Source organism: Pogona vitticeps, chromosome 3, assembly GCF_051106095.1.
Source record: "Pogona vitticeps strain Pit_001003342236 chromosome 3, PviZW2.1, whole genome shotgun sequence".
Classification (NCBI taxonomy): Eukaryota; Metazoa; Chordata; class Lepidosauria; order Squamata; family Agamidae; genus Pogona; species Pogona vitticeps.
The window spans coordinates 11644810-11933167 of NC_135785.1; the positions used below are offsets into that span (position 1 = coordinate 11644810).

General features: G+C 42.3%; 7 protein-coding genes across 14 annotated transcripts in view; 3 read left to right on the top strand and 4 right to left on the bottom strand.

Annotated features, from left to right (window-relative positions):
- Nucleotides 1–1036: 1036 nt before the first annotated feature.
- USP13 (ubiquitin specific peptidase 13) lies at nt 1037–87755 on the bottom strand. Of its 3 annotated transcripts, XM_072996231.2 has the most exons (21): nt 87490–87755; nt 71657–71782; nt 60947–61007; nt 48319–48440; nt 43478–43620; nt 41723–41907; nt 31551–31645; nt 29507–29694; nt 28375–28446; nt 24830–24923; nt 20080–20205; nt 16547–16700; nt 14832–15006; nt 13055–13143; nt 11569–11691; nt 10778–10804; nt 9348–9491; nt 5491–5657; nt 4523–4688; nt 2594–2678; nt 1037–2052 (listed from the first exon to the last, which is right to left on the bottom strand). In XM_072996231.2, the coding sequence occupies exons 1-21, from the start codon at nt 87643–87645 to the stop codon at nt 1959–1961; spliced, it is 2592 nt and encodes an 863-aa protein (XP_072852332.2). In that variant the 5' UTR covers nt 87646–87755; the 3' UTR covers nt 1037–1958. The 3 variants fall into 3 exon arrangements, with proteins under 3 accessions (XP_072852332.2, XP_072852333.2, XP_072852331.2); XM_072996232.2 differs by lacking the exon at nt 10778–10804; XM_072996230.2 differs by lacking the exon at nt 10778–10804 and having other exon boundaries at nt 11515–11691.
- Nucleotides 87756–92269: 4514 nt separating this feature from the next.
- NDUFB5 (NADH:ubiquinone oxidoreductase subunit B5) lies at nt 92270–100470 on the bottom strand. The gene is made up of 6 exons (XM_020799068.3): nt 100254–100470; nt 98343–98428; nt 95907–95973; nt 94981–95042; nt 93312–93418; nt 92270–92493 (listed from the first exon to the last, which is right to left on the bottom strand). Exons 1-6 carry the CDS (start codon nt 100378–100380, stop codon nt 92373–92375), a joined length of 570 nt encoding a protein of 189 aa, XP_020654727.2. The 5' UTR covers nt 100381–100470; the 3' UTR covers nt 92270–92372.
- Nucleotides 100471–102925: 2455 nt separating this feature from the next.
- On the top strand, nt 102926–109871 carry MRPL47 (mitochondrial ribosomal protein L47). The gene is made up of 7 exons (XM_020799057.3): nt 102926–103071; nt 103343–103488; nt 104667–104727; nt 106371–106467; nt 107503–107633; nt 108963–109058; nt 109171–109871. Exons 1-7 carry the CDS (start codon nt 102983–102985, stop codon nt 109283–109285), a joined length of 735 nt encoding a protein of 244 aa, XP_020654716.3. The 5' UTR covers nt 102926–102982; the 3' UTR covers nt 109286–109871.
- Nucleotides 109872–110317: 446 nt separating this feature from the next.
- On the bottom strand, nt 110318–130893 carry ACTL6A (actin like 6A). Its single transcript, XM_072996228.2, has 14 exons — nt 130737–130893; nt 128920–128996; nt 127623–127797; nt 125345–125445; nt 124123–124220; nt 123004–123098; nt 121696–121802; nt 119608–119697; nt 118276–118337; nt 116175–116289; nt 115003–115083; nt 113184–113279; nt 112154–112240; nt 110318–110799 (listed from the first exon to the last, which is right to left on the bottom strand). The coding sequence occupies exons 1-14, from the start codon at nt 130759–130761 to the stop codon at nt 110719–110721; spliced, it is 1290 nt and encodes a 429-aa protein (XP_072852329.1). The 5' UTR covers nt 130762–130893; the 3' UTR covers nt 110318–110718.
- Nucleotides 130894–134293: 3400 nt separating this feature from the next.
- Nucleotides 134294–144263, top strand: NIFK (nucleolar protein interacting with the FHA domain of MKI67). Its single transcript, XM_072996227.2, has 6 exons — nt 134294–134503; nt 138167–138295; nt 138862–138970; nt 141653–141864; nt 142530–142607; nt 143735–144263. The coding sequence occupies exons 1-6, from the start codon at nt 134378–134380 to the stop codon at nt 143915–143917; spliced, it is 837 nt and encodes a 278-aa protein (XP_072852328.2). The 5' UTR covers nt 134294–134377; the 3' UTR covers nt 143918–144263.
- A 42897-nt stretch (nt 144264–187160) lies between these two features.
- Nucleotides 187161–243840, top strand: GNB4 (G protein subunit beta 4). 4 transcript variants are annotated; one of them, XM_072996226.2, is made up of 10 exons: nt 187161–187473; nt 230732–230841; nt 231677–231715; nt 232127–232233; nt 233904–233967; nt 235303–235465; nt 236427–236493; nt 236588–236789; nt 237447–237663; nt 238285–243840. In XM_072996226.2, the coding sequence occupies exons 2-10, from the start codon at nt 230785–230787 to the stop codon at nt 238389–238391; spliced, it is 1023 nt and encodes a 340-aa protein (XP_072852327.1). In that variant the 5' UTR covers nt 187161–187473; nt 230732–230784; the 3' UTR covers nt 238392–243840. The 4 variants fall into 4 exon arrangements, with proteins under 4 accessions (XP_072852327.1, XP_078245757.1, XP_078245758.1 ...); XM_078389631.1 differs by lacking the exon at nt 187161–187473 and adding an exon at nt 194670–194815; XM_078389632.1 differs by lacking the exon at nt 187161–187473 and adding an exon at nt 194715–194825.
- A 4308-nt stretch (nt 243841–248148) lies between these two features.
- MFN1 (mitofusin 1) overlaps nt 248149–288358 on the bottom strand; it is a 40556-nt gene continuing 346 nt past the window's right edge. For 2 of the 3 annotated variants that reach the window (XM_020799052.3, XM_020799051.3), the window contains exons 2-18: nt 286505–286626; nt 285212–285347; nt 281049–281211; nt 279852–279976; nt 275847–275955; nt 274027–274134; nt 271779–271932; nt 271492–271559; nt 268158–268279; nt 267045–267171; nt 266181–266285; nt 263519–263621; nt 261915–262144; nt 254356–254511; nt 253258–253454; nt 251626–251760; nt 248149–249803 (exon numbers count right to left, since the gene is read on the bottom strand). In XM_020799052.3, the coding sequence (XP_020654711.3) occupies nt 249734–249803; nt 251626–251760; nt 253258–253454; nt 254356–254511; nt 261915–262144; nt 263519–263621; nt 266181–266285; nt 267045–267171; nt 268158–268279; nt 271492–271559; nt 271779–271932; nt 274027–274134; nt 275847–275955; nt 279852–279976; nt 281049–281211; nt 285212–285347; nt 286505–286619 (2223 nt within the window). In that variant the 5' untranslated portion in view covers nt 286620–286626 and the 3' untranslated portion in view covers nt 248149–249733. The remainder of the gene's footprint in view (nt 249804–251625; nt 251761–253257; nt 253455–254355; nt 254512–261914; nt 262145–263518; nt 263622–266180; nt 266286–267044; nt 267172–268157; nt 268280–271491; nt 271560–271778; nt 271933–274026; nt 274135–275846; nt 275956–279851; nt 279977–281048; nt 281212–285211; nt 285348–286504; nt 286627–288358) is intronic. The other variant, XR_012085805.2, reaches the window with a different exon arrangement.

Sequence of the window (288358 nt, forward strand, 5' to 3'; positions counted from 1 at the left end):
GGGAAAGAAATTTTAAATGATCACACAACCTTTGCCAGAGAGCAAGACTATTTGTCTGTCAAAGACAGAGAACCAATATCTCTTGGAGGGACACTGCCAAGGACGTTTCTCTGTGTGAACATGTCCAAAGAGCAAACACATGTACAAAAACCCTATGAGGAAAGACTGAAAGAACTGGGCATGTTTAACCTTAAGAAAAGAAGACTGGGGGGAAATCGGAGAGGACTTTTCAAATACTTGAGAGATAGTCATACAGAGGAGGGGCAGGACCTATTCTCGATCATTCCAGAGTGCACGACATGTAATAATGGGCTCAAGCTACAGGAAGCCAGATTTAGGCTGAATATCAGCAAAAATGTCTTAACTGTCAGAGCAGTACAACAATGGAACCAATTCCCCCGGGAGGTGGTGAGCACTCCAATGCTGGAGATATTCAAGAGAAAACTAGGTAACCACCTGTGAGATCTGCTTTGATTTGGATTCCCGCACTGAGCAGGGGCTTGATGGCCTCATAAGCCCCTTCCAACTCCATTATTCTATGATTCTATGAATGAGAGAAGAGACACAGAAGGAGAGAAAGAGACAGGATTTTGCTCAGAGAACCACAGCTTCCAATTTTAAATTACTTTAAATTATAAGGCATTCTTGAGTGTAAAACCAGTAGGAAACTAAAAGCCAGAGAGACATGATGTCAGTGCAGGGCGTAGGTGATGGCTATTATGGCTTTTGTCTGGTGAGGGATTCCCACCACATGAACAAGGTTTTCGTCATGTGACCGTCCCTCGACACACTGCAACTGTCTGTGGGCCAAGAAGTGCGCCGTGTTCCTGTGGCTGGTGGGGCAGGGGAAGAAGGCACGATAAAGACTAGTCACTAGATGAGTACTTGCAAACCTCATGAAGCAAGAGGGAAATGTCTGCCCAAACGTATCTGTGCGGTGTCTTTCAACCCTTAGTTGCAATCCGTGGCTAAGGGGTGGGGGTGATGAAGCAAGCACACTACTGCAACCTCCCATTAAGTTGTACGCTCATGCAGCTCTCTTGCACATGAAAGCATTTATTTCCTGACAGGTGGAGCAGAGAGGCACACATCCGCATGTGCAAACCGATCCACTAAAAACGATGGAAAAGAGCACTTTCTTAGAGAGGACCCTCAAAACCACCAGCATTTGCTGGACCAAGGCAGAGGCATCTGAGATATGTTTCCAAGCCTAGTAAAAGCACCAATTGAAAAAGAAAGAACTTCCAGATTTTCTATTTGGCAACACTGCAAGCTCTTTTTGCTTCAGTAATTAACCTTAATTTCAAGCACTGAAATCTGCAAAACATTCAGGGTTGTCACACTCTTAAATACGTAGATCTATTCCATTTTTTTTCCTCCTAACGGTGGAGATACAGAGCTCATAGCTAAGTAATTTTCAGTGCCAGACAACAGACTCTTTGCTGAACGTATGATGACATTCAAACAGGATAGAGGCAAACATCCCGGTCAAAGGCAGTGTCTGGCTACCATCATCAGTTTCAGGACAATCTCAAGAGTCGGAACTCAGCTGTGAGGTAAGAACTTTTTTCTTTTTGTCCCCCCCAGAGACTGGGAACAGCCTCATGTTCTCCAGAAGGGTGTTTCAAACTCTCCAGGTGACTGGAACAGTCTTAAGGTCTCTGCAAAATGTGTAGAAATATTAAAATCTTACAATGAGCTATGACCTAACAGAAATGTATCTGCTAATGTTTAAGAAGGCATGATGATGAAATGATTGATCCTGATTTAAACTATAAATAGTATCCAAATGTTTTATCTTCTTTCTTCTTTTTTCTTTTTTGTTGTGGTTTTATAGTCCAAAGGCTTTTACTTGTTTCAATCAGCTTTTACATGTATTTTTATTTGCATGTATTTATTTATTTTTGGCAAAATAAAAAGGCTTATGGCTTCTTAAGGCCAAGGGACACAACTGAGGCCTAACTTGGTATCCTGCGATAAAAGTAAATATATCCCAGCTCCCTGGGTGGTCGTTCTGAGGCACAAACTTTAAGGTCGTTGTAGATTACCCATCTGAAAAGAAAGGGAGAGGAAGAGAGAGAGACAGCGAAAGTTGAACTCAGCACCCAGTTCTACAAAGTACCCACCAAGTGTGATCCTACCTTGATCCCTGGTTCGAATTCTAATATTGCTCAACATCCTCCTGTCTGCCAGGACTATTAGCCTTGGTGGTATCATGTTATCTCCTTAACCTGCTGAAATTTTAGAGACGTCCGCTCCTAAAGCAGTGGGACCAGTGATCCACTGGCAGAGGCTGCATTTCACAATCAGAGGTCATGCTCCTGGGATGTTCAGGTGCTTTCTTTCCACACACTGTCATGAGCTTCAAGGATACGGCAACGGGTGGGGAACTCACTGGAGAAGAGTGTTAGCTCCTAGGCATTTAAAAACAATGCTTGGCTCTTAAAGGCCAATCTTTTAAAAACCCTGCTAACTTGGACACCAGTCCTATTCATCATTTCTACAGAAACTGGACTGAAATGCCAGTCTCAAGAACTTTGGCCTACTTGTGAGCTAAATAAAATGAACAAAACAATGATGGATACCGACTCACCTCCCCTCCTTTTTGAGATGACAAACGTAATGGCCGCTCATTGTAGATGTTCCCATGTGACTGATGAACCCAAAGAGTTCATATCCTGTGCAATGAAATATTAAAAACACAATGAGAAGGGTGTAAGAACTTTCTCTCCTAAAACCATGTTGAGATGCCCACCTTGTCCTTTGCCTTCCTATTTTTGATAGGGCACAGGACTGGCATAGCGTATTTGATGTTTACTATAGACATTGTAGTAGCAGATTAAGGAATGAAACGGACATTTGGAAAATGACAAAATCATGCATGTGGACGATTCTTCATCTCAGACGTTGCAGATCCTGACACTGTACCCATGTGCCGTGAAACATATACACATATGATTATATATGAGATCATCAATGATATGTCATTTGAGCTATTTCCCTCAAACGAGGGTTGAATTTCTGATAGTTCTCAAGCATGTTTGGATTTTCTGGATTCCAGCCAGGAGATCCCAGATACACTTTCATATGCTGATATCTGCATGATCCCGTAAAAACTTTGTAAAAAGGCAGCCTACAGCACCCTTAACTATTGCCAGGCTACCTGAGCACACTATTACATTCGCCCTTTGGTGATCTTTAACTGTTGCTTAATAGCTCCATCCTGTGGCTAGTTTTAGATTTTTCCTGCAAGGATCAGGATGACATCAGAATGAAAACTGAACAAGTGGATGTTTTAGCAAATACAGGCGTTGGAACAAAACCTAAACAGTTATCATAATAATAATCTCAGAATTGCAGAGGTGGAACGGACCCCATGGGTCATCCAGTCTAGCCCCTGTCAAAGAGGCACAGCGGGGAATCGAACCACCAGTTCTGGTTCCACAGCCAGATACCTAAGCCACTGAGCTATCCAGCAGTTCTTCACTTAATGGCCACATCTGGAGCTGTTTAATATAAAATGAAACCGACAGCCCAAAGTGGCCATGCATTACTCTTGCCAGCTCTCTGCATCAGTTTTGGACAAAGCCAGCCTCGATACCCAACAGACTGACATTTATATGTGTTGCACCCATGCTCTCTTAACTCATGGGTGTGCACATGCAGGAACCTGGACAAAAATATCCAAACAGGAAAATAAAAGGGAGTGGACAAGTTTTTCATTGTCAAGCACCTCAGCCTCAAAACTAAAGTGGGGGGGGGAAGTGGGGTAGAGGAAAACTTTGTTGTTTGTAAAGGTGACAACAGGAAGCTTTGAAAGTGTTTCTCTGCTTGATCGCTATACATTGCTCCCTTAAGATAGAAGTTCAGGAAGTTGTTTTTTGCAAAATGAAATATACCTAATGTAGCAAAGGAATGCTCAATGCACCCGGGTACGGGGGCGTGGGGAACAGGGCGCCCTCTCTTTCTTTAAATCCCTAAAAGCCAGAACTGATTCATGTAACTACACCAGTGGTGCAATTATTTGAACAATTTCGAAATTTCAGATTTTGAGTGGGAGACTAGCCATTAACCTACCTTAGACTGCTAGCTCAAAGTTAATTAGCCTATAAAGAGCAAGCTTCAATCACCACTTTTAAGATAATGATATATTGCCAATGGGACTTTATTTCTAGTTTTTTATTTCCTCCTCCACTAAATTTCACGTACACTTCAAATCCCTGTTGACTTTTAGAAGGTTGGTAAAAATGAACCATCAGGCATTTTAGAGGATTTGGAATTGCAAAGCAGCTACGATGGAATTATATATATATATTATTCTCCTCAGCTTCTTTGCAGGGCTTTCTGTTGATCTGGATCACCATCCCTGAAGAGTTTTTGATAATGATGAACACTATGCACAACTGAACATCATTTCCCTTGCTGGTAGACAAACGATTCATTAATGTAGCAAATACACGTTGAAGAAAAACTCAATAAGCTTTTCATAACAATCGAAACCAAAGATCCGAAATAAACTTACGTCCCGGCCCATCCTTGACTCTGGGCCCTTCTGGGTCAGATTCTGCAAGGATGTTAGCATTCACATGATTCTCAATATCCATGGCCTCAGAAGTGGTGGTTCCATTTTCCTCTTCCAGGTCTGGGTGACTGAAGATCCAGTCTAACGCATGTTCCAAGTTATTATTCTGACAGCCGAAGCAGCATAGAAAAATAACACAGTCAACAGACATCAGCATCCTTGCCAGCCATGTGGTTTCTGTACCTTTCCAACGAGCTGAAACCATAGTGGCTGCTTTGTTTGCGACAAAAGAACAATGCCCCAAAAGGTCCCGGACCATCAGACATGATCTGACGGTCCATTTTCTGCTGCTTCTGCTGCAGCTGAGATGCCACTGACTCTCACATAAGCCACAGTGCACATCATTTGAACAGCACGATGATAAATACCAACATTCTCTCTTGTATTCCAGAAAAGCATCTGTATGAAGCAGACCTGGCTGCCACGATCCTGTGTTTTCTCCCCTACCACTGTTGCTTCTACCCACATGATTAGAGGCAAGATGGACTATATACCATGTTAATGATTTACTACTACTACTACTACTAATAATAATAATAATGTTCTGTCAAGTTAATTCTGACTTATGGCAACCCTTTTCAGGATTTTCAAGGCAAAGAATACTCATAAGTGATATATCATTCCCTTCTTCTGAGGACACTCTGGGACTATAAAGCTTGCCCAAAGCCACACAGGCTGGCTTTTCTTCCAGAAGGAACAGTGGGGAATTGAACTTTCAACCTCTGGCTCCCTAGCCAGATACCTAAACTACTGAGGCTGCTTTAAGCACCTCAGTGATTTAGGGACCTGGCTACTGCCTTGGGTTCTTTTTAAAGAGAAAGGCAGGATAAAAATATTTTCAATCAGTCAATCAATCAATCAGCATCCCTGGCATACACAGACCCTCAATAATTTGCTAGAGACCCTACCGTTGCCCGCAGTGCCTGGAGAGCGACATTCCGCTGGAAGCCCATAGAGACAATGATGGAGACCATTTCTTCTGGAGGTTGGTTCTCTAGCCCAGAAAACCCTGTCCCTCCTGGCCCAGGAAGAGCAGCTCCTGCATATCCAGGAATGGCTAATGGCTCTGCAAAATCTAAAACATAAATGGCAATTATTCTAATCTGCTGAAAACAGACTGGTCAGTTATTTCTAAGCCATTTCAACCAAAGTTTACATTCTAATACAATTTACCAGCCTTGAAGGCATCACAAGGGTCTGGCATCTTTGATGCAAAAGACTGACACATCTCCTGTGAGGACTTGGATCAGTGGTTGTTGTGGGTTTTTTTGGGCTCTTTGGCCGTGTTCTGAAGGTTGCTCTTCCTAACGTTTTGCCAGTCTCTGTGGCCGGCATCTTCAGAGGACAGCACTCTGTGCTCTGGTGTAGTTGGCTTGGGAGTGGATCAGTCTTTTTCCCTTGAGAGACTCTGCTTCCCCATGAATGGGTCTCTACTGTTTAAAAAAGGGGGGAAAGTGCCACTGGAAATCCCAGCCACAATGAGGGTGAACCAGCTGGCACTAAATCCTGGCAAGGCAGAAATGCTGCCAGTCAGTAGAAAGCAAGATTTGGGGACTAGGGTTCAGCTTGTTGGACACGACTAAACAATAACAGAGAGCTGGACCATAAACAAGGCTGACTGCTGAAGAATTGATGCTTTTGAATTGTGGTGTTGGAGGAGGCTCTTTAGAGTCAGTCCCCTGGACTGCAAGGAGAGCAAACCTATCCATTCTGAAGGAAATCAACCCTGAATGTTCATTGGAAGGACAGATCCTGAAGCTGAGGCTCCAATACTTTGCCCATCTCAGGAGAAGAGAAGACTCCCTGGAAAAGACCCTGATGTTGGGAAAGTGTGAAGGCAAGAGGAGAAGGGGACGACAGAGGATGAGATGGTTGGACGGTGTCACTGAAGCTACCAACATGAATTTGACCCAACTCTGGGAGGCCGTGGAAGACAGGAGGGCCTGGCGTGCTCTGGTCCATGGGGTCACGAAGAGTCGGACACGACTAAACAACAACAACAGAAGGGATTGTGCTCCCCCTGAAAGCTCAGGTCCACAGTCTTGGGCCAAATCCATGTTATGACTCAGGTGGACTCCCAGGTGGCCTCAAAGACGAGGAATGCCTTGTACAACTCCCCCTAGTACACCAGCTACAATCTTTCCAGAGATGACTGAACTTAGTAACAGCCATCCATGCTTCCTTTACATCGCATCTTGATGTGCTCTATGTGCCAGGAGTTCCTGTGCCCAAGTAAATGACTTGTCTGCCACTACAAGTCAAAATATACACAAAATAATTTGTTTCATTGAAAGTTTGATTCCTTAACAAAAGCAAGACAAATTCTTATAGAAACTTTACGGGAAATGTTATATGAGCCAGCATTTTACTATCCTGGCAAATTTCAATTGTTGACAGTTGGAGGAAAATGCAAACAACTGAGAATTATAATTACAGGAAGGTAAGAGACACATGCTTGCCACACAGACACTGAATACCAACAACGAAGATAACAACAAATGCAAGGTATCATGTACTAGCAGCAAGCAGCACCGAGGTAGAACAGACAAGCAAAATGGTGGAAAACCTAATATTTAATATATTTCAGTCTGAATATGTTAAGAGGTTAAATAACGTTACTCTACTTTTATATACAGTATTTTTACTTTTTAAAGAGATGTGGGGGTTTTAGGCTATAAGATCTTGCATTTGGTTTTCTATTCTTAAAATGTATTTCTTCTGTATTTTTATGCTTCTGCATGATCTAAGTCCTGCCTGCAAACTAAGTTTTTAATGTACTTCTGATTACAGCTTCTCATAATTGTAAGACTTTTGATAGCAATAATATCTGAAGCTTTTCACAAGTTGCAAGAATGAATTTCTCTTCAAGCATTTGTGAATAGTTTTTCATAGCTATAAGGCTGATTTCTGTCTAACTGGAATGTGCCTATAACGTCTCAAAAGGTTGGATGTATTCAACAACTTTGAATTAATTCTGTGAATATGGATCATAGAATGTGAACAAACCTTGTACAATTAGGCAAGCTGATGTGCCTGAGTAATTTTTTACCTGGGAAGAGGGAGCTGTATATGACAAGGATGACTGGAAAAAATTTACCTCGCTGTTAGCTTCTCCTCCTCTTCCGAAGAGAGAGTATTCAAAATTTCACCTTGATACCCAGCTGAATTTTAATACCATTGGAAAGGTTATCAGGTTCACACTAGAATTAACCCATTCAGAGATAAATGTCAGCTCTAATTTTTCCAGTGGCCTACAGGACTCTTTGGAAGGTCTTCAAGCATCAGATTTTCTGACCTGATGTGCCAAACTTATTCAATGAAATTAATGAAGTAAATTATGAAGGCCATCTCAAAATGACTGTTAAGAAAAAAAATAGTTAATGGCAATTAGTAAAAAGCAAGCAATTCAAGAAATCGAGTTAAAAATCCAAACTGAGAATATGAAATGTTTCAACAAACATAAGCACTGTGGGATTTGACTGAATAAATAGTGGAATCATAGCCATGCAACAGAAGTCAGAGCAGAGATGGTCCAGAGCAATATTCTCAAGATGAAGAATGTAATGTGAAAAATAAAACTTAATTGACTTTGGTATAGAGCTATGAATTTTAGATTCTATTATATGTCATGGAATCATGGTCTTTGATACAGGATTTTTTTTAAAAAATCAAGATAAAAATATTTGAAGTGTGGATTTATTGTAGATTGCTAAGAATTTATTGGATCAACAGCCTGACCAGTGAAGAAGTACCGAAAGAAATGAATAAAGACTAAGAAAACAGAACATGCAGAAAGCCAGAATACATGCAATGAAAAATGAAATGTACAGATTTTTTACAGCTGATCATCAAAGGTAAAAGAAACTGGGGCAGAAGTGCAGGCAGGATAATTTATTGGCTGAAGAACCTCCCTGACTGTTTTGGATACAACACAGTATCGCCGTTTAGAGCTACCACATTCCAAACCCAAAATAGTCATGTTAACAATCAGCCTCTGGTTGGAGAGGAAGAAGGAAAGGTTGCTATTAAAAGGGGAAGTGGTCTCCTTATGTAAGTAAGCATATCATGGCCCATGCAGGCAATGTTTAAGGGTGGAAAACGGAGACCTTGATCCAGTCACTCACTGCACCTGAACTAGTCCACAGGATGACAGATATTTGCCTACTTAACTGTGGTGAACAGACATCTTATTTCCAGGCTGTAAGGAAGGGAGGTGTCTGCAAAATTCTCTCTCTCTCTGAATCTGGACACACATGAACCACAAATTATTCTGTGTATGGACTGTATAGTGTTCTTATTGTTTCTTCTTCCAACTGTTTTGGATTTCAGCTCCCAGAAAACCCACCCACAAGGGCCGATGGTACGGGAATCAGGTAGGTGAAATCCAAAGCATATGGAGACAGCGAGATGGCCCCTGTGAGAAACTGGATGAACCCTTGGTCTGATCAAGGATGCTGGACTGAATGAACATCTGGTCTGATCAAGCAGGACTTCTGTTCTGCTTTCAAAGCCGTATTTGCAATGCTGCCTAGCAAAAGACAGTACAGTATGTGCTACATAGTTCTATTCGATTTCTGTGACTTTGCAATACTTAGCCAATCGAGGAATGGGGTGTAAAGGAAGCTCATGAACTTCAGGTAACCTTCTATTCCCTTAAACTCCAACTAAGTGAAAACATGGGAAGCAGAGGACTAACTTAGGAAGCAAGAAGGCATTTTTGTCCAGGTGGCATAATATGAATGATGCGTTCCTGGGGATACCAAACCTGGTTCTTCCATATGTGCAATGATCCAGTTGAAAGCCACTTCAGCACCCATGTTGCCGGTATAGTAGACAGCTTTTCGGCATGCTTCCAGTGGAAATCCCATCTCTGCTAGCTGCATCACTGAGGATTCATCAATATCTGGTGCTAAGACAAAGGGTATTCCGTGCATGAAAACTCTTAAATTCCTTTTTCATAGAATGGCCAGCGTTACATGCATCTTCTGTCTGTCGCTAAGCACATAACTTACACAGCTCCGAGAACCTCCCACGTCCTAATGGATTTCTAGAACAAACCCTCTAGTCCTTAGAACTGAAATGAAAGAGTTGCAGGCACTGTCTGCAGGAGAGTCGAACCAGAATGGAGTCCAGCCAAAAGAGGGACAGACTGTGTACTTGACAGTTCTTGAAACACAAACCCAGGCCTTTGCTACTCTCTATGCAAGGCAGTTCTAACAAGATAGCATAGCTTGGGCTCTCAGGCTTTTCAGCACTCTAGGTCAGACCCTCCCAGAATAAGTCCACGGACCAAGAGGAAGCCTATCAGCGGCTCTTAGCCAAAAATAATAAAGTGAAATCTCAAAGTCTGGAGACATTGCGTCTTGGGATGCCAGCTGCTAGATCCAAAAAACATGGCGGAATTAGGGCTATCCCCATTAGGCCCTGCTGACTTCGCTGACTCATTTGGCTCATTCTCCAAGCTCAAAAAAGTTACTTTTCTAGACTACAGCTTCCAGAATCCCTCATCCAGCATAACTGTTTAGGAAGTGGAAGATGTAGTACAAAAAGCTAGCTCTCCATGTCCAGGCTCAGGGCTGTAACTAGGGCAGGACTACCAGGACTTTGCCCTTAAAGCTGCAAACTGGGGGGGGGGGTGTCCCTTGCCCCAGATTTCCAAGACTGGCTCAGCAGCCTGATCGACCATCATTTAAAAAAAAAACCAGTGGCAGAAGAGAGCTCCAGGGGAGAACAGAGGAAAGGTGATGGCCTCACTGAAGCAGTTTGTTTCAGTAGCTCTGACAGCGTTCCTGACCCCCTGCAAGGGAGGGGAGAGCCTGACAAAGTGTTCAGTGCTCCTATTACGTCTTGTAACATTTTCCCATGATGAATTACAAGGGAGGTCTATTTTGCATTACTTGAATCGGGTGGGAAAACTGCTAGTTCTGGACTCAGTCCTGGCTTTTCCAATCTTCAGTTGTGGGGCAGAAAAAGGGAAAGACTACATTCTATGCAACTAAGACTTTATCACACATTTAAATGCAGACAGCACAGTAACTTATTTAAAAGCCCAAAGACGAGCGCTTCCATGCATATCTCTCTTTCCAGACATAGCACCTGTGTGAGTGGCAACTAATGTTTGCTGTAGCAGCCATTAAAAAAAGAAAAGAAGATAAACTCATAAATACAACCAAAGTAATGAAATGAGATACATACGCTCTGTGAAATGGTTCATCATGCCATCTGGAAAGTTAAGAAAGTAAAGTGAGGGAGGCAGAGTGTGTCATTGGGAGAGAATGAGAGAGGAGATGGACCAGTTCTGCAGTGGATATGAATGGCAGGACCCATCACAGCTCTAGACTCAAGGCTTCGTTCATACCTTCAAAGGTGTCAGCTTCTACACAACTAGAAGCAAGAGCTTCTGGTTTAGACAGCCTACCTCTCTCTCTCTCTCTCTCTCTCTGCTATTTTCAAGGCACCTCTGCCCACACTTCCCCTCCCATGTCGCATATGCATCCTATATGCACTCGCTCTACATCATAGCAAATTCCAACTCCCTTTTTTGGCATACCAAGACTACTATACTTCTCCAGTTTAAACAGCGTTTCTCAGTCTTGGCTTGCATTCTGTCTTGCTCATGTCTCTTTGAGGCTGCCTCTACCTAGCTCAATCAGAGATCCTGCCTGCAAGGCCCACCAAAGGTGCCCAATCCTCCCGAACAAACTTAGTAAAAAACCAAAAACTTTGTTTGTTTGTTTTAATGAGAGAACCAGGCCTTGATTCTGCAACTGGCTGCTTCGCATACAAACATAGAAACACCCATAAAGTCACATACTATGGCTGTTAGGCAAGGGATGGACTGCAGCTTGACGGGAGCTTTCCTCCAAGAAGCTGTTCCATGCAAACCAGTAGGGAGCAAGAGTGACAAAGGAACAAAAAGAAGATCAACTAACAGTTGTGGTGGAGAATGGTTGGGAGGTAGAGATCCTCGTGGTAGCAGGCAGTACCTTTGGGGTCACCAGGAATGATAATGGGTGGAGAGATGTCTGGAAGTTCCTCCTCTCCCGGCTGGAGGCCTGTGGCTCGGAGATGACTGATGTCCAGAAGATCTGGCATGTCTATGGAAACATCTGTAAACCCAGCAGGGCAAATAAGCCTACAGACCCATAGTAAATACATCATAGGCACAGTAAGTGTGATTCCTCACCTGGTTCCTATCCAGTGCTATAAAAGTAAACGTAAAGGTTCCCTTTGACATTTAGCCCAGTCGTGTCCGACTCTAGGGGGCAGTGCTCATCCCCATCTCCAAGCCATAGAGCCAGCGTTTGTCCGAAGAAAGTTTCCGTGGTCACGTGGCCAGCGCGACTAGACACGGAACGTCGTTACCTTCCCACTGAGATTGTACCTACTTATCTACTTGCATTTTTACATGCTTTCAAACTGCTAGGTTGGCAGCAGCTGGGATAAGCGACGGGAGCTCACTCCGTCGTATGGATTCGATCTTAGGACTGCTGGTCTTCTGACCTTGCAGCACAGAGGCTTCTGCGGTTTAACTCGCAGCGCCACCACGTCCCCTATTCAGTGCTATAGGACCAAGCAAAAGGAGTTTGGAAAGGGTCCTTCCAAAACAACGGTTTATTTCAGAGGTGGAAAAAGTAACTTTTTTTTTATTACAACTTCCTGAAAACCCCATCCATCTCAGAAAGTTTCTGCAATCAGAATCTATTATTCAAATTGATAGTGCTTGTTTTGATGTCCCCAAATGTTCTTCTTTAAAACATTTTCAGTTTTAGGCAAAGAGAAGTCCAGGGGAAAAGAGCAAGCATATACCATATTATAGAAAAAATAAACATGCTTTCTGCAAACCCATTATTTCAGGACAGCAAAAAAGAGAAGAAGAAAAAAACTACCTCAGTTGAAAAGTTTACACATGGCAACCATGAAAATTCAATTCCAGCAGGGGAGAGTGACAAACCTTGCTATTGGCTTTCATAATTGATGAACAAACGGTCCCTCTCCTCTGATGATGACGCTCAGCATTATTTTGGATGGCTATATCAAGTTGCTTAGATATCATTATCTTACAGGTATCAATAAGGCCCAGGTACATTCTTACTGCCAAAGATACACAATATTTCTCTCCTGGGATTCCACCAAAAATAGCCATTTCAGTACTTTCTCTCATTTTTATTGCTTACGGGATCCATTTTTTTTAAACCCCCACCAACCTCAATTATGATTCTGTATAAAACGTTTACTGGACAAAATTTTACGGGAGATACAGGCGACATAATTGTCCATTTGTAACCCTTCTGCGTTTTCTCATCATTTAGGTCGCCTTTCATTCACCACAGAAAACCCATTAAAGACTGCATAGCTGTGCCTGTCTTGACTGGCAGCTCTCAAAGCCTTCTGCCTGGAAACAAGTCTCTACTACACTCTACCACAGCACGAAGGCCGTTCTACGGGGAGGAGAGAATTCAAAGCACCTACCAAGTTTTTTAGGAATCCAGTCAAGGCCAAAAGTGAACTTCTTTATCTGTACTACCAGATATTCAGGAAATGATGCAAAGCGAGAGGTTCTAGAAACAAAAGAACACCAGAAGCTTGGCGTGAATTTAGCTGAGCAACAAGAAGTCAACATGAAAAGTCAAAGAACAGAAAGAAAATCACATGTGAACAGCCCAGGATTCATTTAACACACTGCTGCTTCCACCCAGACATTCCTGGAAAGGGAAGAGACAGCACAAAGTAGAAATCAGCAGCCCTTGTTGCCTACCTCCACTGATAATCAGAGACATGCTGCTTCTGTACATGGCAGGAAAAACAGCTATGGCTTAAGTGCTCAAGGACTGACTCAGGGATAGCTAATTGATGGCTGCTCAAATATTGTTATACAACCATTCCCCTGTGGAGAAAGACAAGGGGAAATGCAGACCAACCCTGGGAGTGCCATGTGTTGCCCACCTTAAACTACTTACAAATTCAGTATATTTTATGATTTAAGGATTTGTGGGTAGGAACATACTCTGCATATCCTAAGCAGGCAGGTATATAGATACAAAGACTACGGATAACACAAGGCACGTTATGTTACTATCTGGAAAAGAAATGAATGTAGGAGTCAATCAAAAGAATTCAACAAGGCTCCCAAGTAAACTTAAAACAGTCCTGGGATAAGAGGATGGGTCATATCTTACAGATCACTAATTGGTTGAAGAATAGGGATGGGGGTATTCGTATACAAATATCCCCTCCCAGAGGTGCAGATAATGAGGGTCTAGCCCCCTTGAGCCAGACCGACCACTCATGATTCCGCCGCTGCCACAAGCTCTGTGGAGCCGTCCTATCACTCCGGAGCTTGCGATGGATTAGCCAGTTCTGGCAGGAGGCGGATGACGAGCCTCTCTGCCAGGTTGCAGAGTGGCTAATCCATCGCGAGCAATGGAGCAATAGGAAGGCACTGCGGAGCTCATGGGAGGGGCAGAATCGTGAGTGGTCGGTCTGGCTCCAGGGGGCCGGACCTTCATTATATGCACTGTGGGGGGGTATTCGTATTTGTCTATAAATAACCCCATCTCTAGTAAAGAATTGGAATAAATCAGCAGTATACATTGAGACTCCCAAGCATCTGTATTAGGATCAGCATTTCACTGTATTCATAAGCCATCTGGGGAAAAGATCACTGGCAAGGATGGTCAGTGAAGTAGCTTAGCCGGTCGACTCCAGCAACCTAAAAAGCCAATCTCTGAGAAACAGATAAGCTTTCGCAGGCTTTCACAGAGATCCACATTAGACTGAGTCAGACTGCTGGTCCATCTGGCCAGTGTTGTCAGCCTTGACATCTGAGCGTTCAGACTGGAGGCAGGCAGTGCATCGCAGCCTCGCCCAGTTTGAAGAAACTCTTGTCCGGCAAGCTGAGGCAAAGAGGCGGTTCTGAAACCAGCAAAATCAGGGAGCTGGACAGGGGACAGGTTGTATTTGTCTTCAGCGTGGAAGGGATGGTCCCTCTCGAATTGGCCTTCTCAGCCACACTAGACACAGATCATGTTACCACAGTCTCTCGAGACTGAAGGATGCCTACTGGTAGACCTGCATGTAAGGAATCTGCTCTACCATGCATTAGGCTTTGTATATTCTAAAATTTTAAACCCAATATGGCTGTCAAAGGACTAATGGTCCACTAATGGACGACATCACATTGTTTATATAGGATACAATGCCCACCACTCAATGTGCATACCCATCATGTACATGGAAAACTGCTTACTTAACTCCAGCAGACTTGGCTTGAAGGGCACTGCTCCAAAAGTCTTCTACATTCTCCGGTTCAGAAAAGGCTTGCAGGCAGGCACTAAAGGGGATCTTAGCACGCACAAGCTCTGGAGGGGGTCTCCTTGCAGTTTCTGCTTCTCTCCTCTTCAGTTCATAAGCAATCAATTCATCTAACCAGAAGCAAAAGTCGAACACTGTGAGGGACCCCCAAATTTGGAGTGGGGAAACATCTACATAAAGGAACCATCTTATTCAAGCCGATCAAGATGATAAATATTGCCTTCCCCGTCTTGGGTTCAATCTCTTCTCAACATCCTTTCCTTTAATCATAACCGTAGTCCGTTGCTTGACGACGTTAACTCGTTCCAGCGAAATCGCTGTAGAGTGAAATTGTCATCAAACGAAATTTTAAAAAAACATTGAAACGCACTGAAAACCGTTCAATGTGTTCCAATGGGCTAAGTACCTGCTCATCCAGCAAAGATCCTCCATACGGCGGCCATTTTTTGGTGCCTGTCTAGCGAAAAAACAGTCCTGAAAACAGCGGGGGGCCATTTTCTACAGCTGGCGGCCATTTTGAAAAGCGACAATCAGCTGTTTGCTGATCGTCATAAAGCGAAAAATCGGTTCCCGAAGCAGGGAACTGATCAACATTAAGCAAAATTCCCCCATCTAAACATTGTTTTGTGATCACAAAGCCATCGCAAAAACTTCAACATTAAGCGGATTCGTCGTAGAGCGGGGTAATTGTCCAGCGGGGCACAACTGTATTTGGTAATCCAGGATTTAAAATTAAGGTTTCATTCTGGTTACAAATCCACAGTTAGAATTAATGACAGCAAAAAGTGTGAACCAGAAATAATGTGGGTGGGAGGCAATGCTATAGAGAGCCATCGCACTTTAGCTAGAAGCTGAAGTGTCTTTCTACAAGTTCCTTCTGTTTAAACAAGCCAAAGGAAGGGAATTCTTAATTTTTAACAACAACAAAAAAGGAAAACAAACTTAGCAACAACAAAAAAGTGACGTTTGCAAAGTATACTCCTCATCTGCAGTAGAGTCTGGTTTTCTAGCTTTCCCACAGAGGTTTGCCCACCAGGATGGATATAAATAAATGATTTTTTTTTTAAATCATCACAGTTTAAATCACGATTTAAATTTTAAAAAGGATTTTTTTACATTTAAATAATTTTAAAATCCTCTCTTTTTTTTCATTTAAATTGTGATTTAAATCAAATCCATCCTGTTACCCACCACTATCACCACCCCTCTTCCTCTGCAATGGATAGGGACAAAGGAATGTTGAGTGAAGTCAAGATGGCTCAACAGGCACACAACAGAAAAGTTTCACTCAGACTCCACTGACATGTCATATGTATTCTATATCCATCAATCTGGACCCAGAATTCAGGAATGCTCAGGAGAGATGTTCAGATCCTTTGGTTTTTAAAAGGATGGATTCACACATGCTTGTTCATCATTTGAAGACTGGTGACTGGATTATGTGAACTGGTTCCACTGAACACAGAATTTCAGGATGCACTGCATAAAATGCCAAGTTCTATCAGAACTGCCAGTTATTGTAAATCTTCCTTAAACATGCATAATACAGTACATGCAAACTATGATGATGCTGAAGTTAACATGTGTGTTGACTAAGAGTTTCATCTGAAACTTTGTTGGAATTACATGCCTATTATGATATTAACCCACCTTTGTTTGCTGCAGCCTCCATCGCCACAGGCAACTGCATGAGATAGTCAACTCTCTCTGTGTATCGAACTTTCCTGGACTGGCAGCACTGTGTGCGCTCTTCCACCAAAAACCGGAAGACATCACTGGGATTTTCTGAACCAATGTGGTTCCTCTGAAGAGAAACATCAGACTCAGCTACTCAGGCAATCATGGCGAAATGGTAAGCCTTGACAGAAATGGAAAATGTTTAGGGGTTTTGGATTACGCCTACCAAAACCCCACAGCCAGCTTTGTCACTGTCCATGTTGGTTGCGAATCTCTGTGAGCTGCAGTTGATGTCAACAACAACAACAACAACTGATTCCCATCCCGAGGCTTCAAGCCATTTGGGAAGACAAGAGGACATAACGCTTCACCCCAGTTTTTAGGAAAGTTTATGATACCACCAAATCATAAGGAAGAGGGTTTCATTAGTATGTTAAAAGCACTGTGCATGTAAGAAAGCCAGCTCAACACCACAACAGTAAATAGCATAATTGTCCACACAGATACTGACACTCTGAAACTCATATCAAAGTATTTATGTAAAAAACCTTTCATACTTAGAAAAAGTGTAAGGGCAGTTTCTCAGACTCCCCTGGGAAGAACCTGTTTCTCATCCTTTTTTGCTTTATATTTGATGCCTTCCAAGGTAGCAGTTAGTACTCATCAGCAATGACTGAGGGGTTCTTCCCCATTAAATCTACTCCAAAGTGTTCAATAAAGAAAAAAATGTATGTACTATCCAGTGGAAGCAAAGCACTTTAAAGTGTCATTGATTTCACTGAGAGTTATGCTGTGTTTAAATCTGCCTTACTGAAATCAATAAGTTTTATAGAAGCTTAGTATCAGCTGGAGTGTGTTCTGTGTTTACAGGATTTTTATGTGTTCATACTAGGCTGTGCAATTAGCCACTACACTTCCAATATGAGGAGCACTTCTCCCTACAATGTTATGTGAGAAAAGGACTCGCAGGAGTGTCATCTCCAGGGGGGGAAAAGAATCAGGAAGATATTCAAGAACATGAAAAAATCCATGTGGGTTTGAATTTTTAAGGTGCAAAATACTGGGTTTGAAAGGACATTCTAAAACCCGTGAATCTGTCTGTATGGAGAAAACACTGTGACAGCAAGGGCTGGCTTTTACCATCATCAACAGTTTTCAGTAATTAAAGGCTTCCCCCTCCCATCCTGGTTGCTCATGATGAAAGGGATTATACAGGAGCCATAGAACCTTTGGGGTGTGTGTGTGTGGAATAAAAAATGTATAATTTCAAAACAAATTGCTGCTGATTAAGATGTCATCAGCCTTACGCAGCATGATTTGGGCTGCTGTTTGTAAAAGCAACGTGGTACACAGAAGATTGTCCTATATATTTATTTTACAAAAATGTAAAATGGCTTTCTGCCTTGCTTTTTGAATGTTCCCTTGCACTAGGCAACTGGGCATCTGCATAGCACGTGCTGAGCCTACATACTGCCACAGCAGCAGGCAGCAGCTTCGGCACAGGACAGGGAAGGAGCAAACCCTGATGCGGGCCTAGGAGAAGGCCCACTTCTATCAGTACCTATTAGCCACCATCACTAAATAGGTAAGCTTTAGTATCAAGAGACAATATATCTCCAGATACAGTGGTGCCTCGCTTGACGAAGATAACCCGTTCCAGCAAAATCGCTGCAGAGCGAAATCCTCGTCAAGCGAAATAAAAAAGCCCATTGAAATGCACTGAAAACCGGTTCAATGCATTCCAAAGGGCTAAATACCTCAGCGTCCAGCGAAGATCCTCCATAGGGCGGCCATTTTCCATGCCTGTGCAGCGAAAAATTTCTTCCAGAACACAGCAGGGAGCCATTTTGAGCAGCCGGCGGCCATTTTGAAAACCCGACGATCAGCTGTTTTGATCATCGTAATGCAAGGAATTGGTTCCCGAAGCAGGGAACTGATCCTCGTAAAGCGATTTTTGCCCATTAAAACAATGTTTTGCGATCACAAAAGCGATCGCAAAAACTTCATCGTGAAGCGGATTCGTTGTCAAGCGGGGTAAGCGTTAAGCGGGGCACCACTGTATTAAGAACTAGGGGGAAAACAAAGGAGAGGGCTGTTATTTTATTCCCTACTTGTAACTTCTCCAGAGGCTGCCAAGTGTTGAAAATAAGATGCTAGCCAAGAGCTAGGAAACATTACACTGTTTGATTGTTGTAGGTTTTTCGGGCTCTTTGGCCGTGTTCTGGAGGTTTCTCTTCCGAACGTTTCACCAGTCTCTGTGGCCGGCATCTTCAGAGGATAGGAGTTAGAACTCTGTGTTCTGGAGTAGTGTGTGGGATAGTTGAAAACACACTACACCAGAACACAGAGTTCTAACTTCAGAGTTCTGAAGACGCCGACCACAGAGACTGGTGAAATGTTAGGAAGAGAAACTTCCAGAACATGGCCAAACAGCTTGAGAAACCTACAACAATCATTGGATCCCGGCCGTGAAAGCCTTCGAGAATACATTACACTTTTTACTTATAACTCCCAGAATCCCCCAGGCAATATGGTCAGTTTTTCAAGTTGTTACAACTGTGCTCTTGGTTAGGAAGTTCTGTTGTACTGACTACAACCCCAGAGGTGGGGCTGCTAATGAGCCTCCTTTAATGTTCAGGGCAACACTGAACTCCCCAACACTGAGCTCCCCAAATTCACCAGCCAACATAGCCAGAAGAATCTGATTTCTAGACCAACAAAAGTACTTTTTCCAAGCTCTGGGAGGGACTCATTTCAGCAAGACTGGGCTTGTGAAAATCAGCAACACTGGGACCAGCTAGAGAGTAAGATGGTTCAGTCTCTTCTCTGTAGAAACCTGGAATCTCAGTCTTTGAAATCCATGGCACGATGCTTGTCCGTGCTACACAAGCTACACATCACAGTTTGTAAAGCACATGCTATTTTACAATCAAGTGACACTGACACATTTGAATGATGGAAATGATTTTTGCAGTGTTGTGCACTGCTTCCATGAATGGGAAAATCTCATCACTCTTGCCATCAATGTTCTAGAAACAAGCTTTGTAAAAGAATGATTTCTCTCCTTCATCACTGTTCGAAATTCAGTTTAAGAGACATCTGCATTGATTTTCTTTAGATTTATTTCATGGCTGTTCCCTTAAGATTAAATATGATAAGGCACTGCACACTGCTTTCCAATTGATTTATTTAAAAGGAACTGCATTGATTTTAGCTAAATTAGTCACTGGAAACAAGCTCAGCTAAATCAGGAATGTTTTTCTGCTAAGAATGAAAGAGTAATCCTCATTTTTTCCTGTTGTTTCCCCTGCTTTCCAAATTTATATCACTATCTTGCTGGGGCAAGGACACAGCATCCTTGCTCATATAAATCTGCAAAGGCAATATATATACACCTAGGTACTTTATTTAAAAAAATACCTAAAACTAATATATAAGACTGGCACATTTTTGCTTGTTTTCTAATGTGGAAGGAGACGGACAAATAGCAGTAAACCTTTGCTCACCTCTATTAGGTTTATAAGATGTAAGAAAAACTCATGTGCATCTTGTTGCCGACTGGAGGAGAATTCTGGATGCCCTTTGCTTACAAAAGCTTTAAACATGCGAGGAGAAATTCCATTATGCTGAGGCTACAGAAGGAAGCAGAAAACAGTTTATTGCAGTAACCGTTTTCTTGTAATAAATGTTGCATTTAATATGACGGAAACCATATTGTGATCACGATCTTTTGTATAAAACCTGCAACATTTTCTCAGGAAACCTTGAAGACTGCTATTTCCATGTTATCAATTTTGAGGCAGTAGAGAAAGAGAAGGAAAAAGATCGATTTGAACAATCAGGGGATCCTTTATTAATAATAATAATAGTGTCTAATCAAATCAATTCTGACTTACAGCGACCTTGTTCAGGACTTTCTATTAGCAGTTTATATACTGTGTGTTGCTTTGCTCCATTCAGAACAGGGAAAATTAGAAATAATTTTTAAAAATTAAAATAAATTTAAACAATTTAAACAATTTTATTTAAAATTAAAAATAATTAAAAATAACAATGAAACAATCACCTAACTTACACAAAACTTTTTTCAACGCTTTAGCTGTCATGATTGATCCAAAAGAATAATCTAAATTATAGATGTACATAAGGACTGAGAACATGTACATGTGTGGCTTTGAATGGTTTTAAGAGCAAGAGTTGATCAATGTAAGGTGAGGCTTTCAAGGGTCATGAGCCTCAATAACCAAAAGACACTCTGTCGTTTGAGCTTCGAGACATCACTTTGTCAGACTCTGCTTTTTCAGGAGCCAATGTAACTCTGCAGACCAACTGTCTGAAGGGCAAGCAACAATAGAGAGTTATTGCCTTCATCCTGTGCTGATGGAGAGCATTTCTCAGAGCATCTGGGTGGCCACTGTAGTAAAATTAATGCAGAACTGGCTGAAAACTCAGTCTCATCCAATGCCAATCTTCTGTTGCTTTTCATTGTTGTTGTTATTTAGTCGTTTAGTCGTGTCCGACTCTTTGTGACCCCATGGACCAGAGCACGCAGAAGTTCTTTGGCACGGGAGAATGGCTATTATACAGGTTTAAGATGGTAGTGTGGATAAATCCAGTACTTCCTAGCCCTAACATCTTCTAAAGGACGACCTGTCTCATGTCCTTCTATCCTTTACCTGGGTACATTCAGGATGACAAGGGAGTTACAGCCTAACACTATTCTTTTTCCTGTTTGCACCAGCTCCCTCCGGATTTCCTGTACCAATCTCACTTTCCCACCTTGGGTTGGCAGCCCACTTTAATAAGGTTTGCTTTAAAGGAACATCCTCCACTCACCCAGATTATTTCCTGCACTGCACAAGCAGTTTTTAGCACACAGATTGTCGTGTGTATTTATACACAGAGAAAGGGAGAGTGAAAAAAAAATTCTGGGCATGCTTCCCTCATCAACAGTTGCAAAACAGTTTAGCTAAAAATACACTGGGCCAGATCATTAAATCTCTGCCATGAATGTTTTAGGCAGGAGGCACCCTATGACATCCATCCGGGTGAATTCCAAAACATGCAAGAAATTAGGAAACACAACAGTGCTTTACAAAGAGTATTAACAGACAAGATGCAATGTGTGTGTTTTCCACATTCAAAATGACAAGAATACACTTGTACAAATCTGCCCAAAAGTCCTTTACACCAGATGTGGTATTATTTGTCTGAAATAAAACTAGAGGGAAATACTGACACTAATCGTCACTACCATATTTTCCGCTCCATAAGACGCACCTTTCCATAAGACGCACCAATTTTTAGGAGAAGAAAACAGGAAAATATAATCTGTTTTCTTCGCTCCATAAGACGCACAGACTTTCCACCCCTCTGTTTTGTGGGCAAAAAAATGCGTCTTATGGTGCGAAAAATACGGTACGTTTCAGTTTCATAGAGACGGCATTAAAACTGAAAAGTGGTGATCCAGTGTGCTTTCGGCTGAAAACTGGATATGACTTCGAAGGATGATAAAGCAGGGCAGCTGTCTAGGTCTTCACACATACGGTTAGGCCTATTATAGGGTAACAGTCAAAATGCACTCACTTTCTCCACAACAGTTGGGCATGTCAAAACATTTCACATCTTCCTCTAGTCTGCTAAAGCCATCTGCTGTTCTCTGTAAACTGGGATATGCAATGCTACGTAGCCTTTTGAAAGGTCAGAGTGCACGGAAGCATAACATCTAATCAAGGAAATCTCATTATTAAAAAGAAATATTGCCTGTGACATTTTATCTTCAACCTCTGTTAAAGAAGGAACACATGAGTAGGTTAATCAACTAAACTTTAAGTTGAGCAATCCACCAGGGTCCGTTTTAGTCAGTTATGGCAATTTTATTTGGCTCAACCAAGCAATAAGAGAGATGGACCATGTCTTCTATAGTTTGTTTTGTAATCATCATCATCTCAGAACTTCTAGCTCTGCAATTCTAAGATGATTATTATAAAACAAACTTTATAGAATAGACAGTACATCTCTCTTAATACTTGGTTTAGCCAAATAAAATTTGCCGTAGCTGACTAAAACTCACTCTGGTGGATTGCTAAACTCAAAGTTTAATTGATTTACCTAGTGATTAGACTCCCAACCCAGCTATAAATAAACCCCTGTGTTTACCCCCAAGTAGTTCTTCCAGGAACAAAAATTCCTCTCTAGCTACTGCATCTCTAGTATCTATTACATGGTGACCATTCTGTTCCAAATATATCTCCATAAAGGGAGAATTTTACAAAGAAGGAAGAAATCTGTCAGGAGTTTCCACATTTCAGGGCAACAGCTGCAATAAAACTAACTGGACATAGGCTGAACTAAGCTGGATAGCACCATAGTAAGCCAAGCCCATAGAGTTGGGAGCCTTAAAAATCTTCACTTTTTCATTCCTCAACCAAGCATCTTAATGTCCTGCAGTGGTACTGCCAGAAAGCAACAAGATCTCTTTATTTTAAAACAAGGATAAATTTTAAAATGCTTAAGCCTCAATCAACTGGAGAAGTTAATAAAAATCCTGTACTGGGTCTCTTGTTATTGTTATTAATTAATTAATTAATTAGATTTAGGGACAGGTCTTAAATGCTCCAGCTTGTCTGGGTTCCAGGTACATTGCTGTGCCTGGGGCACTGAGCTGTTTTTTAGGTACATCTATACCAGGAGTTTTTAGTCTTGAACTGAGGATAAAATTACATGACACGGAAGATCTACCAGCAGACCTCCCATCTCAGACTCAAAACACCAGAATTCACAAGGACTGAAAACAAACTCGATCATGGCTTAGTAGGTTCAACAATTCTAGACAAACTGCTAAGTATGATTACTATGATAACATCAAACTTGGGACTATGTAATTTTCAACAAAAAATAACTAAGGTTCTGATTTAAGGCCATTTTACTGAAACTGTGTCAAGACAAGTGGAGCTCAGGAAAGGGGGCGGAACATGTGAGCCTAAGACTCATACCTGTTATACTAGACTGCTGGTGGACAAATTATGGTCCCCTAAATGTTACTGGATAATAATCTCATCAGCCTGAGCTGACATAGCCAATGAGCAGATTTAGTTCAATACTATGTGGAGGGTTGGAAATTGCCCACCTCTGCATTTAACAACATTTCAACATTGTATTTAAATAAAGCTGCTCGTTGTTTGTAAGATACACACAGCATCTTACAAACAACATGAGGCTTTACACACACACACACACCACAAACCATACATGAAGGAGGAACCTATATCAGTTTAAAACCAGATCATAACCCTACATCTGCACTCTTGAACTACAGCCTCAAATGTTCTTTGACTACAACTCTCAGAAGGTCCAACTCTCATAGAATCATTGATTTGGAAGGGATGTATAAGGCCATTGAGTCTAACCCCTTGCTCTATGCAGGAATCCAAATCTAAGTATATCTGGGCAGATGACTTACCAATGAGAGCAACCAATGGTAGGCCATCTGAAACTTGAAGTCTATTAATAACGTAGGCCCTAGGTTTGGGAACCACTGAAGTGGAATCACACAGAGGCCACGTTCAAAGGTCTTCACAGACACATTACTGCTGCTTTTTGAACTCAGATACAGTGGAATGGAATTATTATTATTATTATTATTATTATTATTATTATTATTATTATTATTATTATTATTATTATTATTATTATTATTATTATTATTATTATTATTATTATTATTATTATTATTATTATTATTATTGATTGATTTGATTTGATTTGATTTGTATCCCGCCCATCTGGTAGGCTCTACCACTCTAGGCAGAATACTTTTTAGTGAGGTGTACCCTGTGAAGACCTAAGGCAGAGAAGCCCTTGTCGGTTCTCTCTGACTCCACAAAGAAATTTACTAAGGAAATGCAAAATGCAATGGCAATAACTTTCCAAGAGACCACTGGCCAGCTGTTGCGCAGTTATGCAAAAGGTGCTAAATTTTGGTAGCAAATTGCTGGAAGATAAGAAATGTCCATAGGCATTATTACGTGCGGCACACTATGTCATGTGCCTGAAGACGCAACAAATAATGTCCATGGAGATTTCTTAATTTATGGCAATTTGCCACCAGAAGTTAAGCCTTTTACATAAGTGTGCAACAAGGCTTTGGCCATTGTGTTGTTGAAACATCCCAGCCACAATCCTTCACACCTGTTCCCTTTTCTCAAGTTGCCTCTTCTACCTAGTTCTCAAGGCTGCACATGCTGTGTCAATTACCTTGTGTTCTTCTTTCATCACCTGTTCAATGAGCTCAGATTTCATTGGCGGTTTAGAATACTGGCCTGAAAGGAGGCCATGTCCCAATTTAGCCCTGTAGTAGAGGGTGAAGGATAGGGAAAGAGGAAACAGAAAGCAGACAACATTACTTCCTACTATGTTTAAAGAAGAAAGAAATAGCAGAAAGTTGACAATAAGGTCAACTATTTCCTGTCTGTTCACGTGCATTGCAAACCCACAAAAGCGAGTGTTCTCTAGCACCACAACACTCCAATTAAGCTTAAAATATTGTGACATGCAATGTACAAAGGACAATAAGCATAAACAGTAGCTAGACTATTCTGAGCAAAATTTAGAGCACAGACACCTGAGCCCAGGTCCTCTAATCAACGTATACATCTTATTTTTAACTTACACATATTAATATGCCTAATATTTTATGAAATACTGTACCATTAATAAAACAAGAAGCAAGGCTTTTTATTGATCAAGAAGAGCAGCTGGTTAATTTCAACAGCACTTTGCAAGCTCAGCTCTCTAGTAACAAGTGATTCATCTCTCCCTCTGGCAATCTACTCTATGGGGAGGAAAAGGGGTGACACGCAGAGAGAAACGGAGGCCCTGCTCATTTCTGGCTATGAACAAGCCACTACCGGAGTGCAATCTTCAACAGAAAGAAAGTTTCTCAATGCTCTTTCAGATACTTCCAAGAAAACCACCTTGCAACCATCTCACTATACATAATTATTTGTATTATACAACAAAATATGTACAGGGGAAATGGGTGCATTTGCTTTTACTTAGCAACTGCCAAGTACAGTGGTGCCTCGCATAACGTTTGCTTCGTTTAACGTTTTTTTCGCTTAACGTTTATTTTTTCAGAGTCAGATTGTGCTTCGTATAACGTTTTTCCCTATGGGCGATTTTCGCATAGCGTTTTTGGGACCATGCTTCGCTTAACGTTTTTTGTTTTAGGTCCCCTGCTTCACTTAACGATGTTTTTTTTTTCAATTAAAAAAGTGTCTTAGAAGGGTCAAAAACGGTTCTAAATGCTTGGATTCGTTAGAGGACCCCTTAAGACATGTGCAAACCTGATTTGGCTTTGATCTGACTTTTCGTTAATTTTTTGTGAATTTTTGTTTTTTGGCCCATAGGAACCAATGGACCTGTCAAAATCTGACAGCTCCATGCTTTCCTATGGGGGAGAAAACAATTTACAAAAAATTAACGAAAGTTCAGATCAAAGCCAAATCAGGTTTGCACACAACTTAGGGGGTCCTCTAACGAACCCAAGAATTTAGAACAGTTGCTGAGTCTTCATTAATTTTTTGTGAATTTTTTCTTCCCCCATAGGAAATAATGGAGCTGTCAGATTTTGACAGCTGTCAAAAGTTGGGGGGAAAAAATTCACCATTAATTAACGAAAAGTCAGATCAAAGCCAAATTAACGTTTGCATCCGTTTTAGAGGGTGCAGAAGCTAATCCAAGCATTTAAAACCATTTTTGACCCTTTTATGACACACTTAATTTTGCAAAAATTGACTTCGCAAAGCCATTGAAACATATTGAGTCAGCTACAATACATTCCAATGGAGGATACATTGTATCGTTTAACGATGTTTCCTATGGGTTTTTTCGCTTAAGGACAGCAATCCGTGCCTATTGGAACGGATTAACCGGTTTCCAATGCATCTCTATGGGAAATGGTGTTTCGCATAAAGTTTTTTTCGCATAAGGTTTTTTTTTGGAACCAATTAAAAACGTTATGCGAGGCACCACTGTACCACACCTGAGCAACAGACTATCCTATCAGAAGCACAACAGGGCAAACCTGTTGCTTGTTGCTGTTGTTTCTAAATTCTCAGGAAGCAGTTCCTGGGACGCCAAAAAGCAACTCCCCAGTGACCAGACTGGAGTAAAACACTTTAGATATCTTTCTTCCTACCTCCCATGGAAACTTCTATACAGCCGAAGAACCTTGAACTGACATATATTAAAAGTAACACAAACCACCTAAGCTCAGGAGAAAAGCATAAGATAGGTGAAAAAATTTAATTATGCCTACATACCCTCCCACTAAGACCAAAAGCAACATGTCTCTGCATACTAAACTGTTGGGGAAAAACTTATTTTTCCCAGATGTTGCTTGTGGCTTTTGAATATACATTAGGTTGGCTATCATGGCAAACTCAATAGGTCCTTTATCTGATGCCCAAGGGTCCGTTAATACATAGCACTTTTGATCTGTGGAGCCAAAGATGTGCTGAAATCTGTTCTAAATCCTCCATGTTTAAAAAACCTTAATAGCCCCTTATCTCTTTGTCTTTTTGCATCCTTGTTATTTTATCTTGGTTTTCTATTCTCCAAGTGTGATCTGCATCACACCTTCACTCTGTGACATTTTAGCTATCCATCTTCACAAGACAAACTTTTTTTTTCACTGATACTTTCATCAGGATAAATTTCAACTTGTGAGTCAGTCGTCATTGACAGAAATACAATCCAATTCAGGTTTATTACTTCGATGATCGGCCCTGGCAATGTACAGTAATCAGATCACAGATAAAAACAGACATTCTTGAACTCAGTTGGTTATATCAAAACACGAATAAAATCAAAATACTTAGATCGCATAAGAATGACAGATGCTCAATTTAGCAAATGCTCAATTCCATTTACAGTGGTGCCTCGACTTACGAACTTAATCCATTAGAGAATGGTGTTCGTAGGTCGAAATGCTCGTACGTCGAAGCACCATTTCCCATTGAAATGCATGGGAACGGGATTAATCCATTCCAGCATTTAAAAAAAACCAAAAAAATAATATAAAGCACATGGAAAGCCCCATCGGAAGGTGCTGGGGCTTTAGAAACAACAACCACCAAAAATTAATAGAGCAAGCCCCGAAGGCTGGAAAAAACAAAACAAAAACAAAAACCCAAAAATAAACATCGAGAAATCCCCACGCTGGGACTGCAAAAAACAACAACACAGCACCCCCTCAGCCGAAACCCACCCTGCAAAACCCACCCAGAAGTTTCTAAAAGTTCCCTGACCCATGCTTTAACCGTTCGGGTGAAAGAGCTACAAAAAAGCAGCCTCTTCACCACCAACGGTTTGAATTTCCCAGCCTTTTTCCCCTGCCTTTTTTTGTTCTTACATCGAAGCTCTGCTCACAAGTCGAAGCAAAATTTTGTGAGCGGAGCTGTTCGTAAGTCGAAATGTTTGTAGGTAGGGGCGTTCATAAGTCGAGGCAGCACTGTATATGATGAATTACATGATAGTTCACCTTTAAAATGAAAGATTATCACAGAAGACAGATCTGTTTTGAGTATCTGGCACTACAAATTTTGCCAGCAAACGAATCTGAAAAGGAACTTTCTCACTGAATCAGAAGTTAATTGACTGACTTCCCCTATATAAAGGATACAATCAACTTTTTCTGCATGCACTGCAAGGACTAAAACCAAAGTAAACGACGTGGGAGACAAATTCATTGAGAGAAACCCAACACAAACTTATTTTAACACAAACTATCCACTTACATTTGTGTGTTGAAATCTTGTGTTGGGTCCAGAGGGGAGTAGTCAAATATTCTCGGAAGGTTTCCCACATACCTGTCCAGGGAAAACAGTGGGAGAGGGAGAAGAAATAATCAAAGATTACAGATTGCTTCACATTGGAAACTTTCGTTGTTGTGGAAGACATCTTGGAATACACCTTTGCAAGACCTGAGCTGGGCTGTTAACAACAAGACCTTTTGAAAGTCATTAATTCATATGGTTGTCACAAGTCAGAAGCAACTTAGCAGCAATTAACAAGGAAATGAAACCAGCAGTTAATCTGTAGTCAGATAAACTAGTAAATATGAGAACGGGAAGGGATAAAATAAATATTTAATATTTAATCACTCTCATCAAGAGATTCTCATGGGATTCACACTGTAGCACTCGGCAATTTCTATGTATTCACTCACTAAAAAGATGGCTGGCACAAGCTTGAGGAGGAAAAAAAATCCCTGGAAAGCAGAGCAGTTAAAAAAAACTTGAACCAGTGCTTCTTGTCATTTCATATTATTCATTTAGGTGTACACCTAAAAAACCAAAAAACTGACAACACAAGGAAACTTTGCTAACAAATAGAAATGCTTATCAGGGAGTCCCAATTACTGTACCGTATTTTTCTGTGTATAAGACACCCCATATATAAGATGCCCACCACTTTTCTAACCCAAAATTAAGAAATCTAAGTGGGGCTTAGCAAGTGTAGGGGGAAAGGGATCAAAGCCCTGCGGGATCGCTTTGATCCCTGCTTTCCTTTCCACTTGTTTTTGTTCTTTCCTCAGCTTACTTCCGTGTATAAGACGACCCTCAATTTTTATTCTAAAGATTTTAGACAAAAGTATGGTCTTATACATGGAGAAATATTATAACTGCAGCACCCTATTGAGCATAAATCCAGTAACAGACTGGAGTTTGACACCGCATAATGTATGAACCACCTCTTGGTAGTAACTTTTCTAAGAAAGAAAAACATCTAAATACTGCTTGTCATTGGAAAGTTCAGAACTCAGACGACGCTTTGGCCTCTTCTCCCAGTCACGCACTTGAACATTTATATCAGCAAAGACTTGTCAGCGGCTCAGCTGTTAGACAAAACATCCCTGGGACAACTTACGCTCTCTGAAATTCAGGGATGCTGAAAATGGCCTGTAGAACACTGTTGATATAGCAGCTGTTGCCCAGGTTTTTCATGCCAGTGTATCCTGGTCCATACATTGGCTTCAGCTTCATACCAGATTCCTGAATCACTTCCCATTCGGAGACACGAGGTTTAATGTCATTATCTTTCAGGCCGTTCTCTATCTGGATGGAAGAGACATTTTGGAATAGCAGCAGCAACAGCTTGCAGAAGAATAGTTCAAGAACTTAAAAAGAAAGGGCATTTAAAATGAAACGGTAATCTTGTCATGAATGGAATGGTATCATCCATAACAAAAACAGCTTGCTTTCTACTTGCCAAAGACTAAATTGGATTATGTCTCCCCCTGCTGAACTATTCAAGCAATGTATTCGCGAAGGCTTTCATGGCCAGGATCTAATAGTTGTTGTGGGTTTTTCGGGTTCTTTGGCTGTGTTCTGAGGGTTGTTCTTCCTAACGTTTTGCCAGAGCACAGAGTGCTGTCCTCTGAAGATGCCAGCCACAGAGACTGGTCAAATGTGAGGAAGAACAACCCTCAGAACACGGCCAAAGAGCCCGAAAAAGCCACAACAACCATTATTCAAGCAATGCTAATCAAGAGCATAATTACACTTTATTACTGTAGCACAGAGAGTCACTACTGTCTCCAAAAAGAGGTCCCAGTTTCTTTATAGAACTTTCACATCAAGTCTGTGGTAAAGATGGTATATGGAACCACATCTTCCCTCTGAAAGAAGACTAGGAGACTGAGCCATGAATTGGGAAATTCCTTGTTCAGATCTCAGACCTCTCCTATTCATTAGGTGTTAAATAACCCACCTAATGGCTATCATGACTAAAAGAAGCATATAAAGCACTTTGGACACTGGGAGTACCTCATATTAATTTATTAGTACTAGATTCCGGATAAAAGAAGGAATGGATTATAGTGGTACCTCGACTTACGAATTTAATCCATATTGGAACGGCGTTCATACATTGAAAAGTTCGTAAGTCGAGGCAAACGTTTCCATAGGAATGCACTGAAAACCATTTAATGATCTGTTCAGGCTGTTTTTTGTTTGTATGTCAAGGTGCTGTTCATAGGTAGAAGCATTAGTTCCCATAGGAACTAATGCAAAGCCAGTTAATCTGTACTCTGCCACTAGGAGGTGAGTTTATTTTATTTTTTCTTCTTTTGACCTAAGGTGAACTTAGGTCAATAAAAGGGCAGGAAAGTTTTTTTTTCTTTTTTCTTTCTTTTTTTTTGTTCGTAAGTCAGGGCTCCATTCGCAAGTTGAAGCAACTTTTTGCGAATGGAGCCGTTTGTAACTCGAATCGTTCGCAAGTGGAGACGTTCATAAGTTGAGGTGCCACTGTATTGTATATAGTAACACAGCTGCAAATTCTCCACCGGTTTACAATTCATATTGTAACCTTGATACATATTGAAACTTCTCTCTCCATTAAGCAGATAGAAGTATAGGTGTACACACACGCGTACACACACACACAAATGTGGAGACACATTAAGTGTGCGCGCATCTGTGTGTACATATATATCTATCTGCCTACATGGTACAGTATTAATATTTGCCATGTAGTCTCACTCTTGTGTCTGAGGAAGTGGACTTATCCATGAAAGCTCACATTAAAATATAGCAGTTAGTCTTTAAGGCGCCACATTTTTGTCTTCTTTGTTCCTTACTTTTCTTTTGTTTTCTCCAACATTTCTCTTTATTTCATAGTTCCTCCATATATACTGGGCTGGTTGTGCTCTGTGCATGAGGTAAAGCTAGTCCAAATGCACATATATTATGCACCATTAGAGCTTCACTGAAACCACTCCACTGCTGTTTTTTTTAGATTATTCAGTGTCAATTAGTAGAACATAGTCTGCAAAGTCGATTACATATATTTAAAGTAAATAAGCTTGGGTAAATACCCCCAAGACGACTAGAAAAATGATTCTTCCATTGGCATACATTTTTTGTACTTTCTGTGTTGAGGAGAGATTCCACGTAAAAGGCAATTCACTTACTACATGCATTTGAAGCATATCGATTCCAAAATGTGCTAAATGTTTCGCTATATGGGGATCCAAAACCGCCTCCTCTTCATCAAAGGAATAAACATCTGCAAACATAAGAATAGAGGAGGCAGTTCACTGGTGTTCTGCATCAATACTATTTAATGATAAAATAATCTGAAACTTTGCCACCTACAGAACAGATTGAGCTACAACAATTTGGCTGCACATGAGCAGTAGAGTAGTAGGTAAATATAGTGATTCAGTACAATTTGTTCACTAAATCCTACAGATTACAACGTTATTGTTGGCAACCAGGAAATACATATCCTTCAGATATTAAAAGAGAAGAAGAAGCAGCCACCTTTACGTGACAACCCTTCATTTTCAAAATAATTTTCATACCACTGTTCACTGTCACTGTTTGGTTTTTTTCTTTTAAAATGGTTAAGCAAACCTGAGCAATATAAATGCACTTCCTATTTTGTTCAAAAATGCCATATACTAAATGTTATTGCAGCACTGTGGGATGAATAGAAAAGCCGGTCCAGTGCTGATGACATTCCCAATGTTGTCCCCATCTTCAAAAAAGAGGAACCTAGGAACTATAGGCCAATCAGTCTGACATCAATCCCAGGCAAAATTCTGGAACAGATCATAAAGTGATCATTGTGCAAGCACCTAGAAAACAATGCAGTAATAACTAGAAGCCAACATGGATTTGTTAAGAACAAATCCTGCCAGATCTCGGTTTTTGATCGGGTAACCTCCCTGATAGACAGAGGGCATGACGTAGATGTAGTATATCTTGACATTAGCAAAGCGTCTGACAAAGTGCCCCATGATATCCTGATCAGCAAGCTAACTAGGTGTGGGCTGGATAGATCAAGTGTCAGGTGGATACACTATTGGCTACAGAATCATACTCAGAGAGTGATGATTAATGGGTCCTTCTCTAACTGGGAGGAGGTCATAAGTGGGGTACCCCAAGGCTCAGTCTTGGGCCCAGTGATCTTCAATATTTTTATTAATGACTTGGATAAGGGAGTGCATGGAATGCTTGTCAAATTTGTAGATGATACCAAATTGGGTGGAATAGCTAATACCCTAGAAGACAGAAACAAAATTCAAAATGACCTTGATAGCATGGAGCACTGGGCCGAAAGCAACAGAATGAAATTCAACAGGGATAAGTGCAAAGTACCAATTGCACAGTTACAAGATGGGGGATACCTGACTCAGCAAAACAATGAGCAAGAAGGATCTTGGAATTGTTGTAAATCACAAGTCAAATACGAGCCAACAGTGTGATGTGGCTACAAAAAAGGCTAATGCTATTTTAGGCTGCATTAACAGAAGCATAGTTTCCAAATCCCGCAAGGTGTTGGTCCCCCTCAATTCAGCACTGGTTAGGCCTCACCTTGAGTCTTGTGTCCAGTTCTGGACACCGCACTTCAAGAAGGATGCTAAAAAATTGGAACAAGTTCAGAGGAGGGCGACAAGGATGATCAGGGGGCTCGAAACCAAGCTTCATGAGGAAAGGCTGAAAAAATTGGGCATGTTTAGCCTTGAGAAAAGAAGACTGAAGATTGATATGAGAGTACTTTTCCAATATTTGAAAGGCTGTCATACAGAGGAGGGGCAAGATCTGTTCTCAATCATCCCAGAGTGAAGGACACACAATAATGAGCTGAAGTTAAAGGAAGCCAGGTATCGGCTGAATATCAGGAAAAACTTCCTAACTGTTAGAGCAGTACGACAGTCGAACCAATTACCTTTGAGAGGTGGTGAGTGCTCCAACACTGGAGGCATTCAAGAAAAACTTGCATAATCACCTGGCAGATATGCTTTGATTGTATTCCTTCCTTGAGTAAGGAGCTGGACTTGATGGCCTTGTAGGCCCCTTCCAACTATTTTATGATTCTATGATTCCCAGAAGTACAGTAAAATAGAGAAATATATTTTACAGTTTGTTGAGACTGTGAATGAATAAGGGATTTTAGCATGGCCAGTTTAGCACTCTGTGGTGAGGAACCACTTGTAAGGAGGCTGGGGAGGTCTTCCTGCACTTCCAATATATTGTACAGTACTGGATTTTTTTTCAACAAGAAAGAAAATTGCTTTTTGTTTATGGTAAACAGCAAGAACTCACTTAATATATGGGTAAGTGATGTGCAACACATGGCCAACAGGCAACATTCTCAAGGACATTTTCACAGCCCCCCAGGCTGTTCCAGGGCCTTACCCCAAGGTCCCCCAAAGAAAATAACTGTTCCTTCTTTTAAAGACCAAAATGTGTTCCCCATTCTTGGAGGCTTCCGGGAACAGTGGGTTTTGTTCCAGAGATATTAGGGTTGTCCAATACATCCTGAGTCTCCTCTAAACTTCTAAACTACAAAAATCAAAATTAGAAATACAGTGGTGCCTTGCATAGGGAGGTTAATCTGTTCCGGATTAACCTTTGCTATAACGAAACATCACTAAACAGAAAGAAAAAAGCCATAGAAACGCATTGAACTTTGTTCAATGCGTTCCTATGGCTTTAAAACTCACCGTTAAGCGATCTTCCTCCATAGCGCCGCCATTTTCGCGCCCTCAGTAAGCGAGGGCAGGGCGCGAAAATGCGGCGCGGACCTTCCGGCGGCCATTTTGGAACCGCCAATCAGCTGTTCTCCCCCACTTCGTTATGCGATATTCGCTAAGCGAATCGCTTAGCGAATATCGCAAAGCGAAAAAACGCCATAGGGGCCATCGCTGAGCAAATGCTCCAGCGATGGCCCAGAGCCCCTCATTAAGCGATTTAATCGCTCAACGGGGCACTCGTTAAGAGAGGCACCACTGTAGTCAACTGGCTGCTTCTTTCCTATAGGAGGAAATCTTTGGCCATTTCTCGCTGAAGTGGAGCCCAAGGCACGTGCTGGGGTGAACCTATTTTCACAATGCCTATCAAAGTTGTTCATTAATGTCCATATGGAACAAGTAGCTTAACAAGCTACCATTTAACCCTCTCATATAAAAGACAGTGAGGAAAATTCATAACTTGATACAGTGGTGCCCCGTATAGCGAGGTTAATCCGTTCCGGATTAACCTTTGCTATATGAAATCTTCGCTAAGCGGGAAGTAAAAAGCCATTGGAACGCATTAAACTTCATTTAATGCGTTCCAAATCGGCCCTAAACGTCCCACTTAGAGAAGTTTCCTGGCCCCGGGCAGCCATTTTCGCGCCCTCCCCTCGCTTGCCGAGGGCGCGAAAACGCCGCAGGGGGCCATTTCGGGTCGTTTTGAAGCCGCAAAACAGCTGTTTTGCGGCTTCAAAACGGACCCGAAATGGCCCCGCGCCGCGTTTTCGCGCCCTCCCCTCGCTTGCCGAGGGCGCGAAAACACAGCGCGGGGCCATTTCGGGTCCTCCGGCGCCCCAATCGTCGCAAAGCGAGGTGCGCCGATTGGGTGCTCCGTATAGCGATCCCGAAAAACGGGATCGCTATACGGATTCGTCGTTATACGGTGCGTTCGCTAAGCGAGGCACCACTGTAATTGGTTTTGGAATATTACCTGTACTTGTGATTTAATTTTATCCCTCTGTTTAAATAATACTGATATGTGTCTCCTAGGGATAACCACCTGAAAAACATTAATCTCATAACAGGTAGAAAACAACTAATAAAGATTCTCACTTGTTTCATTTAGTAATATGAAAATGACTTTACAGGCAAAGACATCATGAAAACTGCCACATTGACTTAGCATTCTTACAGGCAACTATTTATTATTGCTAATGAATTTTGTGAAAGAATTGCTTGTTTTTTAAAGAAATGTGCCATCAGGACACCTCCAATTTATGGCAACCCTATGAATGAATGATCTCTAAAACATTCTATCTTCAACACCCCTGTTCAGGGGTGTTCCATCCTCAACATCCCTGTAAACTCAAGTCTGTCACTTCTTTAATGTACACACTCCAAATTGTGTCAGTGTGGTGTAGTGGAGAAAGTGATGAATTATGTCTTAGGACAACTGAATTCAAAACCACACTAAATAATGAAACAATGAGATATCCATGAAAAAGTGGTCAACACTTATAAGATTTCTCAGTCCTGCATGAACAAAAAGATGAGATTTTTTTTCATCAGTTGTAGCACTAACAGCAACAAAAGTTTTCTGCCAAACAGTTATACTGCCCATAAGAAAATGGTGCAAAAATGCAAGGTTTTTGTGCAAAAGACACTTCTTTGTAATTTTTACCAAAAAAGTCCAAAATGTAAAAAATGCAGAAAAACTCTTATAACTTTTCCTGTTTATGTGTTCTGTGCCATCAAGTCGAAACTGACTATTTATAGAGACCCTAGTAGGGCTTTCAAATGAGTGATTTTACCAGTTCCATTCCCGCTGTGAGTTTCCATGGCTGAGCGAGGATTCAATAGTCTCTTACTCTCTCCACTACACTACCCTCGGAATCCCATAATCTTGCCTAGTGGGAAGAAAATGTCTGGTATGTTTTGTTCTCACCTGCCAGAAAAAAAATAAGGAAAGAGTTCCTTATTTAGCAGGCAATCCTATAAGCTCTGTAATGGTTTTCTAGTGGCCATAAAATTAGGAGAAACTTCCCATATCGATGAGAATAGAAAAATGTAGAAAGCGTGTTCCTTGACAAAGAGGGAGACAGCACGATCAGAGTGTAGTTGTAGTAGGGATTCTTCACCTGCAGAGGGAAGAAGCCTGATGGGATGGGCAGGGAGAAGGGACTTGCTGCCTCATCGACCCCAAAGTCCTGTGCATTTCCATTTTCCTGGCACCTGCCTTGCAGAATTAGGGAAAGATGGGTCCACTCTTGGATGGCCCTGTCAATCAGGTTTGATTTCCCAAAGATCTAAATGGAAACATCTCAGGACCTAACTTTATCTTTTATAATTCAGAGATACAGAGGAAGAAAACCTACAATTAACTGGGAGATTAGATCTAGCCTCTAGATCTTCTGCATGCAGTTAGCATTGTTGTTGTCTTGTAAGTCTTACTTGGCTGAACAGCAAAATATAAAGCTTTAATATTCTTAAAACATTTGAGTAGAACAACAGCTGGAGCAGCAGCAGCAACAGGCTGTTCTGTCTCAAGGGAAGAGGGTACCGTTGTTGTTTTCTAGGTACAGTGGTGCCCCGCATTGCGACGTGCAGCAAAAATCGCTGCAAAGCGATTTCGTCGCTATGCGAAAATAAAAAGCCCATAGGAATGCATTAAAACCCGTTTAATGCGTTCCATGGGCAAAAAACTAACCTTTAAGCGAAAATCCTCCACACGGCGGCCGGTAAGCGAGGAATCCGGGCAAAAACACAGCGGGTGGCCGTTTTTTTTAACCCGGTGGCCATTTTGGAACCGCCAATCAGCTGTTGAAAAATCATCGCTATGCGAAAATTGGTAAGCGAAACAGCTTACCAATCATCGCAAAGTGATATTTTCCAATTAAAAACATCGCAATGCGATCACAAAAACGATCGGAAAAAGTCATCGCTATGCGGATTCATCGTTAAACGAAGCACTTGTTAAGCGAGGCACCACTGTATAATGTACTCAGAAGTGCTTTACCAGTATCTTCTGCTGGGGGAGAGCTGGAACCATGTAGCTTGCCTTAGGCCACACAAGCTGGTTCTTCTCTGGCGAGACACAGTAGGGAAGCAAACGTCTATTACGTCTACAGCCATGTAGTCTAACCCAGCTAGCTGGGTTCTGTACACCCTCTAAGTTTTACACATGAAGCTTTGCGCATTGCAAAATCAGCCATAGTGTCTCCCTGGGTCAATATCTGGAACGCCAATGCTTCAACACAGCAGGCTTGAGCCTGAAATACAGCAATTCCAGTGGCCAAATACATCAGATTTCTTAGAAAGTTTTACACTCTTTTTTTTTTTAAAGGTATTTTGCTTGATGACGGAAACACTGCTTTAAATCCAGCTCCTCAAAACCCACCAAAGCCAGTATCTGATCCCTAACCATCCGCCAAAGATGACCTTGTGGACATTTATGGACACATAGCATGCCCTCCTGTTGGCATGCCATGTTCACAGAGCTTGTTTCCCAGAATGTGTTATTGTTCCTTTGTATAAACATGAGCTCAGAGAACTCTCATGCTTTCCCAGTTAAATCACAATCTAGCTTGACACCTGGAAAAAGTGCTTGTGTTCCTTTGAGTGGCCTTAATTGGCCTTTTCTCCTTTTATCAGCAATGGAATACTAACTGGAGAGAAAATCAACATATACTCGCATGATTTTTTAAAAAAAAACACAAGGAGAGCCTAGTAACACTCAGACCATGAGTACAAAAACATGCTGACTTAGAAGCCATTACTCTCTTCTGCAATTCAGTTCAGGCCAATCGGTAGCTGCTGCATTTTGTCTCAGCAGAGTTAAATGCGTATCTAGGCTCATGCACAAAGCTCCACTGGGTGATCCTGGGCTCGCTGGCCTCTTTCATATTAACAGGGGTTGTTGTCAGCAGCCAATCAACATTGGTGAGAAGTAAATTTTGAGTTGTAGAAGGGCCTCGACTAGCTGGAAACCACTAAAGAATGTTCTTCACCTCAGTCCCTCCTTTTAGTGCAGCTGTGTGCTGCTGAGCTCCAGGGTGACCTCCATCTTGATTGTGCTGTCCACCTGGGCTTGAAGATCCTTTCTCTCTTTTTTCTGCATTTTTTGAGGGATTTCCCTTCTCCCTCAATTTTTTATAATTATGTTTGTCGATTTCCCCCCTTCCTCTCTTGCATTATTTTTGCTGCCACCTGCTCCCCACTGGTGTGGGCTCGAGGAAGAGAATAAATGACATCAGTGGTGAGGAGAGGGGGGGAGAAATATCCCCATATTCTGGTTGTTTCAATGAAACATTGACTATGTTTTCCCCCTTTTTATCTGGTTCCTTGGTTTTCTTGGTTTCTGAAACAGAGCATTGTGTTTTTATTTTGCCTTTTTCCCCCTTGTGGGGGGGAATGTTTTCCCTGTTAGACTGATTTAAGTTTTGCTACCTGCCTGAAATTTACTGTGGGTTGCCTGCCCTGCCCCTGATTTTGGAAGTTAATTGGGGCTTTTGATTCTCTATTGCCTGCCTTGTTCCTGCTTTTTTAGGACTTTGTAGGGCTTAATTTAAAAGGGACGTGGTGGTGCAGTGCGTTAAACCGCAGCAGCCTCTGTGCTGTAAGGTCTGTAGATCTTCAGCTGTAAGATCGAATCCACGCGATGGAGTGAGCACCTGTCGCTTGTCCCAGCTCCCGCCAACCTAGCAGTTCGAAAGCATGCAAATGCCAGTAGATAAATAGGGACCACCTCGGTGGGAAGGTAACAGCGTTCCATGTCTAAGTCGCACTGGCCATGTGACTGCGGAAGATTGTCTTCGGACAAACGCTGGCTCTATGGCTTGGAAACAGGGATGAGCACCGCTCCCTAGAGTCGAACACAACTGGACAAATTGTCAAGGGGAACCTTTACCTTTACCTAGGACTTCATTTGGTCTAGCGCCAGAAACATGAATGGGGAAACATGAACTGAACAGCCTAAAAGAGCCAGTCCTTTCCATGTTTAACGAAATAATCACTAAAGAAGTTATAGGAAAATGGATGAAACACTCCCCCAAAAGAACCCTTTCTAAACGAAAAAGGAAATGTTTAAAGATTTTTTTAAAATTACTCCCAGTAACAGCATTTTGAAATGGATTTTATACAGTCCATGGACCACTGCTACACATTTTGGAGGAGGAGCAAATATAGGAAGATCCACTGTTCCTCCCTCACCTAATTCTAAGTTGGTTGTTCACAACAATGACTAATATTTGTAAAAATAGCCTAGGATATTCAAAATGCTAAAGGGATCATCATTATAAAATCCCCTCATAAAACTCTGTACACAGTACAATATATTGCCCTAGTTTGTCTAAAATATTATACAGGTGACTTCAAGATGTAGACTTTGGGTTTTTGTCTGGCCAAACACAATCTCCAGAACTGCATGCTTAATGTGCATTGCTAAGGCTACCTAAGCATCAATAGCATCCTTTCCTCTAATAAATTTTATCCCTGTGTCTTCAGCAAACAGCCATTAACAATGACAGCGGCCACTATGCCCTTTCAATTGCAGCCAGAAGTTCCTATGATTTATTTGCTTCCTGACACAGCATTAAATTCTATGGTAAAAGCATGAAAGATAGACAGACGAACCTTTGAGAGCTGCCAGCTGAGCCACAAGGCCCCTGGGAGCTGCGTGAGGAACGCTCCTGAGCTAAAGGGTCTACAAAGCCTTTTGTTCTAAATTTGCAGCACTGGGAGGGGAGTGGTATGTGAAGCAAAGCGCCAGACCTGTTTCGGTCCAGCGATCCTCCCAAGCAGAATGTGTTGGCAGGACAGATATACATCCCCACTTTTTTTATTGCTACATTTGCAATAAAATGGTGCAGGCATATGAATGAAAATCCTGTCACTTTTACATCAGTGCCTCCCCATGCTGCACCCGGTCCAACGTATTCTTGCTTATTTGGTGTATGTGGTAGACAACGTCCAGGATTCCAGGTCCTGTGATATGGCCCCTTCAGATTTCAGAGTCTACTCTCCCATTCCAAAATCTTTTTTCTTTCTTTCTTTCTTTGAAAAGGCCCCACACACTGTCTAATAAAGGGAATCTTGCCTCACTGGGCATTGTTTCACTGGCCACTGTTGACTATGTCAATTTTTTTTAAATTACAGAATAAACATAGTCCTAGGGAGAAGATACGTGAAAACCTCTGTATGCTGGAAAAAAAAATACTATGGAGGTCATAAGGAAATAAGAAAAAATAGCCCCATGAGAAACCTTGGACTATGATAAACAAAACCTTATCCACGTAAGTTAAGGAATAACATTGTGATATTGAAGTGATAGAAGTGAAGTGAGGGAACACATTAAAAGCATGATTATACAACTGAGATTCAAGAACAGCTATCTCATGCTTTTCATCCTGAAAAGACCATCTTTGTCCATATAAATAAATATTTTCTGGGTCTGTCAGCCACATACACTTGGTAAGACATTGACAGATCCCTAACTAACTGAGGGCTAATTTTCACTGGGATGGCAAACATGGGGGTGGGGAGAGGATGAATAGCTTTTGATAGAAAATGTTCCAGAAAAGATATTCCCAGATATAAAACAGCAGTGGTCAGGGAGAAGGCTGGGCTAGCACCCTTACCATTGTCTCATCAACTTCTTAGGCACAGGATTATTACTTCTGGCTAAGTCAAAGGGCTCTCAATTACATGAAATGCCTACCTATTGTCTGAAATAGCACAGCCTGCACAAAATGTAGCCATCCAAGTGAGAACAAGCGCCATGCTGATGACTCTGAACTAACAACCTTCCTGATGCCCTAGGACTATTAGTCCTGAAACACAGAATCTCAGCTTTTGTTAAGGATTGGGCCCTCTAGATTCATTTTCAGCTCAGTTTTATCCCCCTGACTTTCACACTAGTGCCCTTCAAGAAAAATACAAAAATACTGTACATTACTCTCCTTCCGTTCCTCTTCTACTGAAATTTGGATGTTACCATAGCTATCTTGGCGTTGGACATCCTGTCCCCTCATTGTTTGTATTTGTTTATTCTGAATTTATCTAAATTTATTTGTTTGGCCTATTCCATAGGCTGCTGTATGCATCCTGCCCATACAATGGCTATATTGTCTCCTTTCTGTTTTGTAGTTAACACATTTTTTTTTACAATTCCGTGCTTTCTACTACTGCTTCATAGTTTCCCTGAACTTATCCTTGAAAAGGAAGAGACAAGTCCGATAACATGAACTGCTGGATGGCTCAGTAATTTAAGTCTCTAACTGTGGAGCCAGAGGTTGGGAGTTCAATTCCCCGCTGTGCCTTCTTGACAGGGGCTGGACTGGATGATCCATAGGGTCCCTTCGAGGTCTGCAGTTCTAAGATGACTATGATTATGATGAGTATGTTTTTCAGTGTGTAATGACCCTTTCTTTCACTAACCTATGCTTTCTGTGAACTTGCAAGGACTGAACTTTTGGCTGACTCAAAAAGCACTAGCTTACAAGAAATAAGATATATCTTGAGAAAATGATTCATTTTAACGATCATATCAGAAAAGAAAATAGACTTCTTAAATAAAATGAAAGAAACCATTTTAAAGCTCTGTAATACACACAGCTTTGACCAACCTGCACCATCTGGAGTAATTGTTCCAAGCTTCACAGCTAAAGGATAACCCATCTCTTTGTAGTGTTCCAGTGCGTGTCCGTTGCCCCCGCTGCCATCAAAGAACCATCTTCCACACAATATTGACCCATCAGTAAGGTTCAGCCAAAGATTTTCCCGGAGGTCACATTTTGAGCACTTCCAGCCACTGAAAAACAGAAATTGCCAGAGCTAAGCTGCAAGCTAAACCAGGAGCGGTTTCAGAATCATCACATGGCAAGATTATCAGACAGGATTAGCCCTAGAATTCTCACTAGCAATTTCCAAGGGGATCACCATTTTCTCCTACTGGACCCACCAGTACTCTAAAACTGCTATCCTTCATTATGAAGAGCTATCCAGCATTAATATGAATATCAAAGAACAGTGATGTAAAGTTATAAAAAAAACTGTGAAGCCAAACAGATACTGGCCACAAGGAGCTTACAATCAACACTTTAGGAAGGACAGAAACAAAATAATGTAGGGGAGAGAGATTGGGTAAAAGGGCACAGTAAAATGTGATCAAAAATGTTCTCTCCTGAGTATTGTTTGCAGAATCACCAGTCAAAGCAAGGAACCCTAGCCTGCTAACCATCAAAAATATGGGCTGAAATCCTGTTGCTTAGCATAGTAAGTCACAACTAGAGTAGGTCAATTGAATCAGTGGGGATTTGGTGAGTCAACTCCTCTATAAGATCCTTTGATTCAGTGAGCTTACACTAGTTCAGACTTACTATACTAAGCAACAGGATTTCAGGCTCTGCGTATCAAACAGTATTATGTTAAAAATATATAATGTTCTGCAGTGTTTTTGAGAGCCATTTAATTAGCTTTGATGTAATTTGTATGCAGCAAGCAACAGATTAATGCAGTGCTAATGGTTCTGAGGGAAAGCGAACAGCTGCCAACAGGAGCCTTAATGGTAGTTGCTACACAGACAGAAAGGAAGAAGAGTCACAAATAACATTAGGGGAAAGAGCCTTCCAGTCATTGGTAACGGCTCACAATGACTACTGGTGAGATCTTATGCTTCTCAATCAGGGATGGAGTGCGCGTATCCCTCCAGATGGTTTTGGATACCATGTCCCATAAGCCCCTGCCAGCTTGGCCAACAATGAGGATGGGATTTGTGGTCAAAGAACCTTGGAAAAGCCACCGTTGCACATCTCCAAATGCCACCACAGACCAAAAGAACTGGGTCTCTGTTGTGCTTCCTGACTTGCTCTACCACTGTTTACTGTGTCACAAGGTTGGGTGGGACTAGGGTGTACTAAATGCCTCACTATTTCAGGGAATGGTGATTGCTATCCTGAAAGAGTTGGTAATGGACACTCTTCTGAAGAAGACACCTTGAAACCAGAGGTCTATGAAAACTGTCTAAATTCAAACATTCCTTTTTGGGAGCCAGATGCTTGACATATGACAAGAAAGAACTACACCTAAGTAAGTGCCAAGAACAACCATTTTCATCCCGCTATTTGCATAAGGATTACACTAATTGCAAGAATTAATTTATCCATCAAGGACTATTAGATTTAATGGCTAAACGGAACCTCGATGTTCACAGCAGTGTACCATTCAATGCCAGAGACCAGCACCAGACTTCAGCTGTAGCCTTCAAGCCATGCTGTGCTCTCTTGTGTTTCCTCAACAGAATCAAATTCCCTAACACAGGGCACAGCAAACTGGATTACAAGGATTTTGATTTTATACAGTAAAGATGTTCTTGGCCTCACCTTGGTGGAATCCTGACTCCATTGTCCATCTGCACAAGAATGTTGGCGTGTTTGGAAACTTGTAGCTCCTCTTCCCATGAGTCTGGATCTTGCTTTCTGTATGGCGATTTCGAACTGAGGACGGCATCACAAGCTATTGTAACCTAAAGAATGGGAAAGAAGTCGAAACGAACTTAAAAGGTAAAACCAAGCAAAAGATACCTCTGTCTTATCATGATTGATAACTAAGAGTACCAATAACTCTAAAGGAAATCAACCCTGAGTGCTCACTGGAAGGACAGATCCTGAAGCTGAGGCTCTAGTACTTTGGCCATCTCATGAGAAGAGAAAACTCCCTGGAAAAGACCCTGATGTTGGGAAAGTGTGAGGGCAAGAGGAGAAGGCGACGACAGAGGATGAGATGGTTGGACAGTGTCATTGAAGCTACCAACATGAATTTGACCCAACTCCGGGAGGCAGTGGAAGACAGGAGGGCCTGGCGTGCTCTGGTACATGAGGTCACGAAGAGTCGGACACAACTTAATGACTAAACAACAACAACCAATAATAACAAAAAATACCATTACTTTTATATATCCTTTTTGAATGCCTCTTTCGTTGTTTATTGTATTTTTAAATGGCTCATTAACACAATGAGAAAATTAAATATTAAAAACATAAAATTCAAGCCATTAACAATAAGTAAATAGTAATACTAAGATAAAACCAGCAGCAATTTAGAGCATTTAAGACCCAATCAGAATACAAAATACAAAAGTGTTATGATCCAAAAACACTTTTACAATGTTCTTAAAATACCTGAGAGAATAAAGAAGTGTTCACCTGGTGCCAAAAATATCACAATATAGGCATCCGTGAGCGTCACTGGGAAGGGCATTCCACAGATTGGGAGCCACCACTAAGAAGGCTTTCTCTCTTGCAGCCATTTCACCTCATTTGACAAGGGCATCTGAATTTTGAAAGTGCTCCATGTACATTATTTCAGTAATGCTGATGCCAGCTAATTAATCCTTACAAGAGCAAGTCAAACCAATAAGTAACCCACACTGCAGAATTTGGAGCAGTAGAAGAAGCTAAAAGATAATGGCTGGCGTTTGATGATCTAGTCACTCATGATTTTAGAGTCAGGATTCACAACATACATTTTTAACCATTCTGTTGGGGTTGCTGATTACTGAATAACTTGCAGTAGATCAGCAACCAACTTTCAATGGTTTAGCAACAATGACCAGATCTGTTCCCGCCCTCCCCAGTTATAACATTAAGAAAAATGCTGGAGAAACTAGACGCCGACTCTGTAAAAAGGCAGAGAGCTCACTTCTGGTAATGAAGACAAATTACTGAGCTCAACTCAGCATGTGGTCCTCAGTTTTTTAATTTCAAGCCTATATCTGCTATCCTGAGCCATTGAGCAAACACTTGCAAACATCCAGCTGGTGGATCTTAAGATATCTAGTAAAAAATAAAAACCCACAGAAGATCCTGCAGGTTTGAATCTGATCACTCCACGTTACATCATACCAGCTCCAACATCTATAATTATCAGCAAGGTAGTTACAGAGGCTATCCAGCATCTCCTAACAAAGGATCTCAACGGTTGGCCCACAGTTAATGGACTTCTGCAATAGGCTGAATGGCTTTTGGAAAAGAAAAAAAAAAAAGATCTTTTGCTCTGGATTGCCATTTTGCCAGCAAGGAATAAACTGTTAGGAAGAGTTCAAGTATCAAACAGTCTGAGACAAAATTAGAGGGCATCCCACCTGAAATTTTGGATGAGGAGGAACCTTCCCTGCTCAATCCATAAGCTATCTCCGATTTAGACCAAATGGTGGGGGGAATCCTGTCATCCTCCAGGTGTTTGATACTCTCAGATATCCCACCCAGCATGACCAAAGGAAAAAGATTGTAGAGGTCATAATGTTCTCCCATCTTCAAGTTTTCAGATCCACTACTACCTTTTTTGGCCATTCGCTCAGTCCAGTTCCTTTAAATGGCCTCTCTCTCGTAAAAAACTGGACAAGAAGGCAGTAGTTAACATTCAAATGGCAACCCACATGTCACTAGGGGCATGTCTCGCCACTTGGGTCCATTTTTTTTCAGAGAAACAGCGTGTGCTGTTTTGTCAAAGAAAGAAAAAAATGAGACCCAAACTTCCTTAATTGATGGATGTATCTTAAAAAAGATGTATCTCTGAACAAAAATGAGTATGTTTTTAAATACACATGCATTTCTATTTGGATAGAAGGAAGATTTTCTGATACAGGCCCAAGAAGCCAGAACAAATTTACCAGTAGACTACAAAGAAACTTGACAAGATTGAGCTTGACAAAATCACCCGTTCTTCACCCATTCCCCAGCTGTAGCAGGCTGAGCTTTTTCCTGCCATCCTAAAATATGGCAACTTTTTGACTGAACACTGCCTGGAGTTTGGCCCTTTCTGCTCTCCATATGTTCTGAAAACTGTTTCTCTTACTCAGATTGCTAAGAACTGAAGATGTTAGAAATGAAAAAAACAACATTATTCATCATTCAGGCTATTTTTCTTCACAGAAATACAGAACTGAACAGCACTAAGAGATCCCAGGGCCACCTAATTCAACCTCCTGGCAATGCAGGAAATTCACAGTGAAAGCAACCATGGAAAACAGCCACATTCTATTTCCAAACCTCTAACAAACAAGATGTCCCTGGCAAGGCAGGCCATTCTACTCCCTGAACCATTTTATCATCAGAATATTCTTCCTAAAGTTTAAAGCCCCTTCACGGATTGCTGCCTTGTCATGGCGAAGGGGCTTGAGTAATTCAGAGAAGCTATGGGCTATGCCATGCAGGGACACCCAAGACAGACAGGTCATAGTGGAAAGTTCGAACTAAATGCGATCCACCTGGAGCAGGAACTGGCAAGCCTCTCCAGGTTCTTTGCCAAGAAGACTCCATGGATAGAAACAAAAGGCTAAAAGATATGATGCTGGAAGATGGGCCCCTCAGGTTGGAAGGCGTCCAACATGTTACTGAGGAAGAGCGGAGGACAAGGACAAGTAGCTCTAGAGCTAATTAAGTGGTTGGGCCAAAGCCGAAGGGACGCTCAGCTGTGGACGAGTCTGGAAGTGAAAGGTAAGTCCGATGCTGCAAAGAAAAATACTGCATAGGAACATGGAATGTAAGATCTACAAACCTTGGCAAGCTGGATGTGGTCAAACAGGAGATGGCAAGAATAAACATTGACATCCTGGGTGTCAGTGAACTAAAATGGATGGGAATGGGTGAATTCAATTCAGACAATTATCATATCTACTATTGTAGGCAAGAATCCCGTAGAAGAAATGGAGTAGCCCTGATAGTCAACAAAAGAGTGGGAAAAGCTGTACAGTGGAAGACAAGAGGGCCTGGTGTGCTTTGGTCCATGGGATCACGAAGAGTTGGACACAACTAAACAACTAAACAACAACAAAAGTTTAATCAAAATCCCTTCTTGTAATTTGAATCCACTGGTTTGGCTCCCATGTTCTGGAGCAGCAGAAAACAAAGTTACTTGATTTTATTCATGACAGATCTTCAATATCTGAAGAATGTCGTCATATTATATCTAAAACCTCTCCAGGCTAAACATCCACCAACCATCCCTTTACCATTCCTGTCATCTCCTTTGGACATGATCCAGCAGCACAGGAGCAACCTCATCCTAAAGCAGGGAAAGAATTCCCAAACATGTGGAAACACCTACAAGGAGAGGGGGAAAGACAGAAGAGGAAAGCAAAGCAAAGCCAATTGTGCTGCTTATTAACTACGCCACAGCACTTAAAGCACTCTCTGGACAGTTTACAATTTAATTGTGTAAGCTACACATTGCCCTTGCCCCAGCAAGCTCAGTATTCAATTTATCAAACTCTGAAGGATGGAAGACTGAGTGAACCTCAAGCTGGATATCTGGGACTGGCCCTGGGTCATGAGCACAGTTTTGGCTGCAGCAGTGAAGTTTAACCACTGCATCACAAGTCTCCTCAAGAGGAAGAGGGTAGTGGTTCCCCCCCATCATGAATCACTGCTTGTCCTAGTCCACATCATGGCTGTTCAGCTACTGAGACAATGGCTGGCTTCAGTAGTCCTCAGTTCCAAAGAACTCGGGGGGGGGAGGAGAGTTGGAGTGGGAAAGCCTACTTGTTCCTGAGTAGCATGAAGCCAGGCATTGTCCGAATGGCCAGCAGAGAAGCTGCTGAACTATGGAGCAGTACAGGCAGTAATTTAATTAATATGAGGCACTGGCTGTGGTGGAAGTGGGCCAAGTGGCGGTGAGTAGATAACAATGGCACTCAGCCTGTCACTTCCCTCCATGATGACCAAACTCTTGAGAAGCACTCTTTGGGTACTGCTCCTCTATAAATCCACCCAACACCAACTTCATTAAGCCTACATTTTACCAGCTTGTCCTCTTGCATATCTTACATTCTTCTTCAGTTTATATTTATTTGTCACAAGTTAAAGCCATTGGATTTAGCTAAAAAGCAAAATAATCAGTGAAATCAAAGCTTAAGGAGAGGCTTCCTGGTCTAAGTCAACACATAAAACACAGGATTTTCAATGACAGCTCACAGTTTCTCATAATTTCTACAATGATTTTATGCACCAAGGATGGCTCCTTTATCATACAGATATCGTTGAGCGAATCCTGTGTGCATTAATCGCTAACAACACATCTAAATCCAGTGTTTCCGTGGATATGCTGAAAAGACAACATCTTGTGAATCTGACATCCAAAGTACAGCCAAGCAACACAATTTGTTTCTTTAAATACACTTCCCCTCATTCAGAAAGTCCATTTTTTGTGACACCTACTCACTTACCAGTGCTGGTAACTCTTCTATATTGGGCAAGGGAATTTCATAGTGATCTGGAAATATGACAAGTTTAGCTTCATCCTCATATTCATAATCATCATTGTTTAGATCACCATTGGATTCTATATCTGCAAGAGAGAGATACGAGAAAGAACATTAAGAAAAGTCAAGGTCCTGGCAACGCTTTCAGAGAGATGGCTGTAAAACCCCTAGAAAATGGTTTGTGAGGATAGATGCCTGAAATCTTGATTCCTACGGAGCCAAACTATTCAGCCATATTAAAAACAGGTACAGAAACTGAATTCTATCTCCTTCAAGATCTGCTAACAGTCAAGATGGCACTTTTTAAAAAATCACACAGGTGAAACAATGTGCATTTTCAAAATCCATCTCACCTGGAGTTGTGTAAATGAAGTAAGAAAATACATGCCCAAAGATTGTTTTCAGCCAACTGCATAATGAAGAGCATCTTCTTGTTTTATCTTTTTATTGTATTTGAATTGTTGTAAGCCGCCCAAAGTTAAATAAATAAATAAATAAATAAATAAATAAATAAATAAATAAATAAATAAATAAATAAATAAATAAATAAATAAGGACTTATCCACAAAAGCTCACATTAAAATATAGCAATTAGTCTTTAACGCACCACAATGTTTTTGTCTTCTTTATTTTTTAATTTTGGTTTTGTTGTTGCCTGTTCTTGTTTAGTCGTTAAGTCGTGTCTAACGCTTCGTGACCCCATGGACCAGAGCACGCCAGGCCCTCCTGTCTTCCACTGCCTCCCAGAGTTGGGAGCCTCAGATTCAGGATCTGTCCTTCCAGTGAGAACTCAGGGTTGATCCCCTTCAGAATGGATAGGTTTGTTCTCCTTGCAGTCCAGGGAACTCTCAAGAGTCTCCTCCAACACCACAATTCAAAAGCATCCATTCTTCAGCGGTCAGCCTTCTTTATGGTCCAGCTCTCACTTCCATACATCGCTACTGGAAAAACCATAGCTTTGACTAACAGAGCTACCTCTTCTAAAAAGGCTAATAAGTGTTATCTGGCATAAGCTTTTGTGAACTACAGCCAGAACCAAAATCTAAAAAATGCTATAGAACTTCTTGCTGGTTTTGCTTCAACAGACTGATGTAGCTACCCTCTTCGGAAAAGAACTGTAGAAGTAAGGTCACTGAAGCTCCATAAAAAATAAAGTACTTAGCAAGATTAGGTTAAAGACTATTTCAAAAGCCTACAAAACCTGGTTCACCAGTTTTTTTCCTAACTCTCTCTCAGTAAAAAGATATGGCAAAAGACTGACCCTTTTATCTTAAGCAAACCGAAGATGGCCTGAGACTGATTTTAATGCACATGTGCACTCTGTCAAACAGGAACCGTAGGCTTTCAAAACAAAAAACCTACTGTATCTTTTGCTTGAGGCAAAAATAGGGCAACTGTGATACTCATCACAAGCAGCAAATCTGTCTTCAAGCTTTCTTTTTAAGATTCTAGCACCAGTCTTGAGTGTACAGAAATGAAAAATTTGTAGCTTTTTCAATGAAGCCTGGCTGCCAACGTATCAAATCCCAGCAAAGACAATGCCACTAAACAGCTACACAAGAAAGTTCAAAGATCACAGGTAACCTTACCTGGAATTTGGAACAACCAACTGCCCTAAGAACAGACACAAAACCCCAGCCCCCCTTTAAGAAAGATCCCCCCAACCCCTTTTGCCCTCTTTTTTTTTTTCTACAATCGCCCAATGAGGTAAGTGAGACTGAAAGAAAAAAAAAATAGACTGGCTCAAGATCATCCAGTACATTTCACAAATCAGTAAGCTTTTCACACAGTACCCTAACCAGTCCTAACTTTGAATGAAAAAGAGAAAGGATCAATAGTTTGAGTGCTAGTACATCTGAGCGCATGGGATATCCTGGACAAAAAAATGCCTCCTCAGTTTGGGGCATGTTGAGGCTCTCTAGTGGGTTTCCCAATCCTCAAAGAGCCAATTCTGAAGGTTCATGAGAGGTTGTTGCAGTGAGATTCCACCATTTCATGAAAAGAAGCTCACTGTTGGATCCTGCCAGATTCCACCTCACAAGCTAACAAAGCATCCATGCAACTGCAACACAAGGAACAGGCTATCCAGTCTTGCCTATGTGTATTTGCAAGCATATAAGTGCAAACACAACCACATCAGACAATGATTTTATGTATCTCAGGTTTAAGTTTGGGAACACGCTGTTGGCAGCTAATTTCCCTTGCAGCATTACAACTTGTCAAGACAATTATTTGTCCTTCCATTCATTTAATAAAAACATAACAGGTGCTGTTAAGAAATGCAATATACTGCTGTAGAAGGCAAGGAATGCAGACAAGCAGTTGTATGGAAATGGACAAAAAGAATAAAATTGCTCAGTGCAGCTCATGAATTTGGGTCAGGCTGGCCCTCATTTCAGTTCCTTCACTTTATTATCTTCCAGAAAAAATTACACTTTGATATGAAACACTCCTTACGTATTGGTGAAACATGGGTATGTTTCATGTGGAAACATATGAAGTTTCACTTACTTCTGTCAATAAATGGATGTTAAACACACTGTGGGCTCCCCTGGTAGGCCTGGTCTACCAGGCTTTCCTGGGCAGTAGACCGGGCCTACCAGGGGAAGCCCTCCCCAGGTTGGCCGGGTCCACCCTGGGAAAGCCTGCATCGGCGGGGGCGGGAGATCTCGAGGAGGCCTCTGGCAACGACGGGTAAACCCTCGGAGGCCTCTGGCAGCGGTGATGGCGCAGCGAGGGACCCCTGGAAGGCTTCAGAAAGGTAAGTTCTATTTATTTTCTTTTCTTTTTGTGTGTGTGTGGGTGGGTGGGTGGGGTGTTCTTGGGCCAGTTACGGATTAAATGGTTTTCAATGCACTCCTATGGGAAATGCATTTTCAACCTACGGATTACAGTGGTGCCTCGCTTAATGGCCGCCCTGTTTAACGATGAATCCGCATAGCGATGAAGATTTTGCGATTGCTTTTGCGATCGCATTGCGATGTTCCCTATGGGGAAAAATCGCTTAACGATTTTCCCCATACGCCCCATTTTCCCCCTGCTGACCAGCGGGGGCTTCAGAAGGATCGTGGGGGAGCCCTCCCCCGCGGTCCTGGCAAAACCCCAGCTGGCATTTTGCCCCAGCTGACCGGCGGGGGCTTCGGAACAACCGCGGGGGAGCCCTCCCCCGTGGTCCTGGCAAAGCCCCAGCCGGCATTTTCCCCAGCTGACCAGAGGGGGCTTCAGAACAACCGTGGAGGAAAATGCCGGCTGGGGCTTTGCCAGGACCGCGGCTCCCCCGCATTTTTGCACAGCTGATCAGCGGTTCCAAAATGGCCACCTGCTGTGTTGCCTCGCTTTAGAGGCACCGAAAATGGCCACCCCTATGGAGGATTTTCGCATAAGGTGAGTTTTTAAGCCCATAGGAACGCATTAAACGAGTTTTAATGCATTCCTATGGGCTTTTTTGCCCCGCATAGCGACGAATCCAGATAGCGACGATTCTTCTGAAACGGATTATCGTTGCTATGCAGGGCACCACTGTGATTCCGTAGGTCGAGGGTCCACTGTAAAATAGTGGCATGTTATACAATTCTTTGGAAATTACTATTCTTGTATGACACAGGAAGCTATTTCCAAATCCAGAGAACTTTTTGGCGTGCTTATGCAGCATCGCAAGAATCTCTGTTCCCTTTAGTGGACGTTCCAGCTGCTGTCAGCTAAGCCAAGCACATTAAAAGAGTTTTCGAAAGAGCTAAAATGGAGAGCAGAGTGTACTTCTCTTCTAAGAACCTGGAAGCACACTGAAGTTCAGGCAGAATCACCGTTAAAAATGGTGCCGTCATCAGAAGCAACCAACCAAAGGTCATTTTAAAAAAAAACTACCAGAAAGAAGAATGGAGGACAGCAGGGAAAGCAAAATAAGCAACGGCGTAAGCCCCACGGGGAGGGGGCAGGGAGATCATATAAAAGGAGAGAAGGTAGACAGCAAAGCTGTTATTTTAGGGCTAGGAGTCAGTAGAGTAAACTTCCTTCAGACACCATTTGGTTGGGTTTAACAAACGTCACTCTAGCAACCAAGACGACACACTCTTGGCCACCAGCTGACTGAAAAGAACAGCTGGAGCCCAGGCCACTGGCAGACAAGGGAACTGCTAGCTAGCGTGCTCGGGAGGGAAAGAAAAAGAGGACTGCTTGACTAGACATGCCCAGATCAGATTTTGATGTTACCAAGTGAATGTGCTAATAATAGCAGTATAATTGGATCCTAATATAGGCGCCCAAAGAGAATTTCCCACCATGTTCACAGAAGGAAAATATTCCTTCACACAAACACACAGACCCATTGGCACTTCAGACTCCAAAAGGCAACTTTCTTCGTACCGTAAATATTTATTTACAGATAAGATACACCACCCCTGTAAGTGAACACACTGTGGTGGGTGGCTTTCGATTTAAAACTCCACACACCCCATAAAACAATACAATCAATATGCAAGTTCGATGGTCAAATCTAAAATCAGTACAAGAAAGAAATACAGATAGCACAAGGGGAAAAAAACACCATAATGTTAACAGCATAATGGAAACAGAAGTCCGAAGCTGTATCATCTGGGATCAGCCATGTAAAAGGACAGGAACCAGTGAAGAACCGATCCCCTGATCCCTGAACTTTATAGTTTTCCCAGAAGGATGGCATGGTTGACGGTACCAAATGCTGCAGAAAGATCCAGGAGGATCAACAGGGTTACATTCTCTGACTCCCTCAGAACATCATCTTGCTAGGCAACCCATATTGTTTCTGTACTATGTTAGAGCCTAAACCCCAACTGAAATGAATCCAAATCATCAGTTTCTTCCAAGAAAACCTGCAACTAATCAGACATTATCCTCTCGACTAACTTGCCCAAAAACGGAATATTCACAACAGGTCTGTAGCTGTTTAGATCATCCATTGCCAGATTAGCTTTTCTTAAGAATTGGCCGTATTATAATAAATGAAATAAGGACAGATCTTGAAGCTGAGGCTCCAATACTTTGGCCATCTCAGGAGAAGAGAAAACTCCCTGGAAAAGACCCTGATGTTAGGAAAGTGTGAAGGCAAGAGGAGAAGGGGACGACAGAGGACGAGATGGTTGGGCAGGGTCAACGAAACATTCAATCTTCGATCTGAAATGGGTTGCCAGTCCCCCTTGTTCTAGGGCACATATCCTGAGGATATGAAGTGCTGTGGCACTGTGACTGAATGAGACCTGTGGACGAGGAAGAACCCCACTCAGTGTTTAAACAACTACTCATCCATATCCTGGAACCTCAAACCTTTCTCCCCCCACTCTGGGCTTCATGATCTCAACTACACATTTCTTGGGAAGCAGGGTTAGGGTGAGAAAATGTGTTTTGTGGATGAATGGGAATGTGAAGAACAATACTTAATATCCAAACTATCTAAACATACAAAAACTCAATTACTTCTGGGTAACATTTCATAAAATGCCATGGAACACGTGGTACCATCAGACAGAGAACCACCTGTGGAGCAGTCTAGTGCAATCTATTGCCCAGAGTTCACATACTTACAGGGAATTTGATCTCCGGGCCAATCCCAATCCATACCCTAGTTAGATCTTTTCTGCCCACCTGTAGGGCTACTAACGTTTGAGGCTGGGATGACAGACGGAAGGGTAGCTTTAAAGGAGATCACTCACTGAAAAGCAATCCTTTTCCAGAATGATAGGATGTGCATCTTTCCCGCCTTCTGATCACACCCACACACATTGTTCCAAAAGCCTTTAATACCAAGACAGCGATAATCTCAGAGACATTTACAAAGAAAATAGTCTGTTGGCTTTCTAAACTGGTCTATCTGATATATTTATCAGCCTAAAGAAATTTGCTGCAGGTATGTTCACAGTCTTTGACACCACCTATAACTGTGAACAAACTTCTTCCAAGATGAAAATTGTAAAATTCAAGTGTGGGTCAAGACTTAAAAGATGAACATTTTACATGGTACTTTCAGGATGTCTGTCACAAACTTTGACTTGGAGATTAATGTGTTGGCTAAGAGAAAACAGTCACAAATATCGCACGTACCAGGTAAGCATGTGTAGCTAGTTAAACGGATTCCACAGTAAAATACTGTTCTAGAATGGATTGCATTCAAGTTAACATTTCTTCACTGACTTCTGAATGGTTACTTTTGATCTAAATTGGTAGGTTTAATAATTGTGTTACATTTTGATTTAAGATGTGGCTCTCTTTAGGCTTTGGCCTCTAATGAGGCCCCCATGTCCCGAAAGGTTGGGGATCGTTGCTTTAAACACCCTCTGCCATCCTTGATGATTTTTACATTCAACTGAAGACAACTGATGGAAAAGCCAGGGAAAGACTTTAAATTTTTTTTTAAAAGGGGGTCGTGGGGGAGGGTGAAGAAAACCCTCACAGTTTTCCTATTACCCATGACAAAGGTTGGAAAAAAAAGAGAGAAATCTACCTTCTTTTCCACTATGTCTTCGTGATTACTGTTGATTTGCATAAGGCGATCAAATTAAGGATGCTTCTAACACAGAAGGGATTGGAAGGAGTTTAATGTCCTTAATAGGTTTATGCCTCAAAGAGCATTAACAACGAGAACGCGACAAATGTTCAAACTGGATTGACAGGCTGTGTGTGCGGACACTTTTTGATGTAGTATTAAGCTTGCCTGAATCTAATCCATATCGCCTCCTAATTCATTGCCACTTTAGTCACATGTTGGGAGTCTTACAGCTACAATTAGTCCTTAAGTTCCCCTCCTCATCAACGGTTTTGCACAGAACTCTGGGAAGCTCTTAGACCACAAAATAAACATCAATTCCAGCAGACTGGATTAATGAGTCCCTACTGTGGTAGTCTTCCTATTCAAAATGCTTCCACAGAACCTTAAAATGTGCATTCAACATCTCACTTTATATTAACTCTATAGAGTCAGGATTGACAACTGTGCTGCTCAGAAGGGTAAGGACACAGTCTTCCACTGGATTCTGAAGTTTCAAATTGCAATTATCTGTCTCCTAAAGGTCTTTCCTTTAACTGTAAGAATAAACAGGTCATTTAGACTTTAACATTATTCAGCAGGTTTAGAATATATACATTTGATTACACATCAGAGATACATACTGTACAATAAAATGATTAACAAGTCAAGACAGCTTTCCTAGGTGCAAGCTCTATAAATTTCAATGAAAAAGTAACAATCTGCCCACCTTTACTCCCTTTGCTTCTTCTTACAGTTTTTCAGGTGTTATTAAGTCAGCCAGCACTGAAAGCTCCTATCAGTCCATTTTACCAATTTTGTCCTTTCCTGATATCAACACTTTCAGACGGGTCAGTTCAAACTAATTGGCATAAACAAGCTGTCAGTGCCTCAGCTTCAATCTGGTGCACTATTAGTTTCCCTGGTGTTACTGGAGACACCGGTTGTAACTATCTGGCTCCATAAAGACATATAAAGGGCCCTACTGTGTCATACCCAAGTACCACACATCTAGCATCTTGCTTCATACAGTACAGCCAACCAGATTCCACAAATATGCAAGGAAATGCTTGCTTCTCTCTTACTAGTATTCAATGGCACACTGCTTCTGATCCTACAGGCACCATATAGACAGGATGACTCATCATAGGCATCCTTCAGTCTCGAGAGACTATGGTAACGTGCTCTGTATGGAGGACTTGGAACAGAGTCTAGTGTTTCAACGCTGTACACAAAGCTGGAGTGTCCTCTCCAGGGCACGAAGCTTGGGTAAAATAATGTGGAAGATAGGCTGTTACCCAACCAGCAAATCCCCCCTCTCCACATCACTGAAATAGTTCAATGGAAAGAAAGGCAAGAGCCAATACAACTGGTTTCAGCGACATCGCAGGAGTTGACACAATGACACGAACTGCCTCCGGGACTCCTACTCTGGACAGGATGACTAAAACTCAAGGAAACACCTAATACCTACTGAAAAGAGCTTGCTGCTCTCTGACACCCTTCATAGTTCTTCTTGCACAAAAGCAGGAGGGCCCTATTAAAACGACAAAGAAGGGAATTGCAAATTTCTAATTCACAGTATGAATTTGAAATACAACCCCCCCCAAAAAAAAGCTGCAGAATGGATCCTTTATAAATAGTTGTCTCTCATTGTTCCATACACCACACCACCCTGCACACACACTGCATGCGCACATTGATACCATTTGTGAACCAATTGAAAGAGGAGAGATTTTAAGCCTCTCACCATCCCTGGCCAAATAACCTCTGGCAACTATATTTCAGACATAATTCAGTGGCAAGAAGCAAGTGCCTTTTTGTAGAGAACGTTTCTACAAGGCGGGGGCTGCAAAACTGTGACGCTGGGATGGGATGTGTCCCTTTTACACTCACATTTGGGTTACCTGAAAAGAAGAGTAGAATTTTTCCATTCTATATAGACTAGAACAAGGTGGCAATTTGTGAAACAGCGCTGCTTAGTAAATGCTGCAGAAACATAATTATCTGATTTTATTTTTTTTATTTTTTTATTTATTTATTTATTTATTTATTTATTTATTTATTTTAATTTATATGCCGCCCACTCTACCCAAAACTCTACCCAAAATTCAATTAAAATACAATAAAAGATAAAATGATTAAAATGCAATTAAAATTGCTATCAGGACCCACAGTTGATGTTATTTCATGTTATTTTAAAAGTTAAAGGGAGTAAAAATGAAACACGCTGGCAAAGTAATATTAAGAAATAACTAATCCAGCACAACAGGTGAAAATAACAAATTCAGTTACTACTGGCTTCTTTTACCTAATCCAGTACTATTTATAATTATGTACAGGACTGAAAATGTAAAGACTAGTTGGTGTTTTTCTCTTTTTCACCAACTTTGCCTATCTTATACTCAGATAGGATGGATACAACTCTTGCATTTACTGTCGGTACTTGTTTTCTCTAACAATGCAGGGCCAAAAATGGCTAACTTTCCAGGTCCTAATAAGTCTATGAGCTACTGCAAGTGACAGCTAATACCATTACGTCACCCAATGGGCCCCATTTTATTGTCTACAACCTGCATGCCCATCACAACATGACTACAAGAATTTAAGATCAAGCTTTTTTTCTCCCCACCTTAATTCATGAACATTTTTCATCACCAGACAAAACGTAGCAAACGTACACTTTTTTGTGTGCCTTTTTGGGTTGGCCAAGGATCCCTTCAGCATGCATTGTGAAACCAGTTTATATTAAGTGATCTCATGCAAATACGTGGAGTGACCAGAGATATTTTTTAAAAAAAATTGTAGAGAGGAACAGGAAGATTGCATACCAGGTTTCAGCTGCTTTGACTTGGCTCTTAAGAACATTCCTCTTCCACCCTCTTCCTTTAGGCTTGATTTGTCAAAATTGATTCTAAAAAATTGCTAAAAGGGTCAGGGGAGCGAGCATGCTAACAAGGGACGATTTGGCCACTAAGTCGTCCCAGAGTCACATTCCACAGATCAAAGTCTCTCAAGTGGGTTTCTAAGCTATTGTTCAGATTTATTCAGGGGAAACCACTGGGTGGTGGTGGAGGTCACCTTGAGAGCAACTTAGGCTTCTGTTAATTTTACTTTCAGAGCATGTGAGAAGAGAGATTTCCCAGAAACAATCAAGCAGGACAGAAGGGCATAATTATCCTATCGCATCAACCTCCCTACGTCAAAGCAGCGTTAACCGGCCAGCAAAACTTAGCAATCCTCTCTTAAAAAAAAAAGATGAGGAAGGCTTCAGAAATAGCAACTGAATAAGTATGAAGGGAAAGTTCACTGAGTCAGTCAGTTAACTCATTGGACTGATGATGAATTAATCGCTAATGGCAAACCTAAAAGCAATGCCAAACCGAAATCTTGTTAGGCGTTTGATGCTCTGCTGCCCTCGGCTGCTGACTGTCAGGCCACACTTCAGCCCTCACGGCAAGGAGCCAGTAGGCTCAGCGTAGCGGCTATGTAACTGCCACTGTCCAGCTTCCCAAGCAATCGATGAATCCCAGAAACAGAAAGGGAATCACGTTGGGATCAGGATGGTAAAAAATTCAGCTTGTAGGCATTTTGGAAGGAAAGAGATTCAGGTATTTGCAGAAGGAACGTTACTTAATCTCCTTTTAAACTGCTTTCTTAAGCTTTCAGGGGCAGAAATGACACAGAAAACTCAAGTCCTCCATCATGGAATTGGGGTGATCCTTTAGTAAACACTAGGTTTAGCCAATTGGGGTCAGAAGAAAGTCAAAATAATATTACCTAGTGGTTGCAGTCTTGCTTCACTGATGATGAGAGTCTATGTGTCTTCTTGATAGTATGGAACGGGGTCTACTCAAAGAAAGCCCAAATGGAAAAGTGTGTGTGCGTGTGTAAATGGACTGTGCCTCTTTGACGAACTGGGATGTGATATCCAATCCACAGTTGCCTCAGCTGTAACTGTGAAACAACAGCTGTGATGTAGCCCGCATCTTTTTTTGACTTACATCTAAGACTAACTTCACTGGCAAAATCCATCCTGCCATGAACTTTTGAACTTTTAGGTTCTTTACACTGGCACCCGCCTGACAAAATGGATGGTCCTGATCCACGAAAGCTCTCGGATCGTATGATGATTATTTTAGCAATCTATAATGATGTCATCTGTTCTTGCATTTGTATTTTGTAATGACCACATGGCTATCTTTTATTTCAGTGCTATGCTCTATTATGCTTGCAATGTTTTTTCCCAAAAAAATTCTTTAAATTTGCAAGCCACCTTGTGAATGCTCTTATAAGCCTGAAATACAATTTCTTTAGTGCCTAAATAAATAAACGGCTGTACAGCATAAGGTCCTATTCAAGGCACAAAAGCTGTAATTTTACCAGAATACAGTATATCATACCAAAAGATATTTCACACATTGTGACACCATTTTTTGGCTCCACGAGGGTTGGGTGTCACAATGCAATACATATTTTTAAGACACATTTCTCCCATAAAGGAATAACCCTTAATCAATCCAGGCTTGCAGATAATACTACAAACTACTCAGCTGCCTGCCAAACTGCTATCTTGTCCTATAAATGAACGCTCATAGGGATGAGGGTGTTGAGTTGAGAGGTGTTACTATGCTGTTTGGTTAAAGCTATTGATTTTACACAGCTAAACAGGGTATAATTTGGCTAAAATTGGGGAGAGTCAAAGGAAAGGGCTTGTAGATTTCATTACCAGACCACTGAACTTCCCATGTGCATTTTTCCAGCACTGTGGTGTACTTACTGAAGTTGATGGCTGTGTTTTAATGTACTCCAATGATAGTCAAAAGAAGAACAGACCCATGGAAAAGAATGGAACTTATTAGTTACCACTTACATAAATCCCATTGCATTCAATGGATCTGTCTTACTTGGAACGAATCTGGAATTTAACCCCAAGTGTTAAGCTCTTTGAGGTCCAAGACTAAATTCCTGTGTGATCGACCATACAGTATTTGGAACACTGAATTAGGGCTGCCAGGTGTTTCTCATTCTGATGAACTCATCTTTGGATAGCAGACACATTTAATGTAAGAAGAGCTGCAGTGAATCAGAAGACTGCTCTATCTTGACTAGCACTCTGTGGACAGCTAGATGTCCATAGAAAACTCAAAACAAGATTTCAGTGTCATAGCATCCTCCCACTCATGTTTGTTCCCTAGCAACCGGTATTCAGAAGCATAATACCTTTGATACTGGAGGGAATGTATGACCCTTGTGAGTCAACTGACAGACTAATCTGCACTCAAGACTCAGAATTCTGACTTACTTTAGCTTTGATAAGCTCTTCTCAGAATTTCTTATGGAATGAGCTGGGAAGAATTTGAAGTTGGAAAAAGCTAAACTAACAGATTTGCCCATTGCTAGTCTGAAGAAAGCACATATTTCCTAGATGTGATTGTCCTCATAGTTCTCTCATTCCTTCAGCTTCTTGCTTTTCAATAGCAAAGGAACCTACTCAGGAAAAGGGTTACAATCATAATAGTCATACTTATAAATATGCACACATGTATAGAAATTCTACACTCATTCATATCAGCAACACATATAAATCAGACTGAAGCCCCCAAGCAATACTCAACAAATTCCTAACATAAAAAAGCAATCCTTCTAATAAAAACATTGTGACTTCACTAACACAGTCAGCCTTCAGAGATAATAAATGCTGTGTAGTCAGGAGGATGACAAACTTCTTTAACCTCACACTTTTGTATTGGTCGTCCGCCCCGACCTTTAATGACACAAAAGGAAGCTTTGGTTTATCAACTCATGCAAAGCATTATTAGAAAATAGAAGAGGGCAAAGAAAAATTGGGAGAAACTACTCCATATTATGGAATACATACTTCCATATTATTCCATACAATATTATGGAAATACCTTTAAAGGTTGCAAACTTACAATGAGAACTGATTTAAAAAAAATAGAAATAAAATAAAAATGCTTTCTGCCTAACAGCTGAATCGCTTAGACTTAATCTTTATAAAAGAAAACTCAAAACAAAAAGAATACGCATGCACTTGTGTTAGTCAGAAGAAGGTTGTGAAATGGCTCTTTACAATACCTAAAAATAGCTTGGTGTTTCTCCTTTTTGGTAAAGCTCCACCAGATGCCCCTGTTACCTTCTGAAAAGAAAGAAAAAGGGGAGAGATAAAGAAGAAGAAGAAAAGTTAAAAGTCTAACTCGTGTTACTATAAGAAAAGAAAATTACTCTCATGCTAAAAAAAAAAAAAAATTGGCCTCAACGTCAAATTAGCTTGGTTATGAATACTCTGGTATAAAACATGAGCTGTTTCACCAAGTGAGTTTATCCAGAACCTGCTTCTATGCCCTCCTAACAAGGTTGTTATAAGGGCAAACTTTAAGTGTTAATAATATCATCATCATTAATCATAGTTGGCAGGACAGCCAAATATATTTTCTATGGTGTATGGAGGCAAGAAAACCAAAGGCTTTAACAGATAGTTAGAAGAGCAGATTTAAACAGCTGCAGGCTCTCGTCTCCTTATCCAACAAGTTGCACCTGCTAAAGCTCTATCTTCCAGCTACCAGTTTTGAAAGTTCTTTGCCTTTAGTCACTCAGAGTCTAGACAAACCCAGGACATAGTGGAAAAAAGCTGGTGCAATTAGCCCAAGATCCTTGATTAGAGTATTCATTCCAGAAAAGTCATGGGAAACCAGTACAGTATAACACTGATCAAGTGCTTCCATGCTTGCTAGGAATGGGGAATATAATCTAACACACCTGGAGGTCACCAGATAAATAAATGAAAAATAGAATAGGGCTCCTGTATAAAGGAGGAACATTCAACACACATAGCTTCCATTAAAAGCAGCACCTGCTAAGCTACTATTAAATCTACAGGAACTCTGTCTTCTCTTTCATCTGGCCACTCTACCAGAGAAGGGAGACTACTGTAGACTTTAAAACTAGTCAATATCATCATGAACACAGCTGATTTCATCCGAAATGAAGGAAGACATGTCCTGATTAACATTTCATGGGGAACCACCAGGGAAGAGCAGGGATCTCCCAGTAGGGTAAGGAATAAATCCTGCTTGAAATACTGCCACTTAAGAGTCAACAACAGCGGGCTATGTGGATTACAGTTCTGAGTCACTTCAATGCAGCTTCCTAGGGGTAGAATCCTGTGGCTTCCCAGTAGGGTGTAACACTCCGCCAGCTAAGCTCTGTGAAACCTCTGGATTGCACTGCAGAAACTGGAGACTGCCTTGCCAAAACAAACAGGGCCTACACTTAAGCAAGGAGGTACTGGATTCCGACCACAAGCTCTGAAGAAGTTGTTCAATTTATATATCTGGCTGTTGCATAAGAGCTGTGGTTGGAGAGGATTCAGTTCTATGTTGTTTGAAAAATGTCCTTACTACTCTGAACTAAATGTGTGCAGTTTTGTACATCTGGCCTCTAGTATAGCTATCTAGGAAATGTTGGGAGTCATAATCCAAACTTGTACCTCTGAAGATTCTGCCACAAATATACCTGATGTTATTTGATTTTGATAACTAAAGCAGGATTAGGCCTAGATGGGAAATCACTGGAGAATACCAGGGATCTACAGATAGGGTTATGAAACAATCCTGCCTCAGCTTTAGAGAAATGCTGCTAGTTAGAATCAACAGTACTTGGCTAAATATGCCAATGATCTGACTCCTAGTTTCTTAAGAGTAATTATTTTCTTTTACACAAGCAATCAAGGTAAAGATAGTTTGGGGTGGGGAAAAGGCAAAAAATCTCTAACAGACTTCTCATCAAACACATTTATGCAACACTCTGGAGAAATATGAACCAATGTATTCGCAAAGGCTTTCACGGCCGGGATCTAATGGTTGTTGTGGGTTTTTTGAGCTCTTTGGCCGTATTCTGAAGGTTGTTCTTCCTGACGTTTTGCCAGTCTCTGTGGCCGGCATCTTCAGAGGACTGGAGTAGGAAACAATCCTCTGAAGATGCCGGCCACAGGGACTGGCAAAACGTCAGGAAGAACAACCTTCAGAACATGGCCAAAGAGTCCGAAAAACCCACAACAAATATGAACCAATATTTCTAGTGTTATATATTACTACTAATAATCCTAATCATCTCATAACTGCAGAGCTGTAAGGGACCCTATGGATCATTGACACCAGCTTCTGTCGCAGTGGGGAATCAAACTCCCAACCTGTGGCTCCCCAATTAGATATCTAAGCCACTGAGTGTTGTCTATCCAATAGCTTAGGTATAAATCCCCCAACACGTTATATTTTGTTGAACATCACACTTCTTGCGACAATGAGCAAATGTTTTAGAGTAACTACTGTATGCCAAAAGCTCAGGAGGTCTGGAATCTTGTAAACTTGCCGAGAAAGCAGAGTCAATGGACACCATGACAGAAACATTTTCATAAGACACAAAACAGCCAGCAACAAAACCAGAATCTACAATTGCCTTCACTAGCCTTCGGATACATTGAATTGTCTTTCATAGTCTCCCAACCAGCATAGCTGGCTGAGAGATAAAGAGTCACATTCCAAAAATATTTGGTGGGCACCAGGTTGGAGAGGACTAGTCTACCATATATGGCATTCCACAACTTTAATAATGAAATCGCATATGCTGCTGCCTCTTCCATCAGATACCTGTCAGTCAACATCTGTGCATGCAACTTTTCTAAGACATTCTGGTCTATACACTGTGATTAAGGAGAAGGCACTGCAGTTACACTAAAATTACTCACAAACACATATATGTGCTAAAAATTATGCAAATTAACTGGCAAGTCTCTTAAATTTCAATCTCATAAAAATAACTTCTGAAGAGTAACTTTTAAAAAATACGAATAGTTTGCCTTCTTTGATTTCATAGAGCCGAAGAACCACCTGCACTTTCTGGTGGTTGTCCCGACTTCTGAATTCCAAAAAGCCTCAACTTAAAAACAAAAGCAAAACCAGTTTCTAGCCATCATCAAAGGGCTATCCTTCTAGACACAGTATCCTTCTAAACACAGAGATCTCCAAAATATCTAATACGAATGGGATTGAGCTACAGAGTGAAAGCCATCAAATGAAAACACATTAGCAGCAGTCACTAGTGCGACCAGATGAGAAAAAAGAATGATATACCACTTTTTTGCAGGCTTCAGACCCCTCCATCAAAAACATTTGGATAAAAGAAATGGTGAGCTGCCACTCTATGAAGTCTCCAGAGGTGGCATGTTATCTTTTAATCAAGTTGCAGGGTCCCTCGCCTTCACAACACTGGGGGGAGGCAATTACCAAGCAGGAAGAATTGATCCAGATTTTTCTGACTGTTTTTCTCTAACTTTTCTGACACCGATGGGACTTAGGAGTGGGCATATGGTGCCTGAATATTTATTTACAGTGGTGCCCCACATGACGACGATAATCCGTTCTGTCAAAATCGCTGTACAGCGAAATCATCATCATGCGAAAAAAAACTCCATTGAAATGCATTAAAAACCAGTTAATGCGTTCCAATGGGAAAATGCCTCCAGCGAAGATCGCCCATAGAGAACCGCCAATCAGCTGTTTAAAATCACTGTCTTCCGAAGCTTCTGTCCGGAAAACAGCCATTTTGTGAAGGGAGGGAAGCCATTTTGCAAAGGGAAGCCATTTTGCAGAACCAGAAAAATCATCGTTTAGTGAACAAACGGTTCGCGAATCAGGGACCTAATCAATGTAAAGCGGATTTCCCCCATAGGAACCATCGTTTTGCGATCGCAATAATGACAGCAAAAAAGTCATCATCAAGCAATTTCGTTGTTTACTGGGGTAAGCGTCTAGCGGGGCACCATTGTATATTTATCCTTGGTCCACATTTCCTTTCAGTCTTAATATACCCTCTCTAGTAGGCACCCTTCAGTCTTGAGAGACTATGGTAATGTGCTCTGAACAGAGGTCTCGGAACAGCATCTAGTGTGGCTGAGAAGGCCAATACACCCATGTCCTCATCATTCTCCAGACTGTCCGCCCAGCAACTCTCGGTAAGAACAATTGCCTGGCAATCTACCCTGCAGCAGCCAGAGCAGCTATAAAACATTTTTAAAACAAGTTAAGAAAAGATACTACACAATGACAGCTGTTGCTCTTATTAGAAGAAGCTGCAAGCTTCCCAACTATGATGGCAAGGTAGGATGGGAAGAGGAAAAACAGGTGTCTTTTTACTTCTTTTTCTAAAAAGCTATCACAAAGAATTTCAATCTCATTAGAACACTTTTGAAAAAGGAGGAAAAACACACCGTTTGGGGCTCTTCCCACCATGTGGTAAGGGAGGAAGAGAGAATGAACACTTCCCACTTAACTAGAACAGCCACAGCTTTCAAATCATTATTTATTAGTCTATTCAGAAAAAGATGGTTCTAAAATTACAGAAGAGGTGTGGCCAAAAGAGAATGATCATCAATATTTTCTGTAAAGTATGAAGGCTCAGTTCAAATACTGATAAAATTTAAGTATGTTTTACCACAGGATAATTGCATTACAAGTAGACATGATCAAAAAGGAAGCTATCAAGCCATACTTGCTCTACCCAGTTTTAAAGACATTATGCATACCCTATTTTCTCAAAAACAAGACCTAACCTGAAAATAAGCCCTAGTATGATTTTTTTAGGAAGCTTGTAATATAAGCCCTACCCAAAAAACAAGCCTGTTAAGTGTAGCCCCACCCTCCAATCTAGAATAAATCTAGATTGTTGTACATGAAAAAAAATCCCCTGAAAATAAGCCCTAATGATTTTTTTGGAGCAAAAATTAATATAAGACCCTGTCTTATTTTTGGGGAAACATGGTATAATGCACCTGTTACAAGAACTGCTAAGCGAAAGACCCATCTCTTCAGGCCTGCTTTTAAAAATTACAACTGAATCCCTGAACCCCATTTTAGCAGATAATTTTAATCTTTCCATATTTTCATGTTTTAATCTTTTAATTTTATTTTAAATCATATATTGGTTAATTTGTCTTTTAATATTTAACTTATTGTGGTTTTAATTGTCTGAATGTTAATGTTGTGAGCCGCTTTGGGTCCCTTGTTGGGAGAAATGCGGCATCATGATGATGATGATGATGATGTCACTTAGTACCGGCTGCTAGATAGTAAGAGTGGGAATGGGTAGCAGTTGGTTATCTGCTACAGGGGAACTAAATAGACCTTTGGCCTGATCCAGAATAGCTCCTGCTATATTCTGTGTTCCAGAGCGCAAGCCATATAGAAGGCCTCAGAGCTCAACTTCTGTCATGGAAGAAACATTCAAAGTTTTGAGTTACATAAATTCATCATAAAGTTCACCAGCATCCCAGCAACAGTTAGACACAGAGAGATAAGCAAGGCAACTATTTTTAGTTAATTCAGATAGTTGATGGTCTAATCACAAAAATATCTGCAAATTAAAATGCATGTGTTTGTTATCTGTCACAGATTTGTACAAGAGGGATCTTCACGAAATAGCCAATGACCAAAGGCCCTGCTCTTCTGCAGTTATGCATCATAAAAACAAAGACTTCACAGATCTGGGGAAAATAAACCACTTGATATGAAGTTTACTTATTTCAGACTTTGAAGCAAGAAATAAGGAATCTTTCCAGTGTAAAGCTCAAGTCGTTCTGCTTTAAGTGGCCTGCTGGTTGGCTGAGGACCCCAGGAGTCACGCCAGTTCCACCAGCTCTGACCTAACATCATTGTAACAGCTGTCTCTACAGTCGGAATTCCTCCTGCCATGTAAACAGCCCCTGAGCCAAGCCTATGGGTTCATATCTTCAATGCCCTTCTGCAATCTGCTGGAAAGATTTTCTTGAAACCGGAAGGGTCAGTGCCAAACTCTAAAGCAACACTGTAAATATTTATTTAGCGGACTGGTTGTCCAACTCTCTCTGCGTACCAACCTCACCGGCTCTTCTAATTCCAACCTTCTCTCTCCCACAACCCATTTTTCTTCCCTTCCAGAACAGCCAGAGTATTATCTTAGCAGCCCTACAATGCTTGTAGAAAACAAGTGAAGAAGCAGTCACAGTAATGCTCTACTTTTTCAAGAGAAAACAGCTCTCAGCACTGTGGTAACTGCCAGTATGTATACACAAACGTAAAGAAGCCTTTGCAACCAAAAGACACAATTACCAGGGTGGATTTCATTTAAATCTAATTGATTTAATTTGATTTAAATCACAATTTGAATTTTTTAAAAAATATGATTTCACCATTTAAATCAACATTTTGATTTTTTAAAAATTTACTGTATTTTTCCATGTATAAGACTATACTTTTGTCTAAAATCTTTAGACTAAAAATTGAGGGTTGTCTTATACGTGGAAGTAAGCTGAGGAGAGAACAAAAACAAGTGGAGGGGAAAGCAGGGATCAAAGCGATCCTGCAGCGCTTTGATCCCTTTTCCCCTACACTTGCTAAGCTCCACTTAGATTTCTTAATTTTGGATTAGAAAAGTGGGGGGTCTTATACATGGAAAAAATACGGTAAATCATTATTTTAATCCATTTGGTTTTTGAAAATATCATTTATTTTATCCACCCTGCCCAAAAACATCTCTTAATGGGGCTGCCAAAGGACTCATGACAGCATGATTGCAACAGCAGCAATTGTATGACTGCCAGCCTGGAGGAAGAAGGGGTAGGTGTGCATGTTTAATCTGACACTTGCCTGCTTATCCAGTGACAATTATGGCTCAGGAAAGATAAGCAGATGAGAGGGAAAGCAGCAACCTGTACAACCGTTCAAAAGGTTCAAAGTGGGAGCCAGCGAGGTCAAATGCGCACAATCAGCAAAACGGATGACAAACAAACAAGAGGCTGAGCATCCCAAACGGCATTCAAAACAGAGCCATGCATTTTCTACACCTAGTTCCCCCAACCTGAGGCTGTCTGGATGTTCTGAACTACAGCTGGCATCCTCCCTGACCATTTGGCCAGGCTGGCTAGAGCTTATGGGAGCAGCCATCTGAAACATCTGGAGGGGGCCAAGACTGGAAAAATGCAATCTATGTGATAAAACTATCCATGAGCAGACAAACTACAACCTTAGAATTGCAGAGCCAGAAGGGGGATCCCAGGTATTATCAAATCCAGTCCCCGTCAAGGAGGCGCCGTAGGGAACTGAACTTCCAGGCTCTGGCTGTGCAAAATACAGTGGTGCCTCACTTAACGATTGCCTCGTTAAATGACGAAACCGCTTGATGAGGAAGTTTTTGCAATCGCTTTTGCAATCGCAAAACGATGTCCTGCTTCGGGAACTGATTTTTCACTAAATGACGATTTAGAAACAGCTGATCGGCAGTTCTAAAATGGCCACCCACTGTGCAAAATGGCTCCCCGCTGTGTTTTCAGGACGGATTCCCCGCTTTCCAGGCAGTGAAAATGGCCACCCCTATGGAGGATCTTCGCTGGACGGTGAGTTTTCAGCCCTGTGGAACACATTGAACCGGTTTCAATGCATTTCAATAGGCTTTTTCTTTTTGCAAGATGATGTTTTCATAAGACAGCGATTTTCACAGAACGAATTATTATCGTCTTACGAGGCACCACCATAGAGGTCCTATAACTTCTCATTATGCAATCATTTATTTGAGGCAACTGGGACTGATTCTGAACTACTTCGCAATAGCAGAGACAGAAGCTAAATTCAACAGACAATGAGCCGTCAATTGAATTTAACACCCCTATTCTTATGGAATCATCTAGTCTGGACAAAATTTGCTACTGGAGTTGAGTATTTCTCAACTGACCTTTTCTCACATTGAATGATCTACAGTCAATGCACACACGTATGTGTGCCTCTGTAAAAATTTCAGCCTTGTTCCCCAATGCTTCATATTCTCACATTTAAGCGTAATACTACCGTATATGGTTCACCCACAAAAACAGACTTATCCATATTTGGTATTATTATAAAATATAAAGAACTAGGACTATAAAAAGACTTTGTATCCCCATATGTCTGCTACATATGGTAAGACATTGTCAGCATCTCCCAGCAACTGCTCCTTAATTGTCCACTGCTTAACACAGTGGTTCCCAACATTTTTTACTTCATGCCACTTTTTTGATTATGGAGAAACCTATTTTTATTTAGTTATTTAACTTATATCTCTTCACCTTTCCTTCCAGCTCATCCAACCCCGTTGTAAGAAACAATTCAGTAGATAACTTAGAATTAAAAGTAAACACAAACATTTAGTACAAAATTTACTTTAAATTAAGAACACACTGATGGCCACAATAATAATAATAATAATAATAATAATAATAATAATAATAATAATAATAATAATAATAATAATAATAATAATAATAATAATAATAATAATAATAATAATAATAATAATAATAATAATAATAATAATAATAATAATAATAATAATAGTGTGCCACTAAGTCAGTCCTGACTTATGGCCACCCTTTTCAGGGTTTTCTAGGCAAGGAATACTCAGAAGTGGTTTGCAATTCTTTTCTTCTGGGGACATCTTGGGACTGTGCAGCTTGCACAAGGCCACAGAGGCTGACCTCTGGAGATGCACTGTGAATTCCCAGCCTCTGGCTCTGAGTCAGATACCTAATTCAGTGAGCATTGTTTCATAATTAAAGACTTCCTCCTTCTATCCCTTGGTTTCCACGGATTCCCAGCAATAAAAGGAAATACACAGGAGCACCGGATACCACAGGACAGAAGTAGGAAATGTCAGATTTCTGAAAAATTGTCCCTGTTGATGACATCATTAGCCTTAACATTTGTACCTTTTGCATTTCTGTTCCCTCCTCTGTTTCCCTCCATCCCTCTCTCGTCCAAGTCTATAAATATCTGCATCCTCAGGTAACACTCCATGCATCCAGTGAATAGGATACAGTTCAAAAATGCTAATGTCAGGTAAATTATATTACTATTTGAAGATCCTGAAAACATGGTTCTCTATTTTCCCATTGGCCACAGACCCCCGAAACTGGATCTCAGTAAGAATTTTCACCCTGACAAGGATATGCTAGATGCCACCCTAGAATATGGCCTAAATTGTGGGAAATGATATTACACACTGGACTGTGCATGAACTAAAAAAACATCCAACACTACACATGAGCTGTGTGTGGCAACAGAAGATTGGTAGTGGGCAGACCAGACATCTTCATAACTGCTTGTTCCCCATTATTGACCAGTTTCTAAGGAACTCCATGACTCTCCAGAACACAGTCAAGATCATTGTACTAAATGGGCTAAAGAAGCAAAACAAGGAAGGAAGGAAGGAAGGAAGGAAGGAAGGAAGGAAGGAAGGAAGGAAGGAAGGAAGGAAGGAAGGAAGGAAGGAAGGAAGGAAGGAAGGAAGGAAGGAAGGAAGGAAGGAAGGAAGGAAGGAAGGAAGGAAGGAAGGAAGGAAGGAAGGAAGGAAGGAAGGAAGGAAGGAAGGAAGGAAGGAAGGAAGGAAGGAAGGAAGGAAGGAAGGAAGGAAGGAAGGAAGGAAGGAAGGAAGGAAGGAAGGAAGGAAGGAAGGAAGGAAGGAAGGAAGGAAGGAAGGAAGGAAGGAAGGAAGGAAGGAAGGAAGGAAGGAAGGAAGGAAGGAAGGAAGGAAGGAAGGAAGGAAGGAAGGAAGGAAGGAAGGAAGGAAGGAAGGAAGGAAGGAAGGAAGGAAGGAAGGAAGGAAGGAAGGAAGGAAGGAAGGAAGGAAGGAAGGAAGGAAGGAAGGAAGGAAGGAAGGAAGGAAGGAAGGAAGGAAGGAAGGAAGGAAGGAAGGAAGGAAGGAAGGAAGGAAGGAAGGAAGGAAGGAAGGAAGGAAGGAAGGAAGGAAGGAAGGAAGGAAGGAAGGAAGGAAGGAAGGAAGGAAGGAAGGAAGGAAGGAAGGAAGGAAGGAAGGAAGGAAGGAAGGAAGGAAGGAAGGAAGGAAGGAAGGAAGGAAGGAAGGAGGAAGGAAGGAAGGAAGGAAGGAAGGAAGGAAGGAAGGAAGGAAGGAAGGAAGGAAGGAAGGAAGGAAGGAAGGAAGGAAGGAAGGAAGGAAGGAAGGAAGGAAGGAAGGAAGGAAGGAAGGAAGGAAGGAAGGAAGGAAGGAAGGAAGGAAGGAAGGAAGGAAGGAAGGAAGGAAGGAAGGAAGGAAGGAAGGAAGGAAGGAAGGAAGGAAGGAAGGAAGGAAGGAAGGAAGGAAGGAAGGAAGGAAGGAAGGAAGGAAGGAAGGAAGGAAGGAAGGAAGGAAGGAAGGAAGGAAGGAAGGAAGGAAGGAAGGAATAACCTGTCAACCAAATAATCCCTCCCACTCTTTTCTCAACTTTGCTATATCCCTTCCCTTTGATGTGCCACAAACCTTATACAACAACACAACTGTGGGGAGTGTGTGAATAGTGACATTTCTGCTACCCTGTTTCCCTGAAAATAAGACCTAACCTGAAAATTAGCCCTAGTAAGATTCTTCAGGATGCTCGTAATATAAGCCTTACCCCAAAAATAAGCCCCAATTAAGTGAAATCCTGCCATCCACCCTTGTGCAGCAACCAGAAGATGACAGGACTCCATTTGAATCAATGTAGATTGTTGTACATGAAAAAATAAAACATCCCCTGAAAACAAGCCCTAATGCATTGGGGGGGGCAAAAATTAATATAAGACCCTGTCTTATTTTTGGGGAAACACACTAGTAGTAATTTCCCAGTACAAACAGCTAAACCACAAAAGACATGCAGAATACCATATCCCAGTTACATTCTGAAGACAAGTTTTAATGATTATGTGCAAGGAAATAACTTCTGAAACAACCTTTGTCTGCAACAGCACTCACCTCCTTCAGGTGCCGTTTCAAATGCATATACACACACTGCCCTGTCTTCCGATAATGTCTTTCCACGTGTTCCCTTCCAAATCCCAGGAAAGTGTTCATACAAACATAGAGGCCTCCTTCGGAATCCTGAAAAGAAAAAGAGAATGAGAGCAGCTGTAATAGACAATGGCTCTCGTAGAATCCTTTGCCTTGACATACTAGGCCTTTAGTATGTCATTTCTTTACTAGTAATTTCTCACTGCATGGGGCAAACCAAAGACAGAGCACTCAAAAAAGACTGTTAATAACTTTTTCTGGGTTCATTTTCATAAAGTGCTTCTGTGTGGTGCGGGGAGAATAGGTAAAGTTCCTCTATGGTAGACCAGGAACAACGGACAGCACCCATAAAAATGTTAAAATACTACCCGAAAAGCCCTATTTCTGCTTCTGGGGGTGTCCAGGAACAGTAGTTTTAGCAGTAAAGAATTTGGAACATCCCTTTAAAAACCCAGCTCCTAAATCCACACAAAACAAAACCTGAACTTCTTTTCTGACATTTCCTATTATCATATAAATGGCCCAAAAAAAGGCAATTTATGGGGTCGATGCCTCCAACCCAACTGAGGCTCCCCACCCCTGCTCTATGGCACTAGCTGCATTTTAGAACATTTTATATTTTCTTCCATCAAGAACCAGCTAGTCTCCTGGATGCATGAAGTGCTGCTATCAAAGATTTACTGTGGTGAAATCCCATCCTTTCATCTTAATACGGTAAGTCCTATAAGGAAGTTGTATATTTTTTGTCGTATCACGATATGAAAACACATTCAGGGCCAATAATTCAAGATTCATCCGTTTGATGTCCATTTAACTATTAATACTGCCACAAACCGGAACATCTAATATTTGAGAAAAGACGATGATGAAACAGACCACACATAAGCTAATTAAAACACAGAACTCCAGTCACAAAATACCAGAAAATGTAAGAATATTAAATGGCTAAATCAACTGGCATTCGCTCAAAACGCAGCTATTAAAAGGGGACTCGCTTGAATTGAGGAAAAGCACATTGAAATTAGAGACACAAGCTGCAGCAAAGTCAAGTTCCATGTAGCTGTCCAAAAAATTGCCCTCTTTAATTCATAGTAAAAAAAAAATTGAGCAGAGCAGGAGAGGATTGGGGGGAACAGATGGAGAGAGCGAGAGCTTGTAATCCTTTTCAAAAGAAAGAGAGCGCAAATTACACTTGTAATTCTGAAAGAATTCCGGCCCGCCCCTGCAATTCTTAAGCAGTCCTCAAAACCAGGAAGGACTCAAAATAGCACTGTCCTGCTTATCGATAGGAAGCATCAAGAAGAGTGAGGGACAGTTTGAACAAGAGCTTCGAAACATTCTTCTGGCGCACAACTCCCAGAAGCAATCCACTCACCCAGCCACCACTGCCATGGGTCTAAAAAACAAATTCCATGGGTTGGTGAGTACAGTAAATTCATCTTCAGAGCCATGCTGGAAAATGACATCCAAGTTCTTCTCCTCACTTTGAAAATGAGAATTTCAACACCTTCCAGAAATGTGGTGTGCATACCTTTCACATTTATACCGGCTCTTTCAAACCCTGCTTTTGACAGCCACCGCCAAGTGAATGCAGCCATTTTAATTACTTATTTTTTAAAAATTGAGTTTACTGTTTTTTATATATTGTTAAACTATAAACCAATTCAAGCTTTGGTACGAGGTGGACAGAACTGGAAAAAAAATCACACATAAACCACAGTGATGGCATTGTCAGGAGCAGTTATTCCCAAACATGTATCATTGTCCACGGTTTTATCTATTTTTTTCCCACCACCATCCAGCCCCCATTGAACCAGTCCATATATAGCACATTACTAGAAGTACAGAACAGCTGAAATGAAACACATCTCCAGACAGTAGATCTATGGTGCAGTCCTATTTATAATTGTACTAGTCCATTCCAACTAATTCATCTTGGGGAAGAAGCCATCCTTGTGTTTAATGTGTTTTATCCTTTGATTCAATTTCTTAGGAGTTCTTTGTGTTTACTTAGGGTCGAAATAAATTGTGTTCATTTCAGGCGTCAGTTAAAGGACAATGATGCATCATATTGAGCAAGTGGTGCTAATCTACAGCTTACATTTCCTTGTTGTTTGAATTTCTTTGTTTGAACCATAACTTCTGCTTTAAAATTAAGGTTCCGCCTCCTTGGGGAACTTCCCTGCTTTTTAAAATATAGGAAGACAGTGACATCAATACTGAGAAAAGATAACTTGTCTTTATTCAACCATTCAAGGAAAAAGATTTTTCTTTTAAGCCAGCTTTTAAAGCAACACTCAACAGCAACATAATACTTAGTACTTAATGCACAAAGCAGGTCAATTTCTTGTAACCAGTTTTATCTAAATTATTAAGAAACTACACCTTCTCCCAAAGGCAAGTGAGCTGACATTCAAGTCTATCTCACAATGAAGCAGATTCTGTATACTACAATGTAGTGCTCTTAAAGGCCATAGGATGTTAGATTTTCGCTCAAAATTTAACACCAGGAAAAATTTTAGGAATATACTGTATATATTTCACCAAAAGCTTTGTTTTCGGTAACTGCCTGGAACAAAGTACTGTATACAAAGGACGAGAGGACCAGATGTTCTGAACTCATGATCTCTTACCACTTGCCACATGGGCTGATGTTTCTGGGAACTGAAGTCCAAAATACCTGGAAGGCCAAAGTCAAAGTCACAGATTATGCTGCAGATAACCCAACCAAAATCTGTTTTCTCCCTTTCTGGTTTGTTTCTTTCCTGTCCCTTTTCCTAGCTCCTATTTCTGGATGTGCAATTTTGGGAAACAAACCAAGGACAGGCCACAGCTGTGGGTTCAGGCATCATTATTACATGGTTTAAAAGAGCCAGATTTTGTAAGACAACAGCTATGCATTCAGAGATCATAGTTGGTTACTAACTGCAGATCATTATTACAGATGGATTTGTTATAACATACAAATTCACATATTGTGAAGGAGGAGTAGGCAATGTGGAATGTGACGTCTCCTCAAGTAAATGAATCAGTGATAGAAGAACTGAGAGAGGGAACAGAACGGGTGATTGTCAAAGGGGATGAGAGGGAACGGATAAAGACAGAGGTTTGTTTGGTGGAAGAGGGGAAAGGAAAGGAAGGGGAGGAGCTAACATTGTTGGTATGGAAGGAAGAGAAAAAGGAGGAGGAAGGGGTGAGAAGATTCAGAATACCCCGTGAAGAGATGAAAGAGGGAAGCTGAATACCAAAAAGCAAGCGACTTATTGCAGGACTTTCCCAACTTGAAAGTTGGAGGATTCTTGCCGGATCCAGCTCCCAAGAAAGAAGGTGTAACCGTGACTGAGACGTCAGAATGGACGGAAGTAGTATTGCCAAGGGGACAGGGTCACTGGAGGAGGGCGATTCGTCCCAAGACCACATTCAACCAACCACCCCTCGAGGGTGGACTGGACGCGTCACCCATGCTGTGGCAAAATTTGTGCCGTGAGGAGCGCACCGTAACGGAAGCCAACGGACAGAGAGCGTTTTGGTCCGGCTCCACAGCGAAACAGAACAATTCATTCTTTAATGCGTTACCACATTCTTAAGGTCAACTTCCTGAGTTAAGCTGTTTTTAACCCATAGAAGTTGTTGTTGATTCTTCGGATGTTAAGTTTAATAAGTTTGTTAACGTTCAAAATGAGCCCTCTTGGTTATTTCCCGCCGAAATCAAGAGCTGCCCTTATTTTACTCCGAACCCAATCACACATATATAGTCTCTGTGGCTGGGTCACCACAGATCTTGTCTCATTTATGTGAATGGGGACCAAAAATGATGAATTTACCTTCAACAAATGTATCTCCTAAGGTTTTAGTAAAGGAAGGACTTCCTTAAGTAAGTCTACCTTAGGTATTTAAATCTACAGCACTGTTTTGGAACTTTCTTTGGCCTTTCTAATCAGCACAGTTCTCTGTTCAGAGGGAGCTGCCGGGTGACACTTGAGATCTGAAGTGTGTGAATTATAAAAATAACCTCTCTTCCAATGGGAAATGACAGCCACCAGGCAGCTGAGTCACCTTTAAATCTCACTTAGATTTTTCTATCCAAATGGAAAAAGAAAACAGAAAAGGGGTGATTCAAGATCAAAAAGCCAGAGTTTCCCCCAAAATATGTACAGTACTTGACACACTATACATAAAATGAAAGGGACTGTTTAGTTCCAAAATTACTGGGAAGACAGAGCAACTCCTTACTCCTCCAACCCCACTCCTTATTTCATGTTTTTTTTTGTTTTTGTTCTTGGGATAATTCCACATCTTTTTTTCGGCTAGGCAAACCATTCACTGGTGAAGACATTTCTGGGGGGGTGGGGGTGGGGGAGAGAAGCAAGATAACAGACAAGTCTACCTGATTCACATTTTTGGAAGTTTTTGTTACGATGGACTGGCCCGGTGTTTGCCGACACTTATAAAGATCCTCCCAAAAGCATGTTGTTGCAAAATCAACCACGTAGTTGTGTTCCAACTTTAGCTATTAACACAAAGAACAGGTGATGTCAAATGCAAATATCTTGTTTGCCTTGTCCTAATGATATGCATTTTTAAGTCCAAGTATCATCATTGCTGGCAATATGCTACAAGATTCAGTAGACTATACTGTATGAAACTAACATTTTGTATAGCGGGATAAAAGCACAGAACACAATTAAGGCTCGTTGAGAGGTACTTCAAGCCACTGGAATTCCCCATCATAGCCAAGTGAATTTAAAGAGAAACCTCACTCGGGGTGAAAAAGAATGATACTCTTTTGCAATCTCAAGTCTTGAAAGATGAGTCACTGGAAAAGGCAATGATGCCAGGAAAATTAGAAGGCAGTAAGAAAAGAAGAAGACATAACAAGAAATGGTCGGGTCAGTAAATTGAAACTATGGTCTTGCAAGACCTGAGCAGAGCTAAGGATAGGAATTTTTTAAAGGGAGAAAAGTCTGAAGAGTTAAATCAACACTTAGACTTGCCCCCCCCATCTTGAATTTTTTGCAAGAAAGAACACACAAGGTTTTAGAATCACAGTTTTAAAGAGAAAACCACTGGCTTGCAATTGTTGTAGCAAAACCTGCAAATTCTTTCTTGGTAACAGTAGGTGGGATGCACCCTCCCTCTGAAATTGCCAATCCTCAAACAAGGAACGTTGTATACTGGTTTATATTCTGCTGAATGTTCATGGGCAAGCCACATATCACACAGAGTACAAAAACCACGGAAACCAAAAACACATTCAATATACTATCCATAGCCCTAAAACATATTTGTTGTTGTTATGTGCCATCAAATCACTTCTAACTTACAACCTTCCTGATAAGGTCTCTGAAGTCTGTCAGATGGTCAAGAAGTGGCTGACCATTGCCACCACCCCTAGCATGTTTCCACAAGCTATGCACAGACTTGAACTCAGGTCTCTTGAGTCCCAGTCCAACAGCCTGTCCAACTATATATTGGCTGTTTTGTAAGATCTGTTACTGACTCCTGTTACCATGGAATGTAAAGGTAAAGGTTTCCCTTGACATTTAGTCCAGTCATGTCCAACTCTAGGAGGCGGTGCTCATCTCCGTTTCCAACCCATAGAGCCAGCATTTGTCCGAAAACAATCTTCCATGGTCACGTGGCCAGCACGACTTCCCACCATGGTGGTACCTATTTATCTACTCGCATTTTGCATGCTTTTGAACCACTAGGTTGTCTGGGACAGGCAACGGGGGCTCACTCCGTCGCGTGGATTCGATCTTACGACTGCTGGTCTTCCGACCTTGCAGCACAGAGGCTTCTGTGGTTTAACCCGCAGCGCCACCACATCCCATGGAAGACCTAACAGCAATTTCCCTCCCAGACAATTACATTGCATCAATATCCATGTGACCAGATAAATGAAACTTACAGATTCACACCATTATACAATCAATCCTACAACAGATTTTGTACCTGTGACACACTATGCTTAATGTGCAGTCTCTCTCAAAGACACGGAATACTTCTGCAACCTTGCCTGCTCTCAGTACCACTTGTGCAACTCTGTCTTGGATTCAGTCCTTCCTCCGTTCTGAAGGAAGTACAACCATTTTATGCGATGGTACTTAAACCCCAACAGTATTCTAGCTGAAGACTCTGGAAGTAAATCCTGAAGACACAGGCATCTCTCTGTATGTTTCTACACTACATGGAAATTCTGAAATGTGTTGAGTGTCACCCTTCAGATATGAAAATCAGTAATTCCAAATTAACTTTGTGAGTATCTAAAACCGTGACATACACACAAGAATGCTGAAAACCACAAGTAGATAACTATTGCAATGACACTGTGTATCTGTTTGAGGAGACAATCAAAATTAACACAACCACTGATGAACTGTTACGGCCAACAACACACACACACACAAAGTTTTTCCCCACCCAGGCACTGACCCAGTGCATTGTGAAGCAGCTGCCTATGCTACTAGCACCCCAGCAGAGCCCACTGCACATTCATGTCGGTGTCTACCTTATACCAGGATGACTAAACTTGAGCCATAATTTCAATTTCCCTCAGTGTTTCTGAGCACCCATAGGCCAGGGCACTGTAGTAAATTAACATGACAACTGAGACTCTGTCAGTAGCCTTGACCAAGTAAATCTACTTAAGCCCACCAGCACAGGGTGGCAGAGGGTTCCATCAACCCCGAATTAGGTAAGCTTCAGTTCCACCTCTTCCATTGTCACTTCCACTGTTTTCTGTATGGGGGCGTGGGGGAGATGATGTGGTTGGACATGAGAGTCTCCTGTGTCCGTGCCTCCGCTCCACTATGCATTAGAACTCTGATGTTCCAAGGTTGAAAATTCAAGCCGAAGGCCCCCACAGATATAGGAGGCTTTCCCCGTCAGATCAACTGAAGCAATGGAACTAAAGAAAGAGACAAAGTGCCCCCCCTCCTCATATGTTTGTTCTACACTTTTAATTGTATTGCTTCTGTTAAGTGACAATTCTTGCACATTAAAGCGGTCTAACAGATGCAGTTGTAAGAGTTCATCATTCCCCATGGAGTCTTGTTACTGGTGGAGACCAGTAGGTCTCCACCAGTACAATCTAAAGGAGCCCTTTAGATTGTGCAGGTAGGAAAATATAAGTTCCCAACTGCTATACAGTACTAACAGACCAAAGAACAAAGAACAAGCCGCCTAGAGTGGTCTGGTAGTCCAGACAGGTGGGGTATAAATCAATCAATCAATCAATCAATCAATCAATCAATCAATCAATCAATCAATAAATAAATAAAGTAGGCTCAAAAACTGGTGAAGATGCACTGAATAAGGACAAAGAACGTGCTAGATGGAAATAACCAAATAACATAAATCTGCATTCATGAATACTAAATTCAGAAAGATCCTCCTCTAATAACATTTAAGCAGAGCTCAGAAAAAGTTATTTATTGAATAACAACTTCCATCATCCCTTAACCAGTATGGCCAGTGGCCATATTAGCTGCAGGATTCTGAGAATTATAATTTAATAATAACTTTTATAAACTTTGCTTTTTAAAAATCCTTTGTACTGTACTTTCAATGAGGGTAAGTGAAGAACAGTAATAAAAGGATTATAAAAGGATTACCAAATTGTGTTCAAAGTATACCTACATGTACAGTAGTTTCTTGTATAAGCTAGAATTTGGAAGATACATTATTCATTGCTTAGAAAATACATTATTATTTGCTATTACATTTATATATCAATTTTCTTCTGAAGAGTTCAGTGTGCCTTACATGGCTCTCTTCCTCTACACAAGTACTGTATTTTTCCGTGTATAAGACTATACTTTTGTCTAAAATCTTTAGACTAAATATTGAAGGTTGTCTTATACATGGAAGTAAGCTGAGGAGAGAACAGAAACAAGTGGAGGGGAAAGCAGGGATCCAAGCCATCCTGCTGCACTTTGATCCCTTTTCCCCTACACTTGCTAAGCCCCATTTAGATTTCTTAATTTTGGATTAGAAAAGTGGGGGGGCGTCTTATAGATGGAGGTGTCTTATACATGGAAAAATACGGTATCTTGCAAGATGTTTGAGGGAGGGCATGACTGGCTCAAGAAAACCTAATGAATTTCACAGAGGTGGTTCGGACGGCGCAAATCGTCCCACAACAGGGGTGTCTCGCCCAGTCCCCCTCCCGCTGGCTCTGGATTAAAGAGGGACTGGGGCAGCTCACCCTCCTCCCCTCACGCTGATTGTGTGGGTAAACCACCACAGTCCATTCCAGGGGATCTACCTCTTGCCCATGCGCGAAGAAATCAGGAGGTCCCGGCAACAATCCTCCATCCACTTGTAAATTTGGAAATTCTTTAAGCAGCTTATTGAAGCTCTCCTGGCCCATGCTCCATTCTGTCTGTATCGATCTACCTTTCTTGTCAACCGGCTCGCTCTTCACCACTCTGAAACTTCCCGCCTTTTCCCCCTCATTTATATCCTCCCATATTATCAAATCAAGCTCCTCCCCTTTCTCATCAGCCAAACATACTTCCATAGACTTGTGTATCTCCCTCTCATCTTGTTCCACCTCCACCAATATACCCTCTACACAGTCAGTTCCTCCTTCCGCTCCTCTGACTGTGGAGGATGGCTCACTCTCTCTCTTTCCTTCACCATGCCAATGTTGGACCGAAACAGAAGAAAGCTGTACAATCATTTCCATGACCCAAATCACTCCTGCAAGGTACAGTTTTTCTTACTCAAGTGTGAGGAGGAGGGCCATCCAGATACCGTCCCGGCTCAACTGCCATCCTTTCCCACCGAGAGATGGGAGAAGCCCATAGATGCCCTGAGGGGGGAAAGTCCCACACAGTCAGAAAGGTAACCACCCCCCAAGGGAGAGAGAGAACACAGGACAGATAGACAGGTGGCAGAAATAGAGAGACAAGACAGGAAACCCCATTGAGGAGGAAGCCAGTTTATTAGAGGAGGCAGAGATGACAGTGGGAGAGGTAAAGATAGGGTTGCCAGATGTCAGGCAAAAGGAGGACATGTCCTCCTTTTTAGCCTAATGTCCTCCGTCAGGCAGGCAAAGATAAAAACCTTTAAAATGTCAGGCTTTTGTATATTTTATGTTATAATTTTGGATGGGAGGGGGAGAGGTGGAAGGACCCCCCTTCCCCCTGGCTTTCCCCGCCCCCACCTGCCTGCCCACCCCTGGTATTTTGAAAAACAGCCTCCATTGAATTTATTTTTAATTTTTAACATGACTGTTTCTTGGTCGGTTCACTAAGAGACATTTATTGGCAGCGACTGTAATAAAATTGTATTGATTGTGGGTTTAATCTGGAATGATTCAAATGAAACATTCAATATGTCCTCCTTTGTCCTCCTTTTTGTCTTTCTATGTCCTCCTTTTATTTATTTATTTATTTATTTATTTATTTATTTATTTATTTATTTATTTATTTATTTATTGTATTTATACCCCGCCTATCTAGTCATTTAGTACCTGTGTATCTGGCAACCCTAGGTAAAGAGGCAGTTGGAAAAGGTGGGAATAGAGGAAATGGAGGGACAGGGATATAGAAGGAGGAGAAGTCCAAGGGAGAAGTAGTAGAGGCAGGAGAAGTGGACACAAGGAAGGAGAAGAAGGTTCTCCTGCCCAGATGGGAATGGATCTGGATAGAAAAGCCTTGGACTAACAAGTGGGAAAAACTTATGATCACCCCACAAGGAGGTTGAGAGGAGGACACAGGAAGTGAGATCCCAAAAGCCATCCTATTGGGGCACAACTTGGGAGTGAGGGAAGAGTGGGCCACGGGTCCAGATAGGCGGGATATAAATCAAATAAATCAAATCAAATCAAATCAAATCAAATCAAATCAAATCAATCAATCAATAAATAAATAAATAAATAAGAGAGGAAAGAGCCAAGCTAGCCAGAGAAAGGAGAGAGCCAGATAGCACAATCCATCTGGGATGGGAAAAGGTGAGACCCTGATCCATGGGAATTCCAGAAGCTGGGAACTGAGACCCCTGGGTTCGAAGTCACTGCCGGAGACCCACTACCCATGTTGTAACTTTCATCATGACTGTCAATAAGGGACCCTAATCCAGCTCTTGGATTTGGACTATTCAAAACACTCATGGACAATCCTTTTGTTACTCAAGACTTTAACCCTTCCTCCTTTAATCCCTTTCTCGTGAAGAGGAGAAGGTGGAAATTTCTGTTAACACTAATAGTTTTTCAAACCTTCCTGAAATAAATGTTGATAGTTTAGAATCCATGGAGAAGTTGTCATCAGTCAATGCATTAAGGGGGAGCTGGGAGAGGATTTACTCCAAGAACCTAGTGAACCAAGTAAAAAAGAATGTAAAAAAGTTAAAAAAATGTGTGTGTGTGTGTGCATGCACACACATGTGCAAGTATGAACACTCATGCATCAATGAGGAGCAAGAGAATAATTAAACATTACAGCAAATCAAGGAGAAACAAATGCAAAGGCTGATTGTGTGTCGATATCGCTGTATTTAACAACTGCAAACACAAGTCTGTGTGTTTCATTAGTCCTCCAAATACTGCCTTCTTTATAGAAGTGTGGAAGAGAGCAGAGCATGAAATGCTCCACCAAGTCAGAGAAGGCTGACCAGAAGGAGGAGGAGAAATAAACCTTGGAGAAGGAAAGAAACATCTGTGTTTAATCAATTATTTCAAAATCCCAGAAGGACAAAGAATGAAGCTAGCCAGTCATTTCCCCACCTCTACCAAGCAGCAGCAAACCATGTATAAATCAGGATTTCAAAATAAAACAAGAACATAGGACAGTGGCGTAGGCAGAGGTTGGGAGTTCAATTCCCCACTATGCCTCCTTCACAAGGGCTGGACTCAGTGATGCATAGGGTCCCTTCCAGCTCTGCAGTTCCAAGATGATGATGATGATCATCATCATCCTCATCCATGTTGAAGAAGCTCAAAACTTGGAAAAACTTGAAGAGACCCAGCCATTTCTGTTTTGCAGCCTTTGGTTTCAGCTGCATGGAAAAAGTAAGGGTGCCTTAAGCTAATTTTAAAAGAATTGACACCTTTGTCAGGTGTAAACCCAAACTACTTGTGCCCTGCAATATGCTGAAACTGGCAGCAGGGGGATGGGGAGGGAGACACCAGGAAATCCTAGCTGGCATTTGCACATCACCCTCTCTCTAAACACAAACATTTCTGTGTTGCTAAATTAAGCAGCTCCTAACGGCCGAAACACATACACACAGAGATGAAATTGGAATTTATATCCTACTTGGGGAAGGCATGAGAGATGCTTCAAACTTGATAACGTTTCTGGCATAGGAAGCTATCACACGTGTGCCTCTTCTACAGCATGCATGCTAACCCCCTATAAATGGATTTGCACACTATATGTAATGCAGATGGATTTCCTTCCTCCAAAAAGAATTTCATTGGATACAGCCATTCAAAGGTGGAAATGGCAGCAAAACAGATATAACACTTTGGGCAAAGAGAGACCGGATGTCAAAGACACGCAGAACAGTTTGCTTGGACTGGTGAGAATGGCATTTACAGGATGGGCCAAAGGAATAAAGGTGAGTATTTAAAGACACTACATCAACCACATTAAATCTCCATAGTTTCTGTCAGGTGGGATTGCTACGGTTGTGGGATCCTGCATGCCCAGCTAGATCTGAGATAGAAAACGTGCTAGATGATGGGCCAATCTTTGTCTTGAAAGATGAGGAAAGACAACCGATCCCTACATTGCCGGAAGTGAAACCTGATAACGTATCTCGAAGAGATTCAGAAAGTCTGCATCTCATAACATTATTTTAACTCAGATCCTGACATTACAGCATCTGGTCAAGATGATTTTAGGAGTTTTCTGTCTCCACTCCTCCCTCCCTCCCTCAAGCTCTACAATGTTCAGTCTGAAGAAAGATCTGTTGGACTCAAAAGCTCATCTATGGTTCAATATTTTAGCGGTTCAAGAATGATGCTAATAACCACTGGGTTTGCACTTTGCAAAAAAAAAAAAAAAAAAAAAACCACACATGGTCCATCCGTCCTTCCTTCCTTCCTCCCTCCCTCCCTTCTTGGTTTGGGTTAAAGGTGGTTAAGTTAGCTGGTTGAAAACGAGGAGTAAGACTATCACAAGCTCCCTTCTGTCAAGTCAGACTGGTAGTGACTCTCCGTAAACCACAGCAAGGGCCTTTCCCAGTCTTAACTGGAAATGCCACGGATGACACCTGGAACTTTGTTCATGCAAAGCCAAGACAGGCCACTAAACCGTACAACTTTGGCAGCTCAGGGGGTCAACTCAATAGCCAACCATGGCCTTCACCAGTGCTGGGAAATGAGGGGAAAGTAGGGAAATTAAATTGGAAGTGTGTGAAAGGTTTAAAAACACTTCAGGTAAGAGCTAAACAAAGTACGTGGGGATTATGCCTTGTGTTTACTAGAATCACTACTCCTAGGAGAGTAGAAATTCTCACTGGTTTTTAAGAAAATGTTTGGACAGAGCGCATCTGGGAAATCTTGGATTGCCATAGAGGACACAGTATTGAAACAGCTTCTGAAAGGCATGTTTGCAACCTCTAACAAAACCACCACTGAAGACTGCAGTGGTGGCCCATCTAAAACACTTTGCTTTCACTGGGGTAAGCAACAAGTTGGTGCATCTGAATTGACCAGCAAACAATGGTTTCCCCCACACCCCCACTCCGTTGTCATCATCGCCCTGTTGTATTTCCATGGTCAAGCAGAGATTTGAACTTTAGGTCACATTAGTCAGTCTGACACTCCAGCCATGGCACCGTGTCTCTCTCCATGTTGCCCTTCCTACCCCCCCCCCCAAAAAAAACACTGCTTCCAAAAAAGCAACATAGATTTTGTTTGTTTGTTTCTTCTCAGCACCTGATACTCAGCCAGGTGACATGGTTACTGAATATAGAGACTGCATTGAGCTCTCACACTTAAATCTGAAATATTTTTCAAGTAAGAAGAGATGGTAAACCAGGGGGATTCCTATGGGCAGACTGAACAAGAAAGAGGTTTGTAGCAGGAGGTGCAGTGAATTTGGCCACCCTATGGAGGGGGCAAGTGCTCAGCCAAGAGTGAGGAGCAGATTATGTAGCAGAGTTTTGAATTCCTGGTAAAATTCCTTTGCCACACAGTAAAAGGTACTATACAGAGATTCACCAAAGAGCTACAAGTTCCCCAGAATCCAACCCTGTCTTATTAACTGGCACTTAAAAGTCTCAACAACTCACTCTGAGACATTTGTAAAGGAAGAATGAAAAGCATTTCATTACTTAATAGTCGTGACCAGATCAACAGTAAACCAACAACACTGAAGAACAACCCAGGAAAGAAAGGGTGAAATAAGCACTCAGCAAAGAGGCGGGGCTCTCTTTGAATTCAGAGGCAGGAAGGAACAATTGGTTAGTGCTGGATAGATTGACAGTCACCCAGTGTTCCCTCTAAGCTATGCAGCTGCATGGCCGCACGGCACTGCATGAGTCTCGTGCACCCACAGCCCGTGTTGACACCCATCTGGTTCTGCTGGTGGGGAACTGAATGTAATTAAAGAGCACCATTTGCTACTCTTTAATTACATTCAATTTTCCACCAGCACCGAGTGGAAATCCTGCCCCCCCACACACAACTAAATGGGCAGCAAAAATGGTTGCGGGTCCACAGGACGCGCGCAGCACTGTGAGGCTGCGCAGCTTAGAGGGAACGTTGCAATCACCCCAACCCAGAAAAATCCCTCCTGAGAGGTTGTAAAAACTCCAACACATTACATGTAAACTATCTATAGATTTAAAGCGTGGAATTCCATAAGGCAGGCTTCAGCAGACTTCAGATTTATAAAGTATTTTATTTTTACGCTGAAAGAAAATTCATCAGCAGCCACCAGGGCAAAAGACTCAGAGGAAGCATTTACAAATTTTGAGGGGAGGAAAGTTTTTCCACACAAAAACAGAACCAAAACCCACTCCTGATGCCAGCCTCACAGCCTGAAGAACAACCATTCTGTTGTTGCTATGGTCATGAAATGTGGTCGTTGCCAGTCAATCTACTACAAGTCAACCAAATAACTCTCGGAGTATCTCAGTACACTTTCTGCTCGCTCCCTATCATACAGGCCAAGTCTGGAGAGCTTGTGCATGGTAACAACCATGGGCTGCCATAAACAGGACACAACACAATCAAGTAACTTGTTCAACATCAGAGCAGATGGTGGGTCACTCATGTGATGGAGCTAAGCATGCCTAGATTGGCACTCTGGATGCAATGGGGGTGGTACCAGTATTCAAATAGCTACTTAGTAGGCACACCTGCAATCTCACCAAGTTCAAACCTATGTCTATATGGGTAGGTTTGTAGCTATAGTCAGAGAGAGAAAAAATACTGCAAATTAGGCAATGGAATTCCAATGTATGGGTGGCTGGAAGGTGGAGGAGGAGAAGCAGGTTGGTAAAGTGGCAAAGTGGAGGATGGACTCAGGTAAGATTGGAAGGAGAGGAGAGTGGTTTTGCCAGTAGTAGGAGCCAATGCTGGGCAGGGTGTATTTTCAGAAGGGGGTACCTTGGGGTGGGCAAACGGCCCATACCCTTCTCCTCCAGCTCCCTCCTTTTCTGGTAAAAATGAGGCACACTGTTAATCCTAGAAGCGACTAAAAAGGTGATACACCTTTTGATTAGGCTACAGACCACACTCACTGCATTTAACACCTGGAAATGCCAATATTTTTGAAACTGGAAACAGGCGTCTTAGCCATTTCCCATTTTGTGGGGTTCAGTATTTCTGGGGGGCTGCAAAGCCTCTAGACAGTCTTGGGAGTGGAGGCCCAACAGGCAGACGATGTGAGGGGTAGGCGTGGGAAGGAATCAGAGAGAGAGAGCTAGCAATTTTGACACCCAGGACAGGTGGCACCCTCTCCTACCCAACACACCCCCAAAACAAAGAAGACAATGTGGTGTCCCCCAAAACAAAGAGGATTCATGCATTACCAAAAAAGGGGGGAGTGGACAGGGGCCAGGTGTTGTTGCTGTTTATTTTCCTAACTCTCATTAGTAGCTTCGCCACCAGACTCCTCTCCAAATTTTGGGGTCCTAGGCAAAGCCCCCCCTCCTCCTCCTTTGTCCTGCCCCCTAATGACTGCTTTGGGAGGAACCCCCAAAAGGCTGAGGCACTTACACAAAATATTAGCATATGGGAGGTTGGGGGGGACCCACAAGGCAGGCAGAAATAAAGGCTCTGTTTTGCAGGAAGGCTATCTACAGCCTCCCCCCCTCAAAAAAAAATGAGAAACAAAATGGCATGGAACCAGCCTATGCCCCCTTTTCTGAGGGATGGGGAGGGCCAGCTTAGCGCATGACTGGCGTACAGGCCCTAATTTTGGGGGCGGGGTGGGGGGTTTATAGGCAGCCCACGAAACAAAACGGCTGCCCGGCTGAGAGGAAGGGGCGGAGGGTCTCCTCCGTGGGGCTAGCAGGACTCCCTGGGGCATCGGGGGGGGGGGAAGGTTGGGGGCAGGCCAACGGGACCCTAAATAGGACTGGGCCGGGTGGGAAGCCTCCAGGGATCCCACACACACACACCGGGTGCGGGTGCCGGAGGCAGTTTAAGGAAGCCCCCACCCCACCCCACTCGAAGCCCTGGGAAAGGGAGGCGGCTCAGGGACGCCGCCGGGAGACCCGGGGCCGGCTTCAGCAAGGCGGGGCGACTCTCTCTCTCTCGGGCGACCGGAGCGGGGAAAGCTTGCAAACCGGGGGTGGGGGTGGGGGCCGGGGGTGTGCGAGCGGCGACTTACGGGCGAGTCGTAGGAGAAGGCACACTCGGACTTGTAGACGCGGTCGCCGGTCTTGGGCACCCGGATGGTGGGCATGTAAGGCACCAGGAGCTCGCCCACGTCCCCCGCGGCCATGGGAGCCTCCCGGCCGTTCCCGAACAAGGCGGCCCGCTCCATGCTGAACGTGAACGCCGCCGGCCGGCTGGACGCAGAGCCGCCGCCGCTGCCCACCCAGGCACCAGGGAGGGAAGGCAAGGCGGGCGAGCAAGCAGGCAGGCAGGCAGGCAGCCGTCGGGAGGCAGGCGAGAGGCGGGGGGGGGGGCCGGACCGAAGGAAGGAGCCGAGCCGGACCCGACCCGCCCGCAGGGGTGGAGAGATGCTATTTTTAATCCAATGAGCGCAAGAGCCGCTGCTGCTGCTCCCGCTAGTCTTGCTTGAAGGGGGAGACCAGACCTCCCCCCCGCCCGCTCTTCCCACAGAGGTTTGGGGGGACGTCGAAAGCTCCCCCCCAAAGTAAACCACGCCTAAAGGGCTCCTCGGCGGTCCCGCCTCCTGAAGCCAATATTCTGCACGTGCTCAGAGGGCCCTTTTCCCTAGCGCGCCAGCCTCTCTGGAGTCTCCTTCCCAAGAGGGATGGAGGGAGACTTCCCCTGCCAAGAGTTGCTTAGGAATCCCGCCTCTTGAACCCAGGGCCCCGGGGTACCCTGGTGCTCAGAAACCTCTTTCTCTAGCGACCCAGCCGAGGAAGGCTCTCCCCCCCCCCCCCGAGATGTGCCAGGGCACAAGGCCGCCAAGGAACCATGCCTAAAAAATTGCTCGGGAATCCCACCTCCTGAATCCAGGGCTGGGGTAGGGTGTTACTCTGTACATGCTCAGAGGCCTCTTTCTCTTATTATCCCCCACCACAACTCGCCTCCCAGGTCTGGATGAGTTTGTCAGGCGGGAGTGGAGAAGAAAACCAGAGATAAGGGACTTGAGAGAGGCTTGTGAGGAAAAAGAATGGTAGCTTGGAGGAGGTCGGGGAGAAGGTGGAAAAGTCTCTAGGCCCCTGCAAGTCAGAAATGTGGAATTTGTGTAGGGGAGGAGAATTGAGTGGGAAATATCCTGCCAGAGCCCAGGCCAGGAGGGAGGAAATCCCTTTGGGAGAAGGGATTGCAGGACTTGACCCCTTTACACTGGATTTTTTTTGGGAAACAGCAGGTTGGGAGCTAGAAGGCATGGAAAAGGGAGGAGGCTGATGGAAGCCATCTGGAGACCCCCAGAGGTGTTATCAAGGCAGGGCCAAACTCTGGGGCAAGCCATGGGGCACAGTGCCTCTGTGTTTTATTTTCTGGTTTTTTGAGTAATTTTTAAGGGCTTTCAGGGTACCACAAAGCATATACCTGAAATGAAAGAACCCCCAAAAAATCCTTTTCCCTTTCATGTTAAACGAAAGGACTGGTATGCAAGAACACAAAAAAAACAAAGATGCACTCACAAAGAAGCCTGAAATAAAATCAACAAATATTTTCTCTGCACCAAACAATTCATTTTCCCTCTTATTATCCCCACAATAGGGTAAGGCTAAGCCAAAAAAAGGGGGGGAGTTGGTGTGGGGTAATGGACAGTTAGGGACCAGGCCCTGGGGGACCCGAGTTCAAATTCCTATCTTGGCCATGGGCATTCACTGAGGGATGTGTGACAGTAATAACATCACTCGTTACATATTGCTCATACTCTAAAATCCTGTTAGAATTGTAGATTTCAAGTGACCTAATAAGGCCAAGAGAATTGCCTGAAAATCTCTGTGGCAGAGAAAAAAATTGAACTTATAGTTTGGATAAAATCAAACGGTCTGCCTATTGCATTGCATTGCCTGTGCATGTATTCCTGCTCCTCTCTGAACCCCACCCCAAGTGTTGGTATCTGTCTTCCTCTTTTCCTGCTGCCTTCAAGCTTTCCCAGCATTATTGTCTTTTCCAGAGAATCCTGCCTTCTCCTGATGTGGCCAAAGTAGGACAACCTCAGCTTCAACATTTTTGCTTCCAGAGATAGTTCAGGCTTGATCTAGGACCCACTTGTTCATCCTTCTTGCAGGCCAGAGTATCTACAAATCTCTCCTCCAGCACCACATTTCAAATGAATCATTTTTTTCTCCTCTCAGTTTTCTTTACTGTCCAGCTCTCACACCCATTCACAAATCTTTCAGTATTATTTTCTTCTACACTGAGATGTCGGGAAATTCTAACCAGAAGTGAACTGATGAGATGAACAAGAATTCTCTCCCACCCCTAGGGAAGGGGAAGATCTGGCTTTTCCTACAATTGGATTTTTGAAAATTCTGGTAAAACGGAACTGAATTTCTCATCCGTGCCTAAAAGATGACCTTAAGCAGCATGTTTTAATGTAGAACTAGAGGGTTGGAATGCTAATGAAGTAATGAAGTGCTGCCATCTAATGATCAGAATAACTGTTGAGTATACGTAAACAAAAATATGTTTAAAAAGTGCATGGAACCTGTGTACAACTTGCAAGGGACTTATACGTTACAGATGGATTGTTGCACTTTAAACTGAAGGCAGAGTTGCATTTTTAATGTGATCTGACATTAAAGACTAGATAAAACCAGCGGAATTCATATACACATTGTCTTTGTTTCATCTTCTTGACATGAGTATATCACAGTTCAGGTGTGTCTGTCAGGAAGTCAACTGTAACCCATGAAAGCTCACACAGAAATAAATCTTTAAGGTACCCATAATACTTCTGGTTTTGCTATATATATTAAAAGAGAAAACCTGACCAACTTTATGAAAATTAGCACAGTAAACTTTTATACTCATCAGTGTTCATAACGATGCAAAATTCTAAAAAAAAATTAAAAAATTAAAAAACATACTTACAGAAATTATTGATCCACTTTGGGTCCTATTGACCGATATGAGTGCAGTTCAAATAAGTACATGGAATCCAAAATCATTACCGTAATTTGTTTTCTTGTAGAAAATAGCAACGTTACCTTCCACTGTTAAAGCATAACGCATCTGGCTGACCCAGTAGTCATTAACTGCACTGATTTGGTTGGACCACTCTATAGCTGCCATCAGAGTTCCTGGGAGCTTGCAAACAGGAAGAGTAAGCAGGGCCTTCTTGAGTATTTAGCAAGGGAATTTAAGGGGAGGTCAAGAGAGCTGTGACATGCTTTGCATGAGACAAGAGAAACAGATGTTAAATGAGCAGGTGTTAAAGAGCAGCTGCAGTGACCTCCAATACCCTTGGCTTGTTTGCCTTTCACTCTGAAGGTGTAGGAAGTGATACCTGTAGCAACTGCAAGGAACTGGAAGAAGATACAGCACTTCAAAGCTAACTTTTCCACACTGCAGCTCATCGTGAACTGTTTCTGGAGAGCTGAGAAGACTCTTCTGGTGGAGCAACAAAGCAAGCATGAATGTCCAGTTCAGAAGGCAAGGATGCGGCAGAATATAAAAGAGAGGTAAGACTATCAGGAAGCATGTAGTGTCCATAGAGCTATGGAATTGCACCAGGAACACTACCTGTGCCCTGATAGCCCTACCTCACCAGGAACACTCATTACAGTGTGCTGAAAGAGGTGTAGGAGTCCCAGGCCCTCTCCATAGATATTGAGTCGGAGCCTTTGGAGCAAGGACCACAGTCCCAGACCCTCTTCCAAGAAGGTGAATTAGAGCAGGTGGAACAGGGGCAAAAGAAGGCATAGAAGCCCTTGTGGATAATACTGTACATAGAAGAATTCCTGCCAGTTCCCAGAGGAGGAAGAGACCTGGTGGTACACTGTGATGCAGTGGGGGAAAAAAGCAAAGGCAATACTTGGTTGCACTGATCAAATAGTGACCAGACCAAATAGCATCCCTCCATTCTGCTTTGGTCAGCCTTCACCTGGAATAGTGTATAGTGCAGGTCACCACAATTTGAGGAGGATGTTGACATGCTGGAATGTTTCTAAGAGAAGCTGAGCCAGGTGGTAATGGATCTAGAAACCAAGCCCTATGAGGAACAGCTGAGGGGTGTGAGTAGGTTTAACCTGGAAAATACTGAGAAGTGATATGAAAGCCATTCTCAAATATCTGAAGGGCTGCCACACAGAGCAAGCTACAACTCCAGAGGGTAGAACCATGAGTAATGGATTCTCCTTAACATTAGGAAGAATTTCTTGACCATTAAGAGCTGTTTGACAGTGGAAGGGACTGCCTCGGAGGACTTTCCTTCCCTGGGAGTTTTTAGACAGACGCTACACAGTCGTATCTCAGGGATGCTTTAGCTGTGAATTTCCTGCTTTGTCAGGAGTTTGGACTCAGTCCAGTTCTACAATTCCAACAAAACATACACATTTTTAAAATAAATGAGTTTTTCTGGGCTATTTGCAGCATATTTTCCCAAAGTGGGGCTTACAGTGGGGCAATTCCACATGATGTGGATAAGAGTCCGATTTCCTGCCCCACACCACCAACATCTTAAGGATGAACCAACAATTTGTTGTAGAGCTTCTATGGGTTCTCAGTTTTTCCTAAGGCAAGGTATGTCCTTGATCAACAAAAAACTCTTCAGTAAGAGGGAGCTATGGACCCCAGATTTCTCTCTTTATTATTATTATTTATTATGATTCACATCATTGTGGCCATCAGTTATGTTCTATGAGATAATCTGAGAGTTGTAATCCAGCTAGGCTGGAGGGCTTTATTTATTTATACAGCATGTTTTAATTTGCAAATTGATTCACAAAGTGGTCCTGTAATTTTTTCACTCTGCATTATAAATCAACAAGTACCTGAATCCACACAGCAAGTTTCTGAATCAGGAATATTTATTAAAGTTATTATGGGAGTTATTTATTACATAACCCAGCTGCTTGTCTGCAGGTGCTTGTTCAAGACCGAAAGTTAACAAGCTTAATTGTCAGGTGTTGCTTTGTTAGAATAATCAATCTGTTTTGTAGACGGGGTGGCATAGAAATACCATGGTCCATCTCCCTTGTTAAACATCATCCGCTGTGCTGTGCGCATGTCTTGCCTATTAGGGAGAAACAGAGAGAGGGAAGAAGAGAAAAGGGGAAAAAGAGAGAGAAAAGTAACTGCATTTCAAGAACATACACTTAGGGAGACAAAAGTCCCACTACCATCAAGGCTGATGATGAGATACAACGCAGGAAATAGCTGCCAGGTCCCTGGGCACCATCCATTCAAGACTTCCTCCAAGCAGTCAAGAATAAGCATACACAATCAGCTGTCCATACTCCAGTGGCAGGCTTAGAGGAAATGTTTTGAACTATAGCAGATATGGGAAAATTTAGTCCTCCACGTCCTTTTGGACTAACTCCCATCAGCTCCAGCCAGCATAAGTAGCAAGAAGTGTTGGGAGCTGTAGTTTTCTGGGAGTCACTGTGTGACCCTTGAACAAGGAGTTCAAGCTCATTGTACGGCCTATGGGCCACAAAGGCCCCCTAGGTTCCTCTGTGCCCACCCAGGATTTATTTGCCAAAAAATGGCCATTCCACCCTCAGAAGCCTCTGTAGCAAAAGCAACTGTGCATTTTGGCTGGGGGAGGGAAGGACACAAAATGATCAGCCACTCCTTTTTTAAGTCAGAGCTCCTCCCCGCCAATCAGCCCAGCCAAGTACCAACTATGGTGAAGACAAAATGGGGCAGCTCTCTTAGCAAAGGATCAGAATGAAAAGAGGAAGTAAAAGTTGAAAACAGTCTTTTTTTTCAAATGCCCACTTATACCCTCTGTAGTTTCATATACAAGTTCTGTTCACTGGCTCACGCTTGAAACAACAGCTCAGCTCTACATTTATGAAAGCCTCTGGTACCCTCTGGAGATATTCCTACCTCAGCTTCATTTTCTCTTTTTCTAAATGGAGCAAAGCCATCGTCTTTTCATAATCCTTCTCTGGGGGATCCAAGAGATAGCGGGCAATCCACCTAGTTATAGGATGCTGGAGAAAAGAAAAACGAGTTATGACAAACGTTTCTTGGAAATACAGCGGTGCCTTGACTTACAAACGTCTTAACTCGTGACCAATCCGAGTTACGACCAGCTCCGGCCGCAAAATTTTGCTATGACTTGCGACCGGAGCTTTGAGATGTGACTGGAAAAAATGTGGGGAATTTAAACTGCTAACCATTGTTTGGCGAAGAGGCTGCTTCTCTGTAGCTCTTTTGCCCCAGCGGTTAGAGAGTGTGCGTTTGGAGGAGGCTTTGGACTGCCTGGTACTGCTTTCTGCTTTTTAAAATGCCTCTTCTGAGTGAGTACAGGGTTTTGCAGCGTGGGTTTGAGCTGGGGGAGTTATGTTTCTGTGCTGTGATGGGTCTTGCAGTGTGTGTTTGTTTTTCGATATGTTTTCCCCCCCGCCGGAACTGGTTAATGGCGTTTCTGACGGGTCTTGTAGTGTTTGTTTTTCTGTGTGTTCCCCCCCCCCCCGAAACAGATTAATCGCATTTCCGATGGGGCATTTGTTTGTGTTTTTTTGTGTATTTTTTTCCTGCTGGAATGGATTAATCATGTTTACGATGGGTCTTGCAGTGTTTTGTCTTTTCAAACATCCACCATCTTACAAATTCTGTGCACACAAAAATAGAAGGACACCACTTATTTTCTTCAGCCATTCCGCCTCTGGGCTCTCTCTGCCCTTTACAGAGGGAAAAGGATAAAAAGAAACAATCACTATTTTGCCTTCCAAGATCTCATGAACCTATGAGAAGCAGATATTTGGTTTCTTGTTCTCATGCCGCAGAATAAACATTGCATTGAGTGGGTTTTGGATATTTTCTGATCCGATTCAAATTCCAGTATGCCGAGAGTTAGCTGTAGGTTTAGGAGTTGAGTTTTGTGGGAATTCTTTGTATTTCCTGATCCTACTGAGAACTACAGTATCATTTCTTTCACACCCAGCTGCAGCCAACATACAGAAAACTGAAGTCTTGTCACCAGTTTTTTGGCTTTATGGTGTGCTGATCAATGGCACTTGACTCCCCCCACCCCCGCATTACATTGCCTTGGACAGTGAAAAAATATTGAAAAAATTCTAACAGATTTGTCGGGACAATTTTTATCCCAGACATTTTTTGTGTGAAGGGGAAAAAAAGTAACACCTCTACAGGATAACCGGCTGAAATTCAGGGAGATCGTTCCCAATGCTTTAGATGGTGATGTTATAAAATGTCTACTCTATAAGTTGAGTTCTCTCTAAATTCAGCAACCCAATGTGACTCTGAGAGATGAAAATACCTCATTCTGGTATGCAAAGGTTAACGTGAACTTGAAAAGTACACACGAGACTTAAATCCACATTCTGAACTGTTGGATCTATTGTAAAGTCATAAACTATACATAACCCTGCACAATTTAGTCCCAATAGTGGGCACAGCACAAAGCTGAATTTTAAAAAATCTAAGCCAATTATTACATTTTCAATAATTCAATCACACACTAATCTAAAATGTCAAGAGTATTTGATTCCCTTTCTTGACACATTTTTCTATTCATCCCTGTACTCACTTTATAGTATTCCCAGTGGTCTGGATAATAACCTTCTGGGATTTCAACCAGTTCAGCATCACCTGGTGGGAAACAGAGAAAGTGGGTTCAAGATCTGTAGACCTACAAGATGCATGGATAAAAAGAGCAACACGGGCTTACCATACATTGCCATGTACAACACATTCCCTTCAAAAGATGCTTGCTCACTCAAAAGCCAGTCCTGCCCCTGCTGTGTTCAGGAAAACTGAATCACCAACATATACAAATAGCTAGCCAAAGGAAAGGGAGCATCGGTCAGTGGCAAAGCGATTGCTTTGCTTTAGAAGACTTTAGGCATCTCCAGGTTGGGCTTTATGAAAACCTGGGGAGCTGCTATCAGCCAGGGCAAATCATCACAAATATTTGATTCTCCTCTAAAACAAGGTATGTCCCCACCTTAATTTAGGAAGAAAAAAAAGGTGTCCTCCTTAAACTGAATGCATGTGTGTTTAACCAAAGTGATTTTCCACTCCTTTATAGTTTCACTGTAAGGGGCTAACATGGGATCCAGGGGGTTTGGGAGGCATAAGAAGGGACCTTGGTATTCTGGAGTTTGTATACTCCAGTTCTAAAATAATACAAACACATTCAAAAGTTGTTTTTTTAAGCCCAAAACATAGTATATGCCTTGTACTTACCAGACCAAAAATAAATAAATACATATATACATAAATATAAAAAAATCAAATTGCAGTTTTACTGATATCTATTCTACTTCCCTTCCTGTAGTGTTATACTTGTTTTGAAGTTCTCTAGTATTATTCAGGACTAGCAACAAAATTCAGTGTCACTATTACTGCAGTTTTGAAAAGAGAGGCAATTACTTCTCCGGTTAAACAGCTTCTTATATTAGCCATGCTTAACAATCCTTAACAATATATATCCCAATATGCAGAAATACTCACCAATAAAGATATTAACAAGCGTTATAAATATAATTATTGGGATTCCAGTTAGAAACATATAGAACCACTGTTTAAAAAGTGAAAAAGAAGAAAAGAAAGATCATTAGGTGTTAAAAGATACAGTAGCTGAAATAATTGTTAAGCCAAATTAATTTTAGGATACTATACAAGCACTGGAATATGGACTGTGGGGATGTTTTCCTACCCTGATGAATAGGATAAAAATACAAATACTTTCATTTTTCAGATACAATTACCTAACCCATGCTTGTCCAACCTGCGGCCCATGGGCCGCATGCGGCCCAGGTCGGCTCGTAATGCGGCCCAGTGCAATTTTTTATTTTTAAAGAAATTCCAAAGTTTCAAGTTACACTGCTGGCACTTGCAGCTGGAATGCAGCCAGGGCACGTCACAACGGTAGGGGGGAGAGAGGGAAGGAAGGAAGGAGCGGGAGGGGAGGAGAGAGGGGGGCTGTGTGACTGCATTGCGCTGTCCCCATCAATAGGTGGACCCCCTCCCGGCCCCATAAAGCCGCTGGAGTTGAAGCTGGCAGCCTCTGCTGTCTGAGGTCACAGCTGTTGGTAAGCTCGCTTGGAGTGGGGCTGCGGAGGACGGCTAGGGATGCCCCCCCATGCGGCCCAAACCAAATTTTCATTTTCTAATGTGGCCCAGGGAAGGTGAAAGTTTGGACACCCCTGACCTAACCTATTAAATTATGTGTGTGGAAAAACCAACTGTCTCATCCACAGGTGTGGTTTTCCCCCAATGATCATCTGACAGGTTTATGGTACAGCTGGGACATATAACTGGAGGGAGAGCTGGCTAACACCACCTCCCTTGTTCTCTGTTGACCAAATGGTGTCCGCCACATGGCTACACCAGCATCTATTCCAGCATCATGACTTCATCCATCCAAAGCACCCCCCAAAGCAAAGCCAACCGAACTCAAGCATTATCATCATCAGCATTCACCCCACCTCTTGCCTATTGAGGGTAGTTTTGCTCACCCCTTCCCTCTTTCAGAAGCGCATAGGACATGCAAAGCTGCCCCCCCCACACTGTTATGTCCTGTCAGAGATAAACACAGGAACTCCTTTCCCGTGTTGGGAAAACTCTCTGGGATGGCCGAGGAGATTTTCTGGGACCCCTGGCAGGCCAGACAGGGAACCCCCAACAGGTTAGATATTCGCCTCCCCTCAGTGTTGACAACCATATAAAGAAACAAGGTGTTCTTTACAGCAAGGGTTTGAAGAAGTGATAAAGGAAGATAGGGAACCACAAATTTCATGTATAGTGGTGCCCCGCATAGCAATGTTAATCCGTTCCGGATTAATCGTCGCTATGCAGAAACATCGCTAAACGGAATGGAAAAAGCTTATGGCTCCCAAACTCACCGTTCAGCGAAGTTCCTCCATAGCGCCGACATTTTCGCGCCCTTGGTAAGCGAGAGCAGGTCGCGAAAACACTTGCGGCGGCCATTTTGGGCACCCGGCGGCCATTTTGGAACCGCCGATCAGCTGTTTAAAAAAACATCGCAATGCGAAGATCGATAAGCGAAACGCTTACCGTATCATCACAATGCGATGTTTTACCCATTAAAACATCGCAATGCGATCGCATTAGCGATCTAAAAAAATAGATTGCTATGCGAATTCGTCATTAAACGGTGTGCTCGTTATGCGAGGCACCACTGTACTGCTTTTACTAGAGCAGTGGTTACCAACCTTGAGCAACCCATGTTCTTGGACTGGAATTCCATGAAGCTTTCACCACGAGCTGTGCTGACCGGGGTTTCTGGGAGTTGTAGTCCAAGAACACCCAGATTACCTAAGGTTGGGCCCTACTGTGCTAAAGTTAGTCCTGCTGCTGAAGAAAGAAGTCACTTTTTATCTCTCTGACAATGAAAAGTTTGCACTGATAACAAATAAACCTGCAGGTATCAGGAGTCTTTCTTACATGCATGCCAATGGTGCTGGACTCTAGTTTGAATCAGCCCCAATCTGTCCTCATAGTGTTTAGGGGTGATGGGAGTTGTTATTCATCACCATTTCTGATGGGCTGGAAGTTATCCAGCTCTGCCCTTACTGACACAGCATATTACCTACAATCAAATATCCTGCATGATATATTCGCAAAGGCTTTCATGGCCGGGATCTAATGGTTGTTCTGGGTTTTTCGGACTCTTTGGCCGTGTTCTGAAGGTTGTTCTTCCTAACGTTTCGCCAGTCTCTGTGGCCGGCATCTTCAGAGGACACCACTCTGTGCTCTCAAGCACTGCTGTCCTCTGAAGATGCCGACCACAGAGACTGGCGAAACGTTAAGAAGAACAACCTTCAGAACAAGGCCAAAGAGCCTGAAAAACCCACAACAACCATCCTGCATGATATTTTGTCTCCTACAATAGTTACTTTTTAACAAGAAGAACCATGAACTCACCAGGGAGGCCATGAATCTCCTGTCATAAAATCTTTGTGGTATCACATAAAACAAACGTTTCTCTCCACTGCTGTGGCGTACTGAGGCTGCAAAATTAAAGAGATGTTTAAGTGTATTAGATTAACACTTACTTCTGCAACTTCGAATGTAAACGGCTCTACAATTATGTTTCCCCCCCCCCCCCGCACCCTATTCAGATACAGATGAGGAGGCAAACTGATGCTGCAAGGAATTTTGAACAACATTGACAAAACCCTTAGGTATTAATAACTCAAAATCATCACCACCACATCTGAAATCACACCTTTCTTCTAAGGATCATAGAGGATCCCTTGGAAATAGACTGTAGCTCACTAGTAGAGTATACATTTCCCAAGCAGAAGATCCTAGGTTAAATTTGTAACATCTCCAGGTAGGGCTGGAAAAGCCCTCCATCCAAAAAGGAGATGCTGATAGTTAAGGAAGGCAATAACTGAACTGGAGAGACCAACGGTCTGATTTAGTACAAAGCAGTTACCCATGGGCCTAGTATTTCAGCATCTCAAGAATCCTGGAAGGTAGGTATACCAAAGCGAGAAGTTTTGAATCAAACATGGAAGCTAGGCTCCCATATCCTCCACCCCTAACCAGTGTATTAGGATGGCTTTCCACTGTCATAAACAACACCCCACACTTAGAAGCTGCAAGCAAACAACTCGTTTCATTAAAAAGGAAAAATGGAAACAACTTTCATTCCTTGCTTTGCTCATTACTTAAGCCACATCTGCATTTTTTTTCTATAACCACTGGATGACAGACACAATAATCTCACCTTCCCACAGGAGATTCTTAGGGAAGGAACAAACCCTTCCTAATTGCACCTAATTGTAAGGTTGCTCATCACTGTACAAAAGGCACTTTCTTCATTACAACTGAAGCTCAGCTCTGCCATCGACAATTAATGCTAATGCACAGCCTTGGCATAGCGTTTCCAGGTATGGTGTGATTCTCCTGATGCTGCTGCACTGAAACGTCCATCAGGCCTAGCTAACATAATGAATGGTAAGGGATAATGGGCGCTCCAGCCCAGCATCATCTGGAGGGGCACATGTTCTTCATTCATGCTGCAGCTCATATTAATTATCACGTGCTTCATGGCATGACCTAGAGAAAAAATAAAGCAGAGTGGTATCCGTGATTTTTCTAGAAATTGACAATTCAAATTTCAAGGCACCTTTTTATATTCTTTTTCGACAAGCACATGCTCTGCCCTTCTGAATGGCTGCCCCTGGGATTGCAAATCCCAGGCAGGAACCCTAAATTCATCCCTAACGGCACCACAATAAAGAAGATCCTTTATAAGGCCAGTATAGGAAGGCACATAGAAAGGTTCCTACGGCAAGAAGCACCCTGCTGACGACTCCTAAACACCCCCTGGTTCCACGAATCAACCTATCCAAAATTTTCCTTTCTAATTTAGCTTGCACCTACATCTCTGATACAGTTTCTCCCCTGCATTCCTTCTGCAGCATTTCAAGCAAAGCACTGGAATAAAACAGGCTGAAATAAACCAGTCCTGCTTTCTGCATCCCCAAGACGCTGCGGATCATGAATCTTGAGTAAAGAGAGTTGCCACCTTTATTTTAGTCATTTGTTTTTGTAGTCTCCCTCTCGCGCGCTTCCAAGGCAGCTGCAGGGAAGGCAGAAATCCAACAGGTGACGCTCCTCCGGGCACAGAAATAGTGCAAAAGGAAGGATCTTCACCCGTGGGATTGCAGCCTGTGCCTGCTTGTCAAGGCAGAGGAGCGGGGCCAGACCAAAAGTGACCTCTCCGCCTGCAAGGATCAGTGGCGTCCTGCCTCGACCTCAAGGTCAACCCGCAAGGAAGCGCCTCGGACTCTTCGTCCCTCGTTCAAATCCCAAGGTCCATACCGAGGACGACAGGGCGACCGACGGTCAATCCCGCCAGAGGGAAGCGGCCCCGGAGCGCGCAGCTGAGCAAGCCTCGTCGGGTCCCGAAAGAGGCCCCAGCCCGCAGCAAGAGGCTCATGGCCGCCATCTCTGGACCTGGCAAGCGTTGGCGAAGGAGAACGCTTCGTTACCACAAGGACCAGGCCGATGGCCCCACGGACGCCATCTTTGAAATGGTCACTTATGTTCTTAATACGGATCATAGAGCGAGGGTCCTAGACCGAACCGTAGTAGAGCGGAAGTTTCCGGTTTCGGTTTGGGTTCTTTTTAAGGAGAAAGATGGGCTAAACATCAATCAATCCTTTTGGAGAAATTGATGGATGGAGAAATGGAGGCAGACGCTGGTTTCACTGAGTTGTGATTGAGGACAGGTTCAACATTTTCCAGAGAGTTAACCTCCCCACAAAAATGTCATTCTTAGTGACTCTTAAATAAAGTACATGAATAAAAGTGCCTAGAAGAGTAGACCTTTGGTCTAGATGGGCGGGGTAGAGATCTAATAAAATAAATAAAATAAAAGTCTAATTGGACTAAAATAAATATGTTAATGTTAAAAGATGCCGCAGGACTCTCTTGTTGCTGCTGCTGTGCTGGAAGTAACATAGCTACGTCTTTGAAATTGAAAGCAAAAGGTAGCTGACAGGAGGCCGTTGCTCTTAGGGCTCCCTTTACATATCATGGACTATCAGGCAGAAACAAAAGGAAACCAAAAAAGGACACAAATGTTGTGGTTGTATCTTAATGTGAGGTTTCGTGGGCCTGTCCACCTCCTCAGGCATGACGAGTCTTACGGGTTTTTTAAATCTAGATAATTTGGTGTAAAGAAAATCATCTCACACTTAACATCAAAAAAACTAAAGAACTCATAACTGATTTTAGAAGGAAGAGAAATGTACATTTACCACTGCACATAAACGGTGATGAAGTGGAGAGAGTTGGTAGTTTTAAATTTCTGGGTACTTACATCTCAGAGGACCTCTCATGGACTATAAATGCCAACATGCTAATGAAGAAGGCACAGAAGAGGCTGTATTTCCTGAGAATGCTTGGAAAGTTAAATTTATCTCAGCATTTACTTCTGTCCTACTATCGTAGCACCATTGAGAGTGTCCTAACCTATGGCATTCTGGCATGGTTTGGGAGTAGCTCTGTAGCGGACAAAAAAGCTCTACAGAGAACCATTAAAATTGCCCAGAATATCATCGGGCTCCAGCTACCAACCCTGGATGACATCTTCACATCCCGCTGTCTAAGGAAATCACACAGCATCCTGAGAGACTCTTCCCATCCTGCTTATAACTTTTTTGAACTGTTACCGTCTGGCAGAAGATATAGAACAATTAAGACTCGGACCACACGTTTTCTAAATAGTTTTTATCCCAGAGCTATAATTGCAATTAATAATGAGCTTAAAGACCACCAGTAGTGAATAATTAGTTGGACTGTGTTACTTGGCCTGCGGTGTAGATGTTTGTATTTTTAGTGGGGGACTTTTAGTGGGTGGGGAGTGTTTGGAGAATTTTATGTGTGTGCATGTGTCTGGTCTCTGGGTGTCTGTGAATTTCGTTGTATAGGTATACTGTGTATATACTTACAATGACAATAAATTATTATTATTATTATTATTAAAATTATAATTATTTATTACTGAATAATGTGCGCACTACAGAGTTGGCAAGGATCGTACATGAAAAAGACACCGTCCCTGCCTTCGTCTGAAAAAAAACAACAACAGAGAGGCAGGGCAGTAAGGAAAGGAAAACAAGGACGAGCAAGATCGGGCTTCGTAAAGATAGATTTCTGGAGGCGGCTGGAAATGAACACGTTGTTGGGCATTGCTGTGACTTGAGGCTTGTTGGCTGTGCAGCCCTCCTGGGTTGCAACTGGAAACGCGTCAGCCGCCCTTCCCGGCTCAGGTGCTACAGTATTTTGCTCCCTCCCCAAGTTTGCTATTTTGGAAAAACGGCACGAAACAAAACAGTATTTGCTTGGATATTTGCATTAACGGAGTGGTTCTTTGAGTCTTTAAAAACTCGAGAAAAATATATTTTCTACAAGAAAGATAACAGGAGGGAGGGCAGGAATCCTCCTGATACTGGAGGCGTGCATTTTTGTGATTTTTGGATTACAGCTCCCAGAACTCCCCAATTGGAGTAAAACAAGCATAACAACTACTGTATGTACTACTCCTTGCACAAACTCTCCCTTACTGGGGACGGGGGCACGGACGCCCCATTTCTTGCAAGCAGCCAGAATGCCTTGCTCCGTTTTCTTGACCTTAGTGGTCGAAGTCAGAGGCAATGCGTGGGAAACAATAGGGTTGCATCATAATAAGCACAGGGGGCAATGGATAGAGTTCCGCTGGTAACATTTGTATTCGGACTAGTTTTCACTCCCGATTTCTATCGCAAGGAGAGGCGTGGGCATATTTTTGTTTTCTGCACTACAATCCCCAGAATCCCTCAGACAGCTGCGCTTTCTGCGGAATTCTGGGAGCTGCAGTCCTAAGTGCCCATTTAGAACAGAGCTTTCACCATAGAGATGACCAAAGTCGAGAGCGGCACCATTAGGGAATCGAGGCCAATGGCGGCTTTCAGGTTTCACGAAACCGCCCGGCCTCTGTGCCGCTCTAGCTTTCGCCTCGTTGTCCTGGGAGGCCCCGCGGAGCATTGTGGGACGCCCCCGGCGTGATGGCGGCTGCCGGGCTTTGCAGGCGTTTCTCGGGGGTCTTGCGTTTGAGGGCAGCCCCTTGGGGGGCGTCGGTGGCCTCGTCCTCCAGGTGGGCGGGCGCCGAGTGGAAGGGTTGGGGGGGCGTCCCCTGAGGGGCTGGAAGAGGCGCTTTTCGACGGAAGGGACAGAAGGATACTTAAGCCATCAGTGGATAATCTGAATATTGAAAGAGTGGACAGTGCCTTTTTTGGCAGGGGGGAGAAATCAGCTGCAGTAGAAGAATGCCCTAGTAGTGTGTTGTTATTGTTGTTGTTGTTGTGTGTGCATGTGTCTATTTACTGTTTTGTTTTTCAAAATGTCCCCGTGTTATTGCCCTTCAGAGTTAACCTCGGTGATCTGCACAAGAACGCCCGAAAAACCGAACTGCTCCCTCCGTGTGCCTTATTCCACACATCCTTGTCTAGACGTGGGTTAGAGGAATTTTTTGATGACCCTAAAAACTGGGGGGAGAAAAAAGTCAAATCTGGTAAGTTAACACAAGGAAACGTGTTTCTGTGGACCGGTTTGCCAAGCTCCCTCTATGCCAGATGGGCTGTGTTGCTCTACTCTGTGGTGGAGTAGAGGTGAGGTTGTGTATGTTTTAATGCAGGGGATCCTCAGCCTTGGGCCTTCAAATGTTTTTGGACGTCAACTCCCAGAAATCCTGGCCAGCATAGGTTGAAGGCTTCTGGGAGTTGTAGTCCAAGAACAGATCTGGAGGCCCAAGGTTGGGGACCACTGTTTTAATGCAATCTCTGAAGTCATTGCTCTCTTCACTGTACAGCCTGCCTGCCTCAGAATGTAAGATGCAGTTGACTTTCTTCTTAAGGAAATCCTTGCATAAAATGTTAAAAAATATTTTTGATTTTACTTATTTTATGCGGTTTTTTTGGTTACATGTAGCAATAAAATAGAGTATTCTGCATTATGTTCTACTGTATTTTCATTTCAGTGTGTGTGTTTTTACATTACCTTTTGTAGTTTTTTTAAACCTTGTAGGTGCAATAGATAGTTCCAAGATACCCTTTTTGGTGGGGTGCTGTCTGGTTAACAGCCTGGTGATGGTGGATGGGCATAGATTTCAGTGAGTAGAAAATAGGGCTAACTCTTTAAAATCCCTAGTACATGGTATGAGGAGACATAATGCTGCTATGTGCTGAAAAATAAGCCCCAAAGTGTCTAATCAATGCGTTGATGGGAGTTCTCCTTGAAATTGTATGTACAACATCTTGAGTTCCAAGAGGGAAAAGAAATAAGGTATACAGTATAAATATAAATAGTATATACAGTATAAATAAATGCGTTTGTACCATTATTTAGTAAAGGAGGGTGGCTAACAAAAAATATAAGGAAATAAGCCCACTCTGTAAACAATCAAACAGGTAAACCAGTAGAAAATGCAGTTTAAAACAGCACCAAAATGTAGCAGAAAATGAATGCTACATTTCACAATCATTTGTTCCAAGTGTGAATTTTATAGGTGACCACTGAATCATGGACTTCACAGAGTATGAGACAGAAGGGAAAGCCTTTGAACAATTCTTTGAACACCTGCAGTTGGTTTGGTTTCAGTCTATAAAATACTTGGCGATACCTGTTTCCAAAAATACACCCATAGTCTGCACGTAAACATCAATTATTTGATATGTTTTGTGGTTTCTCCAGGGGATTCCTGGACAGTAGAACAGCTCCGAGGGAAGAGCAATGAGGATTTGCATAAACTTTGGTGAGTATTTTTCAGTATATTGAATGGTTCATATATTTTTAAGAGGAGGAACATACTTTTTCCTTCTTTATGGCAAACAATTTCAAGCCAGAATTTCAATATCTACATTATATTTTCCTTGTGACAATGAAGTTTTCCCTACTGATAACCTGAGCTCTAATGATGACTCAGAATTTTTCATTGTTCAGGGAACTAAAAGTTTGCAGTCCATATTCTGTGAGGGAAGTGTGTATTGACAATTAGGCTACAGCTGAAACAGGATTAGAATGAAGCCCCAGAATGCAGGGAAGCTAAAGACGAGGAATCAAGAGGAATAGGGAAGAGTAAACAGTAGACTGAGAAAATAAGGATAGCTGACAGCAGAGGATGGAGTACGTAGGAAAATTGGAAGTGGGGGCTAGTCAAGGAGAGGCTGAAGGTGTGTAAGACAAGGAGGGTTGTGTGCTATGAGAAGACAGTAGTGGGGCTGGTCAGGAGAAAATAATTAGGGAAAGAATGTCTAAGGTGGGATGTTAGCAAAACGTAATTTGAGAGAAAGAGAAAAAGGCAAAGTATTGCAGCATCTTCTCAGTCTTTAAAGATTAACAACTTTATTTGGTTGTGAGTGTTCATGGATCACTTATTCAGACACAAGGAACACAAATAATACTAACTGCAGAGCTGGAAGAGACCTGATGGATCACTGAGTCCAGCCTATGTCAAGGAGGCAAAGCAAAGAATCTATCTTACAACCTCTGGCTCCACAGCCACATGCCTAAACCTCTGAGCTATCTAATAGCTCTAATAGATGCCTCCTATGTTTATCTCCATGGCAGTGAGAGTGATGTCCAGTGAAGATATAGATAATAGACAATGTGACAATGGTTTGTTAATGCAGAATTGGATCTATCAGGCAGTTAATTATGAGGTCTTAGCTGGAGTGATAAGTTGTGTGCCAAGTAAACTTCGCTGTCACAGCAATACTTAGAGCTGTTTATAGGACAGACGGCAGAGTCTGTCAAGTGACATAACTATTTTATACCCATCAAATAGCTTAATTTTTTTAACCATCAGATTTAAAGCCTACGTGGTTGCTTCTTTGTTAGTAGGCAGTGATCTAGCAAATGGGATTATAAGGGGAGTTATGAGAAGTTATAGAAAGGAAGAGGAGTAAGTAACACTGAATGACAGCTAGACATGAGACTTAAAGACAAAATGTCTTTTGGACAGCAGATTGGGAGGCGGGGAAATGAAGCTCGGGAGAAGGGCACAGAGCTAATTGTCCTGATGCTTGCATGCTGATAGGAATGCTGCTAAATTATTACCTGCCCTGCACTCTGGGATGATTGAGAAGATATCTTCCCCTCCTCTGTATGGCTACATTTTATGTATTTGAAAAGTGCTGTCATGTCATATCCCCCCCTCCCCAGGTCTTCTTTTTCAAGGCTAAATCTACCAATTTCTTTCAATCTTTCCTCATAGGACTTGGTTTTCAGGGGACTGGAATGTATTATTCCAGTATTATCAGGGAATGTAGTATTTGGTACCAGAGGGCTGCCAAAAGTATATATAAGTATCCGTTTGCTTGCATGCAAGTGAATTGCGTTGGAAGAGTCCTCACTAACAATCTAATGTTTCTTACTGACACATGTTTTGTGACATAGGTATGTCCTGCTAAAAGAACGGAACATGCTTCTAACGTTGGAGCAAGAAGCAAAACGGCAGGGGGTGGCAATGCCAAGCCCAGAGCGATTAGACAAGGTAACTTGGAGAAGGGCATTTTTTTTGCTAAGGATACAAGCTTTGCAGTACTTCCAAGGATGGTTCAGGGATTTGAGCAGAAAAATTTAGCCAGTACAAGAAATTGCTGCTCACAACCCTGCACAAGTTTTATACCTCTTCTCAGCTTCCTCTGGCTTAACATTGCATTGTTGAGACAACAGTGGAGATCGGCATGAACCAGCAGTTTGTGTCAGTTCATCCTAAGCCAAACAGTGTTTGGCGGTTCCCTACCCTGCCTCCTCCAGCAGGGAAGCCAGGGTGGTCACCTGCTGGAGGAGGCAGGGCTGGGAACCACTGAACACCTAGTTGGCCAAATGATGAACCTGCATGAACTGCTAGTTCAGCAGTTCGTACCTATTTCTAGTCAACAGTAAAGGAGTAGTAGGAAGCTGACATCTGGATGCGCATTAAGAGGTAGCAGCAGGACACGTTTCCTACAGATTATGAAAGTGGATTCAGAAGCTTTGGGGCTGCAAGGCAATACATGGCAAGCCTTTGGCTCCATGACTCAACTTGCCTGAGTCATTGCATTTTGGACTTCGCTGGAGTTTTGCATTTTGCAGCCATAAAACCCAGTTAAGTTCATTGGCTGCAATGATAGAGAAAAATGCCCACATCTTTCCAATGGCCAATCTAACTTTTTTTTCCTTTTGTATTACATATGCTAGTCTCTTTCCTCTTACGTGCCATATCCTTCATGTAGATGCAGTTTATTTAGTGGCAGGGAGGCCACGTTGGGGCAGAATTACACAGTGGATCTGGACTTTATGGTACACACCACTGGGAACCTGGTGCAGGCTGCATTGAAACAGGTTTCTGTGTATCTCATAGTTCTTACTCATTTTAATGGACTCTGTTCATGCAAAGTCTCCGCTTGTTTCTTGGGAATGCAATATGAAGGGCGATATGATATGCTCCGTCATGGCAGTTGCTCTAGGTTGAGAGTTCTGTGCTTAGCCCTTTAGCATGCTGTAAGTTCTTTAGAGATCACAGTGGCTGTTGTGTACTCTTCAGGTGAAAGCTTCCATGGAAAGAATGGATCTTGTTATTAAGGAAAGAGAAGATGCTTTGCGGCTGCTACAGACTGGCCAGGAGCATGAGAGACCCGGCGAATGGAGATATGACTTCCTGGGTCGCGTTATTTGGTATGCTGGTGTTTCAGTGTTCTGGCACTTGTTTGTATTCATTACTAACCAACCACACAGCTCAATAGTGGCGCACACGTTTTCTTGAGAGTCCGAAGTTCCAATTCCTGGCAGCTCCAGTTAAATGACTGGACGAGGTGAGCAAGACTCCTGCCTCTGGCCTTGAAGGAGCCTGTGTCAGAACAGACGGTACCAGTGGGGCGGCTGTGTGGGGCGCTCCTCACCAGCGTTTGGGTCACTTGTTCATTCCACCATCCCTGCTCCAGCTTCTTGGGCTTCCTTTTAATTCTCAGCATACTATGGCCCCTAAGCTGTTATTGGGATGGTTTTGTGGTGGGCAGGTGTCTTTTCTTTGAGAGGCTTTAATACTCAAGTTTTGCAAACGTCTCTAAGTCTATCAGGGGACCTTTGAGGTTTTTGACAGTCATGACACCCTACATTTTTCTGTAAAATTTCAAAATTTTACAGAATTTGCTTCGTATAGTCAAAAACAGTGTGGCATTATTTATTTTAATCAAACACATTTTTCACATTTCTTTTTCATATGGATGGCCTATTATATTTGCCTGCAGGCCAAGAATCTTATCCCATCTGCTTTTTACAGGTCATGTTCCCCACTTAAAATCTTACACCCATTCATTGCCAGTAGTGTCTTTTTTTTAAAAGCCTAAATTCAGTTTACTATTTTCTGTCTCCCCTATTGCAGCTCTAAATGCTCCTACAGGCACATGTTCAGGGGTATGTGGAAAAGGGGGCCTAATGATCATATCAGGGGCAACATGGCTGGACCCAATTTGACATTCAAGACTGAATAAAGATTCCCAATCCCTTTGTAATGGGAAGGAATGTTGAACAATAGGGTTTACACCAATAGTTCAGTATAGCCTCTTAAGGACTTCAGATGCTTTGGAAAACTGGGATATTATCATCTCACCTATATGTGTGGAGAGAAACGCATGTCAAAAATATTCTGTCGCCAGCCCAGAACAGCTGATCTTATCAACCAAAGTTCTCATATGAACACACTGTGGCTCATTTCCTCAGATAGTATCTGCACTCATTCACTCAAGCATATATGCTGTTTCATCTGCTCAAAGACTAATGTTTACCTTTATTTCCAGAATTTTTATATAGGCCAAATGTGTTCTAAAGTGTTGTAAGGCATCCTGATATTTTTTTTTCTTTCATGCAAGGAGGGGGCAGAAAGAAAAGTACTTGAGAGAAATCTGTCTAGCCTTCTAGGCATTTATCTTACCTTAAAAATGTCTTGCGATATGCACAGCATGGAAGCGATATCCTCTTATTCTCAATTTTTTGTGTCGCTGGCAGGTACACTTTCAGGGAGTGGCCAATCCCTTGGCATTTGAACAGTAGGCACAGAAAGAAACGATTCTACTACCTGCAAAATGTCAAGCCTTTTATCAGGTAAGACAAAAGCCATCGAAATTATCTTTCCTGTTCATCATTGGCACTGAGGGGGGGAAATAGCATCTGTGCTTACCATAACCTTTGGTCATTTGTTGATTCCTTCCTATAGGCTCAGAATTGAAAAGTATCTGCACAGACAAGTAAGGAAGAAAGAATTGGAGAGAAAAAAACAGAAGGTTTTACTGCAAAAGTTCCCTCATCTTGCTGCAGAGTCTAAGAGTTAACATGAGTTCAACATTTGGGAAGTCTAGCTGGAGTAAGACTGTTGTAATGTAGAGATGCTGCTGCAGAAATTCTCTGCATCTAGTAATGGGTTGTAAATAGACACAACTGAAGGGAGACTATTCGTGACTTTTTAAAACTGAAATACAATTGCTCCAGCCTGTTGTGTAATACTGTTCAGTCATCCTTAAAATACAATTTGTCTGTCTGGATTAGAAAAAAAATAAATGCTTTTTATCCAGAGATGCCAGTGATCGACTACGCTATATAGCAATAAGTGGCTACAACTTGCTCAGTCAGTAAAGAAAGGGTAAGGATTCTTAATCAGAAATACAAAATTGTCTCTGAGCAGATGAAGAACACATTTCTGCACTGAAAAAATGTATCATGGTTTCCCACCCTTCTGCAGTCATGTGCTTTTCTAAGATCAAAAGTAGAGCCATGTTTTGCATGGAGGGACCAGAGTTATCTCCAGTTTAAAGGATCAAGTAAACCTGTCTTCTTTATCAGTCTTATGTTACTACCTGCTAGTTGAAAACTTCTTAACCTCACACTGCAAAGTTAATGTAATAAAATGAAACTACTGTATTTGTACTTGTTTACGTTCTGCACACAGCAGTGGGATAGCTTCTTCTAGGAGAGGTATTCGTAGGGTTACAGTAGCCTAATACTGTAATGCAATTTCTTGTAGATTTATAGAGAAGGTCATTTATTTATTTATTTATTTATTTATTTATTTATTGTATTTATACCCCGCCTGTCTAGTCATTTCGACCACTCTAGGCAGCCTTGATTTCAGGTGCCTTGCTCCTTTATTATTATGGTTTTAACCCACTTTTTATATAATGAGATCAAGGGATCCTGTACAGCTGCCCAAATTAATAAACCAAGTGCAAGTTACATTTATCTCCAATAGAAAGAGATCAGTTTAGCTGAGGACTATAGTCTTATTTGCTTCTCTTCCCACTTGGTGGGTTAAAATGTGCACATGAATGTAGAGAAATTGGTGATGGGTAATACAATAATGAAGAGCCTTTAAAACAAACTAGAGAAATTTATTAAAGTCAATGTAACAAGGAAGACTAGTTTGAAAGAAGACACATTTCTTTAAAATGTCACTGAAAGGCAAGAAATTACATCCATAATCCATAGCTTCGTTTCCAGGAGAAAAAGACCTTTTCTTGCAGAAAATAGATATTTATACAAAAATTATAAAAAGTCTGTATAAGAGTTATTGCATTTACAAAGGATGTGGGCATCCGTTTGACAGACACAGTGTTGACTTTTAAAATAATACCTATGGTCTGTTAAAAAAATGAAATGAGAGAATGCACAAAGTATACACTTCTACAAAAGAGAGAATTTCATTCCTGAGTATGCTAAAGCTATCAAATATTAAAAGCACTGGGGAACATCGCCTCTTGAAGCAGGACGTTTATGGGCACTTTCTTTCCACACACTGCTTCCCTCCTTCTTCATACTCTTGCTTGGAGATCCACATCTGTTGGAAGGTACCCTGCAGAAGACAAGTCAAGTGTCACCACACCTCCAGGACGATGGCGGAGTGGTCAATCAAAATTCTCAAAGAGCTGTGGCGCCATCCCCGACACAAGGTTAGGGAGATATGAGGCTAGCCAAGAGACCTAAGAGGTGTATAAACTGCCACACTGGTGGGCAGAAGGTGGAACTTATTTCTCTCTCTCTCAAAATGCTAGAAATGTCATCCACAGAAGCTGAATAGTGAGAGATTCAAGACTGACAAAAGAGCGAGCTCATACAGGGCACAATTAGGCTAGAGAATTCACTGTCACAAGATGTGGTCATGGCTTTCCAAATTGTTGTAGTTTAGTAGTGTCTGACTCTTTGTGACCCCATGGACCAGAGCACGCCAGGCCCTCCTGTTTAAACAGCATCAAGTTATCCAGTTCCCTACTTGGCACTTATTATGGGTGATATAGAAAGTATTCAGATATCACCACCAGCTTCAGTAGACAACCCGTTCGTTGTACATTTTATCTATACAGTGGTACCCCGCATAGCGACGATAATCCGTTCCGGAAAAATCGTCACTATCCGGATTCGTCGCTATGCGAAATAAAAAAGCCCACAGGAATGCATTAAAACACGTTTAATGTGTTCCTATGGACTTAAAAACTCACCTTATGCGAAAATCCTCCATAGGGGTGGCCATTTTCGGTGCCTCTAAAGCGAGACAACAAGCGGGTGGCCATCTTGGAACCGCCGATCAGCTGTGCAAAAATGGGGCCTTTGGGAAGACCGCGCTCCACCGGCATTTTCGCCCAGCTGATCGGCGGGGCTTCGGGATGATGGGGGAAAGGGCTCCCCCGCGGTACTTCCAAACCCCTGCCGATCAGCTGGGGGAAAAATGGGGCCTTCGGGAGACCGCGGGGGAGGGCTCTCCCGCGGTCCTTCCAAAGCCCCCGCTGATCAGCTGGGGGAAAATGGGGCCTTTGGGAGGACCGCGGGGGAGCACTCCCCCACGGTCCTCCCAAAGCCCCAACCGACATTTTTTGCCCAGCTGATTGGCGGGGCTTCAGGATGATGAGGGGAAGCACTTCTCCGCGATCATCCCGAAGCCCCGCCGATCAGCTGGGCGAAAATGCGTTTGCAATGATCGCTTCCGCGATCATCGCAAAGCGATTTTTCCCCATATGGAACATCGCAATGCGATCACTTTTGCGATCACAAGATCTTCATCGCTATGCGGATTCGTCATTAAACGGGGCACTCGTTAAGCGAGGCACCACTGTACACTGTTCCATCAGACTCCTTCCCATTATCAAATTTACCCATCCAAATTCTCCCAAGGAATGTCACACATACTGCCAGCAAAACACAACTTTACTGACCAGAGAAGCCAAAATGGATCCTCCGATCCAGGAACTAAACCTTCGCTCCACTGTTGTATTGTTGGCTATCAGTTTCAACCGCATGCTCTGAAATCAAGAGAGAGATTATCAGTATAGCAGAAAAAGAGACCTCAGTGATGATTGGCAATAGCATTTATTACTTTGCTTTATGTGTATAAAACACTACATTGGAAGAAGCCTCTGGGCTTAAAAGCAACAAGCCCTTTCTGGTGTTGTGCCTTTTGAAACACGTGCAAAATTAGGAAACACCTGGGTTTGGTACTCATTGCTCCTGCAACAAACCAGAATGTCAGACCTTGCATCTTGAAGCCCGCCTAGGCTTAAAAGGGCATCACGTGCAGACCACTCCCTAACAGGGCAATGAGTTGCCAACTAGAATAAAGAGTGTTGCAAGTCACATAGCCAGCAAGGGAGAAACACTTGGGCAAGTCGTCTGTTCACTTATCCCACTCGTGCAACAGGCTCTTGGGTGAACAAGTCACCAAGTAATGGAGTTTGCAGAAGGGGATACCCTGTGCCCCCTCCCACAAACAGAATCCCATTTAGACAAAATACACTAGGACTCCATTATCCATGGATCCGTATCCACTGGCTGACGTCGCTGCGGTCTGAAAATATTAAAAGAAAAAAAATCCAAAAAACCCTATTTTCACACATATTACCAGAACCAGCTATTAGAGGGAGTTAAAGACCATGCTATGAATACATACTTATGAGTGACCAGTTTTGATAATGCCATGCTATGTACTGTATCTAGCCATTTGGTATCATCCATAGTTTTCAGTCTCCATGGAGTGGCATTTGGAACCCATCCTCAGCAAATATGGAGATCCTCCTGTATGTACTTTCCACAGCCTTCTGACTGTGCAGAAGCTCCAGGGAGCACTAGGTTATGCTCCACAGAACCCAGAAAGGCGTCTGGCTCTGGAATTGACAACCTGCACAATCCAAACAGCCCAAGAACTGTAATATGAGAAGTGCAAGGGAAACGTCACTTGAACAAACTTACAGGAGGAGTTTTCTGGGAAAGTTCTCTATTCAGCCTGTCTGTGAAGCTCTGGAGTAGCGTATTGCCTCCGGCAACAATCACACTTCCATAGAGGCCCTGAAGAAAAAAAGACAGCAATCCAAAGGGGGGATCATGACAATGATTTTGCTCTCTCTGTTTCAAAAGACAGAAAAATGAGGGGGCAGCAAAACTATTAATAACTGAAAATAGTAAATTCCAGCCCCACAATGATAAAACTGAAAGGAAAAAAATTCAGTCTTACTAACCCTACATAGTACGAGGCTGCAGCTTCTTATCCCTTAAGGCAGGGGTCCGCAACCCCCGGTCCGCTGCTGAGCCCACCCATGCATGCACCCCACCCCCCACGAGCGAGCACCCCCTACCCGTGAGCATGGGGATGCCCTGCCCCCCTGCACACAGACCCCCCCAACCCGTCTGCGGTTCAGAAAAGGTTGGGGACCACTGCCTTAAGGTACAAGGAAGATCTAATTCATTAGACGTTTTGCTCCATAATCCACCAGCTGGGTAAGGCAAAGCATGAGAACATGGGAAGTGATGTTCTGGGTGCGGGCTCACCCTTTACAGCAGAAGATTCACACATTTCCTTTATTTCAGTTATGAAGTGGCCATGCTTCTTTGGCTCGAGGGCGATTCACTCTCTATGCTGGATCTCTTGGTACCGCTTGTTTCTGGATGTCTTGCTTTTCTTTCCGAATTCAACTGGCAATGGACTTTTTAAAAAACATTTTAAGTGTATGTTTCTAGGAGTGTTTACTAATGTATGGGTCCACACAGATTGGAAGGTAAAGTGAAGGATTTCAGGACTAATAAAGGGGTGGGATCACAGTGCACCTATTCTGCATACAAACTCTCGGGTCAGAATCCTGTTGAGGAAACAGACAGTGACATGAAGTTTTCCCTCTGGAGGGCCCTCGTTTGCAATGAAATTGGGTGAACCAATCACACGGCTAACGACACAAACGACCACCGACCAGGGAGGAACCCACTTAGGCAACTGTCTTTGTGTATGTGATTCTTCCCAATCGGATTCTGGACTCCAGAGTTCATTTCCTGTCCTCTCCAGGGTAAAAAATATGGAACACCTTGTCGCTGGAAATTACCCTAGCACCCTCGCTGGGTGTTTTTAAGAGTCATTTAAAGACCTGTCTCTTCACGCAGTCCTTCCCTCCACTCAACACCTGATTTTCTTTTTTCTTGAGCTTTTTTTTCCATCTTGATCTTCTAATTTGCTGATATAATTATGTGATTGATTTATATATACTTTGATGGTTTTATTTGATTGTATTTTACAATGTTTTATTCTTCTTTGTAAGCCGCTGTCTAGAGGGGCAGGGTATAAATCGAATAATAAATAAATAAAAAATAAGCCTTTTCAGTTTCACAGTTGTTGCCAGTCAAAGAGTAGCCAATCCTGAGCTAGACAGACCAACAGACTGGGCTCCTATAAGGCTGCTTCCTAGGTTCATTTAGTGATAAACAAAACATCTCGCATTTTCACAGTCTTCTGGACTGCTTTCAAGTGCTTTTACACGTACATTCACTCAGATCAACTCAGCTCTGTCAAGTCAGTGTGATCATCACTGCATTACCAAAGAGGAGGCAGCGAGAGTAACAGGCCCAAGACTTTGAAGGAATGTACCTACCTAAGAAAATGTGCAAGTAAGCCTTCAACTGCAAGATATGGTATAGATGGCAATAACGGGATGGGTCCTCCCTCCAAAACATGCACGTGGAATTTCAACTAGGACGTCTGTCAGGTTATTTCCCCATTAAGCCATAATGCCTGAACAATACCTACCGGCCTAATGTCTATATCACACATCCCGACACTTGTGGTGACCAAGTGACTGACACCAAGCATTGTGTTGCCAGATAAACCCTGGAGAAAGAAAGGAAAAAAATAAAAGAGAACACCACTATTACAAATGCACCGCAATTGTACAAACAGTACAAGAGAACAGTTCTTGTTTACAATACATATACCCAGGCTCGCAAGCAGTGGTGGAAGTTCAAAGCTGATTCTACCAAACAATACACAAAGAGAGGGAGGGAGAGATGTTAAAAGAGACGCAGAATCCATGGAATCTCTTGGGGGGGTGGAACTGGGGGAAAATAGATTCTCTGTAACAGAACTAGAAAATCCCATCACTTGCTCATGAAGGTACAACCTTCATCCAGACAATGTCTTCTTTATCAGTGTTCAATCAAGACCTGCTGTGCTAAATATTTCATTTCAAGGTAAGAGACTCCTTTTTCATTAAACAGGTACACCTCAAGCTGTTACCATTGCATTTTTAGAGGAGGGGAATTCATTAATTTCTTAATTTCGGGTGGAAGGTCTGAGAAATAGACAGTGAAAGGCAGGGTTACACAAGGTCACAGTAAATGCAGTGCACAACCCTAGTATTATGGCCTGTCAGGTGCACCACGAGTTCTCTATTTGTAAGTCCAGGCAAAAAAAGAAAAAAAAAGAAAAAAAAAGAAAAAAGAAAAGAAAAAGGGAGGTTTATCAACCTCCAGAGGGTGTGAACGATGGCTGGAAAATGGCTTTCTGTTTGTTGGGGTATTCAAGATAAACATTAAAATTCAGTAGGGTGGCTGCCTCTGTGTCTCTCTCTGTCCCTGCTTGCTTGTTTCGCAAGAAAAGACAGGGCCAGGCCAGATTCATCTTTCAAATTTAAATGTATGTAGATACTAAATCAGAAAAGCACTTCCACTGGGAACCATCATAAGTCCCTAAATAAAATAAAGGTGGGTGGGGCGCACACAGGAGGCTATTCCAAGGTTTTGGCATTAGGTTGGCTAAATGTTTACAAGAGGCAAAGCTGGATTCATACATATCTTATATTATAGAATTCAGTTTGCTTATCACGCAATACCAGTCTGTACATCATGGGTGAAAACAAAGTAAAAAAAAAAAAGTAAGAAGCACCAGGGCCAACTCTAACATGCCATTTTATTTAATTTTACCTTTACATTGGAAGGGTCGAACAAGCCTTCAGGAATTTTTAGCCGCTCAGCCCCAAAGTCGCAGTTGTAGCCGTTTGGGAACTCATAATGTACGGTTGGCATCTGTGCGGCCACCCTAGATGCAGAAGGACTCATTTTAGAACACAGCTAAGAGCTTCAAATACATTTCTTTCTCACTCCCCTTGCAAAGAAATGAAATACAGTGGTGCCCCGCATAGCGACGATAATCTGTGCAGCAAAAATCGTCGCTATACGGATTCGTCACCATGCAAAACAAAAAAGCCCATAGGAATGCATTAAAACACGTTTAATGCGTTCCTATGGGCAAAAAACTCACCGTTATGCGAAAATCCTCCACACGGCCACCATTTTCGCTGCCCGGTAAGCAAGGAATATGGGCGAAAACACAGCTGGCGGCCATTTTGCCATCTTCTCCACTCCAGCCAGCTTCTAAGGCCAGCGCCGATCAGCTGTGAGGCAGGGAGGGGGAGGGGCTGGAGGGGAGAAGATGGCTCCCGGCTCTTTTCTGGGACGGATTCCTCACAAGAAGATCGCGCACCCCACCGATCAGCTGTGAGAAAACGGGGCATTTGCGATGATCGCTTCCCCCGCTCATCGAAAATGCCCCGTTTTCGCACAGCTGATCGGTGGGCCTTTGCGAAGATCACGTGGCCCCGCCAATCAGCTGTGCGAAAATGGGCCGTTTGTAATGATGGGGGGGGGAAGCCATCATCGCAAAGCGATTTTCCCCATAGGGAACATCGCAATGCGATCGCAAAAGCGATCGCAAAATCTTCATCGCTATGCGGATTTGTCATTAAACGGGGCACCCGTTAAGCGAGGCACCACTGTACGTTGTGTATTAACTTTTTTCCCCCTTTGCAACAAACCAAGGCTACCCAGAGATCTTTGCTGCACTGAACAGAAAGGATCCTTTCCCTCACCCAATGCACACACACACACAATTTCAAAGCACAGTTTTCTCCCAGGGCTGCAGAGAAAAAAAAAAGAAAATCATTTTCTTCAGCAGATCCTTTTGGTTTCCTATGTCGTTAACAGAGACGACACATCAGTTCAAACAGCTAGATAGGATTTCTTCCTGCATTTTCTCAAAAAGATATGAAGAATTCATTGGCAAAATGATCTGAAAGGTCACATATAGATAGAAAAGCTTTCCCCGCTCATTGCAAATGCCCCGTTTTCGCACAGCTGATCGGCGGGCCTTTTTTTTCCCGCAAGACTGATGCCTCGCAAGACTAAAATAATTCATTCGTTTTGCGAGGTTACCACAGGAATGCCTTGCAATGCATTCCTATGGGAAACCACTTTTCGCAAAACAAAAATTTCACAAGACGGCATTACATGCGGAATGAATTACTTTCATCTTGCGAGGCACCACTGTATTAATATAACAGCATATAATCTGCATTTTTCGGCATTCACAGTTTGGGGGGGGGGGACTTGGAACCAATCTGTCACGTATACAAGGATCCTACTGTATTGTATTTTGCACACAAATTTAGCACTGCATTGATGAGTCTACTTTTCCTTTGGACTTGTGTGCCCCTGTTTCCTCCTCAAGCACAATCACAAAGGAACTGGAAGTTTCTGCTTCATTTTATATCTTCATTTAGTATTTTCAATCTCATCTTTCCTCTGACAGTGCCAAAACAACATACGATTCTCCTCCTGCTCACTTTATCTTACAGCAACGCTATATTAATTGCTGTTTACCATGTAATTATACTATGACTAAAGTTAACTAAAGTTTATGAATAAAATCCCAGGTTGATAAACTATGATTTGAAGCTGGCTTATTTCTATAATGGAAAAATGAACTACAATTGGCTTAGGTTTCTACCTGCAGCAAGACAGTTATTGAAAAATGGATGCCAAGACTGCTGAACTCCTCCTTGCAGTCATTACAGAAGAGAAGGAGGAAGCCCACTCTGCCCCGGAGGAAGATGACACTCATTCTTGTAACATTAAACTGTGATTTAGCATTACCCCTCTCAGTAAGAGCAGTCTCAGTTGAGAAATAACTTAAGATCTAATTTCTTCATGACTTATTGTGAATTTCACATGCAATTCATAGACATACTGTTCATCATACGTTGAATCGGATACTTGCAGGACCGAAGCTTGAAAATCTTGAATTACACACTGTGGGGAAAAATACACAGAAAATGTATACTTAAAGACTGTTTAAAGAGATTTCTTGTTTGAATGCCTATGTTATTTGCTGTGTAGAAAAATAAAGGACAGGCTTCCATCTGGACACTACCGGACACCATGTTTCTACGGCCAGCGATGTCCTGTGGAACGCTGGCACAGGTCACTGGGCCGAAAGATGAAAGAGGCTAGAAATTCTGAACTGTACAAAAGAGGAACATGGAGATGTTGGAACAGCGAAAGGTGTTCGTCAGGGTGCAATGAGTCAGAATGAATGGCTCCACGAAAGCAGAGTATCACCTGATAAATGCAAGGAAAGGCAGGTCTGGTTTAGGGCTTTAGAAAGGCAGCAAGATGGCCAGAGGGTAACAAATGTCACTAGAAATATCAGGATCGCCATCTACACCATTAAGGCAGCTATTGGCAGGATTCTGGCTAACATGCGTAAGTCATACAGATCTAGGGAACCCAGGTTACCATTCTTACTATAAACATAGGCAGCAATAAAAGTATGAGGTCCTAATCACAATTTCCCAGTTGTTTTGTGTACAACTTAAAAATGAAAAATGGCTTCCTCTTAAATAATACTTACAACAAATCCTTCACACCTTGTAAAAAAATGTAATACAAGTTATTTTATATCATTACCATTTCCCCTTTTCCTTCCCATGAAATAGTCCTTCTCCAAAACTTCTAACATGATCCCTGTGGGTGCCATCCCAGGCATATTCATAAGTCTTAATTGCATCAAAAGCTTATTTAAAGGGCAGTTTATGGACTGCCTGTAGCAAAAGATTCCTATTCAAGTCAATTGAATCCTGTCTTCAATTGGCAATCCAACTCTAACTCAATTTTGCTGCCTGAGGTGGAGTAACAGACAGTACCACCACCAACACAGCCAGTCAAAATACATAATACCATAGCCAGCCATGTCGTTCTGACACATGAGGCAAAATCTCTGCATCTTCCCATTCCGGACTGCACAACAAGAACAAAATTAAGTCATTTATCCATGTATTAGTCCTTTCACAATACCCCAAACCTGCTGCCTGAGGCAGGTACCTTCCCTTCCCTAATGACAAGGCCCTCCCTGATTCACCCCCTTCTTCAAAATGATGATTTATGTCGTATATTGAAATGGGAGGAGTCCACCGCCTTTCATTGTTTTGAATCAAATAATTCACTCCTTTGCATCATTCACCAGCCACAAAAAAACACTTCCACAGCTAATTTCTCTCTAGGCCCAGAAGAACACACTCACATTACACATATAGTTGTGCCAAGTCCTTGTGACTGGAGGCAGTTTCTCTTTCCTCTTCCAGTTGGCTGGAGAACCCTCACGAACTGGCTCCTGCAAGAGCAAATCAACATCATTCTAACACTTCCACAGCCCAGACACGAATGTTATAAATCTTTCCTACCAGTAGTATTGACCTAGCCAGTCGATGACGCTGGTTGACCTCTGCCATACCTTATCCGACCTTGATCGCAAGAAGATGCAATGAGCAAAAGAGCACAAAATATTCCAAGGGTGGCCGTATCACAGCCTTGTATAAAAGCCTTACGGCACTGGAAGTTTTTCATTTCCTCACCCGATGATCTTCAACACGGAATCTTGATTTTTTTAAAAAAATTTATTTTTTTTTAATTTATTTTTTGGCAGGAGCTACACTTCCTGGCCAGTCACTGCCAGCTCAGGCTCCATCAGTGTTTTGGTGGCTTAGGTTTCTTGTCCTAAGGCTCACCACTTCACATTCGTTTACACCAAAACCCACTGGCCACTTCAACAGCCGTTTGACCAATTTAGTGAGATTTTTTTTGGAGTCCTTGACTATCCTTTTTTTTCTTTTTCTTTTTTTTTGACTATCCCGCTTCCCAGACTTTCAGTTGAACGTAACGGGACTGAGAGAACACAGAGCAATATACACTGATCAGTCACAACATTAAAGCCATTGGCAGATGAATGGAATAGCATTGATTCTATCGTTACAATCGCGCCTCTCAAGGGATGGGATTTTTTAAGGCAGTAAATGAAAAGTCAGCTTTTGAGCTTCACGTATTGGAAGCAGGAAATATGGGCAAGCAAAAAGAGCTAAGTGACTCTCTGACAAGGGCCAGAGAGTGATGGCTAGATTGGGTCAGAGCATCTACAAAACAGCAAGACTTGTAGGGTGTTCCCGGTGATTAGTACCTATCCAAAGTGGTGGAAGGAACGACAACCAGCGAAGCAGCGTCAGGGTTGCGGTTGCTCAAGGCTCACTGATGCACACAAAGAGTAAAGGCTAGCTCATCTGGTCGGATCACACAGGAGAGCTACTGAAGGTCAAACTGCTGAAAAACGCAATGCTTGCCATGATAGGCAGGTGTCAGAAAACACAGTGTGTTGCAGTTTGTTGCTTATAGGGGCTGCGTAGATGCAAACTGGTCTGAGTACCCATGATGATTATCCTGGTCCACTGCCAAAAGCGCCTACAATGGAGATGGGAATGTCAGAATTGAACCATGGAACAACGGAAGAAAGTTGCATGGTCTGATGAATTATGTTTTCTTTTAAATCAGTGGATGGCCAGGTGTGTGTGTATGTCATTTACCTGGGGAAGACATGGCAATATGATAAAGTGTGGAAGAAGGCAAGCTGGCAAAGGCAGTGCTATTCTCTGGGCAACGTTCTGCTGGGAAACCTTGGTTCCCAGTATTCATGTGGATGTTCCTTTGACATGTGCCACCTACCTACAGATTGTTGCAGACCATGTATACAACTTCATGATAATTGTGTTCCTGGATGGCAGTGGCCTCTTTCAGCAGGATAACACACTCTGCCACACTGCAAAAATGGATCAGAAATGGTTTGAGGAACACGGCGAAGAGTTCAAGGTGTTGCCTTGGCCTCCAAATTCCCCAATCTCAATCTGATTGCGCATCAATAGGATGTGCTGGAACACCAAATCCGATCCACGGAGACCCTCCTCGCAACTTGCAGGGCTTAAAAAGATCTACTGTTAATGTCTTGATGCTAAATGCCACAGGACACGTTCAGAGGTCTTGACTCCATGCCTTGACACATCAGGGAGTTTTGGCCGCAAAAAGGGGACCTACACAATATTAGGCAGGTGGTTTTAACCTTGCAGCTGATCGGTGTATGGTGACCACCAGGGTAATCCAGCGAATCAGCCAGATGAGCACACAGGCAAACTCTAGTTGCTAGAGCCCTAAAATGTTCAGGAAGCTCATTCAAGTTCAGAATGTTTGAGGAACACTGCCTGAAACAAAGCTCAAAAGAAAAAAGCCAACACACACAGCAAGCCAGCAAGTTTCAGACCCTTTCACTATATCCAGCTTAGTCTCTTACCTTGGATGCAATCATATACGGAGGGATTATTTCAATGTTCATTTCCTGAAACAGCTCCCTGCACTGCATTGTAATAAAGTCACCAGCCAGAGGTGATTTCACAATGCCTGCAAATGAAATGCACAGCACAAGTGAGATACAGTAAAGGGTTACATCTTCCCCCATTGATCGGAATAGCCCGTCTCTATCCCCCTTCTGAGGCCACTTGCAGCTCCTCAAAGAATAATGAGCTTGAAGGACACTTGACCACATCCACGGATCCCTCCCCTCATGAGCAGGCAGGCTACAGAATACAGTCGTGATCCGCTTTACGATTGCCCCGCACTACGACAAAACCGCATTACGACGATGTTTTTGCGATCGCTTTTGTGATCGCAAAACAATGGTCTGAATAGGCTTTTTTTGCTTTGCGATGATTGGTTCCCTGCTTCGGGAACCAATTCTTTGCAAAACGACAATTTTCCTACAGCTGATCAGCAGTTTCAAAATGGCCACCGGGTAAATAAAATGGCTCCCTGCTGTTTTCTGGGACGGATTCCTCGCAAGACAGCCACCGAAAATGGCCGCCCTGTGGAGGATCTTCGCTGGACGGTGAGTTTTTAGCCCATTGGAACGCATTAAACAGGTTTTAATGTGTTTCAATGGGTTTTTTATTTTCGCATTATGTTTTCGTTCTACAGTGATTTCACTGGAATGAATTAACATCGTAATGTGAGGCACCACTGTAACGTTGTGGCCATCTAACAGTCAAGAAGGGCTTCTTCATCCTTAAATCTATGCTCTCAGATTTAGGCAGGTCATGATTCACAGAAATTCCCCAAGAGAGATGTTACATGGTGTTCAAAGGCATAAAAGACACTGGAGTGAAAGAAACCACATGCTGCTTAAAATTTAAGAAGACCACCAGGTGCCAAATGAAAGTGTTTCTGCTTAATAAGAGAAAAACCCCCCACACATACAAACACACAATTTATATTAACAACAGGCACCAATCTCAGCAGTCACTGCCTCTTTGATCCAGATCTTTATTCTCACCATCTGTTCTTCAAAGGTAGATTGCTTATGAATACAGAAGCTTCATTTTTCTCATATGACTGATCAACATCAATACGCTCTAGGACTCGAACGCTTTTTAAAAAAAATCAGTGCTCTTGGCGATCACATCTTTCAAAAATAAACTCTATCTATTTAGCTTGCGTTGCATGGAAAAGTCATATTATTCGTCTCATACATACAGTACATACAGTACTATGTACTCAATATTACTGCCTAAGATTACTAACCAGCCTCTCCTGGAAGAATTCTTACCTTGCTGGAGCACGTACCCATCGTGTACCGGAATTGCGGTGGTGTGCGTTGCTCCACTATCTAGGATCAAGCCCGTGGATCTGCCATTAGCAAAGCTAGTTAGAAGAGTTAAGGAAGTAAATAAAGTATGCACACAATAACCACATGACAAGGTACACTACAATTTATCTTTCTTCTGCAAATTTTATGATATCATCTCACTGTTATCCACTGCTTCCAGTAAGTCAGTTGAGAACATTAAGTACGGCAGCAGCTCTACCCACAACGGATGGAGATCAAACCTGACTGAACTTAATAGGTCTGACTTCCAAGTTAACATGCTTGGCATCAGTCTGTATAACTGCTTAAAATTTGAGCCTCCATCTACGATACTAGGCAGGGTCTTATCAATTGCATTTCTACCCTGCTTCCCCAAAAATAAGACAGGGTCTTATATTAATTTTTGCTCCAAAAAACGCATTAGAGCTTATTTTCAGGGGATGTTTTATTCTTTTCATGTACAACAATCTACATTTATTCAAATACAGTTATGTCATCTTTTGATTGCTGCACAGTGGTGGAGGGTGGGGTTTCACTAACTAGGGCTTATTTTTGGGGTAGGGCTTATATTACGAGTATCATGAAAAATCCTACTAGGGCTTATTTTCAGGTTAGGTCTTATTTTCAGGGAAACAGGGTGTTAGTCTAACCTCACAATTTCCTTTGTTTTTTTCCTACTCCTCTGACCTTAACCCTTGCCTCCAAAAAGCTTTCTACCTTCCCCAATAAGAATCATGTTCTTTGCATAAGAATTCACTTCTTTCGTCTTGATACTGCTATCTGGAAACAAGCTCCAAAAAACAAAACAAAACACACACACACCTAAAGCCCACAGACAAATATTTCATCTACTCATCTTCGGGACCAGGATGTGAAGAAAAATTTTAAATTTTTGGTCTTCATCCAATGGTTAGTCCAAGCGAAAACAAGCCTTCTGAACTACTTCAAGCTTTCTAGAGTTCAACACTTGCGTAAATGGTACCCATTTTAGTCAGGACTAAAAAGTGGATTTGAATTTTCATGCTTGCTTTTAAAACATCCACAGAAAGTTTGGAATTATGATCCCTTATTCTTGGATACGCTGTAAGCACTGCAGTTTTGCTCAGAAAGAAAGCTGGAATGTTGTAATGTTCAAACATCAGTTCTGTCAGCTTCTCACGCTTTGCTCTAGTATTCCACTGTAAGAACAAAAAGAAAAACAAGTCCTCACCCATACTCCAAAGAGTAATAGGCCCTCCCTTAAACACTCATAGGATAAAAATATATGAGACACATCATTCAGGGTTACGTCTTGTTCTAAACAGCTGAAGGCAAACCACAGATTGCAAACTAGGAAGACAATCTGAAGCATGGGTGCCCAATCCCAATAACCTGCAAGGATAACTTCTTCTAGGGTGGATAAAAATCAATGATTCTTAAAAAGGGATTGATTTAAATCACAATCTAAATTTTAAAATTATTTTTTTTACTTAAATCTTCAAAAAAAAAAACTTTTTAAAATTCAAATCATGATTTACGTTCTATAAATCAGTTCTAACTTCTTCCCTTTCCCCAGGTCAAAAGTGGTTTCATACACCATTTAAAGTGAAAGACTGCAGTACAGTATTTATCCTGGCTTCAACTGGAACTTGGTTTTCATTTGCGCACATTTAATGCAAAACTGGGTGATGTCAGGGATGATACTGGGAAATGGAATGGATCTTCACACCACTGGCTCCTGGTCTTCCTTAGCTATAGAGAAACTTTGGAAGAGGAAAAATTCTACAGACAACTAGAATTGCTGCTATAAAAATCCCTTGGAGAGAGATCCAGCTCCTATTTTCAAAGAACGTGCAAAAAAACAGCTTAACAACTTGATGACCTGGGCATTATCCCTTGCATGACAGACAATGCCAAAAACACAGTGGAGAGCAAGGGTGGGGGAGGAAGAAGCATCTTCCCTAAGCGGAACAGAAAAAAAGTCAGTGGCCACTTGTACCTATCAAGAAATTGTCTCAAAATCACCACCACAAATAGGAAACAAAACAATACACAGACTGTCTAACAAACTGTCCTGAGCAATACCATTGAACTCTATACAACACAATTATTGGAAAAAATATATGCATGATTAGAAAACTCTCCTTTAAATTTACGTGATGACAATCTAGCTATGGATAAGAACCGATTTGACAAATGCCAGCTCTTAACACGAGTTACCCGTTTACCCTTCAAATGTTTTAGTTCTGCAACTCTTCAACCACCAGACGTCTCCCATCAAATCTGTTAACTCAAAGAAAGATAATGCATTTTTTTTACTCACTGGTGCTTCTGACATGAGGACAGGATGCAAGGCAGCTTCAGATTTAATGTGCATCTTGTAGGTGTGATCTAAAATGGCCTGGAAGCTATCCCAGTCTTCAACTACAACATGAAACAAAACGGAAGATGTGAGGGCCACTCTGCTTTAGGCATGCATGAAACCTGAAGCATGCATCAATGTAAGGCACAGCAGGTGTTAAAATATAATCCATAAGCAGCAATCAAAATCTGGGATTGGCAACATTAAACCCAATCTTAAACCATTGAAAATCAATAACCCTCACACTTGTGAAACACTGCAGCCAAACATCTTAAGCATACAAAGTGCAAGTTCAGACTCTTAAGGAAACCCATAGGTCCAAGATTACAAATTGTGAACTACACGGCAAATGCCATATGGCAGCAGTCTAGAATAGCCATCTGAACAATCAGTTTATTAAAGAGCCATGACAGTGAGGCTCCTTATTAACAGATGACAGTTTGTGATCATAGACGTACTGGTCCTCTGCAAACATAAAGGTTCATGAAGGTTTGTTTTTCCTTAACTGAGGTCAAGTGTTATGTCTCAGTACTGCAACTGAGATATGAAACTGGAATTGATTTGTGGAAGCCATGGTAAAGTCACAGCATGTTCCCGCATCCCTAGTTTCTGTTTGGCAATTGTATCTGTGATGAGATGGGTTTTTGAGTTAAAATTTTTTAAGGCATATGGGTTTTGTAATTAAGAAATGAGCCAGAGAGGTTCCATCTTGTTTCTTTGTATAAAGTATCTTTGCTATGCTGACAAATTGTTTTCTAGGCGAGCAGAGAGAATGTTATTCTGAAAGCCTGAGAAAGGACTCTGTGTGATTAGATAGATGGGAATTGTTGTGACTCTTTGATAAACCACAGAAAACCCAAATAACATCTGGTGCGTATGGGAAGGAAGTCATGTGATGTAACAGGACTGTTTGCCTAGTAACGAACTCTGATTGGATGACATCGTGGGAAGGTGCATTAAGCCCTTGCCAGTTACTCTTGAAAAAGGAACTTTTTACCTATGGACTTTGTCTTTCCAAGACTGACCTTTCAGTCATTCGTGACCTACTCTTCAGCCATTTGGGACTCACCCTAATGTCTTTCGAGACGGACTGGTGGCCTACCTACATGGACTGGTTCCTATGCTTTGCTGGATTACTTTTGGACTTATGGGATTTTTCCTAAGAACTGTGCATGGACTATTTTCTATGGACTGTTCTATGGAATATTCTTTATGAACTCCTTTTCTTGGAATACTCCATATGGACTATGCTCTTGTAATTTTGTAAGGACTATGGTATATTTACTGGATTTTTCTTTTCTAAGGACTATGGGACATATAATGGATTTTTACTTTTGTTTAGGGGTTTTTATTCTATAGGATCACTGAGGACTATAGCCTTTTTATAACCTACTTGGATTATTTTGTTTTTACTAATGATTTCCTAGACTGGAACTGTTTTTATTCTTTTTAATGTCTTTTTGTGTTTTTATAGGGTTTTTGAATTCTTTTATATTTTTCATGTTTTCTTTGCCTCACTACATCTGTGTAACTAAACAGCACAATGCTAGTTTATTTATTTTGGTTTGATTTGGCTTTGATACCTAGTAACATGCTTTTTCTTTAATAAAATAAAGATTATAAAACTCATTTGGTTTCCTGAACAGTACACTTGCCATAGGGTCATCTGAGAGTGCTGCCTCGGCCTAGCTTACTTAGAGTCCTGTCAGTGGTGCAAGTTAAGTCTAAGGACTACAAAGCCCACTTGACCTTTTCACAATAATATCTGAGAGTACCAGGGTGTTCTTATGTGGGCAGACCTGCGAGAAGGAGTGTTGTATCAAGGCTAGCTGAATTTGGACTCATTCAGTTCATTTTAGCATGTGCAAACTCCTGATTGCTCTCTGTCCAAGCTTACACGTGTGTTTTCGAACCCGTGTTTGCGACAGTATCCACCTGAAAACAATCTTCAAGGGAAACAGATTATACAGGCAAGCTAAGTGATGCTTTCATCGTGCATGTGAAACCTGGCTGACGGTTAAGGGTAACAAACTCAGTTACATTTGCTAATCATGTTTCAGGAGAGGACAGCGTTCTTCAGAATGAGTTTTTAGCTAGTCATACTGGTAGTGAAAGGGAAAAAACAGAACGGAGCTATTTTTCAAACCGTTTTACCATTTAAACTGATTTTTCCTTGTAACAATGCTTCTGTCTAAAATAAAAAAAACATGCATTTTAAGAGGAAAGCAAAGTTCCGTACTCATTCCATTTTTCAAGGGTAAAATAGCTTCCATGTTCTCCCTTGGAACTCGCAACGTATTTGTGTCTATGTAGTAAGTTGGACCCCCTTGTTTGCTTTTGTCGCCATCAATCTCCATCATAGAACTTCCATCATCCCGGTCCAGTACCACACCAATTGCAGTAGGAAAGTCAACCTGAAGTGCAAAGTTTTGAACAAAACCCAACAGAGTTAGATGGTGGTTGTTGGCTCTCTATCATCTATCTGAGAGAGACTTTTTGGGGAAGAGATGAAGTAATCACTACCACCTCAAATACTCACAAATTGTTAAGAACGTCCATGTTCTGTTGGTTAACTTTTTAAGACCACAATGATGCCATATACATCTCTGGAACAGGACATTACAAAGGTCTGGGGCCAACACTGAGAAAACCCTGTCTCTAGTACCTGGAAGCATAATGGATTTGACTGATGGGCCAGAGATGATATACTTGCTGTTTCACAAGACAGGTTTCGTATTATAGTACTACCGGGAGGGAAAAGCATACCCAACCAACCCCTGAAGTAATGTTCCTTGTGTAACATTATGTTACAAAGATTCCAAAAGTGCCAGAGAGAAAAATATATTTAAGCTTCTTATTCTTGGACATATAAAAACTCATGTCCAGATCTACTGGGATAAGTTCTGTGCTCTGTGCCAGAATTGTTGTACTTTGGCAACTGGCAATATTAAGCAAGACAGAATTAATCAACCAAGAAAATCTGGCAAAATTCATAGCTAAGTGCTAATTTGAAAATTCATGTCTTCATCATTATGGAGCAACACACCTGTCTCTAGCAAGGTCTAAGTTTCCTCTTCAGAATTCTCACGTCAATATGCCCTCCCTAAAACAAAGATAGCTCCTGAACTGGCCAAATAAAGGATTAAAGCCAAAATATAAGGTGTGTATATTATAAAGATCCCATTCATGTACACATTATTTAATCAAAAAGTTGAAAGAGCCAAAAATTTCTGAAGAGGTAACTGAAAACAGTAAGACAATAGAAGTTCAGTATCAGATGCATCATTAGAGACAAACAGTTCTGTTTTGCAAGAATATAGGGTTGTTGTTTTTTAAGGGAAGAGTCTCCAATTACAATATGAGAATAAAATCAACATTCACTGGGCAGAACTCTTAAGTTTTACTGGGCTGTTCCTTACTGTCCGAGGACCTCACTGTACAGAATTCAAATGTAACACTGAACTGAGAATTTCTGTGTGTCAGATATTTAAAGTCTCTTCCTCTCATTTAATCTAATATCTCACTTTCGTTCTTACCTTCGGGCAGTCCTCCCCTGCATACCCAGCTCTGACTGTATAGGAGCCAATATCAAAAACCAGAGCACCGACTTCATCTGCAAACACAAACGCATGATCGGAAAATTTGTTGAAACAAAGCAGAGCCTAACAGGGTGAACAACGTGTTTACAGGCAAAAGAATTTAATCCTCAACACAATCAGAGAGAAAAGATGACAGAAGGCTGTGATTCTAACGACACTTCCAAAGGAATAGACATCCAGGGACACAGGACCTCTGAGCATCAACGAATGGAATCAGTCTGTACATGTTCCAGCTGCCCTTGACCTCTTCATCTTTCTGTACACCCCACACATGGTTTCACAACTGCTGCCTGCTCTTCCTGAACCCACCGCTTTCCAGAAGTTGCTGGCCTACTATTCCAATCATCACCAGCTGGAACAGCCATGGTGGCTGCTGGAGTTACAACTCCCCCCCAAAAAAATTGGACAACACCAGGAGGCAGAGAGGCTGCTGTAAAATATCAAGCTCCTTCTGAATCAAACAGGGCAGGACATTTTTACAATTAATTATTTACAGGCAGCATCCCTTCCCCTTCCTTAAAGTGTCCACTTGCAGTTCAAAAACATTGAGGAACAAAGAAAAAAATGAAGATCAAAAGTAGACAATGACTGGCATAAAACATCACACATTAATATCTATTATGTACAGAAGCAACATTATTTTCTAAAAAAAAATTAAACAGAATTACATTGTATCTCATTCAAAGGAGAAAGAGGTTAGTCAGCAGGGGACCTGTCCACTTGCTGAACTGATTATCCAGGGGGTCATGGTGGTAGACAGACAACTCCAAGGTCCCTGATCTGCCTTCATACGCTGAATACGAAGGAAAAATATCTCCAACCTTAGAGCGGGAGCCGGGAAATGGTGGGCGCTCCAAGGCTGGATGGAGGCAGTCAAGAGAAAACTGGGCAATCATCTGTCAGATCTGCTTTGATTTGGATTCCTGCCTTGAGCAGGGGGGGTTGGACTAGATGGCCTTACAGATCCCCTTCCAACTCTATTATTCTAGGAGTCTATCATCCTGTTACCTTGGCATGGCCAACTCATCAAATGGGGGGGCAAAATCTCCAATGCTGCAACCCCCCCTTTTTCAAGGGGAGGATTTCTCCTCTCGGAATGAATGAAAAGATGGGGTCACCCTACGGCGCTTGAACAAATACGCAACGTTATGACCACAATGCACTCTCAACTGGGGTCCTCCACATTCAAAGTCGTCCCTCCCCCCAATTTTTGCACCGGGGCCAATTCTGGGCTTCCCCCCCCCAAAAAAGAGGCTGCTCCTCTTGAGTAGGGATCCTGCCGCCTGGGCTGCACAAAGACGGGCCCTAAGAGGAGCTCGCCGGGGTGTGTGTGCTGCACGAATCCACTCAAGCGGAGGCTCGTTGCACCCACGCGTTACTCGCGAGGAGGCAGGATCCGGATCCTCGCGGCGGGGGGGGGGCGGAAGAGAGAGAAGAGAGGAAGCCACAAGCTCCCCAGAAGCGGCGAAAGGGGCGCTCGGCTTTCCAGCAAAGCGAGCGGGGGCAAGGCCGAGGCAGGATCCCCGGGAAGCCCCCCCCCCGTCCTCGGGGAGAGGGACCCGGCGGTGGGGAGGGGGGGCGCCTTCCAAGCCGAAGAAGGCTTTTCCCGCTCGGAGAACCGTCATGGGGGGGGGATAGAGAAAGCTCCGCTCCTCCGTCCGAAGCCGCTCCGCCCCCCCACCTCGAGAAAGGCTGAGGCGCCGCTCCGTCGCAGCCCCCCCCGGAACCCCCCAACCGCTTCCAAAGGCACTCACCCCCTCCGTACACGCCGCCGCTCATGGCCGCTCGCTCCGCCCGCCCGCTCGCCCGCACAAGGGAAACACACCCGACCGACCGACCCACCGCCCGGCACTCTCTGGCCCCAAACGCAAACTCGACCTTCCTTACTCTACCCCGCCCTCTTTTTTCTCCCAGCCAATAGAAAGTGAGAAGTTTTTTTCCCCCTCTCCGCCTGTCTATCGGGAGGGAGGGGGTCAGAATGGGAACGGGTCGAGCCAATCGAGAGCGCCCGTTTTCGAGGGCGCCTCGAGGATAGGTTTCTCGTCGTCACCGGCGGGGATTTTTTCATCTTTTCTGCGCCAACTAAAACTAAGTTTGGTTGCAGTTTGCAGAGTAGCGGGGGGGGCGGGGGGGCGGAGCCTAAAGGCGCTCGGAGGAGATCAGGGCGGGGCGGGAAAGTGAACCAGGCGCTGTGGATGGTCTACTCGAGAGTCAGCCCCCAATAGGTTCAAGTGAGGTTTACTCTCAGGTAAGTCGGAGGATTACACTATGATTGTTTACTCGAAAGTTAGCCCTACTATTATTTATTGCAGCTTCGTCGCATAATAATTTGTGACCCCCTTGAATGCGCCTGCTAGACTAGAGAGAACGTATTTACTTCCGAGTAAAGGTCTCGGCGATTACAAGGTTACATGGCTATTTCAACGGACACTTGAGTTGTAAAGCACCTAATTCAGAGATATGGGAGTGGAAAGTTTCCAGATCGTGACCATATTTTTAATTCTGCAAAGTCACTAGAGAACTTTTGTGCAAAAAAGCAACAACCCGCACATGTTTCAGGACAGCAACACAGTGGGTTCCGCTTCCTGCTGAATTCTTACAGAATTAAGCTGCACAATTTGCAGTCAAGAGGAGACTCCTTGGCAAACGAGCCCTTCTGTCACCCTGGGCAAGCCGCACCCTGTGAAGACAAATCGGGCAAAATCCAAAGAAACAAAAGAAGAAAAAGGCAAAATCAAAAAGAAGACTAAAACATGTGGCACCTTACAAACTACTGTATTATACTTTAATGTGAAAACTGATGCTTTCAAGAGGCGTTGTTATGTACCTTCTAACATTCATCTGTAGATTTCCCTCTAGATTTTGGGGCGTTGGGGCAATGCTCCGGTTGGCCGGCCCTCTTAGACTTAACAAGGGTTCGATTTTTAAAAATATATATATATATATATGTGTGTGTTTAGTCGTTTAGTCGTGTCCGACTCTTCGTGACCCCATGGACCAGAGCACGCCAGGCCCTCCTGTCTTCTACTGCCTCCCGGAGTTGTGTCAATTTCATGTTGGTTGCTTCGCAGACACTGTCCAGCCATCTCATCCTCGGTCGTCCCCTTCTCCTCTTGCCGTCACACCTTCCTAACATCAGGGTTTTTTCCAAGGACTCTTTTCTTCTCATGAGATGGCCAAAGTACTGGAGCCTCAGCTTCAGGATCTGTCCTTCCAGTGAGCACTCAGGGTTGATTTCCTTTAGAACTGATAGGTTTGTTCTCCTTGCAGTCCAGGGGATTCTCAAGAGCCTCCTCCAGCACCACAATTCAAAGGCATCAATTCTTCGGCGGTCTGCTTTCTTTATGGTCCAGCTCTCACTTCCATACATCACGACAGGAAAAACCATAGCTTTGACTATTCGGACTTTTGTTGGCAAGGTGATGTCTCTGCTTTTCAAGATGCTGTCAAGATTTGTCATCGCTTTCCTCCCAAGAAGAAGGCGTCTTTTAATTTCGGGGCTGCTGTCTCCATCTGCAGTGATCATGGAGCCCAGGAAAATAAAATTTGACACTGCCTCCATATCTTCCCCTTCTATTTCCCAGGAGGTGATGGGACCAGTGGCCATGATCTTAGTTTTTTTGATGTTGAGTTTCAGACCGTTTTTTGCACTCTCCTCTTTCACTCTCATTACAAGGTTCTTCAGTTCCTCCTCACTTTCTGCCATCAGAGTGGTATCATCTGCATATCGGAGGTTGTTGATATTTCTTCCGGCAATCTTAATTCCGGCTTGGGCTTCTTCCAGTCCAGCCTTCCGCATGATGTATTCTGCATACAAGTTAAATAAGCTGGGGGACAGTATACAGCCTTGCCGTACTCCTTTCCCAATTTTGAACCACTCAGTTGTTCCATGACCAGTTCTGACTGTTGCTTCCTGTCCCACATATAGGTTTCTCAGGAGACAGATAAAGTGGTCAGGCACTCCCATTTCTTTAAGAACTTGCCATAGTTTGCTGTGGTCCACACAGTCAAAGGCTTTCGCATAGTCAATGAAGCAGAAGTAGATATTTTTCTGGAACTCTCTGGCTTTCTCCATAATCCAGCGCAAGTTAGCAATTTGGTCTCGAGTTCCTCTGCCTCTTCGGAATCCAGCTTGTACTTCTGGGAGTTCTCGGTCCACATACTGCTGAAGCCTACCTTGGAGGATTTTGAGCATAACCTTGCTAGCGTGTGAAATGAGTGCAATTGTGCGGTAGTTGGAGCATTCTTTGGCACTGCCTTTCTTTGGGATTGGGATGTAGACTGATCTTTTCCAATCCTCTGGCCACTGTTGAGTTTTCCAAACTTGCTGGCATATTGGATGTAGCACCTTAACAGCATCATCTTTCAAGATTTTAAATAGTTCAACTGGAATGCCATCACCTCCACTGGCCTTGTTGTTAGCCAGGCTTTCTAAGGCCCACTTGACTTCGCTCTCCAGGATGTCTGGCTCAAGGTCAGCAACTACATTGTCTGGGTTGTCCGGGATATCCAAATCTTTCTGATATAATTCCTCTGTGTATTCTTGCCACCTCTTCTTGACGTCTTCTGCTTCTGTTAGGTCCCTCCCATTTTTGTCTTTGTCTTATATATATATGTATATATATATATATATATATATATATATATATATATATATATATATATATATATATATATATATATATATATATATATATATACACACACACACACACACACACACACACACACACACACACACACACACACACACACACACATATACAGCTTCTACAAATCTTTGCCTTTGAGAAAGCTGGGTAGCAGATTCGGGGCGTTGGAGTAGAAATGATCCGGCGAACAGAAACTTGAGAACCCAACGCATGTCCACGAAAGGTCACATTAAAATACGTCCAATATCTTTAAGGTGCAACATGTTTGTGTCTCGTGTATTTTTCCTTTGGATTTTGCCCGATCCACTTACACAGGCTAACACAGCTGCATCTTCCAAAACTGCACCTATTCAAGTGCAGGATGGAAATCAATGGGATAGGGTTTGTTCCCAATCCAGGCTGAAACCAGATAGCTTGGAGAAGTGCATTCTCTGCAATGAGCGCAGAGAAACACGCTGTGTATGTTTGTGCACGCGATAGATGTGAGCGAGGCATCAGCGCGACAGATTTCACACGACCGCCTTTGGCGGGGGGGGTGGAGAAGCTATGGCGAGGAGTTTTTCATTCTCCGACCAGTAGAGGCCGCTGTGGCCCTTCCATTTTTATTCCTCCTGAAATGTTCCTGTCTCTCCGGCGCGAGGCCGGCCTAGCGGAAGTGACGGAGGAGGACTTCCGTTTCCGGGGGCGGGAGCCTAAACACGCCGTGAGGGGACTAAGCCACTTCCTTTCTTAATCGCGGCGCCATGGCGGCCACGGAATCGACGAAAACCTCCAAAGGGACGCCGACGGCTCCGCTCCTTTCTCTGGACCCGGAGCGGCAGCAGGAGTTCCAGGCGAAGGTTCAGAGCGTGCGGAAGGCGGTCGCCAAGGTGAGAGCCGGAGCAGGGCGGCGGTTGTCACGGGGAGCGGGCGTGGAAAACGGGGGGTGGGGTGGAGATGAACACTCGCTTCTGCCTCAGGTCGCCACCAGCCTTGGGCTCTGAGTGGGGGTTTTGCTGCTATCCCGGGGGGCATCAGCTGAAGACCAGCGCGGGTTCTCGGACATCATGGGCCCTTGACGCCAAACAAGCAGTCCTGCAAACTGAAAGGGGCATCATCCACCCGGTTGACACTATTTATTTGGCTTAAATCCATTGTTCCTGGTAGTTTGACTCAATTCCTAGTCCCAGCTCTGCTAGTGACAGGTCATGCTCCAGGACACTCTTCCCTCCCTTAGTCAAAAAGAAAAGCTTTGAGTTTCAAAGGCAGGAAGAAAGGCGGAGGTGGGGGGGCAGATTGGCTGTCTTCTGCTTTAAGAGATGGGCCATAAACTCCTAGCTGAGGAGATGCTTGAAACCAACTTGCTTACTGCACTGGCTCCATCTCAGAAGCAAACCTCAAAAGCCCCAAAGTCATCAGCTGTGTGAATCTGGGACATTAATAACAGCGTATAAGTTTGGAAGTACCCAAAAGAACTCAATGCATATTTTTGAAGAAGATGATTTATCGTTGAAAGCTTGTTGTTTATTTTTTCTTTTATATTTTTGATAGTTTTTGATAGGTTTCATCTGTTCCTGCATTTGTACTATAACAGAAATATTGCTTTCTGCTGATCTAAGCTGCCTTGGATCCCTTTGAAGGAGAAGGGGGGTAAAATATTTTAAATAAATGTTCAACAATTATATACATATATTTGTATATGTGTATGTATAATGTATACATATATGTATTGTTCAGTGCTGTCAAGTTGGAACTGATTTACAGCAAGTCCTAACAGCTTTCAATGTAAGGGAGACATTTAAGGAGTGGTTTTACTATTCCAGTCCCCCAGTGAGTTTCCATGGCCAAGTGGGGATTCAAACCCTGTTCTCCAGAATCCTATGCTGTCACTCCATCTACTATGCCGCCCTGGGATTCATGTTTGTGTACGCATACAGAGATACATACATGTATGCGCAGACACACATGTACATATGACTTTTATATTTTTTTTATTTTAAAAAAATCAGGTGAGATTTCATAAATGTGAGCACTCCTCACACTGGTGTGTGTGTGTTTGTAGTAGAGATGGGTTATTTCCACTCACCCTTCCGCTGCTGCTGCAGGCTCTGCGCTTCCTTCCTATTGCTGCAGAGCTCGCCATTGACTAGCCACTCTTCCACCTGGCAGGGAGGCTCCTCATCCCACTTCCTGCCAGGAGCGGCTCATTATATCCACCTGTGCGGGGGTAGTCGTATATGAATACCCCCATCTCTAGTGTTTAGTTTGCTTGTTTAGCTGCATGTGACTACATTTCAGCACCTATTGAAAAAGAAAGGAAAAATCCTACCCTTTTTACCCCTGTAATTGTTCTAGCTACTAGGGTGGCATAAGTCTCCTCAGTAGATTAGAATACTGTGTTTCTCTGAAAATAAGACCGGGTTTTATATTAATTTTTGCTCCAAAAACCGCATTAGGGCTTATTTTCAGGTGATTTTTTTAATGTACAACAATCTACATTTATTCAAATACAGTCGTATCATCTTTTTGTTGCTGCACAATGGTGGAGGGTGGGGGTTCACTTAACTAGTGGGGTCTCTACTTAAGAACTTAATCCGTATTGGAAGGTGGTTCTCAAGTGGAAAAGTTCTTATGTAGAATCTGCATTTCCCATAGGAATGCATTGAAAACCATTTAATCTGTATCTGCTCTTTTCCGTCCATAGAAATTAATGGGAAGCTGCTATTCCGCCTTCTACCACTAGAGGGGGATATTTTTTCTTTTTTTTTTCCCCCCCTTAGGTCAGGGAACAGTGTTAAAAGCACTTCTGACGAAGCTAATTTTGAAGCAATGGACTGAAAACCAATTAATCTGTTCTGGCTGTTTTTTTGTTATGTAGAGGTGCGTTCGTACATTGAAGCATTAGTTCCCATAGGAACTAATGCAAAGCTGGTTAATACGTACTCTACCACTAGGGGAGAACTTTTTTTTAACCTAAGATGACCTAAGGTTAAAAAAAGAGCAGGAAAGTTTTTTTTTCCTGTTCTTATCTTGGATTTTTGTTCTCAAGTAGAAGCAAAATTTAGCAAATGGAGCTGTTCTTAAGTGGAATTGTTCTTAAGTAGGGACGTTCTTAAGTAGAGACCCCACTGTACTGCAAGAGCAGCACATTTATATTGTGTCTTTCTCCTTTAAAAGGACCCAAGGCGGCTGTTGTAGATGTGTGGCTGGTTCTGTTCTTATCAGCATCTTCACTCTATCCTTAGGCCGAATCAAGCAGTTGTCTCAAGTAGCCAGTTCTGGAGAATGACAGTAGGAACGAATTCTCAGGCTGTTATTCTTGGTTAGAGAACAGAATACTGTAGGATATATAGCACACACCCTGTCCTGGACCCACTGAACCAAACATATTTCTTGAGTAAAAATGCAACCCCATCATCCACATTGAAATAAGATTCAGTTGCTTGTTCACTCAGCTTCTACATGTGGAGAAAGTATGCCATTTTGACCTTTGCCCTAGGCATGGAAATACCTTAGGTCAGCCCTGCTAACCACTGCACTGCTAACCTCACAGTACACACTTTTGGCTGACTGGCATTTAGGTTCAGAGTGTCATCATGATACAAGACAAAACTAAGACAAAATGTTTTGAGAGTTCTTGAAAACCTTTAATTTTTATTTCTATATTTTCTCCTCAAAGAAATGCACACACGACTAAGTACTGAAACAATAGAATATCACAATATGGATTACCACTTTGCAGTCCTTAGTCATACTACACACCAAGAGTTGTTCTAATACTTTGAATACAGCTATAGAGAGTAAGTTATGATGATTACCCCAAATTGCTATTGATTATAGCCATTGTGCAACTGTAACTACAGTAGAACCACAGTATCTGTGGGTGATTGGCTTCAACCACCACCACCTTAGCAACGTTGGAAAACATGGAAGAAAGGGAAACTATACATAGCATTGTCTCTGCCTCCCTCTAGTGGCTAGTTCTGGTAAATGCACTGGGAGGTTTTATTTAATATTTTCAGGCAGCAGTTAAGTGAATCTGTGGATCCTAATCCAGTAGATGAGGGGTCCTGTTGCACTGACCAGCCAGATTATATGTGCCTATTACCTTTTCCCCCAGAGTGGTATAATGGATATAGTGATAGACTAGGACTCCGTCAAACAGGGTTTGAATCCTCACTTAGCCATGGGGGAGTGGAACTGATAAAACCACTCCTTAAATGTCTCACATATTTGAAAGTCCTGTTAGGGCTTCTGGTTCCAACTTGATGACACAAAACACAGCCATCTACATTACATTTGTATCCTGTATTGGAGAGGCAGCATATTTTGGTTTCTGGGTGATCGTCTAGCCAGGCAGCGTCTGGAGTCAAAGTTCCCGCAAAGTTGCTTTGCATTGTTTAGTTAAGAGGTTATCCCCTGAGACATGGTTTTTTCCCCCATGCTCACAAGCTGTCCAAATGGGAGATCATAACATATTTAATGTAAGTAAACTAATACACATGAATTTAAATTCAGACATAATTAACTTATCCTTTCATTTCATATTACAGAATGATAAGGTGACGCCTGGTGTCATTTATGTGGGTCACATCCCAAGGAGTCTTTCTGAAATACACCTCAGAGAATATTTCAGTCAATTTGGGGCAGTTAAAAGACTTCGTCTTTCAAGGAGTAAAAAGGTGACTTCTTAAAATATTGGTTTTCCCAGTTATATCCCTAACAGTTTGCAGAAGCAGAGTTTTATTAGCTTTCTATATTGAATATTTCTAGTTTGTTGTTTCCTAAACACTCTTTAAAAAGTTCTTAAAATAGATTAACTAAAGTCTTCTCATTCTTATCGCATCATTCCTCAAAGTGGACAGTGCCACAACTTCTGTTCCTTCAGTTGCTCATGTTTCCTTTCAAGAGTTAATGGCCAGCATCCTCTTGGCATCTTTCACTTGTGTGAGGTACATCATGTAAGTCTTGGCCACAACTTGGCACCATGACTTATAAGATTTCTGTTGCACAAGCATAAATTATGAATGGAATTTGGCTGGCATAGATGATTAGACACTGGTTGCCAAATTAACAGCAGCATTACAATAAAACACAAAATATTAGGTATTTTAGCAGACTTTCTTAAGAATTCAGAGGATATTTGCGAGAAATAAAAATAGTTATGTAACTCTTGCAATCATTTCACAACTTAGAAGTCTTGTATTTGGATAATGTTAATGTATTTTTTTGTTCTTGCCTCAAACAGACTGGAGGTAGCAAAGGTTATGCTTTTGTGGAATTTGAATACGATGAAGTTGCTAAGATTGTTGCAGATACCATGAACAACTATCTCTTTGGAGAACGGATTTTGAAATGTGAGTGAATGTGAGATTGTTGCCCAGATGAAAATTTCCATGTGAATTCTACCTGATTTGTGAATTGAAAGACATTTGACTTAATCTGAGTGTTTCATTTCCATGTGAGCTAAAAATACTGCAGTGAACTGTTCACAGTAAGTGCTAACAACTGGAATAGGGAAGGTTCAGTATTTGAAACATTCTTCCCCAAACCTGCCTGCTACTCAGCTTTTTTCCCCATCTGGGTATCAGTTATCTCTCCCTCAATCCTTTCTGTTGAGTCATTGCCACTCACTCCTTGCACAGACCCTTTGGCCCAAAGAGAGAGATTTATTAACAAAACCCCGTGGTCTCTTTATTGTAAGCTTGCCACCCTGAGCACCTTTTGCGTAGAGGGTCACAGTGATAGGGTAGAAGTTCACTTTTAAAGGAAATAAGTTGCATTCACGAATTGCCGTCTATGCAGTCTAAACCAAGCCCCATATTACATCAATTTGTGGACTGTTTAATAGAATCCCAGTCTCCCCACAGACATACACACATTTACCACAATTGTATGCTGTTTGAGAGTGAGGCGGGTTCATCTAAAGCAATGTGTTTTAACACTGGTCGCGATGTAGCAACCACTACATCTTGATGTGCCATCAAACGTAAGATGTAGTTCATGGCACCCCTTTTTTAATGATGTTTTAAAAAGAGGTGTTTTTTCTTTTCTTTTTTTAATTTCTTAAAATTACTTTCCGAAACAAATACATCAATACAAAACAATACAAAATACTGACTACCTAACAGTCTAAAACACAGTTCACCCCCATACCCATGGGACCCTTTTGGAGCAATACTTTTATTACAAATATCCTTTCCAAAATTGTATTGATTGTTGCTTAGAGGCTTTCCCCTTTCCTTTCACTAATACAAATTCAATAAATCTACCCCAAATAACATAAAAATATTCAAACCTATTTCCCCTCTTTTCATCTTTTGTTCAGTAGTCAATTTGTCATTTAATGCAATGTCCCATACTGTTATAACGAAGATGTTTTCCTGTTCAATGACCTTTGCTTGCTCTAGACTAATTAGTTGAAGAGAATTGTACTCTTTAAACATAAGGAAAACAAAAAACAAAGTATGAATCTTCATCAGGTTAATAATGTTATGGTAGAGTGGTTAAGATTGTAGTTGAGAAATGTGAAGAAGTGATTGGTCAGCTAGGTCATTTTTGAACACATCTATCTACATTGTTTCACAATATCATCATGGATCCATACTTAGAATTACTCCAAAGTGGGCCTTCATTAGAATATAATAGGTCAAAAGTACAAAAAGCAGATCTCCTGCATGGTTTACCTCGAGTTGTTTAATCAAGGTTTCGCAGTGTGTTGTTATATCACTGTAGGCAAGATGAGATGTCATTTTCGTGCAGTAATTCTACATAGCATTTTATTAATGTGTTTTCATGTTATGTTAACTCATTGCAAATGCACATTTCTAATGGAAATAAATGACTGGCATTAATAAAAAGGAAGACTGATGCATACATTTAAGGATTTTTACTAGAAATTCACTGGTGTGAAAAGTTTTGCCTGATTAACCATTGAAGTCTGTTATGGGCAGGGCCTGAAAAATGCACTTGTCCACATGTCTGTGACAAGTGAAAAATGCTGCTTGAGGAGTCACAGCTGCTTGCCTGCCTCCTTACCTTCCACCTCTCTCTCTCTCTCTCTCTCTCTCTTTTTAATCCTGCAGTCGTCCCCTCCCCCCTCCCATTGTAAAAGGAAAACTGCCCTCTTCTCGCGAGAAGCGAGTTTGAGTGGTACATAGAGATATAGCTCTGAGGAAGAATGTAGAGTAGCCCCATGCTGGAGAACATGGAGATTCCCTGCTTCCAATTTCAACCAAACAAGGACACATCCTGGGCTGGGAGGAAACCGTGGCTCCTTAAGAGGCTGGGTGCTTTTGCTTTCAGTTTTATTTTTGTTGGAGACATTCAAAAGAAAGGCTTTTATTCAAAATACAAGCTTCATGACCCCACAGGCACGCTGGTAATAAAGTAACCCAAGTCTGAGGGTATAAATCAGTGATTCCAAATCCTGATAAATTGCAAGGCTATAGTCCGGTCATGCTGACTGGTGAAATTTTTAACTGACTGGTGAGACATTCTAAAAAATTTCAAGCCCTGGTTATGGGTGTACTGTTGCAATGAGTTACTGTGTAGTAGTGTCTTCTAGTAACAGTAACAACACCTCTCACTCCCTTCACCTCCATAGTTTATTTCCTCTTGGGGTAAGCCATTTATTGTGAGAGATAGGTGGAAACACATGACAATTATTGGAGAAACCAGTTTGAACGTATGATTGCAGGGTGGAGTGCAAAGGCAATTAGTCATAACAAATACCTGCTAAAGAAGTGCAGGGACTATACGGGTAAACGAGGAAGCATCTGTGCTTCTAACGTATTAGGATTGAATTACATGTTGATGTACAACATGTAATTCAGCAGTATTTACTTCTAACCTGAAGAAAGAATGGACTAAATGGCAGTGGACATGTTTGATGATATTTTTGGGATTGAGCAATGTTACTGTATTAAAAAATTCTCAATTAAAATATGCAAAGCCCAGTTTGGTGAACATTGCCACACTGCCTCCGTGGCTGTCATGTTAACCTTTTGTTGCACAGTAATATTGTTTACACATTATAGGCCAGTTTATGCCACCTGAAAAAGTGCATGAAAAACTCTTCAAAGGCTGTGAAAGGACATTCAGAAAGCCAACGAATCCAGCAGTAAAACGCTATAATCGGGAGCGAACACCCGAAGAGGAAGCAAAGATGATGAAGCGGTTGTTAAGGAAGGAAAGACATCTGCGAGAAAGACTGGCAAAAAAGGGCATCGATTATGATTTTCCTGGCTTTGTAAGTGTATCCTTTTATTTTCCTGAGTACTGTTCAGCAGAGGAAGCAAAGAGGATGATATGTAAAGTACTGATTAATTTACAAGCTAATTGCATATTATGTAATTCAAAAGCAAGAATTAAGAAGGTAATATTATCATCAAATTAGTGGAGTCTTAGGACCAGTTTATTCAGCCAAGAGAGAGCCTCACATTTGTTCAGAGTGTGCACACAACAGGTGTCTGTATTTGTGTACTACAAGTCTTTGAAGTCTTTGCAAATGCATATGACTTTACTCTTGACTTTCTTAGGTCACTTAAAACAACTTAGGTTAAATCTGCAACCAGCCACCTATCTGGTCTAATACTTTTTCTAAAATTAAAAAGAGTTCTCCTTTTTTATTGGATTTCCAATATCCTACAAAAGACTGAAACCATTTTGTGTTGGAATGGGTTTAAATAAGTTTGGCACTTACAAGAACATCTTACAGGCATTTCCTAGACATGTCATATACTGTACAGAGTGACTGTATGCAATCTCTGGGATATATCCCAGCCTTTACAATTGCAGTCTGAGTTAGATTGTGCAGCTCTTTGCTTCTTACCTTAAAAAGAACATACTAACCCAAACACAGTTGTAAAGCCTTGTGACAAGATAATTTTACTGATCCTGAGACTCTTTCTATAGGCTGCCCAGCTGTCTCCAGAAAAGAAACAAAAGATGTCAGAACCAACCTCCAGTTTGAATGCCTCTGTAAACAGTGAGGTAAGTTTAAGTTACTGGTTTACCCAAAGAGTATTCTGAATATATATAGTCACTTGCTTATCTTTATGGAAGGAAGTGCCCTTATAGGGCCAAAATTATGCAGTTTATGGACATTCCTCTAAATATAAGTTCCTTAAATTTGCTTGCCCACAAGCCCAGTTAAAATGGAAAGATTGGAGACATTTTCCCTGCACATCCATAAGACAGTGTTGGTGTGAATTAGAGAAATCTACATGCTTCACATAGTTTTCTTACTCCATTAATCCCACTCCCCTTCTTACTGTGCTGTCAGCAAGTTGGATGGGAAGCATATTGGTGGGAAATAATTAAATGGATAGAAACATTGTTGAATCAAATAAAATTTTAAATCAAGCTTTTATTATTTTCAATATTTAAGGATGGAAATGAAAAATTATTCAACAAAGACCTAATTGCACATCTTATTGGTTCAGCAAGAGTTGAAATTGCACAAAATTGGAGAAATGCTCAAGATCTTTCAGTTAAAAAAATTGAGAACAGAATCTGGCAAATGGTCCTGATGGAAAAGCTGACCAATCAAATTAAAATATATAGAGGGAAAATAAAACAGGATAAATTTATGGAAACCTGACAGCCATTATTAACATATGGAATTACTTCAAGAAAAGAAGAATGTGCTATGGGAAGTAATTTGGATTGCTGGCATGTAATATTTTAAAAATAATTAATGATGTTAAAATATGAACTAGTGGATGTATAAAGAAAGACAATCTACTGAAAGAATATGTAAGTAATATGATAGTATTGTACTACAATTCTAACTTGCATTTTCACGCTATGGATGTTAATAACATTTAAAATTAATTATTTAAAAAAAGCAAGTTAGATGGGCTGAACCTTTTGACTAAGACTACTGCTTGGTGGCAGTAAATTTACAATATTGAATTCAGTTACAAATACAGTAGAAAATATTGTTCAGTGTTACTTCCTGGAAAATAAGTGGAGACATGTTATCAAATGTCCATCTTGAGCATGTTTTTCTAGATGCTACAGTTAAACAGTTTAAATAATTATTTAAATGGAAATTATTAGTGCTCTGGTGATCCTGTACAATTTACCGTGCTCATGTCCTTTCCTGTCTTGTCTAGGATCCAACTCCAGTGTGTACACCCACATTTCTTGAACGCCGGAAATCTCAGCCAAAAGATAGTGAAGATAACGAAGTAATTTTAAAAGTGCCACCGGAAAGTAAAAAGACTGCTGCACAAAAAAACAAAGCAGCAAAATTGCAGAAAAAAGCAACCAGAAAAAAGCAGAAAAGCAAGACTTAAGAAGCTCTTTATCCAAAGGACACTTTTAGTATCTATGGGGTTGTGTAGGGGTCCTTAGAAAGAAAAGTCTTACATATTTTTCTTAGGTGATTCCCATTGGTCTACTTCCATGTATGCATCTCATCAATATGAGCTGCAGTTCCAGAATTAGACGAATTGTTTCCATTTGCTTCTGGCTTGTTGCTATTTGATTTTTACCCAAAGTGTACAGTCAGTGTGAAAAATGCTGCCATGTACAGTGTGTTTCCGGAAAAGCGTTGTACAAATATTCATAATTTTTAAAACGGAACATTATGGGAGACTGCACTGCAACTTAAGTTCAAAATAAAATTTAAATTGAATATAATGTACAATGTGATCATTTATTGAATAATATGCCAGTTACTGAATATACTTGTTCTAGCCCCAGTGGTGTGATGAGTTGTGTCCCAAGTGTGAAATGCCATCCTACTTTGCAGCACAGGCAAAGGAGAAAGCATTTTGGCATTAAATAGGCTGGAACAAGCTGAATCAGTCTTTTTATGCCATGTACACATTCAAATATATTTTGAATTCAGTCATTTTATAAGCGAAGCACACTCCACCATATATGACCATGTAGCCGCACTCTTAATTTGATCCAGACAAGCTTAGGTAGCCAGCTCAGGGTTGACTCAGCCTTTCCTCCTTCTGATACTGTATCAACTCATGGAGCGGGGGGGGGGGAGGGAATGTGTAGCCTGCATAATTGAATTAAACTGCCCATACTTTGCTTTGTTTTGCTGCGACGTTAAGTTTGGTGGTTCATGCTGGTTTGTTTAGTGGGCAAACAGGTGTTCAGTGCTTCTCAGCCCTGCCTCCTCCAGCAGCCGCCCACTTAGAGGCAGATGTTGGTGAGTCTTCACACCTGCATCCTAAGCCTTGAGTCATTTGCTCTCCCCCAACCACCAAGGCTTGGGTCTTGGGAGTCAGATTCAAAGACTCGGACTGCTCATGCGCTGCCCATCTGATAGGCCAGCGCATACACAGAGATAGCAGGCCAACCCTTTCTCGGAGCCAGATCTTGCCTCTGCACATGCACCAGCCTATCAGCTGGGCAGCGGGTGCATGGGCAGAGGCAGCATCCGGTTCCTAGAAGGGAAGCTAGCCTGCTGCCTCTGAGGATGATGGTGGCAGTGGCAGGTAGGGAAGACCATCCCTTAGGGACTCAAAACGCAACTTGGAAAAATGGCTCTGAGCCACAAGTTAAGTCTGAGTCTGCCCCCAAATTGAGTCTGAGTTGAGCTGCTGGTGTAACTCAAGTCAGATTGGACAGCGAGTCATGAATCTCCATCCCTGCTACTTTACTGGCAAGACGAACAGCCAGACCTGCATAGAGTAGGAGGATCACGGTCCACCGTCCCATGGTCTCTAACCATTCTTCAATTTAAGGAAGAAATGTTGTAGGACGAAGTGTCTAGAGGCCCTTTTCTTTGTAGAAATAAACACAAACAAACATTCAGCATACAGTATGCTTTTGCCAGAATAGTAATGCTCTGCTAAATCCAATTGTTAATTCCAGCTAGAGTAGATCTACTGAATCAATATGACTTCTATATAAGAGATGACTTACCAACATCTACTTGATTCACTCTATCTATTCTGAATGGAATTAGCTTTTTCATTGAGCCCACTGTCTCCACATCTCTGCTATTTTTTCTGTGTATTTTTATTTAAGTAAACAAAAACAGCCCAGAACGAAGAATGCTCAACCGATTGTACTTGAAATGCCTTTTTTTGTCCTAGCATACTGGAATAGTAATAATTATCTCAAGACTGGCCAAAGGGAAGCAGATTTAAGTGCTTGTGCAGAATTTTCTTTTGAACCAAAAAGCCTGGAGGAAATTAACTGTCATTGTTGATTTTGACCACAAAATGCTTTTTTCTCCAAACTAATGGAAGGTAGTAGGGTTCTTGGAAAAGAGGCCTGTAGGGTTGTTGTTTCTTGTTGTTTTTTAATGAAATTTGATTCAAGGACACATGGATTAATTTGTAGGTACGTCTCTAGCCTGAGATTCTGATTCAAGACCATATGCACATATTTGTTAATTTTGAGCTTGATCTTACACCTATACTTGAAAAAATGGAGGTGGGTGTACATGCAGGGTTGGACCAAAACATTTTGTTGGCTTTAGCAAGGGATAACATTGTGAGTGACCCTCTTCTCTTCCATGTACAAAAGTAAACGAAAGAGAACTAAATCTTTCTTCAACACAGTAGCTGCCAAATGATAGGACTTGGCCAAAAATAACCAAATCAGCTTGTCAGATCAGGCTGCCAGAATCATAGGGTCGTTCCTGTATTAGATGTGGAGTATCAGAAACAGGTGAGTGTTTTGAGTTCTATATCTGTGAGGATGAGAGTAACCCCAGGGATACTCTCCTGAGACAGAACAGGGGGAAGAAAGTCTGGGAGACGAAGGTGGGCTGGGTGTACCATCCACAACCATAGCCCTGACAGACAATATGCCAGACAACCTCGGGCACTAGGCAGAATTGGACACCTAGAGTTAAAAGTTCATCTCCTCTTTTGTTGCAAGGAGAGTTACCTGGTTTGCTGGAAGTTAAGAAATACGACTTGTTAAAAGCGGAACCGAATAATGCGAACATGTTTGAGACTCATAACTTGTTAGATAATAAACCTGTTTTGTTGGAAGTTCTTGGGCTACCATCGCCTCCTTTACAGACAAATGCATCGAAAGGAGTAAAGGACTTTAACCCTGATCACAGCATCTCACACCAAACTAGGCATTGTAGAGATGGGGGAGCAGCTTGAAGAAGAATTTTGTAGGACATGCAGACTTTTTAAATATATATTCTAGTGGCCTAATAAGCTGGCTGAGTAGCTTAATGGTTTAGGTATCTGGCTGCAGAGCCGAAGTTTGGGAGTTTGATACCTCACTGTGCTTCCTGTGAGTAGATCCAGACTGTGTGGCCTTGGGCAAGCTGCAAAGTCCCAGGACGCCCCCAGAAGAAAGGAATGGGAAACCACTTTTGAATATCTCTACCTGGAAAACGTCACAGTTAAGTCACAATTGACCTTAGAGCACATGATTAGTATTTTTAATAACCTAATAAATGCATCTTTATTTTTGGATTTTGTACGAGCCCACCGAGCTTTTCTTTTATTTCAACCACAGAGCTTTTTTTTTTAAAAAAAAAATCCAGCCTATAGATTAATTGTGGTCCCACAAAACAACTATTGTTGTATCTTCCCTCTAGCCTTTCACTTTGTTTGAAAAAGCTCATGTAGTGTTAGGACTGTAGCCTCTTAAAGAACTCACTTATTTAGCAGAGGCTTAAATGGTTTACTGTACAGGCTTTTAGCGTGGAAATTAATTTTGAACACTGATTCAGACAGCTAACACAGAAGCCTCTCCCCCCCCCCCCAATTTCTCAGCAAGAACTTAACAGCCAAAGCGGTGATGTCACGAGACGCCCTTTCATCAAAGACTCGATTTATGTCTTAAAAATATACTACAGTGCCCCATTTAGCACAGCGGTGTTATCAATAATTAAAACAGTGCAACGATTCTCAAGTAGCACAACTGGTTCCAGCACAATTAAGCAGCGCCTGATGACCTTGCTTGCATTTTATCTTCCTGCATTTGCTCACAATAAAGGAAGCAAAACCCATTGTATAATCATAAGTGTCACAAAGAAGGAAAGGTAACTCAACATGGATTTTTCCATTTGTTTTCTTTGACACATTAACATAATGGTGATCTCACGGTGAAAGTGAAAATCCCTTTTGCCCACTGGTAGAGAACCGTTCCCTCATTATTAGGGAAACTGATGTTTACACCCTCTATTTCAAGAACTGAGAAACCAAATGCCCTCAGGTTACTTAAGGCTACAATGCAGAGTGCATTTCTCCCTTTCAGTCTCTCTCAGCGAGTCCGGATTCTGGTAGGTTGTCAGAATTAAAGAGGAACAAAGGAAAGGGAACAAAGAGAGAAAGAGAAAGCAAAACATTGTGGCTTTGCAAAGACTCACAAATTTATTTCAGTGGGAGCTTTTGGGAAAACCAAATCCATTTTTTAATTGCAAGGAATGCATCAATATTTTGTTTGTTTCCTCTCTCTTTCATTACTTCTTTGGAAAACTGATTCTAGTATTGATTATTTAGTAAGAAGAGTAGGGAAGGTGGGGGAAGGAAAATATTAAATATTAAAGATAACCTTTTAATTCTAACAATTTGAGGTAACATTTGTTACATGATTATGCCATAATTCATTTTATCCTTGCTGCCCTGTTCTCCCAAAGGGCTCCTACACATGTCTATCAAGGTTTTGGTGATTAGCAAATGTGTTTAAATCTAATAATTGGCTAATGACAGGTAAGGAATCATTTGCAGGTTCTTCAGATCAGGTGTGAGCAATCTTACTGTTCCAAAGGCTGCACAAACAATCCTGGACTTTGGAGGGTCCCCTCTTGTGACTTTGACTTCCCAAAAACCTTTCTGCAAGAAAGGAGGGTCTAAATCAAGGGGGGGGGGACTCATTGTATAACCATATTGAACCAACCATACTGAATCACTATCAAGAAGGCAAAGGAGACTTTTTCAGACATAATAGGGGGGGGCATGTTTTGGGGGGTGCTGAGGACCACCTTTGGGTCCCAGATGGTCACATGCAACATACAGGCTTCATGTTAAGATACCCCTACTGTATGCCATAACAACAGAAAGACCACTAAACTCATACAATAGACATAGGGAGCTGTGAGAAGGGAGTAAATCTCTACTTTTAATGTCCAATTTCCTGTCACTTTACTTACTTAGACCTGCATAACTTGTAATTCAGCAAGCCAAACAAAGCCTATGGGCTCCATTTTACATCCTTTGGAACCCCCTCGTTTTTGCAGCTAGCAGCTGTGCATTCAAATAAGGCAATATACATGGCTGTTATTGCAATAACTCTGTGCAGTAAGTTCAGCGGAGAAAGCCTGATTAGCACAAAGTGGAACTAGACTTCCAGGACTTAGTGGAGACGAGAACCTGGATTTCCCAGGTCTTAACACAATGTATTCTAAACCAGTGGTTCCCAATATTGGGTCCCCAGAAGTTCTAGGACTACGACTTCTAGAAATCCTGCCTAGCACAGCTAGTGGTGAAGGCTTCTGGGAGTTTTAGTCCTGGAATATCTGGGGACCAAAGGTTGCAAACCACCGCTCTAAAAACTACCCCATGCTGGCTTTCAAAAATTAAGATAATTTGTGGCTGGGATGGGCTGCATTTAACCTCACAGCTCACAGGTTGTGCAGGCTTGCTCTTCTTTACAACAACCAGCCCAACCACCCTATATAAAAAGAGTCAAAAAATGTAATTAACAGCAAGCGACAAGCAAATCTTTGTAAAGCTAATGGTTCTTAATTGTCTTTTCATGATCAAAACATCCTCAGATACTTTACATTACAACAGGGTTAGCCTGCAATAATATCGTGTTCTGGGATAAATCTTTTTTTGTCCCAGCTACAGTGGACCCTCGACTTACAGACGGCTCGACTTACAGACTTTTTGAGTTACAGACTTCTCTGGCCGCAAAATTTAGGATCGACTTGCAGCCGGAGAATTGACCTATAGACCATAAAAAAACCAAAATGGAACAAAAATGGAACAAAAAGGGCCGGTTGCGGGATTAATCGGTTTTCAATGCATTGTAGATCAATGGAGCCTCGACCTACAGACTTTTCGACCTGCAGCCACCGTTCCAATACAGGTTAATTCCATAAGTAGAGGGTCCACTGTACTGTGTTGATTACAGCTAAGGTCAGAAGGAACAGAGAACACCAATTGGATGTATGGATGGATAATGTCATAATCCCAGCTATTTAGAAAGCCCCGGCACAGCATCCCTGCTTACCCTGGTTCCACTACACCATGTTCCCTCCACTCTAACAGGCCCTCTGTCATTTAAACAATATCACCTGCAGCAAGAGACAAAACAAGAGGAAAAAGGAGCCTGCGGAAGCAGAGAGAAACCTTATGAGATTACTCTGCCACTGTGCATTTCCTGAAGCGTGTACTGGCCAGTGTGAATGATGTTTTTTTTGGGGGGGGGGCTGCTCCAAGTTGAAGGTGGGACATAGAGCAACTGCTGGAAGAGTAACGTCAGCTTTGGTTGGTACCTGTTTATTCTGCCACCTCTCCTGCTACGTTTTCTTCCTATGACGCCAACAACTATGACTGTGTAAGGATTTAATTGCGGCCTGTATGGGTTTTGAGAGGCCAAGCTGAAAGCAGCCGCCAGAAAGAACTCCACAACCCTTCTGTATTTCGCTGTTTGATTACGAGTACAAAGAGCAAGGACTCAAATGCTTGACAGTCCACAGTGTATAGCAAATGACGGTGTTCATTGGAGGTCACCAGGATGTGCAGGTGAGAATTTTGTCTTAGGTCATTCACGTCCAGGGTGGAAATAACTTCAGAGAGTTTTGTTTGTTTGTTTGTCTGTCGAATGTTAGCAAACAGGGGAGTGCAGAACCGTGTTTTTGGAGACAACTCGCTACAAATTCTGGGAATCACCGTCCAAAAAAACCCAGAGAGTGAGCACTTGTATTATTATTGTTGCTATACTTATTTGCCTTCAAGCTAGTTCTAATTATTTCAGTTCACTGGGCTATCCAACCAGCTTCACCTGTGCTAGAGAAATAAAAACGGTCAGATTTGGTCACCCACCCCTCAAGCTTTGTTTGAGCGGTTAAACTGCAGTACTGCAGTGAAAACTCTGTTCGCGCCTTGGTTGGATCCCAATGGATCCAGGTAGCCAGCTCAAGGTTGACACAGTTGACTTATTTTATGGGTCAATAATATAAGTACCCATCTCACGGGGGAGGGGCAATGTGTAGCCTGCATAATTAAGTTGTAAACCCCCAGGGTTGCCAGTTGTTTTTTTGAAAGAGGCTCCTTTAACACCCATAGGGCAGGCAGGGGTAAGATGACCCTCTTCATGGGAGGAACAGCTGCACACCTATGAAAATTTATACAGTGTAAATGCGGTGCATTTGATTATACATTTCACTTCATTTTAAAATAATTTGCTAATGGTTGTCTCTGTATTCATGAAGAAACAGCAACTCAAGCATTTTTTCCACCCATCATCACGAGCTCTAGAGGTCTCTTTTAATTTTTCCCCCCTCTCTGCTTCTCTCCCTACCCTTTTTGCGTCATAAAGATCAGTGCTTATGTTAAGGGTCTGTGCAGGAGAGCGCTAACAGTCGCAGCATAATAAAATGTTTCAAAATGAATTGAAAGGTTCCAATACCCATATAGATTTATTATGTGAAACTCAGCCAGCTCTATCAGGTTGGATCACTTCTGCTCAGGTAGCAGTTCTCCAAGAATGATTTCTCGTTTAAAACATGTTGCCCATGATGAAGTGAAATCAATGGCGTCCACTTTGCTGCAGTTAAATCGTTGATGATCTTCTCCTTATTGCTTTTTCACAATAACAAAACTGTTAAGGTTTCATTAGGGAGTTCGTTATTTGCCTCTGCATATTTGCAGGAAGAGAAAGTCCCTCATACTCACTTGAAGCCCAGTTGCCTCTGAGTTTTTTTTAATAATTATCTATAATTCATGGTGCTTTTTTCTGCTTTCTTGACGTCAGTTGCTGTTACTGGGGAAATAGCCAATCCTTTTTAATGAGCAGCTATACCACACAGCAGAGTGCTTTCCTTGCTCTGCCGCATGTGGGGTAGGGTTGAGCAACATTCGGTAGGAAGACAGGCAGCATTTCCCACCCCACCCCCAACCCCGTGATAATCTTAGAATATTCAGTGTCTCCGCATATCTTTAAATTAAGTACGTCTATAATTCTAATGAATAAATACTTGTCTGAGGAGACCCTGTGATATCAAAAATGTGAGGATCCATGTATTTGTGTGACAATTAGGGGCTGCAAGAACGGGGGGGGGGATTAGAGTTAGTATGGAACAGAATTAGTTATGGAACTGGAGTCTGACTGTAAGATAAAAAGCAAAGCAAAAAGTGTGCTGTTTCTAGTACAGTGGTGCCCCACATAGCGACGTTAATCAGTTCCAGGATTAACGTTGCTATCTGGATTCGTCGCTATGGGGGAGGGGAACCCATAGGAACGCATTAAACTCTGTTTAATGCGTTCCTATTGGGGAAAAACTCACCGGTAAGTGAAGATTCCACCATCCGGCCGCCATTTTCGCTGCCCGGTAAGCAAGGGCAGGGCATGAAAATGCTGCGGGTGGCCATTTTCTGCACCCGGCGGCCATTTTGGAACCGCCGATCAGCTGTTTTCTAAACATCGCAATGCGAAGATCGGTAAGCGAAACGCTTACCGATCATCACAATGCGATGTTTAGCCTATCTAAACATCACACTGTGATCGCATTAGCGATCGCAAAAAATGTGTCGCTATGCAGATTCGTCGTTAAACAGTGCGCTCATTAAGCGAGGCACCACTGTATTTACCACCCCACAGCACTTCAAGCACTCTCGGGGGTTTGTGTGTTACAATTTAATTATGCAGGTTACACACTGCACCTTCCCCCTAGCAAACTGAGTTCTCTATTTACTGACCTCAAAAGGATGGAAGGCTGAGTGAAACTGCGATTGAACCCAGGCCCTGAGCAGAGTTTTGGCTGCAGTAATACAGTTTAACCACTGCATCACATGGCGCCTTTCAGACACGTAGATATTTTTAGCCGGTTAATGCTAGCAAGCAGACTTGTTTTGTTTTATTTTATTGATATTCTGTCTTTATCCAAAAGGGGGACAACATGATTAAAAAACAGATATAGCTTAAAAATGTGGTGAATATATCAGGGAAGCTGAAAAGCAACACTGTTAGGAAGCTAGGCTCTTTCAAGAGTCTGAACTCTTGACAGAATCACCCAAGGAGAAATCATAAATGGGGAGCCCCTAGACTAAAAGACAAGAGAGCCCACTTGCTTCAGGGAGTAATAATCACATCAGCAGCAGAAGAAGAATAATCTCAGAACTGCAGGGGTGAAAGGGATCCTGTAGATCATCAAGTCCAACCTATGACAAGGAGCCACAGTGGGGAATCAAAGTCCCAACCTCTGGCTCTGCAAACCTCTAAAACCTGATCGTTCCAGTGTTAACAGGGCTGGAGAAATTATAGAAAGGAAGCTACTGGGCAGCAGCAATATCAGAAGGTAAGGCTGGCGGAGGATTTTTATAGCCATTGGCAGGGACACTCGTGTTAAACCTAGTTAGGAATGTGCAGAAGAAAATGATAAACCACTCCTCAATGTTGTACACCATGATATTCAAATGATGAGGAATTCCTCATCTAACCTCACTAGCATACTCTGTATTAAATCAGTGAATATGGATAATGTAATAAGGTGTATGTCACATTGAAAGCCTGTTAGCCCAACACGTGAAAAAGCAAACTATGCCATCATAAACACAGTCCCTGTATTTTCTCTGCTGCAAGGAAATAAAGCAATTAACACTGTTGTGTTATTTTCTGTTCTTGGCCAAGGACACTCCTGGCCCCGGAAACAGAAAAGACAAAGCTAATCTCTAACTGGTCTGATAGCCAAATGGCTAAAAAAATGTATTATTCCAAATTACATCCTGAGCTATGCTTTCTTGAAAGAATTGTGTCTTTACACAGTTGTTCTTGGTCTTTGTTTTTCTTTGTTTTTATGTTGTAAGCCACCTAGAGTGGTCACAACTGACCAAACAGGTGGGATATAAATAGAATAAATAAATAAATAAATAAATAAATAAATAAATAAATAAATAAATAAATAAATAAATAAATAAATGTCTACCTGTAAATTACCACTTTGTATTCCATACTGACATGTTTGTGTGTGGTTATGCTTTCTCTGCTAATGTAATAACTTTTCTTATACTTCCTGCTCCCAAGGCTATTTTTCCAAGGTAACAGCTCTCAACCAGACAATCCAAGAGAAAACAAGTGATAGTGCTGGAAGATGAGACCCCCCTCCCTCCAGGGCTGAAGGTACTCAACCAGTCATTGGAGAAGACGGGGGGGAGAGTATGAATAATTCTGTTGCTGATAAAGGAACTTGTTGAAAGAGAAAACTATTGCTAGTTGCTCAGATATACAAATGCAAAAGGAAACTAATACTGTATGATGCATATAATTGGAATACAGCATGTGAGAAGCATTAATCAAGTCAAGTTCAACATTGTGAAACATGAATCAAGTCAAGTTCAACATTGTGAAACAAAGAGGAATGGTTAAGCATTGCTGTGAGTAAACTGAAGTGGGCTGGGACATGTATTTTCAATCAAATAATGACAACATTATAGTTTATTTTATATTTTATTCCTTATGAGTTTGCCATTTTATTCTGTAACTGGCAAATTCATAAGGAATGATGTGGCTCTTATAGTGCGGCAAGAGGTAGCATAATCAGGTAGGGGCTATATTGCAAAGTGTGACTGAATAATATCAATCAGACTTCAGGGAAAGCCTATCAACACAAGCATCCTTCAAGTATATGCTCTAGCTACAGAAACTGCAAAAGAAATTGAAGGCTTTTGTGTGGAGGAAACTGATCACAAACCAAAACAGGATGGGCGAATGGAAAGCAAAAGTAGGAGATAAAGCAGAACTAAATCCCAGAAGAAGGGAAAGTATTCTGAGTATTCTTTACATTAGGGGTCCCCAACCTTTTTCACCCCACGGACTGGCTGGGGAAGGCGGGGCACCCCCGAGCTCGTGGGCATGTGCAAACAAGTGAGTGTGAATGAGCGTGCATGCACACACAAACGGTGGTGCTGCACTTGTGCATGCTTGCTCACTTGTGCACATGCACAAACAACAGTGCAGCGCTCACGTGGGGTGTGTGTACGCTTGTGCAAATGTGCAAACACCTGCGTAGCGCTCACATGGGTGCGCACAGCATGTGAAAATCAGCTGTGGGGGTGAATACGTGCACGGTGGGCGGGAAGTCTGTCTCCGCGGCCCAGTTTGGCTCAGGCCACGGACCATCACTGTGCCGCGGACCGGGGGTTGGGGACCTCTGCCTATGGATAGAGGGTCCTACTGTATGTCACAAAGATGGAGGCATCCAGTGCCTTGGAGACATCCAGTTTTCCAAAAGCTCATAGCAAATGTAATGTAACTATCATTGTGGCATAGTGAATTCTGCTAGTAAAGAATCTGCAAAGCAGGAGTGCTGACTGCATTGTCATCGTCATCGTCGTTTAGTCATTTAGTCATGTCTGACTCTTCGTGACCCCATGGACCAGAGCACGCCAGGCCCTCCTGTCTTCCACTGCCTCCCGGAGTTGGGTCAAATTCATGTTGGTAGCTTCGATGACACTGTCCAACCATCTCATCCTCTGTCGTCCCCTTCTCCTCTTGCCTTCACACTTTCCTAACATCAGGGTCTTTTCCAAGGATTCTTCTCTTCTCATGAGATGGCCAAAGTATTGGAGCCTCAGCTTCAGGATCTGTCCTTCCAGTGAGCACTCGGGGTTGATTTCCTTTAGAAATGATAGGTTTGTTCTCCTTGCAGTCCAGGGGACTCTCAAGAGTCTCCTCCAGCCACAGTTCAAAAGCATCAATCCTTCGGCGGTCAGCTTTCTTTATGGTCCAGCTCTCACTTCCATACATCACTACAGGAAAAACCATAGCTTTGACTATTCGGACTTTTGTTGGCAAGGTGATGTCTCTGCTTTTTAAGATGCTGTCAAGGTTTGTCATCGCTTTCCTCCCAAGAAGCAGGCGTCTTTTAATTTCGGGGCTGCTGTCTCTATCTGCAATGATCATGGAGCCCAAGAAAGTAAAATCTGTCATTGCCTTCATATCTTCCCCTTCTCTTTGTCAGGAGGTGATGGGACCAGTGGCCATGATCTTAGTTTTGTTTTTTGTTTTTTTTGATGTTGAACTTCAGACCGTTTTTTGCACTCTTCTCTTTCACCCTTATTACAAGGTTCCTTAATTCCTCACTTTCTGCCATCAGAGTGGTATCATCTAAATATCGGAGGTTGTTGATATTTCTTCTGGCGATCTTAATTCCGGCTTGGGATTCCTCCAGTTCAGCCTTCCGCACGACGTATTCTGGATATAAGTTAAATAGTTGTCATAGTTTCTAGAATCAGACTGTTTTTTTTAAAAAAAGGAATGGCACCGTTGTATATCTGCAATTTCTATTGATTTTATTCTGTAGTTTAGTCTTCGCTTCCAGATGGACTCCCTGGCTGATTCCCTTCAACACTTACAGCCTGGTCTCAGTTAAGCCCTCAACGGAACCACCGCAACAATACATAGCATGGTCTCTGGCTCCCTGTAGTGGCCAGTTCGGGTAAATACATTGTGAAAATACTTATTTCTAGGGTTTTTTTTTTCCTTTCAATCATTTTCAAAATTTCTGACCACAGATAAGTGAAACACATGGATACTCATCCAGCAGATACTGGGATTCTACTGTATGCCCAGCCTGAGAGAAACAGATGTCTACCCAACTGCCTGCAGTACTTTTGCAGTAATGTGTTCAATGCTGAAAGGGAGACAGAAAGGAAGTACTTTCTATTTAAAGACATTTTAATTGAAATCCTATTGGCACTTGCATAAGATTTTAGTAACTTGCCATGGTTACCTACAGCTGACTGATGAAGTGCTGGGGTACATTCTGGTTGAACAAATCAGGCTCATGACCAGGTATGTGACCCAGACACTCCTTGACACCTTTCAATTAGCCAGGGCAAGTTACTCAGGACAGCAAAGATGGGGCGAGTCTGGTTTCCAGTGGGAGGGAGTTCCAAAGGCTGGGGGCACTTTGAAACACAGCTGCATGTTTGTTAGTGCAAGGATGGTGTTAAAATACTGGTATGTGTTTCAAACACTTAGGTCTTTTTTTAATTGTCTCCTTATGCTATCTTTTTCATGGCAAGGACAAGAAAAAAATGTCCAAAAAGAGGCACAGAGAGAGAGAGAGAGAGACCCCCAAAAGGGTCAAAGGCTGCATTGTGTTACTGTCCCCATTCTTATTCAATTATTACTTTCATTTTCCCCCCTAGCTCAGAGCTTAGGAAAGTTGCTTTTCGGGCAGATGCTGGAAGATAACTTTTTGGAGCACCAGCCTAGAATCCTGTCAGAAGGTCAACATGGGGAGATTTATCAGAGGGATTGGTGACACATGATGCATTTATAGGCCACTAATAAAAATATATATTTAAAAATCATATAAAATGCAAGCTTCTGTGGATAAATCACATGATAAGAGAGATTGTTGACATCATCTTCAGGACAGCCAATCCCGGGGCTGCTGCTGCCTTGGGAACCCAACCCCATCTCCTGGGGTCTTTGTGACCTCACAGAGCCCCACCTCGCAGCTGGCAGATAAAAGGGGCTTGCTGGGCAAGGCAGGAGACCAGAAGGGAGACTAGTGGCCAGAGGGCAGTCCGGCAGAGAGAGCGGCAGCGGCTGCAGGGGACTCAGCCCTTCTGCCCAAGGCCAGTTCTCTCGCGAAAGCAGATGAACTTGCTAAGTGGACTTGCGAGTTAACAGCTCGAGGCTGGCGGAGATCCTGGCTTGAAGCTGGCTGATGTTGGCGATGGACCGGGGGAAAGTTGGTGGACATTGGCAGACAGAAGCTGGTGAACTCTGCCAGTGGAAGCTGGCTGATGCCGCAAGGCGGAGGCCGGCAGAGGTTGGTGGATGAAGCCAGTGTAAGTTAGCCTCCTGAAACCAGCTGGCGGAAGCTTGGTGGATATTGGTGGATGGAAGCCCAGGCGTGTATGTGAATGGCTGGTGGAGTGAATGTTTGTGTGTGTGTGTGTGTGTGTGTGTGTGTGTGTGGCTACTCTGTGTGTGTGTGTGTGTGTTTGTGTGTGTGTGTGTGTGTGTGTGTGAGAGAGAGAATGGGCTGGCTGGTGTTCCATGGGGATGTCGCCGGGGTGTGTGTGTGACCCAAGCATTCGGGAGCTGGCGGAGGCTGGCTTCAGGAGCGGAGTGGAAGAGATGAACGGGTGGATATTCCTGGTAGAAGCCAGTGGATGTTGGCAGGCGGAGCTTCGGGATGAAGTTGCCAGAACATTGGTCGGTGGATATGCCTGGGTGGAAGCCGGTTGACGGCAGTGGACGAGCTCGCCCCTTAGTTGTTGTTGGTTTTTTTCCCTCTCTTGCAGGGCCAGAAGTGTCCTCTTCCCCAGGGTGAGGCGAGGGACCAGAAGGCAGGCGTCCTGCTGGAGCTGAGCCAAGCTGTCTCCACTGAGGACTAGGATACCTCTTTAGCCTCTTTTCAAAAACCAATAAAAGTATATTTCTGGAATGGTTTGTTGAAGTGCTGTCTTGTTTTTCAGGAGCTTTCATGGGAGCATCTTCCCCATCCTCTCATTATATCTGGGGCCCGATGCTGTGGGATGGGTCTCTGTGAGGTCATGGTGTGGGGCCTTGTGTTGTCACAAGAGGCAGCAGCCTCTTCAACAATGGGAGCGTAATGTGTCTGCAGGCATGAAGGAGTGGGAGAGGCACCGTTGGTCCTCTATACGACTTACTAAATATATTATGTGTCCAGCACATGCAGGAAGCCAGTGAGCCCTGGTGCCATTCAGAGAGGGTTGGAGTTGTATACCCAAAGACTATGACCACCCCGTAACAATAAACAAGATTATTTCCTTCCCTTCCACCACTGCTCCTAACATTTGTCTGCCTGGCCTGGAGATTCAGGGAAGCACAGCCACTTACTTGCACTGCAGATCATTCTCTGAGACCTGGCAAGCCTCATCTTCATCATCAACACCATGAGCACTCCATGGACAGCTCCCTGCAGAATACAAGTGGGGAGAAAATATGTCACTTCGAAGAGGTTTACAGTCCAAATTCTCATGCCAGTGCCACAACCGAGGAAATGGAGGTTGGGCAATCATTTGGAGATGACCGTACATTAAAATTGATGTGGATCCATGCCTTGGATAGACTGCAAAAATACACTGGTACTGCAAAATCTGTTGCCTGAGGGAAGTGGCTGCCTCTGAGCACCTAGTGGTTCAGGTATCTATGAATGTAGCAAATGTAGCAAATGTAACATAACTATCATTGTGGCATAGTGAATTCTGCTGGTAAAGAATCTGCAAAGCAGGAGGGTTAAACATTGGAGTTCCACCCATGGACCCATCCAGTGACCCAGTCTTCGTCTCCAATCAGCAGTCATGATTCTTTTTTTCTTCTTCTAGAATGCCCAACAATTCCCCTTACTCTTTTGTTTTCTCTCCCGCCCCATTTCCCCCCCTTGCAGATCTATTCTGGGGCTAATTCAGACTTTCACTCTGCTCACTCTTCTCCCACAATGCAAGGTGTTTTCTCTCTTTCAACATTTTGAAGAATTCTGTTGTAGTCATGTCCAGGATGATGGTTTCTACTTCCAGGGTAGGGAGCAGAGAGTAGGGAGCAGAGGGTAGGGAGTAGAGGATGATCAGGGGACTGGAAACGAAGCCCTATGAGGAAATATTAAAGAAGCTGAACATGTTTAGCCTTGAGAAAAGGGGATAGAGGGGAGATGTGATAGAACTTTTCAAATACTTGAAAATCAGTCATATAGAGGAGAGGTATGATCTGTTCTTGATCATCCTAGAGTGCAGGACACGTAATCATAGGCTCAAACTACAGGAAGCCAGATTTAGGCTGAATATAAAAAAACTCTTAACTGTTAGAGCAGTACAACAATGGAACCAATTACCTTAACAGGTGGTGAGAAGGGGACGACAGAGGACAAGATGGTTGGACAGTGTCATCAAAGCTACCAAAATGAATTTGACCCAACTCCGGGAGGCAGTGGAAGACAGGGGGGCCTGGCGTGCTCTGGTCCATGGGGTCATGAAGATTTGGACACGACTAAACTACTAAACAACAAGGATAAAGCCAGTCCTTTGAATTGTGCCCCAGAAATGGATTGGCAGCTAGTGGAGGTGTTGTAACAGGGATGTTACATGTTCCCTGTAACCAGCCCCAGTTAATCTGGCTGCGGAATTTTGGACCCTTTGGAGTTTCTGAACACTTTCCAAAGGCAGCCCCACTTAGAATCATAGTAAAGTGAAGTTGGAAGGGGCCTACAAGGCCATCAAGTCCAACCCCCTGCTCAACACAGGAATACAAATCAAAGGATATCTGCCGGGTGATTACCGTATCTAAGCTTTTCTTGAATGCCTCCAGTGTTGGAGCACTCACCAACTCCTGAAGTCACTGATTCCACTTTCATACTGCTCTAACAGGAAGTTTTTCCTGATATTCAACCAAAATCTGGCTTCCTTTAACTTGAGCCCATTGCTGCGTGTCCTGCACTCATTGAGAATAGATCTTCCCCCTCCTCTGTATGATAGTCTTTCAAATATTTGAAAAGTGCTATCATATCATCCCTCAGCCTTCTTTTCCCAAGGCTAAACAATTCTTTCAGCCTTTCCTCATAAAACTTGGGTTTCCAGCCCCCTGACCATCCTTGTCACCCTCCTCTGAACTTGTTCCAATTTGTTAGCATCCTTCTTGGAGGGTGGTGTCCAGAACTGTACATAAGACTCAAGGTGAGACCTAATCAGTGCTGAATAGAGGGGGACCAGCACCTCACGGGATTTGGAAACTATACTTCTATTACTGCAGCCTAAAATAGCATTTGCCTTTTTTGTAGCCACATCACACTGTTGGCTCATATTTAGCTTGTGATCTACAACACTTCCAAGATCCTTCTCACTCGTTGTTTTGCTGAGCCAGGTGTGTTACTGTACTCTACAGTGTTTGATGGTTCTTACTGGTCTATAAAGGTATCGCCTACTTTTGTATTTGGATTTTATTTTGTTTAGATCACACGGCTAACCCTTACTTTGATCAGATTATTATACATGTGGCCGTTGCCGGATGACAGCTAAGGAAATCGAACAGACCATATACTGTAATGGGAAGATGAAGAACCTCTGTATGTTTTTAATTTCTCCTTTACATCTACTGTATATGTAGCATTTGCCCCTTAAAAACACACACAAAAAATGCAACTCTTTATGTCTCCATAGTAATCTCTGCTAAGAAGCAAAGTTTCTTGTGCAGGATTGTGGTGGCCACAAGAAGTGGAAAAGAGGGCTTCTGTATCTTGAACAGTTGCCTGGAAGAGGACATTTCAGAGCTCAGCTTGCATAACTATGCCCACTTACTGTTAGGTAAAGGTAAAATTTCCTCTTGATATTTAGTTCAGTTGTGTCCAACTCTAGGGGGCGGTGTTCATCCCCGTTTCCAAGCTGTAGAGCCAGTGTTTGTCTGAAGAAAATTTCCGTGGTCATGTGGCCGGCGCGACTAGACACGGAACGCCATTACCTTCCCACCACGGTGGTACCTATTTATCTGCTCGCATTTACATGCTTTCGAACTGCTCAAATTTCCTCTTTCACACAACTATGAAAAGCACAGAAGCCCTCTATTTCATGTGGCTGCCAGAGCTGAACCACTTTTCCTGGATGATGACATATCTGCTTTATAGGAAGGGTTTGCCTTGCCAGCTGATCACTGCAACTGTGTCATCAGCCACGCAATCTGCAGTTGCTAACAATTGGTGGTGTTGAGCAGCATGATATAAAATCTTTCAGAGGCTGCTTTTGGCATGTCTAAGTTCTGTTCAAGGAGAAGAACAGGCGAACAAAATGGAGTCAGCTAACTAGCCCACCGGTTAAGAAATGTCTCCATTATCCAACACGTTCGTAAGCTTTCCTGATATTGCTGCCTCCTTTCCTAAATAGATACAGAAGTTCTTGTGTGTGTGTGTGTGTGTGTTTCTGCACGTAACAGGGTCTTGAGATTCCCAGAAACTATTATAGTCTCCTGCTCAGAAGGAGAAGTGGTAGCAAAGCACTTAGCCATTCAGTCTAGTTCCTGTTTCTGGGCTGTCATATGTCTTAAGGCAAGTGACATGCCTGGAACAGGATGACTCCGTTAAATTCTTCCCAGGAAAAAAAATGAGAATGTGCTCAAATACTGCAATTAGAACTCCCAATCAGTCACCACTTCTTCAACTTTCAGGGTAGGTAGCTATTGGAGGAAAAAAGATGTGAACTCAAGCCTATCCAGGAAGTCCAATTACTAGTTTATACTCAGGCATCTTGAGGTTGCTGCATCAGAAGAAAGTGAAGGTTCAGAAACATGGGAAAATGAGTTTATTACCAAAACAGCCTGGGGAAAGAGGGAGGAAGGTTTACTCCAAGCATTACCTGAGGCCATCCGGGAACCCAAATTGTGCTGCACAGCCCCCATAAAGTAACACAAAATGAAAAACAAAAATGGGCAGCCTGCCTCTTCCCAAGATTTTTTTAAATTTTAAAACACTAGAAAGCACGAGAGATGTTTAAGTGAAAAAAACAAAAAATAAAAAAAGGGATGGTAGTTGGATGTGGGTGCAGTTCTCTAAGATTGAGCCCATAGGATTCTGGAGGTTGTCCGCTCCTGGTCTGTGTTTTGTTGTTGTTGTTTAGTCGTTAAGTCATGTCCGACTCTTCATGACCCCATGGACCAGAGCACGCCAGGCCCTCCTGGCTTCTGATGCCTCCCAGAGTTGGGTCAAATTCATGTTGGTCGCTTCGATGACACTGTCCAGCCATCTCTTCCTCTGTCGTCCCCTTCTCCTCTTGTGTTCACACTTTCCTAACATCAGGGTCTTTTCCAGGGAGTCTTTTCTTCTCCTGAGATGGCCAAAGTATTAGAGCCTCAGCTTCAGGATCTGTCCTTCCAGTGAGCACTCAGGGTTGATTTCCTTCAAAATGGATAGGTGTGTTCTCTTTGCAGTCTAGTGGACTCTCAAGAGTCTCCTCCAGCACCACAATTCAAAAGCATCAATTTTTCAGCAGTCAGCCTTCTTTATGGTGCAGCTCTGACTCTCATACATCCCTACTGGAAAAACCATAGCTTTGACTATGCGGACCTTCGTCAGCAAGGTGATGTCTTTGCTTTTTAAGATGCTATCTAGGTTTGTAATCACTTTCCTCCCAAGAAGCAGGCATATTTTAATTTCGTGGCTGCTGTCACCAACTGCAGTGATCATGAGCCCAAGAAAGTAAAATCTGTCACTGCCTCCATATCTTTCCCTTCTATTTGCCAGGTCTGTGTTTTACATGCAGTCAAACGGATACCAACTTACAGTGACCCTAATAGGGCTTTCAAGGTAAATGAAATATTTAAGGAGTGATTTGACCAGTTCCACGCAGATACCCCATGAGTTTCCTAGTCCATCACTCTATCAGCTACGCCACACTGGGTCACTTACTCCTTGTCTAACTTACATCTGTTCTTGAGTCTGCAGGATTTCAGAAGCACCTTTACCAGCACCTGCTACTACCCAGTTCTTTCACATGTAGATGCCAGGGATTGAACATGGGAGGCTCTGTTGCTCATCTAGGGTCCCTGGCCAGGATCATGATCCATCTTCTTTTATCCCAGAAGCAACAGAGCTTTTTCACTATTCTGCTGTTAGAGAGATTCCCAACCAACAGAAGGAAGGGCTCATGTTGGCTGTCATTTTTGAGCACACATCCCCTCAAACTGACTGTTTTCCTCCAGGGCAGAAAGCATCGACAGAACATTTAGCTTCCAAGTGTGTCCACATTGCATAGAACCCAATTTACTAAAATTGGATGGTTGAGGCGGAGAAATTCACCTTGCTCTCTCCAAGACCCTATGAGGCTGTGGCGGGGGGGGGGGGAGGAGCAGGAAAGTTATCTGTCTTGAGTAAAAACGGGCCATTGATATGCTAGTAGTGTCGTATCTCTAAGCTGAGAAGCTATATTTAGCCTCAGATGTAGCTTAATATAGCAACAGAGCAGCACAACCCCTTTCCCAGCATACTCCCTAAAGCCTACTGATTAAAAGAAAAAAGAAAGAAAGAAATGCTTTAATGATCGCAGATGGTGCCTGAAAGAAGAATCAAACTGGATAAAGGTCATAGCTACACAGTGTGAGAACCTATTTGTTTGAAACCATGTGATTTCACTTCCAAGGAAGCATGTGTGTGTGTTCATTCAGGGTGGGGATGGAGTGCATGATTACACACGCATCAAAAGTTAAAATTTCTAAATACCGAGGGTTCAATGTTTGTTGCCCTGAAAAAAAAGCAGTGTGAATTCCCATGCCACAGTCCCCTTGAAAACCATCACACACACACATTCTGAGCTTCTATTTGCCATGGGGGGGAAGTTGTCATAGACACCAGCTGACTACTTTTCTCTTCAGGCAAATAACAGAGAAGATTTTTAACTGTACGAGGTCTTACTGAGTGTTTATGTACTGCATTATGTACTACAGGCCCAGTGATCACTGCACACAAAAGACTAGCCAACAACACCCATCTACAGTATCACAGTGACAGATCATCTCTCCCCCCCTTATCACAACAATACACCCATAAAAAACCCTGATCACCATAATCACCCAGTCTCCTGAAAAGGACAAAAAGTTGATCCCACATCTATCAATACTCAGCTATCCCACACACTACACCAGAACACAGAGTTCTAACTCCTGTCCTCTCAAAAGGCCGGCCACAGAGACTGGCGAAATTTTAAGAAGAAAAACCTCCAGAACACGGCCAAACAGCCCTAAGAACCAACAATCACAATAAGTACTACATTGTTATAGCAGTTTGATACCACTGTCATGGCTCCATCCTGTTGAATCCTGGAAATGTATAGTCATGCTGTAAATACATGTACAACACACACAATGAGTCCCACTCCCTCTATTGCCACTTTCAACATGCAAAAGCAACAAATTGAAGAGACGCAGGATCTACACCTGTACATGTTCTCCATGTGAACTAGAATCTTAAATCTTTTCAATTTCCAGTTCACTCAGACACAGTAGCTTCCCCTCCTTCTGACCATCACTTTTTTGTGTGTTCAAGTTGACAAAAGAGGAGTGGTGCTAGCATGCTCCCCTAATCATGTGCAGATTACACACATGCACAATATGACAAAACAGGGCTTGAAACTTCTCTGTTAAAGAGCTCCATTGTTTGTCTGCAGAAAATTCTAAATACCTTGTGAAGCTCCCAACCCCAGGATTCCATCAGATGAGCTGTCACACTGCTATAGACTGCTATAACAAAGGCATGTTGTTTAGTATAAGGCAGCTTGTGATCATTGCACTGCAGTGATGAGATTCTAACTTTCTTCCTTGGGAGTGAGTCTTCTTGAATATAATGTGACTTGTCTTCCAAACTGTACGTGTAGGATGGTGTTGTAAACATCACCTGCTAACGCTTAAGATCAAGGCAGATACTTGCCTTCCCATTTCTAATACATATGACGTGCTCCCAGATGCTTTCGGTGCTCCCTATTTTGAAGTTTTTGTTGCCTTTGATGGGGAAGCCTTGCCTCGCCCCTTTTTTAAGCACTCTCCTTCCTGCAGCGCTTCATTCTTCCATTTATTTTTATTCCCTGCTTTTCCTCTGATGTGAGTGATCTGCTTCTGTTGGGGGCCCATCGCTAGCCCTTTGACCACTCCTAGACCAGCCATTTCACACCCCCTCTTCGACGTCAATGTGATTTTAATGGGAGCGTTTGTTGTTTTTCATGTGACTGATGAAACTGAGGTTTCTTGATCGAGCTTGGCAAAGGCAAAGGCAAAGGCAAAAGTAGTACGGAGGGGTGTTCCATTGTTTGCAGTTGGAAGGAAGCTTTCCATCCATCTATTAATATTTTGGAGAAGGGATAATGGCTGAGTTTCCATGGTTTTAGGACTCCAGGAGGCTACCTATGAAACGTTTAGAGGGGAATGATTTGCACAGTTAACAAACGAAGGCACAGCATGCCCAAGACACACTGAGAACTTCAGCTGTCCTGTTTAGCAGGACCCATCCCACGTCCAGGTGAGCAACTTCAGAACGAAACACAACGTCAATGTATTTCATATTAGCTTTCTTATATTCATTACAAGAAATTTGGATATGATTGCTTTCTGAAGATGATGTGTGCACCACTTGACCTTCTCATAACTAGCGGACTCGGTCTGCTAGCTAAGCCAGCCGCAGCTGACTCTGCTTTCACTAGGCAGGGTAAGGAGGTCAGGCAAGGGAAGGGAAAGTGGGGGGTGAGGAGGACAGGCTGCTCAGGAAGAGGACCCCATGAAAGGCAATGGCTCCCAAAGGCCACCCGAGCACCTGGTCTTTACAGATGGGGAGATATTGCCCCCCCGACAAGAAAGTGATATCACCACCTTCCATTCCAACTACAAAAGGCAAGTGGGCTGGCGGTTGGCAGAGCTGTCATTAGCTATTTTGCCCCCCCCCCCGGCAAGTGGCACCATCTCCACTCACTCTGCCCTGAGATAGGGACACAAGGCTCCTCCAGACAGAAAGAGAAGGTCTATGGGTTCAAGGAAAGGAGGGAGGGCAGAAACTCCTTGTCGCCATGTCGTGGTATCATCTGTCGCTTGAGAGAACTGTCTCTCCATCTGCCCGATGGAAGGGCTGGAGCCATTACAGTGGACCCTTGACTTACAGACGGCTCAACTTACAGACTTTTCGAGTTACAAACTTCTCTGGCCGCAAAATTTAGGTCCGACTTGCAGCCGGAGAATCGACCTACAGACCAGGAAAAAAACAAAATGGAACAAAAACGGAACAAAAATGTTACGGATTAATCAGTTTTCAATGCCTTGTAGGTCAATGGAGACTCGATCTACAGACTTTTTGACCTGCAGCCACGGATTAATTCTGTAAGTAGAGGATCCACTGTAGTAGCTATTTTCAGCATGGGAAAAGGTTAGGTTTGAAGTGACTGTGATGAAGTTGATTCCAGCCTGCCATCTGCAGAGATCACTCTCCCTTTGTCAACCAGACTGTGGTTGATTCCAGGGGTCCTCTGAGGAATCCAGTCAACTGCCCCAAGGACACCTTCGTGCCATCTGGCGGAGTAGACAGTACATTTCTAAATAAACAAAATGAATAAAGAAATAAGCAGAGGCCCGTGCTGAAGGAAAGGCAGAAGTTATTCATAAATGACAACCCTACTGGGAGAGAAACAAGAACATCTTCAATTAAACCTCATGGATATTTCATATACAATCCTATACTTAAGTCTTTAAGCCAGCCGTTCACTATGGCAACCGATGGAGTCTGCCTGAACGCCCACCCGCCCCCACATACACAGACACCCGCACCCCCCTTTCCTGTTTCAGGGAAAGGTCTGCCTTGAAAAACGTGCGTTTCCAAAGTTGAGAAGAATGAAGGCTTTTCCCACATGACTGAGAGACTACTGCAGGCGGTTAGCGGTGCCTAAATCAATGCTCTTTAGGAGGGTGAGGGTCAAACGAGAGGAGAATCAGAATTTACTGGATCCTAGGAGCCATCCCGCTTGTCTCCTGAAACACCCCGACAGTCAGTTTAATTCCTTCCATAACCACCAGAAAAACTCAGCTGCCGAAAAGGAAGCGGGAGAAGGAATTAGTACAAGATTACTTCCCCTTGATTTTTAAATTGTGCATGCGTAAGAAAGAGAATGGGATAGGATGATTCACAGCTTAAAATCCAAAGTAGGGTGGCCTCATATTTGTTATATGCCGTCAAGTTGCCCCTGACTTAACGAAGAATTTCCTCTCCTCAACTGCCCTGGTTGGCTCTTGTAAACTCAACCCAGTGGCTTCCTTTAGGAATTTGATCCATCTCTTATTTGGCCTTCCTCTTTTTCTACTGCCTTCAACCTCTCCCAGCATGATGGCCTTTTCCAGAGAATCTTGTCTCACATATCCTCTAAAAGGAAGGCAAAAGAAAAAAGGCATCAGTTTATGCATACAGATGAGAACTAGTTTGCTGCTGCATGAAATTAAAACAAAGCCGGTTAAGTTTTTAAAACTGTCTTACAAAGTCAGTTATTATGCCTGAGGATCAATAAACATGACAGAGTATTATGTCTTTCGCTCCCCCCCCCCGAAGATATTTTAAAGATCTGTTTTCATTATTTCAAAACAAAATGTAAGTCACACACCCAGAGTGTTTCAGGAAAAGGTGTTTCCATTGTTAACTTTGCAGGCTGCCTTCCTTCCTCTTTGGTCTTCCTTTGGTAAAGATGAAAACTGGCAACGGGGACACTGTTTTCTCTCTTCCCCTTGTGTGTAAGTCCAGGTGGCTCCATTAAGAAAGACATACTAAATATGACTCTGCAGGTTTTTGCAATCCTTTGTCCCTCGTCTAAAATGTAGATGCTAAGGGCAACCTGGCCCTTTTAAGAACAGTAAATTTAGACAGGATGCCCCATCCCTAAACATTCCAAAAATAATTTCTTGCTATTTATTTTGCTAAAATAAAGAAACGGGGGTTACTTAGTATGACCACTCACGCAACGCCAAAAAGGAGGACATTATATTGCTAAAAATTGGACAGAAGAGGACACCGATTTGCATAATTTGTACACACAGATGCAAAAGCAGAAAGTATTTTTAGCATGTAAACAATGACCATGCAGCTCCCTCAAAGGGAGAAGCCAGAGGTCTGCACACCAGCTGCATGCTGGTCACATGCTAAATGTGGATGGGTGATTCCAGGATCCTTGATCTCCTTGCTTATGGTTCTTTATATTTAATTCAGCCCTGGAGAGAAGAACCCTCCATAAAAGATGACAGGTGGCCCCCCTTGAGATGTTGGCAGCAGCGGTGAAGTTCTTTAAAAACTATTGTCCCCCTTCAGTGGTATGGTATCAATGGGAGGCGAGCTTTTGGAACCGAAAGTTATTATCCTTTCCCAATAACCTATGGTTAAATATATTTTCCCTGCCTCTGATTTGCCCCTTCCCTCTTCCTGCTTTTTTTTTTTTGGTTAACTTCCTCTGTTAGTCTCTCTCTCTCTCTCCCTCCTCCCCCCCCCTTTTTTTTACTTCCTAACAATCTGGAAGCATGGAGGGGGTCTTTCCAATTGTGGAGACTCTGTTCTTCCTATTTTTCTACTAACTGTAACTATACTCAGCAATTGTAAGTAAAGATACCTCTTTTTTCACTTGAAATGCTACAAAGTGATGCTTAACGTATAAAGGGCTAAAGTGCTAATCACTGTGAAAAAGAGGGAGCTACTGAGAGCTATTCTCCCACGCTTCCTCTGTACAATTGTTGTTTGTATCTGATACTCTGCTAACTCTAAAAGGAATTAACCACGTTCTCCATATAATTTCTCTCCTTTGTTTCATCAAGGCTACCCCGCTTCTCTCCTTAAATAGAGTTATCGAGAGCTGTGAGTAATTAATGCAGTGTTGCTGAATTCTTTAGCAGCTATTTGGAAGGTAGTCAGTGCTACAGAACGTTGGCATTGCACAAGAAACTTCATTAAGGCCACCTATTTTAAATGCATTTTCTTCCCACCCTTGTCGGCCTGCACAAGGGTACAGACGCTGTCCTCAGATCATGAGGGCAATGCTTCCTGCACTCACATCACTCCATGGTTTACTTTGTGTTATTCCCCAACATTAGATGTTTTGTTAGATAGGCTATGGAATTCCCCACCTCTGTTCTGCATAAGTGGCTGCTCTATAAACACTTGTCTATAGGTCATTGTTCAGTGCTTTGTAAAGATTAGCCTTTGAGCCACAAACTTATTTGTACCCACAATCCACCTCCTGCTGATGGCTCAGATTCTGTATACCACAATGGTTATGAACTACTAGTTAGGTTTGGAGGGAAGGGTGTTGGTAGCCACATGTGTATTGAGTTTACGCAAAGTATGTGTTAGCAAAGGGATGGAGCAAATTGTAAGGCTCTTTGAGTTATTTGCACCTCCTTTTTTCACACTTTAGTCCCTCTGAGCAGAGGACACAAAACTCTGTCTTGTCTTTAAACACAAGTGTCTTGGTCACAACTGCTGCTCACTTGCCTTGCCTTGACCATGTATGGAATATGGAGTGACCACTAGATATGGGCACTTACTGTGGTTCGGTGCTTCCGTGTGATTTGGCAGAATGGGCCATGGGTGTTGCATGGGCAGCCCAGATTCCTCGCCATGCCTCCCCCTGCAGGCACCCCATCAGAAGCAACATTGCAGGCTTCCTTGCCCCGCCTCCCCCTCTGAGTGGGCGCCCATGGGAGGAGGCAGGAGCCAGAATCTGGAGCACCTGTGCAACACCTGTGGGCCCGATCCACACCAAAGCACATTAAGTGCCTGCCTCTAGTGGCCATGAATACATAACCATATGAGGAAGATATGAGTTGCCTAAAAGGAGATGTTGAGGAACACTGACTTCCCTGAAATTGCATAGGTAAATTTATGTCTGTAGATACAGCTTTACCAATTATTTTTGTAATGTAAGCAGAAGTAGAGAGTCCAGCTAAACAACTGTGTGCTGTCAAGTCAATTCTGACTTATGGCAATCCTTTTCAGGGTTTTCTAGACAGGGAATAGTCAGAAATGGTTTCCCATTCCCTTCTTCTAGGATGACCTGGGACTCTGCAACGTGTCCAAGGCTGCACAGGCTGGCTCTTCACCCAGAACGCATAGTGGGGGATCAGACTCTCAACCATCGGTTCTGTAGCCAGATATCTAATTTGCAGAGCTATCCAGGACATCTCCATCAAGGCAAAGATGGTGACCAGATGACCTCTGCGCCTGCTGAGCTTGAGATCCCACCTAACGAAAGTGATGTGGCCAGTGACTTCAAGATTCCTGATCCTCTCACAGAGATGTGGGGCTCAACACGGATGCTCAACTTTCTTAAACTCCCGATTTTCCTTATTCTGGTTCATTACCTTTAAATCAGACTTGGAGTGGACTGCCCTTCATATGGGAGACACCTTCAGAAAGAGGATTCTCTTCAAGTAGCTGTCAAAATGGAGGACTCTCCTTCTCAAAAGATTATGTGGCCATCCTAATACAATGCTTTCGTGATGATCAGACTGTTGCCCAACATTAGGCCTCCATTGGTTTCAGGTGGAGGTGAACAACCTGTGGCCTTTCCAGATGTTATTGGACTGCATGTCCCATTGCCTCTAGCCATATGGTGAGAGGTGATGGGAGCTGTAATCCACTGACATCTGGAAGACTATAAATTGTGATTGCCTGGCTTAAAGAAATTGGCCATTTTGGTTCCCTTTTCATTCCATCTTCTATCTTTTTCCTAAATGGTTCCTCTTCCCATATCTGAGGAATCTGCAAAAGTGGAAGTGAATTTCCTGAAGAGTAGTGTTATCAATGGATGGGCTCTTCTAAACTCAGTATTTGTTCTACCTTGTTTTGCTGCCTTTATTCCTGTTTGGTGATGGGGAATCATGGTATTTACTGGGATTAGCATCCTAATAGTTAACTGTCTAGCGCTAAGGTGCTTTAGTGCTTGTCAAGTCCTGTCAACACCTCAACCCATCCTTTCTGTGGAAGACTACCATAAATGGGTTTGTTACAACAGTGAAAAGCGTGAAAGGGTGGCTGGCAAACTGGAAGCATGTATGTGCGTGCATTTTGTATAATGCCAAACCTGAAGTTCAAGAGATGAGGTTGCAGAGAATGGCTGCATAAAGAAAGGGGTGTTTCCTTTTCAGAGAAGCAGAAGCCTGCAATCAGAGGGGGAGCAAAGATTTCAGTCTTGAGATGCTTGCTTGCTACAATACTTAGAAAGTGCCATGGTATTACTCCTAGTGCAAAGTGGAACCAAAAAATAAAGCAAGAGTTTGGGCAGGGAAAAAAGGCCCAGAAATTCGGGGGGGGGGGGGGGAGATAAAAGGCCAAAGAAGAGGAACATCAACTGGACATTGTAGAAAATTCTGATAAGAATTGGAACAAATAATGAAACAAATGCTGCATCTAAGAAAAGCCCAAAATAGTTCTTTCCCATGGTACAATATTTTTTATATCAATGGTTCTTAACCTTTGTTACTCGGATGCTTTTGAACTGCAACTCCCAGAAACCCCAGTCAGCACAGCTAGTGGTGAAGGCTTCTGGGAGTTGCAGTCCAAAACTCCTGAGTAACCCAAGGTTAAGAACCAGTGTTTTATATGAAAACAATCCAAAGAGGAATTTTTTTTCTGGTTTATCCAAATTTAATGAAGTCTTCTAGGGTTCAGAGGATACTATGGCAGGCCATAAGATGGCTTTCCTTAGAATGTAGTTAGCAATACTCATGCTAGCAAAAAATGAAAAACAGACCCAGAAATTGAGAGAGAGAGAGAGAGAAACCCAAGAAGAAGAAGAAAACTATGAAAAACTGGAGTGCACCTGGTCCAGGTGAGCTGCACAGATTTTGGTTAAAGCATCTAACAAGTCTCCATCAACATATAGCAGTGCAATTTAATCACTTACTTCAAAATTCTACAACTGAAGACTAGATGACAACAGGCTGCATTTCTGCAGATCTTTTCTGTAAGATCATCAAAAGGGCAATGAACCAGTAATTATTGAGCTATTACATGCCTTCCAACAGTGTTCAAGATCCTCACAGGAGTATTCACACAAGCAATATATAATTGTTTAATTGAAAATTCCCTGTATCCAAACGAAAAGAAAAGGAACTTTAAAAGGTCAAGAGGCACAAAAGATCAGTTTTTTATTGATAAAATGATACTAAAGAATTCAAAAAGACGAAAAACAAAACTTAGCCTGAATATATATATAAAAAGCATTTGACCCATTGCCACAGCTGGATTAACACTTTCAGAATATTTCAAGGCGATTATTTATCACCATTACTGTCTAACATCTCACTAATCTCCATGTCAATAATTTTAAATAAAACTGAATTGGGCTATCATATTAAAAAAAACAGTAAAAATCAATAATCAGTTATACATGGATGACCTAAAACTATATGTAAAAAGTTCCACAGAGATAGAATCACTGCTAAACACAGTGCAAACACTTAGTGAAGATATTCAAATCAAATTTGGAATCGACAAATGTGCAGCTCTGTCTATATACCATGGCAAGATCAAAAAACTAGATGGAATAGAGTTTTAAAAATGGCAATATTATAAAATCGCTATCAAATGATGAAAATTATAAATACCTTCGAATACCAGAAGCTGATAACATTCTGCACTCAAAAGTTAAAGAACTGACAGAAAGGGAATATACCAAAAGACTGCAGAAAATCTTAAAATCAATATTAAATGGTGGAAATACAATCAAAGCCATAAACACCTCAGCAGTTCCAGTAATTAGATACCCAGGTGGAATAATAGGTTGGACCCAAAATGAATTAGAAGAACTGGATTGAAAAACACAGAAATTAATTAACATAAATCATTTGCTACATCCAAAAAGTGATGTGGACAGATTATATTTACCAGGAAAAACTGGAGGCTTCTGATTACTGCAAATACAGCAAGTATGGAGGAGGAAAAAAAGAAGCCTAAATGATTACATTAGTACAAATAGAGAAAAATTACTTAAGGATATGAGAAGGGACAATATTTTGATAACAACAGAAACAAAGGCTCAATATAAGAAACAAAAAATTGAAAATAAATTAAATTATTGGAAAAATAAACCACTACATGGACAACATATGAGAAATATTGATTGAAAGCATGATAATGATTTAACATGGGCACGGCTAAAAACTGGGGACCATTAAGAAAGAAAGTGAAGACTTGATTTTTGCTACACAAGAACCTGCACTCCAAACCAATGTGATGAAAGCTAAGATTCAAGGAATTAGTGCTAACAGCAAATGCTGACTCTGCCAAGAAAAAGATGAAACTGTGTAACACCTCATCTGTGAATGTCCAAACATTGCACAAAAAGATTACAAAATTACACATGACAGAATGACAAAATTAGTGCACTGGTCATTATGTAAAAAACATTACATGCCAGCCTCCAAAAACCCATGGGAACATTTGATAGAGAAAATGTCAGAAAATGACATTGTTCTGTAATGATGTAGCAACTTTCAAATCCCATTAAAAGTGTCCAACCTGCTTCAGTTAGAAACAGATTTCTGTGGATAATCATTCCTGATTTATGTTCATTAATTATTTTGCTCAGAGATTGTCCAGTTTGTCCTATGTACAGTGGTACCTCGACTTATGAATGTCTCCACTTGCGAATGTTTCAAGTTACAAATGGTTCCGGTTGCTTCGACTTGTGAACTAAGAAAAAACTTTCCTGCCTTTTTTTTTGACATCTTAGGTCAAAAGAAGACAAAAATTTAAAAAATTCCCCCCTAGTGGTAGAATATGGATTAACCAGCTTTGCATTAGTTCCTATGGGAACTAATACTTCGACTTAAGAACGGCACCTGGACATAAGAACGAAAAACAGCAGGTACGGATTAAATGGTTTTCAGTGCATTCCTGTGGAAAAAATTGCCTCGACTTATGAACTTTCCAACGTACGAACACCGTTCAATACAGATTAAGTTTGTAAGTCGAGGTACCACTGTGTAGTGCAGAGGGGCATTGTTGGCAAAAGATGGCAGAGATCACATTATCAAAGGAACAAGCAAAAGTGTCCTTGATGTTGTGTGTGACATTGTTGGGTCCCATAATTGTGTTGCCAGAGTAAATGTGGGGGCACTTGAGTTTGCAGCAGGGTAGAGCCCCCATCACTTTATCAGTGTTGTGTAAGTCATTGTGTGTCAATAGTTGCTTGAGATTGGGGGTTTGTCTGTAAGCAAGTACGTCATGCACTTGGGAAGTGAAGTATTCTTGTTAGAGATGGGTTGAAGAGCACTTTTGATGTGTGTGAGTGATCTCACTTGTGGGTTGAAAGTGACATTTCCTCTTCTGGTCTTTTCCTCTTCTGGATCTGTCTTGCAGTAGGCTGCTTCTGGGTATTTATCTTGCCCCGTTAATTTGTTCCTTAATCATATGGGATGGGTATTGTCTGAGAAATGTGTTTTGTAGATCCTTGAGTTTGGAGTCTCTATCTGAGCAGATGCAATTGTACCTGAGAGCTTGGATGTAAGCTATAGATTTGGTGGTGTGTTCAGGATGCAAGCTGGAGGCATGCAAGTAGGTATATTGATCAGTGGGTTTTCAATACAGTGTGGTGTTAAGATGTCCTTGTCGTGACTTCACAGTTATGTCTAGAAAATGCACCTGTTGGTCCAGGCTAAGGTTGATGTTCAGATGAAAGTTGAAATCCCAGTGGAATTTCTTTCCATGAGTCCAGATTTTAAAAATGCCATCAGTGTACCACAAATTTCCGAAGAGTTAAGAATCAAATTTCCAAAGGGTTTATACACACTCACACACACGTTTGAGAATATAATTAAATGTGGATAAAACTTAATATTCAGCTTCTACTTTTCACCTTGTAAGATTAACAGTTATATCCTCTGGTGTTTCATATGATAATCAAGTTGTCAAGAAATGGGGTTTTTGCTCATGTAACTGTCAAGTTGACAGGATTGGGGGAGGGGCGGGGAAGAGTTATTAAGCATTTAAATAGCTTAAGAAGTCAGTTTCAGCTTCAGAAAGCAAGCTATTTGCTCACGTCAAGCCATTTATTTCTGTATAGCTTTCACCCACTGTATACAGCTGTAATGAAACTCATGGGACCCATAATTTGTGCCTTTGTGCATGATTGTGACCTTACTGACTTGGAGATTCTGGCAGTCACAGTCAAAAAAAAGTTACCTTTCTGAGCTCTGAATGATGCCCATGTAGGCAAACATATTTGCTGCATTCACTTTGTCATATAATGTCGCAGTGGTGTCCAACCTTGGGCCTCCAGATGTTCTTGGACTTCAACTCCCAGAAATCCTGGCCAGCAGAGGTGGTGGTGAAGGCTTCTGGGAGCTGTAGTCAAAGAACATCTGGAGGGCCAAGGTTGGACACCACTGGTCTAAAGTGTCAGGACTTGGAAAATGTGGGTTCAGGCTGCAAAGCTTAGACTAATCACATGTCTTGTAGAGTGATTGTGAAGATACAAGGACAATTGTGTGAATGAAAGGGTGTGGAAAAAGTTGGAGGGACTTGGGATTTGGCTAGTCGCTTTTAGTCCAGAGAAATGTATGGAGCTATCTGTCCAGCCTCACCCTTTGCCCTTGGGGGCAGGGAGGAAAAACGATGCTTCTTGGTTAAAGGTAACAAAACACTTTTAATAATAGAAGTTGTTTTGCCATCAAGTCAATTTGATGGCAACCCTTTTCAGAATTTTCTAGATAGAAATACTCAGAAGTGTTTACTTATTCCCTTATTCGGGGGGGGGGGGCATCTTGGGACTGTGCAGCTTGCCCAAGGTCACCCAGGCTGGCTCTTCTAGAATGCTCACTGGGGATTTGAACTCCTGCAGCCAGAGACTTAACTCACTCTTAAGCCAACTTTTAATTATAATTTTAATTACAGTTTATGGCCTTGTTCTTTCTACATATAAAATATGGGGTTCCATCTTCAGACTACTGTCTTCATAGAGCACAAAAAAAATGGAGATGAGGAAATAAGGAGCTAAGAAGCTCCGAGGTGTGTGGGAAAATTCAAAGTATTTTGTAGCCGACACTCTCAGTTAAAGGAAAATGGCACAATTTTTCTAAGAGAAAATCGGATTCAGGGGCTCACCCAAGTGCAATGCCCAGTTCCCACCAACGGTCTGAACCTGAACGAAACAGAAAAATGCCTTCATATTATACAGAAAGTATTATATTATATTGTACAGACTGCCTCCTCCCATTCCAACTGACCCCAGGCTAAAATGAAGAAGAGCCCCACAACTCATGCGTTTTTGTCCACCTGTCAAGTTCCTAATCTTAGCTAGATGTGGCTTTCATTCTACCGGCCAAATGTTCTGCCAGTTTATTGATGCATGATATTTAGATTCTCCATTTCCTTCAAGGAGTGCTGTTGGTGGCATACCAAATTTTCATTCCTCAGCTAGTCCTCACAACTAAGTGGTGATCGCTAAGGCTGAGAGAGAATGACACGATTGTAGTGACACACTGAGCTTTATGGGGGGCCTGGAGTTTTGAATGCAGGGCTCCCCAGTCCTGCTGTGTGAGAGACATGTTTTCCTCAAGTGCTGAAAGACATGTTTGTCATAGTCTACAATTTTCTTCAGCAACACGTCCTGGATTGGGCATCCTTTGTTTTGGGATTGATTACTAAAAATAGACAAGGGTTGCAAGCAGGGATGTTGATACGTTTTTTGGGTCCAAGTCGCAAGTCAGGGTCTCAGTCTTGGGTACCAAGTCCCGAGGCCAAGCCCCAGGTCTGAGTCCCCATTAAAAACACACCTTCCCCTCCTCACCCCGAAAAAAAGGGAGGGGTGGGTGGGTTCCAAGTTGTGAGTTGAGTCCAAGTCAATGAAAACAAAAAACGGAGTCAAATCCGAGTCAAGTAACTGATGTGATTTAACTCCAACTTGGCAGCAAGTCCCACGACTCAAGTTCCCATCCCCGGTTGCAAATCTGATTGCTGAGGCATGCATCTTGGACTAATGAAATCCTGTTGTGGAAGGAAAACAGGTTAAACAATGGAATAAGTATTTCCCTTAACATCTTGGATGTTGTGAAGAAGGGAGAAGTATGTACTCTCCATGTTTCCCCCTCAAGTATAGAGCTCCTATACCATTACAAGCAAAAAAAAGCAAAGCGTGCTGCTTATATACCACCCCATAGTGCTTCAAGCACTCTCTGGGTGGTTTACAAGTTAATTATGCAGCCTACACAGCGAGCTGGGTACTCATTTTACCGACCTCGTAAGGATAGAAGGCTGAGTCAACCTTGAGCCAGCTACCTGGGATTTGAACCCCAGATCGTGAGCACAGTTTTAGCTGCAGTACAGTGATTTAACCACTGCACCACGAGGCTCTAACTGAGATACTATACAGTACTGTATTTGCTTTATCACCTACCATGTTTCCCCGAAAATAAGACAGGGTCTTATATTAATTTTTGCTCCAAAAAACACATCAGGGCTTATTTTCAGGAGATGTTTTATTTTACACTCATGTTGTCTTCTAGTTGCTGCACAATGGTAGTGGGCGGGGTTTCACTTAACTAGGGATTATATTTGGGGTAGGGCTTACATTAAGAGCATCCTGAAAAATCCTGTCGTTGTTGTTGTTTAGTCGTTTAGTCGTGTCCGACTCTTCGTGATCCCATGGACCAGAGCACGCCAGGCCCTCCTATCTTCCACTGCCTTCCGGAGGTCTGTCAATTTCATGTTGGTCACTTCAATGACACTGTCCAGCCATCTCATCCTCGGTCGTCCCCTTCTCCTCTTGCCGTCACACTTTCCTAACATCAAGGTCTTTTCCAATGAGTCTTCTCTTCTCATCAGATGGCCAAAGTACTGGAGCCTCAGCTTCAGGATCTGTCCTTCCAGTGAGCACTCGGGGTTGATTTCCTTTAGAATTAATAGGTTTGTTCTCCTTGCAGTCCAGGGGACTCTCAAGAGCCTCCTCCAGCACCACAACTCAAAGGCATCCATTCTTCGGCGGTCTGCTTTCTTTATGGTCCAGCTCTCACATCCATACATCACAACAGGAAAAACCATAGCTTTGACTATTCGGACTTTTGTTGGCAAGGTGATGTCTCTGCTTTTTAAGATGCTGTCAAGGTTTGTCATCGCTTTCCTCCCCAGAAGCAGGCGTCTTTTAATTTCGTGGCTGCTGTCTCCATCTGCAGTGAAAAATCCTACTAGAGCTTATTGTCAGGTTAGGTCTTATTTTTGGGAAAATGGGGTACCTACCTACCTACCTACCAACCATCTCTATTAGTAGTGGTTTATCACATGTGTCGAAGCATAATTTTTACAAGAGTGAAAAAAAGAGAACGCTTGAACCCTAAATTCTAGCAATAAATAAGCTTATCCTCACAATTAGTCCGTACAATAAGATTAAGTTCCCTTTTTGGTTTCTGTGAATCAGGATTTTAGGAGTCTTTCTGCAGAGACCTACGAGCAAAGAAGGGAAGATAGTTTTATTTGGAAATCGTTTGAGAGATACTCCAAAAAAAAAACAGCTGTGTGAGCAGGAAGCAAGAATATTTTCCTGTGACGACATTGATCGGAAATTGTGGAGTTCTGGGAATTGATAATGGTTTTAAAGGAGTCTTGCTTGTCTGTGGCATGCTGCCCACTGAAAGCCAATCTGCGTAATTACTGACAAAAAAACCCAAAAAACTTTTGCCACATGTAAAAGCATTTGGTGGTTTGTTTGGTGGAAGTATACTCGTTGGCCTCTGCTCAGCTCCCAAAGTAAGCATGTACCCCCTCTCCCCAAATAAATGATGACCACTACTTGGCCTTTGTTCATTGTGCTATTAATACTCATCCCCTCAGCTAAAACATTTTAGTCTCCCTCAGCAACATTTGGTTGCAGGATTCATACAGAACGTAGATGTACAAGACAGGCATTTTATGGCATTTGTCACCTGAGTAATTATAATCTCCTCAAGAGTTTGCCGAAACCTGGCTAGGGCTAACATTGGCCCATCAAACCATTGCTTTTTATGCATCATGTACATTTTCATCCCTGTCAATATATTGTACACTGGAATTGTCACCATGTTGTTTGGAATATAAATATAACTCAAATCAAACACTAATTTAGCTGCTACAAGAACTTCCCATGGAAGTGAAAATCCCCCAAGAAAGATTTTAGATTAGGCCTCGTTCAGTCTCAAGAGACTATGGTAACGTGCTCTGAATAGAGGACTTGGAACAGCGTCTAGTGTATCTGAGGAGGCCAATTTGAGAGTGACAATCCCTTCCACACTGAAGACAAACACAAGCTGTCCCCTGTCCAGCTCCCTGATTTGGCAGGTTTCAGGACTGCCTCTTTGCCTCGGCCTGCTGGACAAGGGTCTCTTCAAATTGGGAGTGGCCATGATACACCAGCTGCCTCCAGGCTGAAGACTCAGATGTCAACGTTTCCCCATCTGTTGAGGTCCATTCCTAAGACCTTCGGATCCTGCTTGCAGATATCCTTGTATTGCAGCTGTGGTCTCCTTCTATGGTGCTTTCCCTGCACTAATTCTCCATACAGGAGAACTTTCGGAATCCGACCGTCGGTCATTCTCATGACATGCCCGAGCCAACGTAGATGTAATGTATACATGCTAAAAATTCCAGCTCGTTCTAGGACTACTCTATTTGGAACTTTGTCCTGCCAATTGATACCAAAAATGCGTCGGAGACAATGCATATGGAAGGTGTTCAGCTTCCTCTCCTGCCGTGCACAAAGGGTCCAGGACTCACTGCAGTACAGGAGTGTGCTCAGGACACAGGCTCTATAGACCTGGATCTTGGTATATGCTGTCAGCTTCTTATTAAGCCATATTCACTTTGTGAGTCTAGAGAACATGGTAGCTGCTTTGCCAATGTGTTTATCCAGCATGCTTCAGCATGACAGCAAAAAAGATCTCAAACACGTTCAGCACAAGGACATAGCTCTGTTTCACTCCGCTTCAGATGTCAAAAGGATCTGATGGTGAGCCATCAAAAACTACAATGCCCTTCATCCCCCAAAATCCCCCAGTCCCCCAAAATTCACCTAATACAAGGTTTTTTTTTTTTAAAAAAAAACTTCACCTGGGTGAAGGTTAAACAGAGCTGCACTAGCTATCAAGTGATGGTAATACAAATGCCCCTTAAGGGAAAATACAGTGTATTGATTCTCTATTGTGCGGACCAAAAGGCATTCATGCTGCATCATTCTTCTTCATATACTTGGTTTATATGTCACCGAGAAGCCAATTATTTGATTTTCACTCTAGCCTTTCTTTAAGGAACACACCACAACATAATTAGAGGGTGTGTAACGTAAGTGAGATGCAACAGGATCCCATTCGCCGAAATCCTGTTAAGAGTTATGCAGGCATAACTGTGCCAGGCATGACACTCAGGCAATGCAGGCTATGACATTCAATTGGGCAATTGGTCACATGGTTCCCATTGTGCCAAAGGTGCCAGTGGAAGGGTTTCATGGATAACACTTCCATCTTGACACTATTGCAGTTACTGTGAGTGTAATGTTAAGTTATGCCGAGGTAGTTGCACAACGGAGTTTCAACCATTGTTTTTCCCACCTGAGCTTACGGTTCCAGTACAAATGCATCATTCTTGACAGAGTGGGTGGGTAGTGAATCAACAATGAGAGAAGTATTTTCATGAGTTACCCTGATCACAGGAGGCACTTTTCTAAATTAAAGCTGATAAGGAACTGTGTGCATTGTATAACTCCTGTGTTTTCCAACATACTGTATCTTCAACGTATTAACCATGTGTTCCCAACAGAAGGGGAAAAGAGTAAAGGTTTCAGAGCAACATCTTTCCTCAGGGTTAGGCATTTTGGGTGAGGTGGCTTCAAAGACTAACTGGACCAATGTAGCATCAGTAGTGTCTGGCACCGGGCCGCTGAGCGGGGGTTGGGGACCCCTGCTCTAGAGAACCCCACCAGCTGCTTTTCTCCTTTGCTGAGTAGAGCCCTTGCAGGCAGGAACCATAATAAGAGCTAAACACACACTCACATTGCAGAAAAGATAGATTTTGAAGAAGTAGTCCTGATAGTCTGTGTAGGCATAGGAGATAAACAAAACAAAACAAACAGACTAACTGCTATATAGTAGTACCTCAGTTTATGAAATTAATGTGTTATACAGGACATTACATAAAGTGAAAAATTTGTAAAGTGGAATGTGGATTGCCATAGGAATGGGAATGCATCCTGGGGCAACTTTCTTCGCAAACTGAAAAATCCGGAAAAAACCATAAACCAAGGCATTGCTTTCGACAGATTTCCATTCGTACTCCGAAAATTATGTTAACTGAGGCATTCGTAAATCAGGGTACTACTGTATTTTAATGTGAGCTTGGGGAAGTGAACTTGATCCACATAACAGTTCGTCTTTAACGTGCCACAACATTTTGTCCCTTGATTTGTTTTGTTTTGTCAGAGTGAGTAAAGGTAGTCTTTCTGTGTTTGTGAAATCAGACTTCTAAGGAATTACAAGCTGAAATCCTGAAAACTAATAACCAAGCAAACCAAGATAATCAGCATAATCCTGGAAAGGAGAAAGTCTTGAGCTGTGAAATGAAGTTGGAATTTTATTTCCAACCTCACATGCTGCCTTCAGTTTGTTTGACTGAAAGGGACTTTTCTGGTCTGGGGTGATTTTCTATTTAACCAACACTAACTAATCATTCCTTGCAACCTTTCTGTTGAGTAGTTCCCCCCATCTTCAATCTGTTGGTGGCAGTTGTTTGTTTGCTGTTGATCTGCTCACCTACATCCAATTGTTGAGTAAAATTGGCTTTATCACACATCATTTTGGAAGTCAGTGTTTCTGTCCTGCATGAAGAACTGATTGCCTTTCTTTTAGCCGTGGCTTAGCAAGAGGTTGCAAGAAGATGGAAAGATGTCTGTAATCTTCTCTTGAACAACATGTGTTGTCTAGTCAATTCTTACTTTTCAGGGTTTTCCGGATAGAGAATATTCATTCTTGAAGTGTGGTATAAATGGCTCTGGGACCTGGTGTTGCCAAAGAAGCTTACTCAGGAAGTCAAAAGATGTAAAAACCATATAAATACAGGTAGCTTTGATCTCTGATACTCTCCCTTTATTTGCCTTGTTCTCCAGAGTAACTATCTTTGGAGACAAACTCCAGCTTTGCACAGAGCTAGCCAGTACTAGCTTTTCAGTTGATCGTTGTTATAGTCAGGGTTGGAAAGGTATGTGTCTCTGTCTCCATCCATGAGCCTCCTCGATGTTTTGTGAATGGTCTCATGACTGCTGTACAGAATATTGGCGTTCTTGACCATTGCACAGGCTACTGGCTGCCTAGCCTCTATAACTTTTATCTCAGTTATGTTGTGTAGAAGCAAAGAAAAAGTCAAAGAAAGAAGAAGTCCTTCTCCCACTCATGGCCAATCTCTAATGTCTGCTTCTGGCCCCATTGCCTCACTTGGAGAGGGTGGTAAGCAGCTGTACCGGAGCGCTGTGCCAGCTGTACTTCTGCCACGATGTCTCTGCAGCAGGAAATCAGGCAGAGCCTTGTCCCGAGGGAGTCAATGAATGGCCTTATGGATTTGATTAATCCCTCCAGCATCTGCTTTCCATTATTCAAGCACTGTACCAGGCTCACCTGCAACTCTGTCCATGTATGCAAGCATGTTTTTTTTCCTTTTAATTTTCTAGGGACGCTCTTTGCCCTTTCACCCAGATCGTTCCACGGGCGTAGTCCTTTCACTTGACTTGACTTAGTGCAACTGCTTTGCAGTTCCATTGTGGATGAACAATTGCAGTGGAGCAACGTTGTGTTGCGGACCCATGAAGGGGATGTGGCTCCAGCCCCACCCCACCATCCAAGCTGGTGTAAGTTAGGGATAAGATCACACTGCTCATCTATTTTCTTCTTCAGTTTTAATAATATCCAGAGTCTGTCGAGTTCTGTTTTTAAAACCATTTATAATTAGAGGAAATAAATGTAGCGTCATGTGTTTAACATATCTGTTCTTGTCGCTGGGTGACATAAATAAAACTCTGCTTTTTTTGGTTACATTGTATTCCTTTTTTAAAAAAACAACAACAGGTATTAAACGCTAATGGGTCAGACAGTAGATGGAATAGAACAAACAGCAGCTGCAATGAATAACAAGTAGCTTTTTCTGAATCAGAGAAGTTCTGATAACAATTGCGCTTCTTGTTTTGGTGTTAGAGCCTGCTTTCTTCCAGTATGGGGAAGCAACAGGGTTAGGCAGAAAACAGAAGAGATGATGATGATGATGATGATGATGATGATGATGATGATGATGATGATGATGATGATGATGTCAGGCGAAATAGGAACATACATTTCTGTGAACCATTGAAATAACTCTCATCCTACTGTAACTAAGCCTAAGTAACTGCAACAAAACATTTAATTTCCTGTTGTTTCCTTTGTGTCTGTTTTCTAAACATCATTAGCCCCTGGGGGCAGGAAAACATTCTTAGATTTCACATAATCATAGAATAATTGAGTTGGAAAGGGCCTATAAAGCCATCTAGTCTAGAGTGTCTGACAGATGATTGTTCAATTTTCTCTTGAATGCCTCCAGCTCACCACCTCCCAAAGTTATTGGTTCCATTGTCATACTGTTCTAACAGTTAAGAAGTTTTTCCTGATATTTAGCCTAAATCTGGCTTCCTGTAACCTGAACCCATTATTATGTAATCTGCACTCTGGAATGATCGAGAACAGATCCTGGCCCTTCTCTGCACGACTACCGATCAAGTATTTGAAAAGTGCACTCCTATCTCCCCTCAGTCTTCTTTTCTCAAGGCTAAACATGCCCAGTTCTTTCAGTCTTTCCTCATAAGGCTTGGTTTCCAGCCCTCTGATCATCCTTGCTGCCCTCCTCTGAACTTGCTCCAGTTTGTTGCCCTCCTTCTTAAAGTGCAGTGAGATATGAGCTGACATTTCTGTCAACTTGGAATTTTGGTTTACCATCTGTGTTTGAAACAGGGTTGCATTTTATTTTATTGCTATACTTTCAAATCATGTTTTAATGTTTTCATTTTTTTAATGTTTTAACCTTGTTTGCTAAGTGCAATTGTAAGCTTCCTTGGATTCCATTTATGGGGCAAACAGGGGATATAAATCAAATAAATAAATACCTAAAACTATGGAAAATCTAATTGATGCCACCTTTTAACATCTGGAGAAGCTGTGGTGTTTTTAAGATGTCTGTATCCAGAAGAAAGAAAACAGTCACATGGTTAGTGATAACTGATTTTAAAAACATGTAGCAGTAGATAATCACAAATGGCAGTAAAGCACAGTGAGATCTATTAATTCATCAGTTTTATTTCAATTAGTACATTTTTTACAGCTATGACAATAAACACCAAATAAATATGACAAATTGTGAGGAAATCAATACTGAACGCCTGAACAGATGGAGTCATTCAATTGTCCACATTGATTATCATCCCAGGAAATAAACTTTCAAAGACATTGTTCTTGAACTGGGATATGATATGTGCTGATGTATACATTAAAATTGGTACTGCTTGCGACATCTTAATGCAACTAATGCATAATATAATAGATAGGCTATAGCTCAATGCTAAAGAACATACTGTACTTCTCATCTAGAAGATCTCAGGTTCAACCTTTTGCATCTTAAGGTGAAGAGCTAAAAAATGCTCTGGAGAGCAGCCACAAGTGTTTTGGGCAGTGCCAGTCTAAAGGGGCCAACAATTTTAAGGCAATGTGTTCTCTAAGGCTTTCACAGCCAGGAAATCAACAAAGCCTGGCTCCCAGCAGACAGAGTTTTAGCTCCTCTCCTCTGAAGAGGCTAGCCACAGAGACTGGCAAAACATTAGGAAGAAAAACCTCCAAAACACGCCCAAACACCCCGAAAAACCCACAACAACCATCAGTCTTACGGCAACTTCCTATGTCCATGTGATACCAAATTGACAAGAATCTATTAATGCACTCAAAATATCTCGATCTACTAACAACAAAAAGATAAAAAGAAAAAGATGGTTGGGTCTTAAGGAGCATAGGCAGTCATTAAGGACATGCCAAATTGATGAATAGTACATTTGGAACTATGTTCATGGATACCTCCTGCTGGATAGCTCAGTGGTTTGGGGACCCACTGGTTGGAAGTTCAAAATTCATAGGGTTCCATAAGTTCAAAGTAACTTGACAGCACATAACAGCATAATGAGAGCAGTGCTGATAAACTGTCATGGAAAACTCTTGGTTGACCGGTCTAGTAATTCACTAATTCATTTAAATATTATTGAGGAAGGTGATAAAGATATTGGCATAAAGAAGACAACGAGAATCATTTGGTTTATCTCAGGCTACATTCTTCCACATATAAAGATCTGTTATGAACATACCCAGCACTGAAAACTAATGTACTTGACAGACTAAACTCTTAAGAGGCAAAAATGGCAAAGAATTTCTGGCTGGTCCTCTGCGGTGTGGCTTTGAAAGACACAGAAGGTCAGTAAGAACAAAACGATGGGCAACATTTCTCTGTGAGACTGGTTCCTTTATTAAGGCTGTGTATTAGAATCTGTGACTGAGTGGGTGTTTTGTTTGTTCTTCACTTGTCTTTAGAATGGAACACATGATAGAAAGATGCAATACCGCAACTCCACTGCCATCAGTGAGGTCTAAGGGTCTGCAGTTTCTCTAATGACCTTGAACCAGAGTTCCCTTGGAATCACTCAGCCCCTTGTTTCTTTCCTGGTTTCTGCCGGTGTGATCGACTAAGGCGGGGTGGGCAATTAATTTCTATAGGGCGGGCACATGAAAAATCTGAACTGTGTTCGGGGGTCGAACCAACTTTACTTAAAAATAAAATGAAACAATGATGTTATGATTGTTTTTATTTTAAACTTGTTAATCTTCACAAGTACTAAAGAGGTTTTTTGCGGTATGTTAAAGATAAGCAACTGATCAATTTTGGCAAAAAGCTATAAATGGTTTTGATGTCCGGCAGGCTGGAGAGGAGCGGCTCACGGGCCGTATGTGGTCCTCGGGCTGCACTTTGCCCAGGTCTAAGGAGATGAACTTCATGAGATATCTGTTTGTCATGTTGAGTATCTCCAATCTGTGATCTGAGCACTCGTGGCCACCTTGATGGAGCTAAAAAGGTCTACACCTGGGCAAAGTCTAACTAGAGCTACTTGCTTAGAAAGCTCACATACCTAAGGGCGGCCCTGTTATTAGGCAGCATGCACTGGCTGCCTAAGATGACATACTACGGAAAGGTAGTTCTATGCGTGCAGCACAGCTCACCCTATAAGGAAGTAAGATTCAGCTGTCAGTCTAGCAAGGAAGGGAACATCTTGCTTAACATCTCAGAGTGCAAAAGATCTTTAGCCAGCCCTATGCCACCCTATGCCACCCAAGCGTGGAGGGCAACTTGGCACGTCCGCCTTTACAGCAAAAACAATAAAAAAATCTTGGAGCACCTTAAAGACTTACTGCTTTTGTTTGGCAGGGAAGCTTTTGTGGACCATGGAGTGGGTGTCATGGCTCCAAATCTCATGCCAAATAAAACATAATCGTCTTTAAGGTGGCATGAAGCTCGTTGTTGTCCTGCGGCTTCACCAGGGAAGAAAAGCAGGATTCTTGGGAACTATGAACATTATAATTATTCCTGCGTTCTTGGTCCCCTTTGTTCCAACAAAAAGAAGGGGTGAAAATGACGTGGTTGTTCTCCTTTGGGCCACCCCTGCTAAAAAAGAGGGACTCGCCTGCCCCATGGCGATATCACCGTGTGGGAAATGGGGAGGTTTCGGACTACGCCCTGCTGTTTGGCAGAAAATCCTCTTCGCCTGTCTTCTTTTCTTTTCTTCTGCTCCTTAGAGGGAGTGATCCCAGCCGCAAGGAAAGCAATTTCTCTTTAACGTCATTGACGTCAGAGATGCGAAACCATAGCAACTGTCCATCACGTTGGATGAGCACACGAGGGAAGTGGGAAGAGAGAGAGAGAGAGAGAGAGAGAGAGAGAAAAGAACTGCTCTAGTTCAATTCAGGCTTCGGAGCGGTCGAAGTGCACAATGGACGCATTTATTTTGTGACATTCAGAGCTGATTCTTAAAAAAAGAGAGAGAGGGAGAGGGAAGAAGGCCAGCCACGAGAAAAGCGCAACGGAGGCAAAGACGGCGACGCCAGGGGGGCAAAAGGAAAAGAGAGAGAGAGCGCGCGCGAAATCGCAAGTATTGTGCGTACATCCTCTTGCCCGATCTCAAATCCTAAAAATACGCGGCGGTCGCCTTCGATCCAGTGATGCCAAAAAAAAAAAAAAAAAAAAAAAAAAAAAAAAAAAGCAAAGGGCGGTCGATTGCTGCGGAAAGGTCACCGGCTTGCGCGGAGGCTGCGCGCCCGCGCGCCCCAATGAGCTGCTGCTCTCAAATTCTGCCCCGCTCGCGTTATTTAAAAAAAAAAAACTAAACCAACCGGGGTCTGGGAAAGGAAATGGGGCGGAATGGGCGTGCGGGATGTAGGGGCAAATCCCAGCTCTCCGCAGGAGAGGGGATTCCCTCCCCCCCCGCCGCCGGCGCCGCCGCCCCTTCGCGAAAGGGACCGGCTTTGCCTGGCGTGGCGGAAAATAGCTGGCGACGCCCACTCACAAAAACAACAGCAGCAACAGCAGAAGAACCCAGTTTTTTTTAAAAAAATCTGTCTCCCTCCCTCTGCTTCTCCGATCCAGTATTAATAACGTGAGCATTGGTGCGGCGCGCTTTTTGCGCGCACGCGTGGCTTTCCTGGAAGGCAGGGGCAGACGGAGCCAGGCTACCCAAACCAGGGGCGACGAGGGCTTGGAAGCCACACCTAGACACCCGTTTGTTTCCTTCCTTCCTTCCCTACCTCCTTTCTTCCTTCGTTCCTTCCCTCCTTCCCTCCTTCCTTCCCGGCCTCCCGCCAGGCACTTTCTCCGCGGCTTCCCGAGTTTCGCGGAAATCCCAGGGGCGGATCAAAGGACACCCGTGGGCGTGACAGCGACGCGCGGCCGCGAGGACTGGGTTGCGGGGTCAGGCGGAATGGGTGTCGAGAGCCGCCCTTTCTCTTCCAACCCCCCCCCCTCGCCCGCCCCGCCAGCTCTCGCTTCTGGTTGGGGAGGTTTCTAGTCCCTCGCAAAATGGTTTGCCTTTGGCGGGGTTCTGACGGACAAGACAACAACCCGTAGGAGGGGGCCGTTCACACGACTTAATTTGCTCCGCCTTGGTTCCTGCGTTGGTTGCCCAGCCTGAGGCTACAAGTGGTTGAGATCTGTGTTCCAGTGCTGCGGAACCTCACGGTGGCTCCGTCTAGCTTTTTAGCTAGTACAGTGCATTTGAATTAAAAAATAAATAAATCCGTGTTCGTCTGCACCTCTGGCACAATCAGCCGGTGCATCTTGTCCAGATTGACATGAAGGTATGCGGAAGGCTTCTCTGAAGCCCATACGCATCTGATGAGTTAGGTGGCTGTCCAGGAAAACACAGATTCCAGTAAACCCAGCGACGGCATGGGGGGGGGTCTTAAATACGAGGCAGCAAAGGTGATATTTGCATGGAAACTGCAAGGTGATTCCCTTCTAAGAGTTGGGTGTTCATGGGCGTAATGGGTGCTGCGCTGTGCTTTGTGGTGTACATGCGTGTGTATCTATCTGTAAATCCATAAGGCTATTCAAAAGGTCATCTGGAGTGGATTACATCTGATGAGGATTTCACCACTGGCCACATGAGCCGGTGGAATCCTGGAATCCATTTCCTTCATCTCGTTTCCAAACAGGTGGTAGATATTGCCACAAACCAAGGATTCTGACTGCGAGTTTGATAGGCGGAAATGTGGTGATGGCAGAATGCAGCAGTTCCGATGTGGACTGCGTTGGTGGTTTGTGACCCTAGTATTGGAGCAAATGCTACTTGTGTGGAAAGAGGATTTCTTCCCTCCATGGCAAATGGAACATTGGGGTCTAAAAGTGTTGCTTCACTTTTTGTCTCTTTCAAGTCTACAAATTATTAGAGCCGTTTGTCTGGCAGAGAAAATGCTTCCCAACAAAAATTGTATTCAAAACCTGTTCCATTCTCTCCCCCCAAACCCTATCGCTGGCTGCAAAATTATTCTATCCTTATTCGGGTAGAAATGCATGTTAAATGTACATTAAATGTACGTAGAGGCTTCCGAAAAGGCAGTGAAGTTTGCGTACTGTACATGACTCGCTGCCTGAAGAGGAATCGGCATTGCATTTTTTTCAAAGTGCAGAGATGTGCGCAGGCAAAATGGTGCCATACTCTAGACTATAACCACTCCTGGCAGGTTTGCTGCAGCAGAGGTGCCCCATTAGGTGGGTACATCGTGCCACTCCTAGCATGACACATGCAGTTTCCGCTAGGTTGATGCCAGAGAATCAGACTCCATGAATGAAGATGGTTAAAGGAGATTGAAAAGGCATATTGCGTGGTCTTCCATACCATGTAGAACTGGTGGGAATTGTAGTTTTTGAAGAAGTAGCTGTGTTTGTCTGTGCAAGCGTTTGAGACAAATAAATGATTTAGAGAGAGAAAACGCTGTGACTCCTTAAAGACTTACTGTTGTATTTTAATGGATCAAGGCCACAAATGTGGGAGGACGTGGACTTAATTCTACAAATGCTTACATTAAAATATAGCAGTTTTTCTTAAAGGGTGCCACTACATTGCTTTCTCTCTCTCTCTTTAAATTTTTTATACAGGTGGAAAGAAATCTTCCGGTGGATTTCTTCCTGTGGTTCATAGAAATGACATAGGATCATAGCCGCCCAGAGTGGTAGAATATATCAGATGCGCGGGATATAAATCGAACAAACAAACAAACAAATAAACAAACAAACAAATAAATAAATGGCCTTGCCATGTAATTCTTGTGCAAAAAAAGGCACAGTTCTCAGGCAGGCGGTGTGGCGCATTAAAGAATATTTCACATAGGGGGAATGCCAGTTGCAAGAGGGAGTAATATGAAATCCCAAACCCTTCTCAAAAGGATAAACGTTGAACATTCATGAAGCAAACCGATCCACAACATTTTTTTAACAGTTTCCAACTTTTCTCTCTCTCACTTCCCTTTTAAATGAAATTTCTTACCAAAAAGGTAGACCCGTGCTTTGGATAAACTTTCCATATAGTCTTAGTGTGGATAATGATGCTGTGAGCAATTTTGCATCCGTCAAGACCAAACTATGTGTGACATTAAATGCAGCACTTTTTACAAAGCCGTGCTGGTGGGCTTCCGCAGGAGGGTCTCTGCAGTTTGCAGAAGGAGGTTATTAATCCTTTGTTTTTATGTGCTATGGTCCAAATGAAAATCTCTCTCCCCTTTAAAGGTATTACCAGTCTAGGGGTTGGGGCTAAACAAATGCTAGAAACACCCAGCCTAGAATCTACAAATTAATTCTCCCAACAAAACCTCTAAAAGGCTTTTATTTTTATTATGAATTTATATAAATACAGATATTTGTGGCTTTGGAACCAGAACTGTGTAGACATTTTGCAAGAAACTATGAACCATCTTTTGAGTTTAAATGTAAAACATTTGGTGGGTCAGTGTGTGGTATAGTTGTGAACGAGTGGGGGACCAGGGCTCAGAAGACCTGATTACAAATTCCCATTCAGCATGACATTTACTGGGTGGCATGAGGCCAGTCACTCTCTTTCGGTGTGTTCTACTTTACAGGGTTATTGTGAAGATAAAGTAGGGGAGGAAGAGAGCTCATTGGACAAAAATACAAATTTAATACAAATAAATCATATCATTTTATGATATCTATATCATATCTATTTTATCACTGTATCTATGTCTAAGTTAGCTTTTAAAGTTCAAGGATTTAACTCTGTCCTGATTTATGCATTACAGTGGTGCCCCGCATGACGATGATAATCCGTTCCATAGAAATTGCTGTCTTGTAAAAACATCGTCTTGCGAAAACCGTTTCCCCACTGGAATGCATTGAAACCCGTTTAATGCGTTCCAATGGGGAAAAATTGTCGTTTTGCAAAGATAGCCCATAGGGCAGCCATTTTGCGAAGCACCAATCAGCTGTTAAAATGGCTGTCCTTCGAAGCATCAGTCCCGAAAACACCCGTTTTGTGAAGCGCCAATCAGTGCCAAAATCATCGTCTTGCGAGAGAAACAGTTTGCGAGGCACGGACCCAAATATCATCCAGCGAAAATCGCCCATTGGAAACACTGTTTCCAATGGGCAAATCGCTATAGCGACCGCAAAACCTCATCGTCATGCAGATCTGTCATTTTGCGAGGTCGTCTAGCGGGGCACCACTGTATTTATATGATGTTACTATACGTAGTTATTACTATTTAACCAAACTCTGAGAGGCAGTGGAGGACAGGAGGGCCTGGCATGCTCTGGTCCATGGGGTCATGAAGACTCGGACATGACTTAACAACAATAAAAATAGTTATTATTCTATCATAGTCTTTCTTTAAAGAACTGAAGGCTCTGTATATCTGCTGCTATTTAATCTTCACCTTGTGGAGTATATTAAGCTGAGAAAGAATGACTGGCTCAGGTTCACCCAATGAGCTTTATGACTGGATGTGGCTTCAAACTTGGTTGTTTCTTCGCCAATGCTTTAGCTAGCATTGGAGACAGGCAAAATCCAGGTCTCACCCAATCTGCAGCCTATGCGTATTTACAGTGCTGAACACAGTGCATTGTGCAGCTAACAGAACACGTAAGATTGCACTGCAGTTGGTTAAAAAGTATTTGTTTTGTTGGTGCTTAATTCCTGCCACTATGTTAATCTATGTGTATGGTAAACGCATGGAGGATGAAAGATGACTGTGATTCTTGGCTCTGTTTATTTGAACACTGTGTTGGCAGTCACCCTCATGTCTGTATATTGATTTTGGGTGTCTGTAGAGAGAAGCCTCTGATCACCTCTTTGCTTTCTCATAATTGCAATTTCCAGTTGTTCGTATTACTAAATGAATGGAACATACAGTATGTGCATAGAATTGTATGTGCCTAGGTTAGAGTTGAGGGTAAGTTTTTAATAGCTGTGTTCAGGTAAGAATGATACTTTTGGACCACTATCTTCAGAATTTCCTAGCCAATACAGCTTATGTTTTTACTTGTAAGTAAATCCTCTTAACTCTTAAAGGATTCCTTTGTAAATTGCATAGGAGTACAATCATGCAGCCTGAGCTTATGAATGTTTATTCACAAGTACAATGTGAAATTGGTTGTTGTGGGTTTTTTGGGCTCTGTGGCCATGTTCTGAAGGTTGTTCTTCCTAACGTTTCACCAGTCTCTGTGGCCGGCATTTTAGCACTCTGAAGATGCCGGCCACAGAGACTGGCGAAACGTTAGGAAGAACAACCTTCAGAACACGGCCAAAGAGCCCGAAAAACCCACAACAACCATTAGATCCCAGCTGTGAAAGCCTTCGTGAATACAATGTGAAATTTATTCCCAAGTAATAAATTGAGTCCACAGGACTACAAGGTTATTACTCCTGAGTAAAAAGGGACTAAGGAAACAAATAGCCAAAAATGTATGCCTATAACAACAATAAAATTGCTTATTCTGGTATGAAAATATCATCCATTAGAAGGAATCATGGTTAATATTTTTGTCGTACATGTATTAACCTCCATATAGTTGCATCAGAAAAATTGTTCCAGTGTTTGTTCCAGAGTTGAAGAAGACTATTCTGTTTAGAGTATCCACCCTTGTACTCTTAAAAGAATAATTTCTCTTACAGGACAAACAACGTTATTGTTCCTGTGTGCCATCAGATTGCTTCCGATTTAAGGTGCCATTAGTAGGCTTTTGAGGAATGTGAGCTGCTCAAGACATGATTTGCCATTACTGCTGTCCAGTAAATTTCCATGGTTAAACAGGGATTTGAATCCAGGTCTCCCAGTTTGTAGCACAGCAGTTTATCCTCTATAGCTCTAAACTGTTTTATGATTCAATTTAAAATTATATGTAAATTTGTAGGATGATTATTCAGGAGAAGGAAGAAGTGTGGTTTTAGGCATTTCAGATCTTTAAATTAACTGAACTGTTTAACCAACACACTGATGGGAAAGCCCTATGGAGTACATAGGGTGGTGCTGCAGATCCTAAAGCTACATTCAGAAGCAAGTCATGACAGCTCCCAAAGAAGGTTGTTATGTGCTGTCAAGTCACCCTTGGCTTATAGTGACCCCATCTTCAAAATGTCCTGTCTTCACCTGCCCTGCTCAGGTCTTGTAAAATCAAGCCTCTGGGAATTGGTCTGTCTCGTATTTAGTCTTGCTGTTTTCCTGCTGCTTTCAACCTTTCCCAGATTTTTGTCTTTTCCAGAGAATCCTGTCTCCTCATGATGTGCCCAAAGTAGGACAATCTCAGTTTCAACATGTTTACTTCCAGAGACAGTTCAGGTGTGATTTGATCTAGGACCCACTTGTTCATCTTTCTGGCTGTCCAGGATATCTGCAAATCTCTTTGAAGGAGTCATACAATATACGTGTGGATTTCAATATTCAGGGGCATGGCGCTTTGGTCTATTTTTTTTTCATACCCTGTTTTGAGAGCTTCTGAAGGGTACCAGTGCAGAACCTAAATGTCTGGTCTGATGCTCCAGCTGTGCTCCACTTCTTGCAATCCAGGGTCATCCTGAGAAAACAAGACTCCCTGGAAAAGAGGATAATTTTAGGAAAAGTTGAAGGAAAATTGGCTCAAGAAAGGAAACTACAGTGTTGAGTTTGCAAGACCTGAGCAGGGCTGTTAATGATATAACTGTCTTTAGTTCACAGGGCTGGCGTAATGTTGAAGCAACATGATGGCTTTCAAGTGCGTTACAATGCAAAATGTACTCCTGTAATTTGTTGTGAGCCACTTGGACCTTTGTGTGGAAAAGTAATATCCCCTCAGTATTAAAACAGAAAAGCAGCCTGAGCCAAAGATACTTTCATCAGAAACAAGTCCCACTGAGATGAATGAGAGTTACACTCCAGAAAATCGTTATAAAGCGGTACTCGTTACTTGCGCTTCCCAAGACCCCTTACTCTTCGTGAAATTAAACCCTAAGTAGGCAATTTGAGGTCCGCTGGATTAAACCAAAGTCCCAATGTTCATCGTATTCCCGTCCGATGTGAAGGCGCAAAACAGCACCCTTGCTCTCCCCCCCCCCGCCTTCAAAGTTCCTTGCCCTTTTCCCCTTCCTTGTCCCACCCATTCGGTCTGTGGACTGTTCCACTGGAATTGCACGGGGGGGGTGGCGGCGGCAGCCGCAGCGCCGGCGATAACAAACAAGGAAACTTGGGCAGTACCAGGAGGCGCAGCGAGTGACGGCGGGCGGAAGAAGGGGGGAAGGGAGGAAAGGGCAGCCCGGCGGCCACACCTCCTCGAAACTTGTAGCCGCGGGCGGTGTTGTGATTGGCTGGCTCGCCGTCTTAGGGCAGGGACAAGGGGAGGATGATTGGCAGGTCGCGTGGGGACGCCCCTTGGCTTGCCTCAGCTTGAGAGAACGAGAGGCCTGGATCGCCTGGGCTTGGCCTTTTTTCCCCGTCCTCGTTTTCTTCTCTTCGCTGAGGTAAACCTAGGTGGGTGTGGACGGGTCTCCTTGGCGGTGAAGGCGACGAAGCTGCTCGAAGGGCTTTTCTGTGAGGCGAGCCCCCTGAAACGCCACCCTCTCTCACTTTTCCCGCCCTTTTCAGCGTGGAAGGGAAACTGAGGTGTTGTAAGGGTAGGAGCGCCCCGGCGGTTGAGGAGGCCCCACAAGTGTGGGGGTCGGGGGGGGGAGAAAAGAGACCGTTGGGATGATTGGGGGTGGTGGTGGAGGACTACTCTGGGCGTGGCAGGAGGGGCCCGAAGGACGCCCGCCCGCAGCCCTCCAAGCGGGCGGGGTTGCAACTTCCCGCATTCCTCAGGCGGTCGCCCATGGACGGCCCGGGGGTGGGTGGGGGTGGAGGATGGGATTTGTAGGGCGACGGGTTGGGAAAGGCGGCTGTAGCGGCGGCATGGGGTTAGGGCATGAGAGGGGGGGAAAATGTAAGAGATTGGTTCTTCCCCCTCAGCCTTGTGTGCAAGTTTACTGGGAAGTAAATAGCCTTGAGTTAATTAGGCGGCAATCCTAATTACTGGTGTGCTGTACTGGTTAGGGTCGGGTGGGAGAGATCCTGGCTCTCAGTCCCCGGCCAGGCATGACTCTCAATGGGTGACATTGGGGCAGCCGCTGTTTTTCAGCCTCTTCTCCCTCACTGGCTTATAGGGAAAGGGAAGGCAAAGAATGGTGTCTGCCGGTGATGGGTAAAATTCGGCTCTCCAGCTGGTGTTGGGACTTCACCTCTCATCATCCATGGGCATTGGCCAGGGATGATGGAAGAGGCAAGGTAGCAAAATGTGGAGGGTTAGGCATAGTGCGTGCCTTGGGTATGCCATGCTGGGCACCTTGGGAAATGGTGAGGTAGCTGTAAACAAGTATTTTTATTTATTTGATTTGATTTGTACCCCGCCTATGTGGACCAATGGACCACTCCATGAGTGATCCCTAATTTGTACTTTTTTTCCTGGGTAAATGTGCAGTGAGTGAGCTTCATGTTATACAGCAGAAATTTATAATGAATGAATGCACATAAGATTACACTGTTACTCCAGATAAAGTGGTCATAGGGTTATTGGGTCAGGATACAGACAAAGGCGTGTAGGGGTGGCTTGGGAGGAGACCTCATCTTAAGAAAGATCCTCTTGGTATGCAGTAACTGGCCTGGTTATGATTCTTTGCTCTATGAAAATGAAAGAGCAACTGGCAGATGATGTTTTGCTAGATAGACTTTATGTTTCAAGTTAGCATAAGGTTCCTTTTATGTGTATAAAGGATAGCACATAGAGCGAGAGAGAGAGAGTAATGACTGAAAGTCTTGGAAAAAAGAGTGTATAACCTGAAAGATATTCTTGAGGAAACTTATTGCATTCTTAACAATATGAAAGTATACTGTATATTTAAGAGATGGCTTTTAAAAAAACCCCACCTACTCTGGTTTTCTTTAACCATATTTCTGCTGCACCACAGATTTCATACTAAATTATATCAGGGTAGCTAGTATATTTTAGTTCTTCCCAGTGTTTAGGTTTAATAGTGAAAATGCTTGAGAAAAGAGTGGATTGCTTTGGATAGTTAGAGTTGTAGAATATGCTTTCTTGAGTACTTGGCTGGGGAAGGATTTCTCTCCTTAAAAGCCTTCTTGTTGGTCAAAACTCTTAGTTTGCTTCTGTTCTGATGCTTTGTAGCAGTATGTGGATGCTAAGAATATATCCGTGTGTCAGATATGCATGAGTGGGAAGCAGAAAAATAATTTCCACCTGTGTGTGTATCATCTTTTTAAAAAAATGGAATTAGTATTAGGGAGAGGGAGAGCAGGCATTTTTTATAGCTGGGGAAACAGCTTGGGGAGGGGATACTAATTTTAATCTGTTGTAGCAAAAATAACAAGAAGTTCTGTGGAATCTTAAAAGACAAATCAATTAGTCTTTTGCTTGGCATAGTCTTTTGTAGACTACAGCTCACTTCAGATCTTCAAATGTAGTAATTACAGCATTGTCCAGTATTTTGTTGCCTAGACACTGTTCTCCTCACTGTATGACTGTATGCCCATTCTTGCATTGGTCATGTATCTGGTCATGCAACAGGGATCTTGTTGGGGAGGACTTTTATGTGATTACCATTCTGCTGTGCATTTGGGCGATAGGATACAAGCTAATATGTAATTTTTCTTTCCACTTAAAATAAATATTCTATATCTGGTATTATATCAGCAATGGTGTGAAGGGATTGATAATGAATCTGGAAGAACAGGCATTGGAATCTGTTGACTAAGTATATTCGGTCATTACTAATAATGAGCAAAACAACCATTGTATTCTCGAAGGCTTTCACTGCTGGGATCTGATGGTTGTTTTGAGTTTTTCGGCATAGCACAGAGTTCTGACTCCTGTCCTCTGAAGATGCCGGCCACAGAGACTGGCAAAACGTTAGGAAGAACAACCTTCAGAACATAGCCAAAGAGCCCGAACAACCATCAAAACAACAATTGTTATCAGTTTCCCCCAATCTATTACCAGTCAAATATTTTCGACATCTACAATTCTTGGCTGTTGCTGGGTTAATTTTGCATTCTAAAACATATGGAGAACATAAGGTTGGGAAAGACTGTTCAGTGCGTTATTGAAACCTTGATATGGGCGTGTTTAGTATGTGTGCGTTACGTGAATGCTCCCAAACACTTAATATTGCAATAAACAGACTCTGCAAGCAATGTACTTTGACACATTTCACCTCATTCATGGAAATTAGCTCAATGTGCCTGTAGTGGCATGTGTGAAATAAGTCTTTTCTGTATTCACACATGGCACTACAGGCACATTGCCATGCTGTGATAATGGATACCATAATTATAAATTGCAATATCACTGGCAAATCGTAGCGCATGTGACACAAATTCTGCAAAGAAACTTCAAATCAACATATCACCATACCTCCACACATTTCTCTTTGAGGTACAAGATTCAGTATGGGTTTGTTTAGAGCTATGGTAGTATGTTGATTTGAAGTCCCTTTGTAGAATATGTGTCATATGTGCTGTGATTTGCCAGTGAGGTTGTCATTTACTACTGTGTCATCCATTAAGTTCAGTACTAGTGCTGCCTTGCTTTACTGCAAAATGGCTGAATTATCTTGGCAGAGCTGTGCTGTTGTAAGGCTGAAATTATGTCATTGGCCATGGATGTTAATTATTTATTTATTGTTTCTTGTCCCTCTTCTAATTTCCCTGTATTTTGAGGCTCCCAAAGGCCACTCCTTGGAACCCCTTGGTGGTTTAAGAATAAAGATGGGTACAAATTAATTCAGCCTGGGGTGATAAAAATTGTCTGTGTTCCTGCCCAGTTGCCCCACTTACATGCCACTGCACCCTGCCTGGGTTATCATCCTTTGCTGGCTGCCCAGCCTGGGAAGGAGGTCGGGTTTCCCTTCCTGCCTCCTTCAGCAGCCAACCATTCAAGGGCTGCACAGGGAGAATTCTTGTCCCGCCACCTCATTGGAGTGGGGCAGTGGGGGGGGAGGGAACACACAGCACCCATGGTGCCTTGTTGACAAATTTCATTGCCCTGGACTGACTTAATTTGTGCCCATATCTATTTAGGAATGTTAATTTGAAGATTAATATCTGCAGCTGACGAATCGTCAGCCTTCATAGGTTTAGAGTTGTGCTAAAGGTTTCTAGCCAATATTTGACTTGATGCAAATTATGGAAAATATGGTTGAATGTGAAGAGATACATCTGCATCTTAGAGCTATGGACTGCCTTTAAGTGTGTAGTAATTGTACTTGTACTGATGGTACTTCCAGAGAGCGCTATTTCTGTTTATTACACGTATTATAACACATGATGAGTCATGGCAGTCCACTGTGCACATAAGGGTTGTTTGAAGTTAGATTGTTGTTTTAAGATATATTGTTGATATATCTTAAAAAATATTTACTACCAGTAATACTGCTATTTGTTTAGAAAGTTCAGATCAATTTACATGACCCCAGGGGTTTTCTGTTTAGTATTAATCAGTTTCATAGCTGCAGCCTGTTTGACTTCAACATTTTATTTATTGAAATCTTTATATTCCATATTGAATCTAGTGGGTCTGTAAGGTGACTAGTAGAATATTTTAAATATCTAATGTAAATTAAATCAGGATTAGAAAACAAATTAATTGTAGGGAAAAAAACATTGACTGAAATCCTATAGCTTAATTATATTGTATTGTATAAGGCAGATCACTTGCAAGAATAAATAGCATCCTAATGCTTTCTATTGTGTGCCTTCATAACAATCCTGTGAGATAGGCCATTATCCTAGCTTTTTAGAATTGGCCCTTGAAACTACCGTATTTGCCAGCGCACAAGGCGACCGGCCGTATAAGACGACCCCCCCAACAGGAGGAGGAAGAGGGGAAACAGGTGGGTGGCGGGCAGGCGGACGCAGCATGGCAGCGAGAGGGCGAGGAAGAGCGGAAGAGGGTGAGCGGCCGGCGGCAGGAGGAAGAGGAAAAGGGAAACGGGTGGGTGGCGGGGGAGCGAGCCCAAGCCAGTCCACCTTTTTGCAGAGGCCTCTCTTTTATTCGCCCCCCCCCCCCCACGCACGCATGCTCCTCCAGCGGGAGAGCCCCGGGACTCTCAGCTGGGGCCCCCTACCCCCCCTGGAAGAAAAGCAAAGCAAAGCAAAGTGTGCTGCTTATATACTGTCCTATAGCGCTTCAAGCACTCTCTGGGTGGTTTACAATTTAATTATGCAGGCTACACATTGCCCCCCCCAGCGAGCTGGGTACTCATTTTACCGATCTCTCCCGGGGGGATCGGGCAGCCGTGCAGCTGCTTCATCACCTCCGCCAGCATCTGGTTGCAGAGGGCGGAGTAAGGGTTCGTCCGGACCAGTTGCTGGTGGGCAAAGGGGCTGCCAAGGTGGGCCGCTTGTTCAAAGTCCCTCCTGGCCTCCTCCTCCCGACCTCCCAGCCACTGGATCAGGCCGTGCTGCACGAACCCTTGGCGGGCCACCAGGCCACTCTCCTGGCAGTCGCTTTCCTGGGAGACGGGGGGGGGGGTTTCAGAAGAAGCTGGGAGGTCCAGCACTGCTGTGGGGGTGTAGCTCTGGGACCTGGGCGGAGCTGGCTCAGCGGCGGCTGGCTCAGCGGTGCGGGGCGGTGGGCAACTCAGGCATGGCAGGCTGTGCTTCCCTCCCTCTAGACCGACTGCCTGCCTGCCTTCCTCCCCGGCCAGCACGGCCCCGCGTCATTTAGTGCACCCGGCGTACAAGACGACCCCCCCACTTGGAGGCATGTATTTGGGCTCAAAAAGTCATCTTGTACGCTGGCAAATATGGTAATACTGTAGTGCAGCCAGGTGATACTTGAGCAGAAATGTCAGTCAAGACTATCATAGGTCCTAGTTCAGGTATTCTGTCTATAAGTACACTGTGTCTGTTTTCTGCCTTCAGGGATATAGAGTACATCATCGGTTAAATTCTCCCCCCCACTCCCACCCCCAATTATGTAACTAATTTTCCAGTTAATGGGGATTTCTCTGCTTAGGTATGATTCTGTTTACAGAGCCAGAGCTCCCGTAAAATATTTGCTTTGTAGCCAAGGGTATTTTGATGAGTCCTGGGAAGAGTGCCAGAAATACATAAGACCACAGTCATGGAAAACCAGGAGAAGGAACGGTAAAGAAGAATCAACTTGACTGACCACTCAACAGGAGATCCAAATATAGCACTGTGTGGAGCTGTGGGTGTTCCTGATTTCTCAGATCCTGTATCGCTTAGATGCACAACCTGGAACTGGGGAGAAGCAAGGGAACAGGAGATTCAGAGGCTGAGACACTCCAGAACTGTTTGGAAGTGCACTGTGTGTTGACTGGAACTCTTTCCCCCCTTTGTGTTATGAAAGAAAAAGAAGCCACTGTCCAAATCACCTACCCTGTTTCCCTGAAAATAAGACCTCACCTGAAATAAGCCCTAGTTTGATTTTTCAGGATGCTCGTAATACAAGCCCTACCCCAAAATAAGCCCTAGTTAAGTGAAAGCCCACCCTCCACCGTTGTGTAGCAAACAGAGGATGACATGACTGTATTTGAATAAATATAGACTTTTGTACATGAAAAAAAATCCCCTGAAAATAATCCCTAGTGTGTTTTTGGGAGAAAAAATTAATATAAGACCCTGTCTGATTTTCGGAGAAACACAGTAGTTTTGGATTAGGCAAACATCACTCACTCATCTGCATCTTTTAAAAAATATGAACGCCAGTAATCCTCAGAAGCACTGGGTGATATACAGCAGGGGCCCTATATCTATGGGATCAGTACTGTATCCTCAGTTTCAGTTACCTATGGTTTATCACAATCCTCTGTACAACATACAAGGGGTTGGGCCTTTGTCCCACCTTCTTGTATGTTGTATATAGGGTTTGTTACTATCCATTCATAGTAGATCATGGAACAGATCCCCTGTGGATATGGGAGTCCTGTTGAGGTTTTGTATTGCTTATGGACTTACCCCTCTATCTATGATTTCAGGTGCTTCTAAACATCTGTAAAGTTTATTTGTTGTCTTAACTGTATTTCTAGTTTTTGCCTGGGATGCTTTTAAAAACTTTTTTTCAGCAAGGGTAGGTGAATTGTAGTTCTCCAGAATGTAACTTGCAGCATTCCTAACTACTGGCTGTGCTAGTTAGGCCAGTTCAGCAACATCTGAAGAACTGCATTTTGCTGATCCATGTTTTACAGGCTTTTAATGTTTACAGTTTACTAGTTTGTTGCCCAACAGTTGGATAATTCATGTTTATTTGTTGTACACGAACTAGACAGTACTTCAGTTTCAGGGACATTTCCCTGCTGCTACCTATTATATCAGTGGCAGCTAAATGCAGTTTGATTGCTCCATTGTTACAAGCATCTGTTGCATAGTTAAAGCCTCCAATAACAGAACTTCCTTCCTTCATTCACCCTCCCGTGCCCACACCACATTCTGAAGAATGGAACTAATCTTACAACAAAGTCTGAAGGAGCTTCTGTAGCTTTGTGTCCTGCAGATAAAGATTTTCTCCCTGACACTTCAGCAGGGTTTGCTGGTAAAACCAGAAAGAAATTTTTCCTTTGCCTTTAAATTAATCAATTTAAGCTTTGTTTAAGGTCCTCTTGTTAATTGGTAGAATAATTTACTTTTTAAAATACAGCCATGCCACAAGGAACCCCTTTTTCTGATGATTTGCAGTGGAAAAGAGCAGGAGCCACATTCTGAACTGGCTCACTAGCTAGTGCAGAATTGGCTTACTATTTGGAGCTGCCTTTCTATTATAAAAGGATTGAATGAATGAAGCTTAATTGATAATAACTTAGCTGGAGTGGGTCATACTAACATAAAACTGATTTGCTATAAATTTGATTTTGCAAATATTTTCTATACTATCAGTCCATGCTTTTAAAAAAAATTATATATGACAATTCCTTCTTCTCTGTGGTGGTGATCTTTCCCTTCCTTTCTGTAGCATTTTGCTGTTTCTTTCATATCTGGTGCATATTTTGTAAGCCATGTTACATGTTTGACTTTAGGAGGTTGAATTCTTTGCTGCATGGTGTTTCCACACAAAACATCTCTCCAGGCCCGCTGAGTCCTTGTAAGCACCTGCAGTGTTCCTTTAGTTTCAAGACAGTTGTTACAAAAGGAACATATGCTCATAACAGGGCTCCACTAGATGTTGTGGAGCAATGCAGCCTATAATATCTGTGGCAGTCATGACTCATTTGGAAGATGTATGTAGCACAGGTCCAAAATACAGAGCCAGATTGCTGATTGGGGCAGGTTACAGGATCACATAACCTCACTGTTACAGAAGCTCCACTGGCTGCAAATCAGTTTTTGGGCACAATTCAAAATGCTGGTTTTAATTTATAAAGCCCTGGGTCCAAGCTGTCTCAAAGACTATGTCTCTATTATGAGCTGGCTTGGGTGTTAAAATAATCAGAACAGGCCTTTCTTACAAACCCACCACATTCACAGGTGCATCTGACGGGGACACGGGAGAGAGCCTTCTCTGTTGCTGGTCCCAGACTTTGAAACTCCTTCCCACAGTAGGCCACACAGCTTTGCTGTCATTCCGCAAGCAGACAGACCTTTCTCTTTAGGCAAGTTTTCTCTCAGTAATTGGCGACCTGTGTGAGATTTTTAGATGGATTGTTATGCATTACTGCGACCTGTGTGAGATTTTTAGATGGATTGTTATGCATTACTGCTTTGACTGGATTTTTAGTACTATTTGTGTTTTCATTTTTGTGTTTTTGTTTCTCACAATAGCATTTGTTTTCTTCCTTTTAATATTGCTATACTTTTGCTCTTAGCTTTAATATTGTCCTTTAATGATTTAAGCTGCCTCTTTATAGTCATAGATTTTAGTTTTAATATTGTCTTTCAATGATGTTAATTACCATTGTATACTCATTGTTTTCGACTTTAAATACAGTATTGCCTTTCATTGTTGTAAGCAGCCTTGGGTCCTTTTCAAGGAGAAAGGCAGGGTAAAAATATTTTACATAAATAAGCTGCTCTGCCAGGTCTATGTGCCAGTCAGTTATGGTGGAGTAAGGTTTCATTTCTCAATGGGAGTGGTCTGGAAATGAGAGAAGAAAATAAAAATGTAGCGAGTTGCCCCTATATGAGATGTTTTGAAGCATAGGTCAGAATATTCTGGTTGGTTTATATTCCCATAAATTGCATATGTCTTAGTGGCAAGTTACCACTAGAGATGGGATATTTGTATTTGTCTCCTGGAGGACAAATATTGTGCCAGCACAGGTGGTGGGGCCCATTTCAATCCCCCTCGCCCCGAGAACTGGGCTATCCACTTATTGCTTGCAGTGCACACTACCCTCCTCATTCATGCTGCGCCAATCACGAACATAGCCTGGCTGGGGGTTCTCTGCCTCCCTTTCCTGCTGACCATTCAGCAGCTGAGTGGGGAGAGGAATGTGAATATCCCATCTCTAATTACCACTCATTGATGTGGTTGCATTTCTAGGCATGCACCCATTTGGGTGCATGCTGACCAGCACCTTGTTCATGAATGACAATGTATCACCAAGACTTGCATGATTTCCCTTACACAAGCATAAATCAGCAATAGAATTCTGGTTATAGCAGAATTGCAAAGCTTGGGGGAAAAACCTAGGTAATGCCAGTTAATTTTAATGTTGCTGTGAAATTCTTGTGAATGGCTTTTAAAGCAATTACTGAATTTTTCTGTGTATAAGACAATACTTTTGTCTAAAATCTTTAGACTAAAAATTAAGGTTTGTCTTATAGATGGAAGTAAGCTGAGGAGAGAACAAAATGGCCCATACTTTGCCTCTGCAAACAGGTTTCCTTCAGTCATGAGGCTTAGCTGCCTCCAATCATGAGCTTAATGTAACTGATGTCAGCAGATGCTGAACACACGTTGTAGGAGGTGGAGCATGTTGTCTGCTCAGATGCAACAAGGACAGTACTAGTATGTAAATGTTACCTAATTACTAAATAAACATGTATTCTGTTTTATGTTTAAAATATTGATTTCTTAATTTTGGGTTGGAAAAGTGGGGGTGGTCGTCTTATTCATGGAAAATATAGCAAATGATTATATTCTCACTTAGTATTAATTTTATAAAATAAAATTATGTATGTTTCTAAAAATACTTATCATAGGGGGTGTGATTTGCAGTGTCCAAGAGATCGTGTTGTACACTAGAAAGCATGTGATCCACAGTTCAACTTTGCTATAAACTTATAATAATAAATAATTGCACATCATCAAATTGATCCTAACTTACCCTTTCCGGGTTTTTCTAGGTATAAAGTTCTCAGAAACCATTATCTTCTTCTGGTACCATGTGGTTTGCTTAAGACCACATAAGCTGTCTCTTTTCCTATAAGACCCATGGAGAATACAGTGGTGCCTCGCTTAACGATTGCCTCGTTAAACAATGAAACCGCTATACGATGACTGTTTTGCGATCGCAAAACGATGTTTTAATAGGCAAAATCCGCTTTGTGACGATTGGTTCCCTGCTTCGGGAACCGATTCTTCACATTACGACGTTTTTAAAACAGCTGATCGGCGGCTTCAAAATGGCCACCCGCTGTGTAAAATGGCTCCCCGCTGTGTTTTTGGACGGATTCCTCACTATATAGGAACCGAAAATTGCCCTCCCCCATGGAGGATCTTCGCTGGACTGTGAGTTTTTCAGCCCATTGGAACACATTGAACGAGTTTTCAATGCGTTTCAATGGGATGTTTTATTTCACTTAACGAGGATTTCGCTCTACAGCGATTTCGCTGGAACGGATTATCCTCGTTAAGCGAGGCACCACTGTACCCAATTTCTAGTTTCACCACCAGGTGCTCCATCTTCATTGAGCTACCCAGCCAGTACTATAAATTTAGCAACATAGTGTTAAACAGGCTATTGTTCTATCATTCTCCAGCTGTAATGCAGGAATGAATAATAATTATTTAAATACAAAACTTTGTGATAATGATGCTTTGAATATCAAAAATTGTGCACACAAGCCAACTGAAAATGAGGCATTTATGTCCCATTGATTTCTGCTCGACGGCTGAAAAACATTTTGTTGTGGCCAAGGTTCCCACTAAGCGAGGCGTGCATGACTCCACCTCTTTCTGCACAGCTCTGTTCCTCCTCTGCGCAGTGATTGCATTCAACCCCTTTGGTTCTCTTTGTGGCGGAACTCTGTGCATGGGGGGGCGGAGTCGTAAACACAGAGGAGTGAAGTTGTGCATGCTAGAGGTGGAGCCCCGCTCATTAGGGCTCAAAGTTGAACGGTACTTTGGTTGTGGCCATTTTTGATAGCATTGCTCGTCAAAATGTTTTCCATATGAACAATTTATTTTAGGCTCATTTTGACTAATTTCAGCAAGAATTATTGAACAGAAAGAAGGTTTCAGAATTGCAGTGCTGTTTGATATATCTGTAGTACACATTTGAACCATTTGAGCATTCCAAGAAAAACATGTTTTGTTTGATGGGGCTTGTGTAAGTGAGGTGTTCAAATTCTAATGTAGTTTAGGTAACTTTATTTTTTCAAGGCTTTTTCTTTTTCCATGCCCTTTAAAATGATGTCAAGCCTTGAAAAGTGAACATTTCTATTTTGAGAAAGGAGTAATGAAAGGCACTGATGGTATTAGTTGAAGTATACTGCATATTTGTACTTGGTACATTATTGTGAATGGGTACACTTCTATTTATTTGATATACTTCATTTATTTATTGTGTATGCCACATCTGCAAGGATTGGCATGGAAATCTATAAAAGCCGAATACACTTATCTTTGATATAACCTCAGGTGTAAATTTCACATTTAATTCTTAGGCCTGTAAGTTTTATTTTAAATATCATTTAGTGCATGTTAGAATCAGCACTATATGACAAAAAAAATTGGAACAAACCAATTGGAACATACCTCGTTGCAGGTGGAGCCTGTAGGCTCAGATTCAACAGGGACTCTTAATGTCCGAGCATTCTGAGCCCAGAGGCTGAATTGTTGTTCTTGTTTAGTCGTTAAGTCATGTCTGATTCTTTGTGATCCCACGGACCAGAGCATGCCAGGCCCTCCTGTCTTCCACTGCCTCCCGGGGTCAAATTCATGTTGGTAGCTTCGATGACACTGTCCAAACATCTCGTCCTCTGTCATCCCCTTCTCCTCTTGCCTTCACACTTTCCCAACATCAGGGTCTTTCCAGGGAGTCTTCTCTTCTCATGAGATGGCCAAAGTACTGGAGCCTCAGTTTCAGGATCTGAATACTCAAAGCTAATTTTTATTAATTTTGGGGTTAGAAAAGTGGTGGTGGTGGTCTTATAAATGGAAAAAATATGGTACCTGTACTTTTAAAGCTCCTGCAAGCACTCCTTACAAAGTGCTTTGTTGGGATGCTGTGGAAATTTGATGTCTGCAGCAGAAAACTGCAAGCCGCTTTTTAAAAAAGCATGTCTCTTGGGATGTGAAAAAAGCACCAGAGAATTTCAATGTTTATAATACACCTATGTTTTTCTTATTTGTGTGTGGGTGATTTCTTTACATCTTGGCCCAGGACAAGTTACTTTCTTTGTTACACTGGCTCTTGTCTGTTTTTAGGAGGAAAAAATCCAGTCTTAATGATACCACTTGTCCTCCTGCTCTTTACCTATTCCTTTGTGTGGTTGCAATCCAATTCTGTGGAGAGTTACGAGACTTGATGTCTATCCTCAACCCATATGTGTGTTTATGACAAAATCTGTTGGGCTCAAACTCAGGGCTAAATTGCCTGTTGTTATCATCAGATGTCTTGTGAGAACCTGAGTCATATTGCTGTTTATACCAATAAATTTTCTCCTTGTCATCTTTCAAGTGTGATTCACTTGGCCGTGATATTCCAGTTGGGAATGGAAAATTGCCCTTGTTTTATTTTTCCCCAAATGATACATTTTATCCATTGTACTTTTAAATATTAATTTAGTGTATATATTTGCTAAAATATAATCTGAATTACCAGAGGTTTACTTTGGCAAAGTGCTTAGCAGTTTGATTTTCTTTCTCTGCAGTTGACATCCTTAACTGAGAATAAATATAATGCATGAATCTCATTTAGCCAAGTGAGTGGACTACAGACTTGTACACCATCTTTCCAGTTCTGCATCCTTCTCTACTTCATTTAGCATTTCAGCTGCATGAACACTACTGATGTTTTGCTTCATAATAGTCAAACTACTTTGTAAATTCTAGCTAAGAGGAAGCTGATTACTATTGTACATCATTACCATTTGGGAGAGTGTAACAACAGAGATGACAAAAGAAAAGAATAGGGACTTTACATAGGTGACTGGCACATCCATGCAGTTCTTTCTAACCGTCTTTAAAATAATCACTGTCTAAAGAAACTTTCACACAAACGTGGGGACAAAGGAGGTGGAACATGTCTTTATTCAAAATGGTTTGTCCCCACTAGTTCACTAGTTGTAGCAGATTTGTAATGGGAGCTAAAGTTTTAAAGTAGTGGCATGCACCAAGGTTAGACATAATGGAGAGTAGGATTTGCTCTAAATTCCCTGCATATTTCTTTTAATGCTCAGAGTTAACCTACCCTGCTTAATAGGCAAATTGGCGAATACCTTTCTTATAAACACACATGCGTCTTCTTGGGTCCTTGAGATAGTACGTGTTCAATACAGGTTTTGTTTGTTTTGCAAAATAAGTTATTGACTCTTTTTTCTTGCCCCTTCCTTAGTTCAAGAAGGCTGTTTGTCCTTCAGACTAAAAATGGACTGCATTGTACAGTTTCTCATTTTCACATAAATGTAACCTTTTTTTCAGAACTTAGCTGTCTGTGCCATTCTGTTCGAACTACATGGTGTAGTAATTCACTTTAAGGTATTTTGCTATTTCGTGTTGGTTTCTAGAGCAGTAGGATGCTTTTTCTTTTGTAGTCTTTTGTAAAGATGCTAGACCTGGTGTGTAATTCAAGGAAACTGCTTGGGATCAGTAGATCTTGAGTGTATGTTCTGAAATATTATGGATGTGTCCATGTTATTTATTTATTTATTTATTTATTTATTTATTTATTTATTTATTTATTTATTTATTTATTCATTCATTCATTCATTCTATTTGTACCCCGCCTATCTGGTCAAAACGACCACTCTAAGCGGTATTATATAGCTTAGTACACATTTATGCAGCTATAGTTTCTTGTAGCCCAATCCTAAACCTTAATTACCCCAATCTAATAGAGCAGAATTATACCACAAGGCTCTGTGTCTGCTCTTCCATTCTTGGTTCTTGTGAGCTGGCCACTGTGTATTGATATCAGTACAGTGGTGCCTCGCATAGCGATGTTAATTGGTTCCAAAAAAAACATCGCTATGTGAAACCATCGCTATGCGAAACACCATTTCCCATAGGAATGCATTGGAAACCGGTTAATCCGTTCCAGTTGGAACGGATTGCCGTCGTTAAGCGAAAAAACCCATAGGAAACATCGCTAAGCGGAACAATGTATCCTCCATTGGAATGTATTGAAGCTGACTCAATACATTTTAATGGCTTTGCGAAGTCAATTTTTGCAAAATTAAGTGTGTCATAAAAGGGTCAAAAATGGTTTTAAATGCTTGGATTAGCTTCTGCACCCTCTAAAACGGATGCAAAAGTTAATTTGGCTTTGATCTGACTTTTCATTAATTTATGGTGAATTTTTTCCCCCCAACTTTTGACAGCTGTCAAAATCTGACAGCTCCATTATTTCCTATGGGGGAAGAAAAAATTCACAAAAAATTAATAAAGACGCAGCAACTGTTCTAAATTCTTGGGTTTGTTAGAGGACCCCCTAAGTTGTGTGCAAACCTGATTTGGCTTTGATCTGAACTTTCGTTAATTTTTTGTAAATTGTTTTCTCCCCCATAGGAAAGCATGGAGCTGTCAGATTTTGACAGGTCCATTGGTTCCTATGGGCCAAAAAAAAAATCACAAAAAATTAACGAAAAGTCAGATCAAAGCCAAATCAGGTTTGCACATGACTTAAGGGGTCCTCTAACGAATCCAAGCATTTAGAACCGTTTTTGACCCTTCTAAGACACTTTTTTAATTGAAAAAAAAAACATCGTTAAGTGAAGCAGGGGACCTAAAATCGCATTCGTTATGCGAAGCATGGTCCCAAACTTCGCTAAGCGAAAATCGCCCATAGGAAACATCGTTATGCGAAGCATATTATTTTCTAAAAAAACACATCGTTATGCGAATTCATCGCTAAACGAGGCAATTGTTAAGCGAGGCACCACTGTATTATGATTCAGGCACTTCCACGAGTATTTCCAGAACATGTTGCTCAGTGTCTGAATGCAGCAGCCATTTGCATCCTGTAAGAATTGATCTGTGTATAGAATGTTTCACATGCATATGGATGGCTTTTTAACTGAATGGCTGGAGAATTAACCCGATAACTATCAATTAATTCGTCTTTTGTGGCCAAAATCCTATGTTTTGTTGCGTGTGTGGAACAGCATTCTGTTCCAACGACATGGTTTTGCAAAATAAGTTACTGACTTTTCCTTGTCTCTTCCTCAGTTCAAGAATACAGTACTGTTTTTCCTTCAGGCTACAAGGAGACAGCACTGTACAATTGAGTACAGTTCTTCCAGCTGGCAGTTAGAGAGTCCCCACTGGGATACTTGCTCTGGAGAATTCCTCTGGGGACTTCCTAATGGCCAGCTAGAAGGTACTGAAAGTTACACTGTTTGCCTCCTGCAAGTGTAACAAGGGATTTCAGCTTATTTAAGTTTACAATTAAAGCAAAACAAAACTGCCAGATACTTGCTAGACATCAGTATCTCTCACTCTGGAGCTAGCTGTCAGATCTGTTTTTGAGTTGGATTCATGCCTTGAGCAGGGAGTTGGTCTTAATGGTCTTACAGGCCCCTTCCACTTAGTTATTCTATGATTCTGTGAACACTCCAGCATGTACATGAGTTCTATTTCCTGCAGGTTTCCCTGGTCATTTCTGTGTCTAGTTAAAACTGTTTTCATATAAGGTCTTGTTTAAGTACTGTACTGAGACTAGTGACTATTAATTTCTTTTGGATAATCAGTGATATAAAAATGCAAGAGGCTGTACCTGTCTTTGTGCTCTATGATATGTTACAGCTGTTTGTTATAGCTACATGATGATGGAGGCTGCTTTAATGTTACCTTTAACATAACTACCAGAGTCATGTGGATCGAGGAAAATGTCAAGAGCTTTAGAAGTACATTTCATAGTATTATGTAGCTGATTATAATCTACCATGTTTTCCCCAAAATAAGACAGGGTCTTATATTAATTTTTGCTCCAAAATGCATTAGGACTTATTTTCGGGGGATGTTTCATTTTGTTCACATACAACCATCTACATTTATTCAAATACAGTCATGTCATCTTCTGGTTGCTGCACAATGGTAGAGGGTGGGGTTTCCCTTAACTGGGGCTTATTTTTGGGGTAGGGCTTATATTACAAGCATCCTGAAAAATCATATTAGGGCTTATTTTCAGGTTAGGAGTTATTTTCGGGGAAACAGGGTAGTACATCACTCATTTTCAACTTTAAAATTTATATTAATAATCAGGTTTCTGTCTAAATTGCCTACATGTTAAGAGTTCCGTCAAAACTGTGGTTGTTAACAGAATATTTCCTAAGTACCACAGGCATTTTTGTTAGACTGTACTGGCTGAGAAGCATAGTTTCTAGATTTGTAATCAGTCGTGTAGTATTTGTCTGTATCACTCATGTTGAGCAATTGTGCTGTTGAGGAGGAGCAACCTGGCCTTAACTCCCTGTAAAACTGGCATGCTAGTACTGAGATAGCTCACCTTCTTCTAGGAGCTCCTAGAGTTCTAGCCTCCAGACCAGGGGCCATCATTTTAAAGTTTTGAACTTCCTGGGAATATATGGAATCTGAGTGAGTACTTTTGGTCTCAGTTGAGCTTCTGGCCTTGTTGGAACAAAGTGCTCACTTGAATCTATCCTCATTACTGCATTTTTGAGGCTGCTTTGTAAAGGCTTTCATTATCAGCATAAGCATGACAATAGCAGTTTCAGAACAAGTATGCTACTTGTTTAATGTGTGCACTGATTGCATTTTGCATCTCCCTAAGTTTTGAAACTAATACAGTTATAGCAGCTAATGTAGGAATTTGCTGTAGGCTTCTAACTCAATATTAGTTCCAGTTTCATCTGAAGTATTAAGCTAGTTACCGGTATGTGTCACAAGCCATAGCTATGGACTTCTACATATAAATTAGATTCTTGCTTAGGGAACTTGCCTGTGCAATATACCATAGACTCTTGCTTTAAAGGATAATAAGCAGAAATAGTTTTCTGAGGAACAGGGTGCTGAAGCATGGTGATTGCAGTGTGTACCTTCAGGGTCTGCCCTTTCCTTTCTAGCAGTTTGCCCATTGAAACTCATTCCTGCCCCATGCACAGACTTCTGCTCTGAAGTCAGAGTTTTAGATCATAATATATGTGATGGGATATGTGGCACAGTGTAGTGCAGTGATTCCCAACCTGTACGTAACCAAGTGTTCTTGGATTGCAACTCCCAGAAACTTTCACCACCAGTTGTGGTGGACAGGGCTTCTGGGAGTTGCAGTCCGAGAATACCTGGGTTACCCAAGTTTGGGAAGCACTTGTCTAATGCAGTGGTTCTTAACCTTTGTTACTCGGATGCTTTTGAACTGCAACTCCCAGAAACCCCAGTCAGGACAGCTGGTGGTGAAGGCTTCTGGGAGTTGCAGTCCAAAACTCCTGAGTAACCCAAGGTTAAGAACCAATGTTCTAATGCACTGGTTCTTAACCTTGGGTTACTCAGGAGTTTTGGACTGCAACTCCCAGTAGCCTTCACCACCAACTGTGCTGGCTGGGGTTTCTGGGAGTTGCAGTTCAAAAACATCCGAGTAACAAAGGTTAAGAACCACTGTTCTAATGGATAGAAACACAGACTAGAGTTCTAGAGACTTGGGGTCTTGAGTGGAATTGGTAAATCCATTCTTTAAACATCTCACCTTGAAAACCCTGGTAACGTTATTGTAAGCTGTTTCGTACCTGATGACATTTTACATAAGTGATAATTATAGCACTGTACATCTGATTTGGGCAAACTCTGAACGGAATTGGGCTGTTTTAGAGATTCCGGATTTTTCTGTAGCAAAGGGAATATTGCTCTGGTCTGTCCAAATGACTCTGGACTCCTTACAGGATTAATTTGGAGGAACCCAGACAGTGGCCAAGTTATATTTCTGTATTTGTGCATATATAACTCCATTGGTATAATGTTCAGTTGCAAATTGCTATGAATAAAAAGTTAAGAAGTTAGCATAGGTGCTGTATTTCTTATCCCAAACTGAGTCATGCAACTGGGGTATGATAGGAAGGGCATATATTGACTTCTTACTTTGCGGCAGTTTGCTGCTGAAAGTTATGATAGCAATGCTACACCAGCAAACATAACTAACACAATTCTGGCCAGTGTAACTGTAAACATGAGTGTTTCCTCTCAAGCTTTTTATAGAAATACAATTATAGGGTTGAGCAAGGGAGTAAGGCAGGGATTTCTGTTTTGTGTAGGGATGTACCAATCAGTATATTGTTTTCAGACCTTGATTTAGTCACTCAGAAGACAGTCCAGTTCATTTAGATTTGAAGGTGCTGAATTCCAAACATTGGCTCTTATCCTCTTGTAGAAGAACTGTGCCAGCATAGGAGACAGACATCACAGGCAGCAGTGGGTTGCAGCTAATTAAAGAATTCTTTTTTAAAAATATTTGGGGTGTATACTAGTCACATGCACTGAAATGAAGTCATGTTCACCCTGACATTGAAAAAAATGAACTATTTAATTAGTAGCAGTCTGCTGCTGTTCATGATGACATTCCTGCTGTGCCAGCAGACCTCTGCCAAGTGACTGCTGGCAGTTGATTTAGAAATCCAAATCTTAGTCAGGGAAAATATTATCATTCGAATTAAAAATGGCTACACCGTTTTTCTGTGTGTTTTGTTAGATCAGGAATAGGCAACATGGCCTCAGCACCCCTAGACCTCCGAAGTGGATTTTTAAAATATATATATATTTTTGGCTCAAAATTTCTCTATACCTTCTAGGGGCTGTTGAGGGGGCAGTTTTGCCTTGTTTCATGTTTCATGCTTTCAGAACTTCTCTCCCCATTTTTAAGAAAATGTTGGGCCACTAAAAGGCGCAAGAGGGCTTGAGGTTCAAGAGTCATTGGAGTAGTTACGACCATCCAAGATCCAGGGATAGGGAGATGCAGTCCCCAGACCTCTAGAAGTTTCAGGATAGTATCTATATATAGTACCTACCCTGTTCCCCTGAAAATAAGACCTAACCTGAAAATAAGCCCTAGTATGATTTTTCAGGATGCTCATAATATAAGCCCTACCTCCCAAAATAAGCCCTAGTTAAGTGAAACCCCACCCTCCAGCATTGTGCAGCAACCAGAACATAAAATGACTGTGAAATAAAACATCCCCTGAAAATAAGCACTAATGTGTTTTTGGAGCAAAAATTAATATAAGACCCTGTCTTATTTTCATGGAAACACGTATGTGTGTGTGTTTACGCGCGCGCACACACACACACACCGCATTTCAGATGAATGGGTGAAAAAAGCTTTGTGGCAGAATAGTTTCCTAAATATGACAATTTTTATGTGGACAGTTGTGGTGGTTATATTATATAACACAGAGGTGGTACTAGTTTGGGAATTTGCAAATGGCATAATAGATGCTTTAAAAAATTCAAGTTGATTCTTAAAATAGGAAATAGCAAGAGGGAATGATTCAGTTCATCTTGGACCCTTCCATAATTTGGGAGGAGCAATATTCTACATATTGTTGAGGTTTCCACAGACAAGGTTGTAAAAAAAGAAGAAGAAGAGGATAGAAGCATGAGCAAGGGAGATATGGGATTGGGAGAGTGTTCAAGACTTTTTATTTTTGTTTTTAGTTTGCATCAGTGTCACCAAAAGTGTGGTTAGATGATGTTGGATGTAGGGTGGCAGAAGGACTTAAACATCCAGCATTTTTCAAGGAAGTGAATTTGCAGCCAGAGGTACACCTGCCACATCTACTCACAAATTCCTCAGAAACGTTTAAAACATTTTTTGGTTTGGGAGAGAGAACTAGCAGTGAACAATGAAAGAATTCTGTGAAATATTACTTCAGCATTCCTGCCCTAAAGCACTGGGATTAAGAGGCTTGGTAAAGCCATTTCTTATGATTAGAAATTGGAGCTGCCAGTCATAAAACTACACTCCTTTCTTGCCCTACCTTGTTGTTTTCTGTATACAGAAAATTTGGGGAGAAGGTTTGTTTTTGTAGACACAATGTTTGCATTTGTGACCCTTGAGTTTGAATTCTGGATGATTCAGAGGAGCTTCATTTCAGTCTGGATAATCCCATATCTGCCCTAATCAGTTCATTTCAGGACCTGGCCAGACTTGAACCACAATCTTCGTTTTGTCACAGCTGCTTTGGTTACTTTGTGTTTTCACTACATTTTGTAATTGCATACCTCTGGCAGCAGAGGTGATGCATATACAGTGGTGCCCCGCATAGCGAGGTTAATCCGTTCCGGATTAACCTTCGCTATGGGGAAACATTGTTAAGTGGGACGGGGAAACCCATTCCAAATGGGCCCAAAACTCACCGGTCTCCGATGTTTCCCCATGTTGCGGTGGCCATTTTGGGTGTTCCGGCGGCCATTTTGGGTGTTCCGGTGGCCATTTTGGGTGTCCCGGCGGCCATTTTTAGTGTTCCGGTGGCCATTTTGGGTGTCCAGCGGCCATTTTAGAACCGCCGAACAGCTGTTCCCCCATCGCAATGCGAGGATGCCCTCGCATTAGCGATGGGAAATCCGCATCGGTATGCGGATTCTTCGTTAAACTGTGCACTCGTTATGCGAGGCACCACTGTACTGTGTTCAGGGCATTTATGAATGGATTGAGAATTAGCACTAACTGGAACGTGCCCAGCACTTTCTTTTCAGTGAGTTGTTGTTAACACCAAGTTCCACCAACTCTGCACTGCCTAGTTAGGCTCAACATTTGTCTGAAAATTGTTAGGCATAATTCACTAGGAGTGGCTATTATCCCTGCAAATTACATCTAGTTTTGTCAAAAGCAGGAGAGAGAAATGTTTTTAGAGTTTCCAAAGATATAATGAATGGAAGCAGGTAGAAGAAGCCTCTGTTAAATTTGAGGCCTTGCCAAAATGGGGTCTAAATAAAATGGTTATTGTGGGTTTTTCGGGCTCTTTGGCCGTGTTCTGAAGGTTGTTCTTCCTAATGTTTCGCCAGTCTCTGTGGCCGGCATCTTCAGAGGACAGCACTCAGAGAGCAGAGTGCTGTCCTCTGAAGATGCCGGCCACAGAGACTGGCGAAACGTTAGGAAGAACAACCTTCAGAACACAGCCAAAGAGCCCGAAAAACCCACAACAACCATTAGATCCCTGCCGTGAAAGCCTTCGCGAATACATCTAAATAAAATTTTGCTATTCAGGCCACAAGCCCCAAGACAGCATCCTATGTTTCATTTTAGATCTGTAGTGGCAACCACTTTTGTAAATGCTTGAGTGAAGCATCTATGCCTTTTTAAAACTCTGGAACCCTTGGGATGAAAACCTAATACAGTATAGGCAGAGTCAGTGTACAGAATTGTACTAGTTATGTGGTGCTTCAGAGTGTAAGATGCTACTTCTAACAAGAGTTTTCCTGGATGCCTGTGTCCTAATTCATCTGACAAAGCAGAGTCTTGTGTAAAGATTTCTTTTTTTTTCTCCTTTTGCTGTGTTGAAGATGCCAGGAATGTTTTGAAGTAGATGGGAACCCAAATCCTGTGGTCAGCATTTGCTTCTGCTTGCCTAATCTAAAACTTTTGCCATCCAAGTGCTTTTGTAAACATAAGGTTGCAAGTTAGATGATCGAAGATTGTTCAGTAGTATAAGATATGCCTTTAAAAGGACTGTAGTAACCAGGAAGCTTGAGAAAGTATCTTTTATATACACATGGTATTTTCAAATTCTTGCCTGTTATGATTTACCCACTGTGGTGTTGTGGAGACCTTTCTTAGAAAACTGTCAGGAGGTGTATTAGATGAGTATCAGAAGTGGGTTTTTTTAATGTTAAAAGACTTCCTTAGGCAAAATCAATACATACACATGTCAGTATAGAAATTTAGATTCCAAATTCCAGGATAGCTTTTATAGATATTACACAAAGCTATTCATACACATGAATAAATAAATTAAAACCAGGGTGGATTTAATTTAAATCAAATCAGTTTAAAACATGATTTAAATAACTGCAGGGTGAATAAAAATCATTTTTAATTTTTTTTAAAAAAATCAGATTTTATAAATTTAAATGAATTTTTAAAATTTAAATGAATATTAATACATTTTTAAAAATAATTGATTTTTATATCCCCTGCAATGAGTTAATTCAAATCCGCACTGATTAAAATTCCACAACAACAACAAAAAACTAATAAAAAAATACAAAATACACTGGTGCCTCACACAACGATGTTAATTGGTTCCAAAAAAATCAACGTTGTGTGAAACATCGTTCTGTGAAACACCATTTCCCATAGGAATGAATTGAAAACTGGTTAATCCGTTCCAATTGGAACAGATTGCCATCGTTCAGTGAAAATCCCCATAGGAAACATCGTTGAGTGAAACAATGTTTCCTATATTGGAATGTATTGAAACCGACTCAATACATTTCAATGCCTTTGTGAAGTCCTTTTTCGCTCGTGTAAAAGTGTCTTACAATGTTTGGACACTGTTTTAAATGATTGCAATGGTTAGTCCACCTCCTGAAACCTATGCAAACTTAATTTGATGTTGTTCAGAGTCGTCCTTAATTTTTAGTGATTTTTTGAATTTTCTCTCATTGGAATGTATTGAACTTTCCGTCCAATGCATTCCATTGAGAGAAAATTCAAAAAATCACCAAAAATTAAGGACGACTCAGAACAACACCAAATTAAGTTTGCATAGGGTTCAGGAGGTGGGCTAACGATTGCAAGCATTTACAACCTGTTCCAAACATTGTAAAACCCTTAAAAATGAGCGAAAACGGAAGAGCTTCAAAAGCACTGAAGCCGGCTTCAGTGCTTTTGAAGTCTTTTCCGATGTCCCTTTTCGCTCATTTTTAAGTGTCTTACAATGTTTGGAACAGGTTTTAAATGCTTGCAGTCGTTAGCCCACCTCCTGAACCCTATGCAAACTTAATTTGGTGTTGTTCTGAGTCGTCCTTAATTTTTGGTGATTTTTTGAATTTTCTCTCATTGGAATGCATTGGACGGAAAGTTCAATACATTCCAATGAGAGAAAATTCAAAAAATCACCAAAAATTAAGGACGACTCAGAACAACACCAAATTAAGTTTGCATAGGGTTCAGGAGGTGGGCTAACGATTGCAAGCATTTAAAACCTGTTCCAAACATTGTAAGACCCTTAAAAATGAGCGAAAACGGAAGAGCTTCAAAAGGACTGAAGCCGGCTTCAGTGCTTTTGAAGTCTTTTCCGATGTCCCTTTTCGCTCATTTTTAAGTGTCTTACAATGTTTGGAACAGGTTTTAAATGCTTGCAATTGTTAGCCCACCTCCTGAACCCTATGCAAACTTAATTTGGTGTTGTTCTGAGTCGTCCTTAATTTTTGGTGATTTTTTGTTTTCCCTATTTAAATGAATTGAACTGTCCATTCAATTGATTTAAATGGGGAAAATAAAAAAATCATCAAAAATTAATGAAGACTCAGAACAAAACCAAATTAAGTTTGCACATGTTTCACAAGGTGCACTATGGAATCCAAGCATTTAAAACAGGTTTCAAACATTTTAAGACACTTTTAAATGAGCAAAAAGGGACATCGTTAAGTGAAATTCCCCCATAGAGAACATTGTTAAACGATGGGGGAAATTCCTCAAAAAAACCCATCGCTGTGTGAATTCATCGTTGTATGAAGCAATCGTTGTGCGAGGCACCACTGTACTTATTTACAATCTAAACTACCGTGCACCACATACCCACAGGACCCTTAGAACAATACTTTTAATACGAATTCCTTCGCAAAATTGTATTGATTGTTGTTTAGAGGTTTCCCCCTTTCCTTTCACTAACACAAATTCAACAACTCTATCCCAAATGGCATAAAAATATTTTCATCTTAAGTTCAGTAGTTAATTTATCATTTAATACAATGTCCCATACTTCATTATACCAATCTTCTAATTTAATCATTTTTGTCTTTCCAGAATCTAGCTATTAATATTCTAGCACTTGTCATAAAATTATAAATCAGTTCCTTCAAACAATAATCAATATAGGTAGAGGTGTGTGTGTGTGTCTGTGTGTGTGTGTAATTAGTGGGACGTTCCCTCATGGAGTACATGCTCAACCCGCCAAAGACCTCCTCAGTTCCTTGTAGCCAGCGCTCAGGCCAGACCTTTCAATGAGCTAATGCTTTTCGATTTTGAAAATCATCTTCTATTGTGCCTTACGGCATTCTTCTTTTGATGTTCCCTTGTGAGTTTATCTTTCTTTTATACTCTCCCGAGTTTTTGCCTCTTTCCAACTCCTTTCCCTTCCCCCCTTCCCTTCCTCTTCTTCCCCCTTCTTTTATGTCCCCCGGGCTGTTTAAGCGGTGTGTGCTTTGCACAAACAAGATCCTGCTCTACGACAGCCATGATCGCTTTCTCTTCTAACTTGGAGAACAACATCAGACACATAGCTGTTTGGAGTGCAAAAAGCTTACAAAACCAGCCCTCAAATTAAGATTATAAAAGTTAAGATCTCACCTTTTGGAGAAATCTCTCCGGCTCCCACAATGGAATCAGGCTCCCTTCCGGCTCCCAGACAGGATCAGTGCTTGATCCGGAGCCTGGCAACCCCACATCGAAGAAAGACAAAACCAAAAGAAAAAAAAATCCCCAGTCGGTCCATCCAGATCCACCGCAGCCGACTCTCCCATCTCCTATTCGTAACGAATCTTCCAGGGAAGCTCCAGAGACTGTTTCTGATATAGATGACATAACATTGCCTCTAGGCCAGGCTCCTGCTTCGGCTGACAGCCTATCACCAGGTGTTGTCCCTTCATTGGCTGATGCCCCATCCAGCCTGGCCTTGGCCCATTCGAGCCCTGAATTTTCAGGGCGTGCAATGTCTCTACAGATGTCTGAACTTGAATCTCCTCTGAGGTTACCCCCTCATAAGCTCAGAGCTAAGAAAGAGATGTCCATTGGCTTGGAGGACTTCAATGCCGAGGTCGGCTTTGATCTCGAGGGCTTCTGTTGTTCTTTAGGTCTCGAAAGGCATCTCTCTCCCGAGGACTACAACCCGCCTTGCAGAGATTATATCTACATCTGAGAACCTTCTCGGTACCACCAAAGAGATGTTTACAGAGATCCCTATCCCATACATTATAAGGTATACCCTCATAGGGATGATATCCAAGGACCGTCTGGCTTATTATGACGAGCCCAAGCGTGTGCGATATGCGGTAGCCTATCCATGTTCTCCTTCAATTTCCTCCTCGACATCAACATTGTGTCCCACCATCAACAGCAGAAACCTATCATCAAGTTGCAAAACCTTCCAAACCTGCTTTAAAACATCCATCTGTAGGCGTTGAGCAACCTTCAGCCAAACGTTCCAAGACACTGGCTACAGCTGAACGGTCTCTACCTGCTCCGCCCTCATCTCACTGTCAACACCATACATCTTCTTTATATGTCACAACTGTATACTGGTCCTCCCCCTCTGCCACCAGAATCTGACCTCACATTATCACAACCTATGACATCGAAAACGCAAAAACCACGATATTGCTCCCCTTCTTTATAATCACCTACCTCTAATAATGAGCTCTCCTCAAGTACATCTCGGGAGTCACCTTCCAACCTCCCCACACCAAATTCAGATGTGGCTGAAAATCACCCACCATCATCATCAGAGGACTTCACCTCCTCTAATCAGGTGGTGTTAAGAATGGTCAAGTCCCAGTCGAGGAGCCTGCACCTCAAAAACAAGATCTACTTGTTGATGCTATTAATCAAGATAAGGTACCAGCTTTAAGTCTCGCATTCATACCTGCAATGCTAGATCTTGTAAAGGAGTCATGAGATAAGCTGCCATCCTCCCTCCAAATTTCTCGGAGAGTAGAAAACCACTACAAGACACACGGCACAGACACCTCGTTCCTTTCAAAACATCCCATTCCAAACTCAATTATTGTTGAGTCAAACCAATCCCGCACCCGGAACAAATCCTCTGTGGCACTGACAAATAGAGAGGGATGAAAACTAGACATTTTAGGGAGATGGCTTTACTTGTTCACCTCGTTTGTCATGAGGATTGTGAATTACGAAGCTGCCATGGGGGATTATCATCGCAACATTGGAACCGAGAGCTCCCCTTTCTCCAGGCAGCCCCTGAAGAATCCAAATCAGATGCTTTAAATATCCATCTCGAAGCTTCCAAATTAGCTAAGCAACAACGCATAGCTTCTATCCTGTTTCCCTGAAAATAGACTTAACCTGAAAATAAGCTCTAGTAGGATTTTTCAGGATGCTCATAATATAAGCTGTATCCCCAAAATAAGCCATAGTTAAGTGAAAGCCCGACCTCCACCATTGTGCAGCAACCAGAAGATGACATGACTGTATTTGAATAAATGTAGATTGTTGTACATGAAAAAATAAAATATCCCCTGAAAATAAGCCCTAATGCATTTTTGGAGCAGAAATTAATATAAGACCCTGTCTTATTTTCAGGGAAACAGGGTAGACGTACAGAGGATGCAGCATCCAAAGCAATGTTTTTGCAAAAACAGCAGGGGTGTTATTGTCTTATGTCGACACGCTTGGCTACGATCTGCAGGAGTTTCCGATGACATCAAATCCTGTATTGAAGACCTCCCCTTCGACTGTGCCGGTCTTTTTAATAACAAAACGGACAAAGTCATAGACAGTGTAGGCATCCTTCAGTATCAAGAGACTATGGTATCGTGCTCTGTATGGAGGTCTTGGAACAATGTCTTGTGTGGCTGAGAAGGCCAATTCGAGAGTGACAATCCCTTCCACACTGGAGACAAATCCAATCTGTCCCCTGTCCAGCTCCCTGGTTTTGCTTGTTTCGGGACTGCCTCTTTGCCTCGGTCTGCTGTACAAGTGTCTCTTCAATTGGGAGAGGCCATGATGCTCCGCCTGCCTCCAGGCTGAACGCTCAGACGTCAAGGTTTCCCATCTGTTGAGGTTCATTCCTAAGGCCTTCAGATCCCGCTTGCAGATGTCCTTGTAACGCAGCTGTGGTCTCCCTCGGGGGCGGCTTCCCTGCACTAATTCTCCATACAGGAGATCTTTTGGAATCCGACCATCAGCCATTCTCACGACGTGCCCAAGCCAACGTAGACGGCGCTGTTTCAATATTGTATACATGCTGAAAATTCCAGCTCATTCTAGGACTACTCTGTTTGGAACTTTGTCCTGCCAGGTGATACCAAAAATGCGTCAGAGACAACGCATATGGAAGGTGTTCAGCTTCCTCTCCTGCCGTGCACAAAGGGTCCAGGACTCGCTGCAGTATAGGAGTGTGCTCAGGACACAGGCTCTATAGACCTGGATTTTGGTGTATGCCGTCAACTTCTTATTAAGCCATACTCTCTTTGTGAGTCTAGAGAACATGGTAGCTGCTTTCCCAATGCGTTTATCCAGCTCGACATCTAGGGAGAGAGTGTCAGAGATTGTTGAGCCAAGGTACACAAATTCATGAACAACCTCCAGTTCTTGCATGGAGATAGTAATAGAGGGAGGTGAGTCCACGCCCTGGCACATGACTTGTGTTTTCTTCAGGCTGATAGTTAGTCCAAAGTCTTGGCAGGCCTTGCTAAAATGATTTATGAGTTGTTGGAGGTCTTCAGCAGAGTGGGCAACAATGGCTGCATCATCAGCAAAGAGGAAGTCCCACATGCATTTCAGTTGGACTTTGGTCTTCGCTCTCAATCTAGAGAGATTAAAGAGCTTTCCATCTGATCTAGTCCGGAGATAGACACCTTCTGTTGCAGTTCCAAAGGCCTGCTTCAGCATGACAGCAAAGAAGATCCCAAACAGGGTTGGCGCAAGGACACAGCCTTGTTTTACTCCGCTTCGGATGTCAAAGGGATCTGATGTTGAGCCATCAAAAACTACAGTGCCCTTCATTTCCTCGTGAAAGGACCTGATGATATTAAGGAGTTGAGGTGGACATCCAATCTTGGGAAGTATTTTAAAAAGTCCGTCCCTGCTAACCAAGTCAAAGGCCTTTGTGAGATCTATGAAGGCCACAAAGAGTGGCTGTTGTTGTTCCCTGCATTTCTCCTGCAGCTGTCGGAGGGAGAATACCATGTCAGTGGTGGATCTGTTAGCTCGAAAACCACACTGTGATTCTGGATACACTCTGTCTGCAAGCACATGGAGTCTCTTCAGCACAACATGGGCCAGCAGCTTCCCTACAATGCTGAGAAGAGAGATACCACTGTAGTTATTGCAGTCGCGCCTGTCGCCTTTGTTCTTATACAATGTGACGATGTTTGCGTCCTTCATGTCCTGTGGTACTCCACCTTCTCTCCAGCAAAGAGAAAAGACTTCATACAGCTCAGTGGTGATGATCTCTTTACAACACTTCAAAACTTCGATGGGGATGTTGTCCTTTCCAGGTGCCTTTCCAGAGGCAAGGGAATCCAAGGCTGCTTTTATTTCTGCTAAAGTTGGTTCACTGTCCAGCTCTTCCAAGAGAGGCAGGCACTCAATGTTATTCAGTGCCTCTTCCGTTACTACATTCTCTTTAGAATATAGTTCAGAGTAGTGCTGCACCCAGCGTTCCATCTGCTGTGCTCGGTCCTGGATAATCACGCCTGTAGTAGACTTCAAGGGAGCAGATTTCTTCTGTATTCGACCTAAAGCCTGCTTGATACCATCATACATTCCCTTGATGTTACCTGTGTCCGCTGCTATCTGTATCTGAGAGCAGAGCTGAAGCCAATAATCATTGGAACATCTCCTGGCAGTCTGTTGGACTTGGCTACGAGCAGCTCGAAGAGCCTGCAAGTTGTACTCACTAGGACAGGCTTTGTATGCTGCTAGAGCTCTCCTCTTATCCTCGATGGCTGGAATCAGCTCCTCTGAATGGGCTTCGAACCAGTCAGCCGTCTTTTTGGTCTTCTTGCCAAATGTGGACAAGGCAGTGTTATAAACAGCATTCTTGAAGTGTTCCCATCGTTCGGGTGCATTCGCATCAGCCGGGCCTGGAAGGGTTTCCTGAAGCGCTTGGGCAAATTCCTCCACTTTTCTTTCATTGCGAATCTTGTTGATATCTATACGTGGTCTTCCTTCCTTTTTAGTGTGATACAATCTCTTTGTTCGCAGTTTTATTCTGCTACACACCAGGGAATGATCAGTATCACAATCAGCACTCTGGTAACTGCGTGTGATCGTAATACTAGATAGGCTAGAACGTCTAGTGAGGATCAAATCAAGCTGATGCCAATGCTTCGATCTTGGATGTCTCCAGGAAACTTTATGTTGAGGCTTTGTTTTAAAGAACGTGTTGGTGACACAAAGACCATAATAACAGCAAAACTCCAGCAAATGTTGGCCATTTTCATTCATCTTCCCAATGCCAAAACGGCCTAGACAGGTGGGCCAAGAGTTGTGATCAGCACCAACTCTAGCATTAAAGTCTCCGAGAATGAACAGCGGCTCTCTCTCAGGGACTTTTTTGATAGTAGCAGCCAAATCGTCATAGAATTTGTCTTTGACTTCTGTTGTGGATGACAGTGTTGGTGCATATGCACTGATGAGGGTGACCAGTCCTGCTGATGAGCGGAGCTGCAGAGACAGGATTCTTTCACTCCCCACAGTAGGTGGAACAATGGATCTCAGCAGAGTATTTCTGACCGCAAAGCCAACACCATATTCCCTGGTCTCGTTCAATGGTTTTCCCTGCCAAAAGAATGAGAAGTTTTTTTCTTTGACAGATCCCATGTCTGGCAATCTCGTCTCTTGCAGGGCAACAATGTCCATCCGCAGTCTACTCAGTTCAATGTCGATAACAGCTGTCTTGCGTACGTCGTCTATTTCCTGCAGGTTGTCAGAAAAGCCAGGGGTCATTGTCCGAACATTCCAGGTTCCCAACTTTAGGGCAGATGTTTTCTTCTGATTGTTGCATGGTGCATGGTTATTGATCTGTTTTTCGGCTCTTCCACCATCAGAAGTAGCCCCTGGCATCATGCTCTATGCCAATCGAGCAAAACGTATAACCAGTAACTGCTAGTTCCTGTGTTATTTCGACACTGTATGCAAAGGTGGAGTGTCCTCTTCAGAGCATGAAGCCTGGGTAGAATAATATGGAGGATAGGCTGTTACCCAAGCAGCAAATCCCCCCTCTCCACGTCACTGAAATAGTCCAATGGAGAGGCAAGAGCCAATACAACTGGTTCCAGCGACGTCGCAGGAGTTGGCAGAACAACACAAACTGTCTACGGGACTCCGGCTCCGGATTTTGCCTCGAGGTTATCTCCTGAAGCCTTTTCCATCAGTGGATATAGCCACAAGGCAGTGGAGGTTTGAAATCAGAGTTTTCCTTCTCCTAGATGGGCTGCCTTACATGGCTGATGAGTCCCACCTACCCGGCCTGCTCCCTAATAGTGCGGAAGTATGATCCTATTCCTGAAACATTCCTGCCCCCAGGTGTAAGAAATACTATTTGGCTATCCTATTTAGCAGATTAGAGTAAAAAAAAAAAAAATAGAATGAGAGGATTTCGTGCGCCGTCAGGCGCGCGCTTTTGCAGGCACTAATTTAAAGCCAAAGCCCCGCCCCCTCAGACCATGTGGTCAAAGGGTCAGCCTACCAGGAAGATCTCACGAATTAAAATGTCCCCCAAACACAGCTCCCTCCTGCCTCTGCTTCCTCTTCAGGAAAGGGGCTTAGAGCTTCTGCAGGCACTAATTTAAAGCCAAAGCCCCGCCCCCTCAGACCATGTGGTCAAAGGGTCAGCCTACCAGGAAGATCTCACCAATTAAAATGTCCCCCAAACACAGCTCCCTCCTGCCTCTGCTTCCTCTTCAGGAAGATTACAGAAGATTAGCAAAACAACAAACTTACAGATATCAATGCCCTCAATGGAGGAAATAAACCTTTGTCCACCAGCCCTTTCAGCCACAATACAAGCCCTACAGATCACAGTCTTCTGACCGGCCATGCTCCGCACTATCCACCTCTTCGGGCCCTAACTTTCGGTCCCAATCTCAACTGCAACAATGACACCAGCAATTTCGTCGTCAGCAAAAAAAGAACAAGCCATATCCCTGACTTCTTTGAGCCTGAGATCTGTACCTTCCAGAAACATCTTTCTCCATTTCTCGATTCTTGGTCCTGTATCACCACCGACCATTGGGTTCTCTCAATCATCACAATTATTGCTTAAAAGCTCTAAATGATTTATGTGCAGTAGCTTTTCTTTTAATTCCACATGACGTGAACTTTGCGACCCTGACAGGGTTCTCCCCATGCCAAAGGGGCTGGCATCTGTTGGGACCTGAGTTGTCAGCTGAAGCAGAGCAAATGGTTTACCAACGAGGAGGTTCGGACGGTAAGTCCACCACATAAGCTGATGGTAGTATTCTCTTGACACAGCTAGGAGTTTGGAATGGTAGTCCTCTATGGGGTCAAATAAAGAGAGTAACCATGATTGAAGAGACCGCATTTTGAGATGCGCCTGCTGAATGACTGCCGTGGTGGATGCCATGAGCCCGAGGAGCTGTTGGGCATGATGAGCTGAGACAGAGTGTAGAGGTCGAAACGGTCGGATGGCTTGTTTTAGTTTGTCTATCCTTTCATGAGGCAGAAAGGCTCATGCTTGAGAGGAGGCTAACTGGATTCCTATATATGTAGCAGTTTGTGCTGGTTTGAGGTGCGATTTTGAAAAATTGACTTTGAGCCCAAGATCTGCTAAGAGGTTTAGTGTAAAGTGAGTGTCCTTTAATGTGCTTTGGTAAGAATCAGTGTCATTGAAGCTGCCAATATGAATTTGACCCAACTCCGGGAGGCAGTGGAAGGCAGGAGAGCCTGGCATGCTCTGGTCCATGGGGTCACAAAGAGTCAGACACGACTAAACGACTACACAACAACTAAATCATGTATGCAGATGAAGACTAATGTATATACAATGGGCACTAATAGTATGGAACACATAAAATAGTGGTTGTGATGATGTGTAACACATGACTTCCTGTTCAGCAAAAGCTCAGTAACATAATAGTTATACTCATTAGTACTGCCTCTTATTCAGATCACTCTAGTTTAAAGAGCATCTGAAAAAAACTGATTATCAGTGCAGTATTTGAGCAATGTAGCATGAGAACATAGATAATCACCTCCTCAGATGAGTGGGTTGACTTGTTTAGTGTTATACTGGATCTGAAAATATGTACTCCACTTCTATCTTTTGTATTTGCAGGCACATTTTAGAATCTGGTTTTAAACCATAGGCCTGTCGCCAATGTTTCTTTCTTAAGCAAGGTGGTCGAGAGGGTGGTGGCTGACCAGCTCCAGGCGCACTTGGATGAAACAGATGCCCTGGATCCATTTCAGTCGGGCTTCAGGCCACGCCATGGTGCAGAAACGGCATTGGTCGCCCTGTTCGATGACATACTGAGGGAGGCCGACAGGGGCAAAGTGTCTCTGCTGGTTCTCCTTGACATCTCAGCGGCCTTTGATACCATTGACCACGGTATCCTCCTGGGGAGGCTCTCTTGAGCTGGGAATTGGTGGCCTGGCATTGGCCTGGCTCCGTTCCTTCTTGGAGGACTGCCCCCAGAGAGTACAGCTTGGGGAGAGTGTTTCGGCCCTGTGGAGTCTCAATTGTGGGGTTCCACAGGGGTCGATCATCTCCCCAATGCTGTTTAAAATCTATATGAGGCTGCTGGGTGGGGTCATCAGGGGGTGTGGAGTGTTGTGTCATCAGTACGCTGATGACACTCGGCTCTACATCTCCTTTTCACCAACCACAGGAGATGCTGTTCTGTCCTTCCAGCGCTGCCTGGGACTGTACTGCAATGGATGCAGGAGAACGGGCTGAGGCTGAACCCAGACAAGACGGAGGTACTGAGGGTGGGCGCCCCCACAGTTGGGGGCTTGGAAAACTCCCTCTCTTTTGGGGGGGTGACTCTTCCCGCCAAGGATGGGGTCCGCAGCTTGGGGATCCATCTGGACCCAGCGCTCACTATGGAAACTCAGGTGGCATCGGTGGTCCGTACCGCCTTTTTTCATCTTCGGTGGATAGCCCAGCTGCGGCCCTACCTTGATGTTGGGGCGCTCACCACCTTGGTGCATGCGCTTGTAATCTCAAGATTAGACCACTGTAATGCACTCTACATGGGGCTGCCTTTGAGGCTGTTGCAGATACTCCAGGTGGTGCAGAATGCAGCATCCAGATAACTTAGTGGAGTGAAAAAATACCAACACATTTCACCCACTCTGGCCGCACTGCATTGGCTGCCCATTCGGTTCCGCATCGACTTCAAAGTGTTGGTGCTTACGTACAAAGCCCTAAACGGTTTAGGGCCTCGATACCTGGTGGAACGCCTACTCCCACCAAGATCTACCCGTGTCACTCTTGCGAGCCAGGAGGTGAGGCTGAGGAGCCTAATGCCGAGGGAGACCCGGAAGGAAAAGACAAGAAATCGGGCCTTCTTGGCGGTGGCTCCTCGCCTCTGGAACAACCTACCTCCAGAGATTCGCATGGCTCCCTCGCTGGGTATCTTTAAAAATCAATTAAAAACATGGATGTTTCAGCAGGCCTTCCCTCCAGTCAATTCCTGATGCTTTCTTTCCTTCCTTTTCCCATTGTCTGCTCCCATCTTGTGAAATGTGTTTTACTATGTAGAAACTGTTTTTATATATATATTTCTGTGTTGTTGTTTTTTTTGTTGTAAGCCACCTAGAGTGGTCTTAACTGACCAGATAGGCGGGATAATAAATAAATAAATAAATAAATAAATAAATAAATAAATAAATAAATAAATAAATAAATAATTGGTGATGCTCTTTCTAGCTAAGAACAAAACTCTTTGGGACTACTGAGTAAGGCTTAAGAGCTGACATGTGTAATTAGTTCTGTTTATGTATTAGTTCTTATTAGAGATGGGGACAAAGTGCATCTTGGTGGTCGTCAACTTTGACAAACCACGAACTGCCCCCCAGTAGGCCAACAAACCATGAATCAATTAGTCGGTTTATCAGGTCATTCTTTTAGACAGTCAGTGGGGCTATCTTTAAAAAAAAAAAAAAAAAGCCCCGCCCCCACAGCTTGTCCCCACCCCCTTTCCCACTGTTGCTTACCTTCCCAGCTGCCGCCTCCTGCTCCGCAGCAGCTTCCGTGGACACAGAAGCTAGACTGCTGGAACCATGGTTTCAATTCCTTCTGCCTAGCTTCTGCTAGGAGCAGCAGGGAAGGCTTCCCTTTCAGCAAGCCTGACTGAGGTGATTCCCCTGCTGCCTTTGTACAGACAGCAGGGGTGGGGAATTGCTTCCGTCAGGCTTCCCCCATCTTTCTATGCCCTAGTGGGCATAGGAAGATGGGAAAGCAGGATCAAAGTGGGATCTTTAAGGGATCCCCCACCCCTGCTGTTTTTGCAAAAACAGCGGGGAGAATTCCTTTGGTCAGGCTTCCCCTCTCTGTGCCGTAGATAGATAGAAAAACAGAGGAAGCCTGAGCAAAGTAATCCCCCTGTCTTTGTAAATGGGGGTGGGGGTGGGATTCCCTTTGGGCAGGCTTTAGCAAGCTGCCCGGAAAGAAAAACCCTTTCTGCTTATTTCGGGCATAAACAGATGGGGATAGATGAATGAATAAATATAAAAGGGTTACATTCATTGCTCCATATTCATCAGGGTCTCTGGACCTCAAGAATACAAAGCAACAAATATCTGACGAATCAGCAATATTTGTTGAATATTGCAGTTTGTTTTTATATTCGTCCCCATGTCTAGTTCTTATTCTCAAGTCTACTCTTTTGCCATTGCTTTTATTCTGTCACTTGAACAAGCATTGTCATACAGTCTGTAATCTTCAGATAAAAACTCATCCTCTCTTGTGTAGTGGCAATGTTTACAACACGCAGCATGATGCTTAATTATGCTGGTCGAACTTTTGGAAAATGGAAGTTCAGTAAGATCTGGTCTTTTATATACTAAAAGTCATATTGATATATGCTTTGTATTGCTGAATTGAGAGACAAGGATAATCACTTCCGGGTCCCTTCCAGTTCTGCAGTTCTAAGATAAGATGTAAAGATAAATGCAGAAAGTCAATAGCTAGAGGCTTACTGTAGAGGTGGGTGAATCAAGGAGATCTAGAGCCCCACAGACCAGCGAAAATCCAAAAAGTAAAGCTAGATCAGTATCCATTGAAAACCAGTAGGAAGCATCCAAGGTGTGTAGTCATCTAGCCCAAACAAAATGCACAATGCAGCAGTTAAAGATACAGGTACTCCTGCATGATGCAAGAGTAAGAACCATTAAAGAGGAGGTCTCCAATAACTCAGTCTCAAACAGAAGATTTGAGAGCCCACCCATACTTAGTTTCAGGTATGTCTCCAACTGAGGAAGGAATTCACCTGAAGGGTTTGGTCTGCTGGTCTCCCTAAGAGCTAGGGCTTCATTCAAGAAGACCACCTATTCTGGAGGAAGCTCTTTCTCTTGAGGAGCTTCTCTCAACCAGGGACTGTATTTTTCCGTGTATGCTATTTTTTCTTAAAATCATTATGCTAAAAAATGAGTGGTGTCTTTTACATGGAAGTAAACTTAGAACACTGAGAGAACAGAATGGCCTGTACCTTGCCTCTATAAACAGGCTTCCTTCAATCACAAGGCTTAGCTTCCACCAGTCAGAAGACTTAGCTTCCACCAGTCACAAGCACTATGGAACTGACATCAGCTGTACAAACCAATTGGAACACACCTCGTTGGAGGTGGAGCCTGTAGGCTTAGATACAACAGGGACTCCTAATGTCCATGCGTTCTGAGCCCAGAGGCTGAGTACTCAAAGCTAATTTTTCTAAATTTTTGGGTTAGAAAAGTGGGGGGGGGGATATCTTATAAATGGAAAAATATGGTACTTTGGAAACTTCTATCTGGACTTGTGACTTTAGCTCATGTCCTACTCATGGACTGGGCGGGGGCTCTAGCCTCTTTCTCTGACTCCACCAGACAGCTGTTCAAAAATATAAGCTGTTGTATGCTAATGACTGACATTCTTTGTATTCTCTCCCCCCCCCCCCCTTTGTTAAGGAGACCTCACTTAACTAGTACTGTAATTGTGGGAAGAAGACTCATTCAAGAGGATGAGTGAACTGGAACAGTTGCGACAGGAGGCAGAACAGCTCCGGAGTCAAATCAGAGTAAGATGTCATCTTCACACATTTCTGCAGTGACCCTGAGTAGTAGTAAGTGGGGAAAGAGAATTATGAGATGATTTCTTTTCCCATGCCTCTTCCCCTCCCTTCTCCCACGCTTTCCCAGATGTGAGTTTGTTGCCTTTTGTGGAGGCCATTCTTATGCACAAGGCCCAAATCACAACCCCAGGCACAGTCATACAAAAACTGCGCACAGTATTTTCCCTTCCTTCCAGTTCTTTCACCCTAGCAGGCAGATTTATGGGGAATGGGCACAGGGAAGCAAGCGTGTAGTAGTGTGAATTCCTTAGTATTTATATTAGACAGAGAAAGGAAACAGGCTTTACCCTTGAGACCTGTAGGGCAGACAGACTTTTGATTGATTCAGGGAACAAGCATATTGTGAAAAAGGTTTGTGATTCCACCCATGGTCCTAATGTCACCGCCTCCTGTCAGTGGTAACTTTTTTTTCTCTGCATGTAGTACCGTACTGTAAGTTGCAAGTAATATTGACATGTTTGACCATGCCATTTGGAATAAATTGTCCTGTATGTAAAATTTTAATAGGCCAAGAAGAAACATGGCTAAAATCCCTGATAAATTCTACCATTTTTGTGGTAGAATAGAGTTTTGATTTTTTTTCCTTCTGTGAGTGAACATCTAAATGTATTATTCTTCACTACAGGTTGTCACAGTTTAGCAGAAGCTTTACAGTCCTTGATTCTGCTCATGATTAAATAAATAAATAAAAAGTCAGGACTTCTTCATGGTGTAAATAGATTCAAGCTGGGTTATGTGACTAATTTCAATTGTTTTATAAATATCATCTCTTTTTTTAAAGGATGCCAGAAAAGCATGTAGTGACACAACTCTTGCTCAGGTATGTTTGTTTATGAATATGATGCTTATGTATTTATTTAAAATTAATATCACACACTTGTTTTTGGATGCTGGCCATTAGGGCACCATGGGTGGTAAATTTTATTTTTCTTTTGGTAAGGCATCAGTTCTATATCCTAAAGACCTGGTGGGCCTCATGAGGTTTCTGACTGGATAATGTATCAGTAACCTATTTAGAACTACTGCCTCACGGTCTTGCTTCTTGTTATGACGACTTATGCAAGCATGATAATGCTGGTGTCAGTTTGAGATTCGTTCAGTTTGTCTCCATGTAAGAAAATGCAGTAATGAGTAGCACTTGTGATATATCCTGATATTCTAGATTGTTGTTCCTGTAATCTGTCTAGGAGATAGTTTTTGAATAATATTGTTCCCCTCCTTCTCTGCCTAGATCACCACAAGTCTTGATTCTGTGGGTCGAATCCAGATGCGCACAAGACGTACCTTGAGAGGCCATTTAGCAAAAATTTATGCCATGCACTGGGGATCTGATTCAAGGTTTGTACTACAGTTGGTATAAAAGGCAGAGGATGTTCATATAATTTGGAAAACTTAAATGTGTACTTATAGTTGGGCAATCTGGCTGTCAGTTAAAAATAGATGAAATGAAGCAAAGAAAGAACAATGTGTGAGAAACCACTGTTAGTCTTGAAAGAGAAATCCCAGAATGTAGCAGGTGGTACTTTAGACATATCTTTATAAAACACTCATATTTTATTATATTTGAAAGAAATAGTTATTTATTTTAGTGGTTCCCAACTTTCAGTTCCCAGATGCTCTTAGGCTACAACTCTCAGAAATCCTGGCCAACACTGCTAGTGGTGGGGGCTTCTGGAAGTTTTAGTCCAAGAACATCTGAGGACCAGCCACTGATTTATTTAAATGTATCAGTCATACCCTGTATATGAAGATACTATACAGTGGTGCCTCGCTTAGCGATCGCGCCGTTGAGCGATGAAATCGCTTTGCAATGGACTTTTGGCCATCGCAAGAGCAATCGCTTTGCGATGGCCCATATGGCTAAAATTCGCTTTGCAATGATCGCGGGGAAGAGATCATGGCAAAGCGAACTTTTTAAAACAGCTGATCGGCGGTTCCAAAATGGCCACCGCAAAAAAAATAGCTGCCACTGTTTAGCTTCGCTGTAGAGGCACCCAAAATGGCTGCCGCTATGGAGGAAATTCGCTTTAAGGTAAGTTTTTAGCCCATAGGAACATATTAAACGCCTTTTAATACGTTCCTATGTGCTTTTTAAAATCGCTTAGCAATGAAATCACTTAGCGATGTTTTTTCCGGAACGGATTAACCGCTAAGTGAGGCACCACTGTACTTCACTACAGAAAATGTATTCTTAGCAAAGTACTTAAGTAAAACAAACAAAAACTTTTAACACCTTTCCAAACAAGCCACAGAATCTTTTGATAATTGGAACTATATTAGTATATTAAAGTCTTAGTGTCTAAGCCTGATTCCTTCTTCCAGAATGATATGGATAGATTGCTTTGCATTGCTTTTAGTATCAATTAATGTATATTTGGAAGCCCCAGGTTCCAGAGTGCTAAACTTGTCTGTACCATCACATGAGCAACTGGGATACCTGTGTAGTGGGGCTTGAATTACTGGAATTGTGAACTCTTGAATTCAGTGGTTCTTAGTAAATGGACTATAACTAACAAGATTATTCCTATATATAGAACCGTCTTGCTTTCCCCTCCTCACCAACTGTCCTTGTTAATGGACAGGGTAGATTTATCTTCACCTCACAGTTCCCTCTGAGAATGCATCTTCCCTTTCTCCCAGTGGCTGTGGAGAAAAAAAATGCATTGTGGTGGGGAAAAGTTGCCCCCACCATGTTGAGTCATCAGAACTTTCTCTTAAAGAAAGGACAATATGTGGGGCTCTTCCCCCCCCCCCGGCTCCTTCCATCAGATATTTAGTCATTTTGCTAAGATTAGAAAAGGGTGATGGACTTTGTAGCATGTGGACTGGATGTCCTCTGTTTATGCCAAAAGCTACCAACTTGAAAGAAGAAGAGACGAAACTGGCATCTTAATGACTTGTATGAAACACCTGACATTTTTGAAATCAGAAACAGGGAGGCAAAACGTTAACTTGTTAACATGTGTTTTTTTGTGTGTGTGTGTTTTGTTTTCTGTGGTTATCTTTAGGCTACTAGTGAGTGCTTCCCAAGATGGAAAATTAATTATTTGGGATAGTTATACCACAAACAAGGTAGAGTTTTTTTTAAAAAAACACCATAATCCTCTTTGGCATTTTTATATGCCTTTTACTGATGGACTTTGCTTTTTGTTTACACTGCTACTTTTAATTTTTTGTTGTTGTTGTTATTTTTCTCTACCTGGAATATTACTTTTTCCATTTTTTCTTTATTGCCTTTTTTGCTTCTTGAGTTTTTTCCTTTCCCAACTCTAATATTATTTGCCTTGCTTTCATTTCCTTTTGAATATGAGCCTGTTAACTCCATCTTCTCACTGACTTTTCTGTCTATTGCTCTTAACAGCTGTGGCTCATTTGCTTGGGTCAATGTACTGTTGGGTTTCAACACTTTTGTGAAGGAGTGGGATTATTTGGTGGGCGAGTTATAGAAATCCTATGAGACTCACAGGTTTTCTGATCAAACAGAGAAGTTTTATTATAACCTGAAAATGGGGACCTCTCTGAAGAATTGCAGGTGTTTAAAGTATTTTCTATCCTAGGTCTACCTTACGAAAAAGAATAAGCTTTATTTTCAGGGCTGCTATTCAGGTGTTGTTGTTTTTTAATGGTGGGCAATATCTATCGGTAGGATACAGGAGGCTGAGGCATGTCGGTTCACCTGTGTTCCTCAGAGGTGTTCTGAGTTTGTAGAAGCTGAGGAATTTAGAGGCAGAGTGGGCCTCATGTCCTGTATCCAGTTCTGAGCTTCTAGAGGAGATAAAGCTCTGTCCTCTTCTTTTCAGGATTATAGCTGAAAAGGGAAGCATGGAATCTCTCTCTGACTTCATACAGTGTTTCCAGCACCCTGCCCCTTAAGAGAGTGGAATCCTAGCAAGAGTCAAATTTTGGTTGATTAGTTGACCTCCAGGAAATAGGAGATAAGAACTGACTGCTGTTTGGCAGATCTATGTTTTCAGTGTAGAGGACTGGAAAAAGTATGAGATGATAGAAATACTATTTTATTAACCAACAGGTCACAGGAGACTGTTGGGACAGGGAAAGAGATGCTAGAGGTTTTGGCAGTTAAAACAGAGCAGCAAAATGATGATGATTCTGTTTGAACAACATCTAATGTTTGCTGTTTTGAACACATGCTTCTGGCTGAAAACAACCTTTTGTTTTGCTTTATTCTAACATTGTTTACCATAATATAAAATCTTGAAATGCCTTCTAGAAAACAGGCTGTGAATTATGATTCTGTGATTAACTATCTTTCAGTATCATAACTAGACATCTGTGGTAATTCAGGCAATCATAGCTGAAACATCCATAGCAGTAGGGGGATATCTGACCCTACCAGAGGAGTTGACATTTCTCTCTTACATTATCTTTTCTTTTTTCTCTCTGAAGATGCATGCTATTCCTTTGAGATCTTCCTGGGTAATGACCTGTGCATATGCACCATCTGGCAATTACGTTGCCTGCGGTGGATTGGACAACATTTGCTCGATATACAATTTGAAGACAAGAGAAGGGAATGTACGAGTGAGCAGAGAGTTACCCGGCCATACTGGTCAGCTGCTTTCTTCTTTTTGCTTATTAAAATTGTTTCTGATAAATGGTGCCTTGTTTAGACTTATGTAATTCCCTAAGAGCTGGGAGGGGGTCATGCTGCAAAAAAGAATTGAATATATGCTCTAAGACACAATGATTGGAATAGATTCCATTTTGAATACTTGAATTTCTAGGCTTTGCTCTTTACATTTGATTTCCCCGCTCCCATTTTCTTTCAAGCATTGAGATTCTTGTTGAGTGCCACACAGCGATCTTCAGAGCTAGGTCGGAATCTGACTTTTCTATCCCTTTAGCCAAATTCCAGTGCTGTATTCTAAGGAAGAGTAAAATCAGATATAAGCCTGGCAAATTTTTTTGTGATTTACTAATGAGCATGAAGGCTTCTGACTCACAGTTGTTTAACAATAGGAACAAATGTCCCCACTTCTCACCACAGCAAAACCTAGACTGCTAAAACGAACATTTGGGAGGAACCCAAGAATAGATTTTTGATGAACGGACAATGAGTTTGGATTTGTTACTGAAAACAAATTCCAAGTTAAGCATGCATTCAGATCTTGCACCTGCATGTCGTCCTGCTCTGGCTGTAATAGATGGATCTGAAAGTTCGGATTGAAAACAACAACCGTTACTACTATCAGCATTACTACTCCCCATTTCAGCTCTAATCTATATGATATCCTGGCTGTAAAAAGTGGAATACATTTAAGCATATCTGTAGAAATGAGTACCATTTCAGCTCTTAAATTAACCCACCTGTTGGCCTTAAGTGCCAATGAAACCTTTTATTAATTCAGTGTTTTATGAATAAAAACTGTTTCTAGTTGCAGTTACATAATGCTTATGGTCCACATGAACTTACTTTAAAAAGGGAGTGTGATGGATTTTTTTAGACCTATTTGCATGTGTTTTTCACACCATAAATTTAGGAGGTGATTTTTTTCTTTTCTTACCCCTAGGGTACTTGTCCTGTTGTCGCTTTCTGGATGACAACCAAATAGTCACAAGCTCAGGAGACACTACCTGGTGAGTTTCTTGGACTTTCATGCTGAACATTGCTAAAGCTGACATGGCAAGATGTTTAATATGCTGCATTCAAATATGTTTCTTTTGTTTGCAGTGCACTGTGGGATATTGAGACTGGCCAACAGACTACTGCTTTTACTGGACACACTGGGGATGTAATGAGTCTTTCTTTAAGCCCAGACATGAGCACTTTCGTTTCAGGTGCCTGTGATGCATCCTCCAAGCTCTGGGATATTCGAGATGGGATGTGCAGGCAGTCTTTTACAGGGCACGTGTCTGACATCAATGCAGTGTGTGTAAGTGTCTTGCAGTGCTCATAAACAAAGGGAAGATAATAAATTTAAATAGCTGCTCTTACTTTCTTAATCCCAGATATGGATAGATGTTGATGGGTCCCCTGCAAGTATAGGACATAGAATATTGTTTGGCCAACTGTTGTAAGAGGAGCAATAAATAAATGAGGTAGTTCAGGTTGGTGGAAGTAAAGTCCCTTGCTGGCTTCACTAAGGATTTTTTGATTGAGAAGTGGAGTTAATGAAGCAAGAAAATGGGACCTACCTGTTATGAGTTTCTCTCTCTCTCTCTTAACAAGTAACTGAGTCTCAATAATTAAATGATAGGGGGAAAACACATTTTTGATTAGAACAGAGATCTGTATCTTCAGCTTTTAAAAACAAAGATTTGGTATGCTTTTAAAGTTGATGTTTAGAATAGTTTATAAATATTAAAAGGTTTCAGACACATTTGCCATCTAAAATGCCATTATAATCGGAAATCTTACATCTTTTGAAAAACATGCAAGTTGTTCTTACCCATCTTGGACTTGGCTAGTTTAGTCTGTGACTTACAATATAAATGAACAAATGAATAGATGACTTATTTCTGAGTCTGCCCTTTTTCTGCTTCCCTTTGTCTTGTTGAGTGGGATCCTTGTTTCTCCTTTCACTTACCAGTTCTTCCCCAACGGCCATGCTTTTGCCACTGGCTCTGATGATGCCACTTGTCGGCTCTTTGACCTGCGAGCTGATCAGGAGCTTATGATGTACTCTCATGACAACATCATCTGTGGAATCACATCAGTAGCTTTCTCAAAAAGTGGCCGTCTCTTGCTGGCAGGCTATGATGATTTCAACTGCAACGTTTGGGACACCCTGAAGGGGGAGCGTGCAGGTTGGTTGATGTGCATGCAGAGAGTCAGCTTTTCAAGGCTGACAGTAAGGAGACTCACCATCTCCCTCAAGCCAGAATCAGTAATCATGTGTATTACTTGGTTGTGAATCTTTACAAGTACCCTTAGCCAAGCTTCTGGGTTAAACTACCATTGTGAATTGGAGTAGGAAGTGAGGGAGATTGTGGGAAGTGACATGCTGCCCAAATATGATAGAAGTAACGTACACGTAGGTGTGTGTGTGTTTCTTTCTTTCTCTCACTTTCTGTATGATTGACTTTGATAATCATGCGGAAATAGAAATATAATAGATTACCAATCTCTTGAATGCACTATTTCATGAGATGTCAATCTCTGTTGAAAACCAATTTTTCCCTCTAAATTAAGAATGCTGTTCAAACGTATTCTGTTTTTCCCCTCTTGAAATGCTGTCGTTAAGAACTTTTTAAAAATTGAATTTCCAATGCAGATTTCTGGAACAAGGGAGATGCAGTCTTTATTCCAGACAGCATTTCGTGTGTGTGTGTTTATCTCTAATATCTCTAAAAAGTGAAACCTTTATTGAAAAAATACTCATTTCAGGGACCTGTTTGAACATTAAACACCTTTTTTTGTTCTGCCAGGTGTACTTGCTGGTCACGACAACCGAGTCAGCTGCTTAGGAGTTACTGATGATGGCATGGCAGTAGCTACAGGGTCTTGGGACAGTTTTCTCCGAATCTGGAATTAATCTGGCAGCCAAAACACAGACAGATAGACGTGCACACCTTCTCCACTGAGACCGGAGAGATCAATGCTGCAGCCTATTGCTGTGAAATAACACTTCTACCTTGTATTTGCAGGTGAAGTTTTTCTACTCACTGATTATTGCATAAATATGCTTCCTGTAAATGAAGTTTAAAAAAAAAAAACAGTCGAAGAAGTGGTGAGTGGGAGAAGTTTAAGTCATTTTTTTCTTCAAAGAAAAAAAAGGGGAGGGCAGCACAGGTGTTCATGGTGATCCGAAGCTTAAAAAAGCCAGTCCGCCTTAGGTTTGGTTTGGTGCATTGTCCTGAAGGGATTTCTGCTTGTCCCCCAGTCCTGCTAATTCTCTACCTTTTTGTACATAACTGAATACACATAGCAGCCAACCATGTAACATTTTGTCTGTAAGTAAAGAAATAATGTTTGCATTTTTTAAAGAAAACCGCATTTATATAACTTAGCATTTAACCCAAGACGTCTATCCTCCTCAGTCCTTCAGTGGATCAACTAGATTGCTGTTTTAAAATGTCTCCTTTTTTTTGGTTGGGGGGTGAATTTTCTGTAGATAAAGTGTGATGTTGATGAGCTGTTTGTGAATTTTATAACAGAAGGTGTTTGAATTATTGCTTGATCTGTTTCTGGTTTTTGTGTCTTTTTTTTAATGACTTCTTGTGACACCTAGGACAGATGACTCCTAGCGCCTTACCTAACTCAGTGACCTATTTATTCAAATATGGAGTTCATTCCCTCAGTGCCAGTAGTTTCTAGTTAGTCACATTGGGAACCAGGGCACCGTGCACCGCAGAATTAAATAGGTCAACAGATGCCCCCTTCAAAAAGAAGAACTTGGATTCTGTGGTATCTGGATTTTGAGCTTCCTTCTAGCAGCCCCTAATGTGACTTGGCTCAGCCTGTAAAAGGAGGGATGGGTGTTAATGGCTGGACAAATCATTAATAGATTATATTTATGAATGGATTGTTGTAAACAGGATGGTGTTAAGCTTCTTGTGATATCATTGGCCATTTCTGTCTGATGTCAGACTGACTGCAAAGCTACTTGAGACTTCTTACATGTGGGGCATAGTGTTTTCAGTGCATCTCCTTTTATGTGTATTACAGTTATCCTGCTTATGCAGAGGTTAACACATTTCAGGTAGGAAATGCCTCCCTGGAATACATGACTGCACAGGTAGAGACATTTTAAATGAGGACTGCACTGAAATGTGCCATTCTTCCACCATATGGTTTTGGTGGACTGTAGTGTATTCCACATGAGTGTTTGGATTGACTTTTGAAACATTCTGTGTGATTGCACCACAATCAGTAGCAAAGAAAATGTGAAAATGTTGAAGGTTCATTATAACACTGCCAAAATGTGTGCTGGGTTTATTCAGACATTCCATTGCAGAACAGAGTTGCCTTTGTGTATGTGTGTGTGTGTGTGTCCATGCCAGAGATCCCGTGTCATACGGTAGTGTTAATTAAGAAATTTGCCATCCTATTTCTTCATCTCTCACTAGAATGTTGCAGCCCAATTTTAAGATGCTGATACATTAATAACTGTAATCTCTGCCTTTTATTGGGAAGCATGACAATGTAGAAAAACATCAGAGTGAACCAGCTTAAATTTTGGGGTGAGATGAGATTAATCTAGTGACAATTTATAAGAACTGTTCTAGTCACAGAAATATGACAAAAGTAAATAGAAACAGATTGATCTCTTTTTAAATTAACCATTGGAATCAGTTTTTTATTCTGGTGGAAATGCTCTTGTGTTTGTAAGCAATTATTACACGAATCTCACTTTTATTGAAGCATTTGTGGATGAGCATGGGATTCAGTCCTATGATGTTTTCTCTCTATGTCCATCGAAGATGAAAATTAAGTGTACTGTTAAATGTCCCCTTCTCATTGTGTAAGAAAAGAGAGGAGCTGTTACAGTAACCTTGTTCTTTTAGCAAGCAGCAGTGGTTGTCAACAAATTAACAAATATAAATTGGTGAACCATTTGTTTTGTCAGTTTTAGGGCAGATTTTATCCTTAATTTCAGTCTTTCTCCCTTTTTTGTGTTTATAGCAGTAAAATTACCAGTTCCTGTGCTGAACACAGTAGACTTGGGAGGGAAAAAACCAGCATTTTGTTAAAGATTTTGCTTAAAAAGTTATGTTCTGGAGAAATGGGAGAACATTTGTACAACTAACTCTATAAATTCATAACAGTGGCTAAAATCCTGTTTCGTGGCATAAACCAAATTGTAGCTTCTGGTCTGTTCTGCCCTGGTCAATGAAGTTTCATGCTGCAGTTCTTGGGCATCCCCTGAGACTTGCAACAGGGATGGCGCATTCACCAGGGTAGAACGGTCTTATGCCAAGTAACAGGATTGGGCAGTATTTTCTGACTTTTGTTATGGATTTTTCTGTTCCAAGTCCAGTATTGATGTTATCAAGATGAGGCAATACTTTAGGATTTGCTGATCATCATCATGATCGTTCTGAATTCTGTGAAGCGCTTGACGCCCTGCCCCCAATCTCCTCCTTAGTCGTCTTTATCATTATCCCCCCCATCTTTGGCTGGCTTTTAAGAATGTCGTATGATGAGGATAAGAATGGCAAGGGCAAGAAGAGAACTTTTAAATTAAGAGTAGATGGTTTGTGAAGCCACTGCAGGACCTATTTGTGAATCTGGCAGACAGTGTATAGTCTTGATGGGCTTGTGAAAACCACCCTTCATGCATTGTGCTGGTTCAAAAATAATGATCTGCACCACTGGCTAACAGGGTAAGCACCTGTGAAAATTCTGAGCATACTAGATCATTCGTATAGCTTGCCTACAGCTAAGGCTGTAAGTTACGGCTAGATTTCTAGCTTGTCCTGTCTCATTGAAATATTCTTCTAAGTGTGAGGACAGGCTGATTCACTGACCAGTTTTCCTCTATATGGATTTATGTTAAATTGTCAGAAAGGTCATTGCTACAGCATACAAGGTTACTCTAAACATCACTTTCTTACGTTGGTTCAAGTAGTTGAGATGGTATTGCCAGATTTTTCATTTGAGGAGAGCCAGCTAATTCTGGACCCTGGAAACACATTCCTCACTCACAGCATCCTACAATATTTTTCTTTTTGTGTTTTTGCTATTCTTGGTATTACCACATGGGAACTGATGTCTCTGTGATGGATTTTCTGCCCAACAGCCATATTGTCAGTATAAGTTTCTATATGTGTTTACCCACCACCAGCTGCCAACAATATGTAGCCGGAATGAGGAACCTTTTAAAATGGATCCTTCGTGAGTTCCATAAATCTCTGTGAGATGGTGCCAACTTAAGTGTTGAGTTGTACTAGATGATGGGTGGCAAGGGAAGATTGTCTGAGTGATTGCCAATAACTGTGCTCAACTTATCCTGCATTAAATCATATCCCAGTTGATTTATATGATTAGTGGGGCTTTATAATAGTGGTATTAACTGGCTTGGTTGATGAGAAATAGGAAGCTGTACCTTGATAATATCTCCAAGTTGCAAGGGTGCTAGTTCTGTAATACCTTTCTAAAATGAAGCTGAGAATTCATTGGGCTGAGTGACCATTTGAAGAGAATCATGAAATGGTGCTAATGGTTCTCTTTTTGTTCTGATTATTTGGAAAAAATGTTGCAGATATCCTGTTGGCGGTTTACATACGCATATACAGTACTAGATTGTGTAACTCACATTTGTAAATTTCTGCTAAGAAGACACTACTTGCATAACTGGGCAGATACTTTGTAATGGGACCAGCACCTCAGTAGTTTATTGTGGGTTATGCAGTTTCACATACATAAACTACCGATGGGATTCTGGCCAATGTGTTTTAAAACATGAAAACATCCTAGGCTAGGAGTTTGAACAGCTGTTTTGCCAGGAAAGATCTGTGATTAGTAAAGCATCTTTTCTGAAACATTTAACACATGTGTAAAATGAAAATAACTTTCATGCTGGTTTTTTGTTTTAGTAACTTGTTCCACAGCAAAGGTCAGTAGTCAAAAATTCTGTGTTTCCCCTTTCTTCATCCTCCCGTGTCAGATTTTGTTGTTGTGTAAATGTGAATATGACTAGGTAATTGGTTGTTGGCTTCAAATACCCAGTGTATTGAAGTGCCTGGCAGTAGCGTATCTAGTAGAAGTTACAAAGTTGGGTTTGATGGTGCCAAAAACAGAAAGAGGGAGAGAGAGAGAGAGAGAGAATGGACAACCAGGTAGTAGGCAGTCCCACCAGGATGGCTCTTAATTGCATAACAAGCACCTGGCCTTAGAGGCATCACATCACAGAGCAAGTTGTACCATGCCACACAACACCTTCCACTCCTCTGTGGTTGCAGTAGGGCTTGCTCTGTGATCAGTCCGGGGAGAAACCTGTTCCCTTGTGGGTAGAATCCAAAGCCCTGTGTGCCTCCTACGGCTTTTCGTGACAGTTTCCTTCGATTCCCAGTATTCACTATAGCTCCTTTTGCCTCCCAGGAATGTTCCTCTGAAAGTGCTCAGCTCTTGGATGGCTGTAAATGGGGAGCCTGCCCTCCAGGAATGTGTGGAAAAATCCTAAGCACATGTACAAAGCTCTTGGAGCTGAGCCATTATTTAGAAATGCCACATGGCCCTTTCTTAGAAATTAGGGTCTCTGGGTCCCCTTCCTCTTACCTTAAAGTGGTACTCGTGCTGCCCAAAACAACTTCTTCCACATTTGAGGCACTGCAAGTCTTTTTTTTAAAAGTCAATTACTGATTGTGTAAAATACATGCAAGACTGTTAAATGCTCAGTGATGTTATGGTGAGTCTGTGAACAGTGTTACTAATGATGTATAGAAATGATAAGAGTTTTAAAAATGTGCCTGACCTTCCTTGTGCCACACAATGTTTGGTTTAGACTAACATGGACACCATAGAAATTTTCAAGCCTTTGTTTTTACAACACAATGGTGCTCTCTTTGTTTCATCCTTGCTGCGATATATCGCTATGTATGTATACTTGCATCATTACCCAAAGGAAATACGTTAAATTCTTTTTAGAATCGTCTTTTTAATTTTGCTTTAACTAATGACTTATCTCAACCTCTCACATCCAAGATGTATGTGTGGCTTTTTTTTTAACTTCACTTGTTGCCAGCTTGAGGACAACCTTCCAAAACATTTCTAGGTACCAAGTGATTCTTTTGGATCGTGTATTCAAAAAGTCCTATCCTTTTATTTAACCTAATTAAACACAAAGAACCCAGGGACTTGCGTCATTTTGTTCTTTAACAGTGCTGTTGTTATAAAGCCTTCCCTGTGGAAAAAAATCACTTGCTATGAATTGTTTATAGTTTTTTTCCCCTCCATAATGATTTCTTTGTATTTGTACAGTGGCTCAGTGAAAAATGTTGCCTGACTTGACATTGTAACCAATAAACTGCTTTTAACTATGATTTCCTGGTTATGGTGGTTTATTCCCTCATTTAAGCTTTTTAAGAGAGGTGGCATACTATGGGACATAGTAAACATTCCCATGTACAAAAAGGTGGGGGTTAAATTCTACTTTTCTATTTGTCAAAGTCAGATAAATTTCATGGATAATATCATTGCATTCTGACAGGAAATAAAGAAGAAAGTTAAGATATCAATGAAAAAAAAAGAAAAATGACACTTGACTGTTTAGAGGTAAAGGTAAACGTTCCCCTTGACATTTAGTCCAGTCGTGTCTGACTCTAGGATGCGTTGCTCATCCCCGTTTCCAACCTATAGAGCCAGCGTTTGTCTGTAGACAGTTTCCGTGGCCAGCACAACTAGACACGGAACGCTGTGACCTTCCCACCGAGGTGGTACCTATTTATCTACTCACATTTTTACATGCTTTAGAACTGCTAGATTGGCAGGAGCTAGGACAAGCAACGGGAGCTCACTCCGTTGTGTGGATTCGATCTTACAATGGCTGGTCTTCCAACCTTGCAGCACAGAGGCTTCTGCGGTTTAACCCCCCAGCACCACCACGTCCATTTTTTTGTATACTCTTTATACATACATCTGCGAGACAGGGGGTGAGAGAAAGGAGTCTTTTGCTGGAGTGCCGTCCCTTCCACAAACTATGGAAAGGTAACTCCTGAGCTTGCCAACTCCAGCTCCCTGCCGAAGAGAACAATTGGGCACTGACACCCAGGACGTGGGAGAGGGAATTGCACCGGTCAATGGTAGCCATTCAAACCACAGAAGATTTGGCAGGAAAGGAGAGAAAAATGAGGGTGGGGATTGAGGTGGGGACAGCAGAAATAAAAAGGGGAGAAAGTCAGTTGCCACCAGGTTGGGAGTGGGTATGGCTAAAAGACCCATGGACAGGAGAAGGGGAACGCCTGCGAAAACCTAAAGAGGAGGATGACTATTGTCACAGGAGAGAGATTCCCCCAGACCGTCTTATTGGGGTGAGGCCGAAGCCCGGGAGTGGCGGAGGAAATTGAAGGAAGAGAAGGAGAAAGTAGAAAGGGAGAAGCAAGAAAGATTAGCATGGAGAGTAGAGGAGATGAGGAGGTGAAGTTCTCAGGAGGACCCTGGATGACCTCTCAAACAAGAGAAGCTGGGTGGTCCGATCCAAAAGAAAGAAGCTGCAGCAACAGGTTAGCCAGGTCCCTGGAATACTAATGAAATTAACCGCTTCCTGAATGACGCTTGGGTCCCCTTGTCAGACCCGTTGGTGACAGGAGAAAAGTTATGGAATAATTACTTGGACACTGGTTTCCTGTTAAATACTCCAATAAACCTCTTCCCGTTTCAAGGTTGAAAAAGCCTCCTGATTTTGTTGTGGAGACAAGAGACTTAAAGTCGGAACCCTCACAATATCCTAATCGGGATAAATTTGATTTAAATCATGATTTAATTGTTTTTTTTTTTTTTTGAATTATTTAAACCTGATTTTTAAACAATTGATTTATTTCACTCCTGATCCTAAGGGCATACTCTGGTTAGTTATCACAATGTTTTGTTTGGGATCAGATGCCAGAAGGCAAAGCTCATCAAGAACTTAGCTACTTACTTATTGTGGACTGATTACCCGTTGTCAGAGCAAAATTAAAAACAAAAAGCAAATATATCGCTGTACATAAACATAGTAGAAATAATTCTCCACTTCTACACCAAAAGAAAATCATTTGCACATGTATTTCAATTCAAAAGGTTCCTCACAGAAATAAGGCCTACAAGATTCAGACAGTGGCTTCTGTGTGTTCTGGGCCATCAAGTCAGAAATGACTTACCGTAACAACAACCCTAACAAGGCTTTCAAGGCGAGACATTTAAGGAGTGATTTTACTAGTTCCATTCCCCCAGTGAGTTTCCACGGCCAAATGGAGATTCAAACCCTGCTCTTTAGAATCCTAGTCTGTCACTCTTTATCTACTACACCACACTGGGAAATTAGAAAGTGGCATAAGCAAAGACGGGAAAGGTACCAAAAGTGGGCAGATCCACCTAGAGATGTAGCAGAGCAAGTACAACTGAGACACTATTGGGCTGAGACAATCAATCATTTACAAGAAAAAAATGGAAGCAATAGCAGTTGAGTCTACTGCTGAAACAACTTTTAGACTTAGGAATAAAGAATTAAACAGCAATTTAAAAATTAATAGATTCAAAGGAAGCCTTGCAACTATGAGTAAAGATCCTGCAAGTCAGAAGTCACTAGGATAATCTCTTCCTATATGGCCTGGGCGAAGCTTCAGAAGGGACTGATTTAATTATATTTCTCTCGAAGTGGATTAATTCAACTTTATTCAAAATGACTAGAAGACCTAGCAGAAACTCAGAGCACTAAAGCTCAAAACACCTCTAGCAGGAAAAAAACTGGTGAGATTATATATTTCATGCAAGTCCATTACAAAGCATATTCAGAAGGCAGAAAAAACTTTTAATGTACTGTATGCAGATAATAATAGATCTGTACCCCAAGAAGTTGCAAACAAAAATCTTTTGCCCTTACACAAGTTACCTTGATAAAATTAGAATGAAATACCCCTGAGGTGATCTAGTTAATCTAACTAATCTTTTTTAATTGTATCAGAGTGTTGCACAGTTTAATATTATGGATGCATATGAAATATAGGTAAAATTAAAAACAAATCAAAATGTTAATTAGATTATTTTTACCAGACGCAGGCTACTTAATGTTATCTCAGCTGTTTACTAGATCTTTTGTACACGTGGAAAAAGAACAACTGAACTTCAGAATATGAAACTTTGCTTTTTCTTACTAGGCCTGAAAACTGATATAGTCAGCACTACTCTACAGAACTTTACTGAGTGGGTGCTCACTACACTAGCCCAAAGATGAATTAATACTTCAATAATGCTAGTATTAAAGAAAAAATAAGAAAAAATACAAAACCAGCCATTTTTTAAGTGGATGCAATTAAACCATAGTGCAGTAAGTCTTCTCTAGACGCCCACACCTACATCAGCTTGCCTTATTCTACAAGCTTTATTCATCTAAATCACATCTGTGTTTTATACTGTATGCATAAAAATACTTTCAAATTACTGAAAAGTACTAAATAAGTACAAAACATCCGACCTTGACATTTCTATTGCTTGTGAGTAAATGGAAATGCTGTTATCTGGGTAGCAAGAACCTCACGAGTAATGCCCAATGGGTAGGTAGCAGCAGGAAAGTTTGAAGAAATACAGAGATAACTTTAGAGGAGGGAAAACCATAAGGAGAGAAATCCACACCGCCATGTTGTTACAGGTCTCGCTTTTATATGCCACTATCACATCCATTCTTCAAATCCTGCATAGTCAAAATCTCTACACTTGGGGGAGATACCAACGTGCTCCGAGAACCCTTGAGGTTTGCAGTAGTACAAATGTGCTGTAAACCTATAAAGAGTTTGCCTGGATGAAATGTAAGAGATGACTTGAGCATTTGATCGACTGTGGACAATTGAGGACACTCCACTATGAAAGGAAAGCTAAGTTTGTTACGTTAAGCAATACATTGATCATTTTAAAAAGAAGAATGTTATTCTCATGGAGTAATGAGGCTTTAAACTCCCACTTGACCTGACATCAGGCAGTAAAGCCTCACCAGACTGTTCTACCCTAAGTCACATCTTCATAGTACTTGCTACATAGTAACAAGCAAACAAAATGGAACTATGTGTATGACGGCAGCACAGGTGTCCCCAACCCCTGGTCTGTGGCCATGGCAGGACTGGGCTGCAAAGACAGACACCCCCACCCCGCATGCACTCCCCCCGCATGGCCTGTCACTTGCAGACACGGGTGCCCCTCCCCTCCACGACCTTGTCCTGCCGCTTCCCTCTGTGCATGCGCCCATGAGCACACCCCACCCGCAAGCATGGGGAGTGCCCTGCCCCACATGAATGGATCCCACCCACCCCCCAACTGGTCTGTGACTCAGAAAAGGTTGGGGACCACTGCAGTAGCAGATTCTGAATGACTTTGGAAAGCCTATGAAAGTAGCTTTTGCCAAGGAAAGAGCAAGTATTCAGCATGTGGATTATTCATCAAGCTCTATAAACAGCTTGATTTGTTCAGATCTACCACTGCGACTTTCATACTGTTCCTTCTGTGACTTTGCTACACATTTCATCAAATTTCAGAACTTGAACAGCCATCTTTATAATTTCATTCCCCCACCCCATGTGGAAACCATTATAATAAACATGTCATGTTTACCAGAGCAAAAGTACAAGAAATCACCTTGTTTGCTGCTGAAAAAGAAACAAAGGTAGAAACTCAGCAATTGTTTTATTAGCCCTTTGTTACACCAGTTACCTTATCATCAAGTGCCACCACAAGAGTGTATTTTTGTTTTTACAACTTGCGCTACTTTTCCATTTTGGTTGAAAGACATGCATATCTGTTATCTTCCCCAACAAAACACATTTTGTAAAGCAATTCATAAAATAACACATTACTTTGGGGGTGGGGAACATACGGGCTTTACAGGATTAGGCAGTAACTCCCATCAGCCCTGGGCAGTATATCCAGTGCGGTACTAGGATGGGGGATGTGACAGTCATCCGTGATGTGTGCACAATAGAGGGGCATGAGTAATTGACACTTCTACTTCATTTTAGTAGAGCGCCCTGGGAAAATGCCAGTGCAAGGAAAAAGTGTCCCAAGAACAATGGCTAAATGCCAGGATAGTCCTTGATTATCCAGGTTGTTAATACTGGGAGCTTATCCATCACCACCATCATGGAAAGAACCAGTGGGAGCAATAAAGACTGCCCTGTTTATGCATTTCCCCCATTGCTGATCCACTCAATTCATATTTTGTGATAGTTCCTAAAGTGCACTGCTAACTACTCTATCGGGTGCTTAAACTTTGGGCTCATTTCAATATCATGGGAGGGAGAGGGAGACACCTGGGGCTGGGTTCTCATATTGTCACATGAAATATCTGCCAGCCTGGAAGGTCTTCAGAAATGTCTCACTAGTAGGTCTCTAGCTTAGAAGCACTTGGGACGGATGATGCAGATGGATTTTGGACATCTAGGAGCCTCGAAAAAACATCATTAACAGGCCAAGGTTAGAAGACCGGTGCAGCTAGATCGACTACTGCAGAGAATTCCATACTGTTAAACATACCACAAATCTTATTTAAGCCATCACACCTTCCCTGATCTTTCAAGACAAGATGATGGAAAAAGAATGCAGGTACCTACTTCCCAAGAACAGTTGAGTGAAATATGCCTCTCTTTGCTAAACAATGTGCTTCCTCCTAATTGAGAACGTTTCTATGCAAGTGATATTAAAGCTTTAAATATGCAGTACAAAATATAAAAATCTCATTGCCTCTCAATCAGATGAGAATTCTGGATTTGCACGTTATGCCCAGCCAAGCTGATTGTCTACTGCATTCAGATTCCATAATACAATTTGTTATCACTCTATATTTTAACCTTGGTAACAGAATTTTGGTAAAGGTCAGCAACCTACATTCCCACAGAGAATTCCGTCTTTGACACAGGATCCCAGGGTGGACACAGCCTCTAGTCTCTTTCTGGATGCCAGAAAGAGGGGGTTGAGATTCTTGAGGTAAACACTAATGCAAAATACTTCTTGCTTCTTGTTTGCTGGTTTATTATTCCTTTTACATCTCCAAAGAAACTTCATATTTAAGTTGCAAAATGGTTCATTAGGGATAAATACTGTCTCCTCTCAGGCACAATTCATAACCCAAGCACAAAAAGAGCCAGGCAACACTGGGCAGGTACAATACAGGGGGCTTAAAAAATTCATTTGACCTGGATGTGTGCGAAATCTTTTCAATTGCACCCAGAGCATTAGAAAACCATTGACAGCGTCTCATTTCTTCTTTTGGAGAAAATCCTTTGTAAAGCAGTCAAATTCATTTTCAAGGTGAACTGCTTTTTTTCTGTGAAACAGAAAGGGGGAAAATTAATCAGCTTCCAGCCAGATCCATTACATCCTTCCAAATTCACAAATAATTTCTGGCAACAAAGGGAAACAAATGGGTTATGACCCATGGTGGTCACTCCACTGACGGGAGGTGTTTGATAGAGGAAAGCGGGGGGGGGGGAGAAACTTCCAGTTTTCCGCCCTTCCCACTAAAAGTCTTCATTCAGGCAAATTTGATCTGGAGGACTACCAGAGAGACAATACAAAGTGATTTGTACCTGCATTAACACCGTCACAGTCTGCTACACCGAATTTGATGGACATGCTATATACCCCACACAACTGCCAAAAAAGTGCGTATGGTGGAACAGGCAATTTTCCTTTTTTCAAATATCTTTATTCCACCCTTTTGCAACACAGCAGGGCAGCTCAAGAAATTCAGTCATTTCATACAAATGAAGCACTTTCGGTTGTGATGTTTGCGAAAGGTGCTTAACTTGTCCATGAGCCCTGAGGTGAGAAGTTTTGCTTCAACTGCTGCCAGGAAACATGCAGATGTGAAGGCTTGTCACACCATAGGTGTTGATTTCTACATTGCGCTTGTGCTATCTGGGGAGTATAATCTTTAGGCTACACTTTTTTTAAGAACACAGAAATGGGAGTTGGAATCTTGTCTGGTGGATTCCATAACTGTTGCATTCAAAGTTCATGATTTCCCAGTGGAATTTATAATTTAGGCAACAGCAATGTAATAGCAGTGAAGGAAAAAGGCTGGGGCTAAATAAAAAAAAAAAAACACCAACCACAGCTGTTAACACTTATGGTTTTTGTTCATTTATCGGTACAGATGCCATGGACTAAAGAAGACTCCCTTCCAAATAAACATGGCAAAAACAAGTTTTGCAAATAATGTGCGGAGCTGATTTTGTAGGCTTCAAAAGCATTGACTGGTACGCAACACGACAGCCACAATTCTGACTGGCAGGTCTGTCTTGCCTACATTACGTTCCTCCCCACCCCATCACCTGTTCAGTTCTAAATCAACGTTTAAAGTATTGGGCTTTAATCCACTGGAAGAACATCTGCAACCATGATCAACCTGTGTACAGTTTCAGATCATTAACCAAAGCCTCTTTCCTTGTCTTTTTCTTCAATAGTATATAAGTGACATCTCCAGGAGTGGACTTTCTTTGCCATGGTATCCCAGCTATGCAGTGCCCTCTGCACTCCAGAGATTGGACTGGCACTTACCCTATTATCCCTATCAACAACATTCCAACTTATGGCAACGTTTGCTGGAGTTTGCTGCGTATAGTTAGAAGTGGTTTACCATTCGTTTCTTGGGGCATCCCAGGACTGTGCAGCTTGCCCAAGGCCACACAGGCTGGCTCTTTTACAGGGAAAAAAAAGGAGTGGAAAAATTAACAACCCCCCCCCAACTACTGGCTCCATAGCCAGATAACTCACTCAGCTATCCAGCCAGCAGTCCCATTTTTATTTACCCAAACATTTTAATATTTCCTAATCTCATTTCAAGATTTAATCTGCATCTTTTATATCTAATCTGTATTTTATTAAATCGCTCATATTCTGATGGTTTCATATACCACCAGAAAATCTACTTCGATGGATGATGGCACATTCAGGTCTAAAATACAATTTAGAGTAGAATAAAAAGGGACCCTCTAAACCAGCCAGAGTAAAACATATCCTTTCAAGTTCAATGAACAGACAGCCATGATTTTATGGAGCTCTCTGTGCTGTGTGTCACTAGACAGCCATTGATGACAGAAGGTCATTGCAAAACCAGCCCTCCTGCCCCCCACATGGCTATTTACCGTAGATGCTTTGAGTGGGTCTGGATTTTTTCTAGCTGAGCAATTTCTTTGGACAATCTTGCAATCTCTTTCTCTAGGTTTCGCTCCGTGATATCAACTTGCTGGCACAGGCGAGCAAATGTGGTGGCCATTTCTCTGTAACAGAAAGGAACAAAGCTGAATCCCTCGGCTCGTTCCCTTTCGGAAGCTTCCAAAAAAAGAAATCTGTGGCAAAAACACAAAGCATCCCACTGCAGCCCTGTATGCACGTCTGTGCTCCATCTGAAGACCCACCAGGGCCCAAGAATACAACTGCTTCAGCCCTTCTTCAGTGTCCTAATGCAAGGTCTCTGTGATAGCACTGGAGAATTTTCCTGTCACTAAAAGCAAATCCTGATTTTCCCATTCTCTTTGAAACTGTGTTTTTTTTTTAAAAAAAAAAATCCAAGACCCGAACCATAGAAAGAGAACCCTTTACACAATGAACAGGATAACAGAGCATCTTCTGCAATATTCATTCTCATCTCAGAATCCAGCTTTCCTGGGTACAGAATTCTAAAAATAGAGACCATAGTTAAATGTATATAAAAACCTGCTGGGTATAGTAAATATAGTAAATGCCAGTCATGGGTGTCAGGGGAGAAGTAAGGAGGAGAGTTTGCCTCCCATCCTGAAATCCTAAATTTAACAATTATTTTAAAGAGGTTCATTACATGCACAGGTAGCAATAAGATGTCAGCAAAACTGGACACATGCAAAGTTGCTGAAATCCAATAGTAAGTTGCAACTAGAGTAGTCCCATTGACTCAGTGGGAATTTGGTGAGTCAACTCCTCCATAAGTTCAACTGATTCAAAGGGCCTACTAGTTGTGATTTACTATGTCAATATTTCTCCTATTATTCCTCCTAAGGGATTCCTTCCCATCTTTCGCAATAATACAAGCATCTTTGTGTATTTCTGAACATAGGTACACAATACTTGAATATAGATACCCACAATATTAACCAGTGTCAAGATCCTCAAGGTGAGGAAGATGATAGCTAAGTAGGCAATCTCTTTCCCTATTTGCACCTAAGGACCCACCGCTGTAGAAGCTGTTTAGCTACAGTTGTATGGTACAAAATTAAGGCAGGTAGAATACGTGATTTTATTATTTTAATCTGCCGGAAACTAAAGATGGATGTCTGCTAATGGGTAAGGGTGGATTGTTATAAACCAAGGGGGTGGGTGGGGAGAAAGGTCTTGGAAATTATAGGGGTGGGGTGTCAGAAATCCTGTTTGGAATGTCTCATTGTCTCGATAGAGCTCCTGCTATGAACAGACTCCCTATGAGAGAATTATAGACTTGTGTTATACACATAACTGACAAGATCTCTTTGAAAGAGAATTTGCTTTGCAGCCTCTGAAGATTTCCCCTCCTTACAGTTGTAAGGGGGGAAAAAACCCTGCCACAATGTCAAATTCTGATAAGGATGCCTGGAGAGTCAAGCACACGATCTTGGGTGTCTGAGAAGAGGCAGGAAATACTCACAGGTCCTTCAATGATGTAAGCAAAATCCTTGCCCCTTTAAGAACAAGGACCGAGCAATATCTGCAAAAAGAACTTTACCCTCTGGGACAAAAGCTCATGTTACAGAACAGAGAAGACGTACTGTTGCACCTGATGACTGCAGTTTGCACTGGTAAAGCTGACAATCATTTGCAGCTTCTCTGTAGCATAATTTACAAATTGCTGCTTGAAGGCTCGCTCTTTGGCTTTGGTTGTCCAAGTGAGCCTCTCATAGAGATAGAGTAGCCCATACATGCTCAAGGAAAGGGAGATGACCTTCCAGCCGACCGTCCTCCAAACCTAGAAGAGAACCACTAGATTACAACTTAAGCAGATGCTATTAAACAGATGGATCAGGCAAGTGAAAATCAGTTGGAAAGCATTTGTTAGAGGCAAGGAACTTCAAACTGCCTCTTGCCTGGATGTGCCGCAACTACACTCTCTAGGGAGGTCCACTGTGCTCATGTGGTTAGATAGTTAGATAGAAAGGGTCAAAGGTTTTCTGTAACAGCTCCAAGGCTGTGTGCGTGCCAAGTCACACTACAGTAGACCCATTGGATCAGTGTGAGCCCATCTGAATCAATGCAATTTACCGATTTAGTGAGCCCATCTGAATCAATGCAATTCACAGAGGAATTGACTCACCAGATCCCCAGCACTGTAGTGCAACTAGCTAAACTAAGCAACAGGACCATTGCTTAGGGATGGTGGATGGTATATGGATACGTTATTCTTCTCCGATCTGCTTCCAGATTAAAAAGCTCTTGGCCGTTCCCACCATAAAGTGAACATGATGCATCAACGTAAGGGACAGATGTATTTCTAAACCAAAACTTTGCTTATTAAAAGCAGTGACCCTGTTCTCAAGAGTTGTAGTCATGGATAAAAAGCCTTTAAATTGGGGAACAAGAACTGTCAGTCCAGCAGAATGGTACATCTGAACATTAGACATGCTGGAATTTGCAGCACTATAGCTAGGCGAGTTAGCTCTGACCACACGACATGAAGTGTAGTGTGAAAAATACTGCAGGCAAAGACTTCAGGGCAGGACACGGACCCTAAAAACATGGGTCAGGAAAAGTATCAAAGGGCAGGGGCAGGTGCAATGCTGAGCAGCATCCATCACTAGATGCTTCTCATCCTTAGGCAAATATTCTTCTTTAGGATTTCCCACCAAGGCAGAAGTCATCATAGTACTAACCAGCCCACCAACAATGATGACCGTCATGGATGTCCGGGATGTCAACGACGCCAGATTGGTGACCAAGGAGACCATGAGCTCCTCCTGGGATGCCCTCTCTGGTGGCAGAGCTGGAGCAGTGGCGACACAAGGGGTGGAGGCCAGAGACCGAGGGATCTAGAAGGGAAGAGTGCAAGCTCTAGAGAAGGCTGACCACCTGGGTTTAAAAGAAAGTTGCCATATTCATGTGTTTATGAGCTCAAAGCAGAATCTAGATGAACGGAGCTACTTAAAGAGCAGGGATGCAGTCAAAAAGTGCACAAGAGAACATTCTTGAAGGATTTCCAAGTTGTTTGGGGGGAAAGATCACACTTGAGGAAAATAGATTTCTTGCAACAGACAGCTGACATTCTGCCTCACTGCATTTTGTCCACTGTTGCCATTTTTAATCTATTCTATTTCATTGACCAGAGACCTGTCCAGCCCAACAGTCCAAGGTAAGTAAATACCCATAGGTTAAATATTTGTATTACATGGCATTTATAGCTTCCATTTTACCTACACCCTGCCTTTCTTTCAAGAAAGGGAACCATGTTTGCCAGTTCTGGAAGATGCATAAGCTTGTGTTCTAGTGCTCCTGAACATGGCATTTTACTAGCTTACAATACATTTTCTGATTTTGCTAGGCATGGGCAAAATAAGGAACTCAGCAGCTCCAGCTGTGAAACTGATTCAGCAAGATTTCAGCTGGTGCTACCCACAACCCTTTCAAGCCTCAAGGGTTTTACATTTGCTTTATAGAATGGTCTTGGAAAAAAATGAATTCTATACTTGATATGACATAATGGCTAGCATAGTGAATCACATCTAGAGTAGGCCCATTTGAATCAATACAACTTACAGAGGAGTTGATCCCAATGGTGTCAATGAGCCTACTCTAGTGCAACTTACTATGCTAAGCAACAGGATTTCAATCACTACATTTTTCACAGGACCATGAGAGGTGAGAAAAAAATGTCTAGGAATGTGTTCACCAAGTAACATAGCTTAAATCCTATAATGCTGACAGACTGAAAGTTGCTGCCATCATTGTTATGCTGGATTGCACAAGTATAAGTTTGTGCAAGCAGATGAATACATGACATGCTGGAGCTGCGCAATGCTGCTTGCAGACAAATGCTGTTGCGCTAGGATTGTGGAGTTCTTCTTCGTGGCCTCTGTGAATGCACACTAATGGGTTAAATCTGCACTTGTGCAGAGGCCTCGGAATATTCTAGAGCTTAAAGTAACACTTTTGGCTCCGCCCCCCCAGGACCTCATGGTCCGCCCGCCCTAACAGTTACCTCAGTTCCATTTTTTCCGCTGCTGCAGTTAGGTCTCCTGGCTAGAGCTCCGTGAAATTATTGGAAATTCCTGGAAAATATTTGGCTCCTGTTCGATTCTTCATTAAGGAAAGTACAAAGACTTTATTATTTAGGAGGGGAGGTGTGCGTTTTGGCCCTTTGCGAGGGTTTTCCCTCTTTCCACCTCCCTTCCCCCCCTTCCCCCCCCCCTTGGACTGTTCCCAGGCCTCCAAGGCTTCCTCATCTCCCAGGGTTATTTTTAAAGCTGCATTGCCTTGGAGAGTCGCACAAAAATCTTTGTGTATGCATTGAAGCGGCCTCTGCGTCCGCAGAACCCGACCCTTTACCTCATATATAACCTAGGGAAAAGAGTAAAGCCTCTAAAACTAAGGCCAAACCCTTAGTTTTATAACCACCGACCCCTCATTCTTCGGCTATTCCTAGCCTGCCACCACAGGCTTCCCCGTCCTTGCCTGTCCTCACTCCTCAGTCTCCTGTTGAGTTTCTTTCCTAGGGCTCTTCGCCTCCATCTTCACCGCCATCGTCGGTCCGGCTTCCTCCTACTCTGGAATTATCCCTGCAACATCATCTCCGAAAAACAAGAAGGTGAAAGCGAAGCATTTGGCGCCATCTTTAGAGATTCCCGGTCTCCGAGCCACTCGGGACCGAAGGTCTCACCCCACGGGGCTCGACATCTTCGCCCCAATAAAGCGAAGAAGCATGCGCCTAAAGAGGACTTGCGAAAAACAAGAAGGCGAAAACGAAGCATTTGGCGCCATCTTTTAGAGATTCCCGGTCTCCGAGCCACTCGGGACCGAAGATCTCACCCCACGGGGCTCGACATCTTCGCCCCAATGAAGCTAAAGAGCATGCGCCTAAAGAGGACTTGCAACCGCTCAAGCTCTCTAAGAGCTATTTGAGACGTTGGAGGCAGCAAATGCAAAAGCTGTATTATCCGTGTCTGCTATACAGCCTTGCTGCGGAAACTTCATCCTCCGAGTCCTCCTCGTCCTCATCAGAATCCTCCAATGAGAGTTCGACATCGTCGGTACCGTCCTTCCCTGATATCAGGAGGAAGAGGCACCGATCGGTACCAAGGGAACCTCCGTTACTGGAGATGCCTGAACATCTATGGACCTCCCAGGTCCCGATACTCCCGCGGGCTCCGGTACCGAAGAAAGAGATCATCTCCTGATACCAAAAGACATAAGAAGAGATGGTACCATGAAGCCTCCCTGGTACAGGAGGTTAAAACATGCTGGTACCATGCCTTGGTACCAAGCAGAAGGCTAAAACATGCTGGTACCAGGAGGTCAAAACATGCTGGTACCATGCCTTGGTACCAAGTGGAAGGCTAAAACATGCTGGTACCAGGGGATTAAAACATGCTGGTACCATGCCTTGGTACCAAGCAGAAAGTTAAAACAGGCTGGTACCAGGAGGTCAAAACATACTGGTACCATGCCTTGGTACCAAGCAGAAGGCTAAAACATGCTGGTACCAGGGGATTAAAACATGCTGGTACCATGCCTTGGTACAAAGCGGAAGGTTAAAACAGGCTGGTACCAGGAGGTTAAAACATGCTGGTACCATGCCTTGGTACCAAGCGGAAGGCTAAAACTTGCTGGTACCAGGGGATTAAAACATGCTGGTACCATGCCTTGGTACCAAGCAGAAGGCTAAAACATGCTGGTACCAGGGGATTAAAACATGCTGATACCATGCCTTGGTACCAAGCGGAAGGTTAAAACAGGCTGGTACCAGGAGGTTAAAACATGCTGGTACCATGCCTTGGTACCAAGCGGAAGGCTAAAACTTGCTGGTACCAGGGGATTAAAACATGCTGGTACCATGCCTTGGTACCAAGCAGAAGGCTAAAACATGCTGGTACCAGGGGATTAAAACATGCTGATACCATGCCTTGGTACCAAGCGGAAGGTTAAAACTTGCTGGTACCAGGAGGTTAAAACATGCTGGTACCATGCCTTGGTACCAAGCAGAAGGCTAAAACATGCTGGTACCAGGAGGTCAAAACATGCTGGTACCATGCCTTGGTACCAAGCGGAAGGCTAAAACATGCTGGTACCAGGGGATTAAAACATGCTGATACCATGCCTTGGTACCAAGCAGAAAGTTAAAACAGGCTGGTACCAGGAGGTTAAAACATGCTGGTACCATGCCTTGGTACCAAGCAGAAGGCTAAAACATGCTGGTACCAGGGGATTAAATCATGCTGGTACCATGCCTTGGTACCAAGCGAAAGGTTAAAACAGGCTGGTACCAGGAGGTTAAAACATGCTGGTACCATGCCTTGGTACCAAGCGGAAGGCTAAAACTTGCTGGTACCAGGGGATTAAAACATGCTGGTACCATGCCTTGGTACCAAGCGGAAGGCTAAAACTTGCTGGTACCAGGGGATTAAAACATGCTGGTACCATGCCTTGGTACCAAGCGGAAGGCTAAAACTTGCTGGTACCAGGAGGTTAAAACGTGCTGGTACCATGCCTTGGTACCAAGCAGAAGGCTAAAACATGCTGGTACCAGGGGATTAAAACATGCTGGTACCATGCCTTGGTACCAAGCGGAAGGCTAAAACTTGCTGGTACCAGGAGGTTAAAACGTGCTGGTACCATGCTACGGTACCAAGCGGAAGACTAAAACAATATATGCCCATAAGAAACGCCTGGTACTGAGGAAGTATTCTTAAGGAAGATACTGAATACTGATGATATGAGGAAGGATACTGAAAAAGAAACCAGAAGTCCTTTTTCACTTCTGATGCTCCACTTTCTTCCACTTTCCATGACTCTGACTCTGAGTCTTCTGACTCCATGGCACCAGACCACTCCTAACCTGACCCTGCCAGACTCTGATATTTGTGATGGCTTTCCTCCATCCCTCATTTCCGAATTTCATTCATGTTCTAACATGATACAGAGAATCGATAAGGCTCTTGATTTAACAGTGCATCAACTTCAAACAGAGTCTGATAAGGTTTATGCAGATATTGATGAGGAATCAGTGCCTTCCCTGTGCTTGTCCCTTATCCCATCTTTATTCTGCTTGCTTCAGTAGACCTGGGAAAAGCCCTTCTCTGTCCCTAAAATGTCCAGGCTTGTAGAAAATCTGTACAAGACCTATGGTACCAATACAGATTTTTAACTAGGCATCCTCCTCCTTATGTGGATGTGGACGCCACACAAGCCAGATCACGCTCGAGATCTACCACACCGAGCAGCGAGGAGGTGAGAAAGCTCATCTACATGGCAGCTATGGGCGCCTACCATGTCAGCCTCTCTAACTGTGCACTACCCTCTCTTCAGGCAGCCCCAGCAGCATTTAATCCGAAAGGGCTTGCTCTCCATTAAGACGCCATGTCCCTCACTCAGCAAGAGAGTGTGATAGCGCATCACATTATCGAGGCCACCTCCAAACAACTCATGACTGGGGTAACCTTGCAAAGACACGATTGGCTAAGTTCAGCCAACATTTATGATTATGTCAGATTTGGAATAGGGGACTTGCTCTTTGATGGCTCTAGGTTATTCGATCCCTAGATGGCCTTCAAAGAATGAGGAAACCAGCATGGTCGTACAACGTTCAGCCTTATAGATCTCCGTTCTCTCTAGGAAGGCCCATTTTAGAGTTCAGCGCCTTGCCATTCAGCTCTCGACGGCGCCTCGAGTATTCACATAGGGGCCGTATTGGAATCTTGGCCGGCAAGAGCTTTTCCTTTCCCAGAATGGCATGGTTTAAATTTGTTCCCTGATATGTTGCTCCCCTCCGTTGTCTTGGATCACAGCCCATCAGGCCCAAAATCTTCGGGGACTCATGATTTCCACCACATCTGTCATAAAGCCCGCGAGGCTCAAGAGGCAGTCCCTACAGCCCTGGCATCTGCCCTGTTTAACCCCATGAAAAATACGCCCTACATATGCCTCCAGATTACTTATGAGCTTGCACACCAACCCTGCTGGTAATCAACCCAGAAGACTTGGCCCTGGAAAGACTGTTTGCTCCACTCCTACCTACCTCGAGAATCACGACAGACTCCAGTCTGGTCGGATGGGACCCCACTGTACCAGTCTTCATATCTACGACACCTGGTCAGTGAAGTAAAACTTTCTCTTTTTAAAAAAATCTGGAATTGCTGGCCATCTTCAAAGCATTTCAGGCGCTCCTAACTCTCAACCTAGGCATGGCTGTCCAAGTTACTACGGATAATGCGACAGCAATGTACTACATCAACAAACAGGGAGGCACCCATTCTCTTCCTCTACTGTACCTGACTGTTCAGTTTTGGGAGTAGTGTCTAGAATTCCACATCTTTCTGTCTGCTGTGCACATCTCCGCCCAGGACTTCACATGGGCAGACCATCTGAGCAGGCAAACATACCAAATACACGAGTGATCTCTGGACCATTGCACATTCATCAGAATCTGCAAGAGATTTTTTTTTTTTTTTTTTTTTTTGGTTCCTCCCTGCCATAGATGCCCTTGCAATTGAGGTGAACAGCTAGTGTGCCATCTATCTTTCACGGCCTGGACTAGGGGTAAACTCTCAAGGAGACGCCCTCATGGTGCCCTGGAAGGGCTGCTTCATGTACATGTTCCCTCCAATACCTCTCCTACTGTGCATAATAGTGAAGATATGACATGACAATGCCACCGTGATCCTCATAGCTCCATACTGACCCATACGGCTGTGGTTCACAACACTGCTGTCTATTCCTCATCTTCTGACCCAGAATCAAGGGAAAACGTACCGTCCAGGTCTACAAGCTCTTCACCTCATGGCATGGAGAATTCCTCCTCAATAAACTCCATATTATCACACTCCCGGAAGCCCTCTACCAATCAATTCTATTTCTGCAATTGGCTGGCATTTACCAAAATTACTACTCGCTACCCTAAATGAAGAGGTTTTCCCATGGTACGGCAAACCTTTACCCTCCATGGGGCCAGTCTATACCACAGTGGACTCTTCACACTGTCCTGAGTGCCTCTCGCATTCATCGTTTGAGCCACTGACCACAATTGCTGGACGTTTGTTGACTTTCAAGGTTATTTCTTAGTTGCAGTTACTTCCAGTAGCACTTCAGGTGGATCCTCCCTTCCTACTTTGTCACCTGGACAAAGTTATCCTGTTCCCAGATGTCTCCTTCATACCTAAAGTTTCTACTGAGTTTCATGTTCGGCCGCCTATCAGTCTGCCCACTTTCTTTCCTAACTGCCTACAGATGTAGAGAGGTTTCTTCACCTGCTAGATGTTCGCAGAGCATTATCGTTCTATGTTTGCAGGGCTGTTTTTCCCCCCGCAAATCTAGTCACCTGCGCCCGGTGAATGCTCATTTTACCGGAACTTTGGCTACTTCTACAGCTTTTCCTCAAACACCTGCACAGCTGACATTTGGCCCACTTCGTCAGCCTTCATCTTTCACTATTGCCTGAATCTGCGGGCCAAGGAGGATGTCATTTTTGGACGCGCGGTCCTGTCTGCTGTTTTGCCGTGACGTCCCTCCTCCTATCAGAGGCAAGCTTGCTAATCACCCATTAGTGTGCATTCACAGAGGCCACGAAGAAGAAAGAAAGGTTACTTACCTGTAACTCTGGTTCTTCGAGTGGTCCTCTGTGAATTCACACGTCCCGCCCGTCCTCCCCTCTTTCCGTCACGGCTGTCTCACCTTAGAGCAGCAGCGGAATTTGGGGAACTGAGGTAACTGTTAGGGCGGGCGGACCATGAGGTCCTGGGGGGGCGGAGCCAAAAGTGTTACTTTAAGCTCTAGAATATTCCGAGGCCTCTGCACAAGTGCAGATTTAACCCATTAGTGTGAATTCACAGAGGACCACTCGAAGAACCAGAGTTACAGGTAAGTAACCTTTCTTTATCAGTTACTCCTTGTATGAGATCAGAAAAGAGACAAATGCTTGCACAAATAACACTCATGCATGCCTGGTGGCACAACTCCATTCTGGCTTATAGCTCCAATCTAAAATTTAGCAAAAGGTGGCATGTGCTGCTATCCGCGTGAGTTCTCCTGCTGCTGCTGGAGGCAGCTTTGAATGCACACAGCCATGCACCTGTTCCTGTCATTGAAGTAGGAAGCAGATCTTGTGCTTCAACTAGTACCCCATTCATAATGGCGATGCCACCTGCATGCAGTGGGTCAGGAAGCCAGCTATACAGGCGGCGTCACAAGCTGAATCTACTGACACAAAAACCACAGCAGCACTCACTGCCAAAGCTGGCTCTGCCATGGCCAGAAGGACCCTCTCGGTGTTTTTAGGGCCCAGGAACCGACTGACAAGGGCAGTCCAGCCCAGGGAGAATCGAAACGAGATGTCCTCTTGGAAATCCGAACAGAGGCTGTGGCAATTCAGATCATAGCTGAGGTCAAACTTCCGACACGGAATTAGCAAGTGAAGGTTTTTCTGGACATCCTGAGGCAACAAAGCCTGCAAATTTTCTAAAAGAAAAAAAGTAATTAAAATAAAGCCCAACTGATTTCAGAATGTGTTTCCATTCTGTTGTGATTATTCCAGGTATGGTATAAGCATTCATTTTAACCATTGCTAAGATTTAAAAAACAAAACAAAACAGATCAGTTAAACAAGAGAATTAAAACAAAACACCACCACCAAAAGAAAATATGCATACCATGTGCAATGTCTCACTTGGAAATCATCAAGCAGACCACCAAGAGGCATATATGGGCTTGTTCATGGCCAGTCATGAAGACCAACTGTAACGTCTGCTATAAAACACCTGCTTACCTTGAATATACTTTCTGACTCAGGTCCAGATAACAAAAATTTCAAAATTAAAGTCAGGAGATGAGTCTTGGCATGAATTTAGGGTATCATGAGGCTGGGGCAGATGTGGAGTACAAGGAGATAACATGCGTTTGAGGTATTATAAACAGGTTCTACTCCCCCCCCCATCACACACACCCCTGCTCTGTGGCTTGAATGATTTGGTAGCACAATCACTTCTCTCTGCTGTGTGTGTGTACAGACAGGCAGGCAGATACACAGACAGCAACCTTGAATGGTTTGGTAGCATGATCACTTCTCTCTGCCGTATAGACTGGGCCTCAATTCAGACTTCAGGTAAGATTTCAAAACAATGGAAGAGACAGAGAAATTGGTATTTGTGAGACTGTTTTGAAGGTCAACAGTCATCAGGACTCACATGGAAGCAGCACAGGACGTAGGGACAGCCTATCCCAAACTTAACACAAGTGGTAGCTCAAAAAGAGGAAAAGACAAATCATGCCATGTGTTGCTGATCCATACATGGAGGCACCAATGAATACCTTTACCTGAACCCAACCATGGCCTTGTACAGTCCCAGATGCCAATATGTGTGCCCTGCTGCATGAATGATCCCTCAGAGCAGTGGTCCTCCACCTTGGGCCTCCAGATGTTCTTGGACTACAACTCCCAGAAGCTTTCACCACCACTTCTGCTGGCTAGGATTTCTGGGAGTTGAAGTCCAAGAACATCTGGAGGCCCAAGGTTGAGGACCACTGCCTCAGAGCATCCTGACCAAATCCCCTTGACTAGCTGGTAGAATCAGAAGCTGACGTTCTTGAAAGAACCCCAGGGCCTGAGAACTCAGGCACTCATACGACAGAAACAAAGCAGCTTACCAAGAAGAACTGGGGCTCAGAAGAGAAGGAAAATGATAGCTTCTGGTTCAAATGGAGCTACACTGCATGGAAGGGGATAACAACAGGACAGTATGGTGTTCCTAAAAACTACAAATCTGGAGGACGGCAGTGCAGCACATATGAAGAAAAAAAATGTGGAGCCTATGTGTTCTTCAATGTAAACGTTACCAATCATTTCTTGTTGAGACTGATGCATAGACATGTTGACTTCACTGGAGCAACGGTCTGCCAAGTTCTTTCCCAAACTCGCTTCTAGGTGCTTGTTAAGTTCCTGTCATTGCAACAGAGAAAGCAAACAGTTCAGCCTATAACCAAGACGAGGGTAGTAGATACTGCAGAGCCAACAGGCTGGCAAAGTTAAGTGAATGTTCTTAAGACACACTGATGGCTGCCATTTCTAATATTCTAACAGCAGGGATCCCTCGCCATCCTCTCTCAGGCACAAGCCACTGTATGCATCACACATTTTCTGTTTCAAGGTTACTGGCAAATGCACAACATTCTCCCTTCCTGAATGTTCACCCAATGCATTGAGCAGAATGATGGACTCCCAAGGCCTTAGAGGCCACTTCCAACTCAATTATACTATGGTTCTCACTGGAAAAGGCAGACAAAAGCTTCTTACCATAATAGCAAACATGTGCCCCTCTGGCCACAAACAAAAGCAGTTAAATTATTTTGGTACATGAGGCAGACAATCTCATAAGCAACTTTCCCGATCCATGGTATTAAAAATATAGCAACAGCATTAACTGATTTGCTGCTCTTTTTTGATACACAGAATATCGTGCCCAGGAGGATTGTTTCTTTTGCTTCATGTTTACCATAGAAAGAAACAGGGTCTCCCAAGGTAGACTGAAAAATTATCAACAAAACAATTACTTCATCCTGTCCTCTCCCTTTTGCATACCTGCAACATCTAGTCTCTAAATAGCAGACTCAGTAGAAGCTTGAATTTCAAGCATTCTGAGCTTTCCATTGGCAAGTTGCTAATAACATGTCATTAAAGCACCTATAGTTTCCCCAGAAGTGCTCTTAAAAACACACAGAGAATAAACCATGCAGAATATTAACATGATTCTATTTTGCATGTGGAAGCAGGACTTAATGTCCTTGCTAAATTTAATATCTAGAACATCTTGACAATACCAACACACAAAGTCCTGATTCTTAGAGGTACTTCTGTCATCACTGATGTTGTAGCTCTCTAGCTGACCTCAATGGTACCATACAAACAACTGAAGTTCATAATCCTCTCTGATCAAAGGAATAGCCCGTGTGCTCTGCAGGACCAGGGGAGGATAATGCAAGCACTGTGTTTCTATACTCTTCACTCAAAAGACACAGTGGCCAGAATCCTACCAGTGTTGGCATAAGGTTTGTATTGCTTCCCGTGGCTTATTGCTCCTAACTGATGAGATGTCAAGGTGTGTGTTGGTTGCATGCCTGGTTGTGTGCCGTAAAGTAAAGGTAAAGGTAAAGGTTCCCTTTGACATTTAGTCCAGTCATGTCCAACTCTAGGGAGCAGTGTTTATCCCCGTCTCCAAGCCATAGAGCCAGCGTTTGTCCAAAGACAGTTTCCCTGGTCACGTGGCCAGCATGACTAGACATGGAACACCGTTACCTTCCCACCATAGTGGTACATATTTATCTACTCGCATTTACATGCTTTCCAACTGCTAGGTTGGCAGGAGCTGGGACAAGCGACGGGAGCTCCCTCCCTCGCGTGGATTCAATCTTACAACGGCTGGTCTTCTGACCTTGCAGCCCAGAGGCTTCTGCTGTTTAACCCGCAGCGCCACCACATCCCTGTGTGTGCCGTACTGTGCAACAAAGGTCCACCGGCACCCAACTCATCAATTGGCTGCAATTATACCAACTTCATGTCCACACTAATAAGAGACCAGCCATTTTCTTCCTTAAAACCAACTTTTAATGGCCCTCAGATTGCTCATAATACAGCAGGAATGGGAAAATCTTGGGCTTCCAATCTAATCCAGTCCATGGGGCCCCCCAAGCTGACCCACATAGCTTTCTTGGTAAATCCACATCCTGCATTACTCCTTCCCATTAATCTTCTTCCTTTAATTTTGGTCAGTTGATTGGCTTTCTTTCTAAACGAGCTTCTGGAATGTGTCTGCACTGACTCAGGCATTTCAGTCCTCTTGCGATCTGAACTGGTTTGCCAGTCATTCCCACAGCAGTTCAGAGCAGCAACTAGTACCAAGCGAAGCACTTCAAAACTTCAAAGATATAACTACAGACTGTTCATTCAATTCTAGAAGCCTTGTTTTGTCCTCAGCAGAGGCTGATAAATCTTTAGCTGCAAGTCTTTGAAGCATTCAGCTGTATGTTAAATGTGTGTGAAAGGATACCCGTGGGGGGGGGGGGGGGAGAATGGTAGTAGAAGCCAAAAAAATTAGTCTTTTAACCTTGGACACAAACACACAAACACACACTCCCAGCAGATAGCTTGGAACAAGTTTCTGCACAGGTAATGTGGCCCTTGGACGAAAAAAGGTTCCTCCTACAGTGTTTCTTCTGATGATTATCTTTATTAAAATCCTGGGATTCTTTATAACATTCAACCAAATAAACAGGCAGTAGTTGAAAGAAAAGCCGTAACTCTTTTGAATCCGAAAAGGTTTATACTGTACATTTCATGCCCCTCCTTATAATTTTGGCCACTTCCAGACTCTGCTTTTTAAGGTATATAAAGCTTTGTAACAGATGCAGAGGTAAAAGAAAAAAAACTACATTAAGATCAGTCTTCATATACTGTAAAAAAAGAAGGGAATAGAAACATATTTCTAGATGTGGCAAAACTTACATTTTTATATAGCTTCAAAACTTGTACAGATGGGTGGAAATCATAATTAAATTCATCTACTAAAACAGAAAGTCGACAAATTTCATCAGCCATGGCAGAAGACACCTGGAAAAGAGAGAGAATGAAGTCAACAAGGGCAGCATGAAGGATCTTTAACAAAGAAATCTGGGTTGGTTATTTAAAAAAAAAAATCCAAGATGCTTTTTAAAGATCTTTGCCTCTTCCTAATACATGCACTAAAATGGTGCTGCAAAATATTAAAAGGTTATACAGAAACTCTTTCATATCATATAATTTATGTATCTAACTTGCTACTTCTAGAGTTTGCAGTTGATTTTCATCCATTACTTTTAATAGTCTTACAGTTGTGGCTCTCTAAGGTTGCAAGCACTGTTCAGCTGTGCTACACAAGATTATTGAATTAGCTATGCTGGGAATTAAATTAAAGACCTTCTGATTTCAAGTACATGTGTCCCAACCTCCTATCTCAAATACGGCATCATTCTTTAATACCGAGGAAGGCTGGTCAGCAGTAGTTCCCACATAGGAAGAGGGGGTCAGTCTAAGATGCAGAGACCTGACTAATATTGGTCCATGGATTTCAACTTCACAGTTCACGTTCTCAGCCAACTCTGCTCTACAGATGATGAGCCCTTACTGACTTTTTACTAGAACAATCCAGTACTACAGGCCATTAAACTTGCCCAAAAGGCAGTAATTTAACTATGATTTTACTCACTAAGGATTCATGATGTTAAGCACTATCATTTTGGAAGAATGTTTCTAAAGTAATGACTTGTGGACTGAAAGGACAGCCATGATGATGATGTTCCAAGACATATACTTGAACAATCTGCAACTTACTTTGTCTGCAACTTCCTCTGCAACTTCTTTGATCTTCTTCTTAATGTCATCTGTTAAAAGGTTGAGCTGGTTTCGTACAAATTCTAACCTGTCTTTCTGTTCCTCTCGCTCTTCCATTGAATACACTCTAAAGTAGCAGAAAGACAGCTGTCAGCTTCTATATATGGCACAAGTTCCCCCAGAAATATAGTAGGGAACAAAAACTAACTCTGAGACTGATGCCATTTCTTTGGCTTTATCAGCTCAAAGCAAGACTAAGCACAAGAATATAAACCAGAGCAGCAAGTTGAAACCTCAACTATGTCTGGATTAACAATGGGGAAGGCTACTGTTTATTCTATATGACCATCCGTCTCCTGTTTTGTATGGGGTTCCTGTAGCTTCCACCACAAGAGAAGAGGGAATTTCAGCAGCTAGGGGTCTTCTCCCCTTTGCCTGGAAAAATTCCATAGCTTTTAAAGTTAAAGGAACCTTGTTCTCTGATGCATCTCTTTCTATGCTTTCCTTATAGATAAAGGAGATGTGGGAAGAAAACAACTACAGCAAAGAAGCTCCATGCGAAAACAGAGAACATGGAGACATGCACCTCCCTACACTTATGGTAGTACATGGATGCTGATCATTTCATTAAAGACCAGTGGATTTATAGCTGATACTGGAATGGTACTAGTTAATAAATACTAGATATGGAATATGCTGTACTTGCCTTGCTACATAGGCTTCCCTTGATGGCCCTGTTTAAATACTTATTCTCACATTAGAAAGGAAATAGACCCCTCTAACATGCTACTAACACCAATCTCCATCTATAACACCTGAAGTGCATACCTGAGGTTTGAGCCGCTTTGGACAAGCGGCTCAGATCTAGAGGCAATTTTTCACACTGACTTGGGACTTTAGGCTCTTAGCAAGGGTGAATAACCAATCCCATTGGGATAAGCCCCAAGTTTGTTTTTTTCTGGATTTGAAGGGACAAACCAGAACAATTCTGTACTTACCTCTTGCAGGCACAGGACTAAGAGCGGTATACCTCCTGATAAAGGGAAAAGAAGTCAATGCCACTGAGGGCCATTTCCAGCTTAGCTAAAGAAGAACACGACAGGGGAGGCCTACCTTTGGTTGGCTGCTGCCACGTTTATCCTGTCCATAATGTTTTTCACAGTATCTAGGATCTGTTTAGCTCTGATAGTGTGCTGCTCAAACTTGGTTTTCACAGCTGACTGCGAGATACACTCCTGCGAGGGGCCCAAGCCACAACACACATTACTGCAATTCCATAACCAACACACAGCTGGAATTTCAAGGACAGAAAGCATTTTTGCTGCTCTTTGTGAAAACTTAAATCTTAACATAACTTTTAAAATGGAGGAAAATACAGAGAAAAGGAAAAGAAAAACAAGACAGACTGAAATCAAAACCCACAAATTGATTAAGTCATAAATTAAGTGTTCTCCATTATGCTTCAGGTACAGTAATGTGCAAGGGATAAAAGAGTTTAAAAAGCAAGCAATTATGATCAAAGTAAATCCATGTGACATTAACCATTCATTCACCATTTCATAAAACTTGCTTCTCTGCTTCTATTCACTCACCTTTTAGATATGATAGCTTTTAGTGTACACCTAAAAGTGGAAGTGACTCAATGGATAGAAATGACACTTTTCCCCTGGAATTGGGGAACATGCCTTGTTTTAGAGTAGAATTACTGCTCTTGGAAGCTTCCAAATGGAAGAGTTTTCACTTTTCATCTTAAAGCATGGGAGTAAAAATGTGGGTTTGGAGGATTATTCCTACTGATGAGCTAAAGCAAGCCACTAGTCATTATAGTTGCAAGGCTAAAGTAATAAATTAAAACGTGGAAAGCTGCTGTCAATGAGCTACGGCACATGCTACTGGTTACCGACTGCTACTATCCTTATCTACCTATCTGATGAAGATGCTGACGTGCTTGCATTTAGTTTTACTGTGCTCAAGTTTTCAGGTCACAGTCCCACTCTACCCAGTTGATTTTGGAGTGATAAAAACAGAACAGAACAAAACAAAAGAAAAAATATATGAGAAATAATAGTTAAAAAGAATGCTTTGATCCTCGATGAAGCAGATCTAGAAATCAGCAATGAAAATGCAAGAGGTTCAGATATAAACAGCACATTGTTAGAGCCAGACAATGTGTGAAGGAAAGTCGCATTTCAAACAGGTAGAAGGTGAAAGAGTTATGATCTCACCCCCCATGCACTACACAACCAGAAAATCCATAGCAGAAAACTGTAAGAAGGAGAATAATTAGTCATGCATCAGAAAAAAATACAGAAAGTACAAAGAAGTATGCTGTCCAAGCAACATCACTCATCCACATTCTCTGGATGTACAAATGACTGTACAGAAACTTGGACTCCCCTGTAAATAACTCAGGGGCAGAGCACAGGATTCTCTATAGAAACTGTCTGGACGATCCATACCTAGCATACCTCCCTTTCAAGCAATCTTTGGAAGACTGGACTGTGGAAGATATGACAAGGCCATGGCTTTGAAGTCAAACTACTGACTTTTCTAATCCAGTTATTTTCTGCTGCCTTGTAGGGGCAACTCCGCACAGTCTCAAGGAGGGCCCCTACCCCAGCTACAGCCTCCCTTCAAACAGAAATCAGAAAAAATGATCCTAGGACTTCCTGCAGGCAGCACATGTTGGGAAGAGGCTAAATCTAAGAAGAGTTACTCTTCATATGGACTTTCAGAAAAGTTTTGGGATTTTTTTGGACTACAACTCACAGAATCCCCAGCCAGCCTGTCAACGACTATGCAGCTAGTTGGAAACCTGAGACTGCAGTCCAAAAAGTCCAACAGGCCTGTGGAGCAAAAAATACCTTTTCCAAGCATTGCGTTTAAACAGCTTAATTTTAAATAGCCATCTTATCATTCAAACAGACTTAGTAGGCTTTTTAGAAAGGCACTGCACAATAGTGCAGTATTCTTAAGGAACTAATTTTGCCAATAATTTTTTTTAAAAAAAAATTCAGAATGTTTGCTCAATGACGTTCAACATCCAGAGGCCTATACCACTGGAATGATACCACTGGAATAATTTTCTGTGGTGAACTGCTACATTTCAAGAAACTGGTGTGGACATTTCCTATCATACAACAGTTGTGCATCATGGTGTATAATAGGAAAAACCTATGCTGACATCTTAAGTTGCAGCAATTCGTCACCAAATGTTACGGCAATGGCATTAGACTGGTGGAAATGCATAATTTGTATTCATTTTAGCCAATATACATAAACTGCACTAGTGAAACGTTATTATGAGATACCTCATCTCCTAATCAAGTGGATACAATCCCAATGTACCTTTCTCTGCTGCGTCTGGTGCTAACAGCAAAGTCTCCTATATGACTGCAGACACAACACCAAACATTGGCTTCTAAGAGATCTTGCATTCATATTATGATTAAGGCAACAAAAGTTTTAAGGTCTCGTGATAATTACTATCTAATCACTCTGTGCTTTAGCAATTATTATATAGTGCCTTTCAAAATTATATATAATTATATACCTTAAATATTATACTATTATAGTACATAGGGTTGTTTTTTACTTAGGGTTACTGCTGTTGGTTTTAATATCTCTATTTTAAATTTTTTGTTTTCTATTTTACGAGTTGTAACCTACCCAGAGTAGTGCTGTGGCACTAATGGGAGCAGGATACAAAGCAAATCCATCCATCTATCCATCCATAATTCACCAAAAGCTCATATTCTGGACATATTTTCTGAATAGTCAGAACAGATTCACCCAGTTCTACAAACAACTACCATCACCAGATGTGCATTGCTTACTGACTTACATCATCTAAATTGGAAAAGGAATTTGAGTTGTTTTAGAAAAGAGGCAAATACTTTTTGATGTAGAGTACATGTATCTGCATTAAGAAGGAATCTCTCCCATTCCTTTCCTCATCAGTTTTCTCCAAAGTAGAAATATAATGTGGTTTCTACTGACCTGAGTAAAAATTACTTCCTGCCTCAAAGGACTGTCCCCAGAGATCAGAAGTGCACTCTGAGCGATTGCAATTCCCCCTTGCTTTTCCTCAACGTGATGAAAATGACTGAAACATTACAGCGTTAATTATGATCCTGTGATTGCTGAAATGAAGACTCTCTTCCGAGGCTCTGGGTTTAATCCTTCAGGATCAAAGAGATACCTACAGCCCACTCTAGGTATCTACTCAGGGACAGGCCTGGAAAGGGGCACCCGGGTTTATAAAATATAGTAATAATATCCAAGAATGTCAAGGAGATCAAGAGACAAAGTTGCAGTTTCATTTACATGCAAACAATTACCAATATACCACACTGACAACCCTGATGTAAACATGTCAGTGCAACATAAACAAACAACAGCAACAAAACCCAACACCAACTGGTTTAGTTGCTTTTGGAACGTTTACCTCAAATATCTTCTCAAAATGTTGGAACTCCTGAAATCGCGTCTGAAACCCTTCAGCAAGTGCACCACCTATAAACACAAACCAGGGCAGTGAACTTAAAATTATTGGAAGCCACAGAGGAAACAGCTACACTTTAAAGTCCAAGGGCTCTAATACCTATTTTTCAAAACAAAAAGTGGACTTCCTGGGACTTTCCCTCCATTATCTTGGTTCTTTGGCATTTGGGTTGCCTGAAGCAGACCTTGGGAGTGTTGCCCACCCGCTGCAGTAAACACACACACACACACCTCCCTCCGGCATGCCCTGGGCTTTCTGTTTTCTAGCGCTGAGGACTTCTTTGGCTGAAACAAAGAAGATGCGGTTCCGGGCCTCAGAAGCATCAACAACTTTGAGCTCATCTACCAAGAAACGCAGGCAGCGCTCCATATGCTGCTTCCGTACCTGCACAAAGACATGAGAAAGAGTATGTCAAAACAGCGTCATGTTTTGGTCTGACCAAGAGAATTTACAGGAAGAGAATGATAAATTCTGAGCAAAAAAGACACCGTCTCTCTGGGTGGAATCATATTTTGCAAGAGACACAGTGTGGTTACTAAACAAAGTGTTCTTCTATGTGAATTTGTCCTTCTTCCTCTGCAACATGTAATAAAATTGAATTCCTTGTTCTTGATGCCTTAACATGATGTGATCCCTCACATTTGTCCGTGTCAGCCATTGAGATGTCATCAGGACACAGGCAATTTGACTCCGCCGAATGACATAGTATCTCACAGCGGCAGCCTTTTCGCCATTCTGATTTGCCAAAACCGGGTTACAACTGCATATGTAGAGTTGTAATGAAATGTCATCAAAGGCAGAAGGGCTTCTTTCTCTCTTCAAAATGCTATTAGAATTGTTCAATACAGTTCTACAATCATGGGACTCTCATAAGGGGGAGCAACATAATGTCAAGGTGTGAAATCTTTTATGCATAGAGTGTTAAAAGTAATTACGGAGGGGTGTGTGTGTGTAGAAAAGGCAATCCTGAAAACCTAATATTGTGTTTTCAAAATGAGTGTTTGAACAATAGTTTACTAAAAATAACTATGAAAGAACTAGGCAGCTCTCCAGCCAAGTCTGAAGTCAAGGTCAATGTAAAATAACATTACACTGCAAAGAATCCGTTTCATTTGACCAAATTAATTCACCAGCACTTTACATCCATGGCATTTTGCCTGCCTGGCAAAACAGTACCCAAGTACGTAACGATTTGTGCAGGTACAGGGGCCAATTTAGTCAAAGCAATGGCTATTATTTGCTATAGTGGCTGTAACAGAGATTTCAATTTAAAAAATTCTGACCATTTATAGGGATCAGTAACTAACTTACTACACCAGGAAAATTCAGTTGTTTAGAGTTGAAGGGAAATGTAAACAACTGAGAGAAATATAAATTAGAGAGGCAAGAGACACAGACACACTACAGAACAAGAAGCCACACCACACACCAGATACCAACAACAGTGATACTGGGCACTAGACACCAAAGAACAGGAAGCATGTAGTAGTGCAGAGGCAGGCTTCACTTTTAGAAGCCAACAACACAATCATCATTGATTTCCCTCCACAGATGCAAACTGGCACATGGCTGGCTCGAACTGGGGAAAAATAATAATAATAATAATTTTCTGTGTGTGTCCTTAAAGACTAAGAAATGTATTTTCTTTCATATATTCTTAACTGGAAGAACTTTGATACCTCAGAGGTATATTCTTTGTATCTTCAATTTGCCTTTTAAGGCAACAAGGCTCTGCATTTTGAGAATATAATTTAAGCTTTTTAATATAGTTTTACTGAACTTTTTATGCTCCTGTAATTTTGATTGAAATCTGAATTTTATTTTTTTTGCAATTTAAGTTTTCAAACATTATTTAAGCATTTGTGCCTAGTTTTTCCATAGCTGCAAGACTTTTGGATATTTTCAACCACTTTGTTTTGTGCACATAGAACACAAAAGTAATGTAGATAAATAAAGCTTGTAGAAATTGGCAAGCTGATGTTGCCTGGAATCACTGCAACAATGAAGCAACTTTTACTTTAATAACCAGATGAATTTTTATATGGATAGAAATGGTTATATGGCTTCATTCTGGATTTTACCTTTTCTGGGATAAATCCCAGCTGTGATGAACACAGGCTTCTGATTTTCACCCCCAAGAGGTGTATAAAGGTCTCTTAGGAGTTGTTCAGCCATCATTTTCTGAACCAACATATCTGCAGCCCACAGCAGATAGAAATATGGCTCAACTATCACTTCTAACAATAGGAAATACTTGTTTCTTTGTTGAGTTCCTAGTACAGGTTTGTTTACTTACTTGAGTGACTCTAAATCATACACTACAGTTTTTGAATAGGCAATAGAAAATATACAAAGGAAACGTGATAGCAGCTTATTCTGCAATGTTAATCCGTAAGCTTTCTTTGCCTCTCAGTTGACATATTGAATGAGGCCACTTCTGTGGCCCTTGTTCAGAATAACAGAAAACCTGTAACTCACATCCTCCATATATTCAGGCTCTGATGCGGAAGCATCCCAACGGTTGTTCAGGATGAAGATATTGGGTTTAGAAAGCTTCTCGTTCACTTTGTGAAAAAAATGTTTTTCCTAATGCAGAAAGAAAGGAAGTTAGGTGAGATAATTAGAAAGGTAATGAATGAGTCTTTGAAAGAGAGCATTAAAATTTGCTGTTACTGTATTTTTCGCTCCATAAGATGCACCTGATGATAAGACGCAGCTAATTATGGAGCAAAAAACACAGTACATTGAAGGCAGAAAGGCAAGGGAAAAGGAAGGGAGATTTGAATTTCCCACCCTTTCCCCCTGCCTTTTTGCCTTTGCGGTGGCGGGGAACCGCCAGGAGGTCTCCAAGGGCTTTCCCCCAACATTGGAGGGAGCCCTTGCAGAAGTGTATTCACTTCATAAGATGCACAGACTTTTCAGCCCACTTTTTTTTGGGGGGGAAGTGCATCTTATGGAGCGAAAAATACGGTAAATAAGAAGCTAAAGGCACATCAATTGTAAATTCTTTGTGCAGATGCAGGAGATGAGATGAGAGACAAGGCCGTTCCATCAACCTTGCTGAAAGATCTGTTCCACAAGGCCCTTTCTTTAAATATTACACAAGGCAGCAGCCACTCCATCAGGCCGAAGCAGAGGGGGATGAGAAGACAACCAGAGCCATTCATCCATTACTTTTGTATCCTGCCTTTCCACACTAAGAAACTCAAGGCAGCCCACACGACTCTCCTTCTCTCTACTTTATCCTCATAGTCACTCTGTACGGTAGATCAGGCTGACAAAAACGTTACCCCCAAATCACCACCTTCATGGCCGAGTTAGAAATCCTAGTCCAGTACTCTAATGACTTTTTCATGCTGGCCAATCTAGCATCCTTGTTCAAAGACCAAGCCGTCGAACTTCTTACTCTGAACTGCTTACAAGTGGTCATTATTAGAACTACTATTTAGCTTTATGAACTGGTGTTGGTGTTTACATTTCCTGTCCATCCAACCTAGGAACTTAAAAAAATATATTTTAGACTGTTCATTAGTGCAAAAGATACAGTCACCTATTTGGAGCAGAATTCATTGAAGGTAGGCATGTTGGGAGCCTTCTCATTGGAAGAACATTAAATCAATTTTAAAATGTACTTCATTTTTTCCTCCTTGTTCTCTTTTTCACACTGAATTATTGTTTATACTTTTTCGCAAAAACTGGCAAACTGAATGAATGAGTTACTTCTACCTTTCTGTCTTATCAGCAGCTGTGTTCCAAAACAAACTGGTTGCTTTGTGACTATAATGTAAACTATCTTCCAGACTATGGTTTTTACATGTACGTTCACTTTCTCAGCAACCTCTGAAGCACTTTCTAAAAAGGACTTGTCATTTTTAGGGCAATATTTTTGTACCCCATAAACTCAGTCGTTCTAATTATTGACAGATGATGCCCAGATTAACAAAGTCACTATTAACTACCCAAAGATTGAAAGATATAGGAAGCTGCCTTATACTAAGTCAGCCAACTGGTGTGCCTAACCCAGTATTGTCAACTCTGACTGAGAGTTTCGTGGAAAAATCCTTCCGAGCCCTACCTGCATACCCTGTGGATTGAACACAGGACCTTCTAAATCTAAAGCATAAGGTTTACAATTTAGTTCCTTTCACATCCTGCAGCTCTACAATACCCTTATCCTGCCTCATGGCATTGTGGAAAAGGATTAAAATGAGGATAAGCTCTTGTACGCTGGCAGAAGGAAAGGAAAGGTACCAAAAAGTCAATTTTTAAAAAAATCAAAAAATAACAGGAGGACTTACTGTGTTCATGAGAGTTGACTCTGAATTAGCCACTAAAACAAAGACGTCAGCATCGAGGCAGAACTTGTCAATCCAGCTGTCTAACTCTGTGGTGACATCAGTGCCAGGGCTGTGGAGTGAAGTCATAAAGTTACCTGGCAGTACAACGAACTTATTTCAATTTAGAAATATGAATACACACACAGTACAGTTTGGACAATCACATCTCAATTTAGTAAGTCAAAATACAAATATGGCTTTTGGGCACGCATGCAGTCCTTCTGTCTTTGCAACTGCAAAGCAAATCCACTACGTCTTCCACTATGTGTAGTTTCCATTTGGCCTAAAAATGGAAACACTCATTGCCTACAGTTAACTGAAAGTACAGATAAGCTTTGGAACAAGACAGAATGTCGATCTATAGCTGAAATTGGGCAAAATCTTTTGACTTTTTCCAAAACTGCTAATTCTGAATATCAGATGAAATTTTTTTAAAAAATTTCATAGCAGAGGGAAGTCTGCCAGCTCAAATCAAGGAAGGAAGAAAAGGAGGCTGTGTGCCTGGCCAAAAGGCCTGTGAATATCTCATTTTTCTTCTAGAATCCTATTAGTATATAAAGGCTTATGTAACTCGCTGTGGCTAACTGATGAGTTGTCAAGGTGCATCTTGATTGTGCAATCATATGCACCTCTAGGCACATGACTGAGATGTATGCCGACACCCCATGAATTAGCCACAATTCAGTTCTGACACAAGAAACAAAGCAGCTCCCATCATACGCTGATGATGTACAATTCCTGCTTCATCTGAATGTGCTGTAAATTTAATTTCTACTAGGCAAACACCTACATTTTAGGCAATCATTTTTCAGATCTTACTTCCATATTTATGTGCATGCAGAATCTTCATGAAATAGCAAGCTATGTCACTGAACTCATAAGAAAATAAATTACCACCTAGCTGGATTCTTGCAGTGCATTAATAGATAAACTTCTTTGTTATACTTAGCACTTGCATAACATTTGGAGCGTACACATAATATTAACAGCGTAACCCTGACAACTACTTTGCCTCAGTAATGTTCCCATATTGAAAACAGGGGATGTGGGGCCAAAACAGCGTGACTTGTCTAAGGCTAAAACAAAAATAGAATAGCCAGCTCAAACAAGGGTAGGAAAAACGTTCTTTATCTCCCATGCAACAAGTCAGACTCTTTTGATGATGGCCATTACATCCCTCTGAGAAGTATGTTAACACTGGTCACAGTAAAAGTCCTTCAGGCAGAAGGTGTTTCTCGGATCCAACTTGCTCTCAAATTTGCCTGTGCTCTGTGTCACACCTCAACCACCTGGTCTTGCGAGGCACAAAAAAACTGCAAAACGCTTTCGTCTTGCGAGTTTTTTGTTGCGCGAGGCATTCGTCTTGAAAGGTACCACTGTATTAAACAGCATTGGAGAGATTATCGAGCCCTGCGGCACCCTGCAACTGAGCAGTCACAGGGCCGATACACTCTTTCCAAGCTGGACTCTCTGGGAACGGTCCCCCAAGAAGGACCAGAGAGCCAGGCAAGAGCCAGGCAACTGATTCCCAACTCAGAAAGCCGTCCCAGGAGTATACCGTGGTCGACAGTATCAAAGGTGGTTGAGATATTATGCAGAACCAACACGGACATTTTGCCCCTATCTGCCTCCCTCCATAGGTCATCAAGCAGGGTGACCAGTGCCATTTCCGTACCATGACGTGGCCTGAAGCCTGAGTGGAATGGATTCAGGGCATTGGTTTCATCCAAGAGAGCCTGAAGCTGATCAGCCTACAACTTTGCTAAGGAAGGAAATGGTGATGGGTCTATAATTGCCAATGTTGTCCGCCGCCAAGCTTAGTTCCTTCCTAATGGGCCTAATGAGTGTCTCCTTGAGGAAGACTCCCTCCTGGAGAGACCCATTAATTATTGCAGTGGCCCATTTAGTTGTCACAAGTCTGGCTGCTTTGATTAGCTAGGCCAGGCAAGGGAGGAGGTGGTAGCATGGCAGTGATCAAGTACCTTGTCAACCTCAAGTGACATCACCAGCTGAAAGTGAGTAATTCTCATCAGACAAGACAGTGCACTGGATGTCTTGGCTCGATCGACTGGTTTCAAATAGGGGGTTAGGTCCCGGCGGTTGGCCTCTACTTTAGCTTTAAGTGTTGCAAATTGGTCAGATGAGATACTAGGGGGAGGCCAATCACTGTGATCAATTCCGGATAAATCGTGTCTATGAGGGATAATTCCACCTACTGGTTGGAAGCTTCGCTTATCCGGACAGTGATGTAAGCTTTCTTTGAAGCTTTATCTTAGAAAGGTAAAGGCTGGACGCAATCCTAACAGCTTTTAGGTTATTTTATGTCGGGTTCCGCCTCCAAATGCTCTCCAGTCTTCTCCTGTTCTGCTTCATAGCTCTGGTTAAACCAGGGTGCTGGTTGAGCTCTGCAATGGAGAGGATGTTCAGGAGTGACCGTGTCTACAGCCCTGGTGGCGGTGAACCAGGCATCAACCAGAGCCTCAACAGGAGTGCCAGCCAGATCAATCGGTATCCCTCACATGGAGCCCTGGAATCTTATGGGATCCAGTAGCCTGCAAGGGTGGACCATTAAAATAGGTCCCTGCTCCCCGCAAGGGGGAGGAAGGAGCCACTGTGAGGTTGCATTTTTTTAGGTGGTGATCAGACCATGATAAGGGGACGGACACAAGGTTAGTCACCCTTGGACCACACTCCCTCTGCTCAGAAGAGAACATATGACCACCTACGTGGGTGGGGCCGTTAACATGTTGGGACATGTCCAAGGAAGCCATGGTTTCCAAGAACTCAAGAGCCAGACCGGAAACCACCTCCACATGGATGTTGAAATCACCCAAGACGAGTTGCCTCGAGGATCCCAACAGAGCCATGGAGATGAAGTCCACCAGCTCCAGTAAGAAAATAGCTGGATTGCATGGAGCACGGTATATCAGCAAGATCCCAATACCATCTCTGGCTCCAATCAACACGTAGAGGGCCTCCAGACCAGGCATCATCACAGCAGAGAGCCTGACAACCCCTAGAGTGGTTCTATAAACAATGGCCACACACACACACCTCGTTCCCCCCCCCCCGGTCTACCCTGTTGCTGGACAGCACAACCGGGAGGACAGGCAAGAGACAGAAGAATACCCCATCACTGTCCATCCAAGTTTCGGTTATGCACCAGGTCTGTATCCTCCTCCATAATAAGATCGTAGATCAGCTGGGACTTATTGGATACAGATCTGGCATTCAACAACACCAGTTTTAGAGCAGAGAGGGCGATTAAGCTGGTTACCTTGAGCCTGACAGGCGGTCACAGAGCCAGAACAGTGGACAGCCTTCAAACATCTGTCCACTGTTCTTCTGGACCGAGAGGCTACTGTTCCAACGCCATAATTATTTTTCAGCTAAAAAAAAAAACCTCAGTGATCCATGGAAGAGAACATGCCAAGTTCAAAAATCACTATGAAAATATAAAATATACCAATAAAAAAAAAACTAGCCTAGAATAAGTTTTAAAAATAGCAGCTGCTGCCAAGTAGAGTCTAGTGTTCAACAGTTTATGCAACAATAAACCTGTAAAACTTTAAAGGTACCTAACCACAAGACATTAGAATTTGTCCCTCTTCTCAAATATTTTTCATAAGCTTCCTCTCTGGAAGTCTTTCTTCCTAACCCATCTGGCAGACCTTTGATATTTTAAAAGCTGAACATGACTAAATTTGAAAGTGGCAGTGATCATTCTTGCATTGTCCCTTCTCTTGTGCAAGCACCTATCTAAAATTTGTCCAGCTGCCAGATTCCCTTTATTAAGCTTGGTCATGGGACCTCCTCTCGTTCCAGCTGTCTTCAAGCCAGCCTCTCTGCAGCAGCTCAGCCTTTAGAGATGAGAATACAGCCAGGAGCAAAACTGTGGCTAAAGGGAAGATCTACTGCTTAGCGGCCGCTTTTATATGCCAAACAAAAATGAATAAATAACTGTACCTGTCCACTAGCACCAAGTCGTCTCTCAGAAGGGCACACTTGGCTTTAGGCCAAAACACATGCACCAGGCAGCCAGCCTCCAAGTTTTTATCCATATGGAGAGCATGGGCAAGCTGATTAACAGTCTGCAAAGGAAGTTCACAGGTTAGAAAGAGGTCAGCCTTGCAGAGATGGGATGGTGACGTAAAGGTACAATTACTTAAAAGGCTTTTAAAACAGGGGTGGGCAGACATCAGGGCTGCAGGGTCTACTTTGTGCTTTTTAAATTATCATTAAAGTAGAACCTCCAGATACACCAACAGGTTTCTGGTGCAAAGGACACATACTTTGAATTACAAAATTCTTAGCAGAAATATGTTTTTAAGTAGCAGTTGAACAGAGCTCACATTCCTTCCGCACAGAATTCTATTCCTTGGTACTCTGCTCTACTCTTTCTTCATGTTGGCAGAATAATGTAGAACAAGCAGGAAAGACAGTCACTTCTTTTAACAACTGGAAGCCAGAAATCTACGCCCTTGGAAATTACAAAGATTGCATCTATTGTTTTTCCTCAGCTTTCATTTACCAACAATGAAAAAGGACTTTCCTCTTGTGAATCCTGAACGCTTTTGTGACTTCCTGTCCTTCCTTCTGTAGCCCCATTCCCAATTCCAAGAACAGACAATGGGGTGAACACAGATCCAAATTAACCAAAGTTTAACCAAGATTCAGACACATTATCATGGTTCTTAGATAACATACTTTGTTCTTTCTAAATATACCATATTTTTCCATGTATAAGACGCCCCCCATTTTCTAACCCCAAATTAAGAAATCTAAGTGGGGCTTAGCAAGTGTAGGGGGAAAGGGATCAAAGCACTGCAGGATCACTTTGATACCTGCTTTTCCCTCCACTTGTGTTTGTTCTCTCCTCAGCTTACTTCTGTGTATACGGCGACCCTCAATTTTTAGTCTAAAGATTTTAGACAAAGGTATAGGTATTTCTTTCATTGTAGCATTATTCGGATATTTTTCAGAACATACTTAAGACAGATCCTTAATATTCTGAAACACATCTTAAAATCTTTGTGCACCAGCTATTGGAGGCTACTTTGAATAATCTAGAGAAGCATCCTGTGGGAAATTAATGTAACGCTATGAATGTTTAGGAATAAGGAAGCAGTGCGACACATTCAAAAACCTTTCCCAGACACATACCTTGACACTCTTCTTTTCATCTGACCCTTCAGTCATGAGGTAAGCCTTATCACCATCTGTTCCTTCCACACTGAGAAAACAGTTGGTTGTGTGCCCAATGCCACTGGGGAGGACTCTGTCCCACAGCATTGCGTTGATAACCGAACTCTTTCCACTACTGGTTCTAGAGAGGGAAAGGAAGGACGGTGTTAGAATACTCTTTTAAACTCTGTACTTTTAGGCAGATCTGTGAGCACACCATGTGAAAAGAAGGCAACCCGCGGAACTTCAAATTCTATAGCAATCGAGAACTCCCAGAAGTACAAGCGGGATTCCAAAGGGGCAGAGGAACTCGAGACCAAATTGCTAACTTGTGCTGGATTATGGAGAAAGCCAGAGAGTTCCAGAAAAATATCTACTTCTGCTTCATTGACTATGCAAAAGCCTTTGACTGTGTGGACCACAGCAAACTATGGCAAGTCCTAAAAGAAATGGGCGTGCCTGACCACCTCATCCATCTCCTGAGAAACCTATATGTGGGACAGGAAGCAACAGTTAGAACTGGATATGGAACAACGGATTGGTTCAAAATTGGGAAAGGAGTACGACAAGGCTGTATATTGTCACCCTGCTTATTTAACTTATATGCAGAATACATCATGCGGACAGCTGGACTGGAGGAATCCCAAGCTGGAATTAAGATTGCAGGAAGAAATATCAACAGCCTCCGATATGCAGATGATACCACTCTGATGGCGGAAAGTGAGGAGGAACTAAAGAACCTTGTAATGAGGGTGAAAGACGAGAGTGCAAAAAACGGTCTGAAACTCAACATCAAAAAAACTAAGATCATGGCCACTGGTCCCATCACCTCCTGGGAAATAGAAGGGGAAGATATGGAGGCAGTGACAGATTTTACTTTCTTGGGCTCCATGATCACTGCAGATGGAGACAGCAGCCCCGAAATTAAAAGACGCCTGCTTCTGGGGAGGAAAGCAATGACAAACCTTGACAGCATCTTAAAAAGCAGAGATATCACCTTGCCAACAAAAGTCCGAATAGTCAAAACTATGGTTTTTCCTATAGTGTTGTATGGAAGTGAGAGCTGGACCATAAAGAAAGCTGACCGCCGAAGAATTGATGCCTTTGAATTGTGGTGCTGGAGGAGACTCTTGAGAGTTCCCTGGACTGCAAAGAGAACAAACCTATCAATTCTAAAGGAAATCAACCCCGAGTGCTCATTGGAAGGACAGATCCTGAAGCTGAGGCTCCAGTACTTTGGCCATCTCATGAGAAGAGAAGACTCCTTGGAAAAGACTTTGATGTTGGGAAAGTGTGAAGGCAAGAGGAGAAGGGGACGACCGAGGATGAGATGGTTGGACAATGTCATCGAAGCAACCAACATGAATTTGACACAACTCCGGGAGGCGGTGGAAGATAGGAGGGCCTGGTGTGCTCTGGTCCATGGGGTCACGAAGAGTCGGACACGACTAAACGACTGAACAAACAAACAAAGAGATCAATGAGGTGACAAAAATTGCGTACTTTAGATTGATTTCTCTTATTTTGCATTATTCCATAATTACTTTCCACCGGTTTGTACAATTTATTGTGATTTTGATAATCATGGGAGGGACAAAGTTCAAGGCAGGACACTGGAACCCTGCTTCAGTAACTGGAGATTTACTTAGCAACTCTCCTGAGAACTAGACTTTCAAGCAAAGCTTCACCCACAAACAGATAATTGTTTTTAAATGAAAGCAGAGAATTGCTGGAAGCAGTATTATGAACCTAACAGCACACTCTGTGTTGTTCTTCTACATCCTGCAGGAATCACTACACAAACACAGTCTTGTTTCTCGGTTTTTTTTAAAGTCAGCCTCATCTTTCAACTTCAGGGTTTTTTCTCAAGGTAATTTTCCTTTCCAAATTGCAGCTCTCTCCCTCCCCTATTTCCCAGTACAGCTCTTTAGGAAAGAAAAGAATGCTTTATCCAATTCAGTCCCTGGCACCACCTTTCACAGACAGTGGAGTCTTGGGAAAAGAAGACAGATAAAATCAAGCAAGGAACGGGTCTCCTGCAGAAAACAGTAAGGAAAATGTAATTGTGAATGAGGAGGCCTGTAGTTCAAATCTTACCATAAGTTCAGCAGGTGCTCTGCACAACCCAAGTTTCACAACCAGAGTCTCCCTATGTAGACTACACCTGCTTGTTTCAGGGGAGTTAACAGAACAATATTATGTGAAGTCTAAGTGTCACCATCCAAATTTTTTGTGCCATGCATTTCAATGAGCTTAAATCGCTTCAATGGGAGTGTAAGGAAATGGAAGGAAACTGGGAATTGTAGTTACTCTAAGATGGAGTCTTGTTAGGTTTTGTGTAAGAGGAATTCAGAAAGATGTTTTTCATGAGCTTGTTATGCAGAGTTGCTTGTCAAGCAGAGTTGCTTGTCAAAGTCACAAGGTCGAACAGTCCAGAGAGAAGAGACGCAACAAAAACCACTAAATGGGAGAAGATAAGACACCTGGAGCTTGGATCATGAGAACTTTGGGCGGTGATCGGAGTGTTCTGAATTATGCCTGCTTGGACTTAATTGGGTGTCAGCTTGAAAGTGTAATGAAGCAGGAGGTCCTAAAGAGATGTAAAATGAGAGGTTTGTGTATGTAGAAAAAACGGTCAATGAATGCTTGGAATGTGAGACAGAGAGGCTTGTCTTTTCATGAAGAAGAGAGGGAATAGCCCAGCTTCTAGATGCCAACATGTAGGACATAGAGCAAAGATGATTACCTACCGTGCTTTCCCGAAAATAAGACAGGGTCTTATATTAATTTTTGCTCCAAAAATGCATTAGGGGTTCTTTTCAGGATATGTTTTATTTTTTTCATGTACAACAATCTACATTTATTCAAATATAGTCATGTCTGGTTGCTGCACAATGGTGGAGGGCTGAGTTTCACTTAACTGAGGCTTATTTTTGGGGTAAGGCTTATATTACAAGCATCCTGAAAAATCATACTAGGGCTTATTTTCAGGTTAGGTCTTATTTCCAGGGAAACAGAGTAGCTGTTTTTATTTTAATTAGAAAATGTAGGTTTATTTAAACATTGTAACAGTCTGGAAATGCTCAATGCTTATGCTTTAAAGCAGGGGTGTCCAACATTTCACCTTCCCTGGGCCACATTAGACGATGAAAATTTGGTTTGGGCCACACATAAATTTGGTTTGGGCCGCATGGGGTGGCAGCCCTAGCCATCCTCTGCAGCCCCGCTCCAAGCGCGCTTACCGGCAGCTGCAATCTCAGACAGCAGAGGCTGCCAGCTTCGACTCCGGAGGCTTTATGGGGCCAGGAGGGGGTCCACTTATTGACGAGGATGGCGCAATGCAGTCATGCAGCCCCCCTCTCCCCTCCCCTCCTGCTCCTTCCTTCCCTTTCTCCCCCCCTACCGTTGTGACATGTCCCAGCCGCAAGCACTGTCAAGAGTAACTTGAAACTTTGGAATTTCTTTAAAAATAAAAAATTGCACTGGGCCGCATTACGAGCCGACCTGGGCCGCATGTGGCCCTTGGGCCACAGGTTGGACAAGCCTGCTTTAAAGCAACAACTGTATTCTAATGAAATTTTATTTTCTTAATAAAACTAATATAATTCTTCAACAAGGATCTAGTCTCTTGATACAGCAGGACTATCTACATCCAGTCTGGATGAAAGAAAGTTAATAGTTGCTACTGTAAGTTAAAAAGTCCTACTTGGTAAGGCTGCTGTGCATTCTAAGGAAACACAAAACCTATGTTTTATTGCTTTGGAAGCAATTGAACATTACTTTAAGGTTCAGGCTTGTCCATGTGGCTTACTATGCACTTCTGAGGCCTAGAGCAGTGGTTCTTAACCTTGGGTTACTCAGGTGTTTTTGGACTGCAACTCCCAGAAGCCTTCACCACTAGCTGTGCTGGCTGGGGTTTCTGGGAGTTGCAGTTCAAAAACACCTGAGTAACCCAAGGTTAAGAACCACTGGCTTAGAGGACCTACCTCAGGAAATAAAGGTGGGAGTTTTGCACCCAGAGGGACTCCCTGACCACGATCTTTGTCTGTTTAGACAGACAGGATTGTTACAGAGAGCTCCCTGGCAGACTGTACCCAAGAAGATAAACTTAATAATTCATTCAGAATAAATTAACCTCTTACCTGCCAAAGAAAGCTACTTTCATGTGACGCCGTGCAAGCACTTCACCTATGATAGCCAACTTGTTTTTATATGCCTGTATTTCTACCAGTTCATCCTCAGTGGTTATATGTTCAAGCTCTGGATTTCTGTATGTTTCTGTCATCACATGGAACAATCAGAAAATGGCATAATAATTTAGATAAGTGTATTATCAATTCTACAGGGTAAGTCACATAACTCTGTTGCTTTCTTGAGGCCCTGGGCTTCATCCCAATAAGTCAATTTAGCACTAGACCTATTTGCAAGACTTGTGACTTAGCATTTTTAGATTACTAGACTAATCTTGACCTACTAATTCACACACCTACATGTCACCGTATGTTACAGTTCCACATCTTTCTATAAACCTGTTTAGAACAGTATCAGGAACAACAAATTACGCTTTTGATGGCTCTGCTAGCCCAGCCCCTCATACCGCTCCCTCCAGTCACTTCTTTCTTCCAGTGTCCCCATATGATCTTCAAATGGTAGTGTTAAGTATCATTGTTCCTTTTACTTAAGACCTGCCCAACATTTCTAGGATTAAAAAAAAAAGGAACCATTATAGTCCTTCATCTCTTCTATCCACTACCATCTTATTGGTCTGGGATCCAAATCCTAGCATGTCAAGTTTCTTCCAGAAAGCTAAAATTCATTTTGAATTCCCTTCCCTTGAGAATTTCTGCTCCAACCGTCTGCCTTTAAAAAAAACCCCACTAATATCAACCTTATTCCCATTTATCTGATGAGCAGCACATAAAGACTGACTGCATCTTTTGAAAATGTCCAAATGCATCAATACTGGAAGTCTTCTTCAGTTTTACAGCCTATTCAACCACTATGTCACACTAGAGCAGCTAACAAGCGGAAATGAATGGGGTTGCCATACTGCTGCGTGCCTGTGTCCATCACAGCAACAATGGAACCAAGGAAGACAAGGAATGTAGATGTCAGAGAATATGTAGCAGATATTATGGAAAGACACACAAATGACTATTTTTTTAAAGTTTTGCAATGCATGATAAACGTTCAATAACAATTTTCAATACTTCTTTCTGTCAAATCAATCATGCTAACACTAACAGTGCCCTGTTCCAACTCAGAAAGAATAAAAACCTATAGTGAATTGTTCAATATCTAACAAAATCTATTATCCCTACATAAAAGTAGATATTTCTCAGGTACTATCTAATCAGTGCTATGAACGAATTTTCGTTCTTAGCCTTTTTTTTAACCTCTGCAAAAAGAGACATATATCCCCTTCAATAACCAACCTTCAACAAAATTAGTTCCTTCAGTAACATAATCCAACAGTTCTTCAAAAATGGCAGTAATCCTCTTCTTAGCCAGCACAAAGTGTTTCAGTGGGGAGGGATTAAAGTCTGCCATTCTGCAACTAAAAAAAAAAATTAAATGGTAGAGAAGTTAGCAATAACTGAAACTTATTTTCTAATTTATTCATTTCCATCACCTTCATTGTGAATTTCGTCCCTCCCTGCAGTCCCACTGCCCATGGAGAAAGCATGTTTAGGCAGATGTCAATCTGGAAAATATATCTTATTTCTGACTTTCCCAATAGGGTTTCTTGTGGGAAATGTATTTACATTTGCTCCTAAAAATAGGTTAAGAATGTTCAGTTGCTGAACATAGTTTCCATGACAGTTTTAAATTCTACAGAGAGATGTTTATTTCTGTTATCTACAAATTTTTAGTTACAGAAAGCTGGGCTTCCATACAGTAAATTCCAAAATCCTTTTAATCGTACTTTCCTTGCTACTTGTGGGAAAGCCCACACACTGAAACTACACACATTTTTACTGAAGAGCATGTCTATCGTTCAGTTTTCCATAAATCATTCCATTAAATAATAAATAAAAAATGCACCCTTATAAAGCACTAGTACAGAATGGTCACTGAAAGTCTTAACTAGAGAGTAGATCCACTGAGTTATTTGTTAAATGGAAAGATAGCACTTATGTAAATTTCACTGAGTCAGCAGAATCTAGTTGAAACCAGCAACAGCATACTAGTAAATAAAAGCATACATGATGTATCAAACTATTTCATTAAATGTATTAACATCAAACAGCTAAATCAGCTAATTAAGCAAGTGTTTATGAAATAAGATTAATTCTATAGAGCAAGCAATGTCTTCCAATGCTAATTCAGACTTTTAATATTATTATTCATCTTGGCTTTACTTAGGGAAACAGTTGCAGCAATTCAGATAAGTCAAATAATGAACAAAAAGTTTGCACATTTAATTGTTCAGTCCACTTTTAATTGGAGAGTGAATGAAATGTGACGAACTTGCGTTAATCACATTCTTCTCACTTATCCCTCAGCCAAAACATTAACCTCTGCACAGTAGCAGTACTCTTATCCCTCAAGGTAGGTCCTCAGAAATCTTCTCAAGCTGAGCTTGGAAATGTCAGGAGAGCTTTGAATCTTACAAAGACTTAGAAGCAGGCAAGTCCTTCATTCATGGTGCCAAACACAGATTGAAACTGACTAGTATTGAAACTGACTAGTTTGTGACCAGCTCCAGCTTAGAAAAGAAACTAACAGCCAACAAGCAGCCTGGAGCAACTCCTAAATACAGTACTAATAACTTCACTCTTACTAGCTCACAAGTGAAAAAATAAAGAAGAAAATAGCAGGGCATCGTGCAACCTTTTGGTTAAGCAGTTGCACATTTATTTATTTATTCAAAATACCCTTCTTCTTTTTCGAGGTTAGCCCATTTGTTTTGGAAGATCATCCCGAAAAGGGATAAGAAGACTGGGGCATTCCCATCCCTCCACCCCAAGTACACTTAGTTTGTTCTGTAACTACCGCTTGAAAAGAAAGGAAAGCAATGAGCGCGAATTAATGTATCAGGAGCTGTATATATATATATATATATATATATATATATATATATATATATATATATATATATATATATATATATATATATATATATATATATATATATATATATATAACACACACACGAACGCCACAGCTGCTGCCAAAATGGCATTTAAGTTTGTGTTACATAATACAACTCAAAGACCCCCTCCACATGGGGGGGGGGGAAGAAACCGTCAAAACTAAACTATCTTGCCCCCTCCCGTCCTGTAATG

Bases quoted from the DNA above. Each gene is read 5' to 3' on its own strand.
- USP13 (XM_072996230.2), bottom strand. From the start codon at position 87,645: ATGGAGCGGGCCGCCTTGTTCGGGAACGGCCGGGAGGCTCCCATGGCC. The intron at 71,783-87,489 runs GTAAGTCGCCGC...TTTTCTTTTCAG, and splicing joins CCTTCTCCTACGACTCGCCC to GATTCCGAAGGAGGCCTCTA. The intron at 20,206-24,829 runs GTAATTGACACA...TTCCTTCTGTAG, and splicing joins TGATGAAAGAAGAACACAAG to CCTCAGCATAATGGAATTTC.
- NDUFB5 (XM_020799068.3), bottom strand. From the start codon at position 100,380: ATGGCGGCCATGAGCCTCTTGCTGCGGGCTGGGGCCTCTTTCGGGACC. The intron at 95,974-98,342 runs GTGAGTTCATGG...CTTTTTAAACAG, and splicing joins GGAGATTCATGGCCTCCCTG to TGGTTCTATATGTTTCTAAC. The intron at 92,494-93,311 runs GTAGGAATATCT...TCTCCCTAATAG, and splicing joins AAAGAGAAAATGAAGCTGAG to GCAAGACATGCGCACAGCAC.
- MRPL47 (XM_020799057.3), top strand. From the start codon at position 102,983: ATGGCGGCTGCCGGGCTTTGCAGGCGTTTCTCGGGGGTCTTGCGTTTG. The intron at 106,468-107,502 runs GTAACTTGGAGA...TGTACTCTTCAG, and splicing joins GCCCAGAGCGATTAGACAAG to GTGAAAGCTTCCATGGAAAG. The intron at 109,059-109,170 runs GTAAGACAAAAG...TCCTTCCTATAG, and splicing joins AATGTCAAGCCTTTTATCAG to GCTCAGAATTGAAAAGTATC.
- ACTL6A (XM_072996228.2), bottom strand. From the start codon at position 130,761: ATGAGCGGCGGCGTGTACGGAGGGG. The intron at 116,290-118,275 runs GTATGTCTATGA...TTCTGCATCTAG, and splicing joins GATTCAACGTATGATGAACA to GGTGGCCGCACAGATGCCAA. The intron at 110,800-112,153 runs GTCAGTAAAGTT...TGTCTTCTGCAG, and splicing joins GATCCATTTTGGCTTCTCTG to GGTACCTTCCAACAGATGTG.
- NIFK (XM_072996227.2), top strand. From the start codon at position 134,378: ATGGCGGCCACGGAATCGACGAAAACCTCCAAAGGGACGCCGACGGCT. The intron at 134,504-138,166 runs GTGAGAGCCGGA...TTCATATTACAG, and splicing joins TGCGGAAGGCGGTCGCCAAG to AATGATAAGGTGACGCCTGG. The intron at 142,608-143,734 runs GTAAGTTTAAGT...TGTCTTGTCTAG, and splicing joins ATGCCTCTGTAAACAGTGAG to GATCCAACTCCAGTGTGTAC.
- GNB4 (XM_072996226.2), top strand. From the start codon at position 230,785: ATGAGTGAACTGGAACAGTTGCGACAGGAGGCAGAACAGCTCCGGAGT. The intron at 230,842-231,676 runs GTAAGATGTCAT...CTTTTTTTAAAG, and splicing joins AGCTCCGGAGTCAAATCAGA to GATGCCAGAAAAGCATGTAG. The intron at 236,494-236,587 runs GTGAGTTTCTTG...TTTTGTTTGCAG, and splicing joins AGCTCAGGAGACACTACCTG to TGCACTGTGGGATATTGAGA.